The sequence below is a fragment of the Setaria viridis genome, chromosome 9 (assembly GCF_005286985.2).
Source record: "Setaria viridis chromosome 9, Setaria_viridis_v4.0, whole genome shotgun sequence".
In the NCBI taxonomy this organism is placed as follows: Eukaryota; Viridiplantae; Streptophyta; class Magnoliopsida; order Poales; family Poaceae; genus Setaria; species Setaria viridis.
In genome coordinates this window covers 5450811-5717068 of record NC_048271.2, presented here as the reverse complement: position 1 = coordinate 5717068, position 266258 = coordinate 5450811, and the positions used below count along the sequence as shown (strand labels likewise).

Below are 266258 nucleotides of genomic sequence, written 5' to 3'. Positions count from 1 at the left end.
CCCCCTATAAGATCTTTGTAGTTTTATCATTGGTCTCCGTGATACTCTTGTATGCAGATTCGTGAATGCATTTTGTGGCTCAGTATAGTATTCATCACAATACTGTGCACACCACAACCAACAGTTATCAGGTGGTCTCCTAACCCGCCGGTGTCTGCTGATGTCTTGCATCAGTGGAAAGGTTTTTGTGCTCTAATCGCAAACGCTTACTATGTCAAAGGAATGGCATGGTAAGAGCAGCTCCAGCCAGCGGTGTTCTTCTTTTATATCAGAATCTCATACATGTTGCTAATACTGATGCTGTGCTAATACTGATGCTGCAGGTTACCGGTGAAAACCTTGCAGCTGGAGCAGATGGCTGTCACAGGAAATTCAGAGGAACCGTCACTAGTTGCTAGCCGGATGCAGTTAGTTTTCAGCACACTAGAGGTTTGTAGCAGCGTTGGCAATGTGTATTACACGATAAGTTAAAAATGAAAATTTCATTGTCACTATTTTTTGGATTCATCTTGCAGGTAGTTAGTCCACAGTGGCCAAGAGTGTGATTAAGTGAAAGCAATACGATCAATCAAAGGTCTTCCGTTTTATTCTGACCAACCGAATTCCCCTGTCCAAGTTCAATGGTGTAATGAATGATGCTTTTCCATTGTCCATTTGATCTCAAATTTCAAAACACGCAGATGTACACCAAAGAAAAATGTTGATGTACTTGATTGTAATAAAGTAAGTACAACAGCTTCTTTCTTCACCTTGAGATAGCTGTAGTAGAGGTAGATGGCTGCAGCTGCGGCTGCGGCTACAGGAGCTATAACAGTTGCAGCCAGTCAGCTAGCACCATGTCTAGCAGCTGCAGCTGAGCAGTAGCATGCGCAACCTGCAGCCGAGCGGCTGGCTGTACAGCTGCAACACAAGCCGCTGAAAAGAAGCTGAAAGCGAACACTTCCAAAGTGAACACTGTTACCTGTTAGTCGTGTGTTACGTGCCAACGTAGCCGCATTTAAAATATAGCTACCAATCATTTTGCACCAAAATTTGTCTAGATGAAAATGTGCCTGATTTTAGCTGACAACTCCCTCGCCTCTACAATAATTTTGTTTATGGGAATATAATCCATCCTGTACTAGATGCTAGAAATTGTGCAGTATTTCTGCCAACATTAATTTCTCTTTAAATAAATTATTATGATCATCAATACTTCTGATCTCAGATGTGAACAGAGCCACTCTTCTGCTTCATACCATTACAGATTCAGCAATGGCATAGAGTTAGAGGCCCCTCTTAAAGTCAACACAGAATTATATATAGAATCAAAATCTGTAACAGGGCGACAGCATTCTCGATGATCCTCTGAAGATTAATTATGGATCTATGTTCACAACAAATGCACTTCACATCTCACAAGAGTTGCTAAAGGTACAAGATTAAATTAAAAAAGTGTTGCTTATAGACTAACAAAAGAAGAAAAGAGGGTGCAGAGCTACAATTTGTCAAATTGACAGAGAACCTTTTTGCCCTTCCAGCCACATGCTGCTTCCACTGACGCCTTCAAAGTAGAGTTGTATCCTACACTCTGTTGTATGCCACGTTTTTACTGAACAAGCGGCGGATGTAGACGACTTGCAAAGCGCTAGCTGCCATGAAAGCTAGGTACTCCGCCATTGTGTAGAACATGACACGCTTTCTGGTGCTCTCATTTGCTGGATTGAATCAAGTCAGGAAATTAACTCCGCATTGTCATAAATGGTAACAATGGTAACAATAAACAAGTGAAAAGACAAGATCTTAGTGCAGGCATGTTTTTTGGCTTTGAAGTAAAGATAAACTAAGAGGCAGGCAAAACTGAGAATGCATTGATTGAGGAAATTAAGCTCAATACCAAGTCAAAGATATTAGTCGTGCTCTAATTATTCAAAAATGACGACATGAATGTTTCTAAATTCCAACTAGGGCCTTTCTTCCTGTTAGCACAGGTGTCACTTTTCGGAAGAGAAGAAAGCATAGATGCTATGATAGGCTAAACATTTCAGAGTTGTAATAAGAGCAAATGCAAGTCCATTGAGCTTACTGTGTCGGTGACGAGCTTCACGTGCTTTTAGGTACTTCTGCTCAGCAGTGACGGACTCTAATGCTTCCTTCAGCTCCGCAATTTTAACATTAATGGGGTCCAAGTGCTCTGCAACAGAAATGAAACATGGCTTATACGGCAGTGCTAACATGTCAAAACTGAATGGATGACACATAACTCTGAACAATAATAAACCTAAAGTCAAAAGGCCAATCAGATTGATAGCTGTTCAATATTTGCAAATTGGTTTAAGTTTCGCAGAATAAAAAGACACTGTGAAGCTCAAGATACAAAGGCAGTACACTAACCATCTTTTGCCAAATTGTGCTCATTGGGTATGTGCCCGACATGAATGTAGAAAGAAACAGTTTCAGGTGCTCCATATGGGTTATGGAAGCAAAACTTGTACATGCCACCCCTTGGAGCTTTAAACTCAAATTTTTCACCAGATTTCCCCTTCAACGTATGTACAGTATTGCCACCTGGTGAAGTTACCTGCATTTGTAGAGGTGAAAAATCAATATAGAGCATCATTAAAAGTGATCAAGAGATCAACAGTATGATACAGCTATATGCGCACACATTACAACGCACTCACAATGAAAATACTATGTGCAGGTAATGCCATATCAATTTTACAAGTACGAATAGTGTTAATAAGCACAATGAAGGCACATGAATAACAATATAACCAATTGTAAGTAGATGAGTAGGATCAATCAGACATTCCCAAAAGTAACAGACATCATTTGTTGCCTTCATGTTAGTGACAGATCAGCCATAGGATTACTCCAAGATAATAGGCAACGAATGTAGATATTGATCATATAATAAGTGAAACACATTATTTTCCAAACCACACGAGGTTTCATTCAGTGGAATTATAAGAGTTTACTGAGACATTAAAACATAACTTCCTCTCAAAGCAACTACTACGAGCAGAAAACAAATGTCCAAACATTGCCTATAAGTGAAGAGAACTAAGAGCTGATCCTTTAGCTGTTAATAAAGCATAGGAATATCTTGCGTTGTACCGAAGGTAAAATAATCAGATTATCTAGGCGGGAAGCATACAAACCAATTCACAGCATCTGGACAATGTTTACTCAATCGAACCTTAAGAAAAGATAGAAAAGAAAACATCTATTAGCATGAATTGCAGCATGACACCATCAAGAAGCAGAACCCACCGACAGAGCCAACAGATACCCAGCTGACAATGGAACAGCAAATGGGACTTTTGCTTGACGTTTTCAATTGCACAGAAATGAAATTGGCATCAAATTTTACCAAAATCCCTTACCAAAAAATCAACAATCCAAACAAGGGGGACAACTCAGCGAAACAGCACATCATCGTCCAATCAAACTTGAACCACCGATATTGTGCACTCGCAGGTCAGAATACACATGCAACCATACAACAAAGCAGTGGCAATCCACTGAAATTCCCGAAAATATACGACAACCACATGCTAGTGACAATGAAATACTCTAGATCCCCAAACTTGTACGGAAGTTAGAGATCGCGTCAGGGGATCACGACTGACGAACCATCCGCCTCCGGATCCCCAATTCAGCCCACCGGATGGCCAGATCCCTACCACAACAACCCATAAACCCATTCGAATCACGACCCTCCTATCCAATTCAACCGCGCAGAAGCGGAGGACGCAAGGGGGCCGAGGGGATCGGGGCGGGTACCGTGAGGTCGATGCCGGGGTGGTCGGAGCTCCAGAAGATATCGTGGTCGACGACGACGAAGTTCCCGGACACGGTGTCGCCCTCGTAGGGAACGAACTCGTGGATGCACTCGGTGTCGGTCACCGTCACCGACAGCGCGTCCGCCCATCGCGCCGCCGACAGGACCGCCGCCAGCGCCACGACTACCAGCAGCAGCACCGCCGGCCGCCGCCTCGCCATCGCTAATCCCTTGGTACCACTGCTCACAGCGTGCGGATCAGGGATCGGGCCTCTCAGCGGGGCGGGCAGCGGCAGCGAGCTCCGCTGGTGCACGGCGGGGTCGGGGCGGGGAGGAGGAAGCCGACGGGGTCACGCGAGCGAGATGGGCAAACGGAGGGGGAGGTGATGCCGTGGTTTTGCAATAAAGGGCCCTGCGAATCGCGAAATCGCGCGAGCACGAAACGGGTTCGTGCCGCCTGCGTGGCCATGTGGATGCGATTGGTTCCCATGTCTTGACGTGGCACGGGTCGCGGGGCCGTTTGCTCGAACCGTCAGGAAGAAGGCGTTTCCTCCTTTACGTGAACGAACGACGAAGGCGTAGTCATTACCATGGGCCGTCGGTGAGTGAATATGAAGTCCATCGCTCTAAGAGGCCCGTCATGTTTTTGGACTGAATTAGGCCGAATTATGAGTCCCATCGAATTAGGGCTCAATCGAAGCCTTCTTGAACGACGGAGAGAACTGTTGATGAGGGTGAGCTCTGAGCAGCTAACTGATGAACTCTGGATGTATATTTTTTAAAATTAAGCTCTGGATATTTTTTCAAAGGAAAGTTCTTGTGCAGAAAATATCTTGGATGATGCCTACGTGCATCATGGTACATAAGTACCTGTCCTTGTCAGATGCAGAAAATATCTACTGGGCCCATGCAGCATTATGGTTTTTATTTTGGTCATTGTGAAATGATCACATGGCCATGTAATTCCAGTTTCGCAAGAGCTTTGTTCTCAATTTTTCTAAAAAGGAAAAACTTAATATTCTATGCATATTTAATTTCACCCTCTTATGGTTGAACCGGATGAGACATGATGATCCTCGTGCGCAGAAACTGTCAGCACTTTTTAGGGAGTGTTTGGGAGGCATGTGCTAAATTTTAGCACCTGTCACATCGGATGTTTGGACACTAATTAGGAGTATTAAACATAGTCTAATTACAAAACTAATTGCACAACCCCTAGGCTAAATCGCGAGACGAATCTATTAAGCCTAATTAGTCCATGATTTGACAATGTGGTGCTACAGTAACCATTCGCTAATGATGGATTAATTAGGCTTAATAGATTCGTCTCGCGATTTAGCCTAGGGGTTGTGCAATTAGTTTTGTAATTAGACTATGTTTAATACTCCTAATTAGTGTTCAAACATCCGATGTGACAGGTGCTAAAATTTAGCACTTGCTATCCAAACACCCCCTTAATCTTCAAAAACAAAACTGTCAGCACTTGGAGGAACAGCAGAATGAGACAAGACAGGCATCCTTTCGCACACGGACAACGTTAGTTACTGGTACTTCACGAAAGATATGCATACCAAAAAAAGGGGTTTGTCGTGCTACACCACTGCTTCTGGAATGGCACCATCACCCCCATTTGGAATGAGCCTTTGCTTCATCCGAATCTAGTCAGAATCTAGGAGTACATTGCCACTGATAGTAGCCTGCAACCTTGCCACTCCTACTTCGAGAAGCTTCGCAGCCTGACGAGCTTCCTGAACATTCCTTGGCAACTGGCCAACCGCAGACGCTTTTGCCACTTGCGCAGCAACGCGACAAAAAAGTCAGTTGGGCGTAGGATAAACTAACCCCTACTTGCAGCTGGCTGGAACGACTGGATGCTTCCATAGTGGGTTCTGGAACGTTCTGGAACTTTCACTTCCCGCTGGGGCTGCCCGGGTTCGGGTTCAGGTGGTAGATGCTCTGCACGAGCACGTCCACGTCGTCGTCCACGTCGTTGTCCACGTCAGCGCCGCTCCCCTCGACACCGCCCTCCCGGCGCTTCTCCTCCAGGCCGAGGCTCAGCAGCTCCACCCAGAAGCTCTCAGTGTCCTCGCCGCCGCCGGTGTGGTCCGGCCGGCTCTCGTCGTCGGCAGGCTCCGCCACGCCGTTGACGCCGACCGGAAGGCCGGAAATGTAGTCGCCCACCGCCGCCTCCGTGGCGGCACCGCTGCTGATGCCGTCGCCGCCGCGCGGAAGGTACCCGATGGGCCGGCGGCGTTTCTTGGAGAGCGCGTCCTCGAGCTCCCTCTGGCGGCGCCCCTGCCGGTCGACCAGCATCCGGAGGAAGTCCGGGTTCTTCATGGCGCGGGCAAGGAACACGGTCATCTGTTGCTGCTTCTGCTCCGCCGTGGTGATGCGCTCCTCCATGGCCTGCATCTGCGCGCGCGTGGCCTGCTGCTCCTGCCGCAGCTTCACCACCTCCGCGAGCAGGATCCCCTTGTCGCGCTGCAGCCGGTGCACCTCGCCCTCGAGCCCGAACTGCCCCACCTCCAGGAACGCCGCCGGCGACTGCGCCTGGCCCTGGCCCTGCCCCTGCCCCTGCTGCGCCGACGGGCTCGACGGCGGGCGCCGGCGCTTGATCGTCTTGAGGAGCTCCCTCTGGCCCCGGAGGAACCCCTCGTTCGCGAACTCCCACCTGTCCGGGTCAACCTTCCTGAACCCCTGCAATGCAAGAACGAGCCCACCAATGCAATTCAGGCGGGGATGCTCTCCCCCGCGGTGAAAAATTAATGCCGCCGATCGATCGCCATTGATGGCGCGAGCACTGAACAACGAAGGAACAATAGCTAGCAGGACTCACGTAGGTGTTGAGCTGGCGGACGAAGCTGGAGAAGTTGCTGTGCTTGAAGTAGCGCGGGAGGATCACGGTGGCGAAGGCGTTGGCGTCCCAGACGACGAAGCTGTTGCCGGCGAACCCCCAGGAGACGACGGTGTCGGTGTTGGGGTCGTCCACGACGTCGTAGGTCTTGGTCAGGAACGGAGTGGGCCCAGCCTCGCCGAGCCCTTCCATCGGCCGGGGCAGTTCCGGCACGCCGACGGCCCACGAGGACGCCGCAGCCGCCGCTGCCGCCGCGTCCCCCGCCGGAGCGCCGGTGAAATCCAATTCGATATCGAACTCCTCCTCCTTCACAATGCCGTGGAAGGGGTCCATGGCCACACCAACCAACCAACGAACGCGATCAAACAATGGCAGAACAGAGCTCCACTTAACGGAGCAGGGGAAAGGAATCCGGACGAATCAGGAACCGGTCAAAAGGAGGCGATCTTTGGTTGGGAAAAGCGGCCTCAGCGGAACTAGCTCAATCTGAAAATGGCCTTCCTGAATGTCAAAGAGGGGAGGAATTCGAGGACCACCAAAGATCGGTTGAAAACGAAAGGGGAAAAGAATGTCAGTGGACAGAAAATTCTTCCAATATCTTAGCTATCGACGCTAGGTGCCCCAAATTACAGAATCTCAAGCGAAGCCTTTGCAAATCGGAAAGGAAAGAAACGAGTGAAGAAATGCAGCTGCGAGAAGCAGAGCTTGGCGGAGATGAGGAGGAAGAAGAAGAGGGTGAGAGCGACGCTGCATGAACAGAGGGAGACAGAGCGAAGGACCAGAAAGTACAGTCCCCTTTTGAGTCGGAGACCAGGGCGACCGCGTGAGCAGAGAGCTCGCCGGGACCGGAGGACCAGTAGGCAAGTACACGCGGCCGCCACGCCAACTTATACCCCCGGCGCGAGGCCCCCACGTACCCCGGGGTCGGCGCGGAACCTTCCAGACGCTTCTGGAAAGACTGGAAGGCCTCTCCGCGAGGGGCTTCGGCGATTCGCTGGGGGGCGTAGTTTAATCTCGGGGGAGCGCGGTGACGTGGCGCGGAACGTTCGCGAAGGCGCCGGGGAGAGTTCTGGAAGCGTCCGCCGGTTCCGCCCATCCTGCATTCCAGCTTCCCGAGCTTATTTTAATGGCGGTGCGCTGACGCTTTAGGCCAACCCGTGGGCCGACGCGTGGCCCCAGCCGGGTTCGCGGGAGACGCGCTGACGCTAGTTGGCTGCGCGCGGATTGGCCGCGAGAGATGCGTGATGTCTGATGTGATGTGACGCCGCAGGCGCAGGGCAAGTGGGGCGAGGCCTGGCTCCTTGTCTGAAACGAAAAGGGATTGTCCTGGTCGTCCAGCAGCACGAGGGCCCGCAGGCCGGCCACGGCCTGCACCACGGCCTGCATAGTGCAAAGGCCTGGGCCTATCTGCCGAACAGGCCACCGGGCCTTACCGAACTAAAAACTTTTATTTTCTATCCTTATTACAGCAAAAATGTTTGTGCCAAAACGAAATTAAGCTTCTTTTTGTAGCAGCCCAGAGGCCCTCGCCTGGACGACGTCATCGATCAGTCGGTGGACGTCGCGCCACGACGAGCCGTCCTCACCAACGGCCGCGCGCGCGCGCTCCGCCAGCTCCCGTGCCCTGGCCTCCATCCCCTCGCGCCGCGGTCCGCCCTCCATGAACCAGGCGACGGCGCGCGCGACGGCCTCCGCCGGCACGGTCGTCTCCGCCTCCCCGGCCCTCTCGCCGCGCGTGCCGCCGTCCCACACGCGCGCGCCGAACGCGGCCACCCCGGTGACCAGCCGCTCGTTGATGAACTGCTCGAACACCAGCGGCCACGTGAGCACCGGCACGCCGGCGGACGCGGCCTCCAGGACCGAGTTCCAGCCGCAGTGCGTCAGGAACGCGCCCACCGACGGGTGGGCCAGCACCGCCACCTGCGGTGCCCACCCGCGGACGACCATGCCGCGCCCGGCGACGCGCTGCTCCCACCCCTCCGGCGCCCACTGGCAGCTGTCGGAGTCGTCGGAGCGGACGACCCACAGGAACGGCTGCTTCGACGCCTCCAGCCCCAGGGCGAGCTCCCTGCTCTGGGTCGCTGGGAAGTGGGCCCAGCTCCCGAAGCAGACGTACACCACCGACCGTCTCGGTTTCGTGGACAGCCAGCTCAGGCAGTCCGCGTCGCAGTCGCCGCCGCGGTGCACGGTGGAGCACGACGGCTGGGCGAGGGGCCCGACGAAGTAGGCGCGGCGCGCGTCGACGCGGCTGAACTCTTCGCAGTAGGGCTGCTCGAGGTCGACGAAGGTGTTGACGATGACACCGAAGCCGGCGAGCTGGCACGCCTTTATCTGCTCCCACGTCTTGGAGAGGTGGTCGTCCTGGACCAAGAAGCTCGGGAGCTCGGACACCGGGATCGTGATCTCCTTCCCGGGCAACCCCGGCACGGACACCACCGCCCCGGCGTCGGAGCTCATCCGGATGATGTCGGGGCGCACCTTGAACAGGTTGTTCATGGCGAGCTGCGGGAACACGCCGACGGGGTGGAACGTGATGCGCGGCACTCCGAGCTCGGCGGCGACGTCCGTGGTCCACCAGAACGGCACGTCGGAGACGATGGCGTCGGGGCGGTGCTCCCGGAGCAGCGACTCATGGGACGGCCGCACCAGCTCCATGGCGCGGTACACCCGCCACGCGTCGCGCGCGGGGGCGGTGGCGAGGCACTCGACCCCGTCCCCGAGGCCAACGTCTGGGAACGGGCAGCGCAGTACGCGCACGGCGTGCCCGGCGGCCGCGGCGCGCGCCACCGCGGGCGCGATGAGCGCCGCGTTGGCCGGCGACACGACCATGGTGGCCTCCAGCTCACCCGGCCGCGCCGCGGCCATGAGGCACGCCAGGTCGGTCTGCGGGATCAGGTGGCCCCGCGCGAAGGTGGGCAGGAAGAACACCCTCAGCATCCGCCCCGGGCCCGACCCGGACGCGGCGGCGGCGTCGCCGTCGTTGTGCGAGCTGAGCGCGGTGGTGGCCATGGAGACGACCGCAGGACGCTCAGGCCCAGCATGCGGCGCAACGGGTGGAAGGTTACGACAAGCGTTGTCTATCAGACCACTTTCTCTCGGCACGCGTTTGTCCCGTGCGACGCGCTCCGATGTCCGATACTCCCGTCCAGATGCACGTTTGGGAGCTTCTTGTTTGCCCGCACGTGTCGTTGTGATCCGCTCTTTTTTTGCCAAGACGCCAAGAATAGCCGGGGCGCGTGCATGATGAAGGCGAATGGTTTTCGTGATCCGTGTGTGGCGTGAGGGTGCAGTGCCTGGCACTAGCCCTGGTGGCATGGTGGGTGGCGCTCTGGTTAGTCGCGGCGCTTGCCGAGTCATAGTCATTAGTACAGACATGGACTGGTTGGAAATTTGGAATTATCTTTCGTTTCGCTGCAGCAGACCAAGAGTTACAGTAGCAAACAGCCGCAGCAGTAGCAGCATCCATCGCACACATGCATAGGTACAGACATGGGGGGTTGGAGGTACCGTTCGTTTGGCTGCAACAGATCAAGTGTTACAGTTACAAAACAGTGGCAGAAATAGCAGCAATGCAGCATCCATTACACACATGCATGGAGAAAAAAGGAACATCGACCTAAACCAAATGGACGGCACGGTACGAAGAGCAGAACGTGGAGTAACAGCGGGGGATTCTTGCCGTTCCGTCGTGGCATCGGGCCTATCAGCCTATGCCTCCTTTCCGGCCTTCGCTCCGAACACCACCTTGCCGCCGTGGCGGAGCACCTCGCCGTCGCGGCATACCCTGGCCGTCGCCTCCGCGGGCAGCGTCACCACCACGTCCCGCGCCTCGCCGCCCTCGGCCGCGGGGAGGACGACCACCAGCCCCTCGCCGGCGGCCCCGCCCACGCGGCACGACACGCGCGCCGGGGGAGCGCCGGCCTGGAACTCCGCGCCGTACATGGGCACGTGGTCCAGCGCCACGCACGTCAGCTCCGGCCCGTACATCTGGAACGGCCCACCGGCGCCGCCGCCCTCCTGCTGCTGGCGCGCTTGGAGCCACTCCACAGCGTGCCACAGCTCGTCCTCCGGCACGCCGGAGACGTGGCGGTCCAGGGCCGCCGCGACGGCGGGCAGCCCGGCGGCGAGGTCGGCGCGCGCGCGGGTGAAGTGGACGACGCTGCCGTAGTACCCCCACGGCAGCGGCGCGTACATCCGCTTGCGGAAGTCCAGCGCCAGCGTGAGCTCCCGCTCGCCGCCGGCGGCGCCTGCGATCCGGAGCCAGAACAGCGCGGCGAGCGCGGCGAACGGGGTTGTCCCGGACTCCAGGGAGGCGAGCAGCGCGCGCACCGCGGGCGCCGGGAAGTGGAACGTGGCGGAGGACATGGCGGCGGCGTCGGCGCTGGCCGGGGACGCGGCGCTGGACTTCTCGGCGAGCAGAGGCGGGGGCGGGGGCGGCGAGGCTGGGGAGACCTCGAGCGCCGGGGCATGGAGGAACGGCGGGTAAGTGCTGGTGGTCCGGCGGTGCGCGGCGGCCCACGCCTGGAAGAAGAGCGCGGCGGCGGTGGGGTCGTTGTGGATGTGCGTGCAGCTCAGCCCCAGCGCGAACGACTTGTCCGCGAACTCCGTCAGCTGCAATCCATACACAATCACCGCCATGGCAGGTTAGGCAACAAAGCATCACTATCACAGTGATCAAAGGCTTGATTTCTTGGTCCTAGAAGGCATCTGCATCTCTGCATCTGCTGGGAGTGAGACCAATCAGTCAATCAGTGATACATGCATGTGACGCATTCAATTGACGGCCTGAAGTGGATAGCAGTACAAGGTTCCAAGTCCAAGCGCAAGCCATTTAATTCTGGATATGTACCGAATTACTAAATGTCACAGTAGCATCACTATCACAAACACATTATCACCAAACTCAACTGCTGAGCCACCAAACCATTCAGACAAACGCTCTCCAAAAAAAAAAAACATTCAGGCAACAGGACGCTCGTGCTTGCTGCCAGCTACTTCTTGTTTATACCACTAAAGTTGCCATGGATTAGCTCACCTAATTTCACCAAGCAAAGCTAAACTGGGGTCGATTAAGCAGGTGGTCGATGGTACCTGGATGTAGAACGGAGACCAGATGAAAGGCTCGGCCCCCATGGGCTCGTAGTAGAGGAGATCCATCTCCTCGTCGCCGGTCGCCGTGGCGAGCCACTCGTCGAGCGTGGCCGCCGCCCTGGCGTCCACCATGCGCACGCCGGCGTCGTTGCACTTGACGACCCACCCGCGCGGCGCGGGCTCGGCCTCCGCGGCGGCGGCCCCCTCGCCGCCTTCGCCGCCGCGCGTGAGCCGGCCGGTCATGGCCGGGTACAGCGACAGCACCTCGGAGAGCGACTCCTTGAGCTGCTCCCGGTCCACGCCCGGCGCGGCGCGGCAGTAGAGCACCACGTGCACCGTGTGCCGCTCCATGGCGTTGTCCAGCGGCGACAGCGCGTGCGTCTTGCCCGGCCGCACGGGCGTCACCGACGCCGCCGTCGACTTGGCGAACCGCGTCACGCGGCTGCCGGGCCCCGTCGCCATCCCCGCCGCCACCGCCGCCGCCGCCGCAGGCATCGCCGATCCGCGCGCGCGCGCTACAGAGCACACCGGAGGGAGTTTTCCGCGTGGTGGTGAGATCTGGCTACTGCTCGAGTTCTTTGAGGGGAGGATTGGGCTGAGGATGGGGGGAGATTTAAGGCCGGGATGGTGGGCAGGGTTTAGCTGATGGTAGTTGAGCGCATTAACGAACTTTTGAATTCGGCGGGCACGTGGCGGCCCGTGAGTGGACGGATAGTGTTACAGTGTCAGGTTGGTTGGTGGGCAGTAGGGCGTCCGTTATTAAGATGGCGTCATGGCCTTCAATTCATCGGTTCATGAGGAGAATTCTGCCGCGGTATGCAAAATCATACGGGTAATTTTTTTTTTGAGCCATAACAGCAGCTGCTTAGTCTTATAGGCGCTGTAGAATATAACTGCATGGCTGAATGAGTGTTAACATGAGAACGAAACATGCAAATTCGGGTGATACTGTGACATTTACTAATCCTTTAAGCATCCGACTTCAGGGTTTTAACTTTTAACGATCTGTGCAACAGGTACGCGTGATCTCGAGCAAAATATCCTACACAGCTGGCATCAGCATTTCCTACAGAATATCCGACACAGTGGCATCGCATGTTCACCTCAACTCGGCTTTGGACGAAGAGGAAAAATAAACCCATCTCAGGATCTTTCTTCTCTTGCCCCAAAACTCAGAACTCTGTGAAGCTACCCCTCGTCAGTTATCATCCAGCAGAGGCTGCTCTTCCACCGCGGCGTCCGGTGTCAGCGAGATGGTGCCGTCGCCCAGTGGCAGGCGTAGGATTTGACTATGGGTATTCAAAATAAAAAATTGATAGATTAAAGAGAGACTGACTCAATATAATGGAAAAACATACGAAGCTAATTCAATCGCTCAATTTAGCAAACATATGAGGGAAAAGGAGAGACTAATTTGTGGCAGAGATTTTCATATCTCCAGCACTATTCCAATTGTTCTCCTAAATGATTTTAGGGAAAGCACATTTGCTGAGCAATGATATTTTCATCAAAGATAGGAAGAAATTTTCAACAGTACTGTCGTTGTCAAGATTAGCGGATCAAGACTACGGCTAGTAAATTTCTTTTATGCGCGTAAGGCTTCGGATGGTTGCGTGAGAGGACACGGGGTTAGACTGGTTCACGCAACGAAAGCCCTACGTCCAGTATGAGGAGCTGCTCGTGTTACTCACGCGTCATCTGTAGTAGGGGTTACAGGAGGGCGAGAGAGGGAGCTGGTCCCAAGTCTCTTGGGTGTGCACGGGTGCTCGTGAGGTGAGTGTGTGGGTTCTGTTCGCTTGAGCCCCCTTCCCTGTCTCAGGCCCCGGTTCTCCTTTTATAGCGCGGGGAAGCCACCGGGGTTACAGATGAGACTGGGTGCGTGGAGAAGTAAAGGGGTAAACAAAGCTAAGTAAAAATACAACATAAGGAGAGGGACCAAGTTCCAGGACTGTCGCCCCTCGCTCCGGCCTCCGGCTCCTATCAGCGCGTCCGTCGGGAGCGGGCGGCTGCCTCCAGATCCTGTCGATGATCTCTCCGGTGGCCGTTGCTGCCAGACATGATGATGATGTTTAGTCGTGGCGTCTGTGCCCGCCGGGGAAGGTGGCTGATTCTGTTATCTTGCTGATGACCCGTCGGACGCGGACGTCGCGTCCCTGTCGCCGGAAGCGCGGGGCGCGAGAACGGGCGGAACGCCCTCCTATGCCGGGCGGCACGGGCCATGAGTACCCTGTGGCGAATCGGAGGGAGACGCGGCCACTGTAGTTCGCACCGCACAGTCGCGCATGGGTACTTGTGACGGATCGCGCTGGGAGCGCCAACTCCTTTCTGCGTACTAGGGCCGCGACGCATTTATGGCGAGGTTGACAGGGGGACCCACGAGATCCGTGCCCTGATCCTCCAATCTGCGCCCGAGGTGAATATTTGTCTTGTGGGCCCGAACGAGTCCGACTCCCCCGTGCCCTGGTCGGGCGAGGTGGATTTTTGGGGCGGGGGGTCGGGCGCTCCCAACCCCAGACCCCGGGGTCGGGCGAGGCGGAACTTGGTCTTCAAGGGGTCAGGAACGTCCGACCTCAGGACACTGGGTCGGGCGAGGCGGAGTGTGACTCCTCCCTCCCGTATTGGGCCGTCGGCAATTTTTATTACCTTAGGTGGGCCTGGACCTTTATGATTGCTGTTTCCATGGGCTTTGGGAGGTTGTTTCACATTTCCCCTCCAACAAGTACTACAATATTTCTCCATATGAATAGAGACATACATATTTAGTATTTCAATATAGTATTTCTGTGTTACGAGCTTCTTAGAAGGAAAAGCTATGCCTACAAATGGAAGAATAGAACATTACTATCGGGTCGGGGACACGGGGTCTCGCCGAGCAGTCCTGTCGCCGTCTCCCCGAGTCGCCGTGACGCCGTGAGAGTTGAGACGCGGAGGCCAGCCAGTAGCGTGCCCGCTGGGCGCTGGCCGCCGCCGGCCCGCCGGTCGCCGCGGCACCACCGCTCCGCGCAGGCCGCCCGCCGCCACCACCGCAAGGCGTAGAAGCCGAAGGGGATTAGGGCGCCGCCGCAGGCCGCTCCCCGCCGCCGCCGGCCGGACGCTAGGGTTAGTTTCACGCGGAGCCCCTATGACCTATGTGCGGCGCTGACCATCAACAGGTCTCTCCCTGGAACGCGTGGGGTGGGGGGTGGGGGGGGGGGGCGACGCTGACCGGCTGACGGGCTGAGTGGGGGCGGGCGGAATGGGCCAGTTGGGGGGGGGGGCAAATGGGCCAGGGAGAGTGAAGTTGCCATCTTTATTTTTATTTTTTCCATACATATACCTAGTATACATTATATATATGAATTTTTTGTGCAAAAATAATAGGTATTCATTTGAATACCATTGAACACAAGTGGGCCCACCCCTGCCGTCGCCGTCGTCCTCGTTCTCCAACATGGTCAGGGGAGCAAGCCTTCCAGCGTCCTTGAACTGAAGGCCATGGTCAACGAGCCTCTCGCATATTGATTGGAGATCGGTCTCCCCCTGCATCCATCACAGATTCACAGTCGACACCATGTGTTAAAGGCACCAGGCATTGGACGCAAAACAATTCTGGTTGCATGTTCAGTTGTTCACTCATGAATATTGTACTTAATTAATCTTAATAACAAACAAAAAGAAATGAAAAGTCAAACGTGTTATGCTCTCAAATGTCAGGTAGCCGTCGTCCTACTACTAGGCTAAGGAGATAAATGATCGAGATATCTTTTAAATTAAATCTACCATTTTTCTTTGCTCGATGAGGCAAGAAAAAACTCACGGAGTTCAACTGCTGATGGACAAAATCAACCACATCATCGCTTGTCATGCATTTCCTTGCCAAAAAGAAAACAAGAGACACACAATTTCAGCATGGATGTATAAGGGGGTGTTTGGAAGGGGGTGTTAAACTTTAGCACCCCACTTTTAGCACTTGAACTTCCAAACAGGGGTGCTAAAAGATGAGTGCTAAAGTTTAGCACCCTTATTTTCTTTAGCACACTCAAGGGGTGCTAAAAGGTGCTAATGGGTGCTAAAAGTGGTCCCCAAGCCCACTTTTTTTCTAGTTGCCCCCTCTATCTCCTCTCCACTTTTCCCCAAGCTAGTTATAAATGAGGGCAATGTAGTCATTTCTCACCCAAGGTGCTAAACTTTAGCACTGTATCCAAACAACCCCAAGTGCTAAACTTTAGCACTCCATTTGAGGGTGCTAAAGTTTAGCACTGTGCTAAAGTTTAGCATTGTGTATCCAAACGGGGCCTAAATAGAAACCGCTACAAAAGCAACACATGGGGGAAAGCAAACATGCCAAATGATATAAGGATCGAAAACAATTGAAAACACTTCTTAGCTAAGAATTAGACCCACCTTACCCCTCACGTTGGACCCACTACACAGTCCGGGGGAGGATGAGGAGGATGGAGAAACACCCAAAATCGTATTTTCTAAAATGTTTCCACCATCCATATAAATATTTTCACACCCACCTCAAACATACCCGCCCACCTATACCCACGCTACAGGAATCACGTCCGCACAGGCACGATCCTGATTATTGCCTTCCTTCATTCTTTCCATGCATGTTAATCACGTCAGGTACGCTTATTTCCTTTAATGCAATTCAATCATGGATCACGTCCTTTCTTCACGCATACCCTCCTTCCTTGCATGTTAATTAGTTCCTTCCTTCCATGCACGTTAATCACGTCATGCAGGTTTATTTCCATTCATGCAATTCAATCACATATCACACACCGTGGAATTCGTTTCTGTTGGTTTCTCGAGGCACATTGACCAGCAGTCAGGTGAGATCGTGAGGATCGAACTTGCTTGCAAGCGAGTTGAGGGGAGGCAAGTACGAGCGCGGCAGGACATGGCTGTCACAAGCCAGCCTGTGCCTGAGCCAATTGAAGGGAAGGAGGAGCTGGGCCACGGAAGGAGAACCAAGAAGTCAGTCAAGAAGATAGACCTGTGAAACCAAAGTGATGCTGGGCCGAGCCCATGTACTAACCATTATGTACCGGTGAGGATGAGGGGGAGGGATGAACAAGATGTATCAGACAACTAAACCCTGAATCTCTCTCTCTCTATCTGAGTGTCCTCGTGCTAGAATCCTTCCCTGGATTCAGCCAAGTCTATCCCAAATTCCTCTTCTCAATCTCTGATTTCTGTTTGCTGGATCTTGATCGTGACATTTGGTATCAAATTTGGTCGATTCCTTGGGTCCTGTCTTTCAATTTGGTTTTGGTTCCGGCGGCGTGTGGCAGCGGCGATTGGATCTTGTTTTGGTGGCGCGTGGCAGCGGAGATTCGCTCGATCTAGCGAAAGGCAATAGGGCTCCCACTCTGACGATCAGGATGGCGGAGGCGGAAGCAGGGATCAAGGACATCAGCAAGAAATTGGACATCATCCTCGACATGATCGATGGTGTTAACAAATGGCGTCCTACCCTCGACACCGTGGTGGATGAACTGTCTCGGGTGGTCGGCAAGCACATCGCGTGTTGAGGTACTGGAGCAACCAAGTGCTCAGCTCCAACCTCCCAAGGTCCCGATGCGCGACGAAGAGGGACGGGCCAACGGCCACCGCGTCAAACAAAGTTACCAGGGGTCTGCTGATAGGGCCTTGGTCCCTAAGCATCCCCTGGTCAAGGGTGAGCAATCGAATTTCCATCCTCGCAATATACTTGAGTTTGGTGACTCTGTAGGCAGACCATATACCTCATACCATTCTGCTCCTTCCAATCACAATTTTAGAATGCCTAAAACTGAATTTTCTAGTTTTAATGGTGACAACCCTAAGTGCTGGAAGGATAGGTGTGAGAAATATTTTGACATGTACCATATTCTTTATCATGCTTGGGTTGGCTTTGCTACTATGCATTTTGTGAAAGGGGCTGCTTACTGGTTTCAGACATATGAAACTATGCATAGAGTTGACACATGGTCTGAATTGGTAGTTGTTTTTGAAAAGTTTGGTAGAGATCAATACCGGAAATTGATGGATGAATTGCTCAATATTAGACAATTGAGTATTGTTGAAGCTTACCATATTAAATTTGATGAACTCCAACATAGAGTATTAGTTCATAATGGGAATCTAGATGATACCTTCTTTGTTACTTAGATTTATGCAAGGGTTAAAAGAGGAAATTAGTTCTGTCATTAGATTGCATAAACCTAAGAATGTTGATACTGCTTTAGCCCTGGCTATGAAGAGATTATGACAGCTTGAGATATGTATAAGAAGAAATCCTATTATAAGCATGAAGCTAAAGAACCTTACAAGAAGGACTTCAAGTTTCCTAATCCAGCCAAGGGTTTACTGGGTGAAGCTCCTGGTGAACCTATCATCTCTGAAGCTAAGGCATCAAACAAGAAGTCTGAACGCAAATTTGACTCTATGAGAGCAATGTTGAGAGCTAAGGGCCTTTGTTTTAAGTGCAGAGAAAAATTTGGACCAAATCACAAGTGCCCAGAAACTGTTTCCCTATACATTGTGGAGGAAATGTGGGAGGCATTACAGTTGGATCAGGAAGGACAACAAACAATTACCTCTGACAATTCTTCTGATTCTGATGAAATATTGATGAATCTGTCTGAAGCAGTTCAAGAGGGGACAACACACAAGAAAACCATGAGATTGATGGGGACAATAAATAATCAAAGGGTTCTCATCTTAACTGATTCAGGCAGCTCTAACCCCTTTATCAGTAAGAAGATGGTCTGGGATGTCCAATGAAAGCAATACCTGCAGCTCAAGTAGTTATTGCAGATGGAATAAAATTGAATATTGATATGTTAGTGCACAACCTGGAATGGTACACTCAAGGTCACACCTTCACCACTGACATGAGAGTGTTGGATATCAACGGTTATGATATCATTTTGGGAGTGGATTGGTTATCTGAATTTAGCCATACGTGGGTTCATTGGAAAAAGAAGCTCATGAGGTTCACTCATAACAAACAAATCGTGTGAAAAATCACGTGACTTGTGACTTGCGGTGTGCGCGTGTGGGGGCCTCCAGGGGATCCCCGGGATTTCTTTTGTTTTTTTTTGCCTCAAGCCTGGTGTGGCGACCCTTTTTATCCCGGTTGGTAATACCAACCGGGATAAAAGGGGAGGGGATTTTTAGTCCCGGTTGAGTAACCCGGGATAAATGACCCCCCTTTTGTCTCGATTGGTTTATCCCAGATGGATTTTCGGGAGATTTGCTCCCTATCAACTGGGATTAAAGGTGAATTTTCTACCGGTGTATAACAGGATCTGCATTTCAAGTGGGCATGTAACTTTTTCCCCAACATGAAGGCACGTAAAATTTCCATGGCATGGTGTTCAATTATCCACAACAAAATTGAAAGATCCATACCGAGAGAATTATTACCCAGTCACATTATCTGATGTCAGTTGACGATCAGTCGATCACAAATCACATTTCATTATCATCATATTATTTCTAGCAACGTTGACACTGAAGAGAAGTTCAGATAGACGCTTGCTGGTCATAAAAATCCATTAGCAGAAGCAATCATTGCACATTTGCACACGAGGCTTTCTACCCGGTTGCTGCAACTGGCATATATGTTTCCCTTTGTTTAATAAAATCACCACAGAATCACTGTGACGACTGCAAACCGCAAAGGTAACGTAAAACTTTTAACCAGGATTTGTTGCTAGATCATCACAGAAGGAGATATTGTAACAGTCAAAAGCCAGCAGCAGCAGCAGCAGCTGATTCCTTTTTACCTCACGGTTCTTCCTGCAACGATGTTCAGAGTGATTAACGTCCTCAGTCCAATTTCAATTTCTCATAATCCCAATAATGCGTACCTCAAGATTAATAATTCCAAAAATTTCACCATTTGTCATGTTATCTTTATTTCTGGTTTCAGTATTTTACCATTGCATTGATAATGTTCAGAGTTCAGATTCGGTCGTACCTCGCGTGGCTCAAGACTTTTTCAGAGTGCAGCTTTCACCCCAACTCTAGGCTGCTGCGGTGTTTTGGAGAACCTTTTCCAGACCTTCCTCCAAACTCCAGTAACAGATCAGTCTCAGCTTCTAAGCTTCGATTTGTCAGTCAATCATGTGTAAAGTATAAACCCAGCGATCATGATGACATGATCTGCATGTGTATCAGCACAAATTCACAGCTAGCATTATTGCAGAACTGGATTCGCTTGCTACGACTACTACATAGGTGAGCCTGGGATCGATGCACGGGTTGCATTAGCAAGTGTCGCTTAAGTTTGAGGATCCACGATTGGATGAGAATGGAGTCTGCAGATTCGGATGTGAGAGCTTGGAACGAACTTGGATGCATGAAGCAAGCAGCGAGGTTGAGGTCTCTGGCGACCGGCGATCCATCTCGGTTGAGCTTTGGGAGCTGCCATCTGCCGACCATTTCTGCCATGCCCTGCTGCAGAGTTCCATCCCGATCGAGCTACTGGGATAGCTGAGGCCCGAAGGCGTGCGTCTTCCAAGATGGGGAGACTAGGAGGAGGAGGAGGGAATCGAGAAACGGTTGGAAGACGGCGGCGCTCCGGCGAGCCGCGGCCTGAGGCGGGGGCAGCGTTCGTCCCGTCGCCCTGGGGGTGGACGCGGTATTTCAAATACCGTCCACCCCCTAGGTACCTGCCATCCGTCCGATGCGACGTGTGCGGACCGGATTGACTGAATCGCGGAAGGAGGCCGCTCGTCAGTTTCAGAGTCGGACGCCGGAGGCCGTGGCGCGCGGTGCTCCGCCGGCTCCGCTAGCTTGGCCACCGTTGAGATTACCACCGGCGGTGCGACCTGAGGTGAGGGTTGTTCACGCTTCTCCGGGCCGTGCGCTCGGTCGCCGTGGCAGCCGTCGTCGGCCACCGGCCGGTACGTGCTTCGCCTCTGCCCACAGACACTGTTCGTGAAGTTCTCCGGCGTTTTCACGTATCTTTGCTGAATTCTGTATGTCTGCTGCTCCATCTGATTGAGGAACGAACCCCTGCAGGCTGTAATCTACGCGCCATTCTGACATGTTATTCTCCCCGGCCAGCGGATGCATACGATTGCTTTCGATTTTGATTTGTCCCCATTCTTATTTCTTAGGGAAAATTGGCTTCTGGAAAATACCATTGAAAGAGCACGCTCCTGTAAAATACCACCAAAAGCTGCAAACGTTAACCGGAACTACCGTTCTGCTAGATTTTGCCAGTTCTGGTCGGCAGCGGCGCTTATGCTTGACGTCGGGCTGAAGGGGGGACTGCGGACGCCGGCCTGGGCACTCCAGGGCGCCGGATACTAGCGGCCTAGCGGCTAGCCGCAGCCAGCAGGTCAGCACCATTGCATCGCATAGCAATTGTTTGTTGCAAGGTTGCAGCTACATAGCTGATGCATCCACATCCCCTCGCATGCAAATTGATTAAAGTCAGGAGCTCCCGTCTCTTTTCTCCTCCCCTTGTTCTTCCGATGCTTCACTGCGCGATGGCAGCCACACAGTAGCACAGTGCCTTGCAATCATCAAAGATGATGCAATTTTGGGAGGATTGGGTAAGGGTTAGTTAATTATAGAAAATCGAGCAGGTCTTTAGCGATCTGGAATTCCCGATAGACGATCGATAATGGCATACTGTGGACACGCGTTCAAGCCTGGGGACGCGACCTGGAGGGGCACCGGCCTGGGGAGGATCGCAAAGGGGGGCCGCCGGTCGCGTCGCCATTGGAGGCCGGGAAGGGAGGAGCCGTCGCGTGGTTGCCTGGTTGGGCGGACGGGCGCCGTCAAGAGGAGCGTGGACAAGGGAAGGCCGGGCCGGGGCTCCTTGCGATTTTTGTTGGCCTTGAACTCAGGGGTCTCAGGGGAAGTAGAGCGGGGCTGCCTACATGACCGCCGGCAAAGAGCCGACTCTGCACGCGCCGCCTCGACTGGAGGCTGGATTGGGAAATATGAGATGCGATTGGTGGTTCTTTGACGGCGCGGAGAGCGGAGCGGAGGTCGTTAGCCGCGGCACCGCCCTCGCCGGTTGCCGTGAGGGCGGCGGGGAATGTTCGCAAAGCGATTGATGGTCATATTTACGAAATGCTCTCTAAATGGGATCGCGATCAATAGTGCGATCTAAATATTTTCAAATTATCCCTTATATTTTACAAATAACCCCTAATTTGATTGTGATTAATATTCACGATCCAAATGTTTGCACGTAGAACGCTACATTTTATATATAGGTGGCTGATTGCGTTGGCTCGTCCCCGCCGGCGCGTCCGCCGCCACCGTCCTCAGCGCGCCTTTCCGCCGGGACCGCCCTTTGTCTCCGTCGGGGCCGTCTCCATAGCAAGGAGAATCAGGTAGAAACGGAGAGGGGGCAAGAAAGATTCTTCCTCTCAACCTTTGTTCAGGGCCACGCCGGCTGAGACATAGGAGGATACGCTCACTCAGCTGCCGGCGAAGACCGGCAGGCGGTCGCTACCCGAGGTGTGTTACTGTACTGTACATGCTGTTCAAAGCTGCTCAAGTACAGGTCCCATCCGCGACCTGCATCTGCCCATCAGTTTACACATCGCATGGAGCACAGAGGCTCAAAAGAGCTCATCTGAAACCTACTCCCTTTCTCTGCTCACATCCCAGTGCCACTGCTATCTCCCGATCCTCTGGCTGACGCTGTCAAGAATCAAGATGAGTCCATGCTTCATGCCTCTATGGTTAATTTGGTCTGCTCAAGATCCAGACATATTTAATCGAGCATTATTGTGCAGTGGGCACTAAAGAGGAACAGACAATAGTGACTGATCGGTCCAATCCTGAACTGCGCGCTAAAGACTGAAAGTTCTGTTCAGCACATTCTGAATTCGACAGGTGGTAGCTTCAGGCAAGCAGACCCCCTGAAAATTGCTCGATTCTTGTCTTAGTGTTGTAGAACTTCGGGGTGTTTGGATCCTGAAGCTAAAGTTTAGTCTGTGTCACATCGGATATTCGGATGCTAATTAGAAGGACTAAACATGAACTAATTACAAAATTAATTGCGGAACCCCTAGGCTAAATCGCGAGACGAATCTATTAAGCCTAATTAATCCATCATTAGTGAATGTTTACTGTAGCACCATATTGTCAAATCATGAACTAATTAGGCTTAATGGATTCATCTCGCGATTTAGCCTAGGGGTTCTGAAATTGGTTTTATAATTAGACTATATTTAATACTCCAAACATTCGATGTGACAGGGGGCTAAAGTTTAGTCTGGGATCCAAACACCCCCAAAGTATGAATACACAAAATTGAAAGATTAAATGACAATATAGACGGTTCAGACTAGTAGTAGGAAATAAATTGTCTTGTTTAATTAGGAATCTGAATGATCGCAGCATGTTACGAGGCACCGGAACTTTGGGATCCTCACGAAACTTGAGGTGCCAATAGCACGCATACAACTACCGGCGAGAAGGAGCTCGACCCGACTCCACTTTGTGAGTCATTCTGTCCAATCAATCTGTGTCTGCTTCTTCCCACGGCCCAAAAGGAAAGAAAAATTGCGTTTTTCTCAAAGACAAAGCTATTGATGCAATTCGTGACATCCATCCAAGTTACAGCGCATTCGGCTTATGCATCTAGCCATCTACCAAATCTTGATCATGCTTTACTTCGCCCAGAGAAATCCCAATGGGATTAGGCTGCTCAACTGGACGCACGGAAAAGCGTAGACAAACCCCAGAAGAAAACAGCCCCCGCCGCTAAGCAAAAGCAACGCATCTCTCCCGTTCGCCCCCCTCCAGACGCCACCAGACGGAGAGCGACGTGCCTAGAAGGCGGCCCGGGCACATGGGGCCCGCGCGTCAGCCACGGGTCCCCGCCGCAACCGCGTCCCCCCGGCCCCGAGGACGGAATCCTCGCGAACTTTCACTCCCTCTCTCGCGCCATCCACCGCTCTCCCACATTGGCCGCCCAATCCCCGCCTCCTTAAAGACCTCCCCGCCCGGCGAGCCCTTCACCGCAGCAACCACCGCACACGACGACAGCGACCAAGAAAGAAGCCGTGAGCTCCGAGCGCAGCGACCCGCGGCGGGTCCGTACACCGTCACCGCTGTGAAAAGGAGAAGGGGGGAGAGCGAGAGAAACAGGGGAGAGGCGAAGATGTACTTCCGGCCACCGCCCAAGGGCCCCGAGTGGTACGCCGGCGATGCGGAGGCGGGGCAGGCGGCGCGGCCGCTGTACCCGATGATGCTGGAGGACCCGCGCCTGCGTTGGTCCTTCATCCGGAAGGTGTACAGCATCCTCTCCATCCAGATGCTGCTCACCGTCGCCGTCGCTGCGGTCGTCGTCTACGTCCGCCCCGTCGCGCTCTTCTTCGTCTCCACGCCCGGCGGCTTCGGCCTCTACATCTTCCTCATCATCCTCCCCTTCATCGGTACGAAGAACACACTCTGCTCCAATTCGTTCGAATAATTAATTTCTCTTTGGTTTCTTGGCGCAATATCACTTACTAAACGGATTCGATTTTCATTGCAGTGCTCTGCCCTCTGTACTACTACTACCAGCACCACCCGGTGAACCTGCTGCTGCTCGGCCTCTTCACTGTCGCCATCAGCTTCGCCGTGGGGCTCACCTGCGCCTTCACCAAGGGGCAGGTGATCCTCGAGTCGGCGATCCTGACGTCCGTGGTGGTGGTGAGCCTCACGGCGTACACCTTCTGGGCAGCTAAGCGCGGCCACGACTTCAGCTTCCTGGGCCCGTTCCTCTTCGCCGGCGTCATGATCCTCGTCGTGTTCTCGCTCATCCAGCTCTTCTTCCCGCTCGGCCGCGTCTCGCTCATGGTCTACGGCGGCCTGGCGGCGCTCATCTTCTGCGGCTACATCATCTACGACACCGACAACCTCATCAAGCGATACTCCTACGACGAGTACGTGTGGGCCGCCGTCGCGCTCTACCTCGACGTCATCAACCTCTTCCTCTCCCTCCTCACGCTCTTCAGGGCGGCGGACTCGTGAGCACGGATGCCGGGGGGAGGATCTTGGAATGTTCTTTGCCTTGCCCTGTCTCGGGTTTCTCCCTGGATTCCCCTGTAAAGTGAAAATAATTTGTTTTGGCTATGTGCTTTGCTTTGCTTGCAAAGATTGTTTAATGTCACATTGTAGTTCTATAATCTTCTAACTGGTGTACAGTATACCTCTGCTATCTCACTCTTTTTTCTTGACTTCAAACAATGATTTCTCGCTCTTTCATTAACTACCGTATCGCGCAAAAATCATGAACGCGAGGAGGTTTGTAGGGAGTCTATGCAAGGATGAAACCGGGCTGGCCCAATGACTCGGAACAGGCCGCTTCATTGTCTGCTGGGCTGGATAGATAACTAGGCCAATACTCCGGCCATGGCCCACTAGCAGCTCCGCCACTGTCCATGCTTGTTCTTTACTTCAGAGCTTCAGGGTAGCAAGCGACTGCGCCAATGCAATTAGGAGCATCCGGGGTGAGGCGAATAGGCGATGATGGGACTCTACGGCCATATGGTCCAAGAGATCAAGGCAAGAGCGAATGAGTTCCAGAAGATCGAATTCGTGCATGAAGGGCGAAAGTCTTAACGTGGATGCACATAATTTAGCAAGGAGCTCCTTGTATCTACAAGCTGGCAGGCATGTATGGCTGCTAGAGCCGCCGGAAGGCGTTTGTAAATCATATTCTGTAACTGCCTAAGTAAGAAGGCAAACCCTCTCAAAAAAATGAAAAAAATATACAACTACATTAGTTTATACATCCATTGACTTGATTTATGATACTAGTAGTATCGGACCATGTATATACGTAATTCAATACAAGTATGCAACATAACTAGTTTTGTATGCATGGTGACAATAGGAAGGACTATTTAGTTTCGTATGCATGGTGACAATAGGAAGGACTATTTATAGTGGCCGTCAAATCACACCAAGCATTTTGTGAGAGTGCTACCCTAACTCTTTTGAATTCGAGTATAACTCGGTGAAATCCATAGACATTGGAAAGAACGCTACGATAACACTTTGAATTAGGATCGGTAAGTGATATGATAATAATATAAATATCAAATCCTAAAGGATCTCTTCGGAAACAGAAAAATCAGATCTTAGAAATTTAGAATAATTATTTTTTTTAAAAAAATCGTTTCGTTTTCGTGATTTCGTCTCGTTTCAAAAAGATCTTAGAATAATTTATATTTCCTTAAAAAGAAAAACCGGATCGAATCCATTGGCTCTAAAGTTAAGGCCCCTTGGAACGACCGTTTACCAGCTAGCCCCGTTCCTTAATCCTCGGCAACAGACTCCTTCTCGGTCGCTCGCAAAGACACGTCATCAATTCCTTCCAGCCCTAATCGCTTTAGAGCAACTCCAACAGATCCCTTAAACTTCCCCCAAAATCTTAAATAGGGAAAAATAGTCAAAAAAGTAGCTCCAACAGCTCCCCTAAAACTCCCGTATATTTACAGCCACCCGCATCCGGGTCTGTTTCTTCCGCAAATATCCGGAGCGCATCTCCTTCCCCAATCCCTTTCTCGCGCGCCCAGATCAGCAGTCGCGCGCCTTTTTTTTCTACCGCGCGCCATTTTCCCGTGCGGAGGCAGCGGCGGCGGCGCTCAAGATTCGCTGACCGGCGGGCGGTCCCGCGCCCGCGCCCGGCCCCAAGTTCCCCGCGACCGCGCCCCCCCGTCCGGTGGCCGCCCGCCCGACGGCCCTGCGCCCGCGCTCGGCCAAAGGCTGCCCGGCGGTCGGAGCCGCGCTGGTCGGCGCCCGCCCGCCCGAAGGCTCCGCGGCCGCGCCCGGCCGAAGGGCGCCCGGCGCCCGCCCGCCAGGCGCCCGCCCGCCCGGCGCCCGTCCGAAGGCCCCGCGGCCGCTGCCGGCCGAAGGGCGCCCGGCGCCCGCCCGCCCGGCGCCCGTCCGAAGGCTCCGCGGCCGCGCCCGGCCGAAGGGCGCCCGGCGCCCGCCCGCCCGGCGCCCGGCCGAAGGCCCCGCGGCCGCTGCCGGCCGAAGGCCGCCCGGCGGCCGGAGCCGCCCCGGCCGGTGCCCCCCGCCTGTCTTCCCCAAGCGAACTTCCCCGACCGCCGGCGGCGCACGGCCACCTGTCTTCCGCCAATGTCGAGTGCTCCCGTCCGGCAAGTTCAAGATCGGCGCGGCAGGCAGCAGATGCGTCGGGTCATGGCCGTCGGCGGCCCCAACGCCCAATGGAACGGCGGTGTCCAAGATTTGCAATTTGCCGGCGGTGAGTATCTTGGTGGAACACACTTCAGAATCTGGTACTTCTTGTGTTAGGGCCTCGTGAATGAGATCGATGTGTTAGGGAATTGTAGCTAGGCTGAAATTGTAAATTGAGCAAAATGAAGATTAATTTGTTCCTTGCCTTGCGTGCATGCCATGCCTGCTGCTCTCTGCTCATCCCATAGATTACAAAAAAATTACTTTATTATGTAGCAACCAAATTCTTTAAACTAGGGAAGAAGTTTGAGATTACTTTGATCTGACATTTCACACATCGTGTGCACCTCATTGTGTAGTGAAGCTACACTGCAGCAGTGGTGGCAGGAGTTTTTTTTTTGAACCCACAAGCATTGCACTTATAAGCTCACAAATTTGCAGCAAAAGGATATAATCAACTGCTGAAGTCATCTAGAAAATGGTACTATCAGTTGTTATGGAACAAGTGATCAGTGTGAGCTCAGCCTTCATATTTTTAGTACATGTCATTTATGAATCATGCAATTAGTTCTTGATAATTCCATTTGTTAGTTTATATTCAAACTAACCTTTAGTTTTTTTTCTGAAAAGGATGGCATGCCAAAAAATTATATCAAACCAACAGAAATTAGCAAAAGCAAAAGGATAGATCAGCAGTCCTAATATTCCATGTTTTTTTAATTGGCGAGCATGTACTGTTTCATGTTGTGGTGTGTTGTATAGCTAGAGATGAGTTGTTCCAGTGATAAGCCTTGAAGTTATCTGTTGCTAACCTTGAACTCAGCTTACAATCTCTCTTAATTGACATCCTAAAAGTTGCATGATTCAAGGCTATGTTGTAAAAGGTCATTTGAAAGTTGTAAAGCTCCATGTAGTGTTGCTTCAAGTCATTTGAAAGTTGTAAAGGTCATTTGAAAGTTTTAACTTATTCCTTCACAGAGCAGTCAATTACATGCCGCAGCAGTCAAGTATTGTAGTTCTTTTGGTATACTTACAACCATTCTCTAAGTAATATTACCATATACTTACGACCACCATGTATTCCGATGGTAGGCTTTGCCGGCGACGACAATGATCCCCTGGCGCAGCAGTACCTTGGTAGCGATACCCCCTCTGCATCTTTTGAGCACATGGCTGATGGCAACACTTTTCTGAACGGTATGGCAACACTAGTCTTCCCTGAGCTGCTGATGTTACTATGTGCTTGATGCTGTGCCTTATCTTTATGGTGCATCTGAAATGCTGAGTGCTGGCCTATGTGCTTGATGCTTGATGCTGTGCATTATCTGAAATGCTGTGCATTGTCCTGTACATTATCTTTTATTCCTTTATTCGGGGTGTTCCACAGGTATATATATTATACGTTATTTATCAGATGCGAGTGCCGAGTTGTTTCAAGTCTATGAATCCTCGCTCAGCTCCAGCTGAAAAGGTCTGAAAAGTATGCAAATTTTCCAGTAGAAAACATTTGTGGGTTGAGTCGGTCAACTGTAAATGTAAAGAACATAAAGTAGATACTTTCTAGCCCATGTGTGTAGCATCTGAGTTTTCCAGCACTATCACTGAACTAGTACCGTACTTTCCATTTAGTCAATGATTAAAACTATCCAGTATTGACGGCTTCTTCCCCGTCCAGAGTAGAAGGCACAGGCCTTTTTAATAGATCGAATTCCCAACTCCAACTCTTTGATTTCCTACAGTAAGTGTTCATTCACCATGATTGACCTTACTACATTTCCTCATACTCTTTCTTTTCAAGAATGGGGATCTCTTTCTTTATTCACTGCTTTCTGGGTTGGACAGCTCTACTAGCTATACCATACAACTCCCTGCCGAAACTACAAGCAATACAAGGACGCCTGGCTGCCGGATTGACTGAAGAATTCTTCTCACAACTCTTTCTTAACCGGCCTTTACTTAGTTATTATCCTCTTAAGTGGTACTGACATTTATGTGCTGACAGCTAACTTTACTAGAGGATGGATTCTAGAGAGAACATGTTCCATGAACTAGCTGTCTGTCCATTTTTTTCCAGGAACCTCTGTTCATCAGCTTATCAGTGATTAAATGCTTGCAGGAAATGGATATTTTTCCAACATGATGATGGATGAAACCAATCAAGGGGATTTTCATAATTATAGCAACAAATATGTTGACCAACAGTCACAGGCAATTGAAGAAGTTCCAGCAGCTCCTTCTGCGAGGCCAAACCATAAGAGATCCAAGAATTTCAGTGACCACGAAGATGAGGTTTTGGTTTCTGGGTGGCTGAATGTAAGCTTGGATCCGGTCGTAGGCAAAGATCAAAAAGGTGCCAAGTATTGGTCTCGTATATATGAGTACTTCAATGAACACAAGACGTGCCCCTCTACGCGTACCATGAATTCGCTCATGCATCGGTGGGAGACCATACAAAAAGCTGTGAACAAATTTTGTGGATGTCTATCACGAATTGAGTTAAGACGTCAGAGTGGTACTACAATACAAGATAAGGTACTTTACTCACTATGCAGTACCAGGTTTTATTTCGACTATTTTATGTTTATATATCATATATGAATATCCCTTGGATGATGGTGTGTGCAGGTTGCAGAGGCATGTGCTTTGTACAAGTCTGAAGACGAACATCAAAGAGCATTCCAGTTCATGCATTGCTGGAATAAGCTGAGAACACAACCAAAATGGCTTGCTAAAATTGATGAATTGGCTGTTGGTAAAACATCTAACAAGAAGCAGAAGACAAGCTCAAATGCTGGTCCAAGTGCAAGTTTACCAAGTGAATTAGGAGAAGGTGAGGTTCAAGGCATAGAAGATAATGCACTGACAAGGCCAATTGGTAAGAAGAAGGCAAAAGCAGCACTGCTACAAGAGAAGAAAAAAAGTGTGACAACAACCTTAGAAAATATGTGGGTACAGAAGAAAGAAATTGATGGGGAGAAGGAGCTAAAAAAAGAGGAGAGGTTCAACAAAGCATTTGCTCTTGAACAGGATCGAGTTGCTCTTGAACAGGATCGAGTTGCAAATGAAAAACTACTTATTGAGTTGAGGAGCCAGGAGGTCCAGTTGCAAAAAAGGAGGGATGAAGAGAGGATTATGACCATGGACCTTACTACCATGCCAGATGAACAAAAGAAATATTACATGTCCTTGCGGGCTGAGATCATGAGCCGACTATCTATGCCTAGTGCTTAATTACTATCATGTTTGTGTTTTGTTGATTTAGGAACTATTTTCCAACTACAGACTTATTTTATTCACTTTGGAACCTATTTACTCAGCTATTATCTATTATATGTCTATCGCTCTGTGAGTGGTTGGTGAGATAAATTAATGTCAATTTAATTGCCGTGAGTGCATGGATATGGTCTTGTGCCTGTGCTATTTTTGAAAATAAATACTCAGTGAAAGTATTTGCTGCTAGTACCGTGAAAGACTGAATTATTTGCTGCTATTTACTGCGCACATCCAGGACGTGGACTAGGAAGCACCAGGTACTGCGCACATCCAGGACGTGGACGAAGCACCAGGTATCCTAGGGGCTGCCAGACCTGCGCCAGAGCTTCACCGTGCAGAGATTTTTTACGGGCTCCGGTACCGGAGAAAAAAAATTAACGGATACTAAATGGGCTCAATCCGATGACGTGGCCTCTTTTAAATTATTGGGGACTAGTTTTTAGCGATCTGCTGTGGGCTGATATATTTTTTAGGAAAAATTGTTTTAGCATAACCTCCAATACCTCGTTTTGTGGAAGAATTTTTTAGGGAACTGTTGGAGTTGCTCTTAGACCTAGCTAGCTAGGTGCCCTTTTCCCCCAGCGGATTTTACCGTAGCCTTTTATTGATCAAGAAGACCGCTAATCACATTAGCCTTCTCCTTGATTTGATTTTTTTTCCCGTAGCTTAGACTCTTATAAATTTTCCTTTGTCCTGATCGATTTTTCCTTTTGTTTAGTTAACCTGTTTTTACGCACATTCGTATCTATGTTGCGTATTGCATCTTTTATGTTTTTGGAGCTGATTATTTTAGACGATTTAATTTGCTGAAGCTGATCGATTTGGTCAGACATACATTTGGTCCCTACTTAAAATTAAACGAGATTTGTCTCCATGCATCTTCGGTTTTAAGAAAAGGGAGGTAGATCAGGCATGCAACCAGGGACGGAGCATCTGTAGCGAGAGACGTCGTCATCCCTATCTCCATCTGATCACGCAATGGACCCCATGGCGCCCACCGGCGGCGTTGCTCGCGGCCGCAGCCGCAGCTTCGGCGGTATCAGCAGCACCGAGCCCGGGGCCGCCGGCGGCGGCAATGGCGGCGACCTGTTCGTGAGGGCCGGGGCGGACAACGAGATGTACGTGCGGGCGGACAAGATCGACCTGAAGAACCTGGACGTGCAGCTTGAGAAGACGCGGTCGCAGGTGTGGCTGGAGCACCAGCGGTCGACGCAGCGGTCGGCGTCGCCGCTGCCGGAGGCGACGCTGCTCGAGTGGGAGATCGACCTCGCCAAGCTCGACATCCAGAACCAGATCGCGCACGGCACCTTCGGCGTCGTCTACCGCGGCACCTACGACGGCCACGACGTCGCAGGTACGTTGCTTGTTCGTCATAAACGTGTCTCCTAGATTTTTTAGATGTGAAAACCTAGCTGCTCCTGCTGAAGGCGACAATGGGCAATGCCATATCACCGGTTTAATGGTATTTGGTTTAGCTTAAAAAAGGGGTGTTTTTAGAATTTATTGACGGCCAGAGTTTTAAAAGTTTGACCGGATTTAATTTTGTCAAATCATCTAAGTATTTATGACTAGAGGGAGTGTTGTTTTGTCCTGAGCGAGGGTGTGAGGGCGGTCCTAATCCAAGACACTAGGTGTAGTTTCCGTAAACTTCACATCGTCAAGAAACTGGTACTAGACAATACTCTTACAATGCAAACACCACTATTCCATAATTAAATTTAATACTACCCATATCTCATTATACCTTGGATGGTGTGTAGAAACTAGATCTCATGCAAGACCCGATTTCTATCTCTTTCTTCATTTACTTCCTTGCCACGTCATTTTTTATCCTAGGTGGCAGCTCATTTAATTCTATGGACACCATCAGTCATTGGGTTGGGACTGCCTGACGCAATCGGTAGCTGCAAGAGATATCTTGGCCATAATTATGATGAGAGAGTAGCCGAATAGTCATAGATATATCGGCTCCGTTCAATGAAGGAGAAGGTGGAACAAAAAAGCACGGATTCTTTTTAGCATGGAAGTAGCTAGGGATGAAGTAGGAGTGTAGGACGGCTATTTAGAATTTTGCTTTGCCACATATGTTGTCTGGTGTATTTTTTAGGTTTGATAAAAACATATAAAATTATTAGATATGGCCATGGTCAGAGGTAATATGTATAGTATTTATTGAGGACGATGATAGTGGTACGCCATAACTTTGCTAGAGTGCCAAAGATGTGACAAAATGTAGGCAAGAAAGGAGGAAAGTAGCCACTTAGAAAGTTGTATTTAATAGGGACTCTTCTATGATACAGGCTACGGAAACTTATGGATGATCGTTTAGCATTCGGGCATGCCCTATGTCAATCATTTTATTTGAGGTTTAATTAAGACTTTTTAGTTTATAGTTAGGATTGCAGTCGAGGTAAGCATTGTGTCATTCAGGGGCAACAAAATTGCTGGATTCAACCCATGATTGTAAAGTATGGAGCATTCAGAATAGCGGCATGTGTAATGAGAGAAAAGGGAATCTAGGTTTCATCTGAGAACTAAGGAAAGGGATTCTCCATATTGAGCATAAGAGAGAGACTCCATACTGTAAGATACAATATCGCTAACATTTTAATAATGTATTTGGATGCAGTGAAGGTGCTGGACTGGGGGAAGGATGGGCAGGACACGGCGGCAAAGCACCGGGAGGCCTTCCAGAAGGAGGTTGCGGTCTGGCAGAAGCTTGATCACCCCAACATCACCAAAGTATGTATGCTAAATCCACCATTCTCTTCATAGGGTCATCATCCATCGTGCATATCCTGAAATCCTTGTTTCGAAACTTGTCTGCATGCAGTTTGTTGGCGCGTCAATGGGAACGTCCCAACTGAAGATCCCCAAGAAGGGCTCGACCTCCTGTGGCGGCCGCTCTGTGCCGAACGAGTGCTGCGTCGTCGTGGTCGAGTTCCAGCATGGAGGCACGCTGAAGACGTTGCTGTACAACCACCGTGACAAGAAGCTCTCCTACAAGAAGGTGGTCCATCTCGCGCTCGACCTCGCCAGAGGGTGAGTAGTATATGCTCTTTTACATCGATGCACCAAACATATATGAATGCACACGTTTTGTTGATGGTTGGGTTATCGGCTGGCAAACTACAGGCTGAGCTACCTGCACTCGAAGAAGATCATGCACCGCGACGTGAAGGCGGAGAACATGCTTCTGGACCGGAAGCGGACACTGAAGATCGCCGACTTTGGGGTTGCGCGTGTGGAGGCGCAGAGCAGCGAGGTGACGGGACAAACGGGCACGCTGGGGTATATGGCGCCGGAGGTGCTGCAGGGGAAGCCCTACGACCACAAGTGCGACGTCTACAGCTTCGGCATCCTACTATGGGAGACATACTGCTGCGCCATGGCTTACCCCAACTACAGCCTCGCCGACATCTCCTACCACGTTGTCAAGCTGGTTCGTTTTGCTCCTTCTCTGCTGGATCGGCTGCGACGTCACTTCTAATTTCTGATCAATGGATGATATATGGTGCCATCGTGCGCAGGGCATCCGGCCGGACATCCCTCGGTGTTGTCCTCGGGCGCTGTCAGACATCATGATGCGGTGTTGGGACGGGAACCCGGACAACCGGCCGGAGATGGCAGAGGTAGTGACGATGCTGGAGAAGATTGACACCGGCAGCGGCAAGGGTGGCATGACGCCCGTTGACGATCACGTTGCGCACGGGTGCTCCTGCTTCGGCTTCAACCGTAGTGCCTAGTCTGGCTCTTATCAGCTCATCACCTCAGTTAACCTAATAAGCAACAACATTTAAGTACCCTTGCCGTGGAATTGTGTAGCTTGTAATTCGTATGAAATGGAATCTGTGCTTGCGTATCTACAATGAGAGAAGGCTGCCTTGGCAATTGTGTTTGGTTCAGATATTAGTGCTTCATTAAATGCTTAAAAGTTACTAAAACATGAAATATTATTTGGCAATCCCATTCATTTCTGGAGCCAAAGTTGGGCTGAATTTCGGGATATAAATTCTGAAGTCCGTTTCATCATCATCTGTTCCTGATGTCCCATATATGTTCAGGAAGGACACACCCCTGATTTCAGCACCTACACGTTGCTGGTGAGCTGGCTGTACGGAAATGGGAGGCTTGCGCAGTCTTGCTTGTTCTTGGAGGAGATGGTGTCGAAGGGTTTTGCTCCGAAGCAGGAGACATTTGATCTTGTGCTGAACAAGCTCGAGAAGATGAGCTTGCATTCAGCAATTAGAAAGATTCACCTTCTCAGGATGCAGGTAGCAGGTAATAGGTGAATGTTAACAGACACTGAGAGAATATTTTTATGGTAGACAACATTGTGCTGCAATGTCAAACACTTGTGTGAACATGGTGAATGTTGGAATATGTGAAAAAAGTAACCTAGTACTGTAGCAGCGATGGCCTTTATCATTTTCATCTAGAACAAAATGTTGGTAAAATGATGTCTACCAATTTATCAGGTACACTTGCATCGATGTCTCAAATAGCAGCCTTGTAGATTACATATTGAAAAAGGACACCGGCCTTCAGTTGTTGATTGATCATCTTTCGGTAGGCGACCAGCGCCATAGCTTAGCTTCTTCCTTGCAAGCAAGCAGTTGGGATCAGGTCCACCTGTCAGTGACCCCAAGGCCGGTCCTGAAATTTGGGAGGCCCGGGGCGAAAGTTAAACTCGGAACCCTTTAATATAAACATTATAACAAATATATATGAAATGTTACTAATAAATAAATGTATCTAAAAAGCAATATTCATATCAAATTATTTATATATATTACCTTAAAAGTTTTTTCTAACATTCCTCGATGCAAAGTCATTTATGATAGGGTTGATGTCAACCTCATCCAACAATTTCTTCTCGATGCATAATGTTGCCAAACTATTTAACCTCTACTGAGTCATTGTTGACCTCAAATAGTTCTTCAATAACTTCAACTTTGAAAAACTTCTTTCAGCCGATGCGATAGTCACAGGCACAGTAAATAAGAGTTGGTAAGCAATGGAGACATTAGGATAACAATCCACATCTCTGATATGCTCGAAAATCTCCATAGCAGACATTACACCATCTGGCAAAATGAATTTCATAATCTTTAATTCAGAAATAAGATCCTATATCTCAACATTAGATGAACCATCAAAAGAAAAGGTTTCTGCAAATTTAGTGCAACATTCTTCAAGTTCATTATCATTTAATGACTTCAAAGTACTTGAGCTCAATAAAAATCCGAATATATCTTTAAACACCACGAGTTCTTCAAATCTGTTCTTCAAAGAAGTGATCTCCATATCAACCAAAAAAAATATTTACCTTCAAAAGCCTTCTCACCTTCAAGAATTTCTTCATGGCAATTACTTTCATCAAACTGTTTGTTCCTCGTAGCATGACGTTTTTCTGGAAATGATGCCTCTACATCCATTTCTGTTGCAATACCTTTGGCGATGATCAGACTAGAAGAAAACTTCTCATTTCTGTAATTCTCAAAGTATTGTGTTATACCTTGTATTTGCTTCAAAGTAGAGTCAATGCACATGGCTGACGATTGCAACTTCTTGCTCACTTTATTTACAGCAAATAAAATATCATGCTAGATAACCATACCAAGTAGAAACTCAAAAGCTGCCAAGTGCATCAAATAAATTTTTTGCATCACTTTTATCCTTAGGTTCAATGTCAGAAGCATAACGTAACTCAGACAAAGCAGATCTCAACTCAGTAGCTTAATATCTTATTGCTATAACACTTTTCATTCGACTCTCCCAACGAGTATTGGACAATGATTTTACAGTTAAACTAGGAACATGTTTAAGCAAAATATTCCACCTTTTCGTAGAACCAGCAAATAATACATATATGTGTTGAACAATTCTAAAAAATGAAACAGCTTTCCCACTAGATTTTGCCATATCACAAAGAGTAAGATTTAGACTATGGCATGCACATGGCATATACAATGCTCTTGAATTGATATCAATTAACCGTTTTTGTACCCGTTGGTGTTTTCCTTTCATATTAAAACATTGTCATAGCCTTGACCCCTTATGTCACTAATATTTAGGTCAAAGGACTTCATAGATTCAAGCTATTAAAAAGCCCCAAACCAGATGTGTCATCCACCTTCAAGAACCCTAAAAAGTACTCCTCAATTTTTTATCTTGCCATCAGGCACTAATAAAGTCATTTGTTCTTGATGACTGACATCAGGGGTACAATATAGGATAATGGAGAAATACTTGGTCTCTTTAACAACCTAGAACTTGTGATATCATAATCCAAAAGAAATATCAACTCATTCTGAATTTTATGACTGAGATAATGATAATGAATTTCTTTGTTCTGAATACGTCTATGGTGGTCTTGCATTACCAAGTCAAATTCTGCAATCATCTCAATACAAGCTAAAAAATTACCATTATTATCATTATAAAGCTGCTTACTGCTTTCTCTAAAAGCCAAATTATGTTTACCAAGAAATTTCACAATAGCTATTATTCTTAATAAAACTTGCCTCAACCGTTTTTTCTCCTTTGTGATTTATTGCTGCAATTCTTTGTCAATTGTTTCCTTTTTCCGCAGTCCAGCTCTCAATTCATTCCAACTGTTCATGTTACTAATATGCTCGACACTATTTTCATGTTCTCTAAGCTTCTCACTGATATGCCTCCAATTTCTAAACCCATCACTTGCTAAGGAACTAGGACTCTTGGTAGTGCTAGACTTAAAGATCTTACGGTAGAAACAAAAAACTTTGTCAACATGCTTCAAATAAACTAACCATTTTCTATCATGTATCTCTTCATTGCTTAATTTTCTAGAATAATGAGCATATGAAAAATATCTTGAGGTAACATCTAGAGGAAATTTGATATTTTCTCTCTTATAGGTCCTTTCTCGGCTAATATGTTTCTTACTTTATTATCAAGATTATCCCAATTTCTTGGATCATAAATATCTGAAGTGTAAACTGGTTGCTCATCAACACTAGCAGACTGTGCATATGCACCTGATGCATTTACTATGTTTTCAGAGTCACTTACATTGTTATCATCGACGTTGATGTTAACACTTTCTTCCTGATTCCCATTAGTTGTTTCATCCACAACAACTATTGCCAACTCATCTGGGTTCTTTGCAGCGCCCGTATTACTCTCAGGGTCCTGATTACTCTTGCAAAATTTATCAATTGCTCCTCTCTGTGATTCTATCAACTCATCCACACGTCTTTTTCTTTTCCTTTTCTTGTTACCTGATTCATATTTTTCTGACGACATGATATCCCACGGTGCTGAAATTATTATAAATACACAATAGTTATAAATCAGTTAAGATTAAATAAGTTGTGATAGTGAATTAATAATTAATGATATTTGGGGAATTGGCAATCGAATCACCTGATCACAGAAGTGAATTGACGATCTCCTATCTGATCTCTGCTCGTCATTCGTTCTGCGTGACCGCGTCGTTCATACCCAGGGGCTGTTTGCCATGAGAGGATAGTCCAGAGTCCCTATTGAGTAGTGAGTACTACCTACACAAGCGCCAACCGCAAGTAACAAGCCGAGAACCGGCGGGCGGCAGTGCCCTAGCCCCTGGGCGGCAGTCGAGTACGGAGTACCAGGCTCAAGCGAAGGAAAGGATCGAAGGAATTGGATCTAATCACGATTAGACGAATCGGCACTCGATCGGTCGCCTCGATCACGTCGTCTACTCGTCTGCCTTGCTGCCGCATGCGTAAATAATTACGGCTCACCGGCTTTAGGCCATGCTGCATGCGACCTGCGCAGCAGGGCAATATTTACGGCTCACCGATCTTAGACCATGCTGCATGCGACCTACGATAGCAGGGCAATAAGCACACCTAGAGTGGGGCTCGTGGGATTTGGGGGCCTGAGCAGCCGCACACCCTCCCCAGGGCTGGCCCTGAGTGACCCAAGCTGTGCAGAGGAGCCATTCCGCCGGGGAGGGAGGGGGTCCATTCCGCGGAAGACCACATCGTGTATATGCTTTCAGAGTTGCGCTGGAGGATGTTTGTGGCAGGTAGCCGGGGGGGGGGGGGGGGGGGGGGGGGGGGGGGGGGGGGGGGGGGGGGGGGCGGGCGGGGGAGCTCCCACAGGTTTCTCACTGTAACCCCATCAGTGATCAGAACACCAAGGTTGGTCCAAAACTGAGCCGCGAAGGGGCAGCGCAGAGCCAGATGGTCAGGCGATTCTGCTCCAGAATTGCGGATTTCGCATCGATCGTTGTCCACAATGTGCTTCAGAAGCTAGGCAAAGAAGCGGACCCGTGGCTGTGCATGAAGCATGATTGCACAAGACGAACTTGTAGAACGGGGGGCAGTCACCCTCGGCCGCCTTCCTCCGCAATCGTTCTTTTTTGAGTAAAATGCATAAGAGATCCGTCAACTTGTAAACGAGTATCACTTAGGTTCATAAATTTTGAAAGTGTATTTCTGAGTCCATAAACTTCTCATCCATACGTAGGCATCTACTGCTGACATGGTGGGGTGCGTGGACATCGTGAGCGGCGCCACAATCTGCCGTCCGTCACCTTTGCCGCTGCCTACGAGCACGCGAGCACCCTCCTCACGCCGCACGGGCCATTCTTCCCCAACCTGCCGCCGCCGCCGCCACGCGTTCCCTGGTGCACTCGGCGAGCCTGGCGGCGAAGGGGTCCGCATCGGCGGCCGGCTAGCTTCTACTGGAGCGCCGGCGACGGGTCTGCTGGTAGTGGTGGCACTGCGGCAGGGACGGTGACGCCAGTCGATATAGACGGCGGGAGGAACCTGTTACCGGCGCTAGCAGCAGCGGTGGCTGCGGCGCTCACGTTTCACTGGTTGGCATGGGTGGCGAAGCGCAGCCGCAGTTGCGTTTCTCGAACGGGGACGGGGCAGACCACGGCCGCGGCGGCGCACGCGCTGGGACAGGACTGGTACGCGCGGGAATTGGAGCTGCTGCTGCTCTACCTGTGGTGCAGAAGAACAGAGGGGAAAGGGAGAGGGAAGGCGCTGGTGCTTTGCTTGGTGAGCCTGAACGTGTGAGGGAGCTGCAGGATGATGATTGATGATTGGATGGGGAGGAGCAGGTAGCAGGAAGGCTTGTCGGTCGCTGATGCAGCTGCTTGTTCTTGCCTTGGATAGAACAAAGGAGTTGCTTGCTTGAGAAGTGGTGTTTGATGCTGGTGCTTGCTAGAACAGGGAGGGGGAGACATCGATGGGAGCAGGTCGAGTCTAGGCCGCGGCAGAGTGTGGTGGCGGCGGCGGCGGACGCGCAGGGACGGATTGGCTGTTGACGCGCAAGGATGGACATTTTTTTTCAAATAAAGCAGGAGCGATTCGTTTAAGGAGATAGAAGTTTATGTTCGATATTACATAGAATAATTAGCTCTTTAGGCTTACTTATTAATAAAACTAAGATACACTGATCCAACTTGGAGTTACCGCACACTCTCTGGCGCACCTTAACATTATCTTGTATTATGTCGAACACTTACATTGGCCGGAGAGATTTTCCTTCAAACATTCGTCGGTTGCGCTCCTTCCATATGTTCCATGCAACGAGGATTAGATACGCGGCCACAGATCGACATGCTTCTTGTGGAATGGCGTAAGCGATCTCCTCCACCATTATTCCACTTCCACATCATCATTTTCCAGTATCTTGATTATCCCCCGGTCTAGTTACTCACCAGCATCCAAACTTCCTTAGCATAACTGCATTGCTAACTGCATTGAAGGCACAGATGTGCTACTATTTCTGCTTCCTGATCACACAATGGGTATTCTAGTTCACATTGCTAATTTCGAGCTACCATCTTATCAGCCTTATCAGCTATAAGTATTTTGCTCTGTACCAACAGCCATGCAAAAAATTTATGCTTAGCTTAAGCATGAGCCTGCCAAATGACTTTGCCATCAAAATTATCGTAAGTTCCCTCAATTGTGCATGATAAGCTGATCTTGAGGTGTATGAGCCATTTGCTGTCCACATCCATTTGAGTTGGTTCTCTCATCACTGAATTCAATATTCTGCACCAAGTCCCATAAGATGACAAACTCTGCCATTTATTTCACCGACTGCATCCTCTATAAACCTGTAATCCAGTTTTGGTCAGATGGTCCAAGTCCCATAAGGATGGATAGTGGCTCGGCAGATTTGGTACGTAGGTTGCAGCCTCCATTGGAGGAAGAATGGAAGATGGATTGGATAGGTCGGGAGCGCATAGAGTGGAGAAGAGGGAAGGTAGGGACGATGCCGAAGCATGGAGAGGAAGGAAGGGAGGGATGGACGGAGGTTGGGTTGGTGCGGTGATGCTAGAGCTTGGAGAAAGAGTAGAAGCAGCCATGGAGAGAGAGGAAAATAGATAAGAGAAGTTCTATCACCCGCCATATCAGCGTGCCAACGCGGAGGATCGTGGATTCGCGGTGAACGAGTTAAAAAGTTTATGATTCAGAAATGTATTTTCAGAGTTCGTGCAACACTCGTTGACGGAACTCTTGTTTTTTCACCCGCCGTCCTTCGCATCCCGCGCCACCACTGCAGCCATCCCCGCGCCGGCCGTCGTCGCCCCTCCCCTCCGCGCGGGCCGCCGCCGCTCCTCCCCTCCGCGACGACCGCAGCCGCCCCTTCCCTCCGCGCCGGCCCCCGCCGCCCCTCCCCTCCGCACCGGCCGCCGCCATCCCTCCCCTCCTGCTAGCCACCGCTACTGCCCGGAGCTCGCCATCCTCGATGTCGACACCGGTCCCTTCAGGCCCCCAAGGAAGCGCCCTTTGTCGTCGTCGTCCTTCTCCCTATCGGCGAGCTCGTGTATGACCATTTACCGTTTGGAGTTAGCAGCAAGCGAGGCGTGGTTCAGTCACGCACGCGAGGTGCTCGACGGTGTGCCTCCCTGGGCCTGAGCAGAAGGATGCGCCTGTGTTTGCGGGTGCTAGGCGCACCTCCACGGGGCTTCGTGCTGCACACCGGAAAGCGCGCCGCGCCGTGCTTCTCTACGGCGGGGTTTGACCTGCCCGAGTGGTTCAAGTACCCAGAGGATGGTGGTCCTTGCGCCGCATTGGATGACGACGGCGACGACGACTTTGTGCTTCCGGCCAAACCAGAAACCTTGGAGGAACGAAGCGGCACCGGCACTGCTACTGGTACTGGATCCAAACCTCTGTCTATCCTCACCGGCTGTCCTGCATCCCACGAAGATGCCGAGTTTGAGGCTGACCTCGATGAGGTTAGCCGAATTCTGAGCTCCGGGTTCGCGTCTCCTGAAGCCATCGTGATTGCCATGGAATGCTGCCCTGTCAGGGTGTCAGGACGCCTTGTTGACAAGATCCTGCAGAGATTTGGCAATGATTGGGTGGCTGCGTTTGGGTTCTTCATGTGGGCAGGCACCCAGGACGGCTACTGCCATTGTGCTGATTCATATAATTCAATGGTGGACATACTGGGCAAGTTCAAGCAGTTCGATTTGATGTGCGGTTTGATCAACCAGATGCATGATGTTGGGGGCTTGGTGTCGCTTGCAACCATGACAAAGGTGATGAGGAGGCTCTGCGGGGCCAACCGATGGAGTGACGCCATTGATGCTTTCCACAAAATGGACAGGTTTGGGGTGGCCAAAGACACAAAGGCCATGAATGTGCTATTGGACACATTGTGCAAGGAGAGGAGCGTGAAGCGCGCAAGGGGTGCCTTCCAACAGTTGATGGGGACTATACCTCCTGACGAGAGTATCTTTAACACATTGGTCCATGGCTGGTGCAAGGCAAGGATGCTGAATGAAGCTCGCAAGACAATGAAAGAAATGGAGGAGCATGGTTTCAGTCCTTCGGTTGTAACTTACACAAGCCTCATAGAAGCATACTGCATGGAGAAAGATTTTCAGACAGTTGACAATATCTTGGATGAGATGCGCAGGAAGGGATGCCCTCCAAATATTATCACATACACAATTGTAATGCACGCGCTAGGGAAGGCTGGGAGAACACAAGAAGCTCTGGATACTTTTAAGAAGGTGAAGCAGGATGCTTGCACCCCAGATGCTTCCTTCTACAACTCTCTGATATACATACTTGGCAGAGCTGGAAGGTTTCAAGATGCGAATTTTGTGATCACAGAAATGCGCAGAACTGGTATATCACCCAACTTGACTACCTTCAACACCCTGATTTCTGCTGCCTGTGACCACTCTCAGGCTGAGAACGCGCTGAAGCAGTTGGTTCAGATGGAGGAGCAGTCATGCAAGCCGGACATCAAGACGTACATCCCCTTGCTGAAGCTGTGCTGCAGAAGGCAGTGGGTGAAGACGCTTCTGTTCCTGATATGCCATATGTTCAGGAAGGACATTACCCCTGATTTCAGCACCTACACGTTGCTGGTGAGCTGGCTGTGCCGAAATGGGAGGCTTGCGCAGTCTTGCTTGTTCTTGGAGGAGATGGTGTTGAAGGGTTTTGCTCCGAAGCAGGAGACATTTGATCTTGTGCTGGACAAGCTTGAGAAGATGAACATGCATTCAGCAATTAGAAAGATTCAGCTTCTCAGAAAGCAGGTAGCAGATAATAGGTGTAAGAACATTGAGAGAAGATTTTGATGGTAGACAACATTGTGCTGCATTGCCAAACGCTTATGAAAATGGTGAATGTTGGAATATGTGAAAAAGGTAACCCAGTAATGTAGCAGGCTAGCAGCGATGGCCTTCATCATTTTTTCCTAGAACAGGATCTTGATAATATGAAGTCTACCATCTTGTCAGGCACTTGCATAGTTGCATCGATGTCTCAAATAGCAGAAAAAGGTTGAAACTTCAAAAGATAGGCTCGTCATGAGCCTTCACTTAATTGAGCAAGACAGGAAGTAAACGTGAAATGTTCCAACTCATTGTGCTTCGAATACATCAAAAGAACCCGAATGTTTCACCGGAGAACAGCACAGGCACACAAGAAAAAACGCACAGCTGCCAACAACAATGTAGAGATCTCGCATTAGCGAATCAACCCTTTTCATCATAAGAAGCATTACTGCCCCTTTTGGTCTCAGAGAAAGTAAAAAGAAAGCCATAAGCCGTTTCTCTTTACAGGGTTACAACCAGCATTACAGCTATCGTTATTACTATTTTTTAACTTCAGCTACTTCTAGAACTCAGACTAGCATGTACAAGCCATTCCGTATGTATGTAAGCCGACTGTCTCACAAGTGGATTTGCCATGCCTCCATTTTTCCTTACAAACAAGTACACATTGTATTCCATTTGTTTAGGTGCAACAAGTGACTGAACAAAGTATGGTGGATGGTGAATGTGTGGCATGCACTGCCAAATGACTGCTTAGTCGACCTAAATGGGTGTGGTGAAGTCGTCCATGGATCTATTCTGTCATCCGAAGTGTTCTTTTGCTCCTCGATTACGATCAGATAACCAATCAGAAAGGCAGAACATGCTCTGGAGGGTTGCAAAAATCTGGTCTGAATGCGGTGAGACCCCTTATTCAGGCCTTCTATTTTGGTTGTCCATCAACTTCTTGAAAGTACTTGCGCCTGTCCATTAAACTCAAGATGGTTATCTCAAGAAAGAGCTGTTCTTAAAAAACCAGAGTGGGATCGATTATTATGATTCAATGTAGGGGCAGTATCTTGGAGGAAAATAAAATGGGAAATTTAGCAGGAGCGGCTTTTGACAAACATATGATGAGGTCAAGCTGCATTGACGACTGATTACAAAATTTTCCCAAAAAAAAAGACAGATTACAACAGAAAAAAGAAGACCATAGAATCAAATCAATGGTGCAGACATCATGCAGCATAGCACTACAGCCTACGAACTGTAAGAACCTCTAGGGAATCTAGTGGTGTTCTGCAAGATTGAAGATCTAATGCATCCCTGTCCCTCCCATGAAACATTTAAAAAATATATTCGTGGAGTGAATTGGAGGAAAGATGATAATTTTTTTTTGGCTAAAAGATGCAGCTAGCAGTCATCCGGGACATTATTGAAAATAATATAAAAAATTTCTGAAGATTAAAGATATCATACATTTGCGACACATCATATTCTCGAAGGAGCTTTTGTGGACCACGCAAAAACTTTCTTCGCCCTTGTGGCTGCCATCCTGACCTCTCCAGATATTCTTCAATCAACCTGATAATACCAACGATGAGAAATTCACTGAATTGATCTGCCGAATGGCAAAAAAAAAAAGAAAGCTCTTGGATCTAAGCACTTACATGCTACAGATTGCCTTTTGGGAAGCGGCCACTTCACGATCTGGAAAGGAGTCCTCCACTTTGAAGCTTAACCACACATACAACTCTAGGACCTGAGGTGATCACCACAAGAAATGGTGATTAACTTCATTGCAATTTTCTGAAGAGTAGTCTACTTAAACAAAACAGCTGTGGATATGGGCCACAAACTTTTTGCAAAAGCTTTTATCATTAATTAATCTGTAGAAAAGTCAGTTCTCTTTGATAGTAAAGATAGATCTCACAACTCAACAAATATACCATGTTCGCAAAAGCAGGTGGCATAATATCAACTTGAGAACAAACTTTCAATGTGTAGTCTAAAGATTTTGGATCGAGTTTGAAATTTCTAACCTGAATTTGAATTGCGCTGGTATCAACTAAAACAAGACACTAATTTCTGGATAATGATTATCAATATTTTATCTTTCTTTCCCTCTAGCATAGATTTAACTTGGAACACGAATTTCTGTATGAATACAACTACAACAGATTGAAGATTGTTTTAGAAACAATAGATAATGTTCAAATCCATGTTAACTGCATTTGCAGAATATAAAGTTGAAGAACAAAGGAATTTGCATTCAGAAGCATGTTGAGAAGATATACGATGGTGTTGAGTGTTGAATATGGACGGACAAGTATCTAACAGTATCTAAGAAGAATTTAGGTCCAATAACCTTGTGAACTGATTCAAGCTCCTTCAGTTGATTGTGTGTTTTAGGAACCTGTAATGTTCCGGGTGTAAATATCTCTTTGAGTCGAACAGTGCCTTTCCTTGCATAATTTTCTGCAAACTGCACATTGAAGAAATTAGCAACACTGTGTCCTAATTCCACAAAAATAGCAAGGAAAAATAGTACGATAGAAATGTTTGCCTGAACTAATCCCTGGACAGATATATCATCACGCATGTCCACTGGACTGCAATACAAAGTGTCAGAAAGTAGTTTGATTATTTCACAAGAGTTGTGGAGCAAGACAATTCAAAAGGTCTAACACATAAATAAATAGGTTGGCATAATATCACAGTAATACAGATACCTGATACAGAAGAGATATTTATCATACAACCCAAGAGGTAAATCATCAACAATAGCAGCAACCTTCTGTTAACAATGAAAGAAATAATCCTTAACAAAATATTACACTTGTAACTCAAGAGAAAACATAATCTACTGAAGAAAGTTCGCTATTCTTATAAAGATAATGCAAAACTATTGTTTTTCAGCAGACATGCACTGCATTCCTGCTCAGATGATCAGATTTTGATTTATTGTAGTGTTCCTTGTAGAAGATTTGAACAAATAAAGAAAAAGGGTTTAGGGAAAGAATTACCAGCATATCTTCACATTCAGCAATAAAATAGTCTGGAGATAGTTTAGCCTTCTCCAAGAAACGTTCCTGCAGCACAACGAAAAGAAAACTAGCACGCATTTTCTTACCAGAAAAAATATCTGTAAATAGAAAGAAAGCACAATATACATTTAATGGGATAAAACTAAATATGATAACAAGCTATTCAAGAGAAATGGATAGACAAAAACCAAACTCTACTTAAATTATTCTGAACAAGCCAACTCAAGCTGAACAGCAAAAGTCTGAGCAAGTGCACAGATACCTCAAAAGAAGTAAAACTGCACTAAAGGAAATTCATGCCAATGCAAAAGATGATGAGGACATAATTCATTGAACCAACCATTTGTACAACTGTGATGTAGCTATATTGCTAGAAACTCCTGGTGGCTATTGAAAAATAGCACAGCAACTTACCGTGCCCCAGCCAAAGTATCACCACTAAATTGTTTATCTAGTAAAACATTTTAACTTTGCCATTGACAAATAACTGACTATAAATATCAAAAGTCAATATGTTTTTGTATTGATGCATTTTACCATATAACATAGCAAGAGCGATGGTCTGTTTAGCTTACCAGTATAGGGTGGAAAAAGTCAGTTCCATGCAATCGTGAATATAAAGATAATAAATCGAATGTTGGGAAAAGTCCAGCACGCTGCAGAAAAGCAATGTCAGCATCTGTGGTTGTTTGTGCTGCTATTTATTAACTAAACAGAACTTCTTGCTGCCTTCATACTGCTGGAAATCAATTTATTGTGAAGAAGTGAGAGATTACCTCTATAATGGGGGAAGGTGACTTCAGAGATGAGTGCAGCAATGGGAGATCTTCAGCGTCTAGGCAGGTCACTTCTCCAACTGGGAACTTAGACCCATATCTCCCAGCCCTGCCTACAAAAAGGTTAAAACACGCAAAATATGCACAAACTGCAGAAAACAAAAGCCTGTGGATCAAGGAAAACAAAAGTGCAGAAAGGAAACTGCTGGGGGCAAAGATGATAAGAAGAAAATTTAATACCAGCAATTTGTTTGATTTCAGCAACAGTTAGTTCCCTGAAGCTGAAGCCGTCAAACTTCATCATTGTAGAAAAAATAATTCTGGAAATGTTCAGATTAAGTCCCATTCCAATAGCATCACTAGCTACTAGCACATTAAGGTCACTGGTATCATCATTGAACATTGTTGCCTGCAAGCTTAAGGAATAAGTTAATTCACTCATTGTCACAGAAATTATCATGACATCATCAAGAATTATGCATGAATGACCAGAAAGGTTACTTTTACGGCAATCTAGACTACAATCATGAGTCCATGACTAGAAAAATCTTGAAATCCTGGCCAACTATGAGCTTGTGGGTTATGACATTAATTATGCAAACCAAGAAAAAAGTGGCTGGCCATGTTCCTTGAAGTCCAGCATCAATGATGTATGAGATTGCACAATGTTTACCGAGTACTACGCAAATAACATCTTATGGAAGGCAGAAGATATAATAGTATGATAGTAAATACCCAAGTGTAAAACGTACCTGCTTTGTTCGAGTTTCTGGTGGTAATGAGCCATAGACCACAGAGCAAAGATGTTTTCCCTCCATTTCAATTCTTTTCTGAATGCATGAAAAATTGCAACATAAAAAGATAGCTGAAACTTGATATTCACTTCATCTGCTGGAAAAATACATTCTAATGAAAAAGCATAAGCTAAAAGAACATATTTCAAGGGTTGCTAAATAGAAACAACTATCCTCTGATCAGATTTGCCGATGTTACGAGAATTTTATTTACTGTCTTTCTTTTTTATTTTGCAAAAATTTAGAGGGAGATTTTACATTTACTCTCTTAAATGTTACTATGTAGGAAAGTAGGAGTATGATATAAAGCAATGTTGCAATGGCCAGTTCACCAATACCCACCTTGAGACTATAAATCCCACATCTTGAGAATGTTACTAAACAATCTCCTGCTTTGATGTTAGAGAAAGATCCAAGTGGAGACTTCAGAGGAACCAAAGGAGATAGTCTCTCATAATATTGAACCTGCTCTGCAACAAAGAATCTGTAAATAAGGACATTTGCTAGATGGCAACATGCTGCAGATGCTTGCATCAGTACTTCAGCATTTTTAATAAAAAAAACCTATGCAGGACAAATTCATTTGGGCAACAGAAAAACAAATTCATTTGAGAAAAGCCCTCTCAAGTCTCAAGTCCATCCGGGATATGCTTTGCAAGTACAAAACAACAGCAGCACACAGCATACCACCAACAAAAGCTGCAAAGAATGCATGTAATCTTCTCGCTAAGGTACTAGACAAAAATGCGGTCTTCAAAAATACCCTTACAAGATTTAAAACGTATATTTAAGTAGAAATTAGAGATCAAGACTTGTGCAAAACAACAGCAGCACACAGCATACCACCAACAAAAGCTGCAAAGAATGCATGTAATCTTCTCGCTAAGGTACTAGACAAAAATGCGGTCTTCAAAAATACCCTTACAAGATTTAAAACGTATATTTAAGTAGAAATTAGAGATCAAGACTTGTGCAAAACAACAGCAGCACACAGCATACCACCAACAAAAGCTGCAAAGAATGCATGTAATCTTCTCGCTAAGGTACTAGACAAAAATGCGGTCTTCAAAAATACCCTTAAAAGATTTAAAACGTATATTTAAGTAGAAATTAGAGATCAAGACTTGTGCAAAACAACAGCAGCACACAGCATACCACCAACAAAAGCTGCAAAGAATGCATGTAATCTTCTCGCTAAGGTACTAGACAAAAATGCCCTTACAAGATTTAAAACATATATTTAGATCAAGACTTGTGTTATGGCGGACATGGCTATGTCCATGCCACTTACCTATTTATCTGTGACTGCAGGGCGGTACTAGACAAGATGGTTACAACCTAAGTGGGGCAAAGGCCTAATTGAGCATCCGACAGATGATGTTATCCACAAAATATGATATTCAAATTTATAATATGCATATATGACAACCCCAGAAAATTGTTACATATTTTAAGTAAAGTGGACAAAATTTGAAAACCTTAATCTTTTCAAGGCAGCTAATGCTTGCAAGAACATGAGACATTGATATTGTTGAATTTTCATCTTGTAGTAGGTAACTACATTATATCTCTTTCCCTAGTACAAAAACTTAACTGCCTGTCAAGACAAAAAAAAAAGAAAGAAAATCTAAATTCATAATGGTACTATACTGGCTGAGAAACATGGCAGTTAACACACTTCAAATTCACAACTACCATATATGAAAAAGAATTAAATAATGCCTTAATATGCAGTAGGCAGTAGCAGCAGTATACATTTGGTTAGTTCATGTAAATTACCGTGACTAAATCACCAGTAGCTTCAAGAATTCGCTGAATAAGGGGAACAGCAGCTGGGTCACCACAAACATGAAGTTCATCTGAACAAAGCCCCAGAAGTGCACGTGTGAATGAAAACCCCCTGGATTTACAGCCAACCATCTTTTCCATGGAAGAAGACAATATTAGCAAAAATGTGGGATATTCCAAAGAACTCTTTATTGACAGTGGGAAACACAGTTGTTTGGATCATTTATTTAAAAAAAATCAAATCCGTGACTCTCTACCTTCCTATTCATAGTATGAATATAAACCTCCCTAACCTAGCAGTCTACAAAATGCATTCACTTTAAGTACCTGGATTTCATCAATAACAGCACACTGATACTCAGTTGTCACATCAGCCATCTCGACTGTTACTGAGCTATGTTTTGCGCCTTCAATTTCATCCCTTTCTTGTCCAGTAATCAAGTTACAAGGGACATCAACTTTGTTTAGCCTTTGAGCTACCTCGCGTGCTAACAATCTGAGAGGTCCGCAGTACACACCTATGATATTTGATAACAATTTAGAGCAACCATGGTAAAACTTAGTTCTCTTAGTATCTCAGGTATATCAAAATAGTACCTGAAGAGCTTGCTTCTAGACTCTTGAGAGCATTATAAGTTTTCCCACTGTTTGTAGGACCGACATGTAAATATACATTGCGCTTCTTTTCTCGGGCTTTTGGGTACCACATATGGGGATGCCTATAATTCAAGATATCACACCATTTCATTGAAGCATATATGGGGTAATAAATAAAAACCTGCAGCTTTCTCCGCTACATGTTAGCATGTAATAAATCTTAAGATTCACATTACTCTTCAGTATAATATTGCTCCATCTCCAGAAAAAAGAAAGGTATGGTCATTCCTACAGGGAATTTAATGAACTACAATACAAGCACATCCTTTTCATTTTTATAACAGTTTCCATATTTCTAACCACCATAATAATTACTTATTGGAGTAACTATTTTCTGTTATGATGAATAACGTCATGTAACAGCATCCCAACTGGACAGTTATTTTAGATGCCTTGAAATGGGTTTGTAGATATGGTACAAATGCATGAAATAAACAAGAATATGAAGAAAAAAACTTGAATTTACATAAATGATGGTATTTAAATTGATTCTTACGTCATATCAGTCAAATCAAACTTTCCAGAGTTGTGGTAGCCCCTCCAAAACCTCAAGTTAGTAGAATTCACCATTGGATGTAGATCAGAATTGGAGAAAGGGCAGTGAACAGCTGTACAGAGTATGGAGTTTGTTAGACAGTAGTTTACAGCAATTCTGGTTATGTAACAATGGTATAATGGACAGACCCACCAGAGGTTTTGACACTGAAAAAAATGAGCTGCAAAAACAAATTTCAAAGCACATGGCAGAGTTGTACAAAACAATAACATAGTTATGATACAATACTTGATGCACCAACATTGATACCACAATCATGTCCCCTAACAAGGTAAATTTCTTCAAAGGTATGATATATATATCCATCAGGAAAAAAAGAAGAATAACAATGACAACTGAACAGGAAAATTACCACCTTTCCTGACAGTTCATTTCCCCAATCAAACATTAAACATGAAAATTGATGCTACAAATGACCTACAAATGGACATTACCACTGATCAGTACTCAGTAGTGCCCACAGATGGCGCGCCTGGTTTTGGCATTTCACCGAACACATGGCACCCGAACCCCAACCAAAATAACAACCAACCGACCAGCCGCCCAACAAGAAAGAAGGTACCACGAACCATTTCGGCATGAGGAGATAGCGGAGGGCGACGAGAGCACCCTCCGGCGCAGCAGGGCGGCAACCGCCATTATATGGTTGTATCGTATCTTCCCCTCCCTCACTCACTCCCCTCCGCGGCACAGTACGGTTCAGGACTCGACGGCGGCGAGGCGCCCGGACCAGCTTGATTGCGCAGGGCAAAGGAAACAACAGCCAATGCGCTCGTGAGGGTAGGGGATGGAGGAGGCGGCGGCCGAGGATTTCGCCGGAAAGCAAGGCCGCAGAGGAAGCGGAGACGAAAACCATGCGTATCCGCCAAGCCCGGAATATTCCATTCGCTCCTCAGCCCAGTTTATATATTGGGCTAGCCCAGTTGACTGGGCCCCTAACCATGTCAACGATTTCTCGAGTCCAAGGCCAACTTTACTTGGGCTGGGCCCACGCTTCCCAGCACACGAGCCCGAGTCCAACTCGCGGCCCGGACGCCGCCGCCTCCGCTTTCCCCCTCTCCGTCGTCCTCCTCTCCCCCAAGTCAGTTTCCAACGAAGCCCGAAGAACCGAGCCGCCCTTGCCGAGAACTGAAGCCACCGGACGCGCGGCCTCCTCCCGCCCCCGCTGGCGCCGAAACCCGCGCGAGAATGTGAGAAAATCCTTCAACTCGGCGGGTAGCTCAGTTTCTTCTTTGCTGTTTGCCTGACAAAGGGGGATCGGTTTGCTGCTGTTGCCGCGTGCGCAGGACGATGGCGGAGGCTGAGGCCGGCAGGGCAGCGATCCGGCGTGCCTTGCGGTCGCTGAAACGGAGGCACCTCGCTGAGGAAGGGGCGCACAGCCCGGCCATCGAGGCGCTCACCCGTCCCTTCGCCGCCCACGTAAGTCCAATCCCCTACTCTTCTCTTGCTCCTTTTCCCAATCTTGCCATTAACTTCCTCCCTGTTTGATCGAACATAAAGTATGCAATCAAATGTGTGTTACTGATGATACTACTTGGGTCTACTGAATTCTACTGTCGGTCTTGCCGAAATATCCCAGTTTTCTTTTTAAGAATTTTTTGAGGATGCCTTGGGTGTTTAGTGAAGGAGAGATGTTTTGTTAATTCCTTGCAGGCTTTGGAGTGGAAGGAGAAAGCTGAGAAGCACGAGTTGGAGCTGCAGCAGTGCTACAAAGCACAATCCCGGCTCTCCGAACAGCTTGTAACCGAGATTGGAGAGGGTAAGGCATCAAAAGCACTGCTCAAAGAGAAGGAAGCAATGGTTACAAGTTTGCAGGCTGAACTTGAGAAGACGAGGTATTAAATATGATTCATTTTTTCTAAGCTTCCTCAGAGTCATGGAGAACATGCACTCAGTGCTTGTGCAAAGCTTTTTTGCAGCGAAGAGAATGTGCAGCTAAAGCAGTCACTTGATGAAAAAACAAAAGCCTTAGATCTTCTTATTCAAGAGCACCAGGCAGTTAAAGCTGAACTTGAACAGGCATTAACAAAACTTAAAGCTGCAGAGGATGAGAACCAGAGTCTGATTGATCGATGGATGCTAGAGAAGATGAAGGATGCGGAGAGGCTCAACGAGGTACCTTATTTTCCTTTTATTGCTAAAAAAGCATGTTTCTTGTATGCGGTATCTGAAATCACAGATTGTTCGAGCATTATGTTTGCGGCTTGCCTACGGAGCAACTGGCACTGATATGATGGATAAAATCTTTTAACCTGTTAGCAATATATATTATTTTATCAATAGTTGCAATGGTCCTGCAATAACCAATTGAGAATCAGAGATCATGGCAAAACAAGCATGCTTACCATACCATAACGCTGCAATCAGATTTTTTTAGTTTAGTTCTATAATTTTGCATTGACTGCCGAAGCGTTATCCTTAAAGATGACCTTCTTACAGCAGTCTTGAAATTTCTACCACTTATTTGTCTAATACCGTACCCGTAGCACTAGCATGCATAAGTTACTGTGTTAACTGTTGTAAAATAATTATCTAGGCCAATTCAATGTATGAGGAGATGGTTCTAAAGCTAAAGACAGCTGGAGTTGGTGCTATACAACACAATGCACAGCAAGAAGCTGATGGCATCATACGGCGTTCTGAAGGCGGTTATATGGAAACACCAATCCCATCAACGTGCACAATCACCATTCGTGCTCATGATGGTGGATGTGGATCTTTGATGTTTGAGCATAATTCAGACAAGCTAATTAGTGGCGGTCAGGATCAAACTGTTAAGATATGGGGTGCATATACTGGTGCCTTGACCTCCACTCTACATGGTGTATTGGGATCTGTTAATGATCTTGCTGTGACCAATGATAACAAGTTCGTGGTTGCTGCCTGTAGCTCCAATAAGCTGTTCGTCTGGGAAGTCAATGGGGGGCGTCCTCGTCACACTCTGACTGGTCACACAAAAAATGTTTCTTCTGTTGATGCAAGCTGGGTGAAGAGCTTTGTTGTTGCTAGTTCATCCAATGATCGTACTATCAAGATTTGGGATCTCCAGACAGGTTTCTGCAAAAGCACCATAATGTCAGCAAGCAACCCCAACTCACTAGCTTTCATTGATGGTGACATCATTTGTTCGGGTCATAGGGATGGAAATCTCCGGCTATGGGACATCCGTAGTGGGAAGTGCACTACACAGATAGCTGCTCATCTTGATGTCACCTCGGTCTGTGTGTCGCGGAGCAAAAATTTTATTCTTACAAGTGGGAGAGATAATGTGCACAACCTTTTTGATGTTAGAACATTGGAGGTTTGTGGAACATTCAGGGCCACAGGTAACAGAGTGGTGGGCAGCTGGGGCAAACCTTGCATAAGCCCTGATGAAAATTGCATTGCTGCTGGTTCTTCTGATGGTTCTGTTTACATATGGTCAAGACTGAAGAATGACACGCCAACCATCCTACAGGGGCATTCTTCATCGGTTCTTGCAAGTGCATGGTGTGGGCTAGGACCCCTTGCCACCTCAGACAGAAATCATATTTATATTTGGTCTTGAGATATCTACATTTTTATTAATGATCCAATCCAAGACTGGAGGGTTTCACTTCAGTATGCTAATATTTGCTTTCCTCCTTACTGATAACACTAGCTTTCATGTGAATGGCCTAGCTGGTTTCTGAACGTTGTAAATATCAAAATTGACAGTTCACCACAGCAACTACTTCGATTCGCCATCTGTGGAATGGCTTAGGAGGTTTTGATGGCAGAATTTTCTTGCTATTGCTGATTCTGTTTGGTGTTATTTTTTTAACAGTAAATTTATAAACCGCCAGTCAGCTTAGCAAACATTATCCAACATTAAGTAAAATGACATTGAATTGATTTGGGAATGGTTTCTCCTAACCACTTTTGATCTGCTATTTTTACTTTTTGCGTCAATTAATTTGTTAAATAAGCTATTATCCTTCCTTGTGCTTTGTTGACTTGAGGTCATCTGGACTTACTTCTGTGGCATGATATGTAATGAAACCTGATAATTTTCCTTCTGAGGAGGTGGTGAAAACCTGATAATTTACCTGCAACTTTCGCCAGAGAAGTTAAGTCTATACTTACTCTCTAATCTTACACGGTTACACCTGCACTTGAAGCAGGAGAGATCAATTAAGCCACCTGTACTTGTTCTTTTCACCTGACTTAATAGAGCACTGTGTTGTGGAACGTGGAGACGGGAGCCAATGAAGCCGGTCAAAATCTGTACGTCATGTGATGGCCTGGACGTGCAAAGCGCGGATACGTTTGAGCATGGTTTATGTGTACCATATTAATTTCGCAGCACACGCTATGTTCCAAACTCCAAATTTTACAACAAGACAAAAGGATCCAGAAGAGTAAGCAAAGAACAACTGTTCTTCAAACTTTCAAAGCCTTACAGCAGTGCATGATAGTGACAAATATTGTGAGTTTTATTACAGCACTGCTTGATTTTTCCCCCAGTAAAGATCAAAAAACAATTGCATCGCCGCCGAGTCACCACCCTTGAAAAGGTACTGCCACTAATCTGTCCAAACCATTTTACAAGAATTTCCCAACAGACAATGAGCTATAAATCATTAAAAAATGCCTTGGTGATCATCATCATCACGAATATGATGGCCTGCAAGAAAGAGAGGTTTTCAATGCTCAGGCAAATAGGCAATGCCCATCACAGCAGGCCACCAGCTATTCAGCTGACGGCATGATACGTAACAGTAGCCAGAAAAATAAAAATGGGCGTCGATTTCAACCCGGTCGCCGTCACGGAAAGGAAGCTTGACAGAGAAACTGAAACACTCTCGGAGATCAGATCAGATGGGATCGAATTGGCCAGGCGTAGTGAGCATGGGGAGCCTGGCCCCACATAGCAGAGACACGGATCCACGGGGGCCAGCTGCAACCGCTCGCTGGGTGAGTGGACCCGCGCGGGGCCCTCGACGGCGACGAGACACCGTTCAAGTGGGCGCGTACGCCCCACCGGCCCGGCCGGGGGCCCATCGATCGCCTGGTCTGGGCGAGCAGGGCTTCGCCACAAGAGACACCAATCATTGGGCTCGTTTCGTCTCCATGGGTTAATTGCCGCAAGGAACCCATCAATGATTGGGGACTTGCTCATGGCATGCTCTAGAGTCTAGTGTATAGTTTCATATGGAAAATTTTATATGGTTTTGTGCTGGATTTGCTGGGAAATGGTCTGGAGTTTTTGTCAGGGTTGCATAGGTGTTCAGTGTTCTGAATGACTGTCAGAACTTGAAGTGTTCTGAAGCTCTCTGTTCAGTCAGAGTTGATCTGCCTGTGCTGTTTGCAGACACAAACTCGTTCAGGAGTCAGAGAGCTTACAGGTTGAGAATTTACAAGTTTGTCTTTGTAACAGCATGATGAAATTACTTCATATATGACAGCTTCAGCTCAACCTGAACAAAACGTCTAGCACATCATCTGATCAACAAAACATCTATGATCATCTGATCAGACTGAAGAACAACCAATACAATACGGCAACATCAAGGCTGAACTTAATAATAGCACTCAGCAGACTCAAATTTCTTTACCTACTAGGCATCAAACAGACTACGCAGGCAGGCGCCGATCGATCACAGGCTCAAGAAGCCCCGGTCGCCGCGCGCCGGCAGGTTGATCGGCCGCGGCGAGCTCTCCGCGGCGCTGGCCTCCGCGGCGCCGGCCTCCACGACGCGGTCGCCGAAGATGTGCACCGTCCTGGGGTTGGGCCCGCGGGAGATGACGCACGTGTAGTCCTCCGACGACGGCTCCATCTCCCACGGGTCGGCCGGCGCCGGCGGCGTGGCCTCGCGGCCGCTGCAGGCGCGGAGGGGCAGCCACGAGCTCTTGTTCTTGACGCCGAACTCGACGCGCCGGTCCAGGGAGCACGACCTGACCAGCAGCGACGGCGACGTCGCGGCGAGGACGATCCCCTCCGGCTGCTGGTCGCCGCAGTCCAGCGCGTCCGCGAGGCCGTGCAGGGCGTTGTCCCGCCACGGCCGGCGCCTGCTGCTGCCGGCGGCGTCGGTGCCGGACCTGAAGGACGCCGCCGCGTCGAGCACGGAGGTCGGGCTCATGGAGAAGGCCGTCTCGGACTCGGCGTCCGGCACGGGGCCCTTGGCGAAGACGGTGCCGGTGGGCAGGGAGGAAGAGTGCAACAGCCTCGGGGAGGCGAACAGGGCACGCGCAGTGGCACTCTTTCTGCCGCCGGCGCCGGCGCTGTCGCCGTCGCATGGAACCGTCGACGAGCTCGCGAGCTGATCGGAGGCGTGGCCCCGCTGCGCGGCGGCGCCGCTGTTCATCGACCTGGACCTCCTTCTCAGGATCATCTCCTGGATCTTCGATCTCAGGAACATGCCAAGAACACTGGACCAAGACCAACTGCACAGCACTCTGCACGGACGGGCAGCAGCACGAAAGAGGTGTCAATTTGCGATGAACTGAACTGATCAGATTCGCCGAAAACAAGTGATTTTTAGCGAATTCACAGACTGATCTTGGTTCTACCTTCAGTTCGATGACCAAGAAGCAGCAGCTAGCAAGAACCAGCAAGCCTTGCAAGCCCCAGCACCATGGACGAGACCGTGAGCTTTAAGTATTGAGCGCGAGGGCCAATCAGAAGCCTCAGAGGTGCACTCAAACGCAACTGCAAGCTCAGGGGTGGAAGCAAAATGGAACCTCGCAAGCCTTGGCAAGACCCTCAAGGCACCTCGCGATTCAGCTCATGCATCAGCGTGCCTTGCTTCACCTCGAGCAAGAATTTAAGACCTCAATTGCTAGTTACCTACGACCTGGTCTAGAGTGACACAATGCAAAGAGAGAGAGGAGAGAGAGGGGGGGGGGGGGCGATGAGGAGGAGGGGGGTTGGGAGAGCGCGGTGATCTTAAAGAGGGCTCTCCGTCTCCTCCCCTGACCTCTGTGCCCCTGTGATGTCAGTGTTGGTTTGTGTGTGTGTGCTTCCAAAGGGCAGGTCCTTATCTTCATCACTGCCCATCTCCATCTCTTTCTCCGCCCTCGCAGCTCGCGAGCTCCTTGTGCTGTGTGTTACCGGCTACCTTACCGCCCGTCGCTGGCATCGGAGCCCATGCGCGGCGCGGTAGATTCCGGCTCCGTTGGCGCCACACGGCAGGGGTAGATTTGCTGCCGATGGGTGCTTGGCAGGCGCAGCACGATCTTGTCGTCCTGCTCTAACAGATGATCCAATCCAATCAATGATTGAGTTGAGCGGATTCGCCCTTTTCGTGAAGGAACACCTCATCTTAATTTTCTTTTCTTGCTTGCATAGATGAGCAGCGCAGAGAAAATGCAGGTAGATCGATCACACCTGGTTAAACCACTTGTTATTATTGTACGTCCAGGAATCTAGCATTGTCAATAAAGAAATGGCCTCTCAAAAATTTTGAGGAGTGTTGAAACACATGAATTTAAGGGAAATCTCTCAAACGATCTCTCTGTTCAAAAGTACAAGGCGTGTTTATTTTTGGAAGTGCCTTGGAAGTTAGACTTTATCAATCTAACCATTGATTTCTCAACAGATCGTTCTGAAATATAAATCTGATAAATTAACAGTCAAAATCTCCGAAGCTTGATCTTTTTTCTTGCAAACAAAAGACACAACGACTACTCATTTCAAACTGTTTCTTTGGCCCGTTGCGTTGCGTTTGTTTTGCATCTCCTTTTCTGCATCGCACTGCAGAGCCCCCTCACAAATGCGTGCCGCGGTAGGCCTCGCCAGTGTTCACCTTCCACGTCCCCTATTACAATGACAGAAATGGCAGCATCATGAGCCATTTGACCCTACCTAATTTGGGGGCTAATGGCGCTGCAAGGAGTGTGGGGGCAGAGGCAGGCGTAAGAGATAAGACAGTAACTTGGGAGGTGGACTAAATAAATCTGAGGAATATTTTCTTCGCGACAGCATCTTGTTCTGTGCGTGGATAACCCAAGGTCCAATTCAATATGATCTGATGGGACCCCCCTGCTCTAATAACCAAATTGTTTGAAAACTACTCCCATTAAAGGGGAGTGTTGCAAAATGGTCAGAGGGATTTAGTTGAGACTATTGAGAAAATATCATTACGATGTGTGGCTATGAATTTATGCCAGAATTTTCAGATGGTACAAGCATTACATTGTTTTCAAGATCCTGCAGGGAACAATAATTAAATGCGAAAAATAGCATGGAAGAGATGTGTGTATTTATAGTGAGAAAAACTTTATTAATAGAATGATTGTCCAATCAAGTTTTTGGTGGGGAAAAGAACGAGAAAATTTGAGGCAAAACACAACTCGCGCTGCACACCAAGATCCCAGTTCACCCCCTCCCAAATCTCTTATGTGAAATTACTCTTATGTAAAAAAAATGCGTATGCTTGCTTGTAGCATCTATTTTGAACTTTGGGTTTTCAAGAGATTGACACATTAAAAACCCATGCACTCATACATCTGGTTTGTTTAGGGGGAAAAGCCCACACACCTTAAGTACGTGGAAAAAAAGTTTTAGAAGAACTTAGAAAAACAGTATTGCAAACCCTATGACACGCTTAACCCAACCATTGGCGGAGCTTCTCACAGGCCAGTAGGGGGGCCATTGCCCCCTCCTTGACCTTGTGCAAAATCCATTACTTCCTATCATTTGGTTTGATAAAAACAAAATTTAGTCTTGTTCTTCTTATGGTTGGCTCATGCTGGGTTTAGGAGCAAGCTCCGCCAGTGAAACCAACCAGACAAAGCACAACTGTGGCGGTGAAATTTTCTCCACGGTGTGCCACTATGATTGCACCTAGCATGCCGCTCACGGCCATGCCTTTGTTGCACGGGTCCTCACAAACTTCTTGCCGTAGCCAATCATTAGAGCTGAGCTGACACTAGGTCACTAGCCAATAATCAATCCGTGTGATTATTTGTCTACCTTTCCTTTTTGTTTGGGCATTTGTTTTGCATGTTTGACTAGTGAGTGATGGGCTGAGACGACTTGAAGCATCAGCTGTGATTTCACAACCATTTTCTTGTACTATTTTTTTTCGCACCGCGACAAGCTCGTGATCCGAGCAGAAAGGGATCGGCGTACCATCAATTTTCTTTTTTGTTTCAGGATCCACAGGAGCAGTACGCACCAGCTGACACTGGGTCAAGGTTTTCTTTTACGCTTATTAAACATTCGTTGACACGCCAAAATCATCTGATGCGTCATGGCATCTGACTTCTTCCAGTGTCCACTGCTATTTGTTTTTGTACACAGCAACTGCAAGAGTAGCGTGGCTATCGTACATGCACGTGACGGACGAGATGGCCGTGGGTGCAGACGATGGAAGCTTTTGTGCTTTGGTCAATGGCAGGCAGTGAAAATTTGCGGCACCTTGTCCTGATACAGCCGTCAGGCAAAAGCTTGTGGGCGGCGATGGAACGGCACATTGGAAGGGGGATAGAGCGGCAGGTGTAAAGAACCGCTGCTTCTCCTTTGGTACTTGTTCCAGATTAACAAACCAACCAACCCATGCCATCATCACACATGAACCCCTTTTTATCATTGTAGAAACAGTTAACCATCTCTCTCTTCCTGATCAGTTTTTTTTTCCTGTCTAGGATTCTAGAGGCGCAATCCGGGTCATGTACCTTCATTTCTTCTCCATTGACATTGCCCAAAGGGGTGATGGGGAGGGATACCTAACCTGCATGCCCTCCTGACCGACGCATTTCGCAACTGTCTTTCCTCTGAAAACAGATGCGTTTCTGAACCCAAACCCAGGTGATGGGGAACTGGAAATACCAGGCTGTGCAGAGCATGATGCTTGGCCGTTGCAACTCCACATGCTGCAACAGTGCAGTGATTGGACATGTCTCATTGCAAACAAAAGTCGTGATGGAAGAAATCAGCGAGGATAATCGTAAAAAGCCTGCTGTTAGTTTCTGACTTTCTGCGACCTCAACAATGTGCTTGTGCAGTGGTAGAAAGGTGAAAGACCAGGGCAGTTGCTGTCACTGGGGTCAGTGAAACACTGAAACGGATCCGGGTCCAGCACGCGTGCTTGCCTTGCCTCCCTTTCGCCTTCAGCGAGAAGCCCCCCAGCTCAAAGCGGAGAAAAAAACAAAAGAGAGGAAGCATCAGCTCAAAGCGGAGAAGTGACCAAGGCTAGACAAAAGCATCAGCTCAAACAAAAGTGCCGGACTACTGGTAACAGTGGGGTTGAGGTTGAAGTGAAGCTGCGCCATGGAAGCTTCATGTGGAGCTGTCGAGGTGAGAGAAAAAAAACAAGCCAATCCGGCGGCTGCTAAGTTGCTGCCAAAGCAGGGCGTTCGATCGCAGCTCAGGGTCGCCGGGTCGTCAAATCGTGACGGTGAACTCGGTTTGGCATTCTCATTCTTTGGACGTTTTGGACAGCTACTGTTCATCAGATATTTCCCTTGTCATCCTAGTACCGAGGAGTTCAAATGTTTCGTATTTGTTCTGATCCGGCTTGGACTGAAGTACTGAACTTCCCTTGTCATCCTAGTACCGAGGAGTTCAAATTTTTCGTCCATGGCCATGTTTAGTTTCCACCCAAATCCCAACTTTGACACTATGCAAAAAGAAGATTCCCCATCACATCAAACTTGCGATACATGCATGGAGTACTAAATGTAGATGAAATAAAAAACTAATTGCACAGTTTTGTTGTACTTTGCGAGACGAATCTTTTGAGCCTAATTAGTCAATTTTTGGACAATAATTCACAAATACAAACGAAATGCTACAGTTGCGCATTTATGACAAACTCCCAACTTTGGCACTCCCAAATTGGGAACTAAACAAGGCCCATTTCAGTTTGTCACGCACCCTCGTCTCTCTCCTGGATTGGAGTTGGACGAGACGAGACGCGGTACCGGGTTACTCACATCCAAGGTGCAGTGGCATCGTTGGAGGAGGGACCAATCAGAAGGTTCGAAGGTCGGCAGCCATGGAAAACCTGGCACGTAGCTTCTGCGATCGATCACCACGACGCTACGCAGCGACCGATCATCAACTGGACCGAACAAGATAACTTTGTTTAGGCCTTTGGACTTTGGAGGATGAGCAAGTTCCATGCTGCAGTGGAAGATCGCATCTGCAACTGCAAGGGAAGAACGCAAAGGCAGCCACACCACCAACAGGCCGGCCATCATGGTGTTGACCGGGCGAATTTAACTTTCTTGCGGAGAACTCTAATCTATCTGACCAACCGTGCCTGCCTTTGCCCGCTCACCGGATAAGGTTTTTAGGTCAGAATATGTTCCCAAACTTGCCTCGTTTAGCCCTTTTCAATCGGGTCAAGAATCAATTCCTAGTCCCCCTTTGTTTGTAGTCCTAGCGGCTGGCGCCGGTTCGGAACGAAGGAATTTCACATGAATCATATTTCGAAACGTCAAAATAACCGATCGCGTTGTTTGTTGCGAAATTCTCTGGAAATAGATGAAAGATCCATGCTGAATTGCTGATCAAGCGTAGTCAACAAAGATGCCGTTGGAGAGGCTTGTGAACCAATATATGCTCGTGTTCCTCTTGCCACGGCAAACATTGCATGTGCGGTGCCCGTTGGTTCCAGCTCGGCCAAACCACCGGACACGTCACCCGGAGCTCTCGCAAAAGCAAAGAGAAACAGAAACCCTTTGTCCTCACCGGCGTCACGTCGGCGATCACGTCGTGCGCCAGGGCCTCTCTTTATTGGTTGAGCCTTCGGGTCCCGGGGGCATCAGCCTGCTGAGATCGCGACAAACAGAGAGGCAATCAGTCACTCGAGTGCAGTTCAATCAGACGCAATTTGATTCTCCTGCAGAGACGATCTCCTGATACCACACGATAATTTCATGCAATTATTGGCTTGGTTAACGTTTAAAGCCACACAGGTCACAGCAGATCAAGACAAAAGGAGACGCGAAAACTGCGACGTTTCTACTGATGCGATCAGCATGAATTACTGCTATTTATGCTAGTAGTACATCATAAGAAAACGAGTGGAAAATTTACTCTTACAATTGTTAATACAGTTCCTGTGTTTTAAACTATTAATGGTACAGCACGCAACAAGGAAACAATTCTATTGTTTTGCTGAGACTTGGAAGGCACATGTTGAGCTAGCTCTTGATCTTCTTGTCGTTCCTGCCCCGTTTCCGCTGCTCCCTCCTCTCTTCCGAGTAGTGCTTCTTCACCAGCATCTTGTGCATCGAAACCTTCAGCGCGGCCAGCACTGAGGCTAACACCTCCTCTTGCTTTGCAACGTCGAGGCTTCCTTGCAGCGCCAAAAGGAGCTTCTCACCGTGTGGTACCTCACTGTCTTCAAGGATTGCAGGACAGTTATCGGAAGATAGCAGATCCTTTTGGAAGCGACGAATGATCCTTAAACGAGTTAATAACTGGGAGGAAGCCTGGTTGGGCATGTTTGATGCACCCATGACAGTCCATAGGAGTTCTGATGAGAAGCTGGATGCTAAGCTAGTAGGAATATAGCTCTTTTCCATTGTAATCACCTGCAATTGGATAAGGTGCATCGGCTAATCAATAGGATACAGAGAAAGCAATTGTCGAACAGTTGAGACATTAAAGAATTCTAGCATAATTGAGCCACAAATACCCAAATTCTTATCTGAGCTTTCCAATTAGTTACCATATTTAGTGAGACAATCAGCATCTAGCTAGTAAGAGTGTAAGACTGGCATTGCATAAGAGTCGTTGTAACTGCATAAGCTACATGTCAGGCTTCTCAGCCAGTAAATTAAGTACAATAAAACCAGATAAAAACTGGCATGAAAAAACAATTTGGACCTGGAAAGTAATGGCCATCAGCACTGACCACAGAACAATGTCAACCGTGTTAATGGTAAATGGTAAATCTTGTTTATACTAGGTCATGTAAGTTATCTTGAAGGACACTAAATTTGTCTACCAATAGGCATACCTTTAGGAAAGATAACTTCTTTCCTACTAAATCACATGCTAAAAGCATTACGCCATTGAAACTGCAATGTGAAAAAATAGCGCCATGTTAGAACACAATAAATACCATCACTTTCTGGCGGAAGTACCGCCCCACAAGTCAAGCTTACCTTTGAATAGCTACAGCAACCAATGAGCCATCATTACTCGGACGTATATCTGCAATGGCTAGACTGCTATCATCTGTTTCATTCAATTCCAAGAGCTCTTCCATCTGCAAGTAGTTCTAAGAACTGTCATATACAAAAATAATTTGAATAATATTGAAAACTGAGAAACAGAAAGAATGTATATTAATGTTCTTTTCACGAAAAATGCAAAGTGATATCTTGAAGATGCTACCTTGTCTCTGACTTGGCATGTATCAAGGAGACATCCATTTATGTGGTCCCACAAGCGAACCTTAGCAAATGAAATAACATCAGGAAAAGCTTGTTGAGACAAAAGTACATGTCAATATACTAAAGCGACTATGTACCCACAGTTGAATCACCTCCTCCTGATATAAGAAAGCTCTGATTTTCAGAAATGTTTGTGAAGGCGATGCATGACACAAAGCTGCAAGAAGTATCAAGTCAACAACTAAGCTCTGAAACTTCTACAATCAGAATCATGACTAAAACTCAAATTCCTATATATATACCAAAAGAACCTAAAAACAGAACAAAACTATAAACAGTGGAATTGTACATAGTACATACTCTGTATGTCCAAGGCAAAAGCTTTGTATTTCGCGGGCCCCTTTAAGAGGATTCTTTGGGAATAACGCTACCTACGAAATTAATTGCAATGCAATAAGAGAATAAGTCTGAAATTATGCTCCCTCGATGCAATCAGTGCGAAGAACAGAAATCATACTCGTATTTTGGAGTCCCTATCAGCAGTAGCAATGAACCGCCCATCTGGTGAAAACTTCTGCAATCCCAACCAACCAAATGACATAAGCATGGTTAATTATACGGCCGTACGGGACATGAAAGGAGCAACTGACAACACTGAAGTGTAGCACACGTCAGGAGGAGATACAAATATATAGCATAGGTAATAGTAATACACAATTTAGAATTTGTTCATACCATACTAGTGATGATACTACAGTAGTGACCAAGAATTGACACAGGTTTGTTATCAACTGAAACTTGTTCTGTACCATCTTCCCCCAGAGTGACTAACCAAACAACACCAAACTTATCTGCAAAAGTTACATACAGGTCATCGTTGCTAATAGCAACTGCACTGACCCTCTTCTCTGAAGTTCTGCAAGTGAAAACATTGCACCAAATTCTTATCTAAATTACATTATCAAAAGTGTGAAATTTCATAGAAAGAACTAATATAATGGAATTTCATAACAGAATTAACATAACAAGCTGCTGGTATAGGGCTATTCCAGTTAAAAAATGTCAACTACACAGATATAACAGATTCCATAGACTATGGATACTGAAAACTTAAAGGCCCATTGTTCCGGTGCCAATGTGTTATTCACATTGAGAACAGAAGAACAGTACATTGAGAACAGAAGAACAGAGTATGTCACTTACATAGTCCGGATGCAACGCCACGAATCAGTTTTCCAAACCTTCACAAGTTTGTCGTCACCAGCGGATGCAAATAAAGCACCACTCACACTAAAGCAAATAGCTCTTATAGCATCTGAATGAGAACGGCCGCCACAATCATCTGACAATAAAACTGGAGAACCAACCCTGGGTGCACAAAATAAATATTTATTCGCACATTCTACCAAGTGAATCAAAGACAAAGTCTCCACTTCTCACTAGGACATGTGAATTGGGCAGTACAAAACTCAGTATTCGAGAGATGAAATTTCATTGATAACAATTTACACAACCTGCTGGGGGAAAAAGGGCAACTCTACAACTGCACGATGAGCAGTTAAGCTAAGTTCAAAAAAACGCATTACCACACAAAATCTACCAATAGTGCAATCAAAATACGAGCTCTTTCTACATACGAGGTTCAGGGTTAATCAGGAATCGGCGATACAAGCGAAGACCAAAGAGGGTATTTACTTGAGATCGAACACGCGGAGCTCAGGGCCGATGGCGACGGCAACAGAGTTTCCGTGCGGGTGGGCGGCGATGAGCGCTGGCGCGAACTCCGCCGCGCCGCTCACCTCGGCCTCCTCGACAGCTCTGTCCTCCATTGCAACAGCAGCAAGCGAGGGGGCTCGGATTCGAATCGAGCGCGAGATGGAGGCGGGGAGGGATTCAGGGATTAGGGTTTACGGGCAGCTCGCTCGTGGGGCCCAGAGGCCAGTGTCATGAAGGAGTGAGTGCATGGGTTGGTGGGTTGTAAAGCGGCCCGACTCAAGCTGCAGCCCAAAAGGCAATGGTCTGTTTGCCATCCCTTTGCCTTTGCCTTGGGCCTCCACGAACATTTGCTCCGTTGGTTCTTATTTTATTTTCCATTTTTCTATAAAGTATCCACTCCGATAAAAAAATCGTATTAGAATTCTTGGCAATTTTAGTTCACATTATTTTGGCAAGTAAATAATTATATATTTGACCATAAGTAGACATATAAACGTATGTAGGCTGAAAATGTGATATTTCAATATGCATAATCTTTTTTACTAAAAATATATTTTTAAGAAGATGTTTAAAGTGCCACCTAATAACTATAGCGATGTCCACATCATCTTACAATTCTTTCTTTAATAAACATATAATAATCGGTAGCTCTCCTTGATTCTTTTTCGTTTCAGGAAAAAACAATCATTTTGTTTAGTCATCTAACCCGTTTTGCAACAGATCATTTTAGAGTGGCAGAGTTTCCCTTTTGGCGTCCACGCATTACATTCGAACGCATACTTTTATCTTGGTTTCATATAGTTTCAGTCCTTTCAGCACAAACCAAACAGACTCTGCAGTGAAAAGTGTTTTGCCTATCCAAGACTGTAAGCCGAACAGAAAAGACAAGGAACCAGGCACGATTTTGTATTAGAAAGGCATTCTGAAAACGATCCGTATAGACAGTCCCCTGAAACTGTGCAGATCAGACTGACGGATGACCTACGAAGTGACGGAAGACACGAGGTGGCCTCCGGGGAAGGCGTTGCCCACGGCCATGTCCCTGCCTGCCGGTCAGGCCTCAGCCTGTCAGTCAGTCACTCATCAGCCAGGTGTGTGTTTCGCCGACGAGCTGGGACATCTTTGTTCCGCTGCGTGTTGGCAGCCTCGGCGCACCGCGGAGTGCTGTCACCTGGTCACGTCCATGCACAGCGCGGCGCATCCAGAGCCCCATCCCGACACAGAACGTCCCGGCGCCGGCGACGTGCCGCTACGTGCCCTGACACGGGCGAGAGGATGATCAACAGCTAAGCAGATTACTCGCTGGCAATTAACCGGGGGCGTACGTGAGAATGGACGAGACGAGACGAGCGAGATCGACGTGATCGATGGGTGGCGCGTGCGTCTTCTCAGCCACACCAAGCATCTGTCGCCGCCGGTGACCTCTGGCAGCACCTGGACTTGGCCGTGTCACCCCGACCGGCGACGGGACCCAACGCCGACGCCCGGGGAGATGCCGATCGTTAGCGATGGGGCAAGCGTATGAGCACCGCGTCCGTGTAGAGCCATGTCAGTGTGTCACCTTGTCAGCCTGATGAATGCGATCGAGCCGACAGGGAGAAATACGATGTCTCGTCTCGTATGGATCGATTGCTCCTGCACACACGGCGAGTGGATTATCGCTTGCTGCAGGATCATGTCGGGTCCGGTGCGACGAGTAGTCCATCGATCCTATCTGTATCTCCTTTCTGTCTCGAGAACAATGCAATGAATCAAGCAACCCCTACCAAGAAGAGAGAAGCGGCGGAGGTCTTGTACAAGCAAGAGTTTGGTGACCCGTTACGACAAAACTGTACACAGGAACTGTACATACTAATGTGACATGTATAGCATCTGCCAAGTGTCATGCAGACACATGGTGCCCGTCTCGCCATCATTGGTCGGCATTGCTCATCGTCATGCACGGTTCAGGGCATCAGGCATTGGCCTCATCTCAGAGTCGTGACCCACTGGGGCATGCAGCTACTCGGTAGCATTTGTTGGCCATACTGGATCACTGAAAACTCGGCGGCATGCATGGCCGGCAGATGATGTTTCTTTGCAGCCGCAGCAAAACTTTAATTTGCATGCGTATGCATGCTTGATCAATTCCGAGCGAGGCCATGTCGATCGGCCAACTTTTTGAAAAGTTTGCACATCTGATCGATGAGATAGCTAGATTCCACCACCACATGCCCTTTGTTACAAGCTAACGGCGTAGACGATATCAGCAGCAGCCTGGCCTCTATCCTACGAGCAAGGGCAGAGACCGCATAATCTGCTCATACTTTGACCAAAAACAGACTTCATCTTTGACAAAAGTGCCATCATGGATCCATGTGGACAATCAATGTTAATGACTCGATCAGCAGGCTAATGCGTACGTATGGGGCACTCCTCCTGCATGAAGCAGTATCTGGTGTTTCTTCTGAACTGTTCCCTGCTGTTCAGGGCATGCAGAACCGATCGAGAAGGAATTGTCTCTGTACTGCACGTACTACCAGCAGAGGAGGGAGTAAATGGCCTGGCATGTATCTGATCATCTGATGGCGCCCCCTCCATGTGCCAAAAAGCTCGGTCTTTCCCGGCGAAAACAATCCGGTTAATTGCGCCGGTCGTCGGATGGCGACAGGTGCCACTGCCATGCAAGCATCGGCGTCAGGTACTGTAGCAGAGCCGCCCTCTCTCTCCTTCCAAGAAACCATATAAACACGCCAAGCCAATCCACGGGGAGAAGCACAAACAACGCATAGCTCCACTTCCCAAGCAACAACATCGACCTGCACCTGCACTGCACTCAATCCAGAAGCTCTTGCAGTCCAGGAACAGATCGATCAGGAGCCTGAATTCGTTCGGGGCCGGGCGGTTGCTGTTGAATCATTGGTGAATCGAGGTGTGGCCATGGAGGTGGAGGCGGTCAGCTGCGAGTGCTGCGGGCTGGAGGAGGAGTGCACGGGGGAGTACATCGGCGGCGTGCGGGCCTACTTCGGGGGCAGGTGGCTGTGCGGGCTGTGCTCGGAGGCCGTCAAGTACGAGGCCGGCAAGTGCGCGGGCGCCGGCGCCGGCGACGTCGAGGAGGCCGTGCGCGCGCACATGGCCATCTGCCGCACGCTCAAGAGCGGCGGGCCGGCGGGGCGAGTCGCCGACGGCATGCGCCAGATGCTGCGCACCGCGTCCTGGAAGAAGGCGGCCGCGGCCGCCGCGGCGTCCCCGGCGCCGTCGCCGAGGGGGCACCACCGCGCCTCGCCGGTGTCCGTCGGGCTCTGATTATGATCGCGCTACGAATCGAGGCGGCGGCGCGGCGTCGTGCTTGGCTTAATGGCTCCTGTGAGTTGCCCACTAAGCTTCGCCACTTCCTCTCGCCTCGCTAGGGTAGGCTCTGGTGCTAGCGTTCTTCGTTAGACCGAGCGCCATGGCCCACGGGTGTGTTGCGACTTCTATGTAAGTTTTGATTTTTGATGAACCAGTTTGTACATATATGCAAGGATCGATCAAGCCTTTGAGATTATGGCTTTGATGAATGGAGAAATCAAATAACTTAAATCAAACGAGCTGGTTGTTCTTGGATTAAACTCGGCCATCCGTGTCTTCTCCCGCGACGACGCCATCGCCGGCGGCAGCTTGCACAGTTGCACTGCGCCTCATCAGCAGTCAGCACACTCCACTACCGGGTGGCCTACGTCGATCGTAGTTTGCCTTGGCACTTTCTCGTACAGCGCAGGCGCACTGAGCAGTCGACCCAGTGCGCCCCGGCGTCGTTCTGGATAGCGGCCATGGCGTGCGAGCACGTCCGCGTTCTTCGCCCAGGCGCCCAGATGGAGAAGAAACATCTGCAATTTTTTTTCAGAAATTGCCCTCGAACAAATTATATTTACATTTACACCCCGAGTTGAGCTTGCCACCTGGTTAACCAGCCGTTGGATCACGTTCCAGCGCGCCCTGATCGGCGCTTGGATGGCGGGGCTGCTCATCCGGCGCCGTCTCTGTCGCTCCATGGCCGGTTCTCACCTTCCTCGCCGCCGACTGCAACGTGGTTGGTTTCTTCCGCGGACTTTCTTCGCCAGAGCCTGCTATCGTATCCGCTGATCTGATCAGAATCTCTTCCGCGCTCGTCCGCATCCCAGAATCTGTCCTTGAGAGAGAGATCGCGTTCCTTTTCTTCTTGAAAATTGATTAATTATTAACAACTATCATCTCGCAACCTCTCTCATAACCAAGAACCAAACACGCCGTTTTCATCCGTTGTTTTCAGAGTTCTCTCGCTCTCGGCGCACATGCAGAAAAATGGCGATCCCATGTTCCCGGAGACGCATAGAGACACAGATGTAAACTGGGAGAGAGGGGATGCAGTTAATCATTTTGTTTTGGATTTTTCTTATTCCTGAATCTTTTGTGAGAAAATTGGAATTCCCTTATAAAGTTTATCCTCAACTCGGTTCTCAACCACCACCAGTCCGTCCACCATGACACCTCACCCATACGGCCGTCTCCGTTGTTTGAGAAAAGAACGAATAGCAACACGTTCCGGTGGCAACTGCTTTCATACACCTGGCTTGCTTTGGGCTAGACAGAGAAAGGTGGACAGATTTTTTTCGAGAAATAAAATGCCTGGTCATGTCCAAGAGAGGACCTGGAAAAGATTAGTTTATCCGTTGATGGAGTAACCTTTTTTTTTTGTTAATGAACTAGTTCAAGTGTTATGGCCAGTAGATTATGACTTGTTGACCATACGCCACTGACCCACTGTGCATGGTACTATGAAAATACTCCTAGGACATTGTTGTATCGTTATCCCTTCCTATACCGTCCACGTTCATCCAATTAGCCGCCTTGATGGGAGGATTTCCAAAAGGACGAGCGGATTCCGAGGCAATGATGTGCGCGCTGCAAGCCTGTCCGATCCTGAAGACTCAAGGCATGCTTTTCAGGAGCTGGAGAAAAGTTGACGCACGCTTTTGAAGACGGCTCCAGTACTAATCATAGCTCACGCAGAACATCCATGATCCATCTGCACAATGTTTTGACAAGAAGCTGCAGCGTTCACAAACACTGTACTACAGTACTCCTAGGTACTGTAAGTGGCGACACGAAACACATTGTCTGAACTCTGAAGAACGAAGAAGAACAAATTTCCAGCAGGGGCAAGCGCGTCAGGATTCAGACAGTCGATCTGAGCAGAGTCGAGAGCCTTCAGAGTTCAGACAGTGAGCAGGTCACGGTCCTGCACACGTAAGCTAACCATTTCGCAGTCGTGAGTCACCGCTTCCTTCAGAGCAAAGTGTCTTTCCGCCCATCTAATCCCAGTCAACCCACCGGTGCGCGGCAGAAGCAGCGGCGTGCCTCGCCGACAGCGACGGAGACACTTGTCTGAGAAGCTAGCCATGTAAAATTTACGAGAGGGATTCAGAAGCTTCCAATGGTGATGGACCGACCAGGAATCCTAGGATGTTTGATGCTAATTAAATTAGGAGAACTAAACATGAACTAATTTTATCTAATTAGGAGAACTAAACATGAACTAATTATCAAATTAATTATACAGATGAAGTCTAATTCGTGAGACGAATCTATTAAGACTAATTGATCCATCATTAGCAAATGGTTATTGCAGCACCACATTGTCAAATCATGAACTAATTAGGCCTAAAAGATTCGTCTTGCGAATTAGACTCCAATAATTTTGTAATTAGACTATATTTAATACTCTAATTAGTATTCAAACATCCCATACGATATGATAGGTGCTAAAGTTTAGCATGGGTATCAAACACCCTAACAGGGATTAACCCGGAGGTTGGGTTTTATGTGCATGTGCTGACACTTGCACGAAACCTAGGAGCCGGCGCATGGAAAGGGGCCGGCCGACATGCCGTGGTGGGCCGTGGGCGTCACCCTCCTTCAGGCTTCAAGGAACCAACCAACCAACCAACCAACAGCCGAGTCCTCCGGAGGGCGTCACGCCTCACACGTGCAGAGGCCGGGGCACGCGGTCCGCCGGCCAGGGAGCGCTGCTCGACCCCACCCGATCCCGACCGACGCGACGTGACGCGTGACGGGAAACGCAGGTGGGGTTCAGCTCGTGTCCGTCCATGGACGGACCCATGCGAGGCAGATGGCTCTGGTTGCGTCGTCGTAACGTGTGGGCTTGCTGTACCCAAATGGCTGGCTGCAGAAGCTTGAAGGGCCGGCCCACCGAGGAGCAAGTCTCAGTTGCTGGGCCGCATCGCTTTGCTCGAGCCGCTGGCGATCCATTCAATTCAACACGAGTTCATCCAGTTCCGTCCCCCACCCAGAGATCTGCTGCTGCTGCAGTGCCGTCCAGGAGAAGCCTGGCCGAGTCGACCGTTGCTCGCAGTCGCAGATGCCGTTGCGCCGGCACGCCGCTTCAAATTTCGAAACCCACGCCCTCCCGTATAAACACCCCGATCCCAATTCCCAACCCACCAACCCCACCAAACCAAACCGACGAATCGATGGACGACGAGAGGAAGGAGATGGATCCGTCCCCACCGGCGGCGGCGCCGCCGCCCAGGAGGGCGGCCGCGGCCACCGTCAGCGGCACGCCCACCGCGTCGCGCGGAGGCTCCAGCACGGGCTCCTCCTGCTCCTCCAACTCGCACCCGTCCGCCCCCGCCTCCACGGGGACGCCGCCGTCGGCCGTCGTGCCGTGGGCGGCGCGCGCGGGGGACAGCTGCTACTACCCCGGGTGCCGCAAGGACGCCAACTGCGCCTGCGACATCTGCCTCGCCAGCATAGATGCCACGCGGGACCTGGTCCGCGCGCCCGAGGCGGCCTCCGCGCGCAGGTTCTTTGCGGGCGCCGCCGCCGCCGCCGCCAGGGGCCGGAGGCCCGCGCTCTTCTGCCGCGACCGCGGCGCCGGCGCAGGGGAGGGGTCCGAGCTCAACGAGCCGCCGTGGACGCCGCCGATGCGGTCCACGGCCAAGTCCAGGCGGGCGCCAGGGCAGCAGGCGTCCGGGGAGAGCGGGGGCGGGGCGAGCGGCGCCCGCGGGTCGCATGACTGGGCGCTCTACGCGGCCACGGTCCTTGGGTTCCTGCTCCTGCTGTGGGTGGACACGGGGCTCGTCCCGGAGGCTGCGGCGAGGGGGTTCGGGCCCAAGCTGTCGCCGGAGGCCGTGGCGAGGGTCGGGGCCGAGGCGCGACTAGCGCCTGGCGGCCTAGAACACAAGCTCCGCGTCCTGGAGCGCAGGGTCGGGCAGCTCGTCGGCGGCGAGAGGGCCGCCAACTGCAGCTCGCAAGACTCCGTCTGGCGACTCCACCAGGTTCCTCATCCCTGCCGTTCCTGCGCCTCCTGACATTCTTGATTTGATCGAAGAGACAAATCGCTGATAATTTGTTTGTGCAGAACGATCAGCACGTGTTCCACTGGCGCTGCACGGTGTACAAGTCCGTGGCGGAGGAGGTCAGCGTCTGGGGGAGCCCTCTCCGCACCTCCGGTCTCCTCCCGGCCACGCTCTCGGCGCGGCACCTCACCCTACTCTCCGGCGAGATCACCGAGGTAACCAAACCACCAAGATCTAGTCCTTTCTTTGCCCAGACTAAGCACCATCAGGTCGCTGAGCTCTCCCGCGTCTCGCATTCGCTTGCAGTGGTCCGACGGGAAGGTGTGGCCGACGGTGCGGGCGAGCAACGGCAGCTCCTGGGCCTACCGGAGGCAGAGCGCGTCGGCGGTGCGGTTGGAGCCGGAGACGTGGGTGCTGGAGTACCAGAGGAGCGCGCTGTTCGAGGGCACGCGGCTTATACCAGCCGCCGCGGAGCTGCTCGCGTCCAGGTGCTCGACGATGGCGCGGCGGGCGCGGCGAAGGCTGCAGGCAAAGCGGCGGCTTTTCGGTGGCGCACAAGCGAACCCGACCTGACTTGGGCTTACCGGAGATCGATTTGCTTTCTAGGATGCTTCTAGTAGTTCTAGTAGATTCATCTCATCTCCTGTGAGATTGATCAGGACTTCTGTGTTCTTTTGGTTTGGTTGCAGTGATGTGTAGGCAGACAGCCGGATCTGAACGCTGGAAATCTTTCATCAGATTATTATTTTAGGATCATGAACAACATCGTGTGCGGTGCCAGTGTGCCTGTGATCTGTGTTGAACCACAGAGTCGTGGCACAATCCCCTTTTGGTGCAGGGACCTAAGGATTTTCTCCATAGTTTTCAGAAAATGATTCATTTCCTGCCCCTTTTTTTTTGCAGAGTTCCTTGAAACTTCTGTGTTTCGATAGATCTTGCTGGTTTGGATGTGAGAACTCGTTCATTTACTCGTGAGATTTGATAAGATAAACATTCAACAACAAGGGGAAGCAGAAGTTTCAATTCGTACTTGAACGCCCAAACAGACTTCGCCCTTGTTTACTTCACCCCAACTTCCAACTTTAGCACTATGCAAAAAGAAGATTCCCCATCACATCAAACTTGCGGTACATGCATGGAGTACTAAATGTAGATGAAATTAAAAACTAATTACACAGTTTTGTTGTACTTTGCGAGACGAATCTTTTGAACCTAATTAGTCAATGTTTGGACAATAATTCACAAATACAAACGAAACGCTACAGTAACAGCACAGTAATTTGGCACCTCCTAATTTAGCCAACTAAACAAGGCCAGAGAACTCAGTTGCTCTTCAATGTCCTGAGAAAAGACTTGCAGAGTTCATAGATTCATGTTTTCAGATCCCGCGTGCATTTCCGCTAGCTTTAAAAGTGCATGATTTTGAAGTCCTCGCACACTTCGGAATGCGTGCTAGCTGCTACAGATTTCAGGGTGTTTGGATGTTTAATCCGGATTAAAATTCATGTCACATCGAATATTCGAAGGCTAACTAGGAGGACTAAATATGAGCTAATTATAAAACTAATTACACAGATGGAGGCTAATTCCCGAGACGAAACCTAATTAATCCATAATTAGCACATGTTTACTGTAGCATCACATTGTCAAATCATGAACTAATTAGGCTTAATAGATTCGTCTCGCAAATTAGCCTCCATCTATGCAATTGGTTTTGTAATTAGTCTATATTTAATACTTCTAATTAGTATCTAAACATTCGATGTGGCAGGAATTTTAGGAGCTTCTAAATAAACAAACGGGTCTTATTTCCTTTCCTGACGGAACGGGCCTTATTTCCTTTCCTGCTGTTGCTGTATCACAACAAATTCGCTGAACTGGATGCGTCTACTGGGCACGCAGCTACTGCATGGGATGGATTGGTGACCCTCACCTACGCGCAGGTAACAAAAATAATGGATTTTTTTATAGTATCGGCCATTCTTCCAGGACAACGGATTCTATTGGGCTACTACGCGATCACAACATGTGGACTGAAAAAAATATTTATAATCGCAACTCCAAAAATCACCGAATCATGCAGCGCACAAAGCAACTCCTGCAAGCCTGCAAATAGACAAATCGCCTCCATCTATCCACCCCTTGGCATTTTTTTTTTAAAACAGCACAACAGCAGCAGCCCTGTGTTACCTTTGCACAGAATAAGTCCTGCAGCAACCTGTCGATGAAACAACATGTGCTCAGGAAAACACAGGTTAAACATTTATAACATAATCATCGCTTAAATCCAGTAAACTGATGCAGAAAACCAGGGAGCACAGATTCGGTCCATTCAGTATCTCTCATTGAACGACTGTTCCTACGGCACAACATGTACAGTTGTGCACACATAATCTGCGCATCCACAGCGCTTAAAGGTTTCGTCCAAAACCAGACTGATGGGGTAACCCTAAGAGGGCGACCCCTTGGTACTGGGGAGGATGTATACAACCCATACAACTGCAACACCACAGGCAAAGTTCAACCCTGGCAACCTATCACTAGCTAAGTCCTGAGATATCGATTTCTAACTACTTATCAGCAGGTAACCCAAAGAACTCCTTGGTGACACTTTCTGGTGCTTTCCCAAATCCACCAGCAACTTTCAGCATGCACTTAAACTTCTCCTCCTCACACTTTGACTGGTGCACGCGGCTTAACACATTGGCAAGGAGCACACCATATTGTGAAGTGTCAGATAAGGGCATGGGATCTGAAAGCTGAGCTCTTTCATACTCAAGCTGCCTATACAGACTGAGGATGCGATCTTTTTGAGAATAAAGCCTTTGCTCTGCCACCCTATATTCCGCTTCCTGAGATTTTTTCAGTTCTTGAAGGGCAAGATCTATCTCATCCTCAAATTTGGCAGAAATGGTGTTTGGATCCCCAGGATTGTACACTGGAAGATTTTCCACAGCAATTCCTAAGTCATTTGGATCGATTAGATCAGGATGCTCTGTCAACACACCCACTTCAGAAACTTGCCGAGTCCCAAGCACAGTCACACCACTGGTATGCGGGGAATTCTCTCCTGCATTGCGCATCAATAAATAATCCATTATGCACAAGAAATAAATGGAGCAACATCCCCCTACACTAGACTTTATGTCACGCCACCAAGGTTTCATGAAATGCCATAGTTCAAATTGTGCTTAAACATGAAGATAGTCATTTGTACAGCAATCAGGCAAGCAGAGATGCTACCAAAGGAGCCATATATGTCAATATCTGCAGGATATTCTCAGACACAGTCACACCACTAGTAGGTGGGGAATTCTGTCCTGCATTGCATATCAATAAAAATAACACACAAGAAATAAATGGAGCAACATGTCCTTTGGGGGCGGGGGGGGGGGGGGGGGGGGGGGCAACACACTAGTTATCCAACTTTATGTCAGGCCACCAAGGTTTCATCAAAATTATTCAAATTGTGCTTAAACATGAAGATAGTCATTTCTACAGCAATCAGGCAAGTGTAGGTGCTACCAAATGAGCGATACATGTACTCTCAGACAGATTTGGTCTAATACGATCCCAAAGTTCACTACAATCTACAGAGTTGAGGTTTCTAAGAATTACATAGAACACCAAAGGCCAAGCCAAAGGCATTGCAACTAGGTTGAGTTTTTTGGACTGGCATCAAGTCCTAGAACAGCATTGGGGATAAATATAGTTATACTCTTCCTATGATTACTTGCAGTCCAAAAATAAGTTTACCTGCACAGAGAGTTGCCCCACCCTCGTTGTTTTCCACTTTCCAAACTTCAACAAGATCAACCCCACATTTCAGCTGCATTAAGCAATAAATCATCAGTCCATGACTTTAAATTACTGAAAAGAAGGAAAGCTAGGGTAAACTACGATAAAAATGGACACTGTGTCTTGTGTGGTATCACCAGTTCAGAGCCATGCCAACTAGAGCACTGTGCTATTAAGAGATGATCAAATATATCACAAAAACATACTATACCTTTGCCATCGCCGATCCCATATGGTTCTCCAAGCCTTTTGCTCTCATTTGTCTTGAGCCACGCAGGAGGCATAAGCCCATATTCAGGATACGCTCAATATCATCCCTTGATTCGAGAGATTGACATGTTTCCATGAGTTTCTCCACATGCATCATTAAGTTAGTTTTGTTATCACAGCGCCTGCAGTAATATTGGACATCCAAGCCTATAGTTCCTCCAACAGTTCCAGCCATGTAACATCGAAGAGCACAATCAAGGTGTGCAACATGCCCACATATGTAGTTCTCTTCCACAACTGCCTCACATTTTATGCAGCTGTAACTTCCAAAAGAATAGTCAATTGTCCTGTTACAGAGAATGCAGCAGCACTCGCGACAGAAACCAGGCACTGTGCAGCAAATATTACAAGCTTGTGCTGGTGCTGATTCAATAAAGTCTTCTCTTTCAAGGTTGCACAAGTTATTCCTAGCCTTACATGGGAACACTGGATCAGCCATAACAGGTTCAGGTTCATGGAGCCTCACTTGCTGGGTGCCTGAAAATGCTTAGGTATTAAAGAGCAGCCTAAAGCAAGCAATCTAGAAAAAGAGAGAGCAGGAAACGTACTGAAACAATGTATGATGTATCTTGTGATCCATTAGCATGTAAAAGCCAGAACAAGCAGAATCTCAAGTAATGAAATACCCTCACCAAAATATTGGTTTTGCATACCACCACATCAGCGATGTAACAATAAGCAATTTCTAGACTAGATATATGAAGGGAAAACAAGATGGAAAATTAGTTCAGATGCTTAATTACAGGCAAAAAGATCAGATCTACTGTATGCACTAGGAAGAGATCTCATAGAAGATGGAGTCCGAGCCCCGATGGAGCTGTTCTTGATGATGAGCGGGGACTGACGGGGAAGGAGAAAGCGCCGCACAGCGGAGAACCGCTTCATCGGCAGCAAGAGTTAATTGGTGGCTAGGGTTTGAGAATTGGGGGATGTAAGGGATGGATCTCTAGACCACTATATAGAGACATGATATGTCCACTAAAATGTTGTATGGGCCTAAAACATATACATGCGCAAAAATATGAAGGCATGGGAGAACTCTATGGGCCTAAACTTATACATTGACAGGACCAAACAAGCCCGCAACTAAAAAACTATTTAAATATCGAAATACTTTCCATATAAGGTGTGAACACAGAAAATTGTGTGAACAGACTGAAATCAGAACATGATTTTGACTAAATTACATAGCAAGGACACTAAATCGGTTTCACCAGTAGAGGTAATTGTAAAAGGCGATTCAATACACAACAACAACAACTGCAGATGTGAAAGGTGCGAGAGAATAGAGATATCGCAAAGAAGGTTGTACTACATGTCCGTATGGCCAATTCGTCATAGACTTTATTATTTACCACACAATTGCATATGCAACTCATGCTTTTTATCTTGTATCCACACAAATGGTTGCCTTTCCAAAATACTCGGCCGGTGGGGGAAAGACTGTTCCCGTGGCATTACAACTGAGAAGGAACCTCAGCCAAGCTGGCTGAGAAACCCCTGAAGGGCGCACCGTAACCAGGGCTGACCCACTGGGTTTGCGACCACTGCAACTACCCCATAGTAGGAGGGCCCAAAGCGCCAAACCAACCACAAGTGCCACACCACTATTTTTTGGGGTTGCCAGCAAGAGGATTTTTTGGTCTCTCTATTAACTGGGGAGCTTAACATTACACTACAAGAGTGTTGGCAAAATGTGTCATGTTTCTTAGGAGGAATCGAGTGATAAGGTTAGGGATGAACTAAACCTAAGACCTACATCCATCATCCAACAAAATACAAAAGTGAGAAAAAGGAGGGCACGCTACCACAAGGAATCAAAAGGAACAGGTTCCGTTGTACAGTTAAAAGGATATTTTCAAACTGCAGATGTGAGTTGTGGATGTATTAGGTGCGACAGAGTCAGCTATAGTTGCACGAAGATGAGGTTCATTAAGGGTGAGTTTGGATGCATGCACCACATGATCCATGTATGGATGATCCTGGATGGTGGGGTTCAACCAATTTTCTTGTATCATATGGTTCACTCCTATTAGTAGAATAATAAATTAAGTGGGATGGCTTCATCCTGGATGAGTTGCTACAATTTTTTTTCTCGAACGATGCAGGATCATTATTATTTTGAACCATTTCATACATGAACCGAATGATACAAGCAACCAAACACACTAAGACACTAACAATATGTATACACCTATAAACATAAGGTATAATAAACTAAGGCTGGAGCAACAATGAAAAAAGGCACATCAATATGAAATCAAGACAATAGAAGAAATTATCAGTAGGTCGAAAGGAACATGGAAGGTCCTCAGGCATATTCAGAAAATAGTGTTACTTATTAACTGCTGCTAGAAAAATCAGATACAAGATCCAACAAAAACATACCTAAATGCCATTTACTATAGCTGATATTGTGCAAATGCATAGAGAATAAAAATAGAAACAATTTTCTTCCAGAAAAGCTTCCACAGACCACTACACAAGCACCTATATTTACTTCCTACACGAACTGTTACGACTCCGCTATAAGCCACTGAACATGATCACTACAGCAGCCATTATAACAGCTTTTTCATAACCTCAACGAACTACTATTTAAAACACTAGTTACATGACAACTAAAACAACATAAAAATGCAGCAGAAAGGTTTACCTTTTTGGATCCTGTGTCCTTCAGCAGGGATCTTCCAGATAAACATAGAAAAGAATGTGCTAGGATCAACATCTGGAAACTCTCTCTTAATAAATTCTTCAACTTGTATTCTACTTGCGAATCCTACTCTCTTACGAGTAGCTTCACGGAAACGCGATGGCGGCGTAAGATACCTGCTCACAGTTGGATCCATCACAAAAGTCAAACAGCATATATAAACTTCATTTTCTTGGCACAACCAATATAGAAGGAATAATTTAAGAGCAAATCTTGGCCGGTCTACTGCAAAATTGAGGAATTGGTAGCTGCTATTCATTTTTCCCTCTTTACATGGTGCTGCTCAAATTCAGATCTACCAGGACATGATAGGAGCATTACCTGTCAGCCCAATGGCCCGCTCCAGAAGCCCTGTTTCCCACTTTCCAGTACCATATATCCCCAGAACATGGCCAATTGTCAGGAGCATAGGGCAAACCTTTACCATATGTATTGGCACGAACAGGTATGGCAACAATGCCATTCTCAGTTCTGCACAATTCTGACAAATCAACTTCCACATTTGTTATTGCCTCGTCAGGGATCTGGAAAGAAAATCTCATCAGAGCAAAATTGCACCAAATTCAGTCAACACGATGCGTTCTTACTCTGTAAATCCCACTATGTCAATATCTTGCAAATTCCAATGATAATTAAAGAAGGATAATAAATTCATCCAGTAGTATGGATAAAAGGGAACTTATTGAGTCACCAAGTGAACCCTAGTTATAATGTTTCCTAATAATCATTTCGCTATTTACAGTCAACAGGACTATGCTAAGCATTCAATTATCCTTCCTTGGTCGAGCCTCGAGCGAATGAAATCAACATAACAAATAAAATATAGAATACAAGGTGTTAGAAATTTTTGCCGGATGACACCAGGTGACATACAGGTATATCTGTTTAACTAGAGATAATACATTTATCAACATATAGCGAGCATCATAACAGGGTATCTAAATTCACTAATAGTTGAGCTACTTTTTATATATAAAAAGGCACAACCTATTCAAAATAAGCATCACATGAAAGCGAACAGGGCAAGTTGAAATGTAAAAAATAGTAGGCAAACAACTATGTACAACAATGGTGCAACCATGCAAGAAAAGATACATGATGAAATCATGTTTACACGTTATGGAATTCACATAAGCATCCAGGGAGAAAAAGCGCTTGCACGCTTACTTGGTTAATAGCCAGCTTTGCCACACTTAGTGCTTGGCAAGCCTTATGCTCTGCGACAACAAAATTGACACACATCCACACAATTGTAGCATAGTTAGCAGAAAGACTTGGTGTGTAACAAACAAAGCATCAGGATAAGGAGACATAGCAGACCAAAATTCTGATAATCAACTAAACACTTGCCTAAGAAAGAATGGCACCCCTAGATTTACAAGTGGCAAAACTAGGCCTCGCAGATCAGTATTACCAATGCCACTTCCTTTGTCAACCAATGAGAACAAGATAAATAAACTTGAGCTTCATTGAAAATTAATAAGTTTAAAGATGATACCTCACTTTTGTTCGCCATTTTATCTGAACTTTCTTTTTTTTGCGAAAGCTTATCTGAACTTTCTCTTTTTTGCGAAAGCTTATTTGAACTTTCAGCAACGGAATGGCCATTTAATGGAGTACGTTGAAGTCTCTGCTGCTTTGGTGGTTCTGTTCGCGCCTTTTTCTTCGGGGTATCTTTTGAACTCTCGACAACCAGACATTTCTCCCTCTCTTTACCAAATAACTCCATTAACCTATCATAATGGTCAATCGTCTTTGTCATCCATTTTTTTGCTTCCGGTTTTCTCTACAACAAAAAAACAAAGCAAATGATTTATAGCAAGTCTGTAACCAGAAAAGTTAACATTCATTCTTTACTGACTGATAGCACAAGAACCTGGATCAACTCCCTCCAAACATTTGGATCGGCATTGAATCTTCTGCTCTCTGGGCACCACTTAATCCGAGTGTCTTCACTAAGAATGTTCCTGCACTCGTAGAACGATTCCTTGATATACTTGAGGCGGTTTTTGATATTGTTCCGGTCAATGGCCACCCCAAACCTTTCACCGACACCAGTGACGATGCTATCATATGCTACCGAGAAGAACCTGGCCTCACCCCTGTTCCCAATGGATTGCTGGTGAAGCAGCGAATCGATTAGATACTCGTTCATTTTATCCGACCAGAACACCGCGTCCCGGCCTGAAGCATGGCCGGGTTTACTGTAGGACATGGGGGCTCCGTTGAACCCCAAAATTCTTGGTCTGATAAACTTCACCGGCAGCTTTGAGCTTCGGCTATATTGATCCTACGCGCCGAGGAAGAAGAACCTGATGGAAGCACAGGTAGATGGATTGATTAGTGGAGCGCTATGCGGCATGCAATTTCCGCAACTACCGAATGGAAGAATTCGGACAGAACCAACTCGTCCCCGGCCCGGAGCAATCCGCACAGGCAAGCCGGGATTACTCACCAGCGAAAAGAGAAAATCAATCCACGGCCGGACGAACCCCCATTCCTCCACACGGAACCGAGGGAGGAGCCGCGCGCCGGCGGAGGATCAATCGGCGGCAGGGTGGGGGGAGAGACGACGGTGCTCGGCGAGTTGGGGCGAGAGCGTTTAGTTTGCTTGGTAGGGCCTAGTACGCTGACCAAAAAAGAGGCCCTGAGCCGGAATGGGCCGATCCTGACCGGGCTGGTCTCCCAGGGGCCCCTATAGCCGGCCCGAATGCTTCGCCGTTCTGATTCGGGCTTGGGCAAGTCTCGATTCATTTTATCGTGTAGCATCCTTATCTTGCATGAATTATGTACAGCGGCACCTTTCGGATGGAGGACCACGGGCGCCCGTTCGGCGGCCGACGAGCATGGTGCTGCGGAGAAGGTATTGCGGCTGAAGGAGCACCGTGACCTGACGGTTGATTCGGGTCCGCGCCGGCGAGGTCGCCGACCTCCAGGCTTATTTCCCACGGACACCGCGTCGCTTGCCGGGTCCTGTTGGTTTTCCCCTTCCGCTTCCTGCCGCCTGCACTTCCTCTGTCGCTGGGCATCGTGGCTGCACTTCCCTAATCCGATTTGATTCTGACGTAGGTTTGCACCGTGGAAGCGCTGGTGGCCTGCTGGCTTCACCGTGGATCCTCCGCACCACCATTGCCTCCCAGCCTGCAGGTGATTACTCCTCTGTCTGCTTGGTCCACCAGTCCATGGCCTCTCTACCACTCTGTTCCCTGGCTCTCCTCTTAACCACTGTATTATCTGCATTTGTTTTAGACGTGTCCTAAGGTTGGATCTGAGTATCTGACATCAGAGATACGAATACGATGCAAGTGCTCTGATAGCTCAACTGCATGCTCGATTGTTTGACTGACAACTGTAGCCATTTGGTTGTTCTGATGCTCTAATAGGTAGGTTCCTGCTTCGATTATTTTTGTTCTAGATCATAAATACGATGGTGAGCAATCTAATACAGTACCATGGACATGTTTTGTAACAATAGATTTTAAGTAAAAGGGATAATTCTACATCTGCTCCTGCTTGTTTCCATGCTCCGTTCAGAACTTGGGCTCATACACTGGAAGCTATTAATCAAGAGGTCTTCGATTCATATCTGGCACTAGAGTTCTTAGTATATGGTTCAATGGTTGTACTTCCTGCTACTGAATGTAAACTGCTGCAGATAATTACAGTATCTTATAGCCCAATTTGATTCGTATAAAGACGGGAGGGTGTCTACCGACTAGAAAGAGAAATGTGACTCTTCAATTCTAGGATAACTTGATGTATAAGGATGGGAAGTGCATACCAGAGAAATGGTATGAGGATAAGAGAGCGATGATCTAACAGATAAACATGGAATATAGGTGAACTTTGAAAGAATAGGTGAACGTGGTTGCCTATCTTAGCTCGCCACGGTTGCGTGTTCATATATAGGCCAATAGCCTAGAGATAGATATAAGAGTTTGGTTTGATTACATCTTGGAACTCTAACTCTAACTCAACCGATTATAGATTCTCGGAGAGTCTTGTTACAAGCCATGGCATATCTTGTTGTTTAACATCCTCCCTCAATCTGAACTTCTCTTCTTCTCAAGATTCAGATTGCCTCGAAATTTTTCAAACTTCTTGACAGGTAAAGTTTTGGTAAATCCATCCGCCAACTGATCATTAGAGGATATCAGTCGATCTGCAACTGTTTGTTTGTGACCCGTTCTCTAACAAAATGGAAATCAATTTCTATGTGCTTTGCTCTAGCATGGAACACAGGATTAGCAAACAAATAGGTAGCACCTAAATTGTCACACCAAAGATAAGGAGACTCGTTAAGTTTAACTCCAAGCTCGGCTAGAAGAGATTCCAACCATACAACTTCTGCAGTTGCATTTGCCATCTACTTATATTCAGCTTTTGTGCTTGATCTAGATACAGTAGCCTTGTTTTCTAGCACTCCAAGAGATAAGGTTAGCTCCAAAGAATATAGCAAATGCACCACTTGACTTTCTATCATCAACACTATCAGCCCAATCCGCATCAGAAAAGGCACTTACAACCATTGACTTGCACTGTGAAATCTTTAACCCAAGATTGGTCGTGTACTTGACATATCTAAGTATTCTTTTAACAGTAGTCCAATGAATGGTTATAGGTGAATGGAGGAATAGACAAACCTTATTTACCGAATAGGCAATATCTGGTCTTGTAAGGGTGAGATATTGGAGAGCTCCAACAATGCTTCTGTAGCGCGTACTATCTTCTTCACTTAGCTTTACCTCATGCATTGAAAGCTTCTCTGTAGCCAACAATGGTGTTGTAGATGGCTTGCAATTTGTCATTCCAACACGTGCTAGAATTTCTTGTGCATATTTCTCTTGAGAAAGAAGGATCCTATTATTTTCTTTCTTTACCTTAATTCCTAAGAAATAATGCAATTCTCCAAGATCTTTGAGTGCAAAGTCCTGTTTAAGATTCTGAAGTAATACCACAATAGCTTCTTGAGAGGACCCCATAACAATAATATCATCAACGTAAATAAGCATATAGATTGTTATGTTGCCCTTCTGATAGATAAAAGAGAGACGTGTCTGACTTAGAAGTTCTAAAACCAAGAGCAATAAGCTTGGTACTTAACCTCGCATACCAGGCATGTGGAGCTTATTTTCAACCATAGATTGCTTTGTCCAATCAGCAAACAAAATGTGGAGCATTTGCCTTCTCAAACCCAGGTGGTTGTTTCATGTAAGCCTCTTCTTCTAGAACACCATGTAAGAACGCATTCTGAACATCCAATTGTCTCAAACACCATCCTCTACATATAGCAACTGATAGCACAAGCCTTATAGTAGCAATTTTAACAACTAGGCTAAATGTATCCTCATAATCAATGCCATAACGTTGCTTAAAACCCTTAGCTACTAAGCGTGCTTTATATCTATCTATGAAGCCATTTGATTTTTTTCTTTACCTTGTAAACCCACTTACAGTCGATTATGTTGCTGCCTTGTTTAGGTGGAACAAGATGCCAAGTTTGATTCCTGAGCAGCGCCATGTATTCCTCTTCCATGGCTTTCTTCCACTTGGAATCACCGAGAGCTTCTTCAAGTGTTTGAGGTTCTCTTGTAGCACAAAAATAGCCATACCTGACCGTGCCATCAGTGAACTTCTAGGCCTGACAATCCCACTTTATAAATGAGTCATGGGACGAGATAGCTCAATCGGTGGAGGAGAGGATTCAATTTGTTGAACTGTTTCAGATTCAGCCGCAGCAGATCGTGAAGACGCCGCAGAAAATCCGCCTCCTGCTGGTGGTGTCCGCTCCGGTGATAGCACCTGGTCAGGTGGGACACCTAGCGCTTCCAGGTTGGGCGCAGGCGGCACAGCTCCCTGCGGCCGGGGGGACACGGTCGGAGTAGATTCGCCCCCGCCACGCGTCGAGTCTTGATATGGCCTGGTCCGACCCCAAGGCAAATCAGCGCTGGATCGTGCGCCGTCGGCTGCATGAGGATCCGCATTGGATATGGCGCCAGGATTTTCTGCAGCTCCGTTTGTGGCATTTCCTTCACCGTTTTCATCCAAATTTCTTCCTGTATCTTCCTGCTCAACACTAGGCAAGTCATTGGTGATAATTGGGTTAGCACAAGTTACATCCCCTAGTAAATGTGGTGGCAATAGAAGGATTTCTTTGCGGAGAAGGGCTCGCACATTTTGATGGAGATCTATGAACGGAAAAATATTTTCGTCGAACACCACATCCCTTGAGATGTAAACACGGCCGGATGAGACATCAAGACACTTGAATCCCTTGTGAAGAGAGCTATAGCCGAGAAAGACACAACGGATGGATCGAAAGGAAAGCTTTCGAGTATTATATGCTCGTAGATTTGGCCAACAAACACAACCAAAGTTGCGAATGGAATTATAATCAGATGTTTCTTGTAAGTTTTTCTTCTGGCGTGTGATAGTTTAAGATTTTGCTAGGAAGTAGGTTTATAAGATAAGTAGCAGTAAGGAAAGCTTCATCCCAAAACTTAGGGGGTATTGATGCATTTGCAAGGAGAGAGAAACCTACTTCCACAATATGACGATGCTTGCGTTCAGCTGCTCCATTCTGCTGATGGGCATGAGGACACGAGACACGGTGGGCTATAAGATCTTTTGGAAGAAGGAATTGAGCTTATCATATTCTCCTCCCCAATCTATCTGCATAGCAATGATCTTGTTGTTGAACTTACTTTCAACTAAGTTTTGGAAGTTTTGAAAAATAGGAAAAACATCATATTTTTTCTTGAGCAGATAGATCCAAGTGTATTTACTGAAATCGATTTCAATAAAGCTAACATAGTAAGCGTGTCTTCCAACCGAGATAGGTGTTGGTCCCTGAACATCAGAAAAAATTAGTTCAAGAGGAGCACTAGATATACTATCTGATTTGGAATAGGGAAGTTGATGACTCTTGTCCATCTGACAAGCATCACTCACTGAATTAATGCTTTTATCTCTAGAACGAGGCAAACTATTATCTCTAAGCACACACTCAATAATAGGAAATGCTGGATGATCTAATCTACTATGCCATCTAATTGTAGATGGTTTATTGACTCCATAGGCTTGCTTGATGTTGTTCCCTTATAAAATTCTTGATGATAAAGGATAGAGGTCGCCCCTGCATCTACCTTGATGTATGACCTTCGATAACAAAGAAATTTGGATGAAATTCCATATAGGCATCATTATCGGATGTAAATTGATGAAAAGAGGTAAGGCTTTTCTTTGCGCTAGGCACATGGGATATTATTTAGATATAATTTTCTACTAGGGGAATGTAAAATTATGTGTCCAATATTACTGATATACATACCTGATCTATTTGCTACATGCACTTGATCATGACCATTGTACTTGTCTCTTATTGTCATCTTCTCCAGGTCACCGGTTATTGTGGCAGAACCGCCCAAATTAACCTGACTAAAATGCATTGAAGTCGCCTGACACGCGATTATGCACTTTAAGCAAGTCAACTTGGTCGACCGTCGGATTTCATCCGATAAACCACATAAACAGGATCGAGAAGCATCGCTCACGTGAAGGTGAGTAGCACAGAGGTTACAACATTCCATCACGACAACATAGTTCAGCAATTTATTACATCAGAGTTTGTGAAATTCAGACCGAAATTTGCATGGGTCGAAGTCAAAGGAAAACAGCGGAAACTAAATGTCGATACATGACATCACGACGGAGCCGATCATGACATCAAAAATTCCTTCCTTCGCCATCCGAGGAAGGATCCCACTCGACGGTCCAGCCTGGAGGAAGCTGGGTCGGCCAAGTGGTACCCGCAACCAAACTATTGACATTACCTGAAAAAGATTAGCCACAACAAGGCTGAGCAACTAGTACTCAACAAGACTGACCCGTCGGAAAGACACGACCGAGACCTAGACATGCAAGGCTTTCTGGCTCTGGGGTTTTCTTGCAAAAACGTCTAAAGTCAGTCCTTACTTTCAACATTTTAGCTCATGTTCTATGTTCTTTATCCGGTCTAGATTAGCAACTTATACTAAACAAGCATGATTTTCCAAGCAAGTACTTAACAAGCATCAACTTAATCTCATATTCATGTTCCATCTTTACTCAGTGCGGAATAGCGATCAAGTAGTCTCAAACTGTGAGAGGCAGACGAATCGATTCGAATTTATTAACCATGCATGGCAAACCTAATCTCACGACATCCGCACCACGAAGGGTCGCTTCATTTGTCAGCCGTCCCCATCGATCCCTTAGGCACGTGTCAGGGCCAACTTCCTTTGGCATGCAATGCTCCACAGTCCCGGCCTATTGCTGCACTGTGACCGCACTTGCACCCACATGATGCACCATGGGAACGACGTTCCAAGGACAGCCGGAGGGTATGCCACGCCCCAGTTCAATCAGGTACTAGGCTTCCCCATCCCATACAAGGTATGAGATTAGTACTTTCAAACACTTGATCACAAACGCCGACACATTTCGACCTTAGTCCATTTTCATTTAGACAGACGGGGCAATCCACCAAGTATCAAACATAAGCCTGACCCCGTCCGTCGTCCTTATAGTTGCGACATAACTGAAACATTCAACTCCTATAACTCGCGAGTGACAGGAGATCACTCGACTTTTACCGAAACCTATTAAGCAATGCAACTACTCGGCCTTAGCAACTAGTATTCAAAAACAAGGTACTAAGTTTATGCATCTAAGGTTCCATTACAACTCCTCAAAACGTAAATGCGCAATCAAGTAATCAAAAATTGCATGAACTCAAGATAGAAATTTATGCTCCGGGGCTTGCCTTCAGGAAAAGCTGGCGGGTCCTCGGGGTCTTGCTCTGGTTCGGGCTCTCCTTCGAAGGGATGCAGTTCCTCGGCGAGGTCTTCTTCCGGTGCCGGGTGAAGAACGTACGTTCCGTCGGCGAGATTCAACTCTACACGGAAATGCAATGCAGGGGTTAAACATTTTAGATGGTTATTTCAACACACTCATGTGTTTAACACGGACACTTGTAGCAAAGCTACAGGAAAGGTGGGGGAGTTCAACTTCTGTTGGTGGAGAGTAGGATGAGAGGGTCGGGTTGGGAGAAACTTAGGGTCTGACCCTCAGATTTAAGGAAAAACCGTACTAAGGTCCTCAGACTCAACACAGAGGAATCCCCGAAAATATTTCACCGATACCCTCGGGTCAAAGAAAAAGTTACAGCCGAGCCCTCGGGCGAGGCGGAGAAAGGGTCGGCGAAACTTGGTAGGGTCGGGCGAGGCAAAAGGAAAAAGGTCGGGCGAGACGAAAAGAAAAGGGGTCGGGTGAGACGAAAAGAAAAGGGGTCGGGCGAAACGAAAAGGAAAGGGGTCGGGCGAGACGAAAAGAAAAGGGGTCGGGCGAACCGAAACAAAGGAGTCGGGCGAAACGAAAAGGAAGGGGTCGGGCGAGCCGGACAGGGAGGTTAAGTAGCTTACCTCCAGGTCTACCGGTGAAGCCTTGGGGTCGAAGGAGTGGACTTGGGCGGAAGGTTGTACGCACTAAGGCTTGGCGACAGCGAGGCTTCGACGGTGCTCCTGCGGTGGCGGAGCTTCTGGTGGATCACTGGCAAACTCTGGTACCGCGCGGAGGAACAGGCAGCTGGTGGGTTGGGAGAAGCGGCTTGAGAGTGGCGGCGAAGTCGCCGGAGTGTGGGGTGGCGCAAAGGGGTGAGCTCCACGGAAGCTCAGCGGCGGCGCAGAGGAGAAAGCGGTGGTGCAGGTGCTGGCGGTGGCAAGGGGTGGCATTGCCGGTGAGGGGGTTCCCTTTTATAGGGCCGTGGTGGGGCGGAGGGTCGAAGCGGGGCTCCGGTGGGGAAAGGATAAGGCCGGGAGCGGCGAGTGCGCGGGCAAGGCGGCCATTGGCCGACGACGCCATTGGGCAGAGGAGGCGGAGCTCCGGGTGGTCTTCGGCGGCGATTGGACTTGGGCGGCGCGCGTCTGGGGCTTCCGGTCTGTCGGGCGGGCGAGGCGGAAGGGCTACCGTGGGGGTTGGGTGAGCAGGCGAAGGCGCGGGACGTCGGGGTTGTGGCAGCTTTCCCGGCGGACGGGCGGAACGGGGTTGGCGGAGCAGAGCCGTGGCAGGCGGAAGGCGGCACGCGCGCGGCCGGCGGTGGGCTGGCCCGACGTTCGCTCCGTCCTGTCGCAGGCGCGGGTTGGGCGCCGTGGCTCTCGTCCTGTCGCTATCGCACTGGTGATAGGGCGCCGGCGAGCTGCCGATGGCCGGCGGCCACGCGGCGCGCGGCGCGCGAGCGAACGTGCTCTAGCGCGCGGGCATCGAGGCCCCCTTTCGGGCAGTAAGCCCGACCAGCTTTGGAGCGATCCTCCTCCGAATCTTTCAACACAACTTCCGAAACTCCCTTAAACAAACTTGTTCAACACTGATCGCTCTTCAAACTTTGTTTAAGGTGTCGGTTTTGATCGTGAGAGGATTCGAAGATATTTTACGCCAAGTTAGCCAAAAATCTGGAATTGCAGACTTAGGATTTAAGGCATCCGGGGTGAGTTGACTGGTTTACCTCACTTTGACCGGGATTTTGAACAAGTTCGGGTCTGATTTGGATCTGGGTCAGTGTGACAAAGTTGGAACACACTCGAGGTACTACAACTTTCATTAAGGCTCTGACTCGAGTTTAGATAGGGAAAACGGGAGATGAAAGCTTGCAAGATGAAGGAAAACTCGAATTCCAGGACTTAAGAGATTTTCAGGGTCCTTTAGAAAAACCGGCTTTGGTTGCTGTTTTTGACTTCCTTCCCCTCCGAATTAGTCAAAGTGCCTTTAACAAAAGTTGTTGGAATTAAAAAGTTTTACAACTCTTATTTGGGCAGAAACTTTAAGTTTGTATATAAATTTTCAAGCTTTAATTCAAACTCCAAAAAGAGCTTCTTAGGTTTATAAAGGTCATTTCACTTCTTAACTTAGGAATTTGATTTATCACTGGTTTATTGTTAAAGGTACTTAATTTAGGTAGAGTTGTTACAGCTATATGGTCAGATGCTCCGCTGTCCATGTACCAGGTTGTGTCCACCCCATAGCTTGTTGCAGCTCCAGCAATCTTGGGGTGTTGTTGTTCTTCTCCATCCTCATCATACATGTAACAGCAGGTAGGAGCTTCATGGCCGACCTTTTTACAGATCTGGCATTGTGGCTTGCTGTTCTTGCCTCCTTGCTTAGGCGTGTTGTTGCTGTTGCGATTGAAGTTGGAATTGAAGTTGGGACCGCGACTGTTTCCACGGCCACGGTTTCCTCCTTCTCCTCGACCGCGGTAGCCTCCACGCCCTCTTGATGCTGAATTGGCTAAAGATTGGTACTGGCCATGACTTTGTCCTTCATGAAGCATCTCAAGACAAGTATCATAAGCCATCAACTGAGCATAAAGATCGCTCATGGAGATGGTATCATACCGACCCATAACAGAAGACACGACAGGATTGTAATCTTGATCTAAACCGGTTAGGATATACGAAATCATCTCATCATCATCAATAATTTTACCGGCAGTGGCGAGTTCATCCCTTAAACCTTTCATATTGGTGAAGAACACTGTCATTGTCATGCTTCCTTTCTTCAGGGTGAAGAGTTGCGTGCGAATATTTGTCGCACACGCCCTAGATCGAGCTGAGAATATGTCTTCAAGGGCTGCCCATACTTCGGCCGCCGTTGTCATAGTCGCCACTTGCGCCAACACATCTTTGGTGAGGTTGTTGTTTAAGTAGCTGAGCAATTGCTGGTCCTTGACCAACCAAGCTTCATAGTCGGGGTTGGGGACGATCGTCTTCTTGGTGTCCTTCACGACTTCTAGGGTCTACGAAGGAACAGGCGTCGTCCCATCTAGATAGCCCATGAGTTGGGCTCCCCGGATGCTAGGAAGGATCTGCGCCTTCCAAAAGCACATGATTCTCCTAGTCAGCTTCTCAGAAACTGCCATGCCAAGCGCCAACGTCGTCGAGGAAGATGACGTCATGGATGGTGAGGCTATTGGATATTTGGTGGAAGGATGGCTCTGATTACCATGAAAGAATAGGTGAACGCAGTTGGCTATCTTGGCTCGCCACGGTTACGTGTTCATATATAGGCCAATAGCTTAGAGATAGATAGAGGAGTTTGGTTTGATTACATCTTGGAAAACAGGTAAATTACCTTCCTTATCTACCTCTAAGTCTAACTCAACCAATTACAGATTCTCAGATAGTCTTGTTACAAGCCGTGGCATATCTTGTTGTTTAAGAAACTTAAAGTAAAATTGCTGCATTCTACGAAAGGGTAACAAATGGGAAGTGCGTACCAGTCATTCTCCTATTGAGGTCATACCTGCAACTGCCTTTAGTTTGTATTCCCATTACTTTCATACTGCATATCCTCATTGTCCATGTCAATCTAGGTGACATGTCTATTTTGAAGCCATGCTACACATGGTTCTGGATACGCATGTTGTTTTCAAATGCTCTGCAAATTTTCCTTCCAAGTCACTCATCCACCTATTGAGGTTATCCTTGCAGCTATCTTTAGTTTTTATTCCCATTATTTTTCATACTGCAGTCTGTATGCTCATTGCCGATGTCAATTCAGGTGACATGTATATTCTAAAGCCAAGACCAATTCAGCTACACATAATTATTTTGGATATGTTGATCTTACCACACTATATACTCCTTGCTCAACCTTTTTGATGGATCTGATCACCTGACCTTATCGCTTGCAACTTATATCATCACGAAACGAAAGAGTTCTTATTAGTGTATGATTTGCGAAAATGTGCTTCGTACGTGTTGCCGAAGAGCCAAATTGACACTTTTTATTGTTGTACTAAAATTCACATTTGCAATCAAGAAGTAAAGGTCCGCTTTACTTGCCATCAGTTACTCAACTTAGGACTGTTGGTCAATAGGGATATTTTCTTTGTCAAATATACATTCCGTGGCGTCTATTTATGCAAATTGTTAAACGAAGCATATTCTCTTAAAAAATATGTGTAATTGGTTAAACTTTGCTCTCTCTTCTCTATTTTACATTTCAAGCGGTTCATTTGGACAAGAACCTCAGAATCAGAGTGCTTGATCGTCTCACTATTTGTAGTTGTTTGATGATGGCTTTGCCAAATTTACATTCTCTGGATTTACTGTGATTCATTGCTAGCAGGAAAGGTACAATTTACACTGGTCAGCCATGATTTGGATGCTGATGCAATGGCGGTGTTTAGAATTTCATATTCATGTGTCAGACACTTATATTATGGTCGTGACATAAACATAGCTATTTCCACACAAGCCTGTAATGTCTATAGATTCCTTTTAGCACTGAATTTTCTCTTTTCAATTTTTACCCTTTACTGGCAGGGTTATGACTTATATGAATTTATGGAATGTGCCACCAATATTTTGGTATGCTTCTTTAACAGCAATGAAATGTCTTCATGTTCAGATCTCTACAACGTACCAAATTTCTGAAACTGCAACGACAGACAGCAACGCATCCACGCGAAACAGCCGTGCTACATATACGGGCGCGGCGTAGCGCGCCGGCCGTCCTAGCAGTTTTGTGGACTAAATGGCGGCGGCAAGGGGGGGAGGCGTCCAGTTTTGCCCCCACGTAGCTCTGCCACTGCGTCGTAATACGTTTACTACCCATTGATGTTTATAGTACGATGAACTCCATGAACGAGGAGCTTAAACATCTAAGAGAATAGTAGCAGCTAGGCATCGGGTGCGATGGCGCGCTCTCGATGTAGAAAATAAGTAAGATATTAAACGTCCATAAATACGATTCAAGAAAAGTAGCTCAAGTACAGGAAAAGAGACACGAAAACTACTTTTGCAACCCCGCATCTAATGCAAGTAAAACCAAGGAGTGAACAAAAATGTTGTGGTTACTAATTAATACAATAGAAACAAGTAAAGAGAAAAAAAGGGTGGATGTCTACATCCTATTTTGTTCAAGGATAAATCATAAATCATCTTAGTTCTATCGAAATAGATGTTATTGTCTATACCACATGAAAATGTATGATGTATGATTAGGCTTGATGTTAGTCGTGAAGTGAACTTAGCGTGAAACAGTCCTATACTCTTTTTTTTAAGACGTGCATAGCACGTTTTTATTAAGAAGAGAAAAAGTTTGAACATGTACAACAGGGACACACGACCATGCAAGAAACAGAACCATTGTCCAAGGATACAATGAGGAGTCGAAAAAGAAACAACAACCCTCGAAAGCAAACACCATAAGGTAGCCTAGGCACAGTTCTATACTCTCTATTGCATCTAATATGGAATCAAGGAATGGACAAAGATATTGTAAGTAAAAAGATAAAAAAGGGATAATCATTTCGTGCCTACCTCTCCTTAAGAGACTAGTCCATCGTATCTTGAAATTCATAGAATTTCTCCATATGCCCATAGTACCTTTTACTTATACACACGTGCTGAGTCGAAAGCTTAGACATGGATGGAATTTAGACAACTGAGGCACGTTTGCCTTTCATCTTTATGATTTTTGAGTATGATGGATATTTGTTTGCGACGTGTACCATTATATTTATAGTTTATTATTATGATTTACCGAAATAGAAATCGAACTATATCGAACATCTACGGTAAAGTCAGCAAAAATCCACATAAGTTCAACATGAGAATGCAGCACTATATTATTTCAAAAAGAACGCGGCGCTTACTTCTAAAAAAAAGAAAAGGAAAGGAAAACGGCGCTGCTTCACTGGACACGTCGTGGCAAGTCACTCAAACCAACAGCATGCCGCCACGTTCACAGGAAGCCTGCGTGGACAGGCCACGGGAACACCCTTCGCGCATCAGGCCACCGCCCATCGTACAATTAACGGCTTAGATAAACCTACGTGGCACAGAAATAAACAAAAAAAGAAATTCTCCTGTCGTAATTAAGCTCAGAGAACCTAAACGAACCTAAAAGAACAGCTCGCCGTCTCCGCCGAATGGCTACTTTCCCGAACCCGTCGACGACTCTCCGAGCCGGCGCGCAGTGACCGCTTCGAGAAGCTTCCAGAAGGTCTCCCGCCATGGCCGCACCCTTCTTCTCCACTCCCTTCCAGCCCTACGTCTACCAGGTCCGCGCTCATCCCCTCACCGGCACGATCTGATCCCTTTTTTCGCGTGATGGTCTCATCTCCGCGTAGGATGTTAGGGTTCGATTCGAGCTCGTGGGGCTGGATCCACCCGATCCGCTGCTCATGGGCTCCGATTGTGTTCGTCCCGTCTGATTCGGTTTGAACTGTGTGGGTCTCGGTTTCAGAGCCAGCAAGGATCTGTGACGGCGTTTCAGATATCCGGAGGAGATGTGCAGGTCCTGCAGGTAGTTTATGGTGCTCAAATCTGTTCTCCCTACTCTTAGTTCCTCTCTTCACATGAATTGAACCTTACTCATTTGGAATTGTTGGGGGCAATTGATTTTTAGGTGATGTTGAAATCTCAGGAGAAGTTAACTGCAAAACCAGGTAACTGAATTCAGTCCTTCTGCTCTGCTGATTGCCTGCTGAAGTATCTTTGTATGTGACCTTCAATTAAACTAAAACTAGTAAATAAGGTGCTAAATAGTCATCATGTAGAAGAAATTGTAAGTTTTACATATCTTCGGACAGAAGCTTGCGGCTTTAGTGTCTATTTTTGAGTCATACATTATATTGCAGTTCTACTCAATACTTATTTTTGGCCATAACCCAGCCTGTAGTTCGAAAGGATTAACCTTCTGGTTGATAATTTCTGTGAACGATCTGTTGCATACATATTGTGCTGTGAAAAATGTATTATAGTACCATATTGTCCTTGAGATCGTCAGCGTGTGATTTTCTCAGCATTGCTGTTTTCTTTAGGTACAATGTGCTACATGTCCGGGAACATGCAGATGGACAATAATTACTTGCCTGAAAATGATGGAGGCGTGTGGCAGTGGATTTTTGGGAAAAGCGTAAGCAGCACCGTTTTCTTCAATACTGGATCCGATGATGGATATGTCGGGATTGCTGCACCATTTCCTGGGAGGATACTGCCGGTTAGTATTTTCTGTTGTAGTTTGTTAGCATTCCTCTTAGTATCACCTCATTTAGTATTTTCTGTTGTAGTTTGTAGCATGTGGCTATGAGCTGTTATCCCTAACCTAGCTCCCTTACTAAAAAAAAATGATCATTTCTAATGTGAAAAACATCGCTATTGTCCTCATACATTTGCAAGTTCAAGATTGCTGATTGCATGTGCTAGTTGTTGAAACTTCCATGATATTGCTCTATGGCTTGAAAATTTGAACTTCTATTTGCCAGACAAGGATTTGTTAGTTTTCTTGTTCAACTTTAACACCATCCAATTAAATACTGTTATTAGATTATTCTCCAATCTTCACTAACCTAACTGTTCGGTTGTCCCACAGTTAACAAAGTATAGGAATACATTTTGGTTAGCCTTAGCCATTTACCTGCCTCTTACCTGATATTCCCTCCAACTCATATTATTTGACGTTGGTTAGTTCATTTTTGAACTAGCCAACGTCAAATAAAATGATATGGAGGTAGTACATGTCAAGCATACCAGCATTTATGGCACGTGCTCGGTAGTAGGGGCATCAGCATTATAATTGTGCACTAATATGAATGCAAAATTGCTATCTTAGTCTGATCGCAGTTGCTCGCATTTGTTGCAGGTAGATCTAGCAAACTTTGGTGGAGAACTTCTTTGCCATGTAAGTTCTTAGCAAAGTTTGATTGAAATTCAAGAGAACTTTGCTTGAAATTCAAGAGAACTTCATATACTGAATTATCATTGTAGGCAGATGCTTTTCTGTGTTCAGTCAATGATGTGTCAGTCACCAGTACAGTTGAGCCACGACCACGGAATATTGAGATTGGTGCAGAGGTTGGTTAACTGTTGAGTTATATTGCTACTTTGGATATGACAAGATATGTACCTTTTGGTTCTTTTATCTATGTTTCCCTGTTAAGTTGCATGCTGGAATATGAAAGCTATACATTTTTTCTCCAGATGATCCTTAAACAAAAGCTTAGGGGCCAGGGGATGGCTTTTCTTGTCGGCGGTGGATCAGGTACGGACTTTTCACACTTGTGCCACATACTGCGATAGATATCAGTATTTGAAATTGTAATGTCATTCTGCACTTTAGCAATGCAAATTGGACAGAAATTTTAGGTATTGTACTTAAAAAGATGAGCTTTAATGCCGTAAATGGTTTAGGATACACTGCTGGAAAATGATATGGTTTGTAGTAAATTTTACATGCAACATTAGGTTGGCACATTATGTTAACAGATATAGATGTTGTTAACATACTTGCTGTGTACATCATTTGGTAATTACACATAAATTTCTATAGTAGCAGACCAGCCGCTAGGTACGAGACCTCAGTTTGTTTTCTATGAACAAGATGTGATCTCATATCCTTTTTTTTTTAGTCTAGCAAGTTATTCTTGACTTTGGTAACATGTGGATGGGATCCTCCTATTAACTGGAAGACTTTGCTGTCAATTTTTCTAGTCATGCAGAAAATCCTTGCTCCCCAAGAGGTTATTACTGTTGATGCTGCTTGTATTGTGGCTATGACAACTACCATCAACTTCCAATTGAAGAGCCCTAACCAACTTAGAAGAGCAGTCTTTGGGGTGAGTGCCTTTTCTTCCAGCCCATGCTTCATGTTTCCTTGTTAATTGCTTATATTCATATTTCTTTATTTTCCTTGCACTGATAAACATCGTTGTATGCAGGGTGAAAACCAGCTAACAGCATCTCTCACGGGACCAGGTGTTGTTTTCATTCAGAGTCTGCCCTTCCATCGGCTCTCACAGCGGATTGCCAGGTATGATATGCGACATGTTCGTTGCACTGTTCTTGCTCAGCGCTGAGTTTACATAACTGAAAGTTTATTCTTGTATTCTCAAGCAGTAGATCAGTGGTGGGCCCAAGTTTGAGGGACAACCCGAAGTTCTTCATCCAGATTGTCATGTTCTTCTTCCTGGCCTATGTCATGATTGTATCATCTATAATTCTTACAGATGTTTAGACATTTCATCAAGCTTTTGGTGTACTCGTAGACATGTTCTTGAAGAGCTACCTCCCCAGTGTAGATTAAGAGAAGGAAATTCACAAACTGGTGTTAGAAACCTTAGCCAAAAGTTCGTCAAATTTTTTTGGTAACAGTTTGGAGCAGCGAGCCCTGGACCCTGGTTACTTGGTTAGCGTGTAAAGAGTAAGACAGCAAAATCAAGTTGCACAGCATATGGTGAATATACATTAACTTATCCTCCTCCGCTAACTGCTGCTCGGTGTTTTGAATAATTTTATCGATGTTTTGGTTGGGGAAGAAGTGTGCTGGTCCTAAGGCTTTGCGAATGTGATGTGTCATGGGGCGACCTCTACAGTTCGCCTATGCTGGCGCCATGCTTGTATATTGCTTAGCTCTTTCACATAGTCCTGCACTTGTGTTCTGCTGAATTCTTTGTTGTATACTCTCTTCTTGAGTTCAGTTCTTTTGCCCCCTAGTTTACACCATCGCTTCAGATAATTTGCTTCGCACCCCCCAGTGTTGGAATCTTTTCCTAGTCCAAGAACAGCGCCTTTTTATAGTTTGGTGATTAGCTGAAAATCTTATCTGTTGACACTCAAAGAAGCAGGACCGTCACTCAGCGGCCCCTCTCCTCTGCGGACGGTCCTGTAAATTTCCTTCTCTTTGGGGCCTCCCGGATTCGATTCAGATTGACAATTTGAGCCGTTTCGGACCCGAATTGCAGGGCTCCTACTAGGGTATAGGAAATCAAATCTGCAATTTCCGCTCGCAGAGATGGCGAAGCGGTGGGCCGTGGAGCGCTGCGGCGGCCGTGCGGCGAAGCGGCGGGCTCTCGAGCGCGGCGGCGGCCGTGTGGCAAAGCGGCGGCAGCGGCAACTCTACCTTATCCTCGACGACTGGCCGAGCGGTTACAGTATCCGCAAGGTAGATCTGTCGTCCGATGGCTTCGGCGGTTCCGACGAAACCCCTGGTTGGAAGATGGCCGCCCGCTTCTCAGGCGGGTGGGAGCTGGCCTGCACCGGCGACCAGCGCCTGCCGCCGGCCATCTTCCGCGTCGAGGCACAGCGCGGGCTGCCCACGTACTTCGCTGCCGCCTTCGACTCCAAGATCTTGGCTATGCATCCCATAGCCCCGGCGGCGGCGCTTTCTTCCGTGCTCGAGGGCCACTTCCCCGTCTTCGACGTCCGCATGCGGAGCTGCCTGTTTGCCCCTCGGATGGAGACAACCGGGGCCGACCCCATCTACATCCCCGCCGGCGGCAGGCTCTTCGCTCTCGCCGACGGCACCTTCGACCGGCTCGACCCGCTCGACCCGCCGCCGGTGCAGTTCTACAGGCCGGCCTACGGCGAGGAGGCCAGAGCGTGGTCGTGGCTTGAGCTCCCCGACCCGCCGTTCGAGCGCAGGCACGTCGCCGCCTACGCCGTGCACCCCGACGGGCACACCATTTTCGTCAGCATCACGAAGGGCGCCTCCGCCGCCACCACCTTCGCCTTCGACACGGCGGAGCACGAGCACGAGCACGAGTGGAAGCGGCACGGCGAGTGGGCGCTGCCGTTCGCCGGCCGCGCGCACTATGACCGCGAGCTTGACGCCTGGGTTGGGCTTTCCGGGGACTCAGACAGCATCGGCCACCTCTCCTCCTGCGACGTGGTGCCCGCCGACCCCGACGCCGGCGGCGACAGCCGGTGCCCGGCCCGGAAGCTCAGCAAGGAGAAGCTGTTCGGCGATGTCCCAACCGAGAGGCACGTAGGTGCCACCCTAGTGTACACGGGGGGCAGGAGCGAGTACTGCCTCGTGCAGTGCGTCTCCATCGAAGACGATGGTGAGCAGAGTGACTACGAAGAAGACGACTCTGATGACGAGAGGAATGGCTGCGACCTGGAGGGGGAAGACTACTGCGTCTGCCATGATCACCTGCTGTATGACTACGATGAGGAGGACGACGGCTCTGCTGATGAGACGAAGGACTGCGACCTCAGAGAGCACGAGCAAGACGTGACGTCCGGGATCCGTCGCTATTTGCTTCGTTTGACTACTTTTGCTCTGAAATATGACAGGAATGGAGACCTGACAACAGGTAGCGGCTGCCGAGTTCGATACTACAGAGTGCCGAAAGAGTCGACTGTGGCTCTCCTCAGTAATCCGGTGGCTTTCTGGATGTGAAAACCTGAAATCCATTGTATGGAGACATCACCATGTCATGATATCCTCTTCAAAGTACCTGGATTGTGCTACTCATTATCTCATAATGTATTTCGAGTTTGAAGAGGGTAAACAATTCTGACTTCTGAATTGAAGTCTGGCTTTATCTATGCACATGTAGCTTTGCTGGTGTCATGGTATCCTGATGCTTTGCTTTTTAGAATCTGCTCAGAACCACTTTGCTCTCAGCGTGCAGCTATCAGTATGATTCGTTACAGCAAACTAAAAAAAAAACAGTAACGACTTCACCAGGGGTGAAGCTAAATGCAAAAGACCATCCCACCAGTTTGATGGTTATATTGTTTTCCGACGGGCGACGGCCATCTCTTACCTTACATGTGGTGTGGTTTCCCGAATCGGACTCGGATTCGTATGTCGTTAGGATTTGTCAAGATGGAGTTGCAGACTTGCAGTAGACGTCGGGTTGGACTGGATTGATTTCTGTTTCACAATTATGAGTTGGAATTCGAATTCTTGCAGATCTTCCAGGGTCTGAGACAGCACCAAGGGAGCGCGAAAGGAAACGGACCCGTCGAACAGGGGAGGAACACTTGGGTTTGCCGGCAGCTGGACGTGATGGAAGAAAGCGACGAGGAAAAGCCCAGGACGCCGAAGCGGCGGCGCGTCGGGCGAGGCAGCGACGGCGGCCCCGGGGAGACGCGGCGGCGACACCTTTATCTCGTCCTTGACGACTGGTCATCGGGATACAGCATCCTCAAGGTGGATTTGTCGCCGTCTGATCGCTGCTGCCGACGTTGCGGAGGCCGGCGCCATCAGCCGTGCCTGTCACCATCCCTCTTCCGCTTCGAGGCGTCCGCACCGTGCGGCGTCATCATGTCCCCCTACTTCTCGGCCGCGGGCTCGAGCATCATGGCCATGATTCTCAGGGAAGGCGGCGGCGGCGCCAGCTGCTTCGACGTCCACGCGCGGTCCCTCGCCTTCGCCCCTCTGCCCAGGGACGCGCTCATCCGATCCCCCACTTTCCCATCGGCGGCGGGCGCAGGGACGCGCTCGGCCCCACCTACTTTCCCATCGGCGACGACAGGCTCTTCGTCCTCGGGGCCTTCTCCTTCCACGTCCTCGACATGCCGCTGCCGGACGCCGCCAGCGGCACCAGCCAGCTGGACCCCCTGTCGTGGCGCGAGCTCCCGGACGCGCCCGCGGACTGCACGGACGTCGTCTCCCACGTCGTGCTCCCCGACGGGCAGACCATCTTCGTCAGCGTCGGGATCATACCCGACGACGAGGCCACCTACAGCTTCCACATGGCGGGGAACGGGAGCTCCGTGTGGAGGTACCACGGCGGGTGGGCGCTGCTGTTCCGCGGCCGCGGCTACTTCGACGGCGACCTGAACGTCTGGGTCGGGCTCTCGGCGTACCGGCCGGAAGAGATCGGCCGCGTCTGCGCCTGCGAGCTGGTGTCCGCCGGCTCCGATTACGGGCGCCGCCCGGCGTGGAAGCTGAGCAAGGAGAAGCTGTTCAGCGAGGACCCGGCCGAGGTGCATATGGGTGCCACCCTCCTCTACATGGGCGGCAAGAGCAGGTTCTGCCTGGTGGAGTGCGTCTACATCAAGGGCGGCAGGGATGATGTTGCCTATGAGTATGATGAGGTCGAGGAAGAGGATCCCCCGACGTATCTGTTCCGAGTGACGACCTTCTCCCTGAAGCTTGACGAGAATGGCGACCTGACCACCGGCAACAGCCGCCGGGTCCGGTACTACAGCGTGCCTGAAGTAGCTTCGAATGGCTTTCATCGGAATCCAGTGGCATTCTGGATGTAAACTCACAAACATTATGCTAATTGTACCGTATCGCGTGTCGAATTATTCAGTTCGTGATGATATATGGTGAGCAGTTTCCTTGGTTTACTGTCATGCATGGCCTCGCTATACTTACCAATCCAGGCGGAGTTTTTCTTAGGATTCAATATGTGTTGAAAATATTGGATATATCGGAATTCTATCACTAATAGTGTGAACTATGTATGTAATTCCATTTGAACAAAAAGAAAAAAAAATGGAGAAAGAGTATTAATTCATGAGATTGTTGGGCTGTCAAGATTGTTCGACAATTTGTGCGAGGCCTATCTCATTACGGTTTCGTGTATGATTGGTTGAAACAATGAATCGTGAGTTATCGACATATCACATACAAAGTTTGATAGTTTGGAGACACAAGGAAATTGTAGACACGAGGGGTTTGACTAATTAGAAAGAAGAACTGCACAAGTTCAAAGTACACTAGGAGAGTGAGCGAAAGATCAGAAGAAAAAAAACGCAATAGAAAGTCGAAGTACATGAGTAGCGCAAATCCAACGATATTCGACACGTCCATGCGATGTTTCTCAGTTTTTTCACATCCAGAATGCCACCGGATTACTGAGGACAACCTCCGTCGATCCTTTTGGCACTCCGTAGTATCGAATTCGGCTGCTGCTGCCTGTTGTCAGGTCCGCATTCTTGTCATATTTCAGATTAAAAGTTGTCAACGAAACAAATACCGACGGGTCCATGGCACGTCTTGCCCATCCTGCTCGCAGTCATCCCTCTCATCACCACAGCCGTCGTCTTCCTCCTCCATGTTGCAGTCACTCATATCATCAGCGCAGCTGTCCTCCTCCTCCATGTTGCAGTCACTATCCCTCTCATCATCATCAGCACGGTCGTCGTCCTCGATAGAGACGCACTCCACGAGGCAGAACTCGCTTCTGCCTCCCATGTAGACGAGCGTGGCGCCTACGTGCCTCTCGGTCGGGTCCTCGCTGAACAGCTTCTCCTTGCTGAGCTTCCGGTCCGGGCACAGCTCGTCGCTGCCGGTGGGCACCGCCACCGCGTCGCAGCAGCAGAGGTGGCCGATGCTGTCCGGGTCCCTGGAGAGCCCGACCCAGGCGTCAAGCTCGGCGTCGAAGTGCGCGCGGCCGGTGAACGGTAGCGCCCACTTGCCGTGCCGCTTCCATCCGCAGATGTCGTCCCGCAACGCGCGCTCCGCCGTGTCGAAGGCGAAGGTGGCGGCGGAGGCGCGCTTCTTGATGCTGACGAAGATGGTGTGCCCGTCGGGGTGGACGGCGTAGGAGGTGACGCGCCTGCGCTTGAACGGCGGGGCGGGGAGCTCCCGCCACGACCACACCCTGGCCTCCTCTCTGCCATGCTGCGGCGGCGGCGGGTAGAGCAGGTGGAAGGTGCCGGCAGCGAGACCGAAGAGCCTGCCGCCGGCGGGGATGTAGATGGGGTCGGGCGGCTCCGGCGAGGCGAGCAGTGCCTTCCACCACCCATCTTCCACGTGGAGGGGCCGCGCGAGTCGCCCTGCCACTTCGTGGCCGCCCCGGACTCCAAGATCGTGGCCATACATCCCAGGGACGCCCAAACCCTGCTGCCGCACTACCCCGTCACCGTCTTCGACGTCCGCACGCGGACCATCGGCTTCGGCCGTCGTCCGGAGACGAATCTGACCGAGTCCTACTACCCCATCTACATCCCCGCCGGCGACGGGCTCTTCACCCTGTGCCACGAGGCCTTCCGCCTGCTCCGCCCGTGGCCGCCGGCGCCGGGCCAGTGCTCCGCCGCCCCGACGCTGCGCGCGCTCCCGTGTCTGCCGCTCCCCACCGCCTTCGTCCTCTCCTACGCGGTGCACCCCGATGGCCGAACCATCTTCGTCAGGGTCGGCGGGTACTGCCCCAACGCCACGCTCTCCTTCCGCATGCCGGAGGAAAGGGATGCGGAGGAGGGGCTCGCCGGCTGGAAACCGCGCGGCGGCTGGATGCTGCCTAGCAGTGGCGGCGGGTACCAGCCCGCGCACTTCGACGGCGAGCTGAACACCTGGGTCGGGATCCGCTGCGACAGAGACCAGGACGGGTACGGCCACGTCTGCGCTGTCGACGTGGTGCCCGCTGATCCCGACGCCGGCAGCGACGGGCAGCCTCCGGCCAGGAGGCTCCAGCAAGGAGAAGCTGCTCAGCGAGGACACGGCCGAGGAGACCTTTGGTGTCACCCTCCTCTACAAGGGGGGCAAGAGCAGGTTCTGCCTCCTGGAGAGCGTCTGCATCGAGGACAGGGAGAACAATGTCGCCAAGGAGATGGAAGACCGTGAGGTCGAGGTAGACGCTCCCTTTCTGTTTCGAGTGACGACGTTCTCTCCGAAGCTTGACGACAACGGCGACCTGACGACCGGCGACAGCGGCCGCATCCGGTACTACAGCGTGCCTGAAGGAACTAGCGATCGTTTTGTTGGGTGGAATCCCGTGGCATTATCGAGTCCATAGGGTTCAGATTCCCTATGGACTTCCACAAATTCCGATACTTTGGCGCTGACCTGAAAATCCAAAGCTATAGATGCGTGACGATAGCCTTTGATATGTACTTATTATCTCATCTGTTTGGTTAGAAGACTTCCTAATTAAATAACAAACGTTTGAAATTTGGGAATATTTCAGGTGACGCGTGTATGAATAGGTTTCACTATAAGAAACCACCTTAGTTTGCTCCGATCTGTACTCTTTGCTCACATAGGGGTACTCTTTCTCTCGTCCATGTTGCTCACCACTCATCTCATGCACATGCGCTGAACCACCCGCTACCAAGCCAAGTTTGATGTTCAAGCACGAGAAAAAAGTGCACTTGGAAGGTGAATTGCACGGAAGGTATTCGGAGATCGTTCCTTTATTTTCAAAAAAGAAATTTGAGTTAATGTTTTTTTCCGAGTAATTCGGAGATTGTTTTGGTTTTTTGCACAACAAGCTATTTTTTAGATGGCAGCAAGGAAATTGCCGCAAGCCCGCACACGCTTGTTGTAAAGATGGGCCTCCTGTTCTCGGTCGGCGACCGGCTCTTCGCCCTGTGCCACAAGTCCTTCCACCTGCTCAGCCCGTCGCCGGCGGACGAGCCCGGCGGCGCCGCCCAGGCGTGTCGCGCGCTCCCGCCCGCGCCATTCGACGTCGGGTGTGTCACCTCCTACGCCGTGCACCCCGCGCGAACCATCTTCGTCAGCGTCGGGTTGGTCACCAGCGCCACGTTCACCTTCCACATGCCGGAGGAGGGGTTCTCCGGCTGGAAACAACGCAGCTGCACGAGGATTACCGATGCTCTCGTCGTCGAGGACATGTGGCTCTCGCGTTTCCGGCAGCTCCTCTTCCCCTCTGCAACGTGGCTCCTCTTCCCCTTTACCCTCGTCGCCTCGCGCGTTTCCGGCGGGCCCCGTTAGCATGTCTGGACATTTTACAAATTAGACCCTAGTTTGGATCGCGATTAATAGGCGCGATCCAAATTAGAAGTCTTTATGCAAAATATTTCCCTGATCGTGCCTATTAATCACGATACAATATTTTGCAAATAAACCATTTTGTCGTTTTTCCGGAGAAAATCCTTCGTCCGACTCCGACGATCCCCCGAGGCCCAGACGCCCGCTGCGACCGCAGCGAAGCTGTTCCCCCTCGCGCCATGACACCACGCCATCCACGCAGGGTCCTCCTCCAGCTGGAACGTCCTCGCCACTTCGCCAAGAACGGCGCCACCCAACGAGGCGCAGCCGCGCAGGTGCCGTTCGCCGTCTAGAGCGCGTGTGTCAGCCATGCTCCGAGCCATGGCGAGCATGGTGAGGTGCCGGGTCTCTGCTTTGTATTAGTCAGATAAGAGCTGAACACCTGGGTTGGGATTTGCTTCGTCAGATACCAGGACGACCACGGCCGCATCTGCTCTTGCGACTACTACAGCCGCATCTGCGCTTGCGACGTGGTATCCGCCGATCCTCTGACACCGGCGACGGGCAGCCTCCGGCATGGAAGTTCAGCAAGGAGCGAGGACCCCGCCGAGACGCATGTCGGAGCCACCCTGGTCTACATGGGAGGCAAGAGCAGGAGCAGATTCTGCCTCGTGGAGTGCGTCTGCATTATTGAGGACAAGATGAAGAACAATGTTACCGAGCAGAATCAATTCTACACGGAGGTCGCACGGGAAGACGAAGACGATGACGGTGAGGTCGACGAAGAGGAACCCCGGACCCGGACATATCGCTATCTGCTTCGAGTGACGGTGTTCTCCCTGAAGCTCCACGAGAATGGCGACCTGATCACCGGCAACAGCCACCGGGTCCGGTACTACAGCGTGACTGAAGGAACTTCGACTGGATTTATTCTGCGGCATCTCATGGCGTTGTGGGTGTAAAAAAATGGTACCTTTCTATTCCCTACTGGATTCGCTAAAACATAAGATTGAGCAGTTTCCTTGGTTTGCTACGTAACTCGTATCCTAATTAAAAACTCTCAGTGTCGAGCTGTCGATCTTCACAAACATGTCCCTTTGGTTTCACCCAGGTTTCCAAAACATTTTCGCTGGCGGGTTCAGATTTCTGATGGACTTCCACAAATTTAGATACTTGGCCTTGAGCTGAAAACTAGAGCTTTGTGGCGATGGCTACTTCGATTTTTATTTCTTCTGATTGGTTAAGAACAGACATCACTACCTGCCTTGCCGACTGCGGGTTCAGAGATTCAGCATAGCATTAGCTGTTGGCCCATTTGCATCTTCAGCCACCGTGATGTGATAACCTTACATCTAAAAACCGTATGGCACCATTCTCATCCATTTATTCTGATTTTCCTAAGCCATGAACAGCAGGTGCTACTAGCCGGATAAACATTTTGATGTTTTATTTGGTATGCAGTCACCTGCCCTTTTTCCACGGGGAAGCTGCGCCCATTGTCGGGCAATGAACAGCAGCGCGCATCTGTCTGTTGAGCAGCACATACTTTGTATGTTCATGTCATGTCACACTGAAATTTCCTGTCTATAAAATCCTCCATTGGATCACTAAAAAGAACTGAGAGAATCAGGCCTGCTCTCTCCTGATTGGAAGTAGAGGACAGCATCGCATCATGTTATTTCGCTTTTTTTAAAAAAAATTTAAGGTTCACCTGTGTCCTGAACTCAGACTACTAAGGCTGTTTTCAGGCCGGCATCCTCCTGACTTAAAAAAAAGTCTTGCATCACATATAGCAGTTTCTGTGTCTCGTTCTGAATTTCAGTTCTGGTATAGTACGAAGTTTGACATGGAGACAGACATTGAATTCACAAAAGGCTTATTGCCGCTACATTCAGCGATATTCACATCTTTTTACAAGAGAGAGCAAGAGTAGACTCCTGCATACGTACGTGCTTTCGTACACTTCCAGTCTTCCATGTTAAAACGGACACAGTACGCTACGGGCGCTCCTGGTTGAGCCTCGCCGCGGTGGTCACCGCTTCCGCGACACCGCCCAGCGTGGTCGTCATGTCCAGCTTGTTCCGTATCTCAGCAGACACGACCCTCTCGGCGTCCTCCCCCGTTGCTCCCCTGTCCGCCGGCATCTTCTCCCTCGCGTTCTGCGCGCACAGGCCATCCAAGTCCAAGGTCCGCACAGTCACTACCAGCCACAGCTGTGCGAATCAAAAGACAAGAGAGAGGGAAAGCTGAGTAGAGCGCACCGAGAGGACGTCGCGGAGCTTGACCTTGTCCTCGTCGCGCGCGGCGCGGGCGTTGTGGTCGGCCGCCGCCTGCGCCGCCGCGGCCACGCCTCCGGTGGCGCTTGACGCCGTGGCGCACATCTCGGCGGCCTGGACGGCAGCCGCGTCGCTCTGGTCCACCGGCTTGCCCCCGGCGGCCGTGGCGGCCACGGCCTCCAGCGCGCGGCCGATGGTCACCGCGTCCTGGTCCGCCGCGCCCGACGGGTCCGTCGCCACGACCGGCGCCGGGGTCACGAGCTTCGCCACGGCCTGCCCACCGACGGACTCGGTGACGACGCGGAGGCCCGGGAGCTCGGCTTCCGTGACGGTGGCGCCGGCGTCGGTGGCGGGTCCCGTGATCTGGCCCTTCCCGACGTGGCCCGCGCGCGCGTTGAGCGCGGCCGCGGACTGCAGGACGGCGGCGGGCCCGCCCCTCTGCGTCCGGCCCAGCACGGCCTGCTCCGCCGACTGCAGCAGCGCGGCGTCCCTGGGCGCCACGGGCCGGTCGGCCAGGTCGCCCGTGACGTCGAACACGTCGCCGTACTTGATGGGCTGGTCCGGCACCTGCCTGACCTGCGGGGCCGCCTCGCCCTGCGGCGGCCTTCTCGGTTGCCCCTGGCTCATGGCGATCTCCTCCACGGACACGTACGGCCACTAGCCAGTGCCAAGCGCTGAGGTCGAGCTGGCGGCTTGGCGCGCCATATATACAGGTAGGCCGCGAGCTAGAGCTAGAGGCTAGAGCGGCAGGCATGGAGGCGCGTGGCGGGGACACGCAAGGGAGCCGGGGCGACGTGGAGCTGTGTCCGGAGGCGCTATGGCGCTTGGTTTTCTGGGGGCACGTCCACGACGGCATGTCCGTGGTCGCCTTTGCTCGGCGCGGTGGGGTCGGCGAACCGGCAGGTGCCATCCATGCGGAGCCTCGCGGAACGCTCGCGATGCATGGAAGCAGGTGCGGCTGCCCATGCCATGCCCTCGTGTCTCGTGTCGTCAGGCTCCAGCGCTCGTACCCGTGTCGCGGCAGTGCGCGTTCGGCCGGCGCGGGCGTGGCGCGTTCGGCCGGCGTCCCTGCCTTCCGACTTCGTTTCACGTTTTCCTCTCGGCATTTGCGTCATGTCAGGTTGATCCGTAATTCTTTTGCGGCAGAGTAACGAATAAATCTTGATTCGGCAAAGCCACTGTACGATAATCAGAGTTCAGAATTTCGTGGAAACAGCAGTACAAGTTCCAAGTTCCATGGCAGCAAGAACACTGATTTTCCACGCGCACAGAGCTCAACGGTGAATTCAGTGCTAATCCGACGCAAGGTTGATTAGTTCGCCATGGACAGTCTATGATGAAGCTAACTGTGAAACTCATCGAACAGACTACGATCAAGTTGCCCTTGCGCCGATCGAAAGGGCGTGCCTGGGCTCCTCTCCGTTCATGACGCTTGCGCGTGTTCAGAATTGTGCTTCGCCGCCATGTCGAGCGCCGCGCTCACCCCACGCGGGTTCGTCTTCCCTCGGGGGTCGTTCGCCGCTTCCGCCTCCGCAGCTGCCGCCGCGACCTCGCTCGTCACCGCCTTGCCCGTCGGCAGCCTCATCGTCGCCTCCCACTGAAAAAAAAAAGGCAGCAGGCACGACGTCGTCGGCGCGACAACAAAATCAACCTCCACGGACGCGTTCGATCAGAGTTCACGTGCGTGCAGGGCGTGGTTACCGTCAGGACGTCGTTCATGGTGACCTTGTCCTCGCCGACGAGCGCGAGGCGAGCGTTGGCCGCCACCGCGGCCTGCGCCCGCTCGACGACCCCGCCTGGGACGACGACGGCCGCGCGGCCCGCGCCGCCGCCGACGGCGCTCGCCTCCGCCGCGCGTATCGCCGCGGCGTCGGACGGCTCCACGGGCTTGTCCCCGATGGCCCTGGCCGACCCCTCCAGCGCCTCCGCGATCTTGACCCTGGTGTCGTACGTCTCGTCGACGGCGCCGTCGCCGCGGCTGCCGCCGCGCGCGAGCTGCTCCGTGGCCGACTCCGTGGCGTCCCTCGGCGCGACGCGCTCGGTGTCGAACACCCGGCCGGGGTTCGTCGGCTCGGGCTCCTTGGGGGGCTCCGGGCATTCTATCCTGCTGGGTCGGGCTTCCATCGCTGTGGTCTCCGATGATGTCGCTGTGGCGGCGGCGGCGGGCAGTGTCGCTGCTTTTTATATTGTCGTAGGACATAGTAGCAGTTGAGCGGTGAGGCGGATGAAGGAATGGCACGTGGAGTTCAACATGTCACGTTCTTGCAAATCCTGACGCTTTTTTCCTTTGCAGATTTCTTGCTACTTCGCCATTACTCTTCTTAAATAAATAACATTTAAAATAAACATCATTGGTTTAAGAACGGAGGTCTCTTTCAATGACGATTATTAGTAGCAATTCAAACATTCCGTTATTTATTGACAGTGACTGTAAACTCCTATCGACGATTTTTTTTTACAACATAACTCATTCTTCATCACGAATGTAGTTTGACGTATCAATTACTTCATCACGAATGTAGTTTGACGTATCAATTAATTGCAACAGAATATATAATCAATTCATCTAACAATGCATCCAAATATAAAAAGTTTTTACTCAAGTGAAACATTTTTTTTCACAAAGTAATATATAACTCCATCCCTCCATGGTTTACGAATTTACCATGCGCATCCACTAAACAAATAATTAAATAAAACACCCGAGTGAGCCATCAACCGTTGAGTGAACTGTCAACCGTTAAAGTCATTATGAGATCGGTGACATATAACAACATCATTTACTCCATGCATATTCGATCTACAAACCACTAGACACTAGAACCCTAACCCATGCAACATACAAGTCGCTAAACACTAACCGACTAAATCCTATTTGGCACAACGAACCAAGTAAATTGTCGGTCACTACTCACTAAGCCAGTGAGATGGGATTACAAACCTACCAAGCACCGCATGATTCAAACCGTTTTCTTGATACAATAAGCCATCTAGTGATTTCAATCAAATCTAGCCGCACCGTACGACCTCGTCGCTATCTGATTTTTGTTCTTTTGAGACGATATACTATTCAAATTCAATGAAAATCTAAACATGAAAGCGATGAAAGGATACATGCCCGTGGATTTTCACGAGCATAGCTTCTCCAAGGCTAAAATCACTCTGACACGTTCCTTTTCCCGCTTCCACACAGCAGAGGGAAATCCCAGGCATCAAATCGAGCATGTTTGTCTCCTCGTCTACCTTTTCCTCCAAGTCATAGTCACGCATAGTCGCCAGGCCGCCACTGTGCTTGCAGGCTTGCAGCAGCCGGCCAGGGGCCAGCCACTCTAGTCTGAGTCTGACAACCAGCCGAGCTAGAAACTGGAGGGAAAATGTCAGTCCACACCCCAAACATTCAAAAACCAATCGTGACTCTGACCTCTCGCACCCACACTCTCCCAGGCACGCGGCCCACTCAACCCCCGACGCAGCCCGCCCGCGTCCTGGTTCTCCACGCCACGGCCCCGGCCGCGCCGCGCGGCTGCGGCGCAGGCCCCGCGGGTCAGCTACCGGTGCCGCCCACCCGACGCGCACACTATCAACGCAGGATGATCCCAAAAACAAACAAATAAAACCCCCCCACCCCAGTCAGGGGAAACGCGAGAGCACAGCGCAAGGCCGCCGGTCCCTTCTCCTCTCTCTCCCCCCCCCCCCAGTTCCCACTGCTCGCCGCTGGATCCTCCGCCCGCCGCGCCTCCTCTCCTGGACCCCGCCGCGGCGCCTGGCCGGAGATCCGCCCGCCGGGAGGGGGGAGACGGGTGGGGTCGCTCCTCTCCTGCTCCCGCCGGTGAGTGGTTCGTCCCCTGCTCTTGCTTTGGTGGGGGGTGGCGGATGGATTCCCTGGTTCGAGGAGGAGTTTTTTCCCCTTGTTCTGAGAGGAATTCAAATCCACCTCCGTTCCGGTTCGGTTTGACGCGGATTTTTGCGCTGAGTGGCGCCGTACTGACCCGTTCATCCGTTTGGGTGGTTTGATTAGGTGGTTGCTCTTCGGCCGCTGGAGATCGGCGGGCGGCAGCGGTTGACGCCACAGGGCTTCGTGGTGCCGAATTCCCCGGAAATTTTGGGGGTTCAACGGAACCCCCATGCCAGACGCCGCGGTGAGTTGCTTCCCCTCCGAAATTTCGCCAGGAATTTTGCTCTTTTCTTACCTGGGCGATGTTTTGCTAGCTTCCTTTCTCTCGGTAGGGGGCTGGTGCGTGGTCTTGGCTTCAGACTAGTTTTTTTTAATGGAAACCGAATTAAAGTAGCCACTTTTGGTCCATTTTGTTGCCCGTTTTGTTTTGCATTGCCCGGAATTTTATTAATCAGGTCGGGCTGGCGGAGTAGGTTTAAACTAGGGTTTAGGCTAGATTGCGCTGTTTAGTTGGTTTACTATTTTGTGAACAGCAGATGACAGGGACAGCGAGGTCTGATCATCTCATGTGGTTTTTGACCTTCTGCAGGGGCTTGAAATGGGCCATAACGGCTCTAAGGGAACTCCAATGCCAGGAATGGAAGAAGGCACAACAAAGGATTTGAAGAAGGTTCCCGCCTCCTTGGAGGCAAACAAGTCTTCTGGTGATGAGGATCTCGGCGGAGGGCCTGCCTTGACTGGGAGGAAAAGAAAGGAAGTGACGAGGGGTTTGGCGGATGAGAATGGGACTGTAACAAAAAGGGTGTTGAGGTCCAATGCCATGAGGCTGCGAGCTGAGGCTGAAACTGACAGTTTGGAGAGGAAACACTCTGAGGTTATTGTTGAGGCTTGCAAAAGCGGGGTGCTGACAGCACATGCTTGCAATGGTGAGGAAGGCAATGGATTGGTTAAGGTGAATGTGAGCAATGTCTCAGAAGAGTCAGCTCGTCCTGAAAATAATATGGAAATGTCTGGTCTTTCCGCGACAGAATTTGCCCAAGGTCATGGCTTAGGCACTCAAGGTAACATTGCAGAATCTGACGATAAGAGAATCAAGTCATATGAGAACATTTCTGCTGTAACTCACGAGGTGCAGAATGAGTCTAGAGCTGGAACAATCAGTTTGAGTGTTGATGAGTCCCAAGCTAATGAGGTGATCCATGGGCCTTGCCAGGGTGAGGTCATAGACTTACTTGCTGCAAATGATGATAGCAAGAGCACATGTTTAAGAAGCACCAGCCCAAACAGTGGATTAGAATCTGTTGAGCATGAGGATACAGTGGTTTGTACCGATGGAGTGGTACCTCACAGTGGAGATCAGAAAGTTGAGAAGCATTCTCACAATGACAATTTATGTACAGAAACTGAGATTTCTTTGACTGAGAATGGAAGATGCACAGTAGATAACCACACTGATCTAACTGAGTGCACTAAGCAGGATGAGATGGGCAGTCCTGTGAATGAAACCAATGATGCTTCATCACGTGACATTGTGTTTACAAGGAGAAAGTCGATATCTAGAAAATCGTGTGAGGCAAAGCAGGTGAAATGCGAAGAGGAGTTGCGATTTGAGAAGCGAGTTACAAGGTCAGCTACAGTTAGACAGAGGGAAGTTTCTGGAAGCTCATGCAAAACTACCACAAATGAGGCTACATTAGGAAGCAAAGGGAGGAAGAGAGATGTTGTTGCTCACTATACAAGGAAAGTGAGCAGTACAGTATCCCCGAAAACTCACCATGCTGAGCTGGTAGAGCGTAATACCATTATGAAGAAGCAAACAGTGAAAGGAAAGGTTATTGATCGAAGAGACTTAGGTGTCACTGAGAATGATAATCATGCAAATGCCACAGAGAATGAGGAATCAGAAAATGAAACAAAGGTAAATTTGAAGTCGCAACCACTTGCGAGAAGCATCAGCATTGTCAAGAAAGCAACTGAAGCTGCTGTTTCTGCAGTGGATCAGAATATCTCTGGTTCAGCCATCACTGAGAAAAATGATATGGAGCATACGGATTCTGATGGAGTTAAATCCGAAAATAAGACTCCTGCGCAGAAACCAGTAATGTCTGTTGGTGCGAAGATTGTTGCCAGCAAGAAGAGGATATTGGAATCAGGGCTTGATAAAATTGCTGGAAGGTCACCAATTGCCATGCCATCCATGAAAAAGACAAGAAATACATCTTCTGATCCAGATATAGAGCAACCGAATAAGTCTTCTGGAGAGAAGGTTGTTGGGAAGAACTGTGATTCAGGAAATAAACGTGTTCTGAGGGAACGTCAGCATCGCAATCAAACAAGTTTGTCGAGCAGATCTTCTAACCGCACTAATCAAAATGATATCAAGCTGACACAGGATCAATCTGATGATGATGAGATTGGCCGTGATACTTCCTACAGGAGAACTCGTAGAGGACGTAGTCGTGATGCTGCTGCCCTTGTCGTGCCACAACAAGATGACTCTAGTGATTCTGAAGAAGACATTGTCGTGAAAAAGAATCAGCAGAAAAGGAAAAAATCTGGGCGTAAACAAAAGGCTGGATCTAAGTTGAAGCATGCTTCTGCTCGTTCCAAAGCTGGTTGTTTGGGTAGGCCTGTTCTGACTAGTTCTGAATCTAGCTCCTTATCTCTGCAAGCAGGAAAGGGGAAAGTGAAGGTGCCTGAAGGTAAGGGGAGGTCAGATAGAGCTTCCACTATGAACACTGCAAGCCCAAGTGAGCAGATAAATACAGGAAGTCTTCGCGAAGAAAAGCAAAAAATAAGTGATGAGATAAAGGCCATACTTCTAGGTGCTGGTTGGACGATTGATTTAAGACCCAGGAATGGTAGAAATTACATGGATTCTGTGTATATACCTCCTAGTGGCAAAGGATCTTACTGGTCAGTCACAAAAGCATATTATGCGTTTCGTGAAACTATGGAATCTGAGCAAAAGGACAGCTCTAAAGGCCAGAGTTTATCAAAAAAATCTGTTGGTAGCCCTGGCAAAAGGCAAGCCTCTAATTCTTCAGGTTGTACATTAACAGAGGATATCCTTAGCAAATTAAAAAGAGTTGTTGTAAACAAACGAACAACCAAAGTAGAGATTCAAAGGCTGAGAAAGAAAGCATTTAGAAAGGGTGCGTCAAAGGTAAAGAGGAATAAGATTACAAAATCGAGAAGACTACATTTAGGAAATGATAGAAAAAAGCGAGGTGGCTGTGCTCTACTTGCTCGTGGATCCAACAAGGAGTCTGACAGCAGCACTGATGGTTTTGTTCCATATGAGTGGAAACGTACGATTTTCTCCTGGTTGATTGATCTGGATATTCTATCGGTGAACACTAAGTTGAAATGTATGGATGAAAGCCACTCAAAAGTTTTACTGGAAGGTATAGTCACTAGGGATGGGATTAACTGCAGCTGCTGTAGTGAGGTCCTTGCAGTGCTTGAATTTGTGGCTCATGCTGGCGGTGACGTGAAGAAGCCATACAGAAACATAGTTGTAGATGGGCTGGACATTGATCTCATGCACTGTCTTACTAATGCATGGAATAAGCAATCTGATTCTGAAAGGCAGGATTTCTTTCCTATTAGCATTGAGGGTGATGACCCCAATGATGACACATGTGGTATTTGCGGCGATGGAGGCAATTTGATCTGCTGTGATGGATGCCCCTCGACATTCCACATGAGTTGTCTAGGACTGGAGGTATATATTTTTGCTTTTGACATCAGTATTGTGGGAGGCCATTTGCTTAATCATTTTTTACTAAACGTAACATTTCTTTAGATTGAATCAGAAAATTTGGCAGCATTTCATTTTATGTGCCTGCTTTTTAAAATTTAGCTGTCCTGCATTAGGACATGATAAAAATTTTGAAATACCAATAATAGTACTCCACTACTCCAGTTTTCTGTGCTGATAAGAATTGATTAATGTTTTCAGTGATGTATTCTCTAATTGATATGAACTTCCAATTTTGTAGGCACTTCCCTCAGATGACTGGTGTTGTGCAAACTGCTCATGTAAATTTTGTCATGAACATTCTAGTGATGATACTGAAGACATTGCTGATGCTGATTCTTCATTGCGTAGTTGTTCCCAGTGCGATGAGATGTGTATGTGATCTCTGTATATTATTTCTTCACAGTTCTTTCAACTTTGAAGTATTTGACAATTCTTACACCAGATTTTCATTACTATTTACTACTGTATTTTCTTATGGTCATCATGTTTTGAGTTCTTCATAATGATGATGTCTGCAGATCACCAAGCCTGCTCTCCTGAGATTGATTCCATAACCAGTGATTCCGATCCATCATGCAATGTATTCTGCCAACACAGTTGCAGACTTGTAATACTTCTCAGACTCCTGTTCTTTCCCCCCATGGTCTCGTTCCTTTTTTGATGTACTACCTTGTAGCTGTAGTTTTCTATGAGCATGATTGTTGTGATGGCATTTGTATTTTATGTTGCTGTTTGAGACCTCAGCCATTAAATTGGGGGGGGGGGGCAGCTACGTTAATTCATATAGCAAACACTAGAACATGCAGCTAATTTCTTCTTGGTCTATAGACGTGTTGTAGAAAAAAATGAGGTCATGAGGGGGGCCATGGCCCCTGCCAGCCCCCCCTATTGACTCCGTCCCTGTCTGCACCATATGTCATCTATCAGGGCCTGTTCTACCGGCTTTCTCTTTTGATTATGATATTTCCTTTTATGCCTGACTATCTTTACTTCGTATGATACAACTATCATAGAAATGTATGGAAATTCAAGTAACTGATTCATTTTTCCCGTTTAACTGAATTCCATAGCTATATGCAATCACATATAAACTTTTATTTAGCCATTTAGTGGTTTGGGAATCTGATACTTTTTAATCCAACTAGTAAAAGCTTTTCTCTACTAGTGAATTTCATGCTGATCTTTGGCTTTCTGATACTAGACACTTATTTGGTTTTTAGTGTTTCCATAAAATGCTCTATTAACGGCAATATGTTTACCATTAAGACTTCTTGTTTAGCTGTCCTCTATCTACTTTTTTCATTGATGTGCACCCTCCTCCCAAGCCCCACCCCGCCCATTGAGTTCCCATGATATATTTATTGAGTCTAAAATTACTATCTGTGTGATGCAGCTGTTTGAGGAATTGCAGAATCTTCTGGGAGTCAAAAAGGATCTTGAACAAGAATTTTCATGCCGAGTTATTCAGCGCATCCATGATGATGTACCAGAAACAGTTGTCGCTTTGGACGAAAGGGTTGAGTGTAACTCCAAGATTGCTGTTGCGCTTTCGTTAATGGATGAATGCTTTCTTCCGATTGTTGACCAGAGAACTGGCATCAACTTGATACGCAATGTTGTGTATAGCTGTGGGTACGCATCTTTCTACCAGCTCACAGTAGTCCATGCAAGTTTAATTATCCTTGGTAAAGCGTGCAGATTGTTGTTAATGCTTTGGCCTTCTAATTCTTTCCACATCTCACACCCTCCCTCCCTCTGTGTATTTGGTATTTTGGTGGTTGTGTTTTGGTTGGTGGGGCCATTGGGATGAGCTGGTCTGACATTATTACTGAAGTCAGTGCTCATTGTTAACATACCATCTTTCACATAAGGCATAAACAGGTGCATAGCTCCTCATAGATTGACCTGAGTGCACTAAATGGGTTTCCTCCCATGAATTTAACTGTTGTCATAATATTCTGGAGATAATAAAAAAAATGGCCCCTTCAATTTTAGACATTTAGGTATGTGAGTTTATCTTTTGCGAATAGGTATGTGAGTTTATCTAATGTTCTAATGATAAAACCATCTTCATTATGTTCACTAATTTCACCTGGAACGACTTCGATCATATCCTCATAAAACAGGGTTAGGAAGCAGCATGGGGCCATAAGCATATTGTGTTATATGTGGGATAATTTAAGCCAATTTTCTTGAACAAACATTCTGAGGACTAACATATAGTGCACATATCACCTTGGGTGCTTTAATCACTGTTGACCTACATACAACTTTTGAATGCATTTGCTTGTCCTGATCTACTCCATCCATGTCATGATTTGTTATGGCCTAAGGCATAGGGTGTGGCTTTGTGTCAGGTCGACTCAGACCTATTTTTGACAAGTCCCTTTGTATGTAGTATGTGGCAGGTTAGCTTGCAATGGCTGCATACCACTTGGTGCTAGTATGTGGCCCTACACATGATATATCTTGTAAACAAATTTTCATGGAACCACTATTAATATACTGATATGGGATATATGCCAAATATACACTATGCATAGGCGATAGCAAGCAATGGATGTAAGCAGTAAAACTTCACCTATGCACACATCAAATAACAAAAGAGATCAATGCAGCATGTGATTAATGGCATCAAGAATCCCGATTATAATGTAATATATCAAATTGATTGTTCAAAAAGAATATATCAAACGCGATTGGCGGGTGGACTAATCACTAATGCTTACATGGTCATGAATGCAGCTTGAGTGGGATTGATTTAACACACTGTTATGGGTGGGTTAGTTCCCGTTATGTTGATTTAGTGGCCTGCATCATTGCTTGGAAGTTGGAACATTTTTTGGTTTCTTTATAAATGCTCTAGTTTTTTATGTACATTTACAGCTTGTTTTCTGTATGGTAAATGTTATTCCAACTTTTCTCAGAGATGATTGATTGTTCTCTATTTTTGCTTTTCTTGCATGCAGATCAAATTTTGTCCGATTGGATTTCCGTGGATTCTATATATTTATTTTGGAACATGGAGATGAAATGATAGCTGCAGCATCTGTCAGGTGAGTTGTTTCCTCTTGTTTTCTTTTGCTTGATATATCTTGTGACTCTGTCTAGGCATCTATATAGCACTGAATGCCAGCACGTTGCAGCATATGAGAAGAAGCATACAATGTGCTCTAAAAACCCTTTAAACAAACCAATGTTTGTCTCAGTGTACTGGGCACAAAGATGCTCCTAATAGCAACCATACCAGGAACCACTGTTATTTGAGTCAATTCGTTTTCTGATTTTCAAACAAAACTGCCTTTTGGTTTGGTAATTTTGCAATAGTGTTGATCTTGTTTAGCACCTTACTTTACTACTTAGAGTTCTAAACAATGGCCGTACCCATGTTCTCTAAATACTCTACATGATTGGAATAACCATTTTATGTTCCAAAATCTGAAGGAAATTATACCCTTACTGAAATGCTCAGTGTTTTCTTATGTATAATTGCATGGTGGTGTTGAGGAGTCACCTGCGGTATCTGCAGTGCCATGGTGGCAAATCTCCCTTCACATTTTGTTTTCTTCTTTACTACTAAGATTTGAATGCTTCGTTTAGGGAGGTGTATTCATGTCGGTCTGATGAAATTTATAGTTTACAAAATTCATTACGTCTTTGTGTGAACTTTCTATAGTTTGCTAACATCTGTCAGAACATTTTATTTACCTTCTATTTTTCTGCACACTGCTGTTTTGTCTTATTGTTACATGAATTATAGGATGAGTAAACACAAACAGAGATTCTGGCTGCTCTTAGTTGGGTTTCTTTCTTGAATTGCTGGACTTTGATACGATTTATTGTTACCATCTTTTGTTCTTAAACAGGATACATGGAACCAAGTTAGCTGAGATGCCGTTCATTGGTACCCGGAATATGTACAGGCGTCAAGGAATGTGCCGCCGGCTTCTAGATGGAATTGAAATGGTATCTTGATCTGAGCCCAGAATCCAGATCCTTGCATGCGTGTTTCATGGTGCTATTGCTAATGTAGGATATAGCATATTGTTTCAAGAAAATGCATTGAGCCCCTTATATCTTCAATGTTAGTTCCCTTAATGTGTGCCTTTTCGAAGTTTGAACATGTGCAATCCTGGTACCGCTGTACAAATGTGCACCTTGCACTGTTGAACCCAATGTGGACTAGTACTTCTTTTTTCCCCAAAAGAGTGCGTCGCTATCATATATTTAACCTGTCTGTGGACTTTGTATATATGATGACCATAATATGCTATATATTACTAACTTGATGTCTTGTTTAATTGAACTTATCTAACTCTTATTATTGTTATTTCCTTCCGCTTTTCCATTTCAGATCCTCAGCTCTCTCAACGTTGAGAAGTTGATCATTCCTGCTATATCAGAACTTGTGGACACCTGGACATCTAAATTTGGTTTTAGTCCACTTGAAGATTCTGAGAAGCAAGAAGTGAAGGCTATCAGCATGTTAGTTTTTCCTGGTACAGGTCTTCTCCAAAAGCCATTGCTGAAGAAGGCTTTACCTGACAAAGACCCATGTCCCTCAGGAGGTCAGAACAAATGACTTATTCCTTATTGATATCCCAGTTCTTTGTTATCCTTTTACTTAATGGTGAGTAACCGTTTTTACAGTGGGTGCCGTTTCCTCTGCAAACAAGGCCGGAAAACTATCTGATGTGGCCATTGAAGATTCTCTTTGCTCTGTTGCAAGTGCTGACCCCCTAGGTTCTGGGGTCACAGAGCATATGGACAGCAGCAAAAATGGTGATGGCACTTGCAATGGTGATGTTTCACAACAGTCTCCCCATCCTTGGTAATTCCAAGCAAAGCTTGCATGTGATGTTGACATATTGATATAGTTGTTTAAGATAACAATATTCAGATAAGCAACACGGTTTTGTTTGGATTTAAGCGAAACATATTCTGCAAGGATGAAAAGTAGATATTTGTCTGGTGCCTAGAAAATAGCCATAAATTTATGTGCATTGTAATACCTCCATCTTTATATGGTTCTCATTCTCATGACTTTTAATCTCTCCTGCAGATGGGTAAGTCTGGGTGCAACTTTTGGGTCAATCAAATGGTGTGCCTGCTTACCAAGAGAGGGGGCCCCAAGCTTACATGGACGAAGCCATGAGCGCATCCATATTTTTTGTACCTTTTGAGTTCGACTCAACAGTTAGCATATTGGCAGAAAGAGGTTTGCAGTTTTTTTTGGAAGATGCCTTGCAGCGGTAGCCCTGTTGTTTTGCCAGAGATTGATGATTCAATTGACTCGTCTACCTGGACTTCAGAATCAGCCTGTGCAGTACTGAAAAGCGTGAACTCCGACCATCTAACTTCATGTGCAGCTGAAAACTCAGCATGTAGAATGTGGATGATAGTTCTGTTCTGTTTTCCCCCTTTTTGGTCGTTAACTAAACTCCGAGGGCTAATGGAGCCACCAGATAGTCGTAAATGTTACACCAGTTGTTAATTAGTTAATAGCTTTATGTTTTTTGCTAGCGCAATCCCGCAATCATCTCTCATTTCTGTAACATATTTCTCATCTCTGTAAGATAAACTAATGTATGCGTTAGCGAGAAACTGTCCACCTGATCTGCCATGCCAAATTGGTTACAAAATCCCTGTTGTGTTACTGTGGAAGAATGAGGCCTGCATGCATACACCATGCCCGGCTAAAATGTCCACGTGCATCGTTCTGGAATCTGCAATGTGTTTTAGGTCCTGTTTGATTTCAGGATGTTAAAGTTGAGCACCTGTCACATCGGATGTTTGGATAGTATTAAATAAAGGCTAATTACAAAACTAATTGCATAGATGGAGTCTAATTCGCGAGGCGAATCTATTAAGCCTAATTAGTCCATGATTTGATAATGTGGTGCTACAGTAACCATTACTAATGATGGATTAATTAGGTTTAATAGATTCGTCTCGCGAATTAGACTCCATCTGTGTAATTAATTTTGTAATTAGCTCATGTTTAATCTTCCTAATTAGCATCCAAACATTCGATGTGACACTGCTAAAGTTTAACACCTAGTATCTAAACAACCCCTCGGGTGAAGGAAGCTTTGCAGGTGAAAAATACCGGAGTAGAATCACTTCTTGGCTATTGCTCATCGTTGAGATAAGCATGAAAAATACTGGAGTAGAATCACTTCTTCCTCATCGTCCAGATGTGCATGAACAATGTCTGCGGTACTGAGGTCATTCAGGATCTTGTTCTTGACATCTTGTGGGAGCGGAGCGGAGGACCCTGCTTCGGAGTAGAACTCCGCCAGTGACCCGATCGCCTTCTGCAACGCTACGTATGACTCCTGTGGATGAACTGGTGAAAAAAAAAGGAGGATCTCGACAGAGCAGAGCTCAAACATGCAGACGCACGGATGAGCGTTACGTACCTCGGCTGCGGCGGCCTGCTGGCCTCTCCACCCGCCCAGGAACTCCCGGATGGACTCCTTGGCGGCGTCGGCGTTCCAGCGGAACTTGGCCATGTCGCCGCCGCCGTCCTCTTCCAGGGACTCCCGGAGCGTGCGCACCACCTCCCTGGCGGCCTTCAGGTACGCCTTGGGGAGCACCTTCCTGGCGGCCTTGGTCTTCACTCTTCTCGTTCGGGTCGAAGATGGACTTGATGGCGCCGAGGACGCCCTCCTCGCCGCCGCCGCTGCTCTCATCGTCCGCCCTGACCGGCGCCGCCACCGCCATGCCCGCGAGGCCGAGGAGGAGGGAGGCGGCGCGAGCTCTCCCGCCGCAGCGCCAGCTACTACAACTGCCGCCACGGCGGCGGCGCCCAAGCCAACCCCTACCGCCGCGACTGCTCCTGCATCACGCGCTGCCGCGGCTGAAGGTGGCGCGACCTCGCCGGCGCAACTATTTGCAAGACCCCAATCGCGATCCGGTTGTTTACAATAAGGTCCCTGTATATTTTCACAGAGCCCCCTAATTTGGATCGCGATCCGAATGTTACAAAGAGACCCCGAGTATTTTCAAATAGCCCCCTAATTTGGATCGCAATTAATAATCGCGATCCGACTATTTTGCAAATCCACCCCCGGTTTGGACAGCCAGCCCCTTCGTCTCCTCCGGCAGACCCCTCGGCTCCTCCTCCTCCTCCGGCCTGCCCGGCGCCACCGTAGTCCCCGCCGGACCCTAGAAGACTCTTCCCACCCTCTCCGCCGCCCCGGCCGTTGCTCTCATCGTCCGCCCTGGCCAGCGCCGGCGCCGCCACCGCCATGCCCGCGAGGCCGAGGAGGAGGGAGGAGGCGTCGGCTCTCCTGGTGATCGGAAGCCTCGCTGCTCCGCCGCCTGCTCTGTTGCTCGACAGCACGCGAGAATCAATCAAATGCGAGACTGCGAGAGCACCAGCCGAGGAGTAGGGGGGAGAGTGATGGTGAGTTGGTGACAAGGCCGGCACGTACAGATAGGCTTCTGCCTGGTCTCCACAGCTCGCTGCAGCTTCGCTGACGGCGACAAGCAGCAGCGGCAGCACCTGTCCAGCGTGGGCATCGGCGGCGGCGGAGAAGAAAGCATTGTCGATCCTGGCCGCGACCTCTGGCTGTGCAGCAGCAACGGATGCCGTCCTTAGTGGAGACGGATGGAGGAGCTGATTGCTGCGAGTGGAGTGCGTAGCTTCCATCGCTGTACCTTGTTCTCCAATAGCCTACCAGGTGTCACCTTGGTTGAAATCTGATTTGCATTCAGCTGAGTTCTTCGACTTGGTGCAACAGGGATCAGAGGTCTCCACTTCACCAGCAGCAAACGGAGTGCACTTTCAACTAACTTCTTCGTATAAGCAACTGATGCCCTGAAACCTATGTTTAGGGGGCATATGTCTGCATACTTGTCAAGACAATATTCTGGAGCCTGTCTCCAATATGTATACATAGGCCCTGTTTGGCACGGCTCCACTCCTAAACTCCAGCAACTCCATCAAAAAATTCAGCCAAACACCCCAACTCCAAAACTCCATGGAGTTGCCAACTCCATGGAGCTGTAGTGCAAATGGAGGTGGAGTTTTGGAGCATCTCTTTTGCTGCTCCAGAAACCTCTCTTTTGAACCTCCTCGTGGAGTTGGTGGATAATTACCCACCAATGCCACTGGTTATGGAAAAAAACATTTTGTTCTATTCTACCTGTTCCCCGTCCCGCGCTTCCCTCTGTTCTCACGACAGCAGGGCGCCGTTCGGGTCTTGGCCACCGCCGGTCGCCCCCGCCGCCGTAGCCCCACCGCTGGCCGCACCCCCCGCCACCTGTCGCCGCCCGCCACCTAAGCCCCATCCCCGTCGTTGCCTAGTGCCGCCCCCGTCGCCGCCCATCGCCGCCCATCGCCACCCCATGCCACCCCCGTTGCCGCCCACCCCGCCGCCCGTCGCCGCCCACCTCGCCGCCCGCCGCCCAACCCCACCGCCCGTCTTGCCCCGACTGCAAAAACTATCTAGGGGAAGAAGAAGATAGGATAGAGAGGATGACAAGTGGGGCCTTAATTGGGGGGCAACAATGGCAATCGACACTGAAATCGATCTTTTTTGGAGCTGAGAGCACCCATCTAGCCAAACACCCCATTTTAGTTCTGGAGTTTTGGAGCGGAGCTGGCTCCATGTGAAGTTCTGGAGTGGAGCAGCTCCACCCGAAGTTGGAGCCATGCCAAACAGGGCCATAATATAACTAGAAACAGTAGCAGGACACATCACTAATTCTTCAAAATGCTGCATAGGAAAGACAGCTTAGAAATTTTCAAATTTCAAATATCACCGAACAGGTGTCAGCAAAAAAAAAACAGCATCTACGAAAGCGTTGGCTATAACTGGGCCCTTTGGCCGGGCTTCGCAGGCTCCTGCTCCGGCTACCGTTTTACATCCAGCACGAGCACACAAGGAAACTGCTTTATCGCCATACGAGTCACATAGACCACACGAGGAGAACAGTGTTACATCCAGCACGAACACAAGTAAGGTGCCGTTTACACCCAACACTAACGCAGAATTAGCTGCTGGTCAACACCCAAACCGAAAACCTTCACATAAAGAAAGCCACGGGACACTGACAAGCAAACCTAGTAACTTGATCTTTCGGGGCAAAGTAGTAGCGAACCCACCGTTGGCTGTGCCCAATAGTTAAATCTCCATTCTCATCACACTCCAGAGAAAATAAATTTGGTCACCCGGAACATGTAGCGGAAGTAAGGCCTCTCTTGCTTGAACATGTAATCCCCTCGCGCTTCACGTAGTAAATGCCGATGGACTCCACCAGGCAGTATTTGCTCCACACGGCCCATGCAGACGAGGGTGGCACCTATGTGCGCCTCGCCTGTGTTCCGGCTGAACAGGCGCACCCATGGCCGTACTTCACGTCCGGCCGGCGACCGGCGGTGGTAGCAGGCTCCAGCTGACAAGAGAAGATGCGTCCACGTTCATCTCCGTACATCGAAATTCCAATCCAGGTGTTCAGGTTGGGGTCAAAGCAAGCCCGGCCTTTGAAGCTAGGGAAGCATCCAGTTACCGACGTGCTTCCAGCCGGAGCTCCTCCCATCCTCCGTCATGTGGAAGCTGTAGGTGGCATCGGGGCCGATCAACCCAACGCTGACGAAAATGGTTTGTTCGTCAAGGTGAACCACATGCGCGGAAGCAAGACTTGCGTCGAAGGGCGGCTTCGGGAGGTCGCGCCACAGCTGCTGCTGCCTACTATATGGCCTTCTTCTTCTTCTTCCAGCAGCCGCATATCAAGGCACTGGAAGGAGGAGCTCCCAAGCGCGAAGAGCTTGCTGCCCATGTGAAAGTAGATGGGCCAGTACTCGTCGGTGTGCCGAGGGACGAAGGTGAGACCCCTCACGCGGACGTCCAGGTAGGCGCCGCCTCTATCGAGGTCATCCTGTTTTTCCCTCGGAGGCATGGCCAAGATCTTGGAGCCAACGGCGATGAAGTGCTTGGGCCTCCCACGCTGCGCGTTCAGGCGGAATAAGGCGGGGTGGCAGGTAGGTGGCAGTCTGCCGAGGGATGCCTCCGGGAACCATGCCTCCAGGTACCTGCCAACCAGCGTGGTGAGACGACAAATCAACCATGCGGAAGCTGTATCCTGTCTCCCAGTCATCAAGGATGAGATAGAGGTGCGGCCGCGGTGTCGTCGTCCTGCTTGTTACAACTTCTTCCGTCCCCGTCGACATCCTCCTATGGCCAAAACCGCCGAGTCGATAGGCCCGATTCCTCCTGCGGAACCCTTAGCCCTGGAATTCGAATTCGAATTCGAATCAATTGTAAATCAGAATCAATAATCCGTCTTAATCCCACTTAAACCCACTGCTTCTTCTTCCAATGAACTCAGTGCAAAACAGGAATCAACGCAACACAATCCTACTCCTAGTGCAACTTTAAGGGACAAATCCTAAGATCTGTTGCAGATTTACCACCATATCCTACTCCTACTAGTACTTGGATCGATAAATCCAGGAATTCGAGTATCCACTGCAAATCGAACCGCCAAAGCATACGATCCTATGAATATATATAATCCATTGCAAATGCAATCCTACTATACTTAGGACTTAAATCCACAAATATCAAGAACCGAACAATCCACAAACTTAAATCAACAAATCCTCATCATATTGAAATCTGAATCTGGGGCAATCAACGAAAAAGGCGAAGGAAATCGCATGTACTCACCTCAAGCCGAGGAACGCCAGAGGAGAGACGAGAGAAAGAGGTGGACGCGACTTTTTTTTTAAGGAAATCTACGGCAACCTTGGGTTGCGAACTTTATTGATACTGGAAACAAAACCTACAAGGATTTAATTACATGTATGGAGAGAGCTATGTCGAGGGGATTGCTACACCTATGGGACCATAAGAGGAGATCGTCGCGGCATCGTCTTGAGAGGTGGACGCGACTGAAAGGAGGCGGAGAGCCGGAGACGAAGGATGGGATCGACACGAAGGGATCGGGAGGATAATTCTTTTTTGCATTTTAACCTTTTTCTCTTAAGTATTTTATATCTGGACCCGATGAAAAGATTCCAAAAATCAGCAATGAACACTTTCGTACGACGTCGTGTGAATTGACACCCTCGATGCATGGTATGGCGTCGTGCGTAGCTAGCACAGCACCGACAGGTTCTGCCCGGCCTATGGGCTCAACCTGAGCCCGCTGGGATTGTGCCCGAGCCTGCTGCGATTTTGCCCACGCCCACACTTGCTGTAGAACCGGGTGTGGTGAGCAAAAATTAAGCTCGAAAAATTTCCAACCAACCCGAGCCCGTTAAGATAATTTATTTGATTTATTTTTTCAATTAAAAAAGAACCGGAAGCCTGAGTCTAGCTCCAAAAATTGACCTGCTAACGCAAAAATTTTCGACCTGAAATGAGCGAGATTTTTTCCAACCCGACCTGGTGCGACAAATGCCTAGTTCTAATGGAGAAGACAGGGTTCTGCTAGATGATAAAAATACATGTTGCTTAACCTCCTTTTACTTGGTTTAAAAATCTAATGAACTCCAAATTTCTCCAAACTCCATACATGTGTCGTATGATGTATGTGTTTCATTTTCAACATTTGGACACCAACAGATACCGTAGTGTTCGATTTTATTCAATCCCAAAAATAGTCAAGCCGTACGTAGAGTCCATTTCTGAGAATCACAATGCAATTGACAAAGTCATATAACCGTATTCATATCTTAATAGTGCGCATCAAATTATGCATCATAGTGGCACGCATTTTTTAGTGAAGAATGTGGAAGACAGTTCTGCAGTTTTCTTTTTTCGTTGCTAACTAAACTCCAAGGGCCAATGGAGCCACCAAATGGTCGTAAATGTTATGCCAGTTGTTATCTAGTTAATAGCATTATATGTTTTCGCTAGTGCATTCCCGCAATCATCTCTCATTTCTGTACACAATTCTCATCTCTGTAAGGTAGAACTGTCCAGTGTCCACCTGATTCGTCAAGCCAAATTGCCTACAAAATTCCTGTTGTGTTCCTCAAATGTTGGCAAATTCCTGGTGCCTACAGAATTGTCCACCTGAAGAATTAGGCTTCCGTGCATGCAGCATGCCATCATGCCCTGGCTAAAATGTTTTTGTGCATCGTGCCGGAATGTTTTTTTTATGGAGGAACACATGTTATGGGAAGGAAGCTTTATTTGCGATAAAAGTACCGGAGTAGAAATTAGAATCAACTCTTCCTCATCGTTGAGATGTGCACGAAGCCACGAACAATGTTGTGGAAAGCAAAATCTACAGGTAGGCGTCCGCGGTGCTGAGGTCATCGAGGATCTTGTTCTTGACATCCTGTGGAAGCGGTGCTGAAGGTCCTGCTTTGGAGTAGAACTCCGCCAGTGATCTGATCGCCTTCTCCAACGCAACGTACGACTCCTGCAGATGAACAATCTCTGAAGATCGCCACGCATTGAACTGAGCAGAGCTGAAAGATGCGCAAGCACGGATGGGTGTGGCGTACCTCGGCGGCGACGGCCTGCTGGCCTCTCCACCCGCCCAGGAACTCGCGGATGGATTCCTTGGCGGCGTCGGCGTTCCGCCGGAACTTGGCCATGTCGCCGCCGTCATCCTCCTCCAGCGACTCCCGGAGCGTGCGCACCACCTCCCTGGCGGCCTTCAGGTACGCCTTGGGGAGCACCTTCCCGGCCTTGGTCTTCTCGTTCGGGTCGAAGATAGACTTGATGGCGCCGAGGACGCCCTCCTCGCCGCCGCCGCTCTCGTCGTCCGCCCTGGCCGGCGCCGGCGCAGCCACCGCCACGTCCACGCCCACGAGGCCGAGGAGGAGGGAGGCGGCGTGGGCTCTCCTGGTGATCGGCAGCCTCGCTGCTCCGCCGCCTGCTCTGTTTCGCGACAGCACGCGGGAATCAATCAAATGCGAGAGCACCGCCGAGGAGTAGGAGGAGACGGGAGAGTGGTGATGATAAGGCACGTACAGATTGGCTTCTTCCTGGTCTCCGCAGCTCGCTGCAGCTTCGGCGGTGTCGGCGGCGACGGCGACGAGCAGCAGCGGCAGCACTTGTTCAGCGCGGGCGTCGGAGGCGGCGGAGGGGGAGGCATTGTTGATCCTAGCTACGACCTCTGCAACGCAGCAGCGACGGACGCGAGAAATGGCTGTTGATGGATGGATGAGCTGATTAATGCGAGTACAGAGCGTAGCTTCGATCGCTGTACCTTGTTCTTGGTTCACCTCGAGCCTCTTCTGGCAATCCGGAACCTTATCTCCAGCAGAGCAGCACCCATCAAGGCTTCTTCAAACCATTCAAAATAAATAAATAAATAAATAAAACAAGGCTTGCGATATCGGGAGTGGATTGGTTGGCGGATGGGCTCCCGGCCTGCCGCACATAAGGGCCGGCCGGCTAAGCCCCTAAAACTGACAACCCGCCTGGGCCAAGTTGGGCTAAGCCCAACGCAACCGGCTAGACGACAGAAGCCCGGCAACGGCCGCGCCCGCGCCTCGCTTACCCCCACTGCGAGCGGGCCCAACCCTGTGAAATCCGCCCCGGGGTTGATCCCCTCCACCGCCGCCACACGACACAGAGGAGGGAGGGGAAAAAGGAGGAGGAGGAGGCAACCTCACCCCGCCCGAGCCGGAGCTGTCCCTGCGTCGCGCGGAGGAGCTGCTCGCCGCCGACGCCAAGTCGAACCGCGATCACGTCTTCGTCCTCGTCACAGCATCGCTTCGCCACCGCGTCACGCCTTCCGTCCACAATCCCTAAGGTAAACGAGCAACACCGCCCGCCCTCTTGCACGGCGCCTCTGTCCGGCCGTCGAGCCGCTCGCCGCTTTCCTTGTTGCAGGACGCGAACGCCGAGCGCAGCACTGGTCACTTCACGGCCACGGGCCTCCGTGCGCACACCCGCGGACACGGGAGTCCCGTGCTCTGCGCGGCCACCAGCACACGCGGCTGGGACCGCCGCTCGGCCGCTCACCACCGGCGCACGTCCTCGCCATGGACGCCGCGCCGCGGTCCCGGAGCCGCCGCCGATGCCGTGCCTCAGTGCCGATCTAAGTTGCAGTAGGACTGGAGCAGAGAGCGGGTTGATTCTGATACTTACAATGGACTCGATTTTGATCTGAAGGTGGCTGCGCGCTTGACGCCGAGGGGAACACAAACGGAGCAGCAACCATGGAGAGGTGGCTCAATGACCCGGTACGAAAGAAAAGCGGCGACACCTCTACCTTGTCTTGGATGGCTGGTCGCGCGGATAAAGCATCCGCAGGATTGATCTGTTGTCCGGCGACCCTGACCAGCAGCTGATACCTGCCGCTGCCGGCGCCGCACGGGAAGACCCCATCTGCAATGGCTCGGATCGCCTGCCCCTCCCTCCTTCCGTTTGGAGGCAGGGTGCAGCCAGCCCTTGTACTTTGCGTGTGCTTTCGACTCCAAGATTTTGGCTATGCAGCCCAAGATTTCGAACTTCGGGGATGCCATCGTCGTCTACGATGTTCGTTCACGGAGCCTGATGAGTGGCCCTCGGCAGCTGCTTGATCCGGTCAAGCCCATCTACGTCATAGTTGCTGGCAGGCTGTTTGTCCTGGTTGATGGCTCCTTCGAGCGGCTCTACCCACCGCCGTGTCATGCGGAGGCTGGGAGAACTTTGTGTGGGCGTGGCACAAGCTCCCGGAGCTGCCGTTCTGGCCAAGCATGTCACTTGCTACACCGTGCACCGCGATGGGCGAACCCTTTTCGTCAGCATTGGGGGATGTGCCCCGGCCACCCTCAGCTTCGACACAGCGGAGAGCGTGATCAGGGATGGTGACTGTAGGTGGAAGCAGCATGGCCAGTGGCAGCTGCCGTTCACGGGCCGCGCTTACTACGAACATCGCTTGGAAGCCTGGGTGGGGCTTTCCAGAGATCCGAGGACCATCGACCTTTGCTCATGTGATGCGGTGCCTACCAACGCCAGCCAGCAGCAGTGTCCAGCCATGAAACTCAGCAAGGAGAAGCTGTCAAGCGAGGTCCCAGAAGAGAGGCAAATAGGCGCCACCCTTGTCCGCATGGGTGAAGGAAAATTCTGCCTCCTGGAGTGCGTCTACATCCAAGCTGATGAGCAGACTGGTTCTGATGGTGAAAAGAACGAGGACTCTGTTGATGAGGTGACCGAGAAGAAAGATCATCGGAAGCGCTTTATCCGGTTGACGACGTTTTCAGCGAGTTATGACAAAAATGGAGACCTGACAACTGTCAACAGCCGCCGGCTTCGGTACTACAGCGTGCCTGAAGAAGTAACTGAGCCGATGTTTGAGCACCCCGTAGCGTACTGGATGTGAAAGTTGTGACATGGATAGTATTCACATTGGCCTGATGTTAATCTCTCCAGCTTGCTTTATATGAATCCTGTAATTGTGGCTTCCATGGACAACAAAACCCGTGAGGAACATGTTTGGAGAGTGTAGGATATGAATCCTGTATGTAATTCTGGCTTCCACGAGCAACAAACCGTGAGGGGATGTTTGGAGACTACAATTTTGAGACATTTCTACTGTTTTGGTAGACTTTTGACATGTATGAAATTTGCTTATCTTTTAGTGCGAAACTAATCCTGCACTTTCGATTGGTTCTGGAGGTTTAGGAAAACGCTTATGTTAATATACGCGGCCGAACCCTCCCCAAGTGTCATATACGCGGCCTTAGGCTCGGCATGCGCCCTTTCCCGCGCCCCTCCACTCGCCGCGTTGTGCTCCGCTGTGGCGGCCGACATCTTCCCGCGCCGCCGTGCCCGCGGCCAGCGCCGCCAGGGACGACACCGCCCAGCCCCGTGTTGCGCGCGTTTCCTCTGCCTGAAGCTCTGCCGCGTCGAGGTGTTCCACGAGCACCCGGACAGCCAGCGCTGCCGCTTGGACTTGGAGTTGGACCTGGCCAATGGCCATTCGCCGCCGCCGTCCTCTTCCAGCGGCTCCCGGAGCGTGCGCACCATCTCCCTGGCGGCCTTCAGGCTTGGGGAGCACCTTCCTAGGATTTCCTTGTCGCTTTGTTCCTCCCAGGGATCAGAATAGGATTAGGGCGGGTTTGATTCTTATATCTGCAATGGACTCGATTTCGAACTGCAACAGGACTTGCTACTGATTTGCATACCGGCTCCACAGAATCCTTTTTCTCCCCGGGCTCCGCGGCAGGAAGAAGGGTGCACGGAAGGAACCAAATCTGTGGCGCGTCGACGGTTGCGCGCACAATGCCGATGGTGAGGACGGAAGGACCAAGCATGGCAAAGAGGCGCCGCCGCATGGAAAAGCGGCGACGCCTTTATCTCCTCTTGGATGACTGGCCGTGGGGATACGGCATCCGCGAGATCGATCTGCCGTCCGGCGACGACCCGGGCCGGCAGCTGATAATCGACGGCGGCGGCGCCGCGCCGGAAGGCCCCACGTACTCCAGCTCGCACCGCCTGCCCTCCGCCATCTTCCGCTTCGAGGCGGAGCGCGGCCAGCCATCCCACTTCGCGGGCGCTTTCGGTTCCAAGATCCTGGCTCTGCAGCCCATCGTCTCCGGGACGGATCGTAAGCCCATGGACGGCGTTCCCGTCTTCGACGTCCGCACCCGGAGCTTCATGTTCGGCCCCCAGCGGTGGCCGGAGCCGCCGGCTATCCCCATCTACGTTCCGGTCGGCGGCAGGCTCTTTGCGCTGGCCGGCAGCTCGTTCGAGCGGCTCTACCCGCCGCTGCGCGACGAGGCCTCCTGGGAGGACTTCATGTGGGAGTGGCACAAGCTCCCGGAGCTGCTGTTCCGGTCCGAGCACGTCGCCGGCTACGCCGTGCACCCCGACGGGCGGACCATCTTCGTCAGCGTTGTTGGGGGCGCCGCCGCGGCGGCCCCGGCGGCCAGCCTCAGCTTCGACACGGCGGAGGATGTGTTCAGGGATGGCGACTGCGAGTGGAAGCAGCGTGGGCAGTGGCAGCTGCCGTTCGCCGGCCGCGCTTACTATGACCCTGGCTTGGATGCCTGGGTGGGGCTTTCCGGTGATCCCGGCACCATTGGACACCTCTGCTCATGTGACGTGGTGCCTACCGACGATGTCAACGACTCCGATGACGCCGGCCAGCAGCAGCAGCGCCCGGCCATGAAGCTCAGCAAGGAGAAGCTGTTCAGCGAGGTCCCGGCAGAGAGGCACATGGGCGCCACCCTCGTCTACATGGGTGATGTTGGCAAATTCCGCCTCCTGGAGTGCATCTACGTCGAAGCTGATGAGCTGACGACTGGTTCTGATGATGAGACGAATGAGGACTCTGTCGATGAGGTGATCGAGAAGAAAGATCATCGGAAGCGCTTTAATGTGAAGGTAAACTTTTAGTGTGTGTGGAATTTGATTGGCTTTATATGAAATTGATAATCATTTACGATTGGTTCTGGAGGTTCAGGAAAAGGTTTAGTAATTAAGAAAGCCAAGTCCATAATTTATTAACTGCACCAGGTTTTGAATAGGTTGGATTCAGATTTCTATGCCTGAGGGAAAAAACTAAGGTGTTAACCTTTATTAATTTGATTCCAAAATCTCTAGATATATCTGTCAACAGTAATTCGTAAGCTTCATGACAATTTTTTTTGAACATATGAACTATTGTACGCAGTTGCAGTGTCATCCATACAAGAGACTACCCTACATGGACCATGGCTACATAGTATTGGATGGATGGCTAGCACATAGTGGTGCAAGATTTAGTTGATTGTTTGGCTTAACAACATATATTTGGATTATTAATCAAGGGATACGAAAAGATCCAGCCCGACCAGCCCAGCCCAGCCCAGCCCAGCCCAGCCCAATCCTATCTACTCCTACCACGACTCCAGCTGTGCCCACGGTCCAATGGGCTACCATAGTAAGCCCACGCGACGCCGACACGTGCCGGCGTGCGGGACAAACCCCTGTCGATTTAAGTTGCGGTAGTAGGATGAGGGCTGACTGATTCTTGTTCACAATGGAATGCTCGGATTCGAACTGCAGGGCAGCAAGAAGGCGGTTGAGCGCGGCGCAGGATGCCGAGGGGGAAGGGGAAAACGGGCATGCCAAAGCGGCGGCCCGTCGAGCGGCAGCGGCACCTCTACCTCGTCTTGGACGAGTGGTCGGGGGGATACAGCGTCCGCAAGATTGATTTGTTGTCCGACTACAGGCGCCCGCAGCTGATACCGGTCGACGCCCCACCGGAAGGCCCCATCTTCGTCGGATTTGGTAGGCTGCCGTCAGCCTCGTTACGCTTCGAAGCGCGGCGCGGCGAACCCAAGTGCTTTGCTGGTGCTTTTGGCTCCAAGATCTTGACTTTGCACCCCATGGACTCCGGCGGCCTCGCGCCCGGCGCACCCATCTACGACGTTGTCATGCGTTGCTTGTCGTATGGCCCTGGGACATGGCCGGATCGGGTCAACCCCACCTACATTCCCGTCGGTGATAGGCTCTTTTCTCTGGCCGCCGGTTCCTTCGAGCTGCTCAACCCGCCGCCGCCATATGGTGACCCCAATCGGGAGAAGTCTGTCTCTGTGTGGACGTGGTCCAAGCTTCCGACGCCGACCTTTCACTGCGAGCATGTCATCTCCTACGCCATGCACCCTGATGGGCGAACCATCTTTGTCAGCGTTGGGGGCGATGCTGTCCCGGCCACATTCAGCTTGGACACGGTGGAGCCTGTGTCGAAGGATGGCTGGAAGTGGGAGCTGCATGGCCAATAGCAGCTGCCGTTCACCGGCCGTGCTTACTTCGTCCCTGAGTTGGATGCCTGGGTTGGGCTTTCCGGAGATCCAGCCAACATTGGCCGCCTATGCTCATGTGATGTAGCGTCTACCAACTCAAACGGCGCCAGCCAGCAGCAGTGCCCGACCATGAAGCTCAGCAAGGAGAAGCTGTTTAGCAAGGTCCCAGGTGAGAAGCACATAGGTGCCACCCTCGTATACATGGGCGTCGAAAGCAAATTCTGCCTCCTGGAGTGCATCACCAACCAAGCTGACTTAGCAGATGAGCTGCCTGGTTCTGATGAGACGAATGGAGAGCCCAGCGATGAGGCTGATGAGCTTGCTTATTGCGATGACTTGAATGAAGACTCTGATGGTGAGGTGAATGAAGACTATGAGGTGAATGAGGAGCAAGATCGGTATCGCTTTCTCCGTCTGACAACATTTTCACTGATGTATGACAAGAATGGAGACCTGACGACTGGCAGCGACTACAGCTGCTGGTTGGGGTACTGCAGCATGCCTCAAGAAGTTACCCAGTCGATGCTTGAGCACCCCGTGGCATTCTGGATGTAGGAACCATGATATGGATACTGGTATCATGGTAATATTTGCCTGATTGACTGATGTAATCCATCCCCAGCATGCATGGTATATGGATCCTGTAACTGTGGCTTCCATGGACAACAAACAATGAGGGAGTGAATGCTTGAAGAGTGTAGGACTTTTGAGACAGTACTGCTGTTGGGGGTAGTCTTTTAACATGTATGGAATTCGCTTATCTTTTACTTTGAAACCTGCATTTCGAATTGGTTCTGGTAGTTCAGGAAAACGTAACGTAAGCAATGTCGATGGTTGATTCAACCGCGTCATGTTTTGACTAGGTTAAATTCAGATACATGTTGCTGAGAATAATCTGAAAGTGTTAACCTTTATTAATTTGATTTCAAATCCTTAGATATCTCTGTTGTCAGTAATTCAACTAAGCTCCAGGAATAAATGGCAATTTTAAAAAAAATATAAACTCTTGTCATGTAGATTGCACTGTCATTGGTACATTTTTTTTTGAAAACTGTCATTGGTACAATAAGCATGGAACTACTTTTTGCTGGTGTTTAGGTCTTTTGCTTTGTAGTTTGTAAACACTCAATTGGAAGCACTTGCAATTCAACCGGAGAGGATCAGCTAGGTGAATTGTGTTTGCAAATGGCCGCCGGCTTGGAACTGCAGGTTGGAAACTGAGCAAGTGCAGCAAGATGCTGGTGATGGGCTGATCAGGTGATGGCTCTCAGCTGCCGTCGAGTACCGGCAGCAAAAGTGAAATGCTGTACTTGAGCATCGGTGAATGTTCATGCCCTTGCTTATTTTGCTCTAGTATAGTCTGATAGAGCTTTTTTTTTTAACAGACCAGATGGACGCTCTGGCCTACTAGGTTGTTTTTTTTTCTGTTCTGTGCCAAGGGTGGCCAAATGCGTAAACATTTAACCGTAAACTCTATGATTTGTCCTCTTGCAATGCATGCGGATTAAGGTTGTCGCCAACTCCAAAAAAACCCCAGGTTGGTCTTGCAAGTTCTCTAAAAGAAATGAGTAAATGGCTACCGTCCATCCTCTAGGACGGTACAAATATACAGAATCCGGTCGGCTGGTCCACAGATTTCACTCGTGATGCAAATATTTATAGATGTTGGTAGCCAAAGGTACCCCCCACCCCCCCACCAAAAAAAAAGGAAAGTTTGACTTGGTCCTACTCAGGCTACCACAACTCCGATTGGGCCCACGGCCCAATGACTTACGCGTGGGACCCTGTCCTCGTTCAAGCCCACGCGCGATGCCACACAGACGTGCCGCCCGAAGGGCAGTCCCGACGTGCCGAACCGGCGGCGCCGGCACGCCACATGCGACCCGGCGCCGGGCAGCTCCCCGTCCCCGGTGAGTTTTCGTTCGCGTCAGATTCGGCAGGGAGACGCAGGTGGGAACCTGTCGAGTCGGGTGGCGAGGCCGCCGATTCCGAGACGCTGTTGGCGGTGGTGGTGATGGCCAGTCCAACGAAGCGACCGGCCGAAAGGCACAATTTTTCCTCTCCCCGCTTTCGGGGACGTCCCTTTTGTTTCCCCCACCGGGCGGCCGAAAGAAGCAGGGGAAGGCTGGAAGCCACCGCCCAGCGGCCAGCGCCCACCGACCGGCCGCTGTCGAGAAGCCGCCGAGCTCGTGTAGGCTGCAGGAGCGGGGCCGCACGACAGCCGCGCCGGCCACGAGCTGGCCGACTGGCCGAACCACCCAAAGCACCCACCAGACCACCACTTTGGTACTTCCACGCTCTGAATATTTTGGATCGAGGTACCGACCGAACAGATTGGCGATAATTCGGCCAGCTCGAGACCGCGCGATTATTTATGCTTCCTGGAAAGGGTTTTTTCTTCCTGTACGTGAGACAATTGATTAGGCTAGTCCCAGTGCAAGGTTTCATCGCACTGTTTCCAAGGATGTCACATCATCCCATGAGGTGTATTCTCATGAATGAAATAGAGAGTCCCAGTGCATAGTTTCATTTCACGATTTCATAGGATGACCATGACATTTAATTGTGAGGTATGTGATTGGATATGGTTAGATGAAATGAAACTCTATAGCCCCCAATGCAAGTTTCATAGTCTTGGAAACAGTGTATACACAGTTTCATCCTGATGAAACTCCTTCCCTCTCTCACTTCATAACTATCATGCCATGTCATCACATATGCTGATGTGTCACTATATTTAATGTGCATGAAACCTCTATGAAATCCCCACTGGGATTAGCCTTAGCAGCAGCTTTTTCTTCCTGTTGGGTTATGAAACAAATTTTTTTTCCAAATTTCGAGGCTTGAGCCTATTTATGTCGCTTCACCAGTCACATTTCCTGCCTTCTGCAAGACTGCAAGCAAGTCTAAACTGTAAGGGGTTAAGCAAGTCTAAACTGTAAGGGGTTTTTATACGAGATGCTAAACTTTAGGAGGATCATATCGGATGTTCGAACGCTAATTAGGAGGACTAAATATAAGCTAATTATAAAACTAACTACATAACCCCTATACTAATTCGCGAGATGAATCTATTAAGCCTAATTCATCTAGCATTAGCAAATGGTTACTGTAGCATCACATTGTCAAATCATGGACTAATTAGGCTCAATAGATTCGTCTCGCGAATTAGACTCCATCTGTGCAATTAGTTTTATAATTAGACTATATTTAATACTATTAATTAGTATCCAAACAGGTACTCAAATTTAGAATGGTGTATCCAAACACCCCCTAGTATGATGATGAGCCCTAAAGGCCTAAACAACCGATCTACAATGAGTTCACCGTCACGTAAGCTCAGGCTATTGGTCTCAAAAAAAAAAAACCGTAAGCTCAGGCTATTGACATTTTTGCCCTAATAATGAGATTGGCCATAATAAAAAATAAATAAAAATGTATTTTGTTCTTTCTGGAGAACATGCCGGGTGTCATTTTGCTCCAACAGCACGTGCTCCGTGGGGGCGGCGCTCGAGTGGCCATAGCGATTCCGCCCTCTTTTTTTTTCCCTCTCCCAGCAAAAGGGAGAGCCGAACCAGCTCACACCCGGCGACCGCCACCCCACTCCGCATCGCCCTGCCTCCCCCCGCACACCAGGTCACCAGCTTGTATATTCCTTCCTCCCTACGCTTTCCGTTGCTCCACCAGGCCGCGGACCGCCCCGCGCCGCCCCCTTTCCACCTGTTCGCGTGCGCATCAGCTCGCAGCCAGCCACCCGCTGATCGATAACCTCCTCTATCGCTCGCTCGCTCGCTCGCTCGCAGCTCCGATCGAGTGATCGCGAGCTCCCATGAGCCGTTCCTGCCGTCGGCCGACGACGACGACGAGCTGATCGAATTCGCCGGCAGCCGGGGATCGGCGACCAGATGGTCAGTTTTTCTTGTCTTTATTCCACCTTGCTGGAAAGATGGTACGGTGTGTGTGCTTGGAGTAGCAATATGTTCCTTACTTGTTGCTTGATCACGCAGGGGACGCCGGTGAACATCATCGTCGGCTCGCACGTGTGGTTGGAGGACCCCGGCGAGGCCTGGGTCGACGGCGTCGTCACCGAGATCAAAGGCCGCGACGCCACCATCGCCACCACCAATGGCAAAACGGTGCGTTCTCCGATGCCTCATTCATTCAACTCTCGGTTTGTTTCTCTTTCACCAATCCAACCGGGGTAGCCGCCGCCGCTGCAGCAGCAGTCCTTGAAAATTCACGCGCGCACTGCGCGTGCACTGTGTGGTCGAGATCAAATGAGTTGAGCTAGAGCCTGTGAGATTTGAAACTGTTCGGTGCGAATCGCATGGACTCACGAGCAGAAAAAAGGGCGTCGAATAGTCGCGGAACTCATCGAGAATGACGCAAAATGTTCAGAATTGAACTATTGAAGGCAAACTTTAGTTTATCAAGGCAAACTCGGATGCCTGACAACGATTTGTCGAATTGCCTGGTTGGACCTGTTACTGCGAGATGACGTCGATGCTCGTTGTGATTGATTTCCACAGCTTAACATGTAGTACGTTCTAAGATTGGAGCAATTGGTTTCAGGTTGTGGCAAGCCTTGGTAGCATATACCCCAAGGACACGGAAGCGCCGCCTTCGGGAGTGGACGACATGACGAAGCTGGCGTACCTCCACGAGCCAGGGGTCCTGCACAACCTCTCCTGCCGGTACGGTCTCAACGAGATATACGTGAGTACCCCTGCCGTCCAGAGACCTCCGCCTCAGTTTTCTTCCTGTCCAGAACAGCTAGCAGAACTGTGTTAGTTCCAGGCTTTCAGCTAGCTAACAATGTTGGCATGGCAGACGTACACCGGGAACATCTTGATTGCGGTGAACCCTTTCCAGAGGCTGCCTCATCTGTATGACGTGCACATGATGGAGCAGTACAAGGGCGCCACCTTTGGGGAGCTCAGCCCCCATCTCTTCGCCATTGCAGACGCCTGTTACAGGTCTGTGTGTTCTGTTGTTATTGCAATCAGAATCTCTGTAGACGCTTCATTGCCTCTGAACTTTGATCGGCGTTCTTCCTTGTTGTTGGCAAAAATTTCAGGGCGCTGATCAATGATCACGGGAGCCAGTCCATCTTGGTGAGTGGCGAGAGTGGTGCTGGTAAGACGGAGACGACGAAGATGCTCATGAGGTATCTTGCATTCATGGGAGGAAGGTCCGGCACGGAGGGGCGTACTGTTGAGCAACAGGTTCTAGAGGTAGGAAAAAACTGGTCATTTTTCTTTCACATTTTTCCTCCTCTTTGATCTCAGCGTCCGCGCTAACTCCCGTTATTCTTGTACTATGCGCATATATAGTCTAACCCAGTACTAGAAGCATTTGGTAACGCAAAGACAGTGAAGAACAATAACTCAAGGTGGACTCTTGAATCAGTAACTGCAACTGCACTTTGACAATATACTACATTTTGGATTTTTTTATAGCATAACTTAAACGTGTCAATTTTTTCAGTCGCTTCGGTAAGTTTGTTGAAATCCAATTCGACAAGTATGGGAAGATATCTGGGGCTGCTGTTCGCACATATCTCCTCGAACGATCGCGAGTATGTCAGGTCTCTGATCCTGAGAGGAACTACCATTGCTTTTACATGCTTTGTAACGCGCCCCCTGAGGTAATTGTCAAGAAGAACAAAAAGTACAGCCTCTAGTTTCTTCTTGGTTAAAGTGACCAAAAACCAACTTCTTTAGAATGATCAACTTATTTCAGGATGTAAAAAGGTTCAAGGTAGGAGACCCAAGATCATTCCATTACTTGAACCAAACAAACTGCTACGAAGTAGCAAATGTGGATGATGCAAGAGAATACATTGAAACCAGAAATGCTATGGATATCGTTGGCATTGATCAAGAGGAACAGGTATTCCGTACTCCACATTAGAAGAAGAATTGCATAGAATAGCAAATACATTGCTGACGCGAGAACTAATTCATCTTCTGCACTGCTCAAGGATGCAATCTTCAGAGTAGTAGCTGCAATCCTTCACCTAGGAAATATTGAATTCTCCAAAGGAAAGGAAATTGACTCATCCAAGTTGAGAGACGATAAATCAGTCCATCACTTGAAAACAGTTGCAGAACTGCTAATGTAAGTCCAGTATCTTTCAAAAGTTCTTTTGGATGATCTGCATCTTTCTGCTATCTAAAGCATAAACTTGTCTTCAGGTGTAACGAGAAGGCCCTTGAAGATTCCCTTTGCCAGCGAGTTATTGTAACACCTGATGGAAATATCACGAAACCCCTTGATCCAGATTCTGCTGCACTAAGTCGTGATGCTTTAGCAAAGACGGTATACTCAAGACTGTTTGACTGGTAAGAATGAAGACATCATGTTCATAAATGCGTAAAAAGAAGAAAAACATGAGTGCTACTAGTGTTAGCTGTCAGCTATATGTAAAGACTACAGACTGAAAGATGCAGTCTGAATGTTGAGTTACCACTTCAGACTTGTACCAGCACCACTAGTACTGGAGGCCATCTAAACAATTGGGTTCTTATTTTAATTGACAGGATTGTAGACAAGATCAATAACTCTATTGGTCAGGATCCAGATGCGACCGATATAATAGGCGTGCTTGATATCTATGGATTCGAGAGCTTCAAGATTAACAGGTTTGCCGTTAGCAGTTTAGAACTGTCTGGTCTTACTGCAAGTATGACTTCGCATTTTTAGCTTTATACTATTTTTTGGTACCTGAAAAGCTGAAACACGATTCAAATTCTGCACATGTGACAGTTTCGAGCAACTATGCATCAATTTGACAAACGAGAAGTTGCAGCAGCACTTCAATCAGGTTAGACAAGATTTGAAGATACTAAGAGAATAATTAATGAATACCTAATGTCTATGGATATATCTAACACGAGTTCCTATTGCAGCATGTGTTTAAGATGGAGCAAGAGGAATACACAAGGGAAGAAATAGACTGGAGCTATGTTGAATTTGTAGACAATCAGGATGTGCTGGACCTGCTTGAGAAGGTAATTTCTGGGAGCATATCAGTAGTATATGTACTCCTTTTACAGAAGAGTCAAATATTAGCTGATCAATAACGCTCGAACATTGCATGCAGAAACCTGGAGGAATAATTGCTCTCCTGGATGAGGCATGGTATGATTTGTGGACCCTAAGGAGTTGTTTTTAATGGAATTTAGAGAAGATTAATTTGAGAAACTATCTATGTATCTTCATGCGCAAACTGATATACCTCTAAAACATTCTTCAATATATTTTTGTTGTCACTAAATATTAACATAGGATAGTTTCCCTGCTAGAAAAAAAATTCCATGGCGTGCAATTCGAAGGAAAATATAAGGATATGACATATGTCTTTCATGCAGCATGTTTCCAAAGTCCACACATGAAACATTTGCCCAGAAGATGTACCAAACATACAAGGCACATAAGCGCTTCAGCAAGCCCAAACTTGCTCGCACCGCCTTTACAATCAACCACTATGCAGGAGATGTAAGCAACCATTCAGTTAAGATATGAATTATAAGATCTACCAGCATTGAGTTTTAACAAGCTGTTCAATTAATAGGTCACATATCAAGCAGATCAGTTCCTAGATAAGAACAAAGACTATGTGGTAGCTGAACATCAAGCTCTACTAAATTCTTCAAGGTGCCATTTTGTTGCAAATCTCTTTCCTCCATTACCTGAGGAGACTTCTAAACAGTCCAAATTCTCTTCAATCGGTACTCGCTTTAAGGTGTGTCATATTGGAACGAGATCTCTATGTTTGGCTTTTGAATGGCCAGTAACCCTTTTAGCCATGATATATGCAGCAACAACTGCAATCCCTCATGGAAACACTGAGTACAACAGAACCTCACTACATTAGATGTGTGAAGCCTAATACTGTACTGAAACCAGGCATCTTTGAGAACTTCAACGTCTTGAATCAATTGAGATGTGGGGTATGTATGTGGAATTTGTTCTACTATGTTCCATTATTTCAAGTTCTACAACTCAATTGGTTCAACATTTGCACATGGTCATGGTACAGGGTGTTCTGGAAGCAATCCGGATCAGCTGTGCTGGCTATCCAACAAAGAGGACATTTGATGAGTTCATTGATCGGTTTGGAATGCTTGCACCAGAGCTTGTGGACAGGTATGAATGCTCTAGCTTGGGATTTAAGTAGGTGATATAAATAGGGGTGAAGCTCTAAGTGAAATATGCCAGTAAAATATATTCTGATTTTTCTGAACGATTAAAGTGAGCTCAATGCTTTTGCAGCTCTGATGAGAAGGCCGCTTGTGCAGCCATATGTGATAGAATGGGTTTGAAAGGATATCAGGTAGCCTATGTCAATGGGTGAATACAGGAGATAAAACAATCTTATACAGCATAAACTTTTTTCGCAAGACCTAATCTCACATGTGACCTTTGTTTATATCAGATAGGGAAAACAAAGGTATTCTTAAGAGCTGGTCAGATGGCAGAGCTGGATGCTCGAAGAGCAGAAGTATTGGCAAATGCTGCGCGACTAATCCAGAGGCGTATAAAGACACATCTTATGCGAAAGGAATTCGTCAACTTACGAAAAGCCTCAATTAAATCTCAGAAGTTCTGGAGAGGTATTTCTTCACTGCTCGGAGCACTTTGTGTCTTTAAGGTCAGTAAAACTGGTCGTACCTGAAACTGACGTATAATGTAATCAAATCCTGCAGCAAGACTAGCTAGAAAGCTTTTTGAGTATATGAGAAGAGATGCTGCTTCAATTAGGATACAAAAGCATGCACGTACCCATTCTGCCAGAAAAGCGTACCTTCAAGTATATGAATCAGCTATAGTAATACAGACAGGATTACGAGCAATGGCAGCTCGCAATGAACACAGGTTCCGAAGAGAGACCAAGGCTTCCATAATTATCCAGGTTCGCGCTGTAACAGATGATTTGTAGTTAGTTTTCATAAGAAACCATAAGTAACTGCTTTATGAATCACAGACTCGATGGCGCCAACACAAAGCTTATGTTGCTTATAAGCAGCAAAAGAGAGCTTCGTTGATTCTTCAGTGCTTGTGGAGGGCACGTATTGCAAGAAAGGAACTTCGGAAACTGAGAATGGTTTGTCTAACTTCACATGTGAAACATAATACATCATTCCTTATTAATGCATGTAAAGTAAGCATAGCTATCTAAACAGGAAGCGAGAGAGACTGGTGCACTCAAAGAAGCTAAAGACAAGCTTGAAAAGAGAGTAGAAGAACTTACATGGCGGTTAGATGTTGAGAAGCGTTTGAGGGTAATTCACCTGGATCAATATGGCAGTTTCTGTAGTGCTTTAGTATGCTACTTGGTCCCAAATGAGTTTATTAACTTTGTCTTGCTGGTAGACTGACCTTGAAGAAGCCAAGGGCCAAGAAATTGGAAAGTTGCAATCTGCATTGCAAGAAATGCAAGAAAAGATTGAGGAAGCCCATGCAGCAATATTGAAGGAGAAAGAAGCCGCGAAGTTAGCAATTGAACAGGCACCACCAAAGATAGTAGAAGTGCCAGTTGTGGATACTGCAGAAGTTGAGCAGTTGACAAGTAAAAATAAAGAACTTGAGGTAATCAACCCCCAATAAATTCCACATTTTTATTCAGACATAATATAATTTAACCCTTTAGAGAAATTCTCACATCCACGTTTGGATCCAGGATGAAGTAAGTACATTTAAACAGAAGGCTGAAGATCTTGAAGAGAAGCTTCTTGAGTTGCAAAAACGATCTGATGAATTGTCACAGGAGACACTAGAACGAGAATCCAAGGTTAATCAACTTCAAGAGATGATTGAAAGGTATTAATGATTTTTTCTGCTTTGGTCAAATTAACTTGTTAAGATTACAAGCCCTACCCATACACTACCTCTACTATTTGCTGCAGGCTTGAAACAAGTTTATCCAGTATGGAATCTGAAAACCAAGTTCTACGACAACAATCTTTGGTTGTTGCATCAGCAGATGAGGATAAATCAAAACAGATAGAAAGGTATCTTCCTCAATATGCATACCTCGCATTCGCATTTTTTCTTTTCTTTCTGGACTGTGTTCATATCCTATGATAAAGGCTCACAAGTAAAAGAAATTGTCTGTTTAGACTGGAAAGCAAGATTGCCATTTTGGAGTCAGAGATCCAGTTGCTCCGCAGTAATTCTGTGCTTGCTGTTCAGGCCATAGTCACTCCTGAAATGAATCAAACATCCGTAATGGAGGTAAATTTCCTTGAAGAAAATTTTTGGGAAAACAATGGTTTGGAATATTTACCATTTGATAACTAAAAGAATTGCACTGAATTTTCTGTCAGAACCTCGTTCACAAGGAAATTGATAACAGACACCAGCTTGAAGAAGTTAAAATAGCCAATGTATGTGCTATAAGTTTTACCTGGCAAACATATTATAAGATATTGCATAATCTGAGTCAGATATCTTATTAATATGGGAACTTATGCTCGACATGCAGGAGCAGGTGGCTGTTCCTCCTGTAAAGAATCTAAGCAAACAAAAATCACTGACGGATCGGCAGCAAGTATGTTCACTGTTTTATTGTTTTATATAGTACTAATGTGGTGAACAAAGTTCTGTGTATCAAAGACACACACAATGAGCATACTGAAGACTGATTTCTCACAAATTGTATTTCCTTCACACTTACACAGGAAAATCATGATGCCCTGATTAAAAGTCTGGTAGGAGACAGGAGATTTGATGACAAAAAACCAGCTGCCGCATGCATTGTCTACAAATCACTCCTACACTGGCATTCATTTGAAGCAGAGAAGACTAATATATTTGATCGAATCATCCAAACAATTAGGTCATCAGTTGAGGTTGTTGATACCATAAACATGCAGACCATTTTCCCTTTTCCATGGTGTAGGAACTACAAATGTTGGCAAGCAAGTTGTTGAGAAACTCATCACCGGAATTTAATTTACAGGGTGCTGAAAGTTCTGGAGAGCTAGCTTATTGGTTGTCGACAACATCAACTCTCCTCTGCTTATTACAAAATACCCTCAAAGCTAGCAGTTCATTAAGAAAAGGATCGAATCACAGCCGGACTGCAACAGGCAGCCTGTTCAGTAGAATGGTGCAGGTAAGTTCTTCATCCAGACTTCTGTTCTGCATGAATAAAGGTTCTTATCTGAAGTTGAAACATTGAGTTTGACCCAGGGCTCCCAATATAGGCTAATGCAGCGGTAAGACTGGTAGAGCACAATGTTGTTATAAATTAAAGCCATAGTTCAAACCCTAATTCTCCTTTGAAGATATAATGTGATTTCTCCTATCGATTTTTTTTCTGGGACATCAAGATTTCAGTGGTCAACTTTCATTTAGTACCAAGGAGTGATCTTTACATTGTAAACATGAGCTTACATTCCAACATTTTCATTTCAGAGTGCCCGGATATCATCGTCAGGATTAGGTGTAACTAGTGGATACAGTGGAATGGTAGGAAGGCCTGACACTGCATCAATGGTAGAGGCAAAATATCCAGCAATTCGGTTCAAGCAACAGTTAACAGCATATGTTGAGAAGATATATGGGACAATCAGAGATAACCTGAAGAAGGAAATAAGTCCATTCTTGACTCTGTGCATACAGGTACCACAAAGAAGTCATTTCCGTTACCAGGATATGAGGCAATACAATTCTCTAACTATTGCTGTTGCTGATCTTCACAGGCTCCAAGAGCTAATCGCATGAGACCATCTCGGGGATCACTAAAAAGTATACACTCTAATGCACTATCAAGACAGGCATCAAGTGTACATTGGCAAAGCATTGTTAAGTGCCTGGATCATACACTGGAAATAATGAAAAATAACCATGTGAGTCCAATCTTAATATTTTTCAGCTACCTTACAGTTAAGGAACTACAGAAATGAATTACTGAATTCAATTTTAATTTTGTATGTAGGTACCTCCAATGATAATCAAGAAAACATTTAGTCAAGTATATGCATATTTGAATGTGCAACTCTTCAACAGGTATTACTATATACTGTACCATTTCTTAACTATTCTTGACTGAATTTACATGGTTGATTCTGGACTGTACCATGCCTCTACCTTTTTGTTTTTGTTTAGTTTGCTACTTCGTCGGGAATGCTGCTCTTTTAGCAATGGGGAGTTCTTAAAGGCTGGCTTACAGGAACTGGAGCAGTGGTGCTCTAGAACAACTGAAGAGGTGAAGATCCCTCCTTTTTTTTTCTGTAATAGAGAAAAAGTAAGACAATAGCTGTAATCAGCAAGAGCCCTCTAAATTGAAATGTATCGCTGTATTGCAGTATGCAGGGGCATCTTGGGATGAACTGCAACACATTAGGCAGGCAGTTGGTTTCCTGGTATGCCTGAAAACATGCAGCTTTCCCAGACATACTAGTTTCATCTGTCTACTCATTAAATGAATTCATGTTACAGGTTCTGCATCAGAAGTCACACAAAAACCTGGAGGAAATCATGAATGAGCTTTGCCCTGTAAGTTGTAAAGAAGAAATCTTATAAACACTTGGATTTTTTTGCGAGCTGTAGAGTATGAAAAATTTGCATGTTTTCCACAGGTTCTGAGCATAACTCAAATATATCGCATAGCAACAATGTTCTGGGATGACAAATATGGTGCACAAGGTCTATCCCAAGAGGTAAGTGCATATCTGCTAACTTCACATTGTTTGACGTGTATGCAATTCTAAGTGCATTCCCCTCCCTGGAAGTGTGAAGTACTTTTTTTTTCGAGGACAAGCGCGAAATACATCTGTGTGTTGCAAAAGAGAACATCTTAACAAGAGCAAACGTTATTTCAGGTTATTGGAAAGATGAGAACGATGACGACAGATGACTCGATAACTACTCCAAATAGTTCTTTCTTGCTAGATGACGACTCGAGGTATAATCGGTAGTTCAGTACTAAGATGTGAATATGCAGTTGATTTCCTAACTGAAACCAGAACAGTAACCACTGATCTAACGCCTAAAACGTACTAAAATGCAGCATACCTATATCCTTGGATGATATAGCACGACTGATGCTTGACATCGACCCTTCAGATGTGGAGCCACCGCCACTACTGAGGCAGAACTCGCAGTTTCACTTCCTTCTGCAGCAGCATACGGACTAATTTCTACAAACAAAGACATACCGGTACAGCTATTTGTAAAGTTGCTAAGGACTGAAGATTCTTTTATAGGAGTGCACAGATTGAGTTGCAATTTTTTCTTCCCTTTAAAATTTTTGGGTGGGAATGTTTACAGGAAAGAGAAATATAGGATTTTTGTTCAGGAAAAAAGAAAGAGAAATATAGGATATCCTGATACAGTTCTTTCCATTGTTTTGATTGTTTGGAACAGACATTGTAATTATTTGAGGAAGTGTATAAATGGAAACATATATATTTGTACCCAACCACATTCAACGCAAACATATTCCTGATCTTCTTGGTGAGCTAACCATCAATGCAATGCTGCGCATGTGATGGTTGAGTAATGAGCATCAGAGTAAGTACTATCCTACTTGTAACGAACCAACTGCATTAGCTTCAACATCTTTTAATCTCTTCCAGCATCCAGGCAGGATCCGGAGTATACTGTATACAGGTACAATAAGCAAACCATTGTACTTTCGTGTCTGCATAATTATAATTTTCCGTGGAAACTAACTCCGCGGAACACATCTCACATTATCACTATATCAGATTATCAGCCAAAATGATTCAGGTCTCTTAACCGTTTTCTACAATAACAGCACGAGACATCATCCCTTCTCTGCATTCCAAGGCTTCCAAACCATCCCCAATCTTGCCGAACAAAATGGCTCCAGCCAGGTGGAAGGGCCGTGTTACCTGACGGATGAAGAGGGCCTGAAACCCCCGCGCAGCGCTCCCTTGATCCCTTCCAAGTCCGTCCCACGATCCCATCTGCTTCCCTCTTTCTTCTCCTGGAGTTGGACCCGGCGAATGGGCAACTCCGCATCTCAGAGAAAACAGAGCGGGGGGTAGCGGCGCGCGTGATTTGGTTTTGGTTCTGCGATAGCGAGAGTTGGCCGTGAAATTGAGATGCGGACTGGCCGCCACCTTGACGTTGAAGCTGGGAACGGACCTGGGTGTGCAGGCCGTCGTGATTAGGAGGGTGTTCTCCACCACAATTTTTTTACTCCACTCCACCAACTCCACTTCACCTCAGCTCCACTCCACCAATTCCAGAAAAATATTAGAATTGTTCACATGTTTGGTAAGAAGCACTTCAAAAAACAAGAGATCTTATTTTGAAAGGTCTATTATACCCTTAAAAATGGCCGCGTGTCAGTCTCCTTTTATCTATCTCATCCTCTCCTTTACCAACATCCACCAACTTCACCGCTCCACGCCACTACTCCGTCGCGGACTGGTGCAGGGCATCCAACTGCATGGGGTGGCAGCAGCCGCCGGCACAGCGACGGGGCTCAGCGCTGTGTCCCGACTAGCGGTGGCGGCGCAGCCTAGCGCAGCGTGCAGCGGCGGCGCGACCCGCGGCCTAGCAGCCTGCAGCCCCAGCGCGGCCATGGCGCAGGGAGGTGGCCCCGCATTCCATGATGCGCACAGCCATGGTGCAAGGGGGGGTGTCATCCCGCAGGCCAAGGCGCTACCGCGGGGGGCATGGTGGCGTGTGGAGACGACGGCACCCGGCCAGGCTGGGGGCGACGAGGCCTGGCAGGAGGTGGCGGTGCAGTCGTGGCGGCCGAGGCAGGTGGAGGCAGCGCGGCTCGGCTAGGCTAAGGGTGGTGTGGCTGTGGTAGCTAGGGGTGGCGGGGCCAGATCGGTCGGCTGGAGGCGACGGCCGAGGCGCTACCCGACGACGGTGGGGAAAAAACAACGGAGAAGAAGGGTAGGGCGATGGAGAGTGTTTTTGTTTTGTTTGGCGAACCGGTATCTGTATAATTAGTGGCATGGTGGGTAATTACCCACGACTCTACGAGAAGGTTTGAAATCAGTGTTAAACGTGGATCTAGCCCCCTCAACTTCACCTTTTTTTTCTGGAGCTGGAGTTGGTGGAGCTGGACGTATTTGGTAAGAAATTTCGTGGAATTGGTAGAGTGAAGCTGTTTTTTCTGGAGTGGAGTGCTACCAATCACCCTCTAAGGATGGATCATGAAGGGATGGACCCGTTTAGAGTCTAGAGTTTCAGAATTCATGCTGACCGTCCGTTTCTCAGAACATGCATAGTTATGTATTACCTCATCCCAAGATAAATGTTTATTTCGAAAATTTCTGGCACATTACCCCTAATTAAGTTGTGTTGTCTGTTTTGGTTTTCTGAATCCTAAACAAATGCGTGCATTAGAACCAGAAAAATAACATTAATTGATCATTTGATTTAATGCGCACACTTCTCCATGTTCGCTTCAGCTTATAAGCCAGCTGAAAAGCTGAAACAGCTGATTTGTTGTGAGAGGAAAACACTGTTTGGTGGCTGATAAGCCGGCTGAATAAGCTGAAGCGAACAGGCCGACGAGCTAAAAGAACACTTTTTGTAGGATAAAATTTGAAAACTAAATGAATACTTATTTTAGGATGGAGGAGGGAGTATACATTGTCTGAAACTCTTGTATGCTTGTTTTCTCCATTTCAAATACTAGTATTGCAATTTGCACTTCAATGATCTGCAGCACCATGTCATTGGAGAATCTAGAGCCAACCAGATGCTCTCTTCCATTTCCTAGATAGAAGTACAGAACACTAGATCGTCAGGGTGCAGCACTGGCCTTGTTCTAGGCCTCTCTCGCTTGCTGTGCCTTCGGTCATCAATTAGCACTTCTTCATGGAACTACAGGACATTTCATTTTCCTCCATGACTCGTGCGCGGCACGTGAATCTCCATGTACAGGACAGACACTGTGCCCTCGTGGGGCTGGACCCCTGTGGAGGAACGTTGACGCTTGAAACGGGACCGCTGTGTGAGTGTGTTTCTCCAAAAAAAATTAAAAGAAAATTCTGGCCGGATATTTTCGCCGACTTGGTCGTGCGCTCGTGCCAAGCCGTGCCGCGCCAGGAGCTGGAAACCGCGTCATCCATCAGGAAGCCACCGGCGCGGGCGAAGAAAACGAGCGCCCGTCACCGTCGGCCGCCGAGATATTTGCTGCGGCCGGAGGATGATCGAGAGACGAAGAGGGATCAGGAAGCCACCGGCGCAGGCGAAAACCAGACACGGGCGAGTCGCGGAGAACGCTCTGGGCGGCGCCGGAATTAGTAAACCGTGTCGCGGCCGGGGCCACCGTACCGACGTCCTTATCTTGTTATCCAAAGCTGCAGCCTACAGCGGCAAACCACCGCCTAAAGCCAGCAGCTCGCACCAGCCTACAATGGTATAAAATGCAATTACTAAACTACTCATGTTTATAACAAAACACCTACCAATGGTCCAGAACGGTTAGATGGGAAGGAGAAAGAACCATCTATTCCCCTGAAGTTTTGTAACAAATCCCATAAATTATAAAAGAAACCCTGCAGTTCAGTTGCAACATGATTTAGGAGGAAACTCCCCGTTCAAAATAATGTCTTGATTAGTTCCAACAAAATTTAATTCAAAACAAACACGATCTACGGGCGTCGTATCGTTGAATTAGCTACCGATCAGCAATATAATATACCCCGTTGTAAAGAGGAGAGAATTGAAAACAAATTTCACCTAGATGTAAATCCCCTACCCTCACGGAGGGTCCACCGGCTAGAATTGGGGGTGTGACGAAAGAGCCTCCGAATGCAAAAATCGATAGATAGAAAATGATTCCGCCAAACTGCCAAAAAAAAAATTCACCCCGCACGCCCCGGGTACCGTGTACCCACCCACCAGGCCGCCAAACCGGTCCCCAAAATCATGTTGTTGATTGGCTGTTACTTTCCTTGTGTGCCATGCTGTGAGTGTCTCTCAAGATCATGTTGTTGATTGATTATTACTTTCCTTGTGTACTGGAGTATATATATGGATGGGACTGGTGTGCCTTCTTTTCAAAATACTTGTGTACTGATTGATTATGCTCTACGTCGCCCTTGCAGGAACTCAAATCAGCCTTGGTAAACACTGATCATTTGTTGCCGCCACTCCATTCATTCGTTGTGTTTTCTTTCACAAACAAGCGTTTATGTTTTTCTTGGTACTGCGCGCCTACATGATCTACATGCATCACCAATGTCTCTCCTCTACATCCTCCGATGTCTCTCTTCTACATCCTCGGTCAGGCCACCATCTAATGACAAGTACCACATGGTAGCTCTCTTCTACATCCTCGGTCAGGCCACCATCTAATGACAAGTGCCACATGGTAGCCAAACTGCATGCATCATTAGACGGTTCTTATGTGATCTTACGTAGATGGTTTTGTGTATGATCCAATCAATAGGTCCACAAACGTCATATGATCGCCATCTCCCCAAACTGGTGGTTTTGGTTGTCGCATCTGTTCACATGGATCGTCGAATTACGCTTGGAAATGTCACGAACGCACGCACCAATGGTTCTCATCGTGGTGTTAAGAGAGCTGGGCCTGGTACAACATTGTTGGTCCAATGTAAACCTAAACAATGTATTTTATAGATCACAATGTTACCTCTTCCATTTTTTTTTCTTTTGAACCAAGCTGATGATAATGATGAGGCCGAATGGAAGCGATAGAAAGCTAGAGAATGATATGCAAATATGACGGTGGAGAAAAAGGTACAGCGGAATGCAAAGAGAAGGGATAATTATCATTGCAAGAAAGCGGGCACACACTCAAACAATGGACAGCTTGAACCTCCAACGCGTCCTCCAAAGGAAGGCATGGACAGGGATGCACAAACAGATGCATCACCATTGACTGGTACGAACTAACTGAACTTCATGTTGTCACGCAAGGGTCATTTCCTCGGTTTCTACTCCTTGCGATTTGGATCTAATAGCCGCAAGGGTCTTGATGTGCATATGGCGGTGCAACGGCTCAGGCGGCGGCAGCAAAGTGCGCGCGAGCAGATTGGAAATCATGGCGGTACGGCCTAGGGTTCATGGGCGCGGCGGCAATGTGCTCTGTGGACTGTGGCGGTGGCAACGCAAGTGTGGCGGATGGAAATGAAAACAGATCTGCTTCCCTTGGATTTTGAAGGATGTGATGGCGTAACCCTAGTAACAAAATCTGCAGGTTTTCCGTTATTACGGTGCATGCGCCGGATAGAGCCCGCGGGTTTTCCGTTATGCTTTCAACGGCGTGCCTCTACGGCTCTGCCAGTCCTCGTCCTCGAGGGCTGAGCGCCTATTTCAGGTCAGCGTGCCTCCGTGGCTCTGCCAGCCCTTGTCCTCGGGGGTTGGGCGTCTACCTCAGGTCGGTGCGCCTCTGAGGCTCTGCCAGTCCTCGGGGGCTGGGCGTCTATTTCAGGTTGGCGTGTCTCCGTGGCTCTGCCAGTCCTCATAGTCGGGGGCTGGGCACCTACTTCAGGTCGGCGCGCCTCTGTGGCTCCGCCAATCCTCGGAGGCTGGGTGCCTAGATCAAGGCGGCATGCCTCTGAGGCTCTGCCAGTCCTTTGGGGCTGGGCGCCTATTTCAGATTGGCGTTCCTCCGTGACTCTACTAGTCCTCGTACTTAGGGGCTGGGTGTCTACTTCAGGTCGGCGCGCCTCTGTGGCTCCGCCAGTCCTCGAGGGCTACTCCTATGGGGTGCGTCTTGCGACGTCCTCCTTGTCCTTTGCTTCGACCTGCCGAATGTCCGACATCCATTAACTTGGCACTCGACTTCGCTCTGCGCGTATGGCTTCGCGTTCGCTCGGATTTTCTTTTTTTTTAGCATTGCGCAGCCTCTCCGTCACCATGACGCATCGCAGCTTCAGCCGACCACATTCCAAGCTTCGTTGTGATGACCTCAAGTTACTGTTCGCCTACACATCGCTCGGGGGCTGAGGGATATGGGTACCCCATGGGTCCCCACCGACCAAGATACTGGCCAGCCCTGATAAGTGGGCCCACCCGACCAGAACGTGCGGGTCAAGGACATAAAGATACTTAGAACGCAAGTCAAGGAGGCCGGACGATTCAAATCAGTCCAGATATTGCGGGATACATATTGTAATCCGACTCAGGATAGATTAGATTCAAACCGACTTGTAACCCTAGGTCATCAGCATGTATAAGGCGGCTAAGGGCACCTCCTGAGGGCAACCCATCGGACATCAACTCTCCGTGAACAATACATGCAATACAATCCACCAAAATATAAGACGTAGGGTATTACTCTTCGGTAGCCCCATGGTGGACTGCTGGGCTACTAAATCCGACATATGTGCTATTGCCTGATGACATTCTGATTGACAGTCCTTCGGAAGACATCTTTATTGATACGATTCCTGAACATTTCTGATAATTGTAGATCAACATTTTACATGCGTGAGCGTGCTATCCTTTCCACTAGGAATGAGCACGTGGATGTGCTGAACACACTTATGATTGATAGGTTCCTAGGAAATAAATAGTTGTACTACAGTTTTGATACCGTAGAGGATGACTCGTGGAATAATTATCCTTTAGATTTTCTCAAATTCAATAACGCCAAATGGATTACCTCCACATGAGCTGACAATAAAGAAAAACTATCCTATTATCCTACTCCGTAATCTTGATCCTCACAATGGCCTCTGTAATGGCACCCGATTGATCGTAAGGGGATTTCAGAAAAATTCTATTGATGCTGAGATTGTTAATGGACAGCATGCAGAAAAAGGGTATTCATACTTCGGATGCCTCATTCATTAGAGTGATGCATCCTGGAACTTAAGATGGAGAGTCAGTGTCCGGCTGGTTCATTATACTGGCATCACAACATGTATCCATAGCAAGTTAAAACAACAAAAGATTATGGGGCGTTTTCTTCCCGTGTCTTATTTTTAGCACGTGTCACATTGAATGTTTAGATACTAATTAGGAGTAGTAAACGTAGACTATTTACAAAACCAATTACATAAGTGGAATCTAAACGGCGAGACGAATCTATTAAGCCTAATTAAGCCTAATTAATCCATCATTAGCAAATATTTACTGTAGCAACACATTGTCAAATCATGGACTAATTAGGCTTAATAGATTCGTCTCGCCGTTTAGATTCGTCTTATGTAATGGGTTTTGTAAATAGTCTACGTTTAATACTCCTAATTAGTATCTAAACATTCAATGTGACGGGTGCTAAAAATAAGTCAGTGGAAGAAAACGGGACCTATATTTTGTAGTCTCTGCAAGTTGGTTTTCCGCTGACTTATCATAGACATCGTTGTTGCTGCACTTATTAGTCTATGATTTCTCTATATAGTTATATTTAGCTTTGACATATAGCAGTAACAGGTAACTTTAGTTGGGATAATATGCGTCCAATAGTTTTTTTAATACGTGCGGGCCGCACGTCCAACAACCAGGAAGAGCGGTGGCTTCGGCATCTTATCGCCACCACTGGTCAGTCCGCGTGTCGTCTGAAACGCGTGTGACCAATACCCCCGTGTCAGGGATACTTCTGGGACACACGATTATTTGTTCTCATACTGGTGTTTTCGTGGCAAAGAAATGTGTGTACGGTTGGGTTTGCAAACCGCGCGCTTGGCTCCTGGTAATCCAAGTGGGCATGACGAGCCGATTAGCTGTGCACTGTGCTCCAGGTGCCACGAGAGGACAAGGCACTAAGAGAGATTTTTTTTTGTTAAGCAACGAAGCCGCTTCCAGATAAGAACAAAGTTCGGAGCTTTATTGGAGAAAGCTTTGCAAATGAGGAGGACCACATCCACGGAGCATGGGCCTGATTAAGTCGTGGGCTGGCCCAAGGCAGCCTAGGGCTTCTCCCTTCCTGCTAAAGTAGTTTAAATAGAAATAATCGCTAGAGCCACACAGGGGAAAAATGGCACACATCGTATTTGCTAATATATAGGTTCGGTTAGGGCATCCATGTCTAGATAGGTGATGGATATAATACTAGATGGGTGGTATGCAAAATATTTACAAATCTGTAGATCCGGTAACAGTTTCCATGATTAGTAGTGGGATGTCCCATTACGCCCACAGCTTTGTCTTAATTCATTTACGGTTCTAAACCATCCAACCTTTTAAACACATTCCTTAAATACAAATATAATGATTTTAAGCATGTCATCAAATGGAATTTTAAAAAATAGTTAATAGATTAATTTATCGGTGGGAACAATTTGTATATAAATAACTCAAGCATGCGTAACTTGTAACGTACTATAAAATAAATATTTTAATGTATAACAATAACTTGTAACATACTATAAAATAAATACTTTTTAATGTATAACAAGGAGAACATGGGAACTAGGACATATCCATGTTGACCTCCACCTACCTTCGCGAAAAAAGGTTAACTAGAATGGAAGCATTGTTATGCAAGGAGAGACATTGGGAGGCAGGATAATGGCACCAATAAAATGCGACCCTCAAAATAAATTGTAAATACTTGCGTGCATGTTGAAAAAGCAAAAACAGTTAAGATCGCACTTGGAATTTATCGTAAAAAATGCGCTTAAAACTGGCGACGGGCACGCAGCTGGAAGCTACTTTTTAATTATTAAAAGGAGCAATTAAGTCGAATCTTGCACAAACATCTGTATAGTGATAGTTTTTTACTTGAATACATGACTACTCATAATGTGAAAAAAAAGAGAAGCATGAATGGACCGCGATGATCGAGAGTTACATGTCAACAACATAACTACTTGATGTAACCATACATGCAAACATCTATATTCATTCAGCATTTCTAGAAATTCGTGTTTAAGTTCTTCGATCCATAGATTGTTATCAAAACTCATTGTTGATATAAATAAATCAATTAAAGAGCGGGAGCATATGACCCACCCTATTCTGCAGCACGTTGAGTAGTTGTGTGTACGGTGTACCCGGAGCGGAAGACGGCAAACACCGCCTCCGGAATCGCTAAAACCTCTACCTCTGAGTGCCGCGCTCCCTCTTTCCCGTCTGTGGCGGCTATCCCCCTCCTCCCATCTTCCTCCTCACCCTTCTAGGGTTTATCCTCTACCACCGCCTCTCCCCACCATAAACAATTTTGCTGTCGAATTGCGCCCCCTATCCCGCGCCGCCCCTCCCGCAGGGTGTCCACGCCGCTCGTCCCGTGGCCGCCCTCCACCTTCTGCCTCCGCGCCGATCGCCGCCGCCCCTCCCCCCGACAGCCGCCGCCATCGCTCCGGCCCGCGGATCCGCGGCTGCACCTCGTAGACGACCGGCGCCGAGCTTCCCTCCCGTCGTCGCCGCCACGAGGTCCCTTCAGGCCGGATTCGCTTATCCGAAGGATCTGCCATGGCGACTGTTGCTCCTGCCCCGACCGTTGCTGACCGTATCCTTTCTTCGTTTGATCTGTGTGGTCTTGGAGTAATACTATATGATATTTTTCAGCCATGTTTATATTTGAAAAAATTAAACTTTCCACTAAATCGTCGTGTAAATTGTATGATTGAACTGTGAGGCGCTTGCTCGAATTCGATCTTTTTCCTTGATTCGTGAGTTGCAGAGGCCACCAATCTCCTGCAGAAGCTGTCTCTGGAGAGCAATAATGATGGCTCCAACGCTGCCAAAAAGGTAGCTTTCTAGGCAGTTTTCGGTGATTTTTGTTTTGTAAAATTCTTCTTAGTGGAAGGAGGGATTCACTATTAATAATATAAAAAATCATGCCTTCCTAATTGTACAATTGTAGCCTTCTGGGTTGCCATATGGATCTGCCAACTCTGGAGATGCACAGAGCCCTGCTTCGCAGGTGGACAGGTCGATAACACCTCTGCTGCAAGAGGCCATGGACCCTAACTTCTTCTACCAGCCCAGTGGATATGCCTCTCCAGCATATTACTATCCTAGTGGTACATAAACCTATGCTCTCCTTGTCGCCGCAAACCTTTGTAGGTGGCTAAGCTCAATAATTGCGATGTCTGATTCATGTATCTTGGTTCACCAGGTTATGATGGCTCAGCCAATGAGTGGGACTCAAGGTATGTTGGTCATGAAGGAATGGAGATGCCCCCTGTAAGTTGACATTTTTTGTTGACTGTGCCATTATCTCAACTATGTGTATTTTTGGGTTTAAAATACATTAGATTAGCGTTCACCTTGTCTAGGAAGCTAAGAACAAATATAGAATGGCAGGTGTACACATTCAGGGCTGTTAGTTCTGACTTTTGGTGAATCACTTATGTACTCATGCAGATAGCATAAGAGATGAAGCTGATTCCTTTTTCTTTTCTGTTGAACCAATGTAGCAGAGTGTGTACGGCGACATGTACCATGGATATGGTTATGCTCCGTATGGCCCATATCCTTCGGGTTCTCCTGCACCAAATGCTGGGCATGATGGCCAATCATATGGCTCTCAGCAATATCAGTACCCGACTCAGTATTATCAGTCACCAACCCCAACGAACGCAACACACGGTGTAAATGGTGCCAGTTCTCAACCTGAGATGCCTTCTGTTGTCAGTCACCCGACACGTATTTTGGTAGATGCAACAAAAACAAGCGCAAATGGGAGTGCTACTGGTATGCCGACTGCTAACAACAGTTCGCTGCCGCGTAAGCAGACCAACCTAGCAAACAATGGTTCATATGGAAGAGGACATATGCAAGGTGGCGGACCTTCTGCAAGCAATTATGGTCACAGTGGTCTTCGTTCTCCAGCTCAATGGTATGATGGGCCAGTTTACTCGAATGGGCATCAGAGACCAACTGCTAGTTCCACATCTTACCGTTCCAGTTCATCTTCTGTGAAAAGTCAGAGCCAGCGTCCAACAGCAAACCTCATGGTGTGTTCTCCGAACAAATCATTTTCATAATATTGTTTTGCAGAGTTCCTTTTTAAGTAATTATGTCTGGCAATCAATGACTCATTGAAGCTTGCTCTCACATATTCTTGATAATGACATGTACAACCTTTCTTAAGACTCTGCACATAAGAATGTGATGCATTTGCATGTTTGGATTATTATGGCAAGTATGCAGTGTCCTTGAATAAAGCTTAGCTGTTAGTTTCATTATTTCCAGGGTATACATACACAGATGCCTTCGTCTGGGATGGGTTTGACCTCACCTAGCTATCCTTCTAGGATGTACCCCGACAACAGATTATTTGGACAGTACGGTCAGTACGGGAACACACTGAAAGGTGGCCTTGGTTTTGGATCAAATGTGTATAACTCAAGAAACAACGGGCGGTGGGGAGTCATGGATACCAAATACAAGCCTAGAGGGCGTGCACCTTTTGGTTTTGGGGGTGAGAATCAAGATGGCTTTACTGAGCTGAACAGAGGACCAAGGTCTGGTGGTTTCAAGCACCAAAAGCAGTTCGGGCCTACTGTCACTATTGCTGTGAAGGGCCAGGCTCTCCCTTCAGTGGGTAAACAGAGCAGTGCTCTTACAGACAAAGGCCAATTTAACCAGGAAGGATTTCCTGTAGCCTACAAGGATGCAAAATTCTTTGTTATCAAATCATATAGTGAAGATGATGTGCACAAGAGTATAAAATACAACGTGTGGGCTAGCACTCCTAATGGCAATAAGAAGCTGGATGCTGGATACCGAGAGGCTCAGGAGAAATCCAGTGACTGCCCAGTGTTCTTGTTTTTCTCTGTAAGTCTGTTGCATGTTTCCCTATTATTACCTGTTCTTTGATATTCCCTGTTTGACTTTGACCTTGCCCCTTAGGTGAACACTAGTGGTCAGTTTGTTGGTGTTGCTGAAATGGTTGGTCCTGTTGACTTTGATAAGACTGTGGAGTATTGGCAACAAGACAAATGGAATGGTTGTTTCCCACTCAAGTGGCACATAGTCAAGGATGTGCCCAACAACATCTTGAAGCATATTACTCTGGATAACAATGATAACAAGCCTGTTACAAACAGCCGTGACACACAAGAGGTATATTTTACTGAAATCTACTGGCTTTGACACTTAATAGTGATAAATTATATCATGATGCAACAGGCAGGAGTTACTGTAAAGATAATATTTTACTTAGTTTATTTTCAGGATATTTAAAGTATTTACATGTTTATCAGGGGGTGCTTCAAAAGCCAATGGGAACTACAAAATATGAAATGTTTATTTCCTGATCTTGTTTACTGTAATGTATGTCTATGCATGTTTACAGTCGTATGACTATGCCGTGTTTACAGTCATGTTCCCTGAAAATCTTCATGTAACATGATCTTATTTATCTATAAGTATAAGCTAGGCTGCCTGACAGCCAATTATATATAACTGTAAGCTGAATATAATTTATCTTTTCAGCAGCCTACTTACAAAGGGCCCTGTGTTGTCCATAATGCTGCAGGTTAAGCTTGAGCAAGGTCTTGAAATGTTGAAGATTTTCAAAGAACATGTTAGCAAAACCTCAATTTTGGATGATTTTGGTTTTTACGAGAATCGCCAAAAGTTGATGCAGGAAAAGAGAGCAAAGCAGCAATCGCTTCAAGGCCAGGCAAGTGCTGATACTGGTGTTACTACAGTTTCTGTGGTTCTGTATGGATTGAAATGATAGGTTCTGAATTCTGATGTCACCAAATTGTTGTTCACATTGTCCAGGGGGGTGATGTATCTCAAGAGAAGGACAAGGATGCAACTGATGGCAATCTAGGGGCACAGAAACATGCATTGAGCAAGGAAGGCACTCTTGCTGAGGAAGCGTCAAATGCCTCCAAACCTGTCGCTGAAAGTGGCGTATCAAATGGAAACTAAGCATCATATGTTACCTATCTGTTGCCTTGGCCGGCAAATGATCTTGCAAATGCTGCAGGTTTTGTGGTATCTGCAAATTAAGATATATTAATTACTGCCTGAATTATAGACCTGGTTTGGTACTGGAGCTCGTTAGCTGGGGGGGCTCATCATGGGAGAGTTTACTTCAATTTCCTGTTTTAGTTGTGTGACTGGTTTTTCGTGTCGTGCTACCTGTGTTAGGTCTCTTACATACCCTGTGACAATGGGATTGTTGTAACCCTTGCTCTTTTCCCCCCCTTATTTTAGCTATATTATTGTTAGCGAAGCAGCCGATTTCTATACTTCTGAACAACATTAAGTAGTTTTTTGCATGTCGCGGTACTGCTGGAGAGTAATAAAACAAGACTCTGGGTTTAAGCTTTTTTTTTTATCATGCACTGTATATCTCGTGCTTGATCCATTTTCTGCTCACGAACACTACAGCCATCTGTGGTTTCTTTGCCTGGATGATTCCCTAAAACTGGTGTGACATGACCCTTTTTTTTCCTATCATAAATGTGTCGTGCTTTGAACATAAACCCTCTCTTGAAAATTTAGCATCATGGATGAATGTAAATGAATAAGGATGCTGAAGTTATAGGGATGCTGAAGTTACACGGGACGTTATCTAGTATCTTGTCTTGTGTGTTATGCAGGTCATGTTAATAAGCTGTGACTTTGTAAATGAATGCGGTCATGGATGAGTGCAGGAAGGTGGAGCCCTGTAGCCTTTAGATAAGGCCGCTCGTCGCAGGAACGCATTGAGCAGTGTTACGCCAATATTGTGAATCGCTACTAGACCATCAGGGATTACACAACCATTAGAACAAGCTCCCTTTCATTTATTTTCTTAGCGAAGCCTTGGCCTTCCATTTCATTTATTTTCTTAGCGAAGCCGAGACCTATGAAACGCAAACGCGGACATGGATAAATTTGATATGTTTCTTTTAAGAATCAAATTTGATGTTGATTTGAATTTGATGTCTGACGGACTAATAATGGCAACAACAATTTGGCCATGATAAAACAGGCCCAGTAAACCAATCCGTTGGGCCACGAACTTCAGGCCCGTGAGATCGGCCCACCCGTGGACACCAAAACGAATTGCTGACGTAATACTAGATCTAGCAATTTCTCCCTCGAGCTCGCAGCGAATTTCCGTAGCCGCCTCCGAAACCCTAATCCCCAAATCAACCAGCCCGAAGCCGCGGAATCCGCCCGCACATCGTCTGTCGGCATGGCGATCGCCCGCACCGGCGTGTACGTCGACGACTACCTGGAGTGTAAGACTTACGCGCTTCCATTTCACGGTCTATCGGATTTGTTACCGCGCCTCCGATTGCTCGCTCTTACCGGTTGCTTTTGTGTTTGGAATCGTGTAGACTCAAGCACCTTGGCCGGCGACCTGCAGAGGATCCTTTCCACTATGCGCGAGCTCGACGACAGGGCACATGGTGATGATTTATCTCCATTTCTTGTTTTCTTATATAAGAATAATGTTCGCAATTTTTTTCTCTTCTGTTGAATCGATATGTAGACTATTTTTGTTAGTGTCTGTTGATGCTAAGTTGTATTTTCGTGAACTGTAGATGACATGTGAGCACTGATTGATGCTTGGTGGGATGGTTGGATGATTGTTTTTGCTTAAGTTTGTCGTATGGTTTGTGTTTCAGGCATTATGGGTCAGACCAAAGAGCAGATCAAGTATCTCCTGGGAGTATCGTCCCATGGGTATGACAGGCCAAACATGGATGATGATGAATCAGAGAGGATGAAGAAGGATATTGAAGCTAGTCAGGACAATGCTCTGAGTCTCTGCACCGAGAAAGTGTTGCTGGCACGCCAAGCTTATGACCTGGTACTGCTTCATTGCTGTTGTTTCCCTGAAATTCAATGTTAAGCGTTCATCTAGTGCCACACTATTTATTTCATGTTTGCTACTCATCTTAATTGCTGTTTAATTTCTATTCCCCAAGCATCTCTAACATTTTGTTCTGAACTCCAAAATTACTGCAAGAGTATGCGTTTGTACTATTGTACAAATTGAAACAAATTCTAGGGTCAAGTCTTTGTAGCCACTGATATGCTCTGAGTTGCTTATGTTACAAGTTGCACAAATTCAAATATAAGTAGTAACTGGACTTCTAGAAATGATTTGCCAGATGAAATTAAATTAAATATGGTACGAAAAAGCATGATGCGATTCATATTGTTTGATATGCCACCATATATCTAAGATTAAATGTTTAGAATCGTAACACCTGTTATACCCATGTGGAAGTAGAGCGATTTTGAGGAATCCGGATCAACCCAGAATTAGAAGTTTTTTTAGTCTTACCATTTTATTTGGTGTCTCTTACTTTGTGTGGATATCTAATTGTAAGCACCTTCGACATTATTGTACAGATAGAGAGCCATATCAAACGTCTTGATGAAGACCTGGGCCAGTTTGCAGAAGATTTAAAGCATGGTATTAGCAATCATGTCAGATTTTAGACATCATTGTGCGATGCCATTCTTAGTTATTCATCAAACAGATTATTGACCTCTCCCTCTCAATTGCAGAAGGGAAGATACCTCCAGACGAACCGCCAGTCCTTCCTCCAATTCCGGTGGTTAGCAGGGATGAGAAAAGGAGGCTTGGTTTTAGTACACCTCAAGCATCAAAGAAATTTAGAGAGAGGGAGTGGGACAGGGAAAGGGGTATGGACTTTGATTTAATGCCCCCTCCAGGTAGCAGCAAGAAAGCAGGTACACCTATGGATGTAGATCAAATGATTGATCCAAATGAACCAACGTATTGTATATGCCACCAGGTCAGTTTTGAAACAATATACGTCTTAATTTTTCCTGGAACTTATATTTGCATCTTATCTAAAATCTTTTTTCGCAAATGCTCGCTGAATAAAATTCTTATTCGTCATTGGTATTTCAGGTTTCTTATGGCGATATGATTGCCTGTGACAATGAGAATGTAAGTTGTTTTGGTGCCAAATAATCATGACTCATGGGTTATTTGTCAGAGTTAAATTATAGTATCCTTTAGGTTATAAGCCTGCCAGATCTCTGAGTTAAATTTTTGCAGAGGTGTTTTTACTTGGGGATTTTTTAAGACTTCTTTGTTTCCATTTCAAACAACAGAAGTAGCGTTCAGTTCAATATACTTTGTTGCAGCTAGACTTCTCGATAGTGCATCATCTTATCTTTAAGTTTGTGGTTTTCTATACTTGCTGCCATTCAGAGTTGCAGACTAGAGTTTGCTCACTGCTTTACTCTTATGGCTGGGATATAATGTTGGCATGTTCTCGTATATTCTGGAGCATGTTGCAGTTCAGATACAGTAGAATTCGTCAATTGCAATATGTTCATACAGCATTTTGTCCCCTGTTCAATGGCTTTGCTAGTTACACAGGCCATCTTTTGTCATTGAGTCATCATGACACAGTAAACCAGGTAAAGGCACCTGCACATATCCAAAACTTAACTTTTCCAAACTTTTTGTCAAGAAATCACGGTCATACCAGCATGCGTGGTGTATGACTCTTTGCGATTGCTGAAATAGTGAAATAGTATGATCTCCAAACATCGTTACAAACCAAAATTGAACTTTTTCCGACCTTTGTGTCGACAACTCATGGTTATTTGCGTATGACTTTTTCCAATCATGCATAAAGCCTAAACTGAAATAGTATGATTTCCAAACACTGCTACTAAAGAAACATCCAGCAGATTTGTTCCTACCAAATGTTACGATTAGAATCCACAATTGGGTCATGCTGTCACATTTGAAACACCAATGTTATGGTATAAATTTTTTCTTGTGTGAAAGCTATCTATCTCCTCTTAAGTGCTAATTGTTTTACCTTCACTCAACAGTGTGAAGGAGGCGAATGGTTTCATTACACATGTGTGGGTTTGACTCCAGAAACGAGATTCAAGGGGAAATGGTTTTGCCCGACATGCAGGAATCTTCAATGAGGGTTCTCCTAAGTTGGTAAGATGCATACCAGTAACAGTTACTTTATAAAACAAATCCTTGTTACAATTCATGTTCCTATACGGTATCGTAGATTTTTAAACCCTGTAGGCTGTTCCTTTAGTACAGTCTTTCCTCATTAGAAAGAAATTTCCTACCGCCTGATGATTAATTGTTCATATTAACTCCAAATTGCTGTGGCTCTTCACATCTTTCCATTTCTATTTGCATATATTGCATGGGGACTATCTCAGCACTGACAAAGCTTCCTACAGCTCAACTCCAGAATTAAACTTGATTAGAGATGCTTCCTTTCAGCTGCCTGTTGTACAATATTACTATGATGGCCGACAAAGCTATTAGGTAAAGATTTGGCAGGATTTCTTTTCCGATCCAACTAACACATCACAATTTTTCCAACAGTATGTTTGCTCAACAGCGGCAAGGATGCAAATGGTTCCTTATATGTTGGCCTGAGACCTAAATTGGGACTGAAGGAGTGGTGATGGTTTGGCCCAACATGCAGGATCTTCTACCCGAGGTTGTCCAAAGTTGGTAGGGTGCAAAACTTGTCACAACTTGGAGCTGTTGCTTAAAGTGAGCTTGACATGGCCCATGGGAGGCTTCTTCATCTTTTTAGTAATGTACATGCTTGGCAGGGACGGGGATTTTTCCTTGTTCAGAATAACATATGGGATCTAGAAATGTTTGTAGTTGTGATAAGAAACGCTGTGTTGTTCCTTGGTGCTGCTGACCACATTGCATCTTAGCATCATCGCATTCGACATCTGTTGGAAACTTACAAGGTTAATGTTCGTAGTCCCTCGGTTTTCAGTTGTGAGCATTTCACTATGAGCATCTGTTACATTTGATGTGATGCTCCAGGGACATTTTGTTCTCCCAGCACCACTGGTTCCTAGGTATTCAGCCATTCAGGCCTGCAGGCGAAGCGCTGAAGCCTAAAAGCAGGGGCTGCGCAGGTGTTCAGCCCCCCGGTCACTTGCATCCGGCCCGCAGGCCCCAGCACGACAGGCTCAGGCATGGCTCTCCATGGCGTACTCTTTTCAGCTCAAGATCTGGGCGCGTGGCTGTAGACACGGGCACATCGCCTCCGTCACGTGCTTCTAGTCCTCGTCCTCGTCCTCGCCGTCGGGCTCGGCCGTCGCGCCGCCCACGAGTAGTTGCAGCCCTGGAGTAGTTCTCTTCTCTGGATAAGATCCCGCCTGCTCTTCTTGTATACAAATATCCTTGAATATGGAGACGATGTGTAGCTTAAAGTGAGTGTAACAATGGCAGCTTGTTCCTTGGTCTCTTGGTCATGCGCGTACTTGGTCTTGGCATGAACAGGGAATGATCTTTGTTCGGAACTTCTTGCTGTCAGATTTAGAAATGCTTTGTAGTTGTGAATTGTGATGTGAAGCTCAGAAGCTGTGTTGCGTTGCAACATCGAACAATATGGACATCGTCCGCCTACATTTCAATAATATTGTTATCAGCATTTCAATATGGACATCACCATTCACCACAGTTGTTGCTACATATACAACTGTAGGTGCAGCAGTGCCGGTGAGCCTAGAGATTGGGGTTGCGCAGGTATTGAGCCCCCTGCCACGTTTCACCGGCCCCCAGCACCACGGGCTCCAGCATGGCAGGCCCCACGACCACGTAGGCGTACTTGCCGTACCACTGGTACTGGGATCCTGGGCTGAACACGTACAGCTCCTCGAACCCACTCCTGTGCAAGCGAACGGAGTTCCTCCTACCCTGCAGTTCCAAGAACTCGCATCAGCCATCACTCTCCTGGCCCTGCATTCCTATTCAACCGAATGCATAGATCACTGAACAACGACGGAGTTCTTTCTCATGGTTCCTTACCCTGTCCATGATGGTGAACTCCCTGGGCGCGTGGCTGTAGACGCGGCACACCGCGTCCGTCAAGTGCTTGTAGTCGTCGTCCTCCTCGCCGTCGGGCTGGTCGTCGTCCGCCGCGCCGCCGCGGTCCCGGCCGCCGGAGAGGATCATGTCGAAGCCCCTGTTCGCCCACCGGTGGTGCCGGGCCGCGGGCTGCCGCGCGGCGGCTTGGTAGTCCGGAGGGATGATGCTGAACTCCGACAGCGCCGGCTCGACGGTGCGGTACTCGGAGCCCTGCAGCCCCAGCGCGTAGGTGGCATCCGGGGTGCTCACGCGCAGGTGGTTCGACACGCCGCACGACAGCGCCATCGGCGCCGACGACGCGCCGTTCGTCACAGCGAGCTCCGTCGACAGCGCCTCCGGGTGCAGCGTCACCACGCACCTCGCCGCCGCCGCGTTCCCCGGCGCCGCCGACGCGAGCTCGACCTGCAAGGAAACGCGCTGTGTCATGGCAGCGTCCCGTGATAAGATCACATTCTGTGGCGCCGCTGCGCGTACCTCAATGGAGGTCGTGGGATTTCCGCGGACGTCGCGGAGCGACCACGCACCACCCGGCGACCACCCGCCGCCGCCGCCGCCGGTGGCGCAGCGGAGGTCCACGGCCACGCCGCCGCGGATGACGGCCCGCCCGCCGGGGCCCTCGGTGACGTTCGTGTGGAGCACCTCCGTGACGGTGCCGTGCCACATGGCGGGCTTGTAGGACGTGACGAGGCCGCTGGGGAGCAGCAGGTGCGCCACGCTGCCGTTGCTCAGCGCCATCTTGACGGCGCAGCTGCCGCCCACGGGCTCGAAGCCCACGCCGTGGCCGGCGAACTCGGCGGCCAGGTACTCCACGTTGACAGGGGCGGGGGAGGGAGCAGCCGCCGCTTCTTCCGCCGCCGTCGCCGGCGCCAGCGCGCGCACCTGAGGAGCTGCTGAACTCGCAAACCGCGCCCTCTGGCTGCCGCCGCCGCCTAGCTTGGGGGAGAGGCACATAGAGATATGCTTCCTTGAGCTGGTGAGAGGGGTTGGAGTGGCATGGGGCGCTGCAGTGGCAGCAGGAGTGCAGAAGGGCGCCATGGCCAGCTCTTGCAGGAACTGGTGAATGGTGAGTGGCAGCGTAGCGGTGTAGCCTTATCTGCAACTCTGGAAGTGTGAAGTGTCTCACTGAAGTCAGCTTCGGATTGGCAGTAGGCCAAAGGTTGGGAAAGGATAGGAAAATATCTCTTTGTTGGATTACCTTTCGCATGTACTTTTTCGCAGTATATTTTTCAAGTGTTTTTATTTTAATTTGGCAGCATGTCAATCGTTTTCTGTGGTAAATTTTTTCGCCTACTGCCGAAATTGCATGCGCAGGTTGTTTGGAATGTATTTGCAAGCAAATTTAGTGTTTTCAGAACATTCTAAAACGAAAATAGCAAATTTAGTGTTTGCAAGGTAACATAATTATGGGGCAAAACCATCATTTCTAAAACGGTAGGCTTTTGGGTGTTTTAGAATCTTCAACAGCGATTTTTCTAGTGCCTTTGATTTCTAAACCAACAGTTTTTGCAATATCATGGTTTTTTGAAACTGCAATCCAAACAGGTTACGGACGGCGTTTTCATCAGTTTGACAGTTAGCCTGTCTTAGATTTTGTTGGCATGTGTTTAGCTAGGCCAGCTGATGTGCCCTTGTTACCTTGCTCCCCTCCTCCATGAGGTCAGAGGCCATCAGAAATTCTTGCATGAGTGAATCAGCACATGATGGACTTGTAGCAACCGCTCTCTGCTTATTACATGCACTGCACGCTTGATTTCTCTACCGCTAAAACCAGAAATGATAATGATTCATTAGTGCAGGGCAGATGGTACACCCACCACCATCTCATTATTTTGGGCCCGTACTAATTTGCCATCAGGGCTGGTGGTCCAGCTCGATCGCCTTCCTGTCCAGAGCTAGTAATTTGGCAGACATAAAAATTCCTTAATCTGAATTGGCTAAGCACGTTGAGTATTTGCGATCGAAAACGGAGAGCATGAGTATTTATCTGCAGTACATTGGTATAATTTTTGCCTACTACTGCAAAGTCTACGGCAGATAAATAAAGAATAAAAGACAAGTATTGTTTTCGTTGCAGCCGTACAGATTCTGCTCCCAAAGCTCCAAGCCTCCAAGCTTTACCCAGGCTCTTCCTCCACCTGCTCCCTTCTGTCTCCCCTCTAGAACATTCTATGTCCACAATCTGCTTATTTTATATAAAAAAAATGCCAATCCTTGTTTCTGAAAGAAAATGAAAAGAGAAAATATGTAAGCCGTCCACAATCTGATTATTTTCGAACTAATTGGCAGGCAAAGTTTTAAAGTTTGTCTGAATTTTAATAGAAGTGTCGGGTATTTGTGAAGGGAAGGAGTAAGCTTAGATGATAGTTTGCTAAAAATAATTAGTTGACGCTTGAAATGGAACAAAATTGGTGGCAAGAGAGCAAATCCTACAAACTCCACGCTGAATTTTCGTATATGTAACCTTAATAATAACCACAAGAAAATAAAGTATCCGTTGGACACCAAACGTTGCAACCAGTGTCTCACACCAGAGCCATGAAAATCATACTAAATTCCAAAGCACATTTTTTTTTGATCCATTTGTCAAAGCCAATCGTTCTTTGGATAATGTGACAGGTAGTTGCACAATGTTCAGAATCGATGCATATTCACCGAACACATTAGGTAGTCTGTCCTCCCAAAAAATAAAGACCAATTGCTTAATTAAAAACGATCAATAATAATTACTAGCAATAATACTTTTTTTTTTGCAGCAGTGTCCTCGTCCATCTCGTCTTTTTACATATCCACCCCGCCAATAATAACGCGGCGCTCGGGGCGCAGAGGAGGCAAAAGGAAGGAAGCGCAGCGGGGGGGGGAGCGCCAGACGGACGAGCCGAGCGCCACCGCCACTAGAAAAAGCGAGCGCCCAAAACCCTAGCTCCCGCGCGGCACCGCGCAGATCCGGGGCTCCCGCGCGATGGCGGAGGCGGAGGCCGCGGGGTCGTCGTCGTCGAGGCGGCGGATGGAGGACAAGGAGGGGGCGGCGGCAGCGGCAGCGGCGGCGATGGAGGCGGACGCGGAGGCGGGGGCCAGGGGAAGGGGAGAGGACGAGGACGAGGAGGGCGAGAGCAGCGACTACACGTCGGAGGACGAGGGCACCGAGGACTACCGCCGCGGCGGGTACCACGCCGTCCGCGTAGGGGACTCCTTCAAGCAGGGAGCCTACGTCGTGCAGTCCAAGCTCGGATGGGGCCACTTCTCCACCGTCTGGCTCGCCTGGGACACCGCCCACTCCGTGCGTGCCCTTACCCCTTTTCTCGAGATATCTTCGTGTTCAATTCAAATGACTAGTGTTGTCGCTAGTATGCAACAGGGGTTCGATCTGGATGCGGTTTGTCTAGTTTCCTGTGGCAGTTTGCCTGTGCCCACCAACTGCTCGTTCTTTTGCCGTAGAGATACTAGAATGGATTGCTTGTAAATGATAACTACTGTTTCATTTTTGGTTGCCACTACTGCAGGCAAATATTTTGATTCGTTTATTCGCTGATGTTTAGAGATTCAGGCCGCAACCTGTCTAATGTTTCTGGATTTGTTGATTCTGTGTGCAGAGATATGTGGCACTGAAGGTGCAAAAGAGCGCTCAGCACTACACGGAGGCGGCCATGGATGAGATCAAGATCTTGAAGCAGATCGCTGATGGTGATCCTGATGACTCCAAATGTGTTGTTAAGCTCCTTGACCACTTCAAGCACTCGGGCCCTAATGGCAACCATGTGTGCATGGTATTTGAGTTTCTTGGTGATAACTTGTTGACCCTGATAAAGTACACGAACTATCGTGGAATTCCCCTTCCGATGGTCAAGGAGATATGCCGCCATGTGCTCATCGGCCTCGACTACCTCCACCGCACGCTTTCTATTATTCACACTGACCTTAAGCCTGAGAATATATTGCTTGTGTCTACCATTGACCCCTCAAAGGACCCCCAGAAGTCAGGTGTGCCCTTGGTTCTGCCTTCTGCCAAGACAGACGAGCCAACTCCAAAGGCGCCTGCACCATCAGTAAATGGTGGCCTCTCCAAGAACCAGAAGAAGAAGATCCGGAGGAAAGCCAAACGTGCAGCTGCTGCAACTTCAGAAGGTGGTAATGCTGTGGCATCTGCTGACACAGATGGGTCAGACGACAGAGGAGATCTAGGCACAACAAATGAGGGCAGTCCTAGCCAGGATGGAGCTAAGAAGCGGTCAAAAGGAGATAGACAGGGTAGCAAAGGGGCTAAGAAGAAGATGGCAATGGAGGCTGATCTGAAGTGCAAGCTGGTGGACTTTGGAAATGCATGTTGGACATACAAGCAGTTTACAAGTGACATTCAAACAAGGCAGTACAGATGTCCTGAGGTTATACTTGGTTCCAAGTATTCTACATCTGCTGACCTATGGTCCTTTGCGTGCATCTGCTTCGAGCTTGCCACGGGGGATGTACTGTTTGATCCACACAGTGGTGACAATTTCGACAGAGATGAGGTATATCTATTTGTTTTCATTACCTAGAGTTCAACTATTTACATACTTCTCATAGTGTCATATCTAAATAAAATTAAGATCACCTGTAAACAGCACCCCTCTCTAACTTGAACAAAATGTTGTTCTCAATAGGTCAAGAAAAGCCTTCTATACTGACTTACTGAGACTTGCACTGAACACAATATAGTTGGCCCAACAGTTGTAATTTCTTTGATTTGTAGTTATGCTTTAATCTCATAATCAATCATTGAACTAGAAGCAACTAGCATATGGTTTGATGAAGTACTCTTTTATTATTACATGATTTACTTTGGTGTCAGGTAGCTCTCTTTTACTTCAGCGGGAACCTTAACAACATATCCCATTTAAACTATGATAAGCAAATATGAATCTGGAAAAGATACGCAATGTCCTTTTGTATTGTCTTTTAACTATGCAACCAACAGGTTCTACAGTCTTTTCCCCACATAGTAACTAAATGGATTTTTCAATTTTGTCCTTTATTTCCCATGTTTACATGCGTACATCTAGATAGTTATTTTTCATGTACTTACCATTGGTTATATCTGTAATGACATAGATTTTTGTAACTTTGCATCACCGCAAATACAATCTGTGGATTACCCAGTATCCTCTCTTTTATGTGAGTTATGTGCTGCAAAATTGATACCACCGGATTTGTATTTAAAGTTTAGTGATTATGATTTTGTAACTAGTAATAAAATATCACAGTAAAATTTTATGGTCAAAAATCAATTTTGCATAGTGAGGCTACTCACCTGTAAAAATGAAATAAGGGAGTATTCTTCTATAGTTCTGTACCTCAGTGATTTTTTTCCCACCAGAACTACCTTCATTGCTTACCTCTGTTGTTTTTTTCTTTAAGCACTTTACAGTTTTTGTTTGTCCAATCATGATGCTACGATTTTAACCATGAAATTGTCTTACATATGTATCTCCTATCCATTATTATGGATGCATTTGTGATATATATTTTGAGAAAGTGATAACTTTCATCATGTCCAAATTGTTTTTGTGCACGAATAGTAAACTTGATGTCTAAAAAACAGACTACAATGAATGGTTAGGAAACTAATTTATACTAAGGTGATAGAGCTAGAAACTGCTGCTTCTTTCTGGCTGCTTCTGCTGACAGTGCAGTTTGTTATTACTCCCTTTTGACTCTTGAGTTTTTGCTGCACCCAGACTGGGCTGAATGAGAATTTTGTTTGCTATTTCTTGTGTCCTGTTAACAAGAATTAATATATGAATAGCAAATCGTTTTTTATTTTTTGTGGTATACGGTCTTGAGCCTCATAGAATGGTATGAGATGAAAATTTAATTTGTTTGGATTGAGCTAAAGTTTAAAGCATTTATCATGTGGTTTATTCTAGTTAATTGGCCTCCGCAATTTTTGGGGATAAACTGCTGATTATTTCTTGAATAAAAAACTACATCAGGATTCTTGATTTGAACAGTATTTTGCATGTGCCAAGTATGTGCCCCCTAGACAGCAGTATTTCATTTTTCTGAGGAAATGATTTGACTTGTTCCCTTACCAATGGAGTCATATTCTGAGCAATTCTACCTAATGCAGGATCACCTTGCGCTGATGATGGAGCTACTAGGAATGATGCCTCGTAAGGTAAAAGAAAAGGATGTTTCAACCTTCAGTTCCCATAGTTTTTTTTAAGAAAATGTTGATAGTGTTCTTAATTATATGACAAAAATGCTGTTTGTTTCCTAGATTGCCTTGGGTGGTCGGTACTCGCGCGAGTTCTTCAATCGGTATGGAGATCTGAGGCATATCCGACGCTTGCGGTTCTGGCCTCTGAACAAGGTGCTGATGGAGAAGTACGAGTTCACTGAAAGAAACGCAAATGACATGGCGGATTTTCTTGTACCGATACTTGATTTTGTTCCTGAGAAGCGTCCTACAGCTGCTCAATTGCTTCAGCATCCATGGCTTGATGCTGGTCCGCTTCAAAAGCAACCTACAACCCTGCCAGATTCTACGCAGAATTCAGCTGATGGTGTTTCAGAGAAGCAAAGGAAAGAGAATGAAGAAAGAGATGCAATGGCAGTAGAGCTGGGGAACATTGCCATAGATGGTGCTTCGCCATCCAGGACGGTGAGTGATCCTCAAGCAAGCACGAATAAAGCAACTGCTACCCCTTCTAAGAAGTGAGATGCTGTTGTTTTTACAACCTCAGTTCTTCCTGTGTGGGAAACGGTTGTTTCTTTAGGTTTGAAATATGTTAGGGATAGTTACCCGGGGAAAAGAAGAGTAGGGGGTTGGACTTCGTTGTATGGGGTTGGATGGACAAGGTTAGATTTGTTGGGGGGCGGCAGAGGCCCTTGCTTTTTTTTTCTTCCTGAGAACATATTCTTTTGTACAATTAGGATCTGCAATTTTTTAAGCCATCTAGGAGTGAATTGAATGACTGAGCAAAGTCACTTTTACATATTTACTTCCTGTGGAAGCCTGGGGCTTTCTGGTAGGATTTGGCTGGGAACCATCTGAAAGCAGGTGCCTGGAACATCCATGTTTAAGCTTTACATTGTTTTTGAAAAACAAAATTTTAGATGATTGCATCTAGAATGTTGCATCCATCCGTTTGCACGTGCGCATGCGTTCGCACCAATTGCAGTATACACGCGGATGTACGGTCTAGGTGGATTTGGAAGCTGATATTGTGATCTGACGCCATTGGAAGTCACTGACATATGGGCCATGCAGTACGCGCAAGCCATATCTGAACACCCATGTCATGGCAAAAAATGAGCTGGGTTACTACACTATCGGTTCGATGCCGTAGGCCATAGCTGTGTCACTAGCAACATAGACAAATAGATAACTGAACAACATAGCATAACTGAACAGCATTCAAGGATAACAGAACATAGCAATTCAAATATTCAAAAACGGCAGAAATTTTTTAACCAGCACAACTGAACAGCATTCGAGAGGATAACAGAACATAGCTCAGCCGGCACCGAGGTTAACTATGCCATAGCACAGAACAAACATAAGATACGGTGGTATTACTTCATAGTAGATTTACTAGCTTGTACTAACAAGATCAAATAAACTAGAAAGGTCCCCAGCGGCATCTATACAACTTGTGAACAAAAGCCTCACAATCCCCGAAGGGGTTTCCTTGCTCTCGAGACACTGCATACAAAAAACATTACAACAATGAGCCACGTCGCCATTTATAGAATGAGGAGGATTACAAAAAACATTACAAAAAAATAACTTGTCAGAGAAGGAGGGGGAAGGCCTACAGCAATGAAATTTATAGAATGGATGAGGCATGGAACGTCCTTCAAGCCGTCCCTTGGTAATTTTGTAAATAGATGGAGATCATCGCTGCGTTTGATTGCTTATATACGTCCCCAACAGACAATGCAAAAAGGAAAAGGAAAGAAAGAATTTTTTTTTAGGAAGAAGAAAGAAATTGCACATCGTTTAACATCATGGACATAGCTGCATTGAATTTATATATCTTTAACATTCCAATAATATACAAGAAGCCTGTGGTTCCTTAACATTGGCAGGACAGAAACGTAGGCTCTATAACTGCGGCAGAGCCACCCGTCAACAGCCATACATAAATAGAAAAACAACATATTTGCACAATTGCACCACGACAATATGATTGTACAGAGTTTCTTCAAAAAAAAAGAGGAAAGAGAAGCATGCAAATCATGTGACTACATCACCACAACACAAAATTGAGGACAATACCAATTCGTGGGGCAATAGGGCATCGATGGTGGGGATGACGTGAATACCTGTCTGGGAAGCATGAGGGGATTCAGAGCTTCCTGCCAATATATGACGATAAAAATAAACATCAAACATATTTGGAATTCACTCATACATCGGCCAATGACGTTTTGGACAGCGACACGGTCTCCAAAGCATTACTTTGACTCCTTATTTTTATAAAAATATTTATCCAAAAGTGATATATGTATATTTTTATGAAAGTATTTTTCAAGACAAATGTATTTATATGGCTTTCACATTTCCAAACTCAACAACTTAAAAGTTATTCATGATTTATATTCCCAATGTTTGACCCAAATCTTGTCCAAAACGACTTCCTTTTCCTATACGGAGGGAGTACACACACATACCTTGACCACGTACACACACATGCCTAGCAACCAGCCAATGACATAAAGAGACAACCCCGATCGAGGAGGCAATCACAACGCCGCAATGGTTAGAACTTTAGAAGCATAGGAGGGTACCGTACCTAAGCCGCGGCGAGGTATGGCGGGCGGCGCCTGGAGCGGAGCGGACGGCGGAGGAAGCCTGTGCGAGGATGTCGACTCCTTTCTCGCTCCCAAAAACGCAGGCGTGTAGATCCAAATCAGGCGTGCGTGATGGATTTTTTTTATTTTTATATATTTTTTTACAATTTTGCAGAAATAAATAGTCGAATCAAAAATTTGCAAAAATAGACGTATGCCGTCGAACCAAACGGCGGTATGGCTCTTTTCGTCGTATGAAACAGCGGAAGGGTGCCGGCGCCACGTGCGAGCCTGCCTCGCCGGCTGAAACGGTGGGAGGGGCAAGGGCTCTTCCGCCGTTTGAGCCTGCAGTAAGGCCTCCCGCGGGGTTGGCGACGCTATAGCCGGTTGAAACGGCTATAAACATCCTTTCAACTATTTTCCCTTCATTTTTTTGACTTTTATCAATTATTTTTCCTTCATAACTTCGTAATATGTAACTATATATGTAACTATATGAGGCTGTACCTCTATTTTGAATATTGTTCCCTTAATTTTTTATGACATTTTTTAGAAAGGTAGAGTGATTGCACGAAATCATTGAAAATCATTAAACTCCTAGCCTAGATAGAGTAGTCTGTGGATAACCACACATCGTACGTTATACAATCGTACACATGATAGCATGCACCGGTGTACAAAAGATAAAAGAGGTCCTACACACTAAATGCGTCCTCGCTTGAAATGAGGCTGATCACCCCGACCCCGACTACGCCTCACTGCCCGCTGCGCTGCTCTGGTCTGCTGCTGGTCGTACGTCAAGGGCTCCCGTAGGGCAACGTCGCGAGACGGACGTCCTGCTGCGGCCTCAGGTGGTGTCGCGAGCTCCTGGGTCGCGTCCTGTGTAGGAGCCTCCGGGGCATCATGCAACTGCGAGGCACCGATCACGTCAGGCTCAGGTCTAAAAAGATCGTCCACCCATGCATGGACGCTGGACCTCTATCCCTCGTCCTCGACGGAGTCCTCCGAAGCCCCTCCGCGGTATGCGAACCCTGTTATGCACCAAGGCAATGGTATTGTTAGTTTCATTGCGTATTTAAAATGGAATATAAAACATATATTCATCACGCACGGTAATGGCGCAGCTATGTGCCTGGTGCAGCAGAAGATGGGCCGCTCCATTGTAAGCTCCGTACATCTGCGGGCTGTGTTAATAAATTATTAGTTAGTAAGGTGAATTGGATAATATTTCATCAATGGTGTATGACTAAGTAACATTCACATACTTGTTGAGGTCACGTACTGCGGAAGAGTGGACGGCCCGGCGGTGGCATGCCAAAATGGTGGTGGTGGCGGTGTGGCTCAGGACGTCTCGGTCGCTGGCGCATGTGCCTGTGGTGCAGTACATGGGCCCGAGTACGACGGACAAACAGGTGGTTAACAGGACATACCGGCCTGGTGGGTAGGAGGTAGAGAGGACGGACGGGGGTAGGCAGCCCATGACGGAAGCACGACGTCCCCGCGACCGCCACGACAGCTGACGGCCCTCAGGAACCTACTGCAGGCACCCAAAGCCCTCCTGTACAACATCTTGTGCTGCTCCATAAACAGCTGCTAGAAGTGGTCAACGCCGCACCTGAGCTCAGTGGCGACCTCTACAATAATGTCGTACTTTTGGCAAGAGGATAAGGTTGAAGTTAGCCACACCACATGATGCAGTTTGAGTAATAAATGATGCAGAAGCTTACCGCGACGTCAAAGTTGACGTCCCTCGGGCACGGGTACGTCTGCGTGACAGGCGCAGTCTCCATCGGTGGCTGACTCGGAACGTACGTGACCCGCATCCTGGTCCTCGGCAAGAACCATCGAAGGTACGTTGCGAAAGCGTCGTCGTCGTGCGCACGGTTCTCCTGCACCACCTCGTCTAAAGCGGTCGTCCACATATCGACCCATTGAACCATCCTCGGAGCCCACTAGACCCCAGGCCCACTACCACCACCATCATGACAGCTAGCCCTAACATAACCATCATGCAGCGAGTTAGCTAAACTAAAAATCCTTATTGGAAGTAGAATCAAAGGGTGCGGTGTACCTATGAATGGTGGTCGGGACTGCAGACGTAACATGAAGTGGGGACTGCTGTTACAACCTGAACTGCCTCATCACACGATGAACCACGTAGTCCTCGACGTGGATGTCGTATACCGGTGGTCTCGTTGTTCTCCAGTACTCCATGTCCCAATGGCATAGCGAAGAGAGACCATGCGGGGCACCAGCATGCACCTCGTCGATGGTGTACGGTCTTCACCTCACGTCGATGTCGACAAGAGTGTCGAACTGACCGACGAAGTCCGGGTACGACTTCTTCATCCACACCCCAACCCACGATCCCTACAACAAATAAAGGTGATTGCTAACAACCATAGGCAATGTACATTTTTCCATAGGAAGTTCATGAATTTTTTCTATTGTAAACAATAAATTTGGGAAGATCAATAAATTTGGGAAGATCAGGAATTCAGAGTGAAATGGTGAAATACAACATAAATAATGATTGATGACAGAATTTATAACAAGTTGATTTAGTTGGAAAAATTAAGCATTAGAATTTGGCAGCTATGACTATAACGTATTTCTTGGTTATTTTGTATTTATTTAAATAATCTCATATGAAAATTGTAGTTGAAGCACCGTACCTTCCTCAAGCACCACAACGACCCCATCGTGGGCCTATCGACGTCATCATGCTCCAAAGGCAGCTCCTAGTAGGGGGACATGTCAATCCGTGACCACCTGATTGGGAACCGCTCGTACGACCACAACTTAAGCAGCAACAGGCAGCTAAGGAATATTGGCTCCACCGAGGCTAGCTTGTAGCAGCCCGTGCAAAAACCCCTGTAGGTGGCCGCCAATACAGCCGTACCCCAGCTGTACTGCGGAACATTGTCGAGTGGGGCCTCCGCAATGGCCCTCGCGTAAGGAAGTAGGTGCTTAGGCACCGAGTTCCCCTACGACGTGCATAACATGATCCACCCGAACAGTCAGAGCAGGTACGCCTCCAAGTGTCGCGCTACTGTGGCGTTGTTGGCGTTATCTCTCATGTATATGGCATGCACCAAATAAAAATAATTAGATGAGAAATTAACAATAGTTAGACAAAACGATTTGGACACTCAGGTAACTAAGTATTCACACTGAACTGCAACAGCCACGCCTTCGTGGGCCTGTGTGTCGAGCTAAAGGTCACGTACGACCGAGCACCATCTTTGCACTGAACGTCGGCAAACTGGCCCAACAACTCGTCACGCCAGATAGGTGGGAGGTCCACTGCGGCAACACCACGCCCCGCACAAGGAAGGCCAAGTAACAGCGAGACGTCCTCAAGTGTGGGGGCCATCTCACCCACTGGGAGGTGGAACGTGTGTGTTTCCAGCCACCACCAGTCTAGCAGAGCTGCTAGCAGTGACATGTCGAAGTGGAACCGTGTAGACTTCTCCCCGGACCGCGTAGCGGCGTCGACCATGTCCCCCTCAACCAACCTGGCTAGAGGGAGAAGGCCCGCAGCGCGTAACCTGTACCATGCATAAAATTAATTAGTTCAAACAACGTAATGTTACAACTTACCGTATAAATTTAACTCAGTACGACTTTCCTCAGAATCCAACGGGCGTCGATCGGCATCGTTGAAAGCGGATTACGTGCTCGAAACGTGCCCCGCCTCAAACTCTGAACGCCTGACATGAAGGACCTGTGAAGGCCGTCCAAGGTAGGGTCAAGCAACTTAGGGGTCTGGTACCCCTCTGGAACTGGCTGCGCCATACCTGCAACACGAAACAAATAAGTACGTGCCCGAAATAATAATGACTTGAAAATATAAATGAAATAAAACAAACTACAAATGAGATATTGCAAACGAAGTACTCCACGATATGCAAATTTTACATGGTCATAGTACTACAACTTATGTTACATATTACATGACATTTCGGAAGGTTCGCCTGAATTACGAGTACACAAACATGTATCACAACTACTTGAAAAACTGAAGATACAACGAGTTCAGAAACATACAGCACATGAGTCACAACTTGAAACGACTTCACAAACTTAAAACACAACAAGTTCTGAAACATACAACACATGAGTCACAACTTAAAACGACTTCACAAACTTAAAACACAACTAGTTCACAAACATATAGCACATGAATCATAGAACCCCGTCATTGTTGCTACGTGCACGATGACCCCCACCATGCACTGCAGCAATTCTATCACCGTTTGATGGACCAGCTTGGCTACTCGCACTTCCATATGTCGTCACAGGGCAGTTCTTGTAGGTGTGACCGGTTTCATGGCACTTGGAGCAAAGGCAAACATTAGGACCAGGTTCACATTGATCCATGTAGTTCCGGATATGTTTGTTCTCGCGTCGCCCGACCCCTTGGAACATTTCTGAATTAGGGTCAGGAATGTAGCGCGCGGCATTACCATGATTGTTTACTAAGTCTCCTAGTAAACGATATCTACAAATCTCGTTCCTCCAAGTGTGCCATATGGTTTCTTTCAGGAAGTAGTGTGACACGAACCGACGATGCTGAAATCCCCCCTACCTCGATGCATGCAGCAATGACATGAGTGCAAGGCCTGTGCAGCAACCTTAGCTTGTGGCAAGAGGAAACACACCCTTCATTACTGATGATGCACTCCTGTGTGTGCTTCTTGCACCTCCCGCTCATTTGAGCTTTGTTCCTGCAAACAACCTCGAACCGGTGTTCCACAGCTCCCACTTCATTCACATGATGCAAATGAGCCTTCTTAATTGCCTCCTCCATGTACTCTATCATCTTGTACCCATATATTTTGTGATTGTCGCGCATTAAATTATCAGCCAACTGGTACCTTTCCTTGAAGTACTTCATGGTGCGGTACAGCAAGAATTCCACGATACCAACAAGCGGCAGTTCCCGAACACCGCGCAGGACCCAATTGTAAACCTCAACTAGGTTTGTAGTCATTATACCCCACCGAGAACCTCCCTGGTCAAAGAGTAATGCTCACTTTTCCTTCGGTTCATGCTTAATTCATTGTGAGAAGCTTTTAATGGATCTTCCCCATCTTCGCCTAACACTTGGAGCATCGAGCTCGACGTTCTCCAGAGACACAGGGTGGTCAGCCTCGCTGTTGACTGGCCTCTTGGCTAGGTCTTCGCATTGTTTCTTTGTAAGGTCGTCAAGTTTCTTCCACGGGAGGTTGAATTTCCTCTCCTGATTCTAGCTGCATAGATGCTTGAACAATATCATAAGTGTCCTGTTCCTGAATTGCTTATGAAAGTTTGCATCCATATGCCTCATGCACCACCTACTCTTCAAGTCCGGCCATATCGCCACCCTGAAACGCTTCTAACTTCCATTTTGTAGGTCTTCAATTGCTTGTAGAATGCCTTTGTGCCGATCACGAACGAGATAAACCCCCTCCACATCCTTCACAATCATATTCTTCACCCTCTCCAGAAACTAATACCAGCTATCTCCAGACTCCTTCTCCACAAATGCGATCACAAGCGGCAACACCTAATTGTTGCTGTCAGACCCAATAGTTGTCAATGTTGTTCCTTTATACCTTCCAGTCAGAAATGTACCATCAATGCAAATAACTGATTGACATCACTGGAAAGTCTCAATGCAAGGACCCAACGCTAGGAATTACCGCTGCATGACCAGTTTGCCTGAAAACCGAGCACATGGATAGATTTTCACGTCGTAGAAACTTCATGGGTTTCTCTGACATATGGTGTGCAACAGGACAGGGAGGTTGTCGTAAGAAGCTTCGAACATACCCCACTTCATCTCCAGCGCCTTCTATTTCGCTCGGTAAGTTTTGTTGTAGCTAATCTTGTACTTGAACTTCTCCTCTATGGCAAAAACAATGGACTTGGGCTCGAAGTTAGGATTCTGCACTATCTGAGGATACATGTATTGAGCAACAAAATCAACAGTGAGGTTGTTGTGTGTTTCTTCCAATTCAGCCAGCAAGCATTGATGCTCAACCACTCTAGTCACCTCCCAATAATCCTTCCATTTTCCTTGTATGCGTGCACCCCTAAACGGGCAATTATTTCTCACACAGCGGACATCATACACCGTCAGATTGCTCTTCTCCACCCTGAACTGACGCTACAAAGATAAAGTGGATCATCTCTTCACAACTGCCTTCACCTCATCCCCACTTGGGTACAAAGCACCCACACATACCTCATTCTCCCTATACTCCCAAGGGATATTTTCCCCTACATTGACTTGTAGGGCGGAATGGTCATAATTTGACCAGATCTGCGGGACATGGTAAGCATCTTCCTCATCGGACGAGTCATCATCCATGGCACCATTGGCCTCCTCTCCTTCCCTCTCCACCTACTCAACTAACTCAACAATTTCTTCCCCCTCATCAGCCTCCCCATTTGACTCATGGGCTGCAAAATCATCCTCTGCATCTCCTCCTTCTTCCCCATCATTATCAAGGTCTTCGTTTACCCCTTCAGTACTCTCCACATCTTCCTCCGCTTCAACTTCAGCACCTCCCACTTCTTCTTACACCTGACTGCTAGATCCAACCTTTGTGAACAATTGAACATACCATATTATTGGTAAACCCTGCCTCGTGCAACCCTTTACATAAGCCCAGTAGCTCGGGGTTCCTTCAAGCAGGAGCAGCTCCCAAAAGTTTATGTCGGGCTATCTCTTCACTACAATCTTCATAGACACATCCACTTAATCTCTATCAACATCGAAATCCTTACAAAGCCACCTGCATATGCCCCCCAAGTCCTCTCTCTTTCTCGTGGTAAGTACTTGCAGAAATACGGAAATTCACTCAAATCTACCCCTTCTGGACCATATCTAACCTCCCCCAACCATAGAACACTTGGAAATATAAACTATCCGACATGTCTGCCAAAATACACGAAACGAGCAGTTTATAATAACTTAAATCAGTTAACTAGAATAACACCTTCATTTCAACCACACTAACAACTATTTAAGACTAAATCAACCTTACGAACTAAATTTATCATAGGCATCTACCAGGGACAATATACGTGACAAGCACAAAGGTTCTCACTAAATCTAATAATTCCAACTACCCCTATAACAACTATATTGTCAATACCTAAACAACATGTGACCCTAGCAATGCAATTAATATTCATATAAATTTAATGTACATAAATAAACAAATAAAATTTACTGTGAACTAAATACCTAAACTAAATCCACTATACTGACTGAGCTATATTTTTCTATATCTAAAATCCGCTAGATTTTTCTAAGTCTTAGATCCACTAAACTAACTACTAGATTTATGTACTACTACATCCATCCACTACACTATCTACGCTAACTAAACTATGAGATTTAAAAAAATACTTGAAATAAAACGACCATCGAAACTTCAATCCCTTCCCCTCTCTCCCTCCCTTCCTCCTCCTCCTCCCCTCTCTTCTCCTCTCCTCTCCTCTTCTCTCCTTGCCTTCCTTCATTCTCCCTCCCTTCCTTGCTGGCTCCGCTCCTTTTGCTGGCGTGTGGGTGGGAGCGACCGCACGCCGTTTATATTAGGGGAGGTCCCGCCAGGTGAGCCAGCGGTAAGGAGTGCTTTCCGCCGTTTCAATTGGTGGAGCTCCCTTACCGTCGGATGAAACGGCGACAGTTCCTCGAAACCGACGCAATTCGAATCCATGGATGGCTCACCGGATGAGGGACGGTAAGGATCTTACCGTCATTTCATCTGACGGTAATGACCTTACCACTATTTTATTTGATGATAAATGTCTTCCACCATTTAGTACGACGACACACCTCTATTTTTTAAATTTATTCGACTATTTATTTCTGCAAAACAAAACCCGGACTCGCCCACCAGGCCACCACCACCAACAGAAGAGCCCAGGTTCCCCGAATCTGTTCTATATCTTGCCATTTCTTTTCCCCCGTTCCCTACTCTCTCGGTCTCTCCCTTTGGTGAGCGGCGGCGCCATTGACCACTGTCTTCGCCGCGCCCTTTGCTGGCGACGAGCACCCACGAGGTATGCCCCAGCCCCTTCTCTTCCCTTCCTTTCATGCTGCGCGAATCGGAGCACCCCGGAACCTAGCGTAAGCTATCTGTATCCGGATCTGACCAAGTCACAGCATATGCATGCATTTTGTACCAACTGAATTTGATTCTGTTTGCAAAAATTATCGGTCGTTGATGTGCGCACCCATGCCCTAAGCTGGGTCCGCCCGTGATGCGTAGGCTCGCATGGATCTGGAGTTGACCTCTGTGCCGTACTGTGCTGTTCTTTCGATGCGAGCGTAGTTAGATTTCTGTATTCTGTGTCTTGTGAAAGAACTGTTCTGTGCAGATTTGCGTCATCTTTGCCTTCGTGCACTAATTACATACGGATGTCCCTGCAAATCAGTAAAAGGTTAACTGTTTAATAAGTCAGTAATAAAGGGTTAACTGTTTAATAAGTCAGTAAAGGGTTAACTGTTTAAATCTCGTGAGGCTTGCCTACAACTACTACTTCTGTTTTTATCCAAATTTGCTTATACATACGAACTGGCAACACACTTTTGAAAAATTTATCCCATGTAAGGAAATTTTCCACACAAAAAAAATAGTGAACGATGTTACTTGTTGAGTTGTACTTAGTACTTACTGCCTATGTGCTGATTAGTAAGGACTACCTGCTGTACTCACAACATAGTATTCATTCTTGATACGTTCTAGCTTCCTATTTTCTTAGTGTATGTCTTTCTTTGTCTGCTCAAGAGATGTCTGATGTTGAGGAGTACCGTTGCTTTGTCGGGAACCTGTCCTGGTCGACAACTGAAGAAAGCCTCAGGGATGCATTCGGCAAATTTGGAAACCTTACCGAGGCAAAGGTGACATGAATAATCCTAAATCTTTATTTTGCGCGAAGTTATCATTTTTCGTCAGATGATAATATTGGAGATTGTGTTGATAACAGCTTAGGAAAGTTATGAGCATGACTTGATGTATGTGCAATTATTTCAACCATTTTTACAAGTCAACAATGCCGAAAGCCTAAACAATTTTCTTTTGCAATACATAGAGTATAGGTTGATCTGTCTTCTTCTTGCTCTGTCTTGATTCTTTTTTGCCACATGGATTAATATTCAGAGGTTTCTAACAAAAAAGACTAGAATATTAATACAATATTGTTATCAATATTGATCTTGTATGCTGTTTTATTCCTGTCTTCCTGAACACCTTGGGCAATTTTTTTTTCTTTGCCTCCACTAAAGTCACTGAAAGATCCAGTAATTTGCAACTTAACATCCCTTAGCATATAAAAATTGTTGTTTCTACAATTTTGTTTTGCATTCTATTTGTTATCTAGCATGGTCTCTTAATTATTGTTACTTCAAGTTCATTCTATTGGTAATATGCAGGTGGTTCTTGACAAATTTTCTGGTCGATCTCGCGGTTTCGGCTTTGTAACTTTTGATGAGAAGAAAGCTATGGAGGATGCTATTGAAGGAATGAATGGACTGGACTTGGATGGGAGGAACATCACTGTTGATAAAGCTCAGCCACAAGGACCTGGTAGAGACCGTAATGGTGACCGTGATTCTGATCGTGACCGTGGATCTCGTTATGACCGTGGCCGTGACTATGGTGGTGGCGGAGGTGGACGTGCACCGCGTGGCGGCGGCGGGGGCGGCGGCGGGGACTGCTTCAAGTGTGGAAAACCTGGTCATTTTGCTAGGGAGTGCCCATCTGGGGATGATGGGAGAGGGGACAGATATGGTGGTAGAGATGACAGGTATGGTGGTGGTGGCAGCGGTCGTTATGGATCTGACCGTGGTGGTGACCGATACTCTGGCCGTAGCCGAGATGGTGGCAGCTACGGGGGCGACCGCTACAACCGTGACCGATCTGGTCCCTATTGATGGCCTAGATCTTGAGCAGTATGTGCCTTCCAGGTATGAAAGTCTATCTTCTATTATGAGGTCAGTTATCGTGTCTGGAACTTTGTGTCCTGTAGTTGGAGAATTATGATGTACCGTGAGAAATCAGTTGCTTTGATATAGACTGTATTACTGACCGGTTTATTATTGTTTCGTGCTTGCCAGGCATATGACTTGGTCATAGTGCTTGGCGCTTGGATCCTGCATGTTTGCTTGTTATGCTATTTGGCTGGAATCTAGCTTGTTAAGAGATGGATTTTGTGGCTGTGTGTTTATGATCCTGATCCTAGTTATGCTTATGGGGATTAACATAAATGCCTGGGATATGGGTGATTGGATGGCAAGTTGGTGTTCACGTTTGTGTTCTTTTTGGGAATCAAGGGATCAACTATATTCTGCTTGAACACACCTACAAGAAAAATCAACTTCTGAAAGCAAACGATGAATCGTCCGTAAGGGAAAAATTAACTGGTAATCATTTCAATGTTTAATTTTAATATTGTGTTACAACTACATTCTCAAATGACCCTTTTGTTTTGGCAGGCTTCTTTTTGGTTATTTGTTTCCTTGTTCTGGATTGGTTACTAGTGTCCTAAGAGATCATTTCACTTGTTCCATTATTGTCTGGCAAGTGGTTCCCCATGTTCAAAGAGTTCTTTGATTCCATCCTATGTGCCATTAGCATTGGAGGACCACTGCAAAGAGTCTCCTCCTTGGTTCCAATCTATGTACCATTAGCATTGGAGGACCATTGCAGCATATAGCATACTGTTTCTGCCTCTTCTCTCTGTTCGGTGGCTTGACTACCTGGTGGTTCCTTTGGCGTGCTGAGGTGGCTTCCTGTCGGTGTCCTGTTCTTTGTGACTCGTGCAGTCAGAGATCATGCATTCATGCTTATTCAGCCTGAGTGAATGTTATGCTATCTAGCTGCTGCTGTTTTGACACCACACCACTGGTCTATCACTTCTTCTACCCTGTCAATGAACTATCGCTGCCCTTTTGAGAGGAGTTCTTCATCCGCAGAATTTTAATTGTTGGATCATGCTGGGATGGCTGCCTCTGGGTGTGCGGTCAGAGATCAAGCATTTATACTTATTCAGCCCGAGTGAATGTGATGCTATCTAGCTGCTGTTCTTTTGAAACAAGCACCTCTACTCTATCACTTCTGCCCTGTTTTTGAACTACTGCTGCCCTTTTGAGAGGAGTTCCGATGATATCATGCTTCATCTGCAGAATTTTAATTGTTGGATCATCGTCTCGATGGAATGTGGGATGCATTAGTCTTGATTTGACTGTTTGAGAGAGTTCCAGTGATTATGCTTAATCAGCAGCATTCTAATTGTTGCATCGCCGTCTCAAAGGATACTTGAGTATTTTTATTTTAGTTTGCCTATCGGGATGCAACGATAGCTTCGTGCTGCTGTTTATTATATTAGCCAAGTGAGTTTTTGTACTCGATAGCTGCAACATTTCACCCATTTTTTGAAAACATATCGGTTGATTTGTACTCAAAGCATGTTTTTTTTTTCAAGCAGTGTGATTTGAGCCATTTTCATTCGTGTTTGTGCCTAAGCCGGCAAAACATCCAGAAATATGTCGTCTTTTGGTTGCACAATAGAGCACAATAATCCTACGACCATTAATCTGTATCATCTCGCTCTGTGGAAATGAACTTATGGGTTTGAGGAATGATTTCATGACGTTAATTGAACTGATTCTTTAGCTTACTATACCTTATTGGTGTAAGGCATGCTGTTCACGCCTGACCGTCTGAGATGCGACGTGCCGCCGTTCGACCTCTTGTTGATCTCCAAATGCTCTTCCTGCCGCAAACGGAGTTGAGACCATACCGCGTCGCTTCTCCAGGACCTCTCTTCTGGGTTCTCTCCCATGAACTTGATGAGCCACGTGTGCCTGGGACCTGACTCGCAGTGTTTTTATCATTCGTCAAAGTGAAGAAAGAAAAATTATCGTGGTATGACATTAGCATTCCTCACAGTGAACTTAAATTACGGGAGAGGAGCAGAAATGGGCCACAAAATAACAGAATTGCAACTGCTTTTGTCTTCCTTGCAATTAAGAAGCAAGGAGTCTTCAATCAGGACAAACTTGTCTTGTACCCAGATCCATGCTCTTGGTACTTCTAAGTTAATTGTTCTCAGGAAACACTCCCATCCAACATGGTGTGTAGGGAAAAGCCATTTCTATAAATTCAGTCGTGCGACGAAGGTCCAAGGTGGCCATGTCTTGAATCTTTGAGCGATCCAAATGATAGGCGATCCCTCTTTTCGCCTGACTGACGCAAGAAGACAACCTCCTTGAAAGGATGGAATCCGAGGAAATCAATGTATTCCAAGTTTCTAGCCCACTCATCGGTGTCATCGTCATCTCCATTGCAGCCGCCAGCCCCGTCCTCAGGTCCTCAATGTCAGAGCTCCACTCGAACTGCCCTTTGTCGTCATCGTCATCTTCGCCGAGGTACCGTAGGAGCCATGGCCCGTCGCCGCGGTCACGGTAGCTCCTGCATGGTGGCAGCAGGGACCATGTCCTTCCGGCACCAAGGTCCTCTCCTCCCACTGTCCCGTCCTCGACGAGAAGACGGGCAGGACCAAGGGCGAGGGCTGCCATTCTGATCGCTTCAGCAGTGAGTAAGGATCCTCAGGGATCGAGAATGTTGCGAGTCGTTTTCGCAGGTTGACCGCGTCCAAAGTACCGAGCGGGAAAACTCCCGCGCGCGCGGCGACGTGCCGCCCGGACTGCGCGACGTGCGCACGTCCGAGGACAACGGACGAGGTGGAGCTGCCCACGATCGGATTGTCCCGGGAGATTATCTCCTAACCTCCCTGTGATTAGCCTATAAATATATACTCCCTCCGTTCCAAAATGTTGATCGTTTTATACATACTATGTATCTAGATATAACCCTATATTTAACTGCATAGCAAAATCTATACATAAAAAATCCAAAATCTATACTCATGATTCATTAATAAAGAACACCGATTCACTGTTCATCCCTCTTTCTCTCGCATACATTTTGTCTTCTCAATTCACAATAGAGAACACCTCGTAGTACGGCGACACGGCCGGATCGAACGCGAAAGTGGCGGTGGCGGAGGCCCGGGCAGGCGCGCCCACTGCCCGGTGGCGGGGTTGATCACGAGCTCCTGGAGCAGGAGCAGGCCGTTGCAGTGGCCGCGCATGTAGGTGTCGAGCTGCCTCGTGCCGTCGGCGCCGAGGAAGCCGACGAGGCCGTCGCAGGTCGCCGGGCCCGTCGACGGCCGGGAGAAGAGGGCCGGGGCCCAGGCGTCGACCTCGAGGAGGAGGCCCTCGAGCGAGAGCGGGAGGAGGTCCGCGCGCAGCAGGCGGCGGGCGTCGACGACGGCGCGCCAGGACCGGCAGACGCCGCGGGACGTGGCGAGCCCGCGCGGCGCCAGCCGGACTAGCACGTCCGCCAGGAGGTCGTCGGGCAGGTGGTCGGCCATCCTCCCACCGGCAGCCGGCTCCTCGTAACCGCCTCCGCTCCCGGCCGCCTTGGGCGACTTGCTTTTTTTTTTTCTTTGTTTGTTTCGTATAAGGTTTAGCAAGGCCGGGATGGATGGGAGTCCAGATGGGTTTCGTTTCGGCACGGCGCGGCGCGGCAATGGAGTCCGGGACGCCCGTGTCGCCGCGACAACCATGTGTTGGCACCAGCGCCTCAAAACATGCAATGCGAGTCTGTTGGTCGCTACGGATTTCGGATCCGCCAGGACATGAAACTAACAAAGATGATGGATTTTCCATGTCGTTGCAAACTTGCAATGAGATAAGTTGCCATCGACTACGATGGAAGGTTGCACACGATCTTATCAGAAAGGGGGGAACATGTCGCTGGAATGGTACATGTGTGATTCATCTGCAGTCAGCGGGTTTCATTACAGAGATTCAGGCGTCGGTGAAGTCTGGAGCATGTCGGGGAGCACCTCGAGCATGTATGTGAACAGCCCGCCGAGCAAGAAGATGAACACGAACGCGAGCACGATCTTGGCGATGTAGACGGAAGTGCTCCTCGTGGTCTCTCTGGCAACGGCATCCTCGGCAGCCTGCGTCTCACCCCGTTTCTGCAACGATCAACGCAAGAATTAATCTCTCAGATCCATGCTGATCAGCTCTCGATTCTTCAGAGAAATCGAACTTTTAGTCAAGAAGACAGCAGGATGCAGCTCGGTACTAGGCTACCCAGTCGTCGCGTACCGTGTCATCGCGCGTCGCGTGATGGATCCCGGGCGCGTCCTGCGCGGTGACGGTCTGCAGCCGCCAGCCGCGGCCGTAGTCGGCGAGGGCGGCGCTGGGGCCGAAGCTGACGGGCTCCTCGCCGTCCCTGACGGCCTCGACGTGCAGCGCCGGCGGGGCCCCGGGGTCCAGCTTGCGGTTGATGGCGTGCAGCGCGTACCGGGCCGTCGTCCCCGCCGCGAACCGCCGGACCTTGCCGGAGCTCCGGCACGTCACCTCCAGGAACTGCCAACAGGTAGAGAAACGCGCGCGCGTGCTGTCAAAATTGGCGGGGGCTTTGAACGACATGAAGGCGAGCGGATTTTACCGGAGACGGCGGCGGAGCCGGAGCGCCGCTGGGGCCGTCCTTGCCCGGCGGCTCCGCGTCTTCAGGCTGCTGCCCCCGCCGCTCCATCGCCGCGCGCGCGCTCACTCTCTCTCGTCCCGTCGCGGGGGCCGCCGCCGCTGCCTGCTGCCGCCCTCCCCCCCGCGGATTTGTGACGGGGGAGGTGGTGGTGTCGCGTGGCCTGGCTTCTGGTTGACTTCCCTTTTGGTTGGGGTAGGGGTGTCGAGTCGCGCGGGGCGGCCGCCTCGCGTCCCCGTCACGCACGCGTGGTGATTTGGCTGACCATGAACTGCGCATTTCATTGCACGTTTCAAAGTACAGAAAGAGGATTACCTCACGCTCATGCACAGACAGGGCCAACGTAAGATTACAACAAAACAGCTGCACCAACGCTGAATGGCGCGGCAACGCCGCCGCGCAGGGTTCTACTTAATTCTGAAACTCCATCCCAAATCTAAGACAATGGTGCCTCCTTTTACCTCAAGAGTCAAGAAAGGTGTTGGATACTGAACAGCATTCAAATTTGCTCAAAGAATGTAAAGCAGATACTGGGTAACCAAAAGCTCATCTTTTTTTTTCTTATACTACTAAAAGGATAATTGGGCCAGACAGTATAAGGTCATCTAGACCTTTCTCGTTCATTTTTACATATTAAAATTTTTAACTATTCTTCCCCTTTGGTAATGTACAACATTACCCAGAAAGCAGCTGAAAAACTATTGCCTAACAAAATTTCTTCGCTTTAAAGATTACAAAAAAGAAACTTTGGCGATGTTTATATTGCTGTGTGATCAATATTCCCTTAGCATGGAGAGGACGCCATGATTGTTCTGTGTGCAAGTCCAAAGTCCCTCCTGGCTCTTGAAGTGCATTGGAATTCCCAGTGCAAAAACGAGCCGTTATCACCAATTCTGTAACTGTGAAGCCACACTCTTCACAACAGGGTGATAATCTGTGTGCAAGTACTTCTTCGCATTCTCTGAACCAGGTTGCCCCAGCCATTCGTCGTATAATCTTTTCGTAATAGGGTTATCGAAAGGATCAGAAATTGATACCTGGTACACAAGATACACAATTAGTGGAAGTGCATAATAACTGACATAAAGTAAACAATTCATGTAGAGCCCTTGCCAAATGACAGCTCGGAAAAACACTCATCAGTTATAACATATTCCCACTTGAGGATAAAATTATGGCAACAAACTGGAGAATAAATAGCATCCTATCCAAAAGAAAACAGAAGGATAAATAACATGGAATAAATGGTCTGCAAGTTAAGAATTGTTCAGCTAATCAAAGCTACTAGAAATTCAATAGCAGCTCTGACAGATGAACAGATGGTTTTACTTTCCCTCTATTGAAAGAGGCAGAATCACAGTATGAGTAGCAAGCTAATGACATTAGACAAAGAAGAAACCCAAAGCCAAAATACAAATGTAGGAGAGAATATAACAGAATAAAAAGTAGATAATCTATTCTAATATGAAAAATTTTGAGCGATGACTAGGGTATATCAACGACAAAGTCTACATGTCTCTGACATGAATGTTGATTACTTTAAGTGAGGTCAAGACAAAGATGCACACTGATAAGCAAGTTGCCTTTTTAACTATACATGAAATATAGTTCAGTTAGTAGCATACATCTTGTGTGTACACACTCTCCAATTGCTGGATAAGTTCCTTGGCAGATTGGCCCTGAACAGGCTTTATTTGGCCTCCCCCATTCAGGCAACCTGCAGAAGAGTAATAAACGCATCATAGAGCATATCAGATCCTACACTCCAGAATTTCCTACAAGTAACTTGCAAAGGCTGTCATAATGCAGTACCTGAAGGACACGCCATAACTTCAATAAAGTGGTATTCACACTTTCCCATCTTAATCTTCCTAACAATATTCTGCAGGTTCCTGAATCCATAACAAAGTGCAAACTTCAAAACAGGTTTGCCCTCCACCTGCTAGCACAAGCAACATTTGGTAATTGTTATACACATATAATGCAAGTTCACTCTAGTTTGGCAAAAGAGTCGATGGTTTCCTCCATCATGGGAATGAGTTTACCTCCAATGTAATTTCGCGGAAATCTGAATTTCGCAAGGTTCTGAAATCAAGAGGACCCTCTATTTCTCTCTTGTAGATTGCACGTGCAGCATGGCGAAAGACTATTTCTGCATAGCCCCCAGAACCTCCAGAAACCCCATAGAGATGGCCTTCCTCATCAACATTTGTTAGCCTAGGTTATAGTGAGGCAAAATATTTGTCAATTCTGACTTTCTGAGATAAATTAATCAGCGATATAAAAAAACTGTGGTATAATATGGTAGTACACGATAACTCCATGGATTTTCTTTTCTTACAACAAGTAGTTAAAATAAAGAGAACTGTGGTATATTATGGTACTACATGATAATTCCATGGATTTTTTTCCTCACAACAAGTGGTTAAAATAAAGCATATTAAATTTATAGAAAAGAAGTAGCAGCTAAACATATTATGATTAATTAATGCTCCTGCACTTGACAAGATATTTGATGTGTATAGGCACAGAACAAAACACCAAGAACATGGACTTACAATCTGTCCAAGGAAGATTCCTCTAGTGTCTTGAAATCGATAGATTTGGACTGCACAAACACATAAATCATACTGAGTGTCTCCCTACTTTTTCATATTCACCGTACAGGCAAGAATAAGAATCAAGTTAGCAACCTGTATCAGGTCTAATACTTCACCAGTTGTCAGTACTGAATCCACCTCTGTGACTTCTTTACCATCTACTGAGAAAACAAAATCATCCCGGACAGCTTCTAGCTTCTTATCATAGCATGGCATCACAGTAACATGATAGACATCATATGGCCTACATAGCCAAAAAATAAAAGGTTGAAAATGTCATATACTAGAAAGTAGAAACTAACAATATATAAAGAACAGTGATTGTTTCAAAATAATTAGTGATCTTCAGGAAATGGAGGACATTTGCTTACTCAACTGAATACAAGAAGATTATGAAGTGGACTTGGTCACTCGATCTAAATTTATGAAAGGGAAGGAGGAACCAGCCTCTGCTATTTTTGACAACACATTTTTTAGAGTTTTGGTTTAGGTTTTCTTAAAACAAAAATTACAACGATCAGTGGGAAGCATGCAGTCAACTCTCATTAACTCGTATCAACATTCTTTAAAAACAACAAATACATCACTTATGGTATTATAACTTTTGCAAACATAGTACTGCCAAGTTGTATCGCAGACACCTTAGAAGTCGAAGAGAATTTGTGTGACCATAGGAACAATTGATTTCAAGATCTATCCAGATCAGAGGCAAATACTCACTTGAGACCTAGTTTTTCAACCACATGGTGCTTAATAGCTGCACCAATCGCCTGTTGAGGGCTCTTTACAGATGAGATATAAGGTAGGATATATGAACCAAGAGTCTTTTCAGCATAGCATATCCAACCTGCAAGAGGAAGAGGTGTTAAACACATATTTTGCGAACAAATCCCGTACTTATTTCTAAAGAAAATGCAGAAAAAGATAGTACCAGACCATTAGTATTATGTATGCAACGTCACCGCATTTTGAAACCCAAAGTACATTACATAAGTATTCATATGTCATGTTCCCAACTTCCCAACAAAAATTTTACCTGGGCATGCAGATGAAATCATTGGAAGACTGGCTCCAGCTTCTTGGCCACTAGATGATTGGTTTTTCTGATAACGTGATACAAATTCATTGCAACCTTCAATAAGGGATAGGTCTCTACTAGAGCTTGTGTCATAAACGGCCTTTACGCCCATCGATTTGAACAAAGCAGTAAGTTTTCTGAGAACCTGAAATTAAAGAAGTTACATTCTGCTTTAGTTATCATAATTAAAGTGCAAGCTTACAGTACTTTTTGACCACAATGGCTTGTGGGAAACATTTACAAGGGCATACAAGCCAGGGTGATGCTTCTGACAGGGGAATGGATATGGGAAACCCATGATTAATTACCTGTGATTGAGAAAGACCGAAGAATGCAGCTAGTGATGCTCTTGACTGGGGAGACACAGATACAATAACAGTTTTGCCAGAGTTTATGCGAGCAATGAAGTCACCCAAGCTTTGCTTCTCCAGCATAACCGTCTCTGCTGATGTTATACAACCACTAAGATAAAAATGTAACAATCAGCATTCATTGAGTTTGAGCATGTTACTTACTTTAGAACTGGTTTGAAGAGTGAAAAACAGAAATGAAAAAACCTGCATGCCAAACAGTCTTTTAGCGAAATCTTGACTGCTTCCTCTGGAGGCTTTGTGCTCACCGTATTTTCCTTTTGTTTGATCTGTAGAATTTCATTGTCAGGAATATGGGGGATGGTGTGCAGAAAGGCAGTAGACAAGGAATGGAATTGCTTTATGAAGATCCAATGGCGCAGATGTGAAGCTGATTATAATCAGAAATGTACACGGGTATCTAGTTATATACTTAGCCCTTTCAAAGTGGTAGGTTGTTGGCAAAAATGTGGAAGGTTTCATTCAGTAGGCTGTAACACTTTTCCTAACTGATCTGATAGAAGTAGAATAAAGCTAGAAATTTTTCAGAACATGTTGTAAATGTCCTGCAACATACAAACAATCCTTTTTGCCTAGATGCAAATTATAGACAAGCTGTGCTACCAGAGCCTATTACGCAACAAGTAGGGGCAAGTATGGTGCTCAGGTTTTTTTGTGCATGGTACAACTTTGCCTAGCTTTCTTGTTTGCATCTAACAAGCAGATACTGATCTTTCAGCTTGATGGGACATGGGTTTTAGTGCAAAAGGGAAGCAAACGTACTAGGTTAGTCCTTCAGTGCAAAACATAGAATAACCATTGAATTAAAGAATGAACATGAGTACTTCTGATAATCTGAAGACGCCATGTCTGCTCATTACAGGCCATAATTTGCTTCCGATCCACTGAAGCACGTTTATAAGACATAGTTGGACAAAATAACACTTGATGCTATAATTATCAATCTATAATATATAAATTTTGAAGAAAAAAACAGTTAGGGGGTGTTTGGATCCCCGGGCTAAACTTTAGCCCCTGTCATATCGAATGTTTGGATACTAATTAGGAGTATTAAACATAGGCTAATTACAAAACCAATTTCACAACCCCTAGGCTAAATCACGAGACGAATCCATTAAGCCTAATTAGTCCATGATTTGACAATATGGTGCTACAGTAAACATTCGCTAACGATGGATTAATTAGGCTTAATAGATTCGTCTTGCGATTTAGCCTAGGGGTTCTGCAATTAGTTTTGTAATTAGCTCATGTTTAGCCCTCCTAATTAGCATCCGAATATTCGATGTGACATGGACTAGATTTTAGCTCCAGGATCCAAACACCCCCTTATTAAGAGTTAAACTATAGCTAACTCGATTTTTGTCCTTCGTATTTTATTCCACAGAAGCAAACATGAGAACACAAATCAATTTCATTTCCCGTTCCTTCATCCTCCCTTCTAAGTATTTGCTATTTGTCATGTCTTTGCCTGCTGAGCACGGCCTACAGCCTACTGCTCGACGCCACTACACAATCATATTGGGAATATTGATCGCGCAAATCACCGTCTAAAGTTTAAAACAAATATCGCGGGTGAGCTCAAACTGCACTCAGCCGGTGCATATATCCGGACACCAAGACTAGGGTAATCAACGAAACCAGGCGGAGAGGGCGGTGTCAGTACCTGGAGGCGGCGGGCGGCGGAGGAATTCTTGTTGAGGGAGATGACGCAGTCCTGCGAGGGGGCGATGAAGTCGTTGAGATCCGACGCCTGCAGCGCCGGCGAGAACCTGCTCGACGACATCGCGGGCCGGGCGGCCCCAACCGGCTCCCCGAGCGTGCGGGGTAGTCTTCTCCGCCTCCGGGACGAGAGGAACCAATCCGCCCTGCCTAGCTCGAGGACGAGCAGCGGGGCGTCGGCCAAGCCGTATAGCCGCTACGCGGCGGCGGCTGCCTCGCTGAGAAGCACGGGAGACGCGAGGCGAGGGTGAAGCAGGCAGGCGGCGCAGCCGAAGCAGGTGGCTGGCGGCGAGGCGCGGCGGTGGATTGGTTAGGCGGCGGCACGGTAAGGCCCGAGGGCTTCGTGTTGTTCCGGGCTTCTAGTTCGAGCTGGTTGGTCAAACAGGCCACACGACACGACTCAGAAAAATGGCAAGCGGCAAAATGGAAACGTCGGTTCAGAGTAAAATGGAATTTTTTTCGTAATAAAACGAGAAAACAAATTTCGATAATAAGTTAAAAAAAGGTCTAAAGTGTATTTTGAATTTGAATTAAAATTTCGAAAAAGGGGTATATTTTTGCAGGATCAAAAACGTGTTCCGGAAAAGTTTGGCCTAAAAGTACAAAGCACATTGTTATGTACCATGTGCCTGTTTGTTTTAGCTTTTTTGAGTAGCGATTCTCTGAAATCTAACTACTCTGAAAAGCTGCTGTCCACAGAATCTGCTAGTAAGAGAAGCAGAGTGTTTGGCAACCTGATTTTTTTATGGACAGGGAGCTCGATGGCGGGGTGGTGCTCGGCGGCCGACAGCACTAACGGGTTAAATCCTTGGGCGGAGGGGCCATGGCCGGTGTCAACAGGAGGTGGAGGGGCCGGTGGCAGGGCCACACCACCACCGGTAGCACGCACAGGTCAACGTGTGGGAGAAGGAGGCCGGCGGAGGGGCCGATGGCGGTGCGCGGACTAGCTGGGAGGGGCCGCCGGCAGGGCGGGGAGGGGCCGGCAGCACCGCTCGGGAGGGACGAGCGGAAGGGCGCGGAGGGATGAGCGGGTGCTGGTTTTTGCGGGGGCACCCCATCCCGATTCTCAGGTCACGTTGTAATTCCGCTCGAGAAAAAATCTGATTCCTATGAAATCAAACAAGAATACAAGAATCGTGGTGTTTGGGGGCTTTGTTCGATTTTTTCACTAGAATCCGACCTAGAATCGGAAACAAACACGCCCCCCATGCGGTAGGAGCTCCGAAATTTTCAGGCACAGAATCGGAAACAAACACGCCCCCCATGCGGTAGGAGCCCCGAAATTTTCAGGCAGGCTCTTAGATTCTAGAAGGCAGCATTAGAATAAAGATGAACAAACTCGGATGATGTTGTTCCGATAAGAATAAGATAAGGAGGAGGAGAAGATAGATATCGATTCCTCCTCGCTGTAAAGTGTAAACAACTCCTTGCTGATGCGCCATATGATGGTGCAGTCATGTGACACTGCCAATAGAAAAATAGCAGAACCTAATAGAGGCAACCAGGTAAACCAACAGCAGCAGCATGATATCCTCCACGGCTCCCTACAAATTGGAGCGGAGAAAGCGACCCGTGAGAACCTCAGGTCCCCTCAGGTCGAGCGAGGCATAAACAAAGCACACAAGACGATGGACGTGGCAGCTCCGGGTCGCGCCTTCCAAATCGGTGGGGGCCAGGCTGTCAAAAAAAAAGGTCGAGGCTCGTGAATCTGTTCAGCTCGTCTTAGGTTTGATTCGATTCGATTCCTAAACGAGTCAAGCTCGAGCCTAACTCAAAGCTCGTGAGCTCAAGATCGAAGACTCGATTTCTAAACGAGCCATGCTCAAACCTAACTTAAAAGCTCGAATAAGCTCATGCACTACGATTGACCATGACCTATGAGGTGTATACATATATATACTCTAATTATCTTGTCTAACTGTAGCGTGCAAATATCAACGTCTACAAGTAATGCAATGACTCTAGTCCAATTACTATATTGACTTTATTGAACTATGTTTATGAATGATATAAATCTCAAGGCTCGTGAATTGCTCGTGGTTGACTCATATAAGCTCGACCCAAGATCAGCTCGATCATAAACGAGCCAAGCTTGAGCCTAGCTCTAAGCTCGGATGGTTTTGAGAGACAGCTCGAGCTCGGCTTGATGCTCTAACAAGCTCAAGCTTGAGGCGTTGAGCTCGCTCGAGCTCGGCTCGTTTACAGTCCTAGTGGGGGTGCGACCCGGCCGCCGCTGCGTCATGGGCGACTCACGCGAGAATGCGAGATCATGTTGAGTGTGACGAATCTGTGCGTGTGCGCGCGACCAAACGTACACCAAGATCTTTCCGCCCAAAAGATCACCGTCTCCTGGAGTTGTTCTTCGAGTGCCGCCTCGGCCTCGTGAGCAGCTTTAGCATGCTGTCCGTCAGGTCCAGCGGCGAGGAGTCGTCGCCCTCGTCCTGCGGCTTCACGCCGGAGGTCTGCGTCAGCCACGCGAGCGCCTCGATGGCCGCGTCCCGCTCCGCCAGCTGCTTGTTCCGCTTCGGCTTCCCCACGAACTGCATCCCCTTGAACTCCACCATGGCCCGGAACTCGTTCGTCTTGAGGTGCTTCGTCTTGTACTTGGGCGGGGTGTGCCCCGCGCGCATCAGCAGCGTCTGCAGCAGGCTCTTGGGGTTCATCCCATCCTTGATCAGGCTGCTCTTGCCCTCCTCCTCGGGGCTCTGGAGCTTGGCCCGGCTCGTCTCACGCCCGAACACGAACCGCCCCTCGCATAGGTCGCCGGCGGTGAGCTCCTGCGCGGCGTATAGGATGTACTTGCCTTCCTTGTGGATGTCAAAGTTCGGGTCTTCAAGCTGGAGTTGAGTACATTGTCAGATCACACAAGTACACAATACATAACATAGGCAGCTAGACAAGGTTCACCCAAACAAACACAGACCCAGGCTCAACTACTGTATTTTGGCACGTACTGCGAAGTTTTCTACTGCACTCGTTATTTGCGAACCCAGCAATGGAAATGCCTGATGAAAATGTACCAAATTCCTTTGAGGTGTAAAACTTCACTGAGTGCACGACTTACCTTCTTCTGTATAAGTTTATCAAGTTCTTCTCTAAGTTGCAAGTAGCATTCGGAAAGGCTGGGATCCATAAAGAAATCAATGTACCCATCGAGCATCTTCAAGTGCCCAGCCTATAACATGTGAGTTAGAAGGCAAGCCATACAAAATAGTAACATAAACACAAAATTACATGAGAAACACAATCAGTTAAGACCAGAAAATGTACCATGCTTCCTTTTGCAACAGCACCACCAAATAAGATCAGTATGGAGTCTGATACTCCGGTTGAATCACGGATGAAGACAGCATTCACCTTCACCTTCTCACCAAAGACCAACCATGGATATGGGATGGTCTGGTACTTTGCATTCACTGAATTCTGAATTAAGAATAATGTCAAATTTTCAGTCTAAGAGATCATAATAACAGTTTGGTACAATCTCTAAATGTCTAAACGAGGCACCACTAGCCCCCTTCAAAGGGCAGTACAGATGAGCATTTGGATTTTGGAGACCGTCTGGTATGCACTTACAGCATAAAGAAGAACTTGGCCATCATCCATGGTCTTAAAGGACATTGAGTTTTCTCGATGCTGCAAAGGCAAGATTAAAAAAATCAGTTAAACTGTCAAGTCTGGCCTCTATCAAAACAGAAATCTATAGTAAAATTGTCAATAGCTGTTTTACCACAACAGATGCTATCCCAGGAAAAAGCCCAGAACATATGATGCCACGGACCAATGATTGATTATGGCTCAAACTGTTATTTATATTTGCATCAGAGTCTATCAAACCAGAATCCTTTAAAATATAGCTGAATTGCTTCCGAAGTGAGTGAATAGCTTGTAGTGTTTGAGCAGAAAGGAAATTTCTCCAACAGTATTCATAAGCAGACCCTTCTCTCTCTGCATCCTTCCATCCTTCATAAGCCCGAACAAGGGCCATATGGTCACTATAATCCTTTGCTGAGAATCTTGATTTCGCAGTTCCTGCCAACTAATATATAAAGTAGGATATCAAGGTCTTTCTGCTCAACAGAAAATATCATGATGCATTTTCAGTACTAAATATCCCTTACATTTTCTCATAAAACTTTTTAAAAAATAAAAAATATAAAGAATCAATTCACAACCAATACCAGTCACTAATATAAAGTCAAGCAGTGGAAATCAAAGGCTTACATCCTTCTTGTCCTGTGGCAACAGGAAAGGATCCCGAACACTCAGTCCAGCGACTACAGTAAGTATAGGATCTATGCAGCGAAAAACTGAGCCCATTATAAGCATCTTTCCCAGTTTCGGATCAACTGGAAGCATGGAAAGGTAACATCCTACAAAGTCATAAGGAAATATTAACTCTCAGTGCTAAAATATTGCTGCAGACCTCAGTTCTTGCAGGGAAGCAACAGATAAGGCATACCAAGATCAGTAAGGTTCTCATTTCCATCTAATGCGCCAATCATCTTCAGGAATTCCACTGCATTTTGGACCTACACATTTATCAAGTATAAGTGGAAAGGATTGAAAATCGAAAGAGAATCCTTTACTTCCTACTTGACACATTTATTCTTTACATACTGTGTAAATGCCCCTAAAAAGAGTTAGTTAATATGCCACTAATCCAGTGGGCACGAAGACAGAGAAAAATGGGGCTATTGTAATGTCAAAGTACAATTTAAACACATACAGCTAGTGGTTCAGGAGGCTGTAAAGCAGCTGATAGGAACTCTCCGATGCTGCCAACTTGCAAACTTTTTATCTGCAAACATAATGAATTCAAAGGAGTTCTAAGAAGCTCCGGAAGCTGATATTCTGCGAATGCATCGTACACACATCTAGGATAAAGATGATAGCATTCTCCAGGTTGCACACGGCCAGCTCTGCCCCTCCTCTGCATTAAGATAATGGAGAGACTGAGAATCATCGTGATTCACAAATATGAATGGTTGGTACTGTAAACATGGGAACAGTTTGTGATCATATGTGTATCAAGAGGTTAGGATCGAATTTTATTCACTGTTAAAATTTCTCTCAATTATTACTTTGTTATTAATCCTTTTAATTCTAACCAGTGACAAATTTATATTGGCTACTGAATCAGAACTAAAGAACACATTGACTCAAGACAGGTTTGTGTGAGAAAGAGACACATGCAGGTGGTTGATAGGGAATTAAGGACCGTTGTAATTAAACAGACTAAGATAATCCCAGATGTCAAAGCTGAATAAATAAGTCTTATAGTCTGGATGTTACAAATGGAGCAAAGTTCTTCAAGTTGGGACTATAATTGAACAGAAGCCTCAAAAAATATGAATTAAAGAAAGGATCTACTGGTGAAAGATGAGACAGCAAGGAAGCTAAGCACTCACCTGCCGGGCAGAAGCTCTTGAAATCCATGAGGGGAGTAAGCAGGGGGTATTGTTCAGAGCATCATATGTAGTTTCCTTTGCTTTACCACAATCCACAACAAAAACGATATCATTTATTGTAATACTTGCTTCTGCCATGTTTGTGGCTAGGACTACCTTCCGAACATTAGGAGGTGCCTTCTCAAAAATTAGCCTCTGTGACCAACGATATACAGACATACACGCGAATTAGGCTTGTGAAATACAGAAGGGATGCTTACAAAAACAAAGATCAACCAACTAATAGACAAGATTATATATGCATTTAAAGAACATCACCATGATATGCCAGATTATAACAACTACCTGCTCAGCAGTAGCCATAGAACCATGGCATGCAAGCAGCAAAACCCTGTTTGGATCACCTAACAACGGATGTGCTTTCAGTTGATCCTTCAAGCAACTAATATCATCCCATCCAGTCATGAAAACTAAAACAGCACCAGGTCGCTCTTTGCGACATATGTGGCACAGAACCGCCTCTATGAGGTTGAACCCAATGCAATCAGGATTCCAATTTGCTAGAGAATCTCGCGTCCTGGAACCATATGTCTCAAAGCTTGAATTTTTTAGGGCATCCTGCATAGTACATTAACAGTATATGAAGAGTGTTGAGCATGAATTGCATTCATTGACCTCTGTTTTGAATAAGTACCTCGACAAGTGTAGTGATTTGATTTTTCCTTTTTCTAGGCAGCAGCTGCCTCTGAGTTTTCCAGACTTTATCTTGGCCATAATCATCAAGTTGATTGCTTGAAGTCAACTTGTAGCCCGACCTCTCCAATATATCTTCCAGAAAATGTGCCCTCACTGGATGCGTGAATCCCTGAATTGGCATTCAAGAGAACAACATAAGTGTAAGATCAGTGCAGCTTTGTCAGAGTTATTGAAGGCGGGAAAAAGTACAATCCATACAGTAAATGAGATGATTTAGGTACAAAAGCACACTAACTCACAGGAATGTGGATAGTTGGTGCCCCTCCAAAATAACTAGAGAACAGTTCCGCATTTAGAGTAGCACTCATCAATATCAACCTCAAATCACGGCGCCGTGATAATAGATCTTTCAGTACAATCAACAGGAAATCTGCAAAACCAATGCAATAACAGAACAATTGTTATCGCTGAATATAGGTAGAACCTCAATGAAGTGAAAGGGAACAATACCAATATGGTACCTAACCTTCATTCATGCCCCTTTCATGTATTTCATCAACAAATACATGAGTCACGCCATTCAAGTTTCGGTCACTCAGCAATCGTCTTAGTAAAATGCCGCTGGTGCAGAAAAGCAAATGTGTGTCTTTTCCCTTCATTCCCTCCAGTCGAACTTTATAGCCAACCTATTAAAAAAGCTAGTATCGTATGCACATACAACGGAGAGAACTAGTAAGGACTTTTGTCCTTATTCCTTACACATATTACAAATGATTTACAGTAGCAAAATTGACAAAAATAAAATTTGAATGAACTTACCGATTCACCAAGGTTCTCTCCTCTCTCAGTGGATACTCTTTCTGCAACTGCCATTGCAGATATCCTTCGTGGCTGTGTACAAATTATGTTACAAAAGGCCCCTCGGCCAGACTCTATTTCCGCCTCCAATACAAATTGAGGCAGCTGTGTTGTTTTCCCACATCCTGTCTCCCCAGAAATTACTATAACCTGGCATTGGACAAGGGTGCCGGAGAATTAATAAAAAAAGGTTATAATGATGGATTCAAAGGGTTCGTATGGGCTCGTAGTCATATGTCTCTCCAGGACATTTCACAAGCTTGCATACCTGATTGCGTGCAATGGCTGCTAGGAGCCTTTCTTTGTCCTTGTATGCTGGAAGCGATTTCCGAAACTCTAACATCTTAACACCTTCAGGTGATTCCTGTTTCACAAGTACACCATGAGATTGTTACAAGACAGCAAGCGCAGAGCTATGAATGCTGCAGAAGGCTTTCAAATTACCCCCCGTCTTTCCCAAACATGATTACAGGAATATGATGCGTATGAAGCATGTCACACCTGCCAACTTCTCTGAAAATTGCGCATTCGAATGCTCTTCCTCTGAAGTATCTTCTCCATGACTGACCTATCAAGCAGAGAATCATGCTGCTCGTCCAGGTTCACATTGTCAGCTTTCCCAGCCGCCTCAGAACCACTTTCCGTGTTGCCACCGCTTTTATCCAGTGACAAGAGTGCACGGTCTAGATGCTCCTGCACAAGACCTTCAACTCTCCTCTGCAAGCTCAGCGGGATCACCACCTGTTTGTTTCCACAATAAGTAAATCATAAACACCCCTTTTCGACGCGAGTTGGAGCCCCATTTCCATTACAGATAATTACAAACACCCCATAAGCACTAGCAATTTGAAATGCAAGTAAGACATACGATCTTGTTGCTGAATTGCATAGACAAACCTCTCTTTGCGGCCGCTTGTCATCTAGGTCCGGCCTGTAGTTTGGCAGTGGGACCTTGCTCGCGACGATAACCCTCCCGTACGTCTGACTGCCATTCCACACCCCCACCAAAACATCATTCACATCATGAAGTTTCGATTATTTTTTCAACAAGTGCGTGGAGAAATGATAGCCAGAAGCTGGGAAATGACAGCACGAAACCTGTAGAGCCCCATTCTCTTGGCGAGGTTGGCGATCTGGTCATAGTCCCGGCGGTCCCTCCGGTCCCTGGAGATGATCTCCTGCTCCTCGGCGTTGCGCTGCAGCATGCTCAGCTTCCATCTCCACTCGTCTATGTTCGCCACCGACGACGACGGCTGCGCGTGGCGATCGGAATTGAGTCAGACAAACACGGAAAACCAGTCACACAAAGGTATAATCCGTGCGCCTGCGGCGCTGGATGTAGCACGAACCCGGAGGTCCTCGTACTCGTGGTCGTACTCGTCATCGGAGAACTGCTCGACGGCGCGGCCCCCGCCGGGGAAGCTGCAGAAGGAGCGGCGGGAGAAGCCATTATTGAGGCGGTGGGGGTGGAGGAGGAGAGCCGCGAGAGAGATAGGCGGCGGGCGGCTGGGTGCGTTGGGAAGTGGGACGAGGAGGATGCCCAGCCCGCGGCGCAGGCCGCGGCGCATGCTACCCTTGGCTTGTTAGCTCTATTGAGGCGGCGGCGGCGGCGGCGGCATGGTAGGAGGAGGGGAGCTCAGGGAGGCCGGCGTTGGGGAAGGAGAGGAAGCAGAGGAACACGCGCCGGTGGGCTCGTCCTCCTAGCCCTTAAGATTTTGGGCTGAAAGGTTCGTGTTCTCCCTCGTGGGCTTTGCGGTAATAGCATGGGCTATTCTCTCTTGGGCTTTTCGGCTTTCTTCTTGATCGAGGAGGCCTTCTCCACGGATGGGCCCGTTTGACCAAAATCATCGGCGAGTGCTTCTTCTCTGAGCAGCTCAAAAACAACGCAACATCTCTATAGTTTTTGTCACCCGTGGTCTTAGGAAGCGGACCATTAGCTTAACTTAAAAAATTAATGGGGGGACTGTCAATACACAGAAGGAGCAAGCAGAGGAAACAATGATGCTCATGGTCTCATCATCATCTCATCTCACCTCATGGCAATGGTCAAAATAACACGAAGCTCGGGGGGTGGGTTGGGACCACCTCAGCGAGGGGCCACCCCACATGCTTCATGCAAATGTGCAAATCTTTTGGCACCATTCCGTCAGAAAGCGACCGGTGTGCCACATGACCCCGACCGAGCCGGCCCAGCCCAGCGGGCCTAACCACCACTGCATCCACCTAATCGCCGTCGTCCGTGACGCGGCACCCAAATCAAATCAACGGCCCTACAGCCCAGAATGAGATGGGCCCGCTTTACCCACTGATTGGCTGGGCCGGTCGCTGCCGAGTCATTACTTGGCACAGTTAATTGTCCATATTTAATTAATGCTGTCGTCGGAATAAAAAATAGTTTTACAGGTCAGGAGAGATGGCGCCGTCGCGAAGCAAACTCAGCAGCCAGCATGTCGCCCAAGTAAGACCCCATCGCGAGATTACTCTTCTGCCCCTGGACCCTCCGCGAGGCGATCCGCGCCTGGCGGGAGGGTAGAAGGGGTATTTGGGTAGATGATTAGGAAGGAGGGGATGGCTTCGTTTTCGTTTATTAATTTTCCTCGGCCACCGAGGCAGCGAACAGCTCAAGAAAAGTAGCAGCAGCAACCCGCGGCGGCGACGAGTAACCAACCGGACCACGCCATTGCCAATCGCCCGCCCGCCTACGAGCCCCTGCCTGCCTCGCGCCCTTGCCCGGCCGGCCACTGCGCCTTCCTCTCCTCGCGCTGCGGGGTTCTCTCGGGCAGCCCGGATTGGCGGGGTGGTTTCTTTGACCGCTTCTTCTGAGTTCTCCCTCGGCGCCGCGCTATGGAGGTGAGCGTCGTCTATTGGTTTTCTCGTTGGGCAGCGTCGGCGGCGAGCACCGGCTTGCGTTGGGGATTGGGGGGGGGGGGGGTGTCGGTGATGGATTGTGATGGTTTCGCCCGGTCGGTTTCGCTTGCAGGAGATGGGGAAGAGGGTGGTGAGGACCGTCCGCGTGCGGAACATCTCAGATCTGGCGACGGAGCGGGAGGTGCGCGAGTTCTTCTCCTTTTCCGGCGACATCGAGCACGTCGACATCAGATTGTGAGCGCCTCTTGATTTCTTTCTCTCTTCTTCTTTTAGCCGCCTATCCTTTGATGTGTTACTAGCAGCTTTTCCGTTTCGGCTAGTAATTTGAACTGCATTACGATTTTTAGCCTCTTGTCGGTGGTTGCATTGCAGTGACGGAGTGGCGACGGGGAGGACGGCCTACGTCACATTCAAAGATCCCAAAGCCCTCGAGATTGCCCTTCTCCTATCGGTATGGCCTTGAGCATCTATTTCCTTGACATGTCTAGGAGATTTTTTTTCTGGTTATTTTGGATGTGGTGCTTTTAGAAGTCGTATCCTGAATGATGTTGTGTGTGGGGACTGCCATTATGAATAGCGAAGTAGGTATATGTGTCTGTTAGCCTGTTACGTTTGGGGTTATACAGGTGCCGCAATAAGCCAAATTTTGTGTCGGTTGCGATCAATATCGTAGCATGTAGGGATGGAGGAAAAAAAGTTAAAGGTGTTTTGGTTCAGTGGTTTAAGCATGCATGACCTGTTCTGGTGTACGTATCAATTAGGAAGAAATAGACAATTTTCCATACAGGGTTTGGTTATTCACTCTGACCTCGTCTTAATAGACAATTTTCCATACAGGGTTTGGTTATTCACTCTGACCTCGTCTTAATTGGAGTTTGTCACAGAATCTGAGGATCCATGCACATGCAGAATTCTTGAATAGTAGTTTAATTATTTAAATTTCTTTGACCATAAGCCATGTGCTTCATGCACTGGCAATCAAATGATGTATGGGGATCCTCAGGTCATCTGTAAGATCCTTAGGAGGCCATCAAAGATTGATGAATAAGCAGAGAGAATAAAGATATTGAGTATTTTAATGCCTGCTTTAATCAGTGCAGTATGTGAGCAACATAAATTATAATTTTACGATGCGATTCTTTGACTTTGTGAATCTGTTCCATGTAAGAAATAAGCATGCCAATTAACTATTTATTTCCAGCATGCATACAAGTCTGCATTTGTGCATCAATTGCAAAATGACAATCTAAATTTCAAATAGCCCTTGCTGCAGTGAAAAGCTCTTCCTGTTTGTGTGTTTTCTGAGTGAAATACAATAGTGTCTTCTTCTCTCTATTATGCATCTCATCATCTAGATTGATCTGCAGCATTATGAAACAAAGAAACACTGATTACATTTGTTTCTTTTCATGTTACCATGGAGCAATATCAAATATCATGTAATTTTTTTTCCAGGGAGCAACAATTGTGGATCAAGTTGTGAACATAACCCCAGCTGAAGATTACATCTACATCCCTGTTACTGAACAGGTACACCATTGAGCTAACTTATGTTACATAAATGTAATTAATCTCTATTGGTCATTATTTTTCATAGAGATATCCATTTTGAAAATTATGCAGCAACTTTTGGTCAGTGAGGTGACAAGTACAAGTTCAGCTCCTAATGCGGAATTGGAGTACTCCCCAGAGGTACCTTTAATTCCAAATGCAATTTTTAAGTTTCTTCTCCCTTGTAGTTAGAATGTTAGATCATGAGCCTCCCATTAACCAGGGGCAGGGGCAAACTGAAAAAAAGTTCAATAGAGGGGTCTCTTGTAAGAAGTGGTTGTAGGGATGAGGCAGTGACCGAGTGCAAACATCTCACACTTTTTTACTGAATAGCGACTGCATATTTGAAACCAAAATAAATAAATAAACTGGAACCTATATATGCGTATATGTTATTTCAGATGTTTTATGGTACTTGCAAGGTACCCAGGGGGTGCCACCATTAAAAAATTATCAGCCGATGATTAACAGGTCTATTTTAGGTATTTTTAATGCAAAGCGTACTATCATCTTGTCTCATATTATTTTTATACAATGTGTATTATACTGGCAGTTGTTATTTAACTAAAAGGTTCTTTTTGTGTTGCCACATAGGCCAATGCCAGTCCCAATAGCCGTGTCTATGTGAGCAAGGCCCATGATGTCATGACAAATGTGATTGCAAGGGGTTCTGCAATTAGACAAGATGCTGTGAACAAGGCTAAAGCATTTGATGAGAAACATCAGTTGAGAGCTAATGCATCAGCAAGGATCAATTCCTTTGATAAACGTGTTGGCCTTTCAGAGAAGATAAACAATGGGATATCAGTTGTCAATGAAAAGGTGAAATCAGTAGACCAAAGGTTACATGTTTCGGACAAAACAATGGCTGCTTTGCTGGCTGCAGAGCGTAAGCTTAATGATACAGGCTCTGCTGTGAAAACCAACAGGTCTGTTCTCATCCTTGCTTTTGTTAATTAATCCTCAAAATATGGCTTAGAATGGACTAACATATCTTTTGTACCTTCATTATTACCAACATCCTTTATTTGCTAATTCCTTCGATTGTTTTCTCCAACTTACAGGTATGTGTCTGCTGGAACAAGCTGGCTGAATGGCGCTTTTAGCAAGGTCGCCAAGGCTGGTCATGTTGCTGGCTCAAGAACCAGAGAAAAGTTCCAATTAGCTGTGTCAAATCTAACAGCCAAAGTAAGTGATGATTGATAATTAAAACTGTGCTTGCTACTATGTAAATATATTAAGTAAAGCATGCCAAATAGCTTCAGACCGCAAACTTTGGTAGCTAAGCATCATTGTTTCACAATCATGGCTGATGTAGCACAATTTGTCCGATTCTTGGACTTTCACTTTGCCTGAAACATGATCACCGAACAGCTTATTTGAACGTAAGTAGTAGACCCAGTCCTGGTTCTTGATCACAATCACGAAACATCGCAGAGTCACTGACCTGTGACCTTGAGAACAAGCAATTAAGGTCAAAGTGGAAGTAACCAGATTTAGAGTGCTAGAACAGTTCGTCAGTTTTGGATATGCATGCTTTCATATGTCATCTGAGAAAGATTTGCAAATTGTGAAGTTGCATGTCGCCTTTGGCTAATCCCATGGGCCATTACCACTGAATCACTGGTCAAGGAAGAAATCATATAACTCTAGGAACAAATTGCTTCTTGCATAGCCCATCCTGAGTTAATTGATATGCATCCCTTGGAAATATATTGAACTACTGTGCTCCATTTATGAAGCTTAGTGCCTTACAGCTGTATATGATTTTCATACTTCTAAACACATTTTGTTTTCCTGAAATAGGGCCCTGCTGTTGTTGCTTGAGCTTGCTGTGCTGGTTATGTAAGCTCTTCTTCCCGAGGAAAATCTACTGGGAGTCCTTGAGCAAGCATCTCCCTTCATTGTTTGGACAGTGTGGAAAGTAACTGTGTGTTTCACCGTTGTCGTCCTTTTTTCCTTGGGTGCAGGCTTTTTAGTAAATCTTCTGAGGTTTGGTATATAGAGGTGCTCAGATTTTGGTATTTTAGAAACCCCATTCTTTTAGTGATGTTAAATTGATTATAGGTGATAGTGACATTCTATTGACTCAGTGTGGATTCTTGATCTCATTGATTACTATTCTTCTACGGTATTCCAAAACTGTTCAATGAGCTACGCAAATGGCCCAATTTGAAACTTAACTAGGAATTGGGATGCTTTTCGGTTCTGATGTTCTATTTGATTTTTGGCGTGCCATATGTTTGAACTATGCATTGACATGGGATTTCTGTCGAACTCCCCAGCTGTAAATAGAGAATACTATGTAGGTTCGGCCCTAGTGACTTTTGTAGTGGAAGCTTATACGTTGTCTACATATGGCATGCAGCCATGCACCGATATGTTGTTGACCCAATCGAATGAGCATAATCAGCGAAATGGATAGCATCCATGAAGCCAAACTGGCAATCTTTCGTGATACAGTGGAATTAACGGGGATCAATTCGTATATGCTGATCTTCATAAGAAACTCCGCCATTTGCATACAGGACAACCTTGTGAGTTGAGATGATGTTAATCGCAGCTATTGCCTTCAGCCAGGCTTAACTTTTTCAGGGTAAGACTGCTTCAACCATTTGGTTCTTTGGTCCAGCAAACTGTGCCCTACGCACAGTTCTTACAAGGATGAATTATTTGCTGCCATTGCTAATTCAATACCAGATCGTTGTATAAAACACACACAGCCGGGATGCAAAAAACGCGTCCTTGAACAAGAGATCATGCGCTAATTGTGGCGAAATGGTGTCACTGCAGCAGTGAAAACCACCCAGAAAAGCGGACAGATTCAGCATCCAGCCAGCCACACAGCAGAATCTCGTCGTTCAAACTATCTGAAGAATCTGCACATCTCCCGCTCCGCCCTCGCAGACCTTTTCGCCCCTCAATTCCCATATAGCTCTCGCCCACCTTCCACTTGGCCTCTGTTGATTTCTCCCCTCCCCGTGGACACGACGCGCGCGAGCACCCGTACACTAAACTCGCGCCACTGCGTTGTCTCGATCACCGGCCGTCGAGATGGCGACGGAGGCGGCGCCGGAGTGGCTCGACAAGGGAGACAACGCGTGGCAGCTGGCGGCGGCGACGCTGGTGGGGCTGCAGAGCGTGCCGGGGCTGGTCATCCTCTACGGCAGCATCGTCAAGAAGAAGTGGGCCGTGAACTCGGCCTTCATGGCGCTCTACGCCTTCGCCGCCACCTTCGTCTGCTGGTGCCTCTGGGCCTTCCGCATGTCCTTCGGCGACCGCCTCCTCCCCTTCGTCGGCCGCCCCGACCTCGCCGCGCTCGACCAGGCCTTCCTCACCCAGCAGGGCTTTGCCGGCGCCTACCCGGCCGCCACGCTCCTCTTCTTCCAGTTCGTCTTCGCCGCCATCACGCTCATCCTCGTCGCCGGCTCGCTCCTTGGCCGCATGAACTTCCGGGCCTGGATGCTGTTCGTGCCGCTCTGGCTCACCTTCTCTTACACCATCGGGGCGTTTAGCCTCTGGAGCCCCAACGGGTTCCTCTTCAAGGCCGGCGTCATGGACTTCGCCGGCGGGTACGTCATCCACCTCTCCTCTGGCATCGCCGGCTTCACCGCCGCCTACTGGGTACGCTCCTTACATCCTTGTACACACTTGAATGCCATGGCTATGCACGAGCTGGCAGCTTACAATCATCAATGGGCGGCGGCAGGTCGGTCCGAGGACGGCGAAGGACAGGGAGGCGTTCCCGCCTAACAACATCCTCCTGACGCTCGCCGGCGCCGGGCTGCTGTGGATGGGGTGGACGGGGTTCAACGGCGGCGCGCCGTACGCCGCCAACATCGACGCGTCGGTCGCCGTCGTGAACACACACTTCTGCACGGCCACCAGCCTCCTTGTCTGGCTCTGCCTCGACTGCCTCGTCTTCGGCCGCCCCTCCGTGATCGGCGCCGTCCAGGGCATGATCACCGGCCTCGTCTGCATCACCCCGGCCGCCGGGCTGGTCCAGGGCTGGGCGGCGATGCTCATGGGCGTCGCCTCCGGGAGCGTGCCGTGGTGCACCATGATGGTGCTGCACAGGCGGAGCCGGCTCCTGAAGCGCGTCGACGACACGCTCGCCGTGCTCCACACCCACGGCGTCGCCGGCAGCCTCGGCGGCGTGCTGACGGGGATCCTCGCGGAGCCGCGGCTCTGCCGCCTCTTCTTCGGCGACGACCCCCGGTACGTGGGCCTCGCGTACGCGGTGAAGGACGGCCGTGCCGCCGCGGGGCTCCGGCAGGTGGGCGTGCAGGTGGCCGGGATCGCCTTCGTCGCGGCGCTCAACGTCGGCGTGACGAGCGCGGTGTGCCTGGTCGTCCGGCTGCTCGTGCCGCTCCGGCTCGGCGAGGAGCAGCTGGCGGCCGGCGACGACGCGATCCACGGGGAGGACGCGTACGCGGTGTGGGGCGACGGCGAGACGTACGAGCAGTCGGTGCACGGGAACCAGGGGTACCCCATGACGGCCAATCCCGTGGCGTCCAAAGCCGACGAGATGATATGATCATTCCACGGTTCCAGCTCCCAAGTGTTGTTTGTATAGTTACGGGTAGTACTCGCTTCTTGAACTTAGGCGCTGTTGGTGGTGCAATGTTAAAGTGGATCGTTCCAAAATGCAATAGTAGTCGGTTTCTATCTTCTTGCCCCAGCATCTCTTTGTAGCATCAGTATTAGCACACTTATAATTCGGAACGAAGGGAGTAGTATGCGTTGAAGGTTGTACAGCGAAATTGTTGTAATTTTGTTGTCGTGTCGCATCAGTGATTGAGTTGTAACGTAAACAAGAAAACATAAGTGAACAAAAATATGTACTATCTACGGAGCATTTTTACTGATCCTGCTTAGTGTTGGGCTTCCTGGATGGAGTGAACTGGCTGTTAGAATCAGGAATTCAGGATAGAAAAGCAATAGCTTGTATATTTATGAATTAACATGTGAAATTCCTTTTAGGTCCCGTTTGTTCATTTTGAAGGAATTGGAATCTATTTAATGGAGTAGGCTAATTTATGTTGGAATGTGGCATTCCACAACTTTCCAAAGTTTAGATATAAGCCTATCTTAAATTCATGGGGTGGGGAGATGGAAATTGATTCTATAGATTATGGTTATTAGAATGGAATTCAATTCTTATAGCACGCTCTTGGACTCGCTTCTCTATAGTAGAAGTGCAGCATATAAGTATCTCTCCCATATCACCAACTATAATATACAACTATATTCCACATACAATTATATTAGCTTAATTAATTTGTGTCTAAATTATGATTATTAGGATGGAATTCAATTCCAATGATCCAAACGGGGCATCATAATTTAGGATGGAATTCAATTCCAATGATCCAAACGGGGCCTTAGAGAAATATACTAAAGGGATGCTCAAATGGTTATCAATATCTATAAAGTGATATTAATGTATCTTCAGGTAAAGCATATGCTAAAGCTAAAAACAAAGCCTATCGAACTGAGAACGTCTCCCTGCCCCATCCTCCAGGGGCAGATCAATGCAACGCTTGGACATGAATACATGATAAACAACAGTGTGCGGTGAAAATCCATCGCGCAATTCTCTCGACCGGCCACCCACTGAAGATCAAGCACTGCCCGAGTACCTCGATATATCCCTTCGAATTCAATTTCCACTTTCAGTTCCTGGGATAAGAAAAGAAAAAAGCAACGGTTAAAAAACGCACGGTGGCTGATCGCCTACGCATGCAGTCAAAAGTCAAAACCCAAACAGCCGCACCCATTCAACCCTTCCTTGAGAAGGTCCGGTCTTCCAGCTGATCGTCAGGGAACGGATCAGTCTCGGTTCGTTGCAACCGCCTCGCGAGATCACCAGCGAAGGATAAGCGCGCGGAGGCGGATCGCGTGGCGCGGCCTCGCTATAAATCCAGCGCCGGCTCGTCTCCTCCCTGTCCGGCCTTCCTCCTCAACAGTCCCCACTCGCACTACTGACGGGGTCAGTCCAAGAGCCACTGTTAGTCTGTTCGTGTACTCGTGTATCCTCGGTTCTGACTTCTGGTTCTCCAACGTCTGTTCTCCATGCAGGAATGAGGTCCAGTACTCAATCCATTTCTTCCCCGATGGCGCGCTCGCCGGCGGCCACCGCTGTCGCGTGCCTCCTCGTGGCCGCCGTGTTCCTCACGACGGCGGCGGCGGGGGCGGAGTACGTCAAGTACAAGGACCCGAAGCAGCCGATCAACGAGCGCGTGCAGGACCTCCTGAGCCGGATGACGCTGGAGGAGAAGATCGGGCAGATGTCGCAGATCGAGAGGGCCAACGCCACCACCGAGGTCATCGAGAAGTACTTCGTCGGTAAGTCGCGCCGCCGCCGTTTGCCGTTGTTGTATTAACTACGTAGTGTGCATTTGCGTCGACGTGACATGACGGGGCTGTGTGCAGGTAGCGTGCTGAGCGGAGGTGGCAGCGTGCCGGCGGAGAAGGCGACGGCGTCCGTGTGGCAGAAGATGATCACCGCCATGCAGAAGGCGGCGCTCAAGACCCGCCTCGGCATCCCCATCATCTACGGCATCGACGCCGTGCACGGCAACAACAACGTCTACAACGCCACCATCTTCCCCCATAACATCGGCCTCGGCGCCACCAGGGATCCCACCCTGGTGAAGCGGATCGGGGAGGCCACGGCGCACGAGGCCAGGGCCACCGGCATCCCCTACACCTTCGCGCCATGCGTCGCGGTAACCAACCAACATATGCTTATCCATTTTGTGAACTGAATTGAATTTCCTGTGCGTCAAGAATCTAGTCGGGTGATGACGATGGGTGTGCATCTCAATGTCACTATGCCAGGTGTGCCGTGACCCGCGGTGGGGCCGGTGCTACGAGAGCTACAGCGAGGACACGAGGCTAGTGCAGCTGATGACCTCCAACATGGTGACGGGCCTGCAGGGCGACGTGCCCGCGAAGCACCCCAAGGGCGTCCCCTTCGTGGGCGGGTCCAAGAAGGTGGCCGGGTGCGCCAAGCACTTCGTCGGCGACGGCGGCACGCAGCGGGGCATCAACGAGAACAACACGGTGCTGAGCTTCCACGACCTGATGCGGATCCACATGCCGCCTTACGACAACGCCGTCATCAAGGGCATCTCCACCGTCATGATCTCCTACTCCAGCTTCAACGGCGTCAAGATGCACGAGAACAAGAACCTCATCACCGACACGCTCAAGAACAAGATGAACTTCAGGGGCTTCGTGATCACCGACTGGCAGGCCGTGGACCGGATCACCAACCCGCCCCACCAGCACTACTACCACTCCATCCAGGAGACCATCCACGCCGGCATCGACATGGTGATGATCCCCTACGACTACCCCGAGTTCGTCGCCGACTTGGTGAAGCAGGTGAAGCAGGGGCAGATCAGGCTGGACCGCGTCAACGACGCCGTGAGTCGGATCCTCCGGGTCAAGTTCACCATGGGCCTCTTCGAGGACCCGCTCCCGGACCCGCGCCTCCACAAGGAGCTCGGCGCGCAGGAGCACCGGGCGATCGCGCGCGAAGCCGTCCGCAAGTCGCTCGTGCTGCTCAAGAACGGCAAGAAGGGGGACAAGCAGGCGATGCTGCCGCTGTCGAAGAAGGCCAAGAAGATCCTCGTCGCCGGCAGCCACGCCCACGACCTGGGCAACCAGTGCGGTGGCTGGACCATCAAGTGGCAGGGCGAGAGCGGCAACAACCTCACCGGCGTCGGCACCACGATCCTGGAGGCGATCAAGAAGGCGGTGAGCAAGAACACGACGGTGGACTTCGTCGAGCGCCCGGACAAGGACGACCTGGCCAAGAGCGCCGGCGACTACGAGTACGCGGTGGTGGCGGTGGGCGAGCCGCCGTACGCGGAGACGGCCGGCGACAACCAGAACCTGACGATCCCGGCGCCGGGACCCGAGGTGATCAAGGACGTGTGCGGGCTCGTCAAGTGCGTGGTGCTCCTCGTGTCGGGGCGGCCCCTGGTGGTGCAGCCGTACGTGGACTACATGGACGCGCTGGTCGCCGCGTGGCTGCCGGGCACGGAGGGGCAGGGCGTCTCCGACGTGCTGTTCGGGGACTACGGGTTCACGGGGAAGCTGCCGCGGACGTGGTTCAAGACCGTGGACCAGCTGCCGATGAACTACGGCGACAAGCGCTACGACCCGCTCTTCCCGTTCGGGTACGGGATCACCACCAAGGCCGCGGGCCACAAGTAGGCGGTTGGCAAATGTTAGGTTTTCTTTTTTTGCTCTTGGTCATTTCGGTGTTGAGCTAGTTAGCGGGAACTGCAATAATTAGCGTGATTCTTTACAGGTGTACTAGTTAGGAAATAAGAGGTTGATTTTGGAGCTTACAGCGATGTGACAGTCTCAGTTAGCTTTGCAATTCATGGTCACATCCATTGTTCAACAGTATTGAACCCGCACATTGCACGTTTTTCATCTCCTGATGGTGACCATCCGTCCAACGGTCGGTGGCATGGCATTAGCATGGATGCGCACGTCGAAACCATCTCCAAGACTGTAACAACGCATTTCAAATGAGGCCACTGCTCCGTGCACCTCGGCATGCTGCAACGCTGCATGACTGCATCCTTGCGCCCCCAGCGGCTAGCCGCGCAGGACTCGGTAATCGGCGGCAGCTTTGGGCGGATCCGCCGTTCGTCCTTGGACGGAGGCGCCACTACGCAGCATTTGCGGCATGGCGGCATCCGAGGCGAGCACAGCATCCGCGGTCAGATTCGCTGCATAATTTTCAGGCGCGTCTGCTGGGCCAAGGATGGGTGCGTTGCCCCACGCAAACACAGCCTAGTAGCCTACACTTGCTTGCTGCTGCCTGCCTGTCCCATTCCTCCGCTTTACGGGCGCGAGAGACGAAGGGTGATGGACCAACCACCAAACGATGGTAGAAGAGGCCCACGTTTTGGTGGGCCAAGCCACGCCTGCTTTCAGGCCTTTGCAACCTGGAATGTTCTCTTGGTCCCCGGGCCGGGCGGGGACTCGCGCGCGTGCCCTCCAGCACTGTCGCCGATCACCCGATCCAAATGGTCGACGGAGTCGGAGTCGGAGTATCTCACTGCCGTGCGGCGGGCGAAGGCGTAATCTAGCGCTAGCTGGCTGCTAACGCGGATGGAGAGTACTCATACATCTGCATGACAACCCAGTGACTTGACAAAGTCTCTTGTCGTGATTCTCGCGACGAGCAATGATGGAGTCCAATGGCCGCTTTAGAAAAAGCCCGTTCTTTGGACGGACCCAGCTGCACCTGCAAGTAAAAAAGAACAGTAGCAGTGCCGACCTGCCACGCCAATTCAACGGACACTCTTGGCTCACGCGCTGCGTCTCCGCACGGCACGCTTTGCTGAGTCGTTGCAGTCATTTCCCCAAGCCAAGTGGAAGGAACCAGTAGCGGCCTGTTCGGTAGTGCTGGCTGCAGCGCTGCACAGCTGCAGCCCTGCCAGCACTACCGAACAGGCTGTAGATCGCCAGCGAGCAAGCAAGCAACAAAACCCTCCCTGGTTCGGTTTCGCTTAGCTTAACCTTAAGTCCTTAACCCCTCTCCTCTGCTCAGATCAGATCTTAATGGCGCCTCCACCCATGCCACGGCACGGCACGGCATCCCCTAACGACACGCATTAAACTTCACGCTGCGCCAGCACGCATCGTGCGTGCACACCCCCGGCAGATTGGCGCCGGCCGTCCTCGTACGCCGCGGCTGGATCCGGCTATAAATCGAGGCGAGGCGCCCGTGGCCCCCCATCAAGATCACGCGACCCGACCAGCAAACCAAATCCAACCAAACACTCGGCCCATCCCACCGAGATCACACGCGCGACGCCGCCGGCCTCCGCAGTTTTTCCCCCGGCTCGCCAGTTGCCGGGAGCTGGTTGGCACCGTGATCTGGGGCGCACTTGAGAGAACAGCACGGGACGGACCAGCGCTGCTGGGCTGCCGTGCGCCCCCGTGCAGCCGTGCAACGTGGGTCTGGTCCTCTGTTTACTGACACACGATGCTCTGCAGTCCAGGCTAGCCGACCTAGCTGGACGGGGCCAGCCCTGCATGTGCGGCTGTTACTCCAAGGTCTTCAGTCTTCACCTAATAACAGGTGCACTGGCCACTGCTATACCGTCACTACTTCACCAGTCGTCTTTTCTACTGAATTTTCTGTTCCCGTTCCGTTCCATGTGGATGGCTCGTGGCCGCTGTCTTGTTGCGACGTACATCTTGCACGAGTTTTTTTTTACCGGTGAGAACCTGAAAAGGCTGGCTGCTTGCTGATACCGAGCGTGCACAGGTTTCTTTACTGTGAGAGCCTGACAAAGGTGACCACTTGCCTGTACCCTACCCCCGGCACGACAGCAGCACCTAAACTTCGTGACTTGTTCTGATCATTATTACAACGTGACGAGATGCTCGTCACTCTCGTGTAGTTACTGTTTCGATTTGTCAGACCGGACTAGATCGTGTGATCCGGATCTGTCACTCATCTCATCTCATTCAGCGTTAACGCGATCTGGATCTCACGACACAGACGGGTAACTTTTTGACGTGCAGGTGTGTATGGGTTGGGTGCAGATAAGGCGTCCCCGTAGGTAGGGGAGGGACAGCGGACACGTGCTGTGGTGCGTCGTTATTATGGCCCCAACTTGCGCGTGCCGCCTTCTACTAGTCTACTAGTCTTGCTTGCTGATCAATAGGGGTATTCCTCTTTTGCGGCGGCTGCAGCCACTGAAAGCTGCAGGCAGTTCCGCATCCGCTGCCGCGATTCTTTTTTCCGGGGATGAGATCGCCAGAAAAACCAGATCCTTTTGACGTTTTTGCGATCGCGTGACTGGGATTTCAGATTGGCTGGGGCATGTTTGATACTCTTTATTAAAGTTTAACAAGTGTTAAAGTTTTAACACTCTCAAATGACGTGCTAAAATTTAACATATTGGGGTGTTTAGATGGTATGTTAAACTTTAATACCTTTAGTGGGAAATGACTCCATTACCCCTCATTTATGACCGGCGGAGAGAGAGGGAGGAGAGAGAAGTGGGCAATAGTGGGAAAAAGAGAATAGTTTAACAACTTTTAACACCCACTTGAGGTGTTTATGAAATTGGGGGTATTAAACTTTAACACATCTTTTTTGATACATGCGTATGGGAGACAGTATAATAAAAATGTGTTAAAAGTTAGGTGTTATTCAAACAAAAGAACCTAAGCTTGTGTGTACGCCGGCCTGTCAGGATAAGGATCGGAGGAGAAAGGTCGCATGCGTTTCGGTGTCAGCCGAAGCGATAATCAGCGCTCGTGCGGCACGGGACGCCCAAATTTCCCGTCCCGGCGACGTCGTGTCATGTGTCATCAACGAGAGCCGGACGTTGCAAGCCCACAGTGTAAAAGAGCCTACACGCTCCGGCAAGTTGCTTCAGCCCAGGGTCAAGAGAGATCACGTAGGAGCATTAATGAGCTGCGGACTAATGACGGAGCTTTTTATCTGTTGATGCTGGAAAAAAAATTGCCGTCCATCGGGGGCGTATTTCTAGAGATTCTGCATTCTGTTCATGCGTTGCGATCAGCGTTTTTCACAAGATCGGTTTGCGTAATCCGACAATGGCAACGTGCCAACGTCTCTATTTGGGGAGTAACCACTAGTTAATCCGCGCACCGTACCGTATTAACCAGATCGTTAACGTTAACCTCATTGGCGTACGAGAAGAAACTTTTTTAAGACAGGAGCAGCAGTACTCTACGCTTGGCTCCAGGAAGACGTGGACCGGGGAAAGAAAACAAATGGGAAGGTGTCGCGAGTCCCAAGCCCAGATCACGCACGTCCACCCGCACAGAAGAAACATGTTACAAGAGAAACCACTGTATTTACTCAAAGTTTAACTTACACATGTGCCTAGTAATCGGCAAATGACTTCTGGGTCCACGGATCAGTGAAGAGCTGATAGATCTTCGGGTGGGTGCGGGGTTGGTCAAATTCACACACGCAGCAGTCGACGACGGCCCTGGTCGCTGTAGATTCTCTCTGGTGAAAAAAAAAAGCTGCCGAGTAAAAGGCAGCGAGGACGAGCGCAATAAAGCCTCGTCACTCGTCGCCAGCCTCCCCTGCCCCGCTGAGCTGCCACTGCCCAGTGCCAGCTTCCCCCGTGCGCCGCTAGCTAGCTGTGTGCGCTGCCGCTCGCCGCCGCGCAGCGCGGCGCGGCTCGCTCGTCGCTCCCCGGGAACGGCCTCTCACGCCGCTCCGCCGGCTGGTAATCGGTGAGCTCTCCTCCGATCCCCCCCCAATTCCATTCCTTGGTTGCTTCCTCACTTCACTTCTTTTCTTCTTCTTCTTCCTCCTCCCACTTCCTCTCCGTCCCGTCACTAGTGCACTACGACGCCGCACACGCGTCAGTTTGGGGGAAGGGAGGCGGCTTTCGGGGGCCTTCCAGGCTCGCCAGCCGCCGCCATCGACCCTTCGTGCCAAGGAGGCCAGAGACGCTAAAAAAAATCTCTGTGGGAAGATGTAGATTTGCGAACCACCCACCCTCTGTGTGTGCGGACACCGTCACACCGGTTGCATCTTGGGGCTCTCTAGTCTAGTGTGATGATGGGAGCAGTACGCAGTAGCGTAGCGCCCATCCATGGTGTCGTGTCGTCGTACATGGCATGCCATGGCTTCCACGTTTGTGGAGCGGTGGTGGAGAGTGACCGGCTCGCCACCTTGTGCTCTGAATTTCTAATGGCGCCAGCCTCGCTCGCATAGGCGACGGCGGATGGATGCGCGCTGCACGCGTGGAATCATTCTGAATTTCTGATACGAGTAATCGGGCTTGCGTGCACGCTGCCTGAGCGCCTGTGGCCAGCTTGCTGAAAATATCTCTTATCTTTTTTAAATAAAAAAGAAATATGTAGATGCCGGTACCATTATTTAGTGGTTAGTAGGCCTGGTCTTCAAAGTCCAAGATTTCTCCTTATTTTAATGCCTTATTTTTTCCGAGAATGTCCTGATTTAATCTAGAACTTCCCAAGTGGTTAGGCCGTCCCAGTCTGCCATTCCACGGTCTGAACCTGGCGATGCAGAGCAAGAAGAGACTTGGCGTGCTGAGGCCTCCGTTGCTCACTTGCTTGATAGCCTATTACCTCTTCTGGTCCGACGTCCCTGTCGAAGAGATGAAACAATTCGACGCAGCCAGCGACGCCGGCCCGGCAAGTGAAATCCTACCACAGACAGAGCACATTTTTTTAGGGTCTCGTAGACGAACTGTCCTTGTGCTTGTTCAAATGGCTGCATGGTGCATGCACACTAGAATACTTTACTGCCCAAATATCCTAGCTTAGTGGGCAGAGTGGTCAGTGGGAGGAGGAGGGGATGATTGCAACTTGGATTAATGAATAGCGATAGCGAGGCCGATTAATCATGGCCACTGATCTTATCCACAGCGACATTCCAACTGATAGGTGCCGCTCGTGCTGCTGCAATGCAAACGCGAGCTGAGTGGTGGTGGAGGTGGAGGGATCGTGCTCAGCGGTCGCTAGTGACAGCTCCTCAGGTCCACCCCTACTAATCAAGGCCCCGATTGCTTTCGACTTCTTTTGATTTTGTTGCCTTGCCATCCTCGTGTCGGTGCGCCGCGCATGGGCCACTGGTCGACTCATCCACTGGTGCTTATAAGAGGAATCAGGGTTTCCGTTTCTTTGAGGACATTCTCACCTTTCCCAGGCAGCAACCGTAAGCTGTGAAAGAAGAAAGAACCTCTGTGTGGTGCTTGCTTGCTGGAAATATTCCCGCCTTTTGCGTTTGCGGTCGTGCTCGACTGCTAATGCCGGTTGCTAGTTCCTCACTCTTGAGTATATTGTGAGGTATTCATTGTGCTAGCTTCTGAAAGAGTCTTATACCCATGACGTGATGGGGTGCCTATAGTATTCTGTTCATACTGCATGCTTTGCTTTATCACCCTTTTCTTTTATGCCGGCTCAGTTCAATCAATCATGGTTAAGTAGCTTTGGGTTTGTTTTCCCTATAAACTTGCTGGGTTTCGGCAACTTTACGCGGTTTTGGACAAAGAAAGGGAGAAAACCCACCTGGTTTTAAGTTGTCTGCTCCCTTTATGCCTATTTTCTTGTTTATGATGGTTACAGCAGCATCTTGAACTGGTCTAGTATTAGAATTTTATGTTTTTTCAAGCATGAGGCATGTACTATAGTAGCACATATTTGTTGGATAAGTTCCATTGAACGTTACTCATCTGTTTGACTTCCTTTTCCCAGGTCTATATATAGGTGGTTCGTGGTGATCAGAACCACACAGGCAAGATGGCGAGCTTGCACAAGATCACCTTTGTTCTCATGTTCTGCCTGGTAGCCTTGGGAAGAGCAGAGTACCTCAGGTACAAGGATCCGAAGCAGCCTGTGTCTGTTCGTGTCAAGGATCTGCTTAGCCGGATGACTCTTGCTGAAAAGATTGGCCAGATGACCCAAATTGAGAGGGAAAATGCCACAGCCGATGCATTGGCTAAATACTTCATAGGTACCCCCTGGTTCTTTAAGTGTTCCATTGAGTAGCACCTTACTATTTTCTTCTTAATACAAAGATGCACAGTTCTCTTGCGTGTTCTTGAAAAGAAAAAAGGAAGGTGGCAGACGGGTGAATATGCATTTGACACCCCTGTGCTGTTTTGCAGGCAGCGTACTGAGTGGTGGAGGCAGCGTGCCTGCTCCTCAAGCATCTGCTCAGGCTTGGGCCTCCATGGTGAGTGAGATGCAAAAGGGCGCCCTTTCCACCCGCCTTGGCATTCCGATCATCTACGGTATTGATGCTGTGCATGGTCACAACAACGTTTACAAAGCTACTATCTTCCCCCACAACGTTGGGCTTGGAGCTACTAGGTACTGGTTGCATCTACCTGTCATATGCCTCCAATATGCTAGATTGATAAACTGTGAGGTATTTGTCCGGGCTGTATTGTTATGTTGACGTGTGCTGTCTTATTCCAGGGACCCTGATCTTGTCAAGAGAATAGGACAAGCAACAGCTCTTGAAGTTAGAGCTACCGGAATTCCTTATGTCTTTGCTCCGTGTATCGCGGTAATAGGCATTTCTTCCTGTTGAGTTTGTCGATGACTGGATGTTTCATTTTGTTTATAAATGTGCCTTTCTTGTTATTCCTGTGAGCTCATTTCTGTAGCGTACATGATATTTGCCCAGGTTTGTAGAGATCCAAGATGGGGACGTTGCTATGAGAGCTATAGTGAGGACCCAAAGGTTGTCCAGTCAATGACCTCACTCATCTCTGGTTTGCAAGGTGAAGTTCCGGCAAATGACGTGGGAAGACCATATGTTGCTGGAAGGTAATATACAGCAAAGAGATAATAGTTGGATTATGTTCTTTTGGTCCTACTTGGGCCTCCTGTTGAAAATTGGGAAGTAGTGTTAGATTACGAGGCTGAACTAAATCTGTTTTTTACTGCCATACTCTGCAGTAAGAATGTTGCTGCTTGTGCAAAGCACTATGTTGGTGATGGTGGGACGCATCAGGGAATCAACGAGAACAACACAATCATCGACACACATGGACTGCTGAGCATCCACATGCCTCCTTACTATAATTCTATTATCCGAGGCGTCTCCACTGTTATGGTCTCGTACTCAAGCTGGAACGGAGTGAAAATGCACGCAAACCATTTCCTAGTCACTGATTTTCTCAAGAACAAGCTTAAGTTTAGGGTCAGTTGCTCATTACAGAGGCTAAAGAATTTTCCTTTTATATATTTTCTTCAGCTACATGATCAGATTGAAACTTTTCTGCAAACAGGGTTTTGTGATTTCCGACTGGGAAGGCATTGACCGCATCACTAGTCCTCCTCACGCTAACTATTCTTACTCTATTGAGGCTGGAGTTGGTGCTGGTATTGACATGGTGAGAAAAAGATAATTGAATCATGTGGTTTTATTATTCTTATTTAGAAATAGTAAAGGATAGGCCTTGTAATTTATTCCATTCGACCTTTCTTTTCTTTGATTTAGATAAGGATAGAACTTATAAATCATTATGAGGAATGAATACTTGCTTTGTCCCTTGCTGACCATACCCTGAAATGATTACATGCAGATCATGGTTCCATTCAGATACACAGAATTCATCGATGATCTCACAGCACAAGTTCAGAACAAGGTCATCCCCATGAGCAGAATCGACGACGCTGTTTACAGGATTCTCCGAGTCAAGTTCAGCATGGGTCTATTTGAGAACCCTTACCCCGATACCAGCCTTGCCGGCGAACTCGGGAAGCAAGTGAGTTCCGAAAACCTCACGCTAACTCTGACACTGGCACATTTCCTACATGCTGGATGTGGTTACTGATTGATCTGCTTCCATCGTGATAGGAACACCGGGACTTGGCACGTGAAGCCGTCAGGAAATCCCTGGTGCTTCTAAAAAACGGAAAGTCCTCGTACTCTCCGTTGCTGCCCCTCCCGAAGAAGGCCGGTAAGATCCTGGTCGCCGGTAGCCACGCCGACAACTTGGGCAACCAGTGCGGAGGATGGACGATCACCTGGCAAGGACAGCCCGGCAACAACATCACCGCCGGTGAGTGGCGCCTCCTTTTCCGTTGTTTCGCTTTGCAGCTACTGTGTATTTCAGACAACGATTCCTGAACAACGACTTGCGATGGAACTGCAGGCACGACGATCCTGGAAGGAATCAAGGCCACCATTGATCCCAGCACGCAGGTGGTCTACTCCGAGAACCCTGACAGCACCGTCCTCGCCGACAAGTACGACTACGCGGTGGTGGTGGTCGGGGAGCCGCCGTACGCGGAGACGTTCGGCGACAACCTGAACCTGACGATCCCGGCGCCGGGGCCGAGCGTGATCCAGTCGGTGTGTAAGGCCACCAAGTGCGTGGTGGTCCTCATCTCCGGCAGGCCGCTGGTGGTGGAGCCGTACCTGGGCGACATGGACGCGTTCGTGGCGGCGTGGCTGCCGGGGTCGGAGGGCCAGGGCGTCGCCGACGTGCTGTTCGGCGACTACGGGTTCACGGGGAAGCTGTCGCGGACGTGGTTCAAGTCCGTGGACCAGCTGCCGATGAGCGTCGGCGACAAGCACTACGACCCGCTGTTCCCGTTCGGCTTCGGGCTCACCACCAAGGGCACCAAATGAGGCCGGGGTCGATGATGGGAACGGGCGATCTGTGTGAGTGATTTGTTTGGCCGTGAGGGTTTGGAATTGGTGGTGGGGATGGGTACGCGGCGCACACATTAGGCAGTGTTGGGCTTGTGGGTAATAACAGTGAGTGGTGCATCATTCTTGAGGCGATTGTTGTTAGCGTGGGTTGTTTGGAATGAACAATAAGATCAGGAGCGTTGCAGTCGCTCTGACATGCACAAGCTTGCGTTCACTTCTGCTGATGCTCTCTCAACCTCTCGGCATCTTCGCGCTTCTCTGTGTGCAAAATAAAAAAAAAAGGTGTCGTAACGGCAGGCGCAGAGCGTCGGAGGCTCGGAGCACATGCGCTCCGGAGAACCTTTCTCGTCCGCGATTTCTGCTGTGGGGCTTCAATTCAATTTTACGTGCGACGCATCGACACCCCGTAGCCAATGGTCGCTGCTGCATCTGCTACGATTTTGGTCCTGACCGAATCCTGATGAAGTGATGATTATCCTGGTTGATTAGGCGGATGGGCCCGAAGGTTTCTCGGTTTTGGCCTCGTAACCGGAGATGATGAGTCAGGAGGGCACGTGGCATATTTTACTATATTATAAAACAAACAATGTTAACTTTCTAAATTAAAAATATATACGTATTAGATCTCTGTTTTGTTGCATTTAATCTAAACAATATTATGGTTCAAACATAATGAAAAAACCGACTCACGGTTGAGAGAACAATACATACAAATTCAGCGACTCAAACTAATTAATTACCCAAACATCTACCTCTAATCAAATTACGCAACATGCCAAGCATGTTCATATGGTTGGTTGGATTGTTCTACCTCATCTCAACTATCCATATTACAACACTAATATCAAAAATCGAAAGATGTGTAAAAGGATTACTTCTCTGTTAGTTTGTCCTATAACACATTGTTCATAATATTTTTAGTCGCACAACCCCTCACGAGTCACATCTCAATAAAAGGCATGGTAATGCACTAATGCTAAAGATGTGTACTATCACATCTTGAGCGGAAATGCACTTGCATGATGTAATGCTCGGGTAGCGCACTCCCTTGTTTCGTTCCATCGCCTTGTCCGTTGTATTCTCTTCTCTGTCACATGCTGCGATTTTTCTATTATTTGTGCCAGCACCAGTCATATGCTAACTACTACTAACCTTTCTTGTGTTGTGTCTTATAAGATGACCACTAGTCCACTACGGCACTGCTATCTTTTCCGAGAAAGCATACGTGCACGTACCACTACCTAAACGCCTCGTTTTCTTGTGATCAACGGTTTCCAGTTGTCCAAAGGCACCAAAACGAGACGTGAGTGACACCCTGGTAGCCTGAACTATATATCATACCTGCTGCGGTGCTACCGGTGACGACGGTGAGCAAAGCGAAAGACTATCGGCAAGTGTGGCGATGACGAAATAGTATAGACACCTCACCGTCATTGAGTACATTGCCTATTTGCCTACCACTCAAAAAACAATTGGATTGACAAGGCATTCTGTGTGTCTTCATATACCTTTGTGGCAGCTCAGTTCAATCAATCAAAGGTTATGCAGCTTTAATGTTGTTTTCCCTGTAAACATGCTGGGTTTCAGCAACTTTGCGTGTTTTGGACAAAGAAGACGAGGAAAACCCACCTGGATTTCTTGTGCCTGTCTGTAATATATGTATGATGGTTACGGGCTTATGGCAGCATCTTGGGCCAGTCTAATAAAGTATGGCTTCAAACTAGGGGCTTGTAACCATAATAGCCATTTTTGTTGGATAAGTTCCATTTAAAGTGAACAACTTATCTGTTTGACATCCTTTTTCTCAGCCTATACATAGGCGGCTTGTGGTGATCAGCACGTAGCGGTAGTACACAGAGAAGCAAGATGGAGGGTTTATTTGCACAAGCTCACCCTTGCTCTCATCTTGTGCCTGGCTGCATTAGGAAGAGCAGAGTACCGGGGTTGCTAATCACAGCGCACGCTAGGAGGGTCGCCAGCGCTCGATCCTCACGACTTTCTTTTAAAATCCCGCAACTTTCCATTTTCGAAATATCGTAACTTATACACATAACTTTAGTGCATAATTCCATGATATTACTTTTATGAGATAATTTTTTAGCACAACTTTAATGACGTGCAGAACTTATGTATACAACTTTTATGATATACATAACTTATATGCGTAAAATTTATCATAACTTATTATGGATAATTTTTTAGCACAACATTAATGACATACATAATTTATACATATAACTCCTGCATACATCTAAAGGACGCAAAACTATACGTATAATTTTTTCATGACAACTTCTTACGTAATAACTTTGTAACATATACACAACTCATGCAGATATTTTTGCTCTTACTTTTAAAAAATGTTGTTAGACAACTTATCTTACTATTACTAATTGGAGGCTCCTTTTGAAGCCTCCAGATGAAGCCACCTAGGATTCCTAGGTGGACACTCTAGAAAAAGAGAGAAATCCTATAAATTCTCACAAAAAAGCAAAACATCCGACCATCGATCGATAGATTCAAATCATTATAGCCATTGGATCTATTATGTCTTTTAAAAAATTACCCACCTATGCCATTATGAAAATAGCCTAAAGTAACCCCCTAAATCTATATATAAATTACCCACCTCTGCCATTATATAAAATTAATTAAAGTAACCCCCTAATCTTCATCAAAATTACCCACTTATGCCATTATAAACAATATTTAAAATAATCCTCTAATTTGCAATTGAATTGCCTACCACTATTACTTAAAATTTTTAAGTAACCCTTAAATTTGCATCTATATTACCCACACATGCTATTATTAAAAGTAACATGAGGTAACCCTACATTTTTTTCCATTGGAGACTCCACATTAGTTCCCACGAGACAAGCTAGAAAAAAGAGAGAAATTCTCATAAAAATTAAAAACATCAAACACCAATCATGTAAACTCTAATGATCATAGCCATTGATCTATTATATTTTTTAAAAGGTTACCTGCCACTATCATTGTGAAAATATTAAAAAATAAGCTCTAAACCTATATCTAAATTACCGAGCTCAGCTATTATAAAAAATAATATAAAGTAACCTCATAATCTTCATCCAATTTACTAATACACATCATTATAAAGCATAACTTAAAATATCATTCTAAAATTTTATCTATGTTACCCACGCATGTCGATATTAAAAATAACCTAAAGTAAACACCTAAATCTTAATCTAATTATCTTCATGTGCATCATACAGAAATATCAAAAAGCAAATTAATATATGATTCTAAATTACCTATTTATATCACTGTTAATATAAAAATACTAAGTTAAAGTATATACACATGATGAGTGCCACCATTTAGACCATTTATACATGTATGTGAGGAATCGATGAAAAATATTGATTTGTATGCTAAACATAATGTATGAAGGATTGGAGGTGTGATACAAAATGGAAAAAGTATGAATATGGATGAAAAAGTACGGAGTAATTATTGATTAAAAAGCAATCACAACTAGACAAAGATAGGTACATATCTATATAATTATTATGTTGAAGTATTGGAAAAATAAGAGAGTAGTAGGTAAACAATTTTAATTAGCTAAGAGTTTAATTTTTAAATAATTTTTCTATACAATAGCTTCTAAAAATATTAGCCCGTGCGGGAGTACGGGTTGATGGACTAGTGCATGTAATTTGTACAGGAACGGTATGAAACAAATTGTTGAATGAAAAAAAGGAAAAACGAAAAAGAAAAAAAAACTCGAACGGTTGAGGCGCGGCCGCTGCGGTCTTCGCGCGGGGCGCGGGGTCCGCTGCTCCCACGTGCGTGAACGTCGCGCGCCAGCAACCCTCGCGACGCGCGCGTGTAGATTCAACATTGCGACCTCAGGTACAGGGATCCGAGGCAGCCTGTCGCTGCTCGCGTCAAGGACCTGCTTGCTCGGATGACCCTGGCCGAGAACATAGGCCAGATGACCCAAGTCGAGAGGGAGAACATCACAGGGGAGATCCTGGCGAGACACTTCATAGGCAGCGTGCTCAGTGCTGCAGGCAGCGTCCCTGCTCCCCGGGCACCAGCTCAGGCCTGGGCTTCAATGGTGAACGAGATGCAGAAGGGCGCCCTCTCGACCCGCCTAGGGATCCCCATCATCTACGCCGCTGATGCTAACCATGGCAGTAGCAACGTCTACAAGGCTACTGTTTCCGAGTTAGTACGACTTGCTCCGTGCCGTTCTCGACAGCTCTATCCACTCATCACGCAGCTCTGTCCACGGGATTACAAAGGACTTCGATCGTATAAAGCCGGCATTATATTGTATAATGCACACTTACACTGTCGTCATCTGATTTGGTGGGTTTTACTTTTACCGCATCCGGCTATGCCGCTGGATCACTCGCAGACACGGACGATCGGACGCACAGGGATTCATCAGAGCTAGCTCGATCAGCAAGCGCGCTAACAAAAGTAAAAGCTCAAATGAGGTTCTGGAGGCACAACAGAGTCGCTGGTAACCTTAAATTTTTTTCCAGCAGAATATGCAGTAACGGAATAAAACATGCCACACAGGACAATAAAATTTCAATTAGTTCATTGCTACATCGACATTCATTGGGTGTTAATATCGGATCAATCATGATGATCACCCGTCTGCCGCTACGTTAGAGGGGGCTATTGCATTCTTAAATGGACCAAGAAAACATCACTTGTTCAAGGAATTGCACAGTAAGGCCAAATCGATTAACTCGAACCGGGAACTGAGAAGTAACAGACTCCAGTAGATTACAATTGGACAACCCTATAGAAAAACATAACATTTATGGCAAAGGTACTCATCTGGTTCAAGTGCACGTGAGAGTTGAGACCATCTGAGATCGGGAATCTCAACCTGTTCCAATGAGCAACAATTTACAATTGCAAACTACCTTGTTCAATTAAAAACGTGATAATCACCAGTAGCGAGGTGTGATAATAAACATTTGGAACCAAGCGCTTCACATCTGATGGCACGTGCTCCTCTCGATCGGTGTACCATGACTACCAATGGGACCGAGTATGGAAACTGAAGGTGGAAAATAAATGCAAATTCTTTCTTTGGCTTCTCCTTCAACGCAAGCTGCTCATAGCAGATAGAATCATCAAGAGGGGAAGCCAGGCGAATCCGATCTGTCAGTTGTGCAGGACACCGAATGACTCCATGATACACATGGTGGCCGGATGTTCATATTCAAAGGCGGTTTCGAACCAAATTGCTAAAACAATGAGGCAACAAAATCTCAATCCAACAACCACATGGATAAATCTGCAGACCTGACATGGAACATATGGAAAGAAAGATGCCGGCGCGTCTACGATAACAAGGCCATCCCACCAGTACAGCTTACGACAATTATTCAGCATGACATTGATGCGCTGAGAATGGCGCACGGCGAGATCGAGTAGTCCCCTAAGTTTCTTGTTGTTTCGGCTGGGTTTCAGACTCTGAACCAGCTGTATTTTTCCTCCTTGTAGCTTTCTGAAAGCGTGTCATCTGTACATACTTCATTTGCTTCTTCTACTATAATGAAAGAAAGCTTCTTCTACTATAATGAAAGAAAGGCAGGACACCTGCCATTGCCCTAAAAAATAATAAACATTTGGATGATAAATAACATAGGAATTACCAGTAGCAAAAATAAGGTTCATAGACGATAACAGCAAAATGATGTGACCACAAACAGAGTCTCCTCGCAAATTATTAACCCACCCCGATTGCTGCCCCTGCCCTAGTTCTCCACCGTCTCCTCCTCATCGTCAGTGACCTCCCCTTCGTCCTCCGTGTAACCCTTGGCATTGTACTGGTCGATGATGGCCTGGTAGTAGGCCCTGACCTCTCGCTCTTAACCTTACTTTTGGTGTAGGCTTCGCGGAAACCCTTGCTATGCTTGGTGAACTGGTCGTCAGTGAGCGGCTCACCGATGATCGGGTGGGGCGTTGCTATCATGTACTTGATGAGCTCCTGCGGCAACCTCTTCTTGATCACTTTTTTCTTCCTCGTCGTCGTCTCCCCGGCCCCGGCCTGCTGGGCCTGCGCCAGCGTGAGGTTCATGCCCAAGAGCTCCGTAGCCTCTGCAGCCTTATAGCCTCCACCATCTCCTTCCTCCTCCTCAGGATCTCAACCCCCCCTCGACGCGCTCGCCTTCCCCATTGTCGTCCGTGATCGATCGAGCCCTAACCTTCTCCCTCCCGAAACAGAAGGCGGCCGAGCTCTAGATCTGGATTATCATGAGAGGATGCGGCGGCGGCTGGACACGGAATGCCCAACTTGTTTTCCAGGTTTGGACTAGAATCCTGACATGTGGGGCCCAACAGGAAGCGTGCGTCGGTGAGAGGATGCGCATGCGAGAACGAGGAGGCGGTGGTGTCACGTGCAGCGCGGAGACCGGCGGGCAGGTCACCACTGCCAGTGCCGGGCACCTTTCAGTTGGCGTCGTGCGCGAACGTCTCGGCGCGCGCGGGCGTGTGAATGGCCGTTGCCAGTATTTTACTGCAAAAAAAGTACTACTAGAGGTGTAGAGCGTACAGGATTGGCCGTACAGGGTGGGGTGATATTGACATATTGTACGCCACTGCGTTGGTGGCGGGCGAGCACGAGCACGGCACCCCGGGGTTTTTCACTTGCATGCCGAGGACGTGTAGGTCGGCCGGCCCGCCGACCTGGGCTAGGTGAAATCGGAGTCTGAATCTGACTCTGAAAGCCGAGTGAAATCGTAGTCTGAACTCTGAGCGCCCGTTTGCTTATCACAAGGTTGCAGCAGACAGAGACGTTCAGACGCCGCCATCGTCAGTGGTCGAGGGCACGTTGTATGATGTGATGCGGTGGGTGAGCGCGCGTCACACTCCAATACCCCATTCATACTTGTAAGCGTCAGTTCAGTTGTGATCCTGCTCAGCACATTGGACACCTTCTCTTCATCCTGCTTATATTGAAGAACTGGCTGAGTGTTTTTGTGCCTAGTAATGTCTGGTTATCCGATATCTTCGAGCTTTACTCTTCAGGCATGGTGCTGTTTCCTTTCTTTGAGTTGTGCTGTACCTGTTAAATTGGTTTCCCCAGTGGGATCTGTATGCTACTCTATGGCTTTCAATATAAGCAGAGGCAATCTCTTTTTTTTTTAAAAAAACATTCATACTTGTGCAAGCAGAAGATAAGTTTCGTTCTGTTGACTGTTGAGTAGACAGACATAATTTGGTTCAGTTGGGTACTCAGACACGCTAATAATCACTTCACTTCAGGGCTATTTTTCCACACAACCTCTTCCTTCAAAAAGAATCAAAAGACATGTCGCGATATACAGCAATCTCATTGCAGTGACGCTGGTGGGGGTTAGCCATCCACGTACGTACAACACCGTCACTTGCTGCCTCAATGGCTCTCTATCTATAGCCGCGGCATATGAATAATGTACGCAGCATGCACTTTGTCGCCATCTGATTATTGTCGTTGGCCAAGAACGTAAAGGAAAATCAGGCCAAGAAAGTCAGCGTCGCCGGTCGTACCAAGTTTGGCATCTGAGCTCTGCTCCGCCGTCCTGACCGCGCGACGCTCGGCTAGAAAAAAGATGGACGGTGTGTGTATGATGGTGTCCTGCACTCCTAACGCTTAGGGGGTGTTTGTTTCTTTAGGAGCTTCTAAAATTCCTGTCACATCGAATGTTTAGATACTAATTAGAAGTATTAAATATAGACTAATTACAAAATTAATTGTATAGATGTAGACTAATTTACGAGACGAATCTATTAAGCCTAATTAGTCCATGATTTGACAATGCGATGCTACAGTAAACATATGCTAATGATAGATTAATTATGCTTAATAGATTCGTCTCGTGAATTAGCCTCCATCTGTATAATTAGTTTTATAATTAGCTCATGTTTAGTTCTCCTAATTAGTATCTGAATATTCGATGTGACATAAATTTTAAATTTTAGTCTGAACTAAAGATACAAACCGCGTGCGAGTGCTGCCCCGTCCGACAAGCTTGGCATTCAGACCTGCAAGCAGGCAGGCAGCTAATAAACGTGCCCAATGCGAATTGCCCTTACGCGTAAGTCCCAACCCAGCAAGGAAGACAGTAGAATCCGTAGTAAACGATGAGCCAAGTCTGAGGAGCTGAAACTGCTTGCTTCTGTGCAAAATTCCCACGACGGAACTCGCGCATCCCCAGCGCACACGCCCCACTGCCCCAGCCAGAAATATCTTTGCCGGGGACCGTGCGCCACCATTGCTGTGATGAGAAGGCACCGTGTCGAGTCTGGAGATGCAGGCTCGATCGGTCCCTGTGGGAGGAGGGTCACGGATCAGATCAGGCATCCGGCCCATGCGCTGTTCCAAAAGGGCAACCCCGGCCGGCAACCCACACCATCAGACAGATTCAGGCAATTCATGGCAACCCTCCGCGTGCGCCGTGCGCCGTGCGCCCACCCCCACCAGGAACCAGCCATGTCGATGGCTTCTACTGCCGCCCGCTGTGCTCGTAAATGCAAAACAAAGGAACGCGCAGGGCTTCAGATCTCGGTGCCGAGATCATACGCGGCGGGCGTCGTCCTCGTTCGTGGATGCCTGAATGGGGACCGGCCCGTAGAAAGCGCGGCACTCGCGTTGCGACCGGAACACCTTTGCGTGTGTGAACCGCCAGCTTTTTTACCGACAGACAGGGTTTCATAGAATGGTACTGCTTCCGTACAGGCAAGATAAGGTAAAAGTACAGCGCCGGTGGCGAGCACGCACGGCGAGTCTTTCAACTTCGCCTGCCGAGTCGCCGTTGCCGAGGAAGGTCGGCAGGCCGGTCCGAATTATCCTACTCCGTCCCGACTCCCAACTGAACGCGGCAGCGTGTGGCCTCCGGCGCATCACGATTCCACAAACCTCCCATGTCCAAACCTGAGTTTCCAGAGCACACGCACGACCTGGAGCATGCTGTGTGGCCGCCGTTCATGTCCGGTCCATCGACAGTCTCAGCATGTAGTCTCCGTAAGCAATTAGACACTGGAGCGAGCGTGGTTCACATCTTGGTGTTGAGTAGTGCATTTGTTTTGCTGTTGCCAACGGAGGAGGAATTCAGACGTCGCGGTCGTTATCCTATCCATCGCCAAGTTTTTTTTTTTTGTATGATGATGCGATGTGCGGCGCGCATCACATCATGTAGAAGGTGCACGCCCCATCATATCCGGACGGCATCTAGGGCTTTGCCCAAGCCACAGTAACGTACACTGCATATGACATAGGTAGTGTACTAGTGTGCCACTTGGTGCTCATCTTACCTATCTTCAGCTGACACTCTTCTTTGCTGAAGATATCATTTCTTATGTATACATACATAAATTCCCATCTTTCCTGCTACATGTATCTCGAGCATATGATTTTTATATAGTTTAGTATATATCACAGTGATTTCATTATTAAACAGAAGTAGTAACAACTTCTTGACAAGACTTTGGGTTTTATTATATATACTCCATCCGTTCCAAAATGTAGGCCGTTTTAACTTTTATATATATAGATTTTGCTATACACCTAAATATAAGGTTATATCTAGATACATAGCAATGTATCTAGAAAATTCAAAACGACCTACATTTTGGAAAATTCAAAACGACCTACATTTTGAAACAGAGGGATTACTATGTTTGTGCAACGCGGTAATGGTTCAATTTCTCGTTATTGAAAGATGGAAGAAGTACAGTCAGTTGGTTGCTAGGAGTATAGGACATGTTTGAAATTCAGTGATTTAATTTGCAATAGATTCATGGGTTAGGTACAATTCCCGTGGGAAATAGGAAGAGTCTCAGTGACCCACATAGGGGGCCTTAAAGGGTTCCTCCTTCCAGCTTGAACAAGCTAGTGCTGGTTGCCTATATAGAAAAAGGAAAATACTTGGTATTTTGCAATAAATTCTTACTGTAGATGGAACTGAGCCCACAAGTTTTTTCTTTTCAGAAAATACTTGACATTTTGCAATGATTTCATATTTTTAGACTTCTCTAGGAGTATGCTGCTTGTAAGAATAATAGTTTCATACGAGTACTAGCTAATAACTAAATAAACAGACTTAGTTCTTGAGAAACTAAATAATAATCAAATCTGGTTAGATGAATTAGATCAAGGGAAAGATTGTGTGCAAAGAAACACATAGACATGGATCCTTTTTCGGGAATTGCAATTTAAAAACCGGCTGTTAAGCTTTGTAACGTACTCGTAGTTAGCACAAAGATTTTTAGCGTCTCCGCTTGGGATATGAGAAGATCACAATTTTTTGGCGGAGGAACAGCCACATTTTTTAGATAACGTGATGGCACGCACTAAAATTTGGTCTGAGTTAGTAATAAATAAATGCAGATCTCAAATGCAATCAATGGAATACGGCACACGTCCTTATCATATCATTCAATCATGTATGTTCCCTCACGGGATCCTCCTTTCAAGTCTACTCCACTTTGTTGCTTGCATCCCTATCAATATCCTCTTGCGTGCCTGCTCTCTTTTTTTTTTGTACTTTCCCTTTTGAAAGAAGAAACGCTAACTTGGGTCTTGTTTAGTTGCCCAACTTTGGATAACCAAAATTACTGCAGCGCAACTGTAGCATTTCGTTTGTATTTGTGAATTATTGTCCAAATATTGACTAATTAGGCTCAAAAGATTCGTCTCACAAAGTACAACAAAACTGTGCAATTAGTTTTTGATTTCATCTACATTCAGTACTCCATGCATGTACCGTAAGTTTGATATGATGGAGAATCTTCTTTTTGCATAGTGCCAAAATTAGGATTTTGGAGGGAACTAAACAGGACCTTGCTGTTTTAAGAGGGAGATGAGAAGTTTCGTTTTCACCGCACGTAATCAGTACTTAACTGTGAATTTACCCTTTGACATTTGCTTCTCCACCTCTAGTAAGGCGATCTCGGATGATGGCGACCGGTGGCAAGCACGAAGCGAGTGATATTTATGGTTTATAAACTATCGAGATGATTATATATTGGAAAAGATGTCGAGATAATGTGCATGTTTGCATCGTATCAACAGGGGAGCATATCTCTTTGTATGAGACGTACTTCACCTTCTCATATAAGACTCATGATTTTTCACACGAGACAATTTGTTAAATATAGCGGCATCATGCATTGTTTCTCTCTTCTGCATCCGTTGGTACTCCATTGTAAATATTGAGATAGTTCGTGATGTGCTATTTAATTGTATAATTCTCATAGCAATGGACGTGATGATACATAATTTTTTTTTTCATAAAAAGCTATGTTTTCTTATCAGTACAGCATATTGTCACGCAAGGGCAAAATACATTTTAGTAATACCTAAATACGGATATAATTAACAACCAATAATAGCTAAAGAATCATCTTGTGGACTTCCAAAATTTCTAATAAGCATTGGAAGCATCCAACAACCTCGTCCAAGAGGAATAAAAGAAAAGAGGAAAAAAGAAAAAGGCCAAACTCAAACGGTACAGCTCCCAAGTTCAAATATCAAAATACATAGGAATCGAAATCTCCATCCAGCACGAGAACAGAAGCTCAAGAGAAGCCTAGAGATCTGCAAAGCTGTAGTACAAATCACAACAAAAAAACACCTCCCCTAACGTCTGTTTCTGATGTGCATTGCACTACTAACCGTTGGCTTTCTCGCCGAAAAGCGCAGGCCAACAAAAAGAAACCCAGACACCCAACATGGCGCTCACGTTCCCCTCCCCACCCCACCTAACGCCTACCCCACGGCGCGCTAGGCAAATCCCATCCGTCCGTCACCCCACGGACGGCCAGGATGCGCCCCCCGATTCGAACGTTGGGGTTTATTGCTATTCAACGAGACTCCCTGCCGGGTCCTCTACTCCTCTGCTTCCCTGTCTGCCCCGCCGTGCCCGCGGGTTCTGTCCGTTACTGCTCGCTCTCTTGCTCCCTCGCCAGTGGCCTCGATCCCTTCGCCTCCGGCTATAAATCATTGCGTCCGCCATGGCCAGACCTCGCATCCCCACCACCCACACCTAGCCGTTGCCTCCTCTTCTTCGTCTTCCTCCGTCCAGTCTCCCCGCATTGTGTTGCTTGGCTTGCTCGAGGTGTGTTGCTTCTGCGCGCACTCCTCCACTTGCTGCAATAATTCGCTGCGGCGGCTGGGTAGGAGGACGGGGAGGAGGGAGCAGGATAAACCTTGGCACTGTGCAGATAGGGCTGGATCAGAGGAGGGAGGAGTGCTGACTGTGTCGCCGTCGTATTCAATCGACCGGGTCCCCCTTCCCCTGCCGCCGCACCGGCCACCACCCGCGCCCATCACCGGCGCCATCGTGACACGCAATCGCCCCCGTTGCGGTTCTTGCCTTGATCAAGACGGCTACCTAGCACCAACCTGTAAGTAACACCAGGCCCCTAGCTTCCTATTTAAATCTCGCACAGGCAACATGTAGTCATCTTCCACCTCGGGCCACTCTGGGCTTTCCCACCATTTCCGGCATTGCTCGACCTCGCACAACTTCTGGCTTTGGCTGTTATCTGTTGGTGCTCTGCCCCGGCTCGCCGTGTTGCTTTCCTGGGCGTCCCCACGGTGTCCCTCGCTCACATGGGGACGGGGATGAAACTGCTGGCCCGAGTGAGTCCTCAACTTGGCAAAGGGAGAGCAGAGGATTTCTTGTATTCTTTCTGTTCTTGTTCACACGGGTTTTGTACACTTGCTGACTCCGGCGGCTCCCCTCGTCGTCTTCACCTTGCAATCACCTTGAGCTTGTTGCGCACTAACCGCGGTAATTAGTGCTTGGTAATAATCCACCGCCGGTAATTCTCGCCGCCGAGAGCCCGAGAAGAGAACCGGCCGGGATCCATCCATCACGGGTTGCTTTCGCCGAGCACCCGCGCCGGAAGGCAACAAGCCGAGGCGACGCGACGACGACCGGATCATCACGGGGGATATTTCCCGGCGGGAGGAGTGGCTCGCATTGAAGCTGCCAATCTGCCATGGCGGGCGCGGTCCCTGCTCCAACCACTCCTCACAGCCCTTATCCGCATTACCTGCCCCTGCCCCGGTTTGCTTGCTCCGTTATATAAACCACACTCGCCATGGAGGAGACGGCACGGCAGGCTCCTCCTCTGTTCTTCATCTTCTTCTTCTTTCCATCCGCCCTCCCTTTCTGGTAAGACTCGGGCGGTTTCTTGCTCAATAGAAGTAGTGGTGTGGCATCCTCGTAGCCGTCGCAGTAACTGCACGAACACGCGTGCCGTGTCCTCTCGTCGCTGGCATGGAGCGCGTGTCCGGGGGGCACCCTGCAACTCTGCACTCGAGTTGGAAGCCTCGGAGGGGGCCGGCCGTTCACGCGTGTTGGGCTTTTGGAAAGGGGGGGAAAATGGTGGCTTTTTGTGTGTGAGGGATGGATTCCAACCGGTTGCAACAAAACCATGGAATTTCGTTCACCTTTTCTCTCATAGGAGCTCTGCTCTGAAAGACTGATATAAACCCAGCCGGCCCCCCTGTTCTTACCGGGCTCACACATTTGTGGCACGGCAGTCGGCAGGGCTCCATCTCCTCTGCTTCTGGTGATTGATTGGTTCGTTCCCGATTTCTCATGGCTCTAGCCTCCCTTCTTCTTCATCCTTGGTTTCACTGCCTTGAACTTGTAGTGCCTGTGCCTCGCAAGCAAATCGTGCTGGTTTTTCTTTCGTTTGCCGCTAATCTTCTGCCTTTGGGTGTTTACTCTTTACTAGTACGCAGTACGCAGAAGCTTTTTTTTAAAAAAAAAATTGCAATTGTTGTTTTTTTTCACTCTGGTCAAATTCCTGTTCAACGAGTACTGTGGTGTTATGAATTTACAGAGACTGCTACAGGAATATCTAATCTCCAGCATGTTAATCTTAATCCCTTTGTGTTTTTGAACAGTAGAAATAGAGAGAAGTAAAAAAAAAGCTGGCTGAACAGCCGTTACCGTTTATTTTGGCTCATTCGAACAGGCCCCAGTAAAAACTAAGGTTAGCATCAGGTCCCACCCATCATGTGATTGCTCAGAGAGCGCCTATTGCTTTCGCGAATCGCAACGACACCTGTATAAAAAAGACACCTTGATCCTGACAGCCTACCGGTTATACTAATTGTTAATTTCTCGTCCGCAATCCATTTGCAAGCACCACCAACACATGGCTCGGCCGACAAGTCAAGCTAGTCGTTGTAGTCTCGTTAGCACGAGCCATGATGGTTTCTTGGATCACTGCATCCCTGCATCCCCGGTTCTTGCCGCTGTTGACCGGTCATGGGCGGCGAGCTCGCCGGCCGCATCAGGTCGGGCGTGCTCGAGCCCCTGGTGGATCACTTCACGGAGATTCTGATCTGGTCGCTGCAATGCTACGACGCGCAGGTCCGGAGACGCCTCGTCCCGCTCCTTCGCCGGCACAGGATGGCGCTGCTCACGGCGCCGGCGGTGGCCGCGCTGCTGCTGCTCTTCTGGTCCGCGGCGTACGGCGACGCACAGCTGCCGTACAAGGACCCCGGGCTGCCCGTGGAGGACCGCGTCAGGGACCTCCTCGGCCGGATGACGCTCGCCGAGAAGATCGGGCAGATGACGCAGATCGAGCGGCTGGTCGCGTCGCCGCAGGTGCTCAAGGACAACTTCATCGGCAGCCTGCTCAGCGGCGGCGGGAGCGTGCCGCGGAAGGGGGCGACGGCGGCGGAGTGGATGAGCATGATCACTGACTTCCAGAAGGCGTGCCTGTCCACGCGGCTGGGCATCCCGATGATCTACGGCATTGACGCCGTCCACGGCCACAACAACGTCTACGGCGCCACCATCTTCCCCCACAACGTCGCGCTCGGAGCCACCAGGCAAGCACATTCTCTCCAGATTGCTCTGCCAGCTTGTGTGCAGCTTGCTAAGTTGTCTGAATTCCTCATGTTCCTTTTGAATTGCATCATGCAGGGATCCTGAACTTGTGAAGAGGATCGGCGCCGCGACCGCGCTCGAAGTGCGAGCCACCGGCATCCAGTACGCGTTCGCGCCATGCATTGCGGTGAGCATTCCCAATCCTTGAGGCGACAATGCCAGCCTCCCTTTTTGCTCCTAATCAGTTTTGCTGATGTTGCTGTTGGTACGCAGGTGTGCCGTGATCCGAGATGGGGGCGGTGCTACGAGAGCTACAGCGAGGACCACCGGATCGTGCAGGCCATGACAGAGCTCATCCCGGGGCTGCAGGGCGACGTTCCGCAGAACTTCACCAGCGGCATGCCCTACGTTGCCGGAAAGTGAGTGAAACAAATCACGGCACAGAATCCGGTGGTGTCTATCCATCTGCAACCTTCTTTGCATATGTTCTGAAATGGCTCGCCCAAATTAACTGTGCAGGAACAAGGTGGCAGCGTGTGCCAAGCACTTCGTCGGCGACGGCGGCACGCAGAACGGCATCAACGAGAACAACACCATCATCGACCGGCAGGGCCTGATGAGCATCCACATGCCGGCCTACCTGGACTCGCTTCGGAAGGGCGTCTCCACGGTCATGATCTCCTACTCCAGCTGGAACGGCTTCAAGATGCACGCCAACCACGATCTCATCACCGGTTTCCTCAAGGGCAGGCTCAAGTTCAAGGTAAAAAAAAAAATTATAACTTCAAGGAGTCCATTGGTCTGAATCACAGTGTCTTCAGATGCTCAATTGTTTTGCTCGTTACAGGGTTTCACCATCTCAGATTGGGAGGGTATTGACAGGATCACCAGCCCTGCAGGGGCAAACTACTCCTACTCTGTCCAGGCTGGAATTCTTGCCGGCATTGACATGGTAAGCAAACTAGCAGCAGCTTTGCAGCCCAATCTTGTTCCTACTTGTTACCATGGTCATGCTTCAGGTATTCCTTGGAGATGAAGCTAATCCATTGCTGTGACTGTGATGCGCTGCAGATCATGGTGCCCAACAACTACCAGAGCTTCATCAGCATCCTGACCGGCCACGTCAACAGTGGCGTGATCCCGATGAGCCGGATCGACGACGCGGTGACTAGGATCCTGCGCGTCAAGTTCACCATGGGCTTGTTCGAGAACCCCATGCCCGACGCCACCTTGGCCGACCAGCTGGGGAAGCAGGAGCACCGGGACCTGGCGAGGGAGGCGGTGAGGAAGTCGCTCGTGCTCCTCAAGAACGGCAAGCCTGGCGACGCGCCGCTGCTGCCGCTGCCCAAGAAGGCGGCCAAGATCCTCGTCGCGGGTAGCCACGCCGACAACCTGGGGTACCAGTGCGGCGGGTGGACCATCGAGTGGCAGGGCGACACGGGCCGCATCACCGTCGGCACCACCATCCTCGACGCCGTGAAGGCGGCCGTGGACCCGTCGACGACGGTGGTGTTCGCGGAGAACCCCGACGCGGAGTTCGTCAAGAACGGCGGCTTCTCGTACGCCATCGTGGCCGTGGGCGAGCACCCCTACACCGAGACCAAGGGGGACAGCATGAACCTGACGATCCCGGACCCGGGGCCGAGCACGATCCAGACGGTGTGCGGCGCCGTGCGGTGCGCGACCGTGCTCATCAGCGGCCGCCCCGTGGTGATCCAGCCATTCCTGGGCGCCACGGACGCGCTCGTCGCCGCGTGGCTGCCGGGGACGGAGGGACAGGGCGTCACCGACGTGCTGTTCGGCGACTACGGGTTCACGGGGAAGCTGCCGCGGACGTGGTTCAAGTCGGTGGACCAGCTGCCGATGAACTACGGCGACGCGCACTACGACCCGCTCTTCCCGCTGGGCTTCGGGCTCACCACAAAGGGCAAGGCATACTAGACCCGGTGCTCTCCTGCAGCAGGGGATGGTGGATTGGTGGTAGGGGTAGGAAATTGAATTAAACAGTGCTCTGTCTGGCGCAGGGACATGAACTTGGGAGTTCTTGGTTCCTTGGCCGTTTGTCAGTTAATTTTGGTGCATGCTCAGTTCTCAGTGGGAGTACATCCACTCCACTAGATGAGCGAGCTCATTCTTATATGATATATTGCTTTGATCTTTGCTCAATTCTCTCAAGGGCTGTTTACTTGTATGGTTGCTTATAGTTAAACAAGTAGAAATCATATTTTCGACTCAATGGATCAGAATCAAAATCCGACAGGTTCAATAGAAAACTGATGTCTACACAAAATTCAGAGACCAACAATACGGGAATAGCACATCTCAGAGCCAAAACAGGAAAACTGGCAGCTTAAGAATGGCTAGAACGAAATTGCAGGCGACCAAGATTCTAAGTAATATTTTACAACTCAAGTAAACTAAGCTTTTCAATGAGCTATCCAAGTGATTTTAACCGTTGAGCAAGCTATGCTTAAATGGTATATGCAGCAGTGCTCGAGAACAAGTTAATACTCGCAGAAATTTGACAGAAATAAATGGTACCGCGTCCCCTTTCCTCCTGAAATCGTCGTTTCTCAAGTTCTTTCACACTTCCAGCCGTGGCTGAGCGCCTGAAAGGTATCCAAATAAAGCCGTACTGATAGAAGCCACCCTGATATAGTGATATCTTTGTGGCAATACATCCGGCCAGGCACGAGTATAACACAGCGCAGCAGCCATCAGGTCGAGATTTTTTTGGAGGTGAGCAGCGAGCGTCCATTCACCAGTCGCGCATGATTGTTCAATTGGCAGACCTCACAGACAGTATGAACAAACAAAACCTCTAACCATCAACAGGACCACTGGCTGCCAGCCAAAAGATCATCACGTTACGCATGGGGAGCAAAGAGCACAGGAGCGTCAAGAAATTTCAGAGTATATGGCCCCGTTCAAACCAATGCTTGCTTCCTCTACGTTAGAAAGAAGCTTGGCCTTTGAACTGATGCCTTCAGGATTTCAGGGCATTGCTGTTATGGGGCTGACTAAAATTTACAACATATACAGTTACACCCTTTGTGGTCTTCTTGAGCTTGTGGAATCCTTTTGCTCCTTCGCGACAGTATCCATCCCCATACATAATCTCATTCAGCAAGGAGCAACCCGCACCAAAATTTTCTCCTGCGTAGTGGCTACCTCTTTGCATATGAGAGATAAGGCTCTTGGGCTATGGTTAGAACATCTGGCCTCTCTGATTGGTTGTATGTCAAGCACCGGCGTATCAGATCCTGTGAAATCAGGTACTGGAAAAATGATCAAAGTGGCTCACAGATGACTGAAACAATTGTAGAATGAAAACGAAATGGGGACTCAGAACTGAAAATCCCATATAGTGTACATCTAAATGTCTTCATTTGTGGAAACTGGTAAGGTGAGATGACAATTTGCCAGACTAATCAACATCAGCAAATTTTCAGTGCAAGCTGAGGGCAGAATAAACATGCCAAGTCAAACAATGCGGTAAAATGTACATATCATTAGATAGGCTGTGGAATTGGCACATTTACTGACCAGTTGTTAAACAATTCATGATGACATAAAGTGTATAGTTTAACCCAAACTAGCAGATGCACTTGACATGTATAGGATCTTTTAGTGATGGGATATGAAAAATATTTACACAATCTGAACAAATTGGAAACGGACCTTTGCCTCATTTGATACAGCTGGCTTTGAAGGGAACTCCACCCTCCTTGCGTTGATAATTGTATCTTCCCGAAGTATTCTCTCCTGAGTCTGGTCATGGCCAAAAGGGCGCCTTCCAAATAGCATCTGATAAAACATTACACCAGCTGACCAAACATCCACCTGCATGAAAGAGGAATAGAAAAATTAATGCGACATGGCTAATCAGGATTAAGTTCAAATGTTAAATATTATTGTTGAAAGTTGATTGGGTTCAGGAGGCTATAAATGAGGTCCAGAGCTACAGACATGGCTTTTACATAAATTGCATACAACTAAACCACTTCATGCTAGCTACTCACCACTGAAATATCCCAAACTACTTACTAGAGTGAGGAGCTAAGTAGAATAAATTAAGGAAAAAAACCACAACCACAAGAATCATAATAGCTTTTCACCAGTGGATGGCATGATGCATTAAAAGAAAGAACTGTTGCCAGATATAATTACCTTGGATGAAATAAATGGTGTTTTGCTGAGGTCAAAGCATTCTGGAGGAAGGTACCTGAAAAGAAAACAGAACACAATAGTAGGTTGACATGCCTGCCATCCTAAATGAATAATGGCCAAAAAGGAAAACAATGATGACCTGCCATAATAAAAACTAAATGTATGAAATGCCCACTTGTTCAAGTAAGGGATTATAGGAAACTAGAAACTGATCCATTAGAAATACAACAGTGACTGTACACCATGAAAACGAAAGGTAATTCTTTTCGGTTTTAGAATGATACATGAATGCTGCAACTCTAATAGTAACATGCATCATTGCACCAGGCATATAGATAAAAATGCAAATAGCTAAAAAATTCCACAAAAGCAGGTAGCTTGAAAGTTTCTGTGGGCTGGTACAAAAGATCAACTGTACAGATCACACTCACTGACTCACCAATAGGTTCCAGCTCCCTGAGAAGTAAGTTCCATTCCCTGAGACCCAACATCATCCTCCACTATCTTGCTGAGGCCAAAGTCTGTAACTTTTGCAACACCGATTTCATCGAAGAGAACATTGCCAGGTTTGAGATCATAGTGAATGATCTTTTGACCCCTCTTGTTAAGATAAACCAATCCCTGAAATATTTGAACAATTATGATTCTTGCTTCTTTTTCTGGAAGAATTGGTGTTGCTTTAAGGACCGCATCAAGATCCTTGCCTGGGTAAAACAACAGCAACGAAGAGAACGTTATTACATCTTACAGCTCATGATTTCCTGATCTGAGAGTTCTAGATTTAGCTAGGAAAATCATCATTAAGGACTACAACATTATAACTTAAAAGCTTCACAGGGCTGACCAAAATACGTCTCAAATGAAATGTATGTAAATTACGATAGTGGGCATTGGAAGATTTTTTTTTTGTTTTCAATGAGACAAAATGTATCATGTTCTTAATATAGTCGGCAGTGGATGCTACAACAGTTGTGGCTCCATATAGAAGTATCAAACACAGAATTGTTAGCAGTCAATCCAGCAGAGTTTGCGGCCCATATAATTTTCGGAAGTTACATTTGCAAATTTATCCAAATATATCAATGCTATGCATGTAAATTGATATCTAGTATATATCTAGTATTTATCCAGCATTAATTTAGAACCAGCAAGGTTGTACATACATATATAACTCAAAATTATTAATAGACTCTTATTATTATTTCCACTAACAATATATGCCTGGGAAAAGGTTGGTAGCACTTCTGAATTACTAGTTTATGCCAGCATAAGACTAAACAAATAGGTATCAGCAACAGCAAACAAGTAAAACAGACACACAATCTATGTTGCTATATCAAAGAGGATTTAAAAGGTCATAAAAACATATAATACCACTGCAGTATTCTAGGACGGTGCAGAATGTATTGTGATCAATCTCAAATATATCCCATAGCCTGACAATGTTTGGATGCACCAAAGTTTTATGAATGTTATATTCACGAATTGCATGCCGTATGTAGCTCTGTTTTTTCTCCTCACTCCATTGAGCATTCAAACCATGAAGCTTGCATGCCACATACTTGTACTCCACCAAATCGAAAGCCTGCCCAAAAGAAATTATTTCATGTAATTGACGGAACTATCAACTCAAAATTTCTGTGAAGCAGATGCACATGGTAACCGTACACATTGGAGTGACTTCATGGAAAAGAAAATAGCTCCAGTAACTAGCCAAATGTTCCAACATGAATATAATCATAAAAATAGTTTAAGATAGCACACTGTAAGTTATTCTAGGACAAAGTCCATTTTACTCCCCTCACCTATCCACTTTGTCCGCTTAACCCCCTGAGAAAAGTTTTGGCTCAACTAACTCCCTTGAACTATTTTATTTGGTCCAATCTACCCCCTAATTAGATTTCTCTTTTTTGTTTCTTCGTGTATGAGTTGAATTTTGAGTTCAAATTTTGTGAGCATATACAAAACATGATGCCTTATGTTAAAAAATTATACTACGAATTTTTCATAGTTATTTTCATAGGTTAGGAATATTTAATACAAAATTGATCTTAGATATACAAAACTGTATGAAAAGTAATCATGAAAAATTTCTAATGTATTTTTCTAACATAGAGACAAAATCTGAAATTAAAATTTAATTTGTATGTGAAGAAATAAAAAAGAGAAATCTAATTAGGGGGTAGATTGGACCAAATGAAATAGTTTGAGGGAGTGAAGTGAGCCTAAATTTTGCTTAGGGGCTTAAGTGGACAAAGTAAATAGGTGCGGGGAGTAAAATGGACTTTTTCCGTTATTCTACCATAGTAAACTTTTCTACAGAAAAATGGGCCTTAAAGTAACACCTACTCTCTTTAAGCAAGTTCTCCTGATAAGGGCACATATGTAACTAAATGGTTGCAAAATTCAGTGTTTCTTCTTCACAAGCGAAGAATGACTGTTTTTATATAGGCTGAGCTAGGTTGATGTCTCAAATTCAGTTTATGATATTATAGGTAAAGCCAGAGTCTACCTTGTAAACCTCACTAAACCCTCCCTTTCCAAGAAGATTTAAGAGAGCATAACGATGGTGAAGAATTTGGAAGTTGTTAAAGCGTGATCCATCTTCATCTCTGAGACGCTTCATCTCTCGTATAAGCCTCCCCTTTTCCAACTCATACCGATCTCTTTCTTTCAGATACTGTTCTTCCTCCTGAAATACAGTAACGGAAAGCAGATAAAGAAAGGTGTACCAATAATGAAAGTAAACCGTGCCCCCCAAAAAAATTTACCCGTTTGATACTCGTTAGCCGAGATTTACATATTTCGTCCTGTAAGAGGATGTCCTCTTCAGACATGCTAGTCTCAGCATCACTGCCATCACCCTTGTCTAAACAGAAAGTCATTACAAAAAAATGAATAATAACAAAAAAATGAACGAAGGAAATAAATTGCCAGAAAAAATTATACAATTAAGCTAGTAAACACTTTTTATTTTGTTAAGCTTCTATTAATTTTTTTATCGCGCTTGTGATTATGGAGGAAGATTTCCTTTGTACAAAAAGGATGTACTGGAATGTCAATGAAGGAGGGTTTCCTTTGTACAAAGGGAATGAACTGGAATATCATAAGAATAAATCTACATTGACTGTTATTTCATTTCAATAAATTCATAAACAATATTGACAATTTGGCATGCATTGACGTTGTGTGCAACTGTAAAACATATGCAAGATAGTGCAGTTCGAAGCTTATGAAGAATTCAAGCCAACATGAGGCAAGAAAGTCAAAATGAATCTAAGAGAAAAGAACAGAGTTACCAGATTGTCTTTTCTTAAGTGATTTACGATGCCTTTCAATAGTCTCTTTAGTTTCCAGCAAAGATTTCTACAGAAAGATCCAGCATACATCAGCAACTCAGAAACATGAAAATACATGATTACCGAAAGAAAAAAGTGAGATGGTGTAGAAAGCAAACAGACAAAACCTATAAAGATATGGATTTCATTTATACAGTTTAGACATGAGAAAGGGCTAGGATGAAATGCTTATGTAGGAAAAAACAAGTACACAACCATAGATGACACCGTAACTAATTCTCACAAGACTAAGGTGAATTCAAACTTCAATACTAGTCATTGACTGACATGGATCTGAGGCACAGGCACCTAAAGTTGCAGAGCAGTCAAAATGCCTCAATAGATGAAGCTTTGTGAAAATTTTGAAATGCACACATTTTTTTCTCAAACACGCAGGAGAGCTGCATATCATTATATTAAGAAGAAGAAAAGGGATAAGAACCCTTACAACAACCACACACCCATTGTGTCAATAAAATCAACCTCAGAGTACAAATGTGTTTCCTGAACATGATGCGTCTGGTCTTGAGCCCAGGTGGGTGGCCTCCCAACTGGAGGCCCTACCAACCGACTACTGCGCGGTTCTCAGCTATCACATATCAAAAAATGGACAACCATACAAATACAAATTCTACAGCCTACAGGTCAAACCATTATATGATATTATGGCTAATATGTGCGTGCCAGTAGGCACACCCCTATGGAGTTGCAGAAACTCACCAGGTGAGAATTAAGATCTTTTATTGCCTGTCCATCTTCCCAAGTTTCAGATATGATAGTTCCAGCTCTGAGTTATGAAAGAGGATAGGAAATTAACAAAAGCTGATAATCTATACAAAAACAGAAAAAGAGAGAAGAAACAGCGTTTGCTATTAAAATTTTTACAGTGTCAATTTTAAAAGGCATACTAGATAAAGAGCTGCAGTTAGGGGAACTCTTTGTAATGGAACTGTTATTTTCCAAATAAAATGATCACTCTGGACACTATTAAGCATAAAACACTGGAACATTGAAAAATTACCTCATAACACCAACATTCCCAAGTCTGAAAGATTCCTGCCTTATCCTCATTCGCGCTTCTTGCCTCTCTGCTTTTGACACAGCTATCAGCAGATCAGACAGGACCTTCATTTGCTTCATCATTGAAAACGAGAACAGTGAGTTATGGGTAGCATGGAACGAGTATATTGCACACACAACTTCTTAACAGATGACTATATTCAAGATCATGTGCATGAAGAAGAAAGCAAGTTATCTCCTATAGTTATTCAACATGATATGCATGTGGACAGTGAATTTAAAAGTTTTCAGAATATAGCAGACCAGTGTAAGAACAAACAGTAGCTAAATCAAACATGGTAAACTATAAGATAACATGCTGCCAACCTTTGATCTCATTTGTTGATCATGATCTTTGAGATCCTTCAATTCCTAGCAGAATAATGCAAAGCCAACATGTCAAGACACTAAAAAAAGGCGTGTTTAAATGAAAATTGATAGCAAGTATCTCCTTACCTTTGCTAACCTATCACTAAGCTGATGGTAATTGGTTGCTTCTTGACGCGATTTAGCAAGCTCCTCCTCCAAACATGCAACTTTACCACGTAACATTGATAATTCTTCCTATTCAAAGGAAAGTGCTTAAGAAGAGAATTGCAACAAAATAGAAAAATGCATATACTTGTTTTTCTGGTATAGTTTATTCACAAGCATCCCAAAGTGACATGGTATCAGTAAAATATTTCGCTAAGGCTGCTTATGCTTTCTGACTTCTAAGGATATCTTAACTACAGCGTTCTAGCTTAGAGGGTTGGACTGCCTAAATTAGAAGGTCAAAATGAAGGTGAGTGGAAACTATCCCAGCAAATGGGAAGAAAAATGAGGATGAAAACCATGTCTAAAAGCATTCTGAAAGATTCCATGTTTATGTATTAGACAGATCCAAAATGACACATTCAGAAACAGGCAAACATGAAACATAGACAGTTCCAAAAGGACACATGTGATTAAAAAAAGATGGAATATTTACAAATTTAACAAAAGATGAAGATGTCAAGCAATGAATTACCTGTAAAGCAGCCTTGTCGTCATGGCCAGATTGAACACTCGATCGGGGTTCCTGTTGGAGTGTATTCATAATTAGAAGATTAGGATAAATTATTGTGTATAGGGTGCTATCAAACATCTGTTTGTTGTTGAATGTATTTTTTTTTTATATATCAAACACCATCTATTTCAGCATTCTGTAACTGACCAAACCATATCCTTAAACAGGAAGTGAGTTCGAAAAGGTCTTTATATGCAATAACATGAACAATAGCAGACTACAGTACAACAATTTCTTCACTAATATATTCATTGCTTTTAGAAATTAGAAATCAAATGACTTAGAAATAGCTCCCACAAGAAGGGCCCAGAAGTTTGCACATGATAAGTTAAAGTGCAAGATAGTAGCAAAGTACAAACACAACCTGCCATTGCCCACAAGCAAATCAAAACCAGTTTGGAAGTTAATTCGAGATCTTGGTAGAGCATACCTTGTTGGTTAATTTATCTAGTTGACCATTTGTTACAACTGACGAGGAAGTTGAAGTCACTCGTGTTTGATCAGTCTTTGAGCCACGGCCTCGGCCTGTACCCGCACGACCCCTTCCACGGCCTTGTTTTTTTCTATTTGAGTTGTCCGAGGACGATCTTGAATCCATGACATCTAAAATCTTTGCTGCCTCATTTGCCGATCCCTGATGCTCAAATTAAGAATGCACCAAAAGAAAATGATTGTTCAGACTTCTGAATGCACAAACGAATGCAGGAGAGAATCATATAACAGATTACTCTGTTCAGTTCCTATAAGATGAGTCCACCTCAAAATTTCCAAGAGCAAGGATGTGGTCACCATCTGGAGATCTTGGACGCTTCAGGGTATTCTTTTGTATCAAGAACTCCTCACCATTCTGATAACCAAAACAGAAAACAGTGGAATGGTATCAGGGCTAGGGTAAGGATAAAACTAGAGATGGGATTATTTGACTAATTTGTGGTCAGTTACACTAGCAAACCACGTGCACATGTTCAATAAAAGAGCACAAATAGTTCCGACTAGCAAGAGATCATAGCATCATAGGCAATGCACAAGCAAAGGAAAATAGGAAATCGAACATGCTATGTAACCACGCTACTATACTTTGAGCCAAAAAAGGGAAAATAAGAAGGGGAGCTCAAGGTTTTGGGCTGACATCGTCATCGGAAGAGGAGGTCTCAGGCAGCTCCTCCTGGTCCATGAAGGCGACAGTGGGGGCGGATGCAGCCATGGGATGCTGCGGCGGTGACGATGGGGTGGAGACAGCCTTGCCGGCCATGCGGGCCTCGAGCTTGGCGAGCTTCGACGAAGACGGGTTGGAATTGGATGATAGGTGCTGCACTATATCCTCCCCTGCCGCGGACGATCCCGACATTGCCGCCGATTGCCCCCGGACCGGATCGCGCGCCCGGAAGCTTCCAGAAGAAGGAACCAGAACCGCGCGAGCCAGGCACTTCCTCTCTTCCTCCCCGCAACACGGCGCGCGTGCACACGAGCCGGCGGGTGGATCTATCTCAAAACCCTAGCCGTACGTGGAACGGGAGACGGCGAGCTGAGGTGGATGTAGCGGCGGGAATGCTACGGGTGGGCGGCGACCGGTCCAGGCGGGGCGAGCAGCAACCGCCGCTTCCTTCCCCCCTCTGCTCCCTGTTGACTAGCTGGTCTCCGCTGCTGAGTACGGCGGCGGCGGCAACTGGAGCTGACGCCGCGAGGCGCACGCGGAGGCGGGGGCGAGCCGCTTGCCTAGCTCGTCACGCCCGGATACGGAGGCGCGGCGGTCACCCACCTCTCTTCCGCTCCCTTCCTCTCCCCTGCGAGCGATTCCATTGCCACTGCGCCTTTATTGCTCTGCTCCTCTTTTTTCCTCAGGCTCCACTGGGCCTTTGGTTCCATTTAGGCCCATGTAGGTGAGTCCCGCGAAGGCTCGTTTCGTTAAGCCCATTGGCCCGTCGTGTCGAAGTGGACCAGTGAAGCGGTGGTTACTGCACGGTGCCCCGCGCCGCCGCCGCCGCCGCCTCCAGTCCTCCTCACTGCCGAGTGGTGGATGCGATGGCGGCGAGCGGTATGGAGGATGAGAGGTTGAGCGGGGAGGTCAGGCGGGAGGAGGAGGATGACGACGTGCCGCAGTTGAGTGCTGCGGCGATGGAGGCGCTGCGAGAGTTCCTAGCGGAGCAGCAGCGGCCAGAGGAGAAGGATGAAGAGGGAAGGGAAGGTGGGGTGGAGCTGGTTGCGGAGGACTGGCGGCTGAGCCAGTTCTGGTACGACGAGCGCACCGCGCGGGCGCTGGTGGAGGAGGTCGTCCGCCTCGTCTCCCCTTCTGGCTCGGGCTCCGCTGCCGGCGCCGTGGCCTGCATCGCGTGCCCGACGCTCTACGCCTACCTGAAGAAGACCGACCCCAGCGTGCCGGCGCAGCTGCTGGAGTACGACGAGCGGTTCGGGCAGTACGGCGGCGACTTCACCTTCTACGACTACAACCGGCCGGAGGAGCTCCCGCCGGCGATGAAGCACGCCTACCGCGTCGTCGTCGCGGACCCTCCTTACCTGGTATGTCTTCTACCTTACCTGGAGATTACCTATTAGGTGTTTGATTAGTTATTGGCGTTTGAGATTAGTGTGAAATTGGAGGAGAAATGGTGATTCGTTGGTTGTTAGTGCAGAGTAAGGAGTGCTTAGAGAAGGTTGCCAAGACGGTGTCTTTCCTCGCACAGCCTGAAGGTTCATTCCTGCTGATGCTCACAGGTAAGTGCTCGAGGCAATTCTGTGACAATTGAATGAGATCAGTTTGGTGCTTTGATACTTTGATGCTGTTGTGCAACCAATAAGCTATCGTGTTAAACTCCTGTATGATAGTTTCACCTCGCTTTGATACTTTGATGCTGTTCTGCAACCAATGAGCAATCTTATCAAACTCCTGTATGATAGTTTCACCTTGTAATCTATAGCCAGTTGGTATTGACTTGAACTAGATTGTGCATTGTTACATTTGGTAGAATGATCAATTAAATTAATGTGTTGCAATGAAGCAAGAATTAAACCAGTTGACTGCATCATTCAGAATAAGATCATCTGCTTCGACTTGTATGTTAACTGTATATGGTGTAGCTTAAACCATTGTAGCATCAGCTGTGCGACAATTCCGAAGTGCAATGGTATCTCTTATAGTCGTGACCAATATCTTGATAGTAAAAACTCTTCATTCTATACCGAAACGATGATGGAACGCTGTAAAATGCTGTATTGTCATAAAGCCTCTTCATTCTATACCGAAATGATGATGGAACGCTGTAAAATGCTGTATTGTCAAACGGAAGCTAAAACGGATTCAATCTTATATTGCCAGGGGAAGTTCAGAAGGACCGGGCGTTGGAGCTCCTGAATGTTCATCCCTGCGGTTTCAGGCCTCAGCACTCAAACAAACTGGGCAACGAGTTCCGGCTGTTTACAAACTACGATCCGGCTGACAGGCTTGGTGGCTGGGACTTGGGAGCGAAGTGATGGTGCTCCCATTTAGCTGTACACTACGTACTATTTTGTTACTGGCTCTTGTTAGTGTCGGTATCCTGCTTAGAGAACGGTCACCGCATGATTTGGCCGCTCCAGAGCTGTTCCATCCTATGAACATGCTGTGCTGCATCTTTGTTCGGCAGCTCGCTAAGCAATCACTCCAATTTGAACTGTAGCGACAGTTGTTTGATAAATCTGTGCGCCACATTTGTGTTTACACCATTAGTGTACCTCATTTACTCCGTGATCATGTTTATGGGTTCTATTGATCTGTGCCGGTGAACAATCTGAGATATTCTTCTCAGGAAACAAAGAGGCATTTTGAACAATTTGCGCAAACATACCCTAACATCCATTCCTTATTCGGTCTGTACATTTTTCTACGAACATAGTAATACACAGATACAGACTGCAGAGATACTGCACACCATTACTAGTACTCGACAGAGTCACCGGAGTTCACTTGGCGTGCGCTTTGGTCGGCTTGACGACCAGCACCGGGCAGCAGGCGTGATGGCTGAGGTAGTCGCTCACGCTGCCCAGGAACGCCCTGCATCGTCGTCATCACGAACACAGACATGAGCCACAGAGAATGTTGTTTGATTTGCGTCGTGTGCAAATGCCGTCGTTACCTCTTGATTTTGCCGAGCCCCCGACTGCCGAGGACGAGGAGCCCGGCTTGGAACCGCTCCACGGCCTGGCAGATGGCCTCCTTGGCGTCGCCCTCCACGACGGCCGCCGTGGCGTCCACCTGCCGCTCCTTGCACATGCCCAGCGCGCGCGCCAGGATCCTCCGGGAGTTCTCCTCCTGCGCCTTCCGCATGGACTCCACCGCCGCGGGCGGCGCGTACGCGATGCCTTCGGATCAGCAGCGGAGCACGCACGAATTACCCAAAGCGTCAGCGTCCAGTCCCATGGTTAGAGGGCGGGCAAAGGCTAGCGTTACCGTGCGTGGCGATGGGGTAGACGAAGTGGTCGACGGCGTGCTGGGCGTGGACGACGACGAGCGACGCGTCCGGGTGGCACCGCACGACGTTGTCCAGCGCCCACGACAGCGCCTGCAGGCTCTCCTCGCTCGCGTCCACGGCAGCAACCACCTTCAGCGCCTTGGACACCGGCCTCCCGGTGCCATCTTCCGCTCCCGCTCCGGGCGTCCCGCTCGCCGCCGCCTCCGTGTCCTCCATGGCGCGCTCGGAAATACGGCGTACGTGGCTCTGGTTTAATCCTCGGCTCGATACGGGCGGCACGGGACGGGATAGATATGGGCGGAGGCGGCCGTCCTTGTTCGCTTGCTCCGCTTCTCACCTCTTGCTTGAATGCGTTGTGTGTGCCGCCTCTTGTCTTCCATGCACGCATCCGAGGTTCGCAGAGCAGACACCTGCCCCCGGCTCTGGTGCGCCATCGCGGCGCCGCGTGCCACTACTGCCACCGCTGCCCAGGCGTTGTCAAGTGCCAACGAACATGTCAGCACAGCACAGATCACCAGCTCCCAGAAGGATACACCATACATGTCCTTTTGCAAGTACATTACTCGCTCTGAGAGCAAACATGTAAACTTCGTAGGGTCGAACACAAACAACCAGGAACGAGCGTCTGTAGCCGTGCAAGCAAAGCAAGGCGAAAACAAAATGGAGTTCAGTCTCAACTCCCAAGCCCATTCATTAACTAGGGACACAGCATTGCAGTTGAATATGACCCCAGTATCATACTACCTTCAGGCCAAATGCTGAATTGGTCCAAGACAAAATTCACATTACATCGCGTTCTCTTTTCCGTCTATCTCGATGAACACACTTACACACTCCTTGGCATAAATTAAACCGAAAGGTGTTTTTGTGGAGACTGAAAGAAGTACACTCCTTTAAAACCCCAAGATGATGAACAATCGGGCATCTTCCGATTTCTGACCATATCCACTACCACCTTCCAAATATGTTGAACAGAACCTTGATGCGCCGTTTTTATTATGGCAAAGACCAATTTCCAGCATTGAAATCTCTGTAGAAGGTGGTCTTTCTTGAGACAACAAAGAATACTGCATGGAGAAAGACGGAGTTTAAGTTCTGAACTTGGTACTGTGGATTCTACATGAATTATATAGAGTATACAAAAATTGGGAACAAACCAGGGATTGCGGGAATGATAAAGTCTTTGTCCTGTAGCACTTCTTGAAGTGTTTTCCCTTCTTTTACTTTGATCCACTTACTAGAGCCTTCAGCTGCACATAATGCAAGGAATTGTATCGATACTCATTAATACAACATTACAACACAAGAGCATCTCACTCGATCGTAATTAAGCTAATAGAAGAATATAGTGCAAGCAATATGCAAGATCACTTTCCTAACAGCAATAAAAAGGACAGTAGTGTTCATATACCATGCTATTTTCTTTAAGTCTGAACTGTTCGGTATAATAAGCTAAAGATAAACAAAAATAAAGAGCATGCTTAGTTTACATACCTGACAATACAATTGTGCTACTCTGGCTAGTGTCATTTTCTTCATCCTCCCCATCAAGTAGGCCATCTGGAAGAGACTTCGAGTCTACAGTGCCTTCTAGAAGATATCTTAATCTTTCACTTTTGGACAAAGGTTTGCCAAAACCACCCTAATGTACAAAGGTGACTAATAGTCAGTTAAAGAGTAGCAAGTGACCTTCTATGTCCTAAAGCTGATTCTGTCACAAAACCTGCACTGGCATGCCGAATCTTTACAGTAAAGAATGAGCGAAAACCCAAAAGGTTACTTGTGGACTAGATGGTGAAAACAGCAATCACCCTAATGTACAAAGGTGACTAATAGCCTTGTAGGACATTTCAACATCGCCGAAGATGGAGAGGACGCCGTTTGGAGCCGGCATCTTGAGGACGAGGTAGGTATGGTTGGGGATCACCATGAATCTCACTAGCATTGGCCTGCCAAAGATGGCATGGTAGGAGGTCTTAAAGTTGGCAACCTCGAAGGTGAGGTGCTCGATGCGGTAGTTGTTGTGGTTGCGAACGTCACCGGCAAGACGACTCTCCCAATAGGATAGGATCATTTGCCGGGCACTACGCGGTAGAACGGGTCTTCGCAGGGAAGGAGGCTTCAGGGTCTCCGTGAAGATGATGTTGAGGCCGCTGCCGCCATCGATTAGCACCTTGAAGATGAGGACTCTGTCTATGGTGGGGCACACCACCAACTGGTAAGACCCGGGGTCCGGGATGCGCACCCAGTGATCTTCCCTGGAGAAGGTTATGGGCATCTCCGACCAGCGCAGATACTGGACAGGTGTGACTGAGACGAAGTGCATTTCCCACCTTTGCAACTTGTGCTTGCGGTTGCTGCAAAAAAAAGCTTTAGGGCCACTGATGATGATGTTCACTTCCCGCTCGGCGCGCTGGAACTCGTCGTTGTCGTTGCCAGAGGGGGAGACCGTAAGACTAAGAACTCGAATGGTAACACAAAGACGTAAGGTTTAGACAAGTTCAGGCCTCCAGAGAGTAATACCCTACGTCTTGTGTTCTGGTGGATTGTATTGTTGATCGCAGGTGCGAAGAGTTAACGTGAGGCGGGATCCCTTACCCAGGGGGGCGCCCCTGGCCACCTTATATAGGCTGACGACCTAGGGTTACAATCTTCTGCCGGCGGGGGGACCGGGCAACTGACTATGTGGCGGCATTCTTCGGCTCCTTCGCGCCCGGCGGTCCCCGTGCTCCTAGTGGCGGCGGTGATTTCTGGAGAGGGAACGGGGTGTAGGCGAAAGCCTTGTGCCTTCTTGCGGGTCAATGACAGCGACGCCCCCGGACGCCACTTCCCTTCTTGAAGGCGTCATTCTTTCACTTTTTCTCTCCCCTACACTGAGCTTCCGGTGAAAGCCTTGACCGTGTTGGTCGGACCACGACGGCGCCAGTGGCGTCGCCCCCTCCATTGAGGCGTCGTCTTGGAAGCTCAGCGGGTTCTTGCTGCCGTCACTGCAGGGATCGTTGCTGAACGCCACCCCCAGTCGTCTCCGGCCGGTCAGGTTCCTCGTGGTGGTCGTCTGTTCTCCTTGGGAAGTGTCTTCTTCTGTGCCTGCCTTCGTTTAGATTCGTCCACCTCGCCCGGGTTGCTTAGGTCGTCGTTGTCTGGCAGATGCTTTGTCGTCCCCTCTTCTCTAGCGGATGCTTTGCCGCCGTCGTTGGTTGCTTCGGGCGGATGCTTTGCTGCCGTCGTTGGTTGCTCCAGGCGGATGCTTTTTGCCGCCGTCATTGGTTGCTTCGGGCGGATGCTTTGCCGCCGTCGTTGGTTGCTTCGGGCGGATGCTTTGCTGCCATGGTGGTGCTGGTTGGGTGGATGCTTTGCCACCGTTGTTGTGTTCGGGCGGATGCTTTGCCACCATGAGCCTGATGTTTGGATGGATGCTTTGCCACCGTTGTAGTTCTGAGACCTTTAGCACCCTTGACGAGGTTGTATCTTTTGGCAGGTTCAGGAGAGTAGCTGTGTCTAGGTTTGTGGGTTTGAGTATGCTTCCTCTTTGTTGCTTTGAGTCGTGTGGTGGTTGTTTGTGTGTTTCTTTAGTGTTTCTCTTTCTTTGGTCCTTTGTGCTCTCGTGCTGGTCAAGCTCTGTTTGGCTTCATTGAGATTGTGTCTGTAAACTGCTTTCTTCTTAATCGAAAGGTGCTAAGGCACTCTAGAAAAACTAATAGGCAATAACAACAATGAAGTACAATCAATAAACAATAGTTTTGTGTATACTAATAACACTTCAATTACATTGGTTGTTAGATTATTAGTATTTCCTAATTCAGGGGACAGCTTAAATGTGCAGCCATTACAACATGTTCTCTGCTAACCAAAAGACTTACTTATGGTTCACCCAACAACAACGGGATTATCCAACATCACAACTTGTTATTAAAGCCCTTTTATCATAATGTTCAATGAAGCAGCTACATCCCATGATGCTTAGATTTTTTTTATTAATAAGCAATTGTAACCATAGCGCTTAGTACATACCTGATAATACAACTCAACGGTGTACCTTGTGTAAGCGTGGTTCTCATCCCATGGCAATGGTGGAGAACTTTCTGAGAACATGTTTGATAGTTAAGGATACTGTGAATTCAATCATGTTACTTATACATCTACACATTTAACTCAATCAAAGAATGCACCATGTAATTTCAGAAGGTCAGAAGGATATGACATCAAGGTGGGGCGAAAAAGTGTCCGTCTCCGGAAAATCCTCAATGAAATCACTCGACATGACCTCTGGGTAGAGCAGAAGAACAGGCCAGTGGAGCACACCCTGCTCATCCAGCTTCGGCTTCTTTACCCCTGTCAGTTCTTGATAGGCAGGCTCCCCAAGCTTCACCCCTCTCTTCTCCACTGAAGCAGCAAGATCCTATAAACAACACAACAGTACCAGTCATTCCCACACATTTGAATGGTAGTATAGCAGCGTTATTCATTTGGCAAGAAGAGACCTTGGCTGCGGCGATTGCTTGTGCAACTTTGGCTCTTTGACGTTCTTGCTCGCTCAGTTTTGCGTCCACTTGCGACAGTAATTTCTTGAGCTCCTCATTAGCGGGGTCCTGCTCGAGCCCTCTCCGGCAGAAGGACGCGGCGTCCGGCAACAAATCGAGCGCAAGCGCCGCCTTCACCGCCCGGTAGTACGCCTAGCTACAAGAACATCTCACATCACGCCGCCAGCTCCTCCACTGGATCCAAAACGCACTAAAGCAATAAGGGACGGTTACCTTGACACTGGAGGGGGAGAGGGCGATGGCCTGCTCGGCGTCGTCGAGGGCCCGGCGGTGGTTGCCGAGGAGGAGGTTGACGTGGGCGCGGTTCGCGAAGAGGACGGAAGCGTCGGCGGCGGCCGCGGCGTCGAGGGAGGTGAGGGGCTCCATCTGGGCGATGGCCTTGGTGTAGCAGGAGACCGCCTCGGCGTAGTGCTTCCGGCCCATCCGGACGAACTGGTTGCCCTGCTCCTTGAACTCGCGCGCCGCCGACTCCTTGATGGCGGCGATGCCCGCCAGGTCGGCCTGCTCGCTCTCGGTCAGGGGCTCGGTGCCGGGCTCCATCAGCAGCGCCATGGCTGGCGAGTTGAGTTGTTCTCGCTCTCGGTGCTTCGGCGGCTGCGGCGCTCTTCGCTCTTCTCCCTTTGCCGCCGCCGCCGTTCCGACGGCTTCTCGAAGGGTCCTCTTCGGGCCTGAAAACGGCCCACTGCAATTAGATGCAAACAATAACCATTATCTCTATGTGACACCACACAAGGCGCCTGTAGCTCAGTGGATAGAGCGTCTGTTTCCTAAGCAGAAGGCCGTAGGTTCGACCCCTACCTGGCGCGTCTTTTTTTCCCAGTTTCCGCCTGTTGTTGTTATTTGGCTTGAGCTTGAGTTTTTTTATGTTGTATGTAAATTTTTTTGTTCAGTTTTTCGCCTCTTGTTACAACTGACCATGAGTTTTTTTATGTTATATGTAAACTTGTATGTACTGCTTTCTCCTTACATGCATCAGCAGCGTTCTTACTTTTCTTTCAAAATAAGGTTGATGATATACGAGCCATTAGCTAGACTGTTGCAAAAGTTGCAAACATATTATTTGGTGTAGTTTGTAACTGTTCGATAAAAATAACCATAGCGAACTAAGAGTAGCTCATTCGGTTGGATTGTGGTAGAACCTGACCACTCGGATTCAACATCTCTTAGATACATATTCAAAGAATTAACGGTAATATTATTATAGGGATAGATTGTGATGTATGTGTTGACTTTGTCAATCTCAATATTCATTGGTGCCAAACTCTCAGAGGTGGTAATAAGTGTAGGATTTGTATGCTTATATAAAATCTTATTTGAGACTGCGTCTCCCGCGGTGGCGTAACGCGGTGAGCACTTATTCACAACGCACGCCCCGCACGCTTCAATTTTTAATATGACAACGCAAGAAGTGGGACGCGCCTCGCCGCACGATTCTAGACCATAGTTATACAAATGAATGTATGCACGTGTATGTAAATATTTTTAAATACCAAAAGAAACTATATTAAGGATTATTTATAAAATGTAGCATTTTCATCTTTAATTTAAAGTAGTATAGCGATACCGTATTATCGAAGTTGTTCATAGAAACAATTCTGTATTGTTTTTAAAAAAAACACAAGTAGGCACGTTTGTTTGGTAGTATTATTAATGAATCTTTCATGAACACGCCGGCAAAATATTTCAAGAAGATGAACACGTGCTCCATATTTCGATGTTTTAAATGAAAATTTTGAATTTTCATTTATGTACTCCATTCAAAGCGACGATTGTCTTGCTTTCGACTTCAAGGCCGCCAGTCGCCCAGTCCCCCACACTCACGGCCTCGCGCTGCTGCGTGGACGCTGGACGCGACCCAATTTCAAAATTGGCCAACGGCTCCTCGCCTCCGCTCCCCATTTCAAACCAAGACCCCATCTCAGCTGCCGCCTCCTCTGTTTCCGCCCCACCCAGCCGCGGAAGTCCTCCTCCGCCTCCGCTGCACCCGCGATGCCGTCGGACGGCTTCGACGACGAGCTCGGCGGCGCGAGCGTCGCCCCCTCCCCCGCGCGGTTCGAGCTCCAGGAGGACCCCGCCTTCTGGAAGGACAACAACGTGCAGGTAGGGTTTCCTCCGCCTCGCTGCGAGCTGCCTTCTCCCGCGCACTTTCTACTCCATTAGCGGCAGTGCCCCGGTCTAATTCGGCCGGCTCGAGCGGCTGTGTCCGCGGGCATTTCGTCGAGTACCTATCGGTGGTTGCTGAACTGCTCCAATCTGCAGGTTGTGATCCGTATCCGGCCGCTCAACGGCAGCGAGATATCGCTGCAGGGGCAGAAGAGGTGCGTCCGGCAGGATAGTAGCCAGAGTCTTACATGGACTGGACATCCTGAGTCTCGGTTCACGTTTGATCTCGTCGCGGACGAGCATGTCACGCAGGTGCTCTTGACACTCTCGATTCCCAATTATTCGCATCTATTTGCTTCTTCTGACTTACTTATTTGTGCAAAATGTATAACTGCTCCTCATTTGGTGCTCTTCAGGAGAATATGTTCAAGGTTGCTGGAGTGCCCATGGTGGAAAACTGCATTTCTGGCTACAACAGCTGCATGTTTGCTTATGGGCAGGTTAGCAACAGGTTTCACTTGATGCTGCAGATTCTCAAGGTTTTTGGGTGCCACAGGCACAAATTGTGCAATTCTCTGTTTATCTTTCAACGCTTCGTATTTGCTTTTGCTAGACTGGAAGTGGAAAGACACATACAATGCTTGGTGATATAGAAAATGGGACACGGAGGAACAATGTGAATTGTGGTATGACGCCTCGAGTGTTCGAGCATCTCTTTGCCAGAATCCAAAAGGCAAGTCTCTACGATCTGTTGCTTTTCTGATGCCTCATTTTGGCATTTGGCTGACATGTCATGTTAATTTTATTAGCTATGTTCTTCGCTACTGTTTGCAGGAAAAGGAAATAAGGAGAGATGAAAAGCTCAGGTTTACATGTAAATGCTCTTTTCTGGAGATATATAATGAGCATATTCTTGATCTGCTCAACCCAAATTCCGTAAACTTGCAGGTAAGTATCATGCAAGGTTTCTGTTACACAGATCTTTATTGTTTTTTCATCTTCTGTTCAAGTTATGCCTAGACTACTCATACCTCCTGTTCATTTAGTATTGACTGCTTTTTCTTTCTTGCGTATTTCTAAAAACAGAGCTGATTAGCTCCGGTTGCTTTCTTGCAGATAAGAGAGGATGCCAAAAAGGGTGTCCATGTTGAGAATTTGACGGAACATGAGATCTCCAATGCTCGAGAAGCGCTTCAACAACTTATTGAGGTTAGTTGATAAAATGTTTGCATTTTTTTTCTTGTGTTCTGCTGAGGTTTATCTCTGTAGTTGGGATTGTTAGAAGCTTGGATCTTTTTTACCAGCTTCAAATGCAATCAATGATTGCCCAACAATCAATGATTGCCCAAGTCACTTTAATGTATGGTACCAAAGTTTAAGACTCAGTACATGAATCAAACCTTAAGAGTTAAGACATTCTGCATTTTATTTTCAGGGGGCAGCAAACAGAAAGGTAGCAGCCACCAATATGAACCGAGCAAGTAGCCGCTCTCACAGTGTTTTCACTTGCCTTATAGAGAGTAAGGTATATGAAATAAATAATTTCCAAAGATCTTTCTATGTTAAGATGATGTTGTACATGCAATCATGTTATTGTGGGCAACATCACTTATGTGTTTCCCTTTACTCACTCTTGAAATTAACCATTTAGTGGGAGTCGCAAGGTATCAACCACCATCGATTTTCTCGGCTCAACCTTGTTGATCTTGCGGGCTCAGAGAGGTAAGTTGTTCAAGTAGCACTGTCTATAATTATTTGATACGACTTTAATAGATTTTTAGTGCGAGCACACACTTTTTTTTCATTCTCTTTCACCTTCAAATTCAACATGCATGGCTTCTGCTGTGCAGGCAAAAGAGCTCAGGTGCTGAAGGAGAGCGCTTGAAGGAAGCTACTAACATCAACAAGTCACTCTCAACTTTGGGGTTAGTTGATCATCTTCTAACATATACCTTAGACTAAAGTAAATGTTTAATGTTTTTTATGAACTTAGCGCACTAAGCCAGATTCTCAAAGCATTACACTTCTTTTAAAACTATTTGATCTTTGGCATTCTTGCAGACTTGTCATTACGAACCTCATTGCTGTATCAAACAAAAAATCACACCACGTTCCCTACAGAGATTCAAAATTAACATTCCTCCTCCAGGTAATATGCAAAACTGAGACAACAAAAGTTCTCATGTTGTAAGTTGAAGGCTAAGGAGCTATTATGAATTTGAAAAAATTTCGATTCAAATTTGCATTACGGTCCATTTATGATAAAACTTTTGCTTATGTTCTATCTCTGCTTTATAGGATTCCCTAGGAGGAAATTCAAAGACGACTATAATTGCAAACATAAGCCCATCTCATTGGTAGGTTCCTAATTATGATCTGTTGTTCTATTCAGTTGCCCTTCTATTTTGAAACAGTTCTACGTGATATATTATGACACTCTCCTTTTCTTCCCAGTTGTGCTGCTGAGACACTAAGCACATTGAAGTTTGCGCAACGAGCTAAATACATAAGGAATAATGTATGCAATATTTTGCATATTAATTATGATACAACTCTTTTTCCTGCACGCATCAGCTAACCATTACTCTACATAGGCTATCATTAATGAGGATGCCTCTGGTGATGTTCTCAGCATGCGCTTACAGATCCAGAACCTTAAGGTATAGATGACTTTGAGCTTTCTCAGTTTTTTACTGTATATTGGAAGCTGTTTCCCTAAATATTCTATCACATTGACATTTGTAATTTTTTAATTTATCATGTATATTAAAATTGATACGATATTGCAGAAAGAAGTTAGCCGTTTGCAAGGACTAGTAGGTTCTGATAAAACTGAAGGCCTTGGTTCTCATGGATTTGTCTGTGAGTCTCCTAGCATGTTCAAATGGGATCAAGGTCATGGCACATTCAGTCCACTTAATTTTGATAAAAGGACTACGCAGGTACTCATAACTGTATTTGCTCGTAGAACTTGATATGATTCACAGGGACTTACATTGGTTTTGTTGGTGTGCTGTGTTCAGAGGAATGATTACGATGCTGCCCTTGTTGCTGCTTTTAGGAGGGAGCAAGTGAAGGAAGCACAATTGAAGGCAACAATAGCTGCAAAGCAGATTGCTGAACAGCTGGTCTGTAGTTAATAACCAAAGAAAAAATGTGCACAGGTAGTCATGTATTTCTAACTTAATGTTTTGTTTCTGCACAGGCAGCTCAAAAGACAGAAGAGGTAAGAAGTTTCAAGATGAGGCTCAAGTTTCGTGAAGATCGGATCAAAAGATTGGAGCAGGTTGCTTCAGGAAAATTATCTGCTGAAGCGCATCTTTTGCAAGAGAGGGAAAGCCTTGTGAAGGAGTTAGAGGTCCTGCGGAATCAATTAGATCGCAATCCAGAAATAACGAAATTTGCAATGGAGAACCTACAACTAAAAGAAGAGCTGCGAAGGTTAGCATTGCTGTTAATATCTTAGTGATTTTAAATGATCGTGCACCCCTGTTGGCAAAGAATAATTTAATCTTGATTAAACTATTGTTTGAATTAGTTGTTTTCAGTTGTTAACTCTTTATTGTATTGCTACCAGTCACTTATAACTTGTTGAATATTTTATTGTGTGATTATCAACTCAATTTACATTGTTGTGTCACTGCTGCAAAGGAGTAACCCATTCTTGTATAATTTATTGTCTGAATAATCTCATCGGTCTGACTCTTTGTTTATCTGCTTTGTGTTGGAAGCTTAACAGCACTTTATTTGTTCTTAAAAAAAATCAGGTTGCAGTCATTTGTTGATGAAAGTGAACGGGAAATGATGCATGAGCAAATAATTATTTTACAAGATAAGGTACATCTAGGTGTTGATGGGGCTGAGGCAAACTTTAATTATTACCTCTTTTACTTTCTAGAAGTAGTGAGCTTATTCAACATCTCTAACTTGATTTGCAGCTGCTAGAGGCTCTTGACTGGAAGCTTATGCACGAGAAAGATCCTGTTAACAAGGTTTGCTTATAACTATATGCAAAATTCTGAATGTAGGATGTCACTTGTGCGTCTATTAGTAAATCCTTGACTTACATAGAACTAATAGCTAAGCCATTTTTTTGTTATACTTACTTCACAGCAATATTACACGCTTACCTGTCAATGGACTTAGATTTATAATAAATTGTGCAGGGCCTCTCATTATTCGGGGAGTCAGCTGGTGATGAGGAAAATGAGTTTCTTCGTTTGCAGGTTGGTGTTAGAGTACTTCCCGTGAAATATCACTCTGATTACACCTTTGTTTATAGTATGCTTGTTCGTTTGTGGCTGAATCCACTTTATAATTTGTTGCAGGCTATTCAGAATGAGAGAGAAATCGAGTCATTACGTAAAAAATTGACCTTCTGCGTCGAAGCAAAGGAGAACCTTGAGAGGTATAACTATTTTCCTTCCTTTGGCATGCTGCTACAAGGGCTTTTATTGCTTCATAATCAATATGTTTCCTTCTTCCATAGTACACTGTGATATTAATGATTATAAAGATGGTAAAGAATAGTGTATCTGTTGGAGCACATATAGGATGGTTAAAATTCTGAAGCACTGTGGTTTGTTATTTTCAACTCATTTACTATGTTGCCTTTGATTCGCTTGTATTCATGTACCAGTACCACTTTACCAGATATAGCATGTCTTGTCGTTCAGGATTTGCAGGGTAATGTTAATTAGAATTCATAATGTTTGAAAAGGCCAATCAGTAGACCATTTATTAAATCATTCATTTGCACTTCTCAATGTCAACATTGCTGCTGATTGTACCTGATAAATTGCATTCTGTGTATGTTTCTTTTTTTCCCTCTCTAGGAACTAGAAAATCATTTTTATGTTTTTATGGAACTTGCATGTGTGCTATCAACTACTGTTCTGATCCCTAGTAAAAAAACTATTGTTCTGATGCCATTACCTGACGTACCAAAAAATGTGCAGGCGTGTTGATGAACTAACCATAGAGTTGGAGCTTACAAAGAAACATGATGACACAAATAATGAATGCAAGGCTGTCGAGCTCCAGGACCAAGGAGAGGCAGGTTTACATAACTTATCTGATGCTCAGGTAGAACTTAAGACTTTGGTTGACGCAATATCTTCTGCAAGTCAAAGGGAAGCAGAAGCTCATGAAACTGCAATTGGTTTGGCCAAAGAAAATGAAGAATTGAGGATGCAGCTTAAGGTTTTGATTGAGGATAACAAGAGACTGTTTGATCTGTATGAACATGCTACTGTAAATGTTGAGGCAAATCAAGATGGAAACTGGCCTACCATTCCTGGAAATGAACATGCAAGTGATCAGCAAGGTAGTCATCCTTTTGGAGAAAACTCTGTGAATGAAGATCTGCCTACTGCCCCACCAGCAGGCCCATCAGATTTGCATGCACCCAACTCATCCAGCATGGAAGAAGAATCTAAGATAGCGGATGAGAAATGCATCAACGAGGACAACTTGTCAAGGAATACATCTGCTGAATTGCGTCTTCAGCTGGAAGAGATGCACGAGGAAAATGATAGACTTATGGGTTTGTATGAGAAAGCTATGCAGGAAAGGGATGAATTCAAAAGGAAGATTTTAGAGCAAAGCAACTCTGAAACTGTAGAAGAGATTCGGTCGGATGAGAAAGATGTTGAAATGAGTGAAGCTGCAGATCCTAGGAATCTTGGAGTGAAACATGTTCATGACTCTACAATTTTGGCTTTGAAAGAAGTGCTGCAGCTTGTTCGGACTAAGCTGGAGCTTGTCCAAGACAAGGTTGTGTCTGCTCAGGATGCAGTAAAATATTTTGAGCTACTCGAAAGGGTTAGTAGAAAGGCGGAAGAACTTTCTGCAAGCATTCAGCTTCATCGTCTAGACGTGCAGCATGGTCAGGAAGAAACCAATGCCCTGAAGTCTGCACTGTCAGAATCACAAGACAAGAAAGATACTTTTGAAGGCAAGTATTTCTTGCCTGCAGCATCGTGTTGGAACTTGGATTTGAAGATCAAAGCCATTGCTTCATCCAAGTTTGATTCTAACTTTGCATTGATGAATCAAAAGAAGGAACAGTTGAATCTTCTCCTAACTCGCAAAAACCAACTATCTGCTATGAGAACAAGGGCACATGAATCTGAAACTGAGTTGCGCAGAAAAATTGATGGCCTTAAACTGAAGCTTCGCTCTTATGAAGCTCAAAGGAAGGAGGAAGAAAAGGTTCTGTTCGCTATTGATAATCTGGATACTTCTACTGCATCGACACACAAACCAAAGAATTTTAGTAAGGCAACTGATCTGCTGAAATCTGAGGAGGAGCGGATAAAGCTTTCATGCGAACTGCAGAACGCCCGTGAACAGCTTCGCATGGTTCACAAGGAAATAAAAAGTATGCAGAAGTGTGATTATATTGATTGCGAGATTGCACTCCTTGAAACAGAAATAGAAGATTGCTGCCTCTCCTTGCTGGAAGCAGACATTGAGAAGTTTATCCGTGACAACACGTTGACAGAGGTTTGGGAGGGTGAGGCGAAGAACATGGAGGCCTTGCTGATTGACTACCAGGACTGTGTTTTCCATGTGAACTTGAAGGAGGAAGAGATCAAGGTGTGTGAGGAGTCCTTGCAGCATCAAGCCAGGGGCCTGGATGAACTGCACTTGAAGCTAAATCAAGCGATGCGGGAGCTGGGTGAGCTTCTGCAACACGGAAGAAGCTTAACCTCTTGCAGTCTGGATCAATCCATGCTACCCGTTAGCGAAAAGGTGGCAACAGATCTTGAAGCCGTCCGGATCCATGTCGCTGAAGCTAAGCAGCTTTTGCTTCTCGACAGCCAAGCAAATTTGTGAACCTGCGCGACTAGCCTCAGATTCCACCGACTGACAGGCTACTGTCTTGCCTTCATCTGCTCAGTTGCATTCGTAGCAAGACGTCAGCGATGAGATGCTGGCATGCTGCTACTTGTAGTAATATGCTTTGTAGGATGGCAACGTCCTGATTTTTTTTCTTCTTCTTGTGGCCACCTATCCTCTGGTGGGCTAGCTTCAAGTCATAAACAGGTCCTTCGGTGTAAACTTATAGGTGCAGGACAGGAACTGGGTTGACATGATACCGAATACATGGAGGCTTGACATCTAGTTTCTGTAACTCTCTAGACTAATAACAGCCAGTGAGTGGACTTGTATCATAAGTTAATCTGAATTCGGGTGGATGCTTTTATACTAGTTCTTGTGGAAAGCTATACAACACGGTGTTCTGCTGCTGGAAATAGTGTGCCGTGTCTGTATAGCTCGTTGGGGATTCTAGCGTCTGGGCGTCTGGCGAATGTTTCTTTGTTTTTTATCCTCTTAACTGTCTGGTGACGTGTTGCTAGGGGGTATTTGGATACGAGGTCCTAAATTTTAGCAGGGTCACATCGGATGTTCGGATGCTAATTAGGAGACTAAACATAAGCTAATTATAAAACTAATTGCACAGATGGAGTCTAATTCGCGAGACGAATCTATTAAAGCTAATTAATCCATCATTAGCAAATGGTTACTGTAGCACCACATTGTCAGATCATGGACTAATTAGGTTTAATAGATTCGTCTCGCGAATTAGATTCCATATAATTAGATTATATTTAAAATTTCTAATTAGTATTAGACATCCGATGTGACAGGTGCTAGTTTAACTAAACACTAAGGTAATTTCGACTTCTGTGGAAGCTTCTTCAGCTCTCGTCCCGTTGCTTAATTTGCCTCTTGCTCCACTGAATCACTGACCAGCAGCTGACCGATTGAAACCGATGTCCAGCTGGCATTTTTGCCATTTTCTTAATCGAAACAACCAAGTGGCGCAACCTTGCAGCCCTAGAGTTT

At 47.5% G+C, this 266258-nt stretch overlaps 41 protein-coding genes, 3 long non-coding RNA genes, 2 other non-coding genes and 1 pseudogene across 101 annotated transcripts in view; 25 read left to right on the top strand and 22 right to left on the bottom strand.

Annotated features, from left to right (window-relative positions):
• Positions 1 to 748, top strand: part of LOC117837691 (uncharacterized) — a 2753-nt gene extending 2005 nt beyond the window's left edge. The window contains exons 5-7 of the mRNA XM_034717422.2: positions 58 to 230; positions 324 to 429; positions 516 to 748. Coding sequence (XP_034573313.1) covers positions 58 to 230; positions 324 to 429; positions 516 to 545 — 309 coding nt within the window. The 3' untranslated portion in view covers positions 546 to 748. The remainder of the gene's footprint in view (positions 1 to 57; positions 231 to 323; positions 430 to 515) is intronic.
• A 582-nt stretch (positions 749 to 1330) lies between these two features.
• On the bottom strand, positions 1331 to 4188 carry LOC117837692 (transmembrane emp24 domain-containing protein p24beta3). The gene is made up of 4 exons (XM_034717423.2): positions 3769 to 4188; positions 2374 to 2560; positions 2066 to 2173; positions 1331 to 1697 (listed from the first exon to the last, which is right to left on the bottom strand). The coding sequence occupies exons 1-4, from the start codon at positions 3985 to 3987 to the stop codon at positions 1564 to 1566; spliced, it is 648 nt and encodes a 215-aa protein (XP_034573314.1). The 5' UTR covers positions 3988 to 4188; the 3' UTR covers positions 1331 to 1563.
• A 1097-nt stretch (positions 4189 to 5285) lies between these two features.
• On the bottom strand, positions 5286 to 6955 carry LOC117835011 (heat stress transcription factor A-2a). Its single transcript, XM_034714361.2, has 2 exons — positions 6603 to 6955; positions 5286 to 6463 (listed from the first exon to the last, which is right to left on the bottom strand). Exons 1-2 carry the CDS (start codon positions 6951 to 6953, stop codon positions 5675 to 5677), a joined length of 1140 nt encoding a protein of 379 aa, XP_034570252.1. The 5' UTR covers positions 6954 to 6955; the 3' UTR covers positions 5286 to 5674.
• A 1131-nt stretch (positions 6956 to 8086) lies between these two features.
• LOC117835009 (probable UDP-glucosyl transferase 73B6) lies at positions 8087 to 10152 on the bottom strand. Its single transcript, XM_034714359.2, has one exon. It carries the CDS (start codon positions 9993 to 9995, stop codon positions 8115 to 8117), a length of 1881 nt encoding a protein of 626 aa, XP_034570250.1. The 5' UTR covers positions 9996 to 10152; the 3' UTR covers positions 8087 to 8114.
• On the bottom strand, positions 10118 to 12306 carry LOC117835010 (protein ECERIFERUM 26-like). Its single transcript, XM_034714360.2, has 2 exons — positions 11712 to 12306; positions 10118 to 11231 (listed from the first exon to the last, which is right to left on the bottom strand). Exons 1-2 carry the CDS (start codon positions 12204 to 12206, stop codon positions 10329 to 10331), a joined length of 1398 nt encoding a protein of 465 aa, XP_034570251.1. The 5' UTR covers positions 12207 to 12306; the 3' UTR covers positions 10118 to 10328.
• An 11262-nt stretch (positions 12307 to 23568) lies between these two features.
• LOC117836874 (protein LIFEGUARD 2) lies at positions 23569 to 24867 on the top strand. The gene is made up of 2 exons (XM_034716391.2): positions 23569 to 24100; positions 24202 to 24867. Exons 1-2 carry the CDS (start codon positions 23827 to 23829, stop codon positions 24678 to 24680), a joined length of 753 nt encoding a protein of 250 aa, XP_034572282.1. The 5' UTR covers positions 23569 to 23826; the 3' UTR covers positions 24681 to 24867.
• A 6239-nt stretch (positions 24868 to 31106) lies between these two features.
• Positions 31107 to 34019, top strand: LOC117840532 (serine/threonine-protein kinase 52). The gene is made up of 5 exons (XM_034721044.2): positions 31107 to 31482; positions 32758 to 32870; positions 32962 to 33170; positions 33264 to 33570; positions 33659 to 34019. Exons 1-5 carry the CDS (start codon positions 31107 to 31109, stop codon positions 33872 to 33874), a joined length of 1221 nt encoding a protein of 406 aa, XP_034576935.1. The 3' UTR covers positions 33875 to 34019.
• A 6271-nt stretch (positions 34020 to 40290) lies between these two features.
• On the top strand, positions 40291 to 42888 carry LOC117835967 (uncharacterized). The gene has a single exon (XM_034715306.2). It carries the CDS (start codon positions 41050 to 41052, stop codon positions 42721 to 42723), a length of 1674 nt encoding a protein of 557 aa, XP_034571197.1. The 5' UTR covers positions 40291 to 41049; the 3' UTR covers positions 42724 to 42888.
• A 213-nt stretch (positions 42889 to 43101) lies between these two features.
• On the bottom strand, positions 43102 to 51196 carry LOC117835966 (ATP-dependent RNA helicase SUV3, mitochondrial). The gene is made up of 17 exons (XM_034715303.2): positions 50869 to 51196; positions 50240 to 50351; positions 49684 to 49805; positions 49414 to 49604; positions 49078 to 49218; positions 47641 to 47763; positions 47257 to 47334; positions 46745 to 46913; positions 46505 to 46617; positions 46304 to 46384; positions 45708 to 45773; positions 45414 to 45478; positions 45248 to 45293; positions 45050 to 45166; positions 44352 to 44443; positions 44161 to 44265; positions 43102 to 43664 (listed from the first exon to the last, which is right to left on the bottom strand). The coding sequence occupies exons 1-17, from the start codon at positions 50936 to 50938 to the stop codon at positions 43625 to 43627; spliced, it is 1731 nt and encodes a 576-aa protein (XP_034571194.1). The 5' UTR covers positions 50939 to 51196; the 3' UTR covers positions 43102 to 43624.
• Positions 51197 to 51339: 143 nt separating this feature from the next.
• LOC117835968 (autophagy-related protein 16) lies at positions 51340 to 54077 on the top strand. Its single transcript, XM_034715307.2, has 5 exons — positions 51340 to 51489; positions 51586 to 51718; positions 51953 to 52134; positions 52219 to 52414; positions 52836 to 54077. Coding segments are annotated over exons 1-5 (1524 nt in total). The 5' UTR covers positions 51340 to 51487; the 3' UTR covers positions 53847 to 54077.
• A 1596-nt stretch (positions 54078 to 55673) lies between these two features.
• LOC117835969 (uncharacterized) lies at positions 55674 to 57271 on the bottom strand. Its single transcript, XM_034715308.2, has 2 exons — positions 56831 to 57271; positions 55674 to 56716 (listed from the first exon to the last, which is right to left on the bottom strand). The coding sequence occupies exon 2, from the start codon at positions 56677 to 56679 to the stop codon at positions 55918 to 55920; it is 762 nt and encodes a 253-aa protein (XP_034571199.1). The 5' UTR covers positions 56680 to 56716; positions 56831 to 57271; the 3' UTR covers positions 55674 to 55917.
• A 4939-nt stretch (positions 57272 to 62210) lies between these two features.
• On the bottom strand, positions 62211 to 65545 carry LOC117835058 (uncharacterized). Its single transcript, XM_034714408.2, has 10 exons — positions 65309 to 65545; positions 64817 to 64981; positions 64349 to 64529; positions 64131 to 64187; positions 63974 to 64044; positions 63755 to 63830; positions 63615 to 63674; positions 63383 to 63486; positions 63235 to 63295; positions 62211 to 62806 (listed from the first exon to the last, which is right to left on the bottom strand). Exons 1-10 carry the CDS (start codon positions 65440 to 65442, stop codon positions 62414 to 62416), a joined length of 1302 nt encoding a protein of 433 aa, XP_034570299.1. The 5' UTR covers positions 65443 to 65545; the 3' UTR covers positions 62211 to 62413.
• A 2336-nt stretch (positions 65546 to 67881) lies between these two features.
• LOC117839845 (uncharacterized) lies at positions 67882 to 68895 on the top strand. The gene has a single exon (XM_034720273.2). The coding sequence runs from the start codon at positions 68249 to 68251 to the stop codon at positions 68612 to 68614; it is 366 nt and encodes a 121-aa protein (XP_034576164.1). The 5' UTR covers positions 67882 to 68248; the 3' UTR covers positions 68615 to 68895.
• A 2659-nt stretch (positions 68896 to 71554) lies between these two features.
• On the top strand, positions 71555 to 73411 carry LOC117836526 (uncharacterized). Its single transcript, XM_034715978.2, has 3 exons — positions 71555 to 72627; positions 72711 to 72863; positions 72955 to 73411. Exons 1-3 carry the CDS (start codon positions 71821 to 71823, stop codon positions 73219 to 73221), a joined length of 1227 nt encoding a protein of 408 aa, XP_034571869.1. The 5' UTR covers positions 71555 to 71820; the 3' UTR covers positions 73222 to 73411.
• Positions 73412 to 74970: 1559 nt separating this feature from the next.
• Positions 74971 to 82054, bottom strand: LOC117837879 (uncharacterized). Its single transcript, XM_034717682.2, has 8 exons — positions 81885 to 82054; positions 81306 to 81741; positions 80928 to 81215; positions 79751 to 79953; positions 79373 to 79545; positions 76658 to 77193; positions 76405 to 76477; positions 74971 to 75718 (listed from the first exon to the last, which is right to left on the bottom strand). Exons 2-8 carry the CDS (start codon positions 81642 to 81644, stop codon positions 75219 to 75221), a joined length of 2112 nt encoding a protein of 703 aa, XP_034573573.1. The 5' UTR covers positions 81645 to 81741; positions 81885 to 82054; the 3' UTR covers positions 74971 to 75218.
• A 151-nt stretch (positions 82055 to 82205) lies between these two features.
• LOC117837880 (uncharacterized) lies at positions 82206 to 92871 on the top strand. 7 transcript variants are annotated; one of them, XR_004636450.2, is made up of 4 exons: positions 82206 to 82576; positions 82679 to 82812; positions 86827 to 86988; positions 92591 to 92871. It is a non-coding gene; the product is annotated as an uncharacterized lncRNA (long non-coding RNA). The 7 variants fall into 7 exon arrangements; XR_004636452.2 differs by lacking the exon at positions 92591 to 92871 and adding an exon at positions 87092 to 87515; XR_004636447.2 differs by lacking the exon at positions 92591 to 92871 and adding an exon at positions 87069 to 87515.
• Positions 90803 to 90941, bottom strand: LOC117841250 (small nucleolar RNA Z247). Its single transcript, XR_004637270.1, has one exon. It is a non-coding gene; the product is annotated as a small nucleolar RNA Z247 (small nucleolar RNA).
• A 1480-nt stretch (positions 92872 to 94351) lies between the features above and the next one.
• Positions 94352 to 97735, top strand: LOC117840013 (uncharacterized). 2 transcript variants are annotated; one of them, XM_034720468.2, is made up of 10 exons: positions 94352 to 94529; positions 94715 to 94774; positions 94877 to 94916; positions 95292 to 95470; positions 96113 to 96151; positions 96238 to 96324; positions 96451 to 96511; positions 96961 to 97085; positions 97188 to 97279; positions 97363 to 97735. In XM_034720468.2, exons 1-10 carry the CDS (start codon positions 94482 to 94484, stop codon positions 97481 to 97483), a joined length of 852 nt encoding a protein of 283 aa, XP_034576359.1. In that variant the 5' UTR covers positions 94352 to 94481; the 3' UTR covers positions 97484 to 97735. The 2 variants fall into 2 exon arrangements, with proteins under 2 accessions (XP_034576359.1, XP_034576360.1); XM_034720469.2 differs by having other exon boundaries at positions 94355 to 94529; positions 97366 to 97735.
• Positions 97736 to 106740: 9005 nt separating this feature from the next.
• Positions 106741 to 108286, bottom strand: LOC117835041 (late embryogenesis abundant protein D-34). Its single transcript, XM_034714393.2, has 2 exons — positions 107143 to 108286; positions 106741 to 107040 (listed from the first exon to the last, which is right to left on the bottom strand). The coding sequence occupies exons 1-2, from the start codon at positions 107782 to 107784 to the stop codon at positions 106879 to 106881; spliced, it is 804 nt and encodes a 267-aa protein (XP_034570284.1). The 5' UTR covers positions 107785 to 108286; the 3' UTR covers positions 106741 to 106878.
• Positions 108287 to 108350: 64 nt separating this feature from the next.
• On the bottom strand, positions 108351 to 109289 carry LOC117840323 (late embryogenesis abundant protein 3). The gene is made up of 2 exons (XM_034720818.2): positions 108859 to 109289; positions 108351 to 108754 (listed from the first exon to the last, which is right to left on the bottom strand). Exons 1-2 carry the CDS (start codon positions 109279 to 109281, stop codon positions 108581 to 108583), a joined length of 597 nt encoding a protein of 198 aa, XP_034576709.1. The 5' UTR covers positions 109282 to 109289; the 3' UTR covers positions 108351 to 108580.
• Positions 109290 to 110797: 1508 nt separating this feature from the next.
• LOC117836951 (uncharacterized) lies at positions 110798 to 120434 on the top strand. 3 transcript variants are annotated; one of them, XM_034716484.2, is made up of 11 exons: positions 110798 to 110986; positions 111176 to 111296; positions 111642 to 114779; positions 115057 to 115189; positions 115337 to 115425; positions 116212 to 116450; positions 117788 to 117874; positions 118685 to 118784; positions 119173 to 119386; positions 119469 to 119618; positions 119881 to 120434. In XM_034716484.2, exons 2-11 carry the CDS (start codon positions 111282 to 111284, stop codon positions 119886 to 119888), a joined length of 4173 nt encoding a protein of 1390 aa, XP_034572375.1. In that variant the 5' UTR covers positions 110798 to 110986; positions 111176 to 111281; the 3' UTR covers positions 119889 to 120434. The 3 variants fall into 3 exon arrangements, with proteins under 3 accessions (XP_034572375.1, XP_034572373.1, XP_034572374.1); XM_034716482.2 differs by having other exon boundaries at positions 110799 to 110986; positions 119469 to 119649; XM_034716483.2 differs by having other exon boundaries at positions 110799 to 110993; positions 119469 to 119649.
• A 3269-nt stretch (positions 120435 to 123703) lies between these two features.
• LOC117837148 (uncharacterized) lies at positions 123704 to 126107 on the bottom strand. The gene is made up of 2 exons (XR_004636250.2): positions 125498 to 126107; positions 123704 to 125058 (listed from the first exon to the last, which is right to left on the bottom strand). It is a non-coding gene; the product is annotated as an uncharacterized lncRNA (long non-coding RNA).
• An 843-nt stretch (positions 126108 to 126950) lies between these two features.
• Positions 126951 to 129261, bottom strand: LOC117835068 (photosystem II D1 precursor processing protein PSB27-H2, chloroplastic). 6 transcript variants are annotated; one of them, XM_034714424.2, is made up of 5 exons: positions 128885 to 129261; positions 127998 to 128074; positions 127760 to 127904; positions 127288 to 127666; positions 126951 to 127202 (listed from the first exon to the last, which is right to left on the bottom strand). In XM_034714424.2, the coding sequence occupies exons 1-5, from the start codon at positions 129259 to 129261 to the stop codon at positions 127065 to 127067; spliced, it is 1116 nt and encodes a 371-aa protein (XP_034570315.1). In that variant the 3' UTR covers positions 126951 to 127064. The 6 variants fall into 6 exon arrangements, with proteins under 6 accessions (XP_034570315.1, XP_072147123.1, XP_072147124.1 ...); XM_072291022.1 differs by lacking the exon at positions 128885 to 129261 and adding an exon at positions 128402 to 128530 and having other exon boundaries at positions 127288 to 127661; XM_072291023.1 differs by lacking the exon at positions 128885 to 129261 and adding an exon at positions 128407 to 128529 and having other exon boundaries at positions 127288 to 127661.
• Positions 129262 to 130479: 1218 nt separating this feature from the next.
• On the top strand, positions 130480 to 132392 carry LOC117835066 (uncharacterized). The gene has a single exon (XM_034714421.2). It carries the CDS (start codon positions 131003 to 131005, stop codon positions 132116 to 132118), a length of 1116 nt encoding a protein of 371 aa, XP_034570312.2. The 5' UTR covers positions 130480 to 131002; the 3' UTR covers positions 132119 to 132392.
• Positions 132393 to 132544: 152 nt separating this feature from the next.
• Positions 132545 to 135307, top strand: LOC140221382 (uncharacterized; annotated as a pseudogene).
• A 1790-nt stretch (positions 135308 to 137097) lies between these two features.
• On the top strand, positions 137098 to 146941 carry LOC117838299 (myosin-12). The gene is made up of 40 exons (XM_034718270.2): positions 137098 to 137417; positions 137517 to 137645; positions 138082 to 138225; positions 138340 to 138485; positions 138587 to 138743; positions 138843 to 138901; positions 138997 to 139156; positions 139252 to 139401; positions 139493 to 139629; positions 139707 to 139853; positions 140052 to 140153; positions 140278 to 140335; positions 140421 to 140522; positions 140615 to 140652; positions 140883 to 141009; positions 141086 to 141256; positions 141333 to 141464; positions 141554 to 141660; positions 141787 to 141847; positions 141950 to 142127; positions 142221 to 142426; positions 142499 to 142618; positions 142698 to 142796; positions 142888 to 143103; positions 143195 to 143334; positions 143421 to 143525; positions 143634 to 143748; positions 143841 to 143900; positions 143999 to 144064; positions 144195 to 144365; positions 144476 to 144631; positions 144934 to 145140; positions 145221 to 145367; positions 145457 to 145527; positions 145627 to 145726; positions 145827 to 145883; positions 145960 to 146016; positions 146100 to 146180; positions 146343 to 146425; positions 146531 to 146941. Exons 1-40 carry the CDS (start codon positions 137415 to 137417, stop codon positions 146655 to 146657), a joined length of 4692 nt encoding a protein of 1563 aa, XP_034574161.1. The 5' UTR covers positions 137098 to 137414; the 3' UTR covers positions 146658 to 146941.
• On the bottom strand, positions 139352 to 148388 carry LOC117838300 (uncharacterized). 34 transcript variants are annotated; one of them, XR_011897029.1, is made up of 9 exons: positions 147634 to 148384; positions 147378 to 147558; positions 146536 to 146660; positions 143801 to 145749; positions 143403 to 143719; positions 143177 to 143287; positions 142766 to 143059; positions 142319 to 142433; positions 139352 to 142185 (listed from the first exon to the last, which is right to left on the bottom strand). It is a non-coding gene; the product is annotated as an uncharacterized lncRNA (long non-coding RNA). The 34 variants fall into 34 exon arrangements; XR_011897030.1 differs by having other exon boundaries at positions 143209 to 143287; XR_011897031.1 differs by having other exon boundaries at positions 142766 to 142933; positions 143209 to 143287.
• Positions 148389 to 155507: 7119 nt separating this feature from the next.
• On the top strand, positions 155508 to 159679 carry LOC117840142 (YTH domain-containing protein ECT4). 2 transcript variants are annotated; one of them, XM_034720602.2, is made up of 9 exons: positions 155508 to 155884; positions 156059 to 156126; positions 156242 to 156401; positions 156497 to 156564; positions 156801 to 157337; positions 157576 to 158160; positions 158236 to 158448; positions 158864 to 159010; positions 159115 to 159679. In XM_034720602.2, the coding sequence occupies exons 1-9, from the start codon at positions 155848 to 155850 to the stop codon at positions 159265 to 159267; spliced, it is 1968 nt and encodes a 655-aa protein (XP_034576493.1). In that variant the 5' UTR covers positions 155508 to 155847; the 3' UTR covers positions 159268 to 159679. The 2 variants fall into 2 exon arrangements, with proteins under 2 accessions (XP_034576493.1, XP_034576492.1); XM_034720601.2 differs by having other exon boundaries at positions 155509 to 155884; positions 156798 to 157337.
• A 715-nt stretch (positions 159680 to 160394) lies between these two features.
• Positions 160395 to 164108, top strand: LOC117840144 (PHD finger protein ING2). Its single transcript, XM_034720605.2, has 8 exons — positions 160395 to 160571; positions 160671 to 160742; positions 160962 to 161146; positions 161695 to 161758; positions 161854 to 162104; positions 162224 to 162262; positions 163165 to 163282; positions 163688 to 164108. Exons 1-7 carry the CDS (start codon positions 160526 to 160528, stop codon positions 163264 to 163266), a joined length of 759 nt encoding a protein of 252 aa, XP_034576496.1. The 5' UTR covers positions 160395 to 160525; the 3' UTR covers positions 163267 to 163282; positions 163688 to 164108.
• A 589-nt stretch (positions 164109 to 164697) lies between these two features.
• On the bottom strand, positions 164698 to 166337 carry LOC117840143 (protein NDH-DEPENDENT CYCLIC ELECTRON FLOW 5). Its single transcript, XM_034720603.2, has 3 exons — positions 165674 to 166337; positions 165140 to 165601; positions 164698 to 165028 (listed from the first exon to the last, which is right to left on the bottom strand). Exons 1-3 carry the CDS (start codon positions 166232 to 166234, stop codon positions 164837 to 164839), a joined length of 1215 nt encoding a protein of 404 aa, XP_034576494.1. The 5' UTR covers positions 166235 to 166337; the 3' UTR covers positions 164698 to 164836.
• A 1686-nt stretch (positions 166338 to 168023) lies between these two features.
• LOC117838813 (uncharacterized) lies at positions 168024 to 172172 on the top strand. Its single transcript, XM_034718983.2, has 4 exons — positions 168024 to 168476; positions 168790 to 169704; positions 171303 to 171350; positions 171453 to 172172. Exons 1-4 carry the CDS (start codon positions 168159 to 168161, stop codon positions 171891 to 171893), a joined length of 1722 nt encoding a protein of 573 aa, XP_034574874.1. The 5' UTR covers positions 168024 to 168158; the 3' UTR covers positions 171894 to 172172.
• Positions 172173 to 181857: 9685 nt separating this feature from the next.
• LOC117836824 (glycine-rich RNA-binding protein RZ1A) lies at positions 181858 to 186175 on the top strand. 4 transcript variants are annotated; one of them, XM_034716335.2, is made up of 4 exons: positions 181858 to 182032; positions 182761 to 182873; positions 183405 to 183938; positions 185671 to 186175. In XM_034716335.2, the coding sequence occupies exons 2-3, from the start codon at positions 182763 to 182765 to the stop codon at positions 183903 to 183905; spliced, it is 612 nt and encodes a 203-aa protein (XP_034572226.1). In that variant the 5' UTR covers positions 181858 to 182032; positions 182761 to 182762; the 3' UTR covers positions 183906 to 183938; positions 185671 to 186175. The 4 variants fall into 4 exon arrangements, with proteins under 4 accessions (XP_034572226.1, XP_034572225.1, XP_072147363.1 ...); XM_034716334.2 differs by lacking the exon at positions 185671 to 186175 and adding an exon at positions 184467 to 185472; XM_072291262.1 differs by lacking the exon at positions 185671 to 186175 and adding an exon at positions 184089 to 184175.
• Positions 186176 to 186878: 703 nt separating this feature from the next.
• Positions 186879 to 187603, bottom strand: LOC140221515 (uncharacterized). Its single transcript, XM_072291261.1, has one exon. It carries the CDS (start codon positions 187601 to 187603, stop codon positions 186974 to 186976), a length of 630 nt encoding a protein of 209 aa, XP_072147362.1. The 3' UTR covers positions 186879 to 186973.
• Positions 187604 to 187682: 79 nt separating this feature from the next.
• LOC117836826 (uncharacterized) lies at positions 187683 to 188792 on the bottom strand. The gene is made up of 3 exons (XM_034716338.2): positions 188503 to 188792; positions 188157 to 188420; positions 187683 to 188023 (listed from the first exon to the last, which is right to left on the bottom strand). The coding sequence occupies exons 1-3, from the start codon at positions 188587 to 188589 to the stop codon at positions 187838 to 187840; spliced, it is 537 nt and encodes a 178-aa protein (XP_034572229.1). The 5' UTR covers positions 188590 to 188792; the 3' UTR covers positions 187683 to 187837.
• Positions 188793 to 189073: 281 nt separating this feature from the next.
• On the bottom strand, positions 189074 to 194681 carry LOC117836823 (protein NAR1). The gene is made up of 11 exons (XM_034716333.2): positions 194251 to 194681; positions 192774 to 192856; positions 192525 to 192678; positions 192175 to 192361; positions 191859 to 191985; positions 191232 to 191382; positions 191097 to 191146; positions 190584 to 190755; positions 190351 to 190477; positions 190164 to 190255; positions 189074 to 189575 (listed from the first exon to the last, which is right to left on the bottom strand). Exons 1-11 carry the CDS (start codon positions 194368 to 194370, stop codon positions 189423 to 189425), a joined length of 1416 nt encoding a protein of 471 aa, XP_034572224.1. The 5' UTR covers positions 194371 to 194681; the 3' UTR covers positions 189074 to 189422.
• A 1581-nt stretch (positions 194682 to 196262) lies between these two features.
• Positions 196263 to 202955, bottom strand: LOC117839143 (DExH-box ATP-dependent RNA helicase DExH3). The gene is made up of 19 exons (XM_034719407.2): positions 202621 to 202955; positions 202370 to 202524; positions 202169 to 202256; positions 201773 to 202012; positions 201540 to 201635; positions 201233 to 201421; positions 200940 to 201099; positions 200713 to 200843; positions 200412 to 200582; positions 200063 to 200335; positions 199718 to 199912; positions 199036 to 199239; positions 198769 to 198838; positions 198531 to 198679; positions 198037 to 198345; positions 197883 to 197942; positions 197577 to 197729; positions 197371 to 197481; positions 196263 to 197143 (listed from the first exon to the last, which is right to left on the bottom strand). The coding sequence occupies exons 1-19, from the start codon at positions 202837 to 202839 to the stop codon at positions 196646 to 196648; spliced, it is 3471 nt and encodes a 1156-aa protein (XP_034575298.1). The 5' UTR covers positions 202840 to 202955; the 3' UTR covers positions 196263 to 196645.
• Positions 202956 to 203867: 912 nt separating this feature from the next.
• LOC117840068 (binding partner of ACD11 1) lies at positions 203868 to 207824 on the top strand. The gene is made up of 8 exons (XM_034720522.2): positions 203868 to 204121; positions 204252 to 204373; positions 204512 to 204590; positions 205595 to 205669; positions 205763 to 205831; positions 206285 to 206619; positions 206755 to 206878; positions 207497 to 207824. Exons 1-8 carry the CDS (start codon positions 204116 to 204118, stop codon positions 207515 to 207517), a joined length of 831 nt encoding a protein of 276 aa, XP_034576413.1. The 5' UTR covers positions 203868 to 204115; the 3' UTR covers positions 207518 to 207824.
• Positions 207825 to 207968: 144 nt separating this feature from the next.
• LOC117840067 (ammonium transporter 2 member 5) lies at positions 207969 to 210507 on the top strand. The gene is made up of 2 exons (XM_072291147.1): positions 207969 to 209314; positions 209373 to 210507. The coding sequence occupies exons 1-2, from the start codon at positions 208745 to 208747 to the stop codon at positions 210225 to 210227; spliced, it is 1425 nt and encodes a 474-aa protein (XP_072147248.1). The 5' UTR covers positions 207969 to 208744; the 3' UTR covers positions 210228 to 210507.
• Positions 210508 to 211459: 952 nt separating this feature from the next.
• On the top strand, positions 211460 to 214056 carry LOC117840066 (uncharacterized). Its single transcript, XM_034720520.2, has 4 exons — positions 211460 to 211682; positions 211772 to 212038; positions 212126 to 212421; positions 212534 to 214056. Exons 2-4 carry the CDS (start codon positions 211774 to 211776, stop codon positions 213917 to 213919), a joined length of 1947 nt encoding a protein of 648 aa, XP_034576411.1. The 5' UTR covers positions 211460 to 211682; positions 211772 to 211773; the 3' UTR covers positions 213920 to 214056.
• A 5304-nt stretch (positions 214057 to 219360) lies between these two features.
• On the top strand, positions 219361 to 223081 carry LOC117837885 (uncharacterized). Its single transcript, XM_034717691.2, has 10 exons — positions 219361 to 219538; positions 219947 to 220205; positions 220360 to 220564; positions 220673 to 220763; positions 220884 to 221026; positions 221159 to 221402; positions 221491 to 221595; positions 221788 to 221970; positions 222063 to 222267; positions 222361 to 223081. Exons 2-10 carry the CDS (start codon positions 219992 to 219994, stop codon positions 222837 to 222839), a joined length of 1869 nt encoding a protein of 622 aa, XP_034573582.1. The 5' UTR covers positions 219361 to 219538; positions 219947 to 219991; the 3' UTR covers positions 222840 to 223081.
• Positions 223082 to 234777: 11696 nt separating this feature from the next.
• LOC117837884 (uncharacterized) lies at positions 234778 to 239866 on the top strand. Of its 5 annotated transcripts, none has more exons than XM_034717689.2 (7): positions 234778 to 235250; positions 237239 to 237702; positions 237797 to 237887; positions 237974 to 238119; positions 238220 to 238463; positions 238548 to 238652; positions 238772 to 239866. In XM_034717689.2, the coding sequence occupies exons 2-7, from the start codon at positions 237278 to 237280 to the stop codon at positions 239639 to 239641; spliced, it is 1881 nt and encodes a 626-aa protein (XP_034573580.1). In that variant the 5' UTR covers positions 234778 to 235250; positions 237239 to 237277; the 3' UTR covers positions 239642 to 239866. The 5 variants fall into 5 exon arrangements, with proteins under 5 accessions (XP_034573580.1, XP_034573579.1, XP_034573581.1 ...); XM_034717688.2 differs by lacking the exon at positions 234778 to 235250 and adding an exon at positions 235308 to 235488; XM_034717690.2 differs by lacking the exon at positions 234778 to 235250 and adding an exon at positions 235720 to 236026.
• A 679-nt stretch (positions 239867 to 240545) lies between these two features.
• LOC117837883 (serine/threonine-protein kinase TOUSLED) lies at positions 240546 to 249082 on the bottom strand. The gene is made up of 16 exons (XM_034717686.2): positions 248445 to 249082; positions 248073 to 248162; positions 247746 to 247949; positions 247277 to 247327; positions 246724 to 246831; positions 246595 to 246639; positions 246230 to 246342; positions 245929 to 245995; positions 245170 to 245236; positions 244642 to 244739; positions 244383 to 244562; positions 243245 to 243455; positions 242310 to 242574; positions 241871 to 241925; positions 241382 to 241543; positions 240546 to 240963 (listed from the first exon to the last, which is right to left on the bottom strand). The coding sequence occupies exons 1-16, from the start codon at positions 248661 to 248663 to the stop codon at positions 240868 to 240870; spliced, it is 2031 nt and encodes a 676-aa protein (XP_034573577.1). The 5' UTR covers positions 248664 to 249082; the 3' UTR covers positions 240546 to 240867.
• Positions 249083 to 249203: 121 nt separating this feature from the next.
• LOC117837888 (uncharacterized) lies at positions 249204 to 251009 on the top strand. The gene is made up of 3 exons (XM_034717694.2): positions 249204 to 249832; positions 249946 to 250027; positions 250629 to 251009. Exons 1-3 carry the CDS (start codon positions 249338 to 249340, stop codon positions 250781 to 250783), a joined length of 732 nt encoding a protein of 243 aa, XP_034573585.1. The 5' UTR covers positions 249204 to 249337; the 3' UTR covers positions 250784 to 251009.
• A 112-nt stretch (positions 251010 to 251121) lies between these two features.
• LOC117837889 (universal stress protein A-like protein) lies at positions 251122 to 252109 on the bottom strand. Its single transcript, XM_034717696.1, has 3 exons — positions 251739 to 252109; positions 251425 to 251650; positions 251122 to 251342 (listed from the first exon to the last, which is right to left on the bottom strand). The coding sequence occupies exons 1-3, from the start codon at positions 251974 to 251976 to the stop codon at positions 251252 to 251254; spliced, it is 555 nt and encodes a 184-aa protein (XP_034573587.1). The 5' UTR covers positions 251977 to 252109; the 3' UTR covers positions 251122 to 251251.
• A 317-nt stretch (positions 252110 to 252426) lies between these two features.
• Positions 252427 to 256952, bottom strand: LOC117837887 (uncharacterized). The gene is made up of 7 exons (XM_072291139.1): positions 256515 to 256952; positions 256242 to 256433; positions 255960 to 256159; positions 255772 to 255853; positions 253255 to 253402; positions 252918 to 253010; positions 252427 to 252827 (listed from the first exon to the last, which is right to left on the bottom strand). The coding sequence occupies exons 1-7, from the start codon at positions 256851 to 256853 to the stop codon at positions 252757 to 252759; spliced, it is 1125 nt and encodes a 374-aa protein (XP_072147240.1). The 5' UTR covers positions 256854 to 256952; the 3' UTR covers positions 252427 to 252756.
• An 82-nt stretch (positions 256953 to 257034) lies between these two features.
• TRNAR-CCU (transfer RNA arginine (anticodon CCU)) lies at positions 257035 to 257107 on the top strand. The gene has a single exon. It is a non-coding gene; the product is annotated as a tRNA-Arg (tRNA).
• A 1014-nt stretch (positions 257108 to 258121) lies between these two features.
• LOC117837882 (kinesin-like protein KIN-12G) lies at positions 258122 to 265619 on the top strand. The gene is made up of 21 exons (XM_034717685.2): positions 258122 to 258401; positions 258561 to 258716; positions 258821 to 258904; positions 259018 to 259137; positions 259239 to 259352; positions 259521 to 259613; positions 259840 to 259929; positions 260056 to 260126; positions 260255 to 260329; positions 260466 to 260553; positions 260703 to 260761; positions 260859 to 260922; positions 260999 to 261064; positions 261194 to 261346; positions 261428 to 261532; positions 261610 to 261845; positions 262172 to 262241; positions 262343 to 262396; positions 262571 to 262630; positions 262733 to 262812; positions 263363 to 265619. Exons 1-21 carry the CDS (start codon positions 258291 to 258293, stop codon positions 265242 to 265244), a joined length of 3831 nt encoding a protein of 1276 aa, XP_034573576.1. The 5' UTR covers positions 258122 to 258290; the 3' UTR covers positions 265245 to 265619.
• Positions 265620 to 266258: the final 639 nt, after the last annotated feature.

What these genes read in the sequence shown, in the direction of transcription:
- LOC117835969 (XM_034715308.2), bottom strand. Translation starts at nt 56,679, where the DNA reads ATGTTCCTGAGATCGAAGATCCAGGAGATGATCCTGAGAAGGAGGTCC.
- LOC117835068 (XM_034714422.2), bottom strand. Translation starts at nt 129,261, where the DNA reads ATGGCATCCCCGAAGTTCGAAATCTTGGGCTGCATAGCCAAAATCTTG. An exon ending in AGATCAAAATCGAGTCCATT is followed by an intron (nt 128,075 to 128,884) that starts GTAAGTATCAGA and finishes AATGGTTTGAAG; the next exon opens with AAGCCTTGATGGGTGCTGCT. An exon ending in GACCAGGAAGAAGCCAATCT is followed by an intron (nt 127,667 to 127,759) that starts GTACGTGCCTTA and finishes GTCGCGAAACAG; the next exon opens with AGCAGGCGGCGGAGCAGCGA.
- LOC117835041 (XM_034714393.2), bottom strand. Translation starts at nt 107,784, where the DNA reads ATGAGCCAGGGGCAACCGAGAAGGCCGCCGCAGGGCGAGGCGGCCCCG. An exon ending in AGCTCCGCGACGTCCTCTCG is followed by an intron (nt 107,041 to 107,142) that starts GTGCGCTCTACT and finishes CTGTGCGCGCAG; the next exon opens with AACGCGAGGGAGAAGATGCC.
- LOC117835011 (XM_034714361.2), bottom strand. Translation starts at nt 6,953, where the DNA reads ATGGACCCCTTCCACGGCATTGTGAAGGAGGAGGAGTTCGATATCGAA. An exon ending in TCCGCCAGCTCAACACCTAC is followed by an intron (nt 6,464 to 6,602) that starts GTGAGTCCTGCT and finishes CTTGCATTGCAG; the next exon opens with GGGTTCAGGAAGGTTGACCC.
- LOC117835058 (XM_034714408.2), bottom strand. Translation starts at nt 65,442, where the DNA reads ATGGAGGACAGAGCTGTCGAGGAGGCCGAGGTGAGCGGCGCGGCGGAG. An exon ending in TGGCGTTGCATCCGGACTAT is followed by an intron (nt 64,530 to 64,816) that starts GTAAGTGACATA and finishes TTTCACTTGCAG; the next exon opens with AACTTCAGAGAAGAGGGTCA. An exon ending in CAGGAGGAGGTGATTCAACT is followed by an intron (nt 63,675 to 63,754) that starts GTGGGTACATAG and finishes TCATTTGCTAAG; the next exon opens with GTTCGCTTGTGGGACCACAT.
- LOC117839143 (XM_034719407.2), bottom strand. Translation starts at nt 202,839, where the DNA reads ATGCGCCGCGGCCTGCGCCGCGGGCTGGGCATCCTCCTCGTCCCACTT. An exon ending in CACCAACTATCCACATTCCT is followed by an intron (nt 200,583 to 200,712) that starts GTGAGTTAGTGT and finishes ATGCCAATTCAG; the next exon opens with GGATTCACGCATCCAGTGAG. An exon ending in CTGTTGCAAAAGGAAGCATG is followed by an intron (nt 197,482 to 197,576) that starts GTACATTTTCTG and finishes CACATGTTATAG; the next exon opens with GCTGGGCACTTGAAGATGCT.
- LOC117837888 (XM_034717694.2), top strand. Translation starts at nt 249,338, where the DNA reads ATGGCGGCGAGCGGTATGGAGGATGAGAGGTTGAGCGGGGAGGTCAGG. An exon ending in TCGCGGACCCTCCTTACCTG is followed by an intron (nt 249,833 to 249,945) that starts GTATGTCTTCTA and finishes TTGTTAGTGCAG; the next exon opens with AGTAAGGAGTGCTTAGAGAA. An exon ending in ATTCCTGCTGATGCTCACAG is followed by an intron (nt 250,028 to 250,628) that starts GTAAGTGCTCGA and finishes TTATATTGCCAG; the next exon opens with GGGAAGTTCAGAAGGACCGG.
- LOC117835967 (XM_034715306.2), top strand. Translation starts at nt 41,050, where the DNA reads ATGCGCCTGTGTTTGCGGGTGCTAGGCGCACCTCCACGGGGCTTCGTG.
- LOC117836823 (XM_034716333.2), bottom strand. Translation starts at nt 194,370, where the DNA reads ATGTCGTCGAGCAGGTTCTCGCCGGCGCTGCAGGCGTCGGATCTCAAC. An exon ending in CCGCCGCCCGCCGCCTCCAG is followed by an intron (nt 192,857 to 194,250) that starts GTACTGACACCG and finishes GAAATTCTACAG; the next exon opens with ATCAAACAAAAGGAAAATAC. An exon ending in GAATCTTCCTTGGACAGATT is followed by an intron (nt 190,756 to 191,096) that starts GTAAGTCCATGT and finishes ACTATAACCTAG; the next exon opens with GCTAACAAATGTTGATGAGG.
- LOC117840143 (XM_034720603.2), bottom strand. Translation starts at nt 166,234, where the DNA reads ATGGCGCCCTTCTGCACTCCTGCTGCCACTGCAGCGCCCCATGCCACT. An exon ending in ATCCCACGACCTCCATTGAG is followed by an intron (nt 165,602 to 165,673) that starts GTACGCGCAGCG and finishes GTTTCCTTGCAG; the next exon opens with GTCGAGCTCGCGTCGGCGGC. An exon ending in AGTTCACCATCATGGACAGG is followed by an intron (nt 165,029 to 165,139) that starts GTAAGGAACCAT and finishes TTGGAACTGCAG; the next exon opens with GGTAGGAGGAACTCCGTTCG.
- LOC117835966 (XM_034715303.2), bottom strand. Translation starts at nt 50,938, where the DNA reads ATGGCGGTTGCCGCCCTGCTGCGCCGGAGGGTGCTCTCGTCGCCCTCC. An exon ending in GTGGGATTTATAGTCTCAAG is followed by an intron (nt 47,335 to 47,640) that starts GTGGGTATTGGT and finishes TCATGCATTCAG; the next exon opens with AAAAGAATTGAAATGGAGGG. An exon ending in GAATATGATGTGTCGCAAAT is followed by an intron (nt 43,665 to 44,160) that starts GTATGATATCTT and finishes TTTAATGGACAG; the next exon opens with GCGCAAGTACTTTCAAGAAG.
- LOC117835066 (XM_034714421.2), top strand. Translation starts at nt 131,003, where the DNA reads ATGCCGATGGTGAGGACGGAAGGACCAAGCATGGCAAAGAGGCGCCGC.
- LOC117840066 (XM_034720520.2), top strand. Translation starts at nt 211,774, where the DNA reads ATGAGGTCCAGTACTCAATCCATTTCTTCCCCGATGGCGCGCTCGCCG. An exon ending in CATCGAGAAGTACTTCGTCG is followed by an intron (nt 212,039 to 212,125) that starts GTAAGTCGCGCC and finishes GGCTGTGTGCAG; the next exon opens with GTAGCGTGCTGAGCGGAGGT. An exon ending in CCTTCGCGCCATGCGTCGCG is followed by an intron (nt 212,422 to 212,533) that starts GTAACCAACCAA and finishes TCACTATGCCAG; the next exon opens with GTGTGCCGTGACCCGCGGTG.
- LOC117837883 (XM_034717686.2), bottom strand. Translation starts at nt 248,663, where the DNA reads ATGTCGGGATCGTCCGCGGCAGGGGAGGATATAGTGCAGCACCTATCA. An exon ending in ACGACAAGGCTGCTTTACAG is followed by an intron (nt 246,832 to 247,276) that starts GTAATTCATTGC and finishes TCCTTTGAATAG; the next exon opens with GAAGAATTATCAATGTTACG. An exon ending in CACCATTTATTTCATCCAAG is followed by an intron (nt 241,544 to 241,870) that starts GTAATTATATCT and finishes TCTTTCATGCAG; the next exon opens with GTGGATGTTTGGTCAGCTGG.
- LOC140221515 (XM_072291261.1), bottom strand. Translation starts at nt 187,603, where the DNA reads ATGGTTGTCGCGGCGACACGGGCGTCCCGGACTCCATTGCCGCGCCGC.
- LOC117840067 (XM_072291147.1), top strand. Translation starts at nt 208,745, where the DNA reads ATGGCGACGGAGGCGGCGCCGGAGTGGCTCGACAAGGGAGACAACGCG. An exon ending in GCTTCACCGCCGCCTACTGG is followed by an intron (nt 209,315 to 209,372) that starts GTACGCTCCTTA and finishes ACGAGCTGGCAG; the next exon opens with CTTACAATCATCAATGGGCG.
- LOC117837879 (XM_034717682.2), bottom strand. Translation starts at nt 81,644, where the DNA reads ATGTCCTACAGTAAACCCGGCCATGCTTCAGGCCGGGACGCGGTGTTC. An exon ending in TTTGGAGGGAGTTGATCCAG is followed by an intron (nt 81,216 to 81,305) that starts GTTCTTGTGCTA and finishes TTTTTGTTGTAG; the next exon opens with AGAAAACCGGAAGCAAAAAA. An exon ending in TGGGGCAACTCTCTGTGCAG is followed by an intron (nt 75,719 to 76,404) that starts GTAAACTTATTT and finishes TGCGCAATGCAG; the next exon opens with GAGAGAATTCCCCGCATACC.
- LOC117836826 (XM_034716338.2), bottom strand. Translation starts at nt 188,589, where the DNA reads ATGGAGCGGCGGGGGCAGCAGCCTGAAGACGCGGAGCCGCCGGGCAAG. An exon ending in CGGCTCCGCCGCCGTCTCCG is followed by an intron (nt 188,421 to 188,502) that starts GTAAAATCCGCT and finishes ACCTGTTGGCAG; the next exon opens with TTCCTGGAGGTGACGTGCCG. An exon ending in ACGCGACGCGCGATGACACG is followed by an intron (nt 188,024 to 188,156) that starts GTACGCGACGAC and finishes TGATCGTTGCAG; the next exon opens with AAACGGGGTGAGACGCAGGC.
- LOC117837887 (XM_072291139.1), bottom strand. Translation starts at nt 256,853, where the DNA reads ATGGCGCTGCTGATGGAGCCCGGCACCGAGCCCCTGACCGAGAGCGAG. An exon ending in AAGCAATCGCCGCAGCCAAG is followed by an intron (nt 256,160 to 256,241) that starts GTCTCTTCTTGC and finishes TGTTGTTTATAG; the next exon opens with GATCTTGCTGCTTCAGTGGA. An exon ending in TTTTCGCCCCACCTTGATGT is followed by an intron (nt 255,854 to 255,959) that starts CATATCCTTCTG and finishes TTAACTATCAAA; the next exon opens with CATGTTCTCAGAAAGTTCTC.
- LOC117837885 (XM_034717691.2), top strand. Translation starts at nt 219,992, where the DNA reads ATGGCGAGCTTGCACAAGATCACCTTTGTTCTCATGTTCTGCCTGGTA. An exon ending in ATTGGCTAAATACTTCATAG is followed by an intron (nt 220,206 to 220,359) that starts GTACCCCCTGGT and finishes GCTGTTTTGCAG; the next exon opens with GCAGCGTACTGAGTGGTGGA. An exon ending in TTGGTGCTGGTATTGACATG is followed by an intron (nt 221,596 to 221,787) that starts GTGAGAAAAAGA and finishes GATTACATGCAG; the next exon opens with ATCATGGTTCCATTCAGATA.
- LOC117836951 (XM_034716482.2), top strand. An exon ending in TTCTAGATGGAATTGAAATG is followed by an intron (nt 118,785 to 119,172) that starts GTATCTTGATCT and finishes TTTCCATTTCAG; the next exon opens with ATCCTCAGCTCTCTCAACGT. An exon ending in AGACCCATGTCCCTCAGGAG is followed by an intron (nt 119,387 to 119,468) that starts GTCAGAACAAAT and finishes CCGTTTTTACAG; the next exon opens with TGGGTGCCGTTTCCTCTGCA.
- LOC117837882 (XM_034717685.2), top strand. Translation starts at nt 258,291, where the DNA reads ATGCCGTCGGACGGCTTCGACGACGAGCTCGGCGGCGCGAGCGTCGCC. An exon ending in GATCTTGCGGGCTCAGAGAG is followed by an intron (nt 260,127 to 260,254) that starts GTAAGTTGTTCA and finishes TCTGCTGTGCAG; the next exon opens with GCAAAAGAGCTCAGGTGCTG. An exon ending in ATGAGTTTCTTCGTTTGCAG is followed by an intron (nt 262,631 to 262,732) that starts GTTGGTGTTAGA and finishes AATTTGTTGCAG; the next exon opens with GCTATTCAGAATGAGAGAGA.
- LOC117840013 (XM_034720468.2), top strand. Translation starts at nt 94,482, where the DNA reads ATGGCCGCACCCTTCTTCTCCACTCCCTTCCAGCCCTACGTCTACCAG. An exon ending in ATATTGAGATTGGTGCAGAG is followed by an intron (nt 96,325 to 96,450) that starts GTTGGTTAACTG and finishes TTTTTTCTCCAG; the next exon opens with ATGATCCTTAAACAAAAGCT. An exon ending in CTCTCACAGCGGATTGCCAG is followed by an intron (nt 97,280 to 97,362) that starts GTATGATATGCG and finishes TGTATTCTCAAG; the next exon opens with CAGTAGATCAGTGGTGGGCC.
- LOC117839845 (XM_034720273.2), top strand. Translation starts at nt 68,249, where the DNA reads ATGGAGGTGGAGGCGGTCAGCTGCGAGTGCTGCGGGCTGGAGGAGGAG.
- LOC117836526 (XM_034715978.2), top strand. Translation starts at nt 71,821, where the DNA reads ATGGACGACGAGAGGAAGGAGATGGATCCGTCCCCACCGGCGGCGGCG. An exon ending in CCGTCTGGCGACTCCACCAG is followed by an intron (nt 72,628 to 72,710) that starts GTTCCTCATCCC and finishes TTGTTTGTGCAG; the next exon opens with AACGATCAGCACGTGTTCCA. An exon ending in TCTCCGGCGAGATCACCGAG is followed by an intron (nt 72,864 to 72,954) that starts GTAACCAAACCA and finishes ATTCGCTTGCAG; the next exon opens with TGGTCCGACGGGAAGGTGTG.
- LOC117840142 (XM_034720601.2), top strand. Translation starts at nt 155,848, where the DNA reads ATGGCGACTGTTGCTCCTGCCCCGACCGTTGCTGACC. An exon ending in TGCCCCGACCGTTGCTGACC is followed by an intron (nt 155,885 to 156,058) that starts GTATCCTTTCTT and finishes CGTGAGTTGCAG; the next exon opens with AGGCCACCAATCTCCTGCAG. An exon ending in ACAGCCGTGACACACAAGAG is followed by an intron (nt 158,449 to 158,863) that starts GTATATTTTACT and finishes ATAATGCTGCAG; the next exon opens with GTTAAGCTTGAGCAAGGTCT.
- LOC117837889 (XM_034717696.1), bottom strand. Translation starts at nt 251,976, where the DNA reads ATGGAGGACACGGAGGCGGCGGCGAGCGGGACGCCCGGAGCGGGAGCG. An exon ending in CTACCCCATCGCCACGCACG is followed by an intron (nt 251,651 to 251,738) that starts GTAACGCTAGCC and finishes GCTGATCCGAAG; the next exon opens with GCATCGCGTACGCGCCGCCC. An exon ending in GGGCTCGGCAAAATCAAGAG is followed by an intron (nt 251,343 to 251,424) that starts GTAACGACGGCA and finishes ACGACGATGCAG; the next exon opens with GGCGTTCCTGGGCAGCGTGA.
- LOC117836824 (XM_034716335.2), top strand. Translation starts at nt 182,763, where the DNA reads ATGTCTGATGTTGAGGAGTACCGTTGCTTTGTCGGGAACCTGTCCTGG. An exon ending in GAAACCTTACCGAGGCAAAG is followed by an intron (nt 182,874 to 183,404) that starts GTGACATGAATA and finishes GGTAATATGCAG; the next exon opens with GTGGTTCTTGACAAATTTTC.
- LOC117837692 (XM_034717423.2), bottom strand. Translation starts at nt 3,987, where the DNA reads ATGGCGAGGCGGCGGCCGGCGGTGCTGCTGCTGGTAGTCGTGGCGCTG. An exon ending in GCACAATTTGGCAAAAGATG is followed by an intron (nt 2,174 to 2,373) that starts GTTAGTGTACTG and finishes TTTCTGTTGCAG; the next exon opens with AGCACTTGGACCCCATTAAT. An exon ending in TGAAGCTCGTCACCGACACA is followed by an intron (nt 1,698 to 2,065) that starts GTAAGCTCAATG and finishes GATTCAATCCAG; the next exon opens with CAAATGAGAGCACCAGAAAG.
- LOC117840144 (XM_034720605.2), top strand. Translation starts at nt 160,526, where the DNA reads ATGGCGATCGCCCGCACCGGCGTGTACGTCGACGACTACCTGGAGT. An exon ending in CACGCCAAGCTTATGACCTG is followed by an intron (nt 161,147 to 161,694) that starts GTACTGCTTCAT and finishes ATTATTGTACAG; the next exon opens with ATAGAGAGCCATATCAAACG. An exon ending in TGCAGAAGATTTAAAGCATG is followed by an intron (nt 161,759 to 161,853) that starts GTATTAGCAATC and finishes TCTCAATTGCAG; the next exon opens with AAGGGAAGATACCTCCAGAC.
- LOC117840068 (XM_034720522.2), top strand. An exon ending in ACATCCCTGTTACTGAACAG is followed by an intron (nt 205,670 to 205,762) that starts GTACACCATTGA and finishes AAAATTATGCAG; the next exon opens with CAACTTTTGGTCAGTGAGGT. An exon ending in TCTGCTGTGAAAACCAACAG is followed by an intron (nt 206,620 to 206,754) that starts GTCTGTTCTCAT and finishes TCCAACTTACAG; the next exon opens with GTATGTGTCTGCTGGAACAA.
- LOC117838813 (XM_034718983.2), top strand. Translation starts at nt 168,159, where the DNA reads ATGGCGGAGGCGGAGGCCGCGGGGTCGTCGTCGTCGAGGCGGCGGATG. An exon ending in ACAATTTCGACAGAGATGAG is followed by an intron (nt 169,705 to 171,302) that starts GTATATCTATTT and finishes TACCTAATGCAG; the next exon opens with GATCACCTTGCGCTGATGAT. An exon ending in TAGGAATGATGCCTCGTAAG is followed by an intron (nt 171,351 to 171,452) that starts GTAAAAGAAAAG and finishes TTTGTTTCCTAG; the next exon opens with ATTGCCTTGGGTGGTCGGTA.
- LOC117835010 (XM_034714360.2), bottom strand. Translation starts at nt 12,206, where the DNA reads ATGCCTGCGGCGGCGGCGGCGGTGGCGGCGGGGATGGCGACGGGGCCC. An exon ending in GGTCTCCGTTCTACATCCAG is followed by an intron (nt 11,232 to 11,711) that starts GTACCATCGACC and finishes TATGGATTGCAG; the next exon opens with CTGACGGAGTTCGCGGACAA.
- LOC117836874 (XM_034716391.2), top strand. Translation starts at nt 23,827, where the DNA reads ATGTACTTCCGGCCACCGCCCAAGGGCCCCGAGTGGTACGCCGGCGAT. An exon ending in CATCATCCTCCCCTTCATCG is followed by an intron (nt 24,101 to 24,201) that starts GTACGAAGAACA and finishes TTTTCATTGCAG; the next exon opens with TGCTCTGCCCTCTGTACTAC.
- LOC117837884 (XM_072291137.1), top strand. Translation starts at nt 237,073, where the DNA reads ATGATGGTTTCTTGGATCACTGCATCCCTGCATCCCCGGTTCTTGCCG. An exon ending in ATGCCCTACGTTGCCGGAAA is followed by an intron (nt 238,120 to 238,219) that starts GTGAGTGAAACA and finishes TTAACTGTGCAG; the next exon opens with GAACAAGGTGGCAGCGTGTG. An exon ending in TTCTTGCCGGCATTGACATG is followed by an intron (nt 238,653 to 238,771) that starts GTAAGCAAACTA and finishes GATGCGCTGCAG; the next exon opens with ATCATGGTGCCCAACAACTA.
- LOC117835009 (XM_034714359.2), bottom strand. Translation starts at nt 9,995, where the DNA reads ATGTCTGTACTAATGACTATGACTCGGCAAGCGCCGCGACTAACCAGA.
- LOC117835968 (XM_034715307.2), top strand. An exon ending in CCCGTCCCTTCGCCGCCCAC is followed by an intron (nt 51,719 to 51,952) that starts GTAAGTCCAATC and finishes AATTCCTTGCAG; the next exon opens with GCTTTGGAGTGGAAGGAGAA. An exon ending in GCTGAACTTGAGAAGACGAG is followed by an intron (nt 52,135 to 52,218) that starts GTATTAAATATG and finishes GCTTTTTTGCAG; the next exon opens with CGAAGAGAATGTGCAGCTAA.
- LOC117840532 (XM_034721044.2), top strand. Translation starts at nt 31,107, where the DNA reads ATGGACCCCATGGCGCCCACCGGCGGCGTTGCTCGCGGCCGCAGCCGC. An exon ending in GCGCTCGACCTCGCCAGAGG is followed by an intron (nt 33,171 to 33,263) that starts GTGAGTAGTATA and finishes GGCAAACTACAG; the next exon opens with GCTGAGCTACCTGCACTCGA. An exon ending in CCTACCACGTTGTCAAGCTG is followed by an intron (nt 33,571 to 33,658) that starts GTTCGTTTTGCT and finishes CATCGTGCGCAG; the next exon opens with GGCATCCGGCCGGACATCCC.
- LOC117840323 (XM_034720818.2), bottom strand. Translation starts at nt 109,281, where the DNA reads ATGGAAGCCCGACCCAGCAGGATAGAATGCCCGGAGCCCCCCAAGGAG. An exon ending in CCATGAACGACGTCCTGACG is followed by an intron (nt 108,755 to 108,858) that starts GTAACCACGCCC and finishes TTTTTTTTTCAG; the next exon opens with TGGGAGGCGACGATGAGGCT.
- LOC117838299 (XM_034718270.2), top strand. An exon ending in TACTCAAGACTGTTTGACTG is followed by an intron (nt 139,854 to 140,051) that starts GTAAGAATGAAG and finishes TTTAATTGACAG; the next exon opens with GATTGTAGACAAGATCAATA. An exon ending in TCAACCACTATGCAGGAGAT is followed by an intron (nt 141,010 to 141,085) that starts GTAAGCAACCAT and finishes TTCAATTAATAG; the next exon opens with GTCACATATCAAGCAGATCA.